Source organism: Apium graveolens, chromosome 5 (assembly GCF_009905375.1).
Source record: "Apium graveolens cultivar Ventura chromosome 5, ASM990537v1, whole genome shotgun sequence".
NCBI classification, from domain to species: domain Eukaryota; kingdom Viridiplantae; phylum Streptophyta; class Magnoliopsida; order Apiales; family Apiaceae; genus Apium; species Apium graveolens.
In genome coordinates, this window is record NC_133651.1 from 182703412 (window position 1) to 182991769 (window position 288358).

Here is a 288358-nt window from a genome sequence, read left to right on the forward strand (position 1 = left end):
TTTTTCTTGAGAGTAACTCAGCCTCTCACTCTGTTCACTCCCTTCTCTCAATCCTAAAAATGATTTTGCAACTACTAGGTCATCTGCACTTGTAACAATAGTTGAAATTTGAGGTGGTGCAGTGATATTCAACGGATGAGAGACATCTGTCGAGTTAGTAGTTGAGAGTTTCAACGGATGACTGCTGTTAAGCACATCCGTTGAGATACAATCACTAGTCGACGGATGAACAATATCTGTCGATATAGTAGAAATGACAGAGTTTGGAGTAGAGACTACTATAGAATCTGTGGTGATTGATTTGATATTCTGCACAGATTTCTCAGCAGAATCGGAAAGAAATGGCAAGTGAGCCAACAAATCATCTAAAAGATGATGCTCATTTGCTGTAGATTTTAGCTTCTCCATAAGGGTTAGAGATGGGGAATCAGGGATTGATGTATTAATCATATCCACATCCAAAGAATTTGTAGGTGAGTTTGGTGTGTGACGTGCTTCTATTATTAAAGATTTTGGATGTGACTCCACATATGCAGGAGTCACATAACCCTGACTTTGAGAAGCTGATGTAACTGAGTCTTTGACTGTAGTTTGCACAGTGTGTGCACCCTGTGTATCCCCAAGTGTTCTGGATTTCTTCTTTCTAGCATAAGTTTGGAGTGAGCTTGTGTCCCTAACCCTATTGGCATGTGCTCTTGGTTGAGAGCTTGTTTCAATAGTAACATCATTTCGGGAGGATGAAACTAGTAATGAGCTTATATCCTTATTAAGCACTACAGTTTATTGGGAAACTACAGTGTGGCTAGGCTGGATTACACACACCTCTCCCTTCTTATTCTTAGGGTTTCTTTTATATTCAACCTATCCTTCACCAGGCTTAATTCCCTTCACACGCCCCTCTTGGTTCTTAGTGGATGTTACAACTAGCTTCTTTTGAGAGAAACTAGAGGGGGCTTTCTTTGACTTGGATTTTGAAATTCTTGGTTTTGTAGCTTGGGTAGGCACCTGTTTGGTCACTATCACAGGTGCCATGGCCACAGTTGATTGCAAAGAAATAGGTGGTTGAGAAGTAGCAGGGACAGAATTATTTACCTCACTTACCTGAGGCTGTTCCATGATTGGCATGTAAATAAGGGGAACATCCTTGTGGTGATTTTCCCTGTTTAAGTCAGCAATAATTCTTTTCTCTTGGACCCAACAATCTAACTTGTTTGTTGGGTTCTCAATTGAGAGATCCTCAGAAACAAATTTAGCTAACATCATAAAGAATCTAGCATAATAGATGTTCTTAGACCTCTTCTTTATATATCCTAACTTACTCCCTAATTCATACATGACAGAAGTACTGAAATTAAAATACTTATCACTTAAAAGCATATAAAGCATGTTAACAAGTGAATAAGTCATAGCATCAAAGTTGCTAACTTTTCCAGAATACACCTTAATAAAAGAATCACACAAAAAGCTCATTCTTTTCTAAGACCCATTTTCCTAACATCACTTAACTTAGTGGCATTAAGAGCATAACCCATAGAAATTAGCATGTTACTCACATCAGTGTCTGTGTGTGGAGCAAGTGTGTTATTCTCAGGCAATTTAAAGCATTTTTCAATTGTATCACACTTAATACAGTGTTCATTACCATTGATGGTGAAGGTAATGGTTTTGTCCTCTCAGTTGAACACTCCTGTAGTCTACATTTCCTCGACAACTTCCCAGAAAATTGTTGGAGGCTAAAGCATGGCATAACTCAGTTTGCAGTTCAGGATGAAGTCCATCATTTTTTGATAGTCTTCAGATGCCGAAATTTGCTTGTTCACTAAAGCCACAAAGTTGTTCTTTTCATAAACGTGCCCAGTTGAGGATATGATTTTGACTACGGGTGCCATTGCTATGATTGAAATTAGTTGCAGAAAGGGAGTATTTGCTTTTGGAGAAGAAGAGAATTAGAAGAATTGCTTGAGAAAGATAAAAGTAAAAATAGAAATGAAATAAGCTTTTATACTTACTCAGAAATAAACTGTCAAAAATTAAAAAGTAAAATAAAGTAACCAATCAAATTAGCCCAAAATAGCCATTTAAAAATAAGAAAAACTGTCAAAATTCTAAAATTATCCGTTGAACTATACATACAGGCTGTAAGTAAATTTGACGGATAATGCTTAAAATTAACGGCTAAGATTGAGTGCAATTTGATGGATAAAGAAAAAGTACCCAGAGTAATGTTTGATACCTCAACAGATAATGAGTTTCAACGGGTGTTCATTTTCAACGGATAATGAACATCCGTCGAGATATAAATTCTGACTTAGCCAAAATTTCATCTTTAACAGTAAGTATCAAATTTTACTCTGGCTGCATTTCAATTTGTTTAGACATCAAAGTAAATTAAGAGTAATTAAGCATACCTAACTCACTTACCAACCTAGTAAAGGTGGATTCATCAATTGGCTTGGTAAAGATGTCTGCAAGTTACTTCTCACTTGGAACAAAATGAAGTTTCACAGTACCATTCATGACCTCTTCTCTAATGAAGTGGTACTTGATGTCACTGTGCTTGGTCTTTGAATGTTGTACTGGATTTTCAGTATTTGCAATGGCACTTGTGTTGTCACAGAAAATAGGAATCTTATTCACCTGTAGACCATAGTCCAACAATTGATTTTTCATCTATAAAATTTGTGCACAGCAACTACCAACAGAAATATATTCAGCCTCAGCTGTAGAAGTAGAGACTAAATTTTGCTTTTTACTGAACCAGGATACTAGCTTATTTCCTAAAAATTGACAAGTTCCTGTTGTACTTTTTCTATCAATTTTACAACCTGCATAATCTGCATCTGAATAACCAGTTAGATCAAAACCAGAATCTCTAGGATACCAAATGCCAAGTTTTGGAGTTCCTTTGAGATATCTGAAAATTCTCTTAATAGCTACTAAATGAGATTCTCTAGGATCAGCTTGAAATCTAGCACAAAGAAAAGTAGCAAACATTATATCTGGCCTACTGGATGTTAAATACAAAAGTGAGTCAACGATGCCTCTATAACTTGAAATATCCATAGACTTTTCAGTAGTGTTTAATTCAAGTTTAGTTGCAGTGGCCATGGGAGTTTTTGCAGATGTGCAATCCATTAATTCAAACTTCTTCAAAAGATCATAAATGTATTTGGCTAATTAATATTCAATCACTAACTTGATTGACTTGTATACCAAAAAAAGTAAGTTAGTTCTCCCATCATACTCATTTCATATTTACTTTGCATCAATTTGGCAAACTTTTTGCAAAGTTTTTCATCTGTAGAGCCAAATATAATACCATCTAGATAAATTTGAACAAGTATACCAGAGCCATTAACTTTTCTATAAAATAAGGTTTTATCAACAGTACCTCTTATGAAATGATTTTCTAAGAGGAACTTTGACAAAGTGACATACCAGGCTCTAGGTGCTTGCTTCAGTCCATAAAGTGCCTTCAAAAGGTAGTAGACATATTCTGGAAAATTTGTATCTCGAAAACCAGGAGGCTGACTGACATAGACTTCCTCCTCCAAATCTCCATTCAGAAAGGCACTCTTGATATCCATTTGATAGACCTTGAAATTGGCATGGGCTGCATAGGCTAAGAAAATTCTGATGGCTTCAAGTCTTGCAATAGGAGAAAAAGTTTCATCAAAATATATTCCTTTTTGTTGACAATAGCCCTTAGCAACCAATCTAGCTTTGTTCCTGACTACTATTCCATTTTCATCCATCTTGTTTCTGAATACCCACTTGGTGTCAATAGGATTCTTTCCTTTAGGCTTGGGTACCAGCTTCCAAATTTATTCCTTTCAAATTGGTTTAGCTCCTTTTGTATAGCTAAAACCCAATCAGGATCCAACAGAGCTTCTTCTACCTTTTTAGGTTCTTCCTGAGATAGAAAGCTGTTATACAGACATTCTTCTTGAGTTGCTTTCCTGATGTACACTTTTGAAGATGCATCACCAATAATTAGTTCAAAAGGGTGATCTCTAGTCTATTTTCCCTATTGTGGTAGATTAGCTCTAGATGAAGAGGCCTCATAGTTGTCTTGATGTGTAACTGATTTTTGATTGGAAGAAACTCCCCCTGAGTTTGTGGATCTTTGACTTGAAGTTAGGGTTATTTCTTCTTATGATCTGTATTGGCTTTCAACTCCTATTGATGGATCAACGGATGTTGATCTTTGCCTTTCGACGGATGATGCAGATTGTCTTTCGACAGATGATGCACTTGGTCTTTCGATGGATGATGAGTTATGTGCTTCATTAGTTGTATATTTTTCTGCATTATCTTTAGACATGATTTCTAGATCACTTTCATCATCACTATCATCAAAAATCATCTCAACATTGTCAAATTTGAGGCTTTCATGGAAATCTCCATCTTGTAGTCCTTCAATCTTTTTATCATCAAACACAATATGTACAGATTCCATAACAATGTTGGTTCTGAGATTGTAGACTCTGTATGCTTTTTCAACTGCATATCCAACAAAAAATCCCTCATTAGCTTTGGCATCAAACTTTCCATGTTGATCAGTTTGATTCCTAAAGATATAACATTTACAGCCAAGGACATGAAGAAATTTTAATGTTGGTTTCCTATACTTGAACAATTGGTGGGGAGTCATGCACTTTGCTTGATTAACCAAATAAATATTCTGAGTGTAGCATGTATTATTTACAGCTTCAGCCCAGAAGTATGTAGGTAACTTTGATTTTTCTAACATTGTTCTTGCAGCTTCAATAAGAGATCTGTTTTTCCTTTCCACCACTCCATTTTGTTGTGGGGTTCTTGCTGCTGAAAACTCATGCATGATCCCATTTTCTTCACAAAATAATCTCATCACAGAATTCTTGAACTCAGTACCATTGTCACTCCTGATTCTTCTAACTTTGAAATCAGGATGATTTTTAACTTGCCTTATGTGATTGATGATGATTTCACTAGCTTCATCTTTGGATTTTAGAAAATATGTTTAAGAGAACTTTGAGAAATCATCCACAATTACTAGGCATTATATTTTCCTTGGGATGGACAATATATTGACTGGTCCAAATAAATCCATGTGCAGTAGTTATAAAGGTTCCTTAGTTATTGAATCAAGCTTCTTTCTGAATGATGTCTTGATCTGTTTTCCTTTTTGACAGGCATAACACAATCCATCATTTGAGAATTCCACTTATGGAATGCCTCTTACCAAATCTTTCCTGACCAGCTCATTCATAGTCTTGAAGTTAAGGTGGGACAGCTTCTTGTGCCATAGCCAACTTTCATCTTGACTTGCCTTGCTAAAGAGACAAGTAACAGATTATGCATTTGATGAGTTGAAGTCAGCTAGATACACATTTCCTTTTCTCACTCCAGTGAGAACCACTTTGTTGTTTTTCTTGTTGGTCACAACACAGGCTTCAGAATTGAAAGTTACTGAGTTGCCTTTATCACAAAGCTGGCTGATACTCAACAAATTATGCTTGAGTCCATCCACTAGGGCAACTTCCTCAATGATGGCATTATCCTTTGAAATCAAGCCATATCCCATAATATAACCCTTGTTGTCATCTCCAAAAGTGATACTTGGACCGGCTCTCTCCTTGAACTCAATGAGCAGGGTAGAATCTCTAGTCATGTGCCTTGAGCACCCACTATCCAAATACCAAAGATTCTTTATGTTTCCCTGTACACAATAAAATCAAATCAAGTTGATTTTGGTACCAAAGTTTCCTTGGGTCCTGTTTTGTTAGCCTTTTTCTTATATTTCTTAGGCTTGTTCTCATTTGACTTAGGCATTTGAAATTCATCCTTAGTCAATTGAGTAGAACCCTTAAAACCATTCATCATTGCAGAATTATCATGCACATGTTGTGTACATGGAAAGGCATATTTTATGCAAACATGTTGTTCCAGTAAGGCATACTAAATGGCATTTGAGGCATAGTAAATGCAGCATAATAAGGATGTTGTGCAAATGGCATATTAGCAAACTGTGCATTCAAATTATGTATAGGCATAACATTCACAGGCATTGTAGGCATAATAAGAAATAAGGGAGGTGCAGACATGGGAGCAGTCAGAGCAAGTTTGCAATTAACAGATAAATGATTAACACTACCACACTTCACACAAATTTTTCTAGGAGCATATTTATCAGGTGTGTAGTTGTTATGTTTGTTCATTCCTACCTTCCCCTTCCTATTGTTTTTCCTTTTTGATTCTGTTTTAACCTTAATTTTCTCCAATCTGTCATTCAATTGCTTGATTGACAAATGCCCTACATTGACTCTCTTGTCCTTTTTCACTTGACTTGTTTCTCCTAGAACAAAGTTTTTAGAAACTTATCCATATTTTTCATTTAATTTGCTAGCTTGGTTTTGCTAACTGGCTTACTTTCACTCAACGGATGTGGTTCCTTTTCTTTCGACGGATAATCCTTTTGATCATTTGACGGATAACGTTCATCATCCATCAAATCCACATCCGTTGAAAGTCCGTCAACCAAATTGGAATCAAGTTTCTCCTTTCTCTTTTTCCAGGCCGCATCACAGAAAGATTATATACTTTAAACTTTAGTAATTTGAGCATGGACATTTCTAGATGATTTTCATGCCTTAATTACCTCTTGTTCTCGTTCAAGTTGCTTTCTTAAAAAAAATTATTTCTCTAAGGATTCAGTTAGTTCATCTCTGGCAATCTTGCACTCTAATTCCAATTTTTGAAACTCAACAAATTGAGTCTCTAACACATTGTTTCTTTCACTCAAAAACAAATTATTCTCTTTAATTTTAGTGTTTTCTTTAGTGAGAGATTTAAGTGTAACACGCAAATGATATAACTCAGTAGACATATCATTTATAGCATCATTACACTCAACTTTAGATAAATGTGCTAGATTAGTGGTGATTACCTAATTACTGGATGAACTGACTTCTGTTTCATCTGATTTAGCCATAAGTGCTAGATTAACATAGCTTGTATCATCATCCTCTTCTAGTCCGTCTGCAGCCCAGTCATTTTCATGTGTGATGAAATCCCTTTCCTTTTGTTTGAGAAACTCAAAATATTTCTGCCTATAATCCACAGGCTCAAACTTCTTTTTTCCACAATCAGACTTTCTGCATTCACTAGAAAAATAACCTACCAAGCCACACTTGAAACACATAAATTTAGACTTGCCAACCATGTTTCTGTTTGACTTGGATGCTCCAAAATTCTTCTTGAATTTGAGCTTGGAAAACCTCCTGGATAGAAAAGCCAGATGTTCATCTATGTCATCCATGTCATCTTGACTAAGATGTTCTTCATGTTCAGCTACTAGCCATTTTCTGTTGCCTTCACAAACTCTAGGGTTTGGTGCGGATTCAATAGCTTCAACCTTTGTCTCCTTCTCTTTCTCTTGCTCAGCAACCAATGCAATGGATCCTCCTTTCTTTTTTCCTTTCTCCAACTTCTCATCTTGCTCTATTTCAAGCTCATAGGTTTTTAGGATCCCATACAATTTGTCCAAGGTAAATTTCTTGTAGTCTTGAGAGTTTCTTAGTGAGACTATCATAGGCTTCCATTCCTTTGGTAGAGATCTAAGGAATTTGAGATTTGAGTCCTTTGTTTGATAGACTCTTTCATGCAATTTTAGAGCATTCAGCAGTTTTTTAAATCTATTGAAAATGTCAGTGAGTGGCTCACTTTCTTCACTATAAAAATGCTCATATTGCTGAATCAAGAGTTACATTTTGTTTTCCCTTACCTGCTTAGTTCCATCACATATGACTTGAATTGTATCCCAAACATCCTTAGCAGTTTTGCAGTTTATGATATTGTCAAACATGTCACCATCAACACCATTAAACAGAATATTCGTGGCCTTCTTATATTTGTGGACTTGCTCAATATATGGATCAGACCATTTTGCTATAGGCTTTGGGATGGATGGCTCATTTCCTGTAGCAGCTCTCATAGGAACATATGGACCTTTCTCAATACAGTCCATATATCCTTTATCTTGAGATTGGAGATGCAGGTGCATCTTCACCTTCCAATGGTGATAGTTGTCTTTGTCCAGAAAGGAATTTTTACTACAACATCTTTTCTGCTCATCTTATTAGTTGTTGTGATCTTTAAACTCTTTGTTCTTCAAGAGCTTGCCCTGATACCAATTGTTATTCCCAAACAATCTAACAAAGAATTACAGAAGGGGGTTGAATGTAATTCTGGCTACTTTTTTAATTTTAAGAACAGTTCTACTATGACTATATAACTGTGTTTGATTTGGCTATGGTGCAGAATTGAAAGGCATATGTCATAGCCTATTTGTATATTCGAGGATTTAACTCAACTCAAATAAGAATGTAATAAGTAAATAGTGGATCTACCGTCAAAGAGATCTCGCAAAGTAATATTTGTCAAAGAATTCAGAAACAAGGTTCATCTACAGACTTGAGGAATTAATTCACTGGAAGAAGTTCAAGAAATTGTTCAAGCCTCGGTGATATAAATCAAGATTGTGGATTTAATCAAGTGACAGAGATCTCGTCAGGGTATCAATTAATTACAGGGATTTAATCTGAAATCAAAGTCAAGACATGAAGAAACGTCACGGAAGTTAGTCACTCATGAACCAGATAGTACATTGAGTGTCAACATTGAAGTGGTGGAATTGATTCATAATTCTCAGTGATTTTCAGAAGATATTCAGAAGAATGGTTGCTGTTTAGGATTAGTATTAATTCTCTATTAATTAATTAAGTTATATAATTTAATTAAGAAAATAAATTATATCTGCAAAGATTAATTTATTTATTAATTGAATTAATTGATTAATTAATTCAGAATTAATATTAAGGATTTTCAGATTTTAAATTGAATTAAAATTCATTTAAATTCAGAAAGACAATCTTTTGTACTAATATGACAATCGGTATGACAATCAATAGTCATACCGAAAGTCATGCTAGTTCATTTGATAGTCTTGCCGAAAGTCTCTCCAGTTCAAAGGATAGTCTTGCTAGCTATTGGGATTGTCTTGCTAGTTCAAAAGGATAGTCTCACCGAATGTCCTACCAGCTAAAAGGATTGTCATGCCAGCTCTATTCAAGTCTGTTGATTTGTTAAAAAGGAAAGCAGCAGAACAGAAGTCAGACAATCCACACAGAACACAAGTAAACAAACAAGAACACAGCAGCCGCAGCAAATATATCATCTCTTCTCTGCTAAATTCAAGATCACATTTCTAGTTTATAAAGTTAAATCCAATCAACTGGAAATCATTCTCTTGTTCTTGTGTAACTATCTAGCGGATCAAAATCCCTAGAACTTAATCTCAAATTGCGTTTAGCATTTGAATCTTTTTATTACAAAAATAGAAAAAGTTCACGTCGAATTTATTCTAGATTTGTGATAATTAATTTGAGATTAATTCCTTGTAATCGATACAGTTGTTGTAACACCTTTCAAGTTTAATAATATTCTTATTTAACTTAAATTTTGTTTCACATTTTTATTCCGCATTTAATTCGATTATTTGGTATTGTTTGTATTCAACCCCCCTTCTACAAACACATTGGGACCTAACAATTGGTATCAAAGCCTTCTGATTAACGAACAAAACAAGATCCTAGACTTTTGTGATTTTTCAACTCCTTGAATTTTTATTTATTCAAAAATTCATAATGACTTCACAAAAAGTTGGAACCGTTAAAATTCCACTATTTGATAAAGAAAATTATATCATCTGGAAGAAGAAGATGCTCTTGTTTTTACAAGTTGCAAATCCCAAATATCTGAACTTGTTAAAGAAGGGTCCAACAACTCCAATGGTTATTGAACCAGAGGTGATAGTAGATGATGTTGTGATTACCAAAGCTAGAACCTATCCAAAAGAGCCTGAGGATTTTTCTCCTGCTGAAAAAGAAGAAGCCTCCTTGGATGCCAGCCTTCAGTTAATTTTAGTTGATTCTCTCGATCCCTTGATGAACAGACATATGATGAACTGTAAAAATTCCAAACACATCTGGGAAACTATTGAGGTGATTAATGAAGGTACAGAGGAAGTTAGGGAGAACAAGTTGGAGATCCTAACCTCTGAGTATGAACATTTTAAATCAAATCCAGGAGAAGGAATTACTGAAGTGTTTGAGAGGTACAATGAGTTGCTCAACAACCTGAACATAAATGGAAAATATTATTCAATCAGGGAGGTCAACAAAAAGTTTCTTTTAACACTGCCAACTCATCTTGAACATAGAATCACTGCCATTAGAGAAGCTAGAGATCTGAGTGAGATTTCTTTGGATAGACTCTATGGTGTGTTGAAAACCTATGAGTTGGAGCAGATTCAGCAAAAGGAAGTCTACGGGAAAGATAGAATGGTCAGCACATCTACTGCTCTTATAGCTGAAGGTCAACAACAATAATAATCTCAACAGTCGGAGAGAATGGTACAGTTTTCCAAGGCTGAGGAAAATGTGATAGTAGCAGAATATGATCCTCCTACTACAAATCAATTCAGTGATGATTTTTATTCCTTGGAAGAGCTGGAGGAATTGGAAGATGAGTCAATGGCCCAAATTGTCAAGAGATTCTCCAATGTCAGATTCAAGAGAAATCCCAAGTTCAAGTACAAGTCCAACTACAACAGATTCCAGACAGGTGGATCTTCATCCTCTAACACCAGTAGTGGTGGATACAAAATAGGGATGGTTGATCGGAGCACCATTAGATGCTATAACTGCAATGAGTTGGGACACTTTGCCACAGAATGCAGGAAGCCAAAGCAAGTAAGGAAGAACTCTTATGATTCAAATCAGAAGAGTAACTATGAAAGGGCTTACCTGGCAAAGGGAAGAAGCTGGGATGATACTGATAGTGAAGATGAAGAAGATGAGAATCTTGCTCTTATGGCTATTGATGGAAAAGCTTCATCATCAAGAAAAGAGGTAAAATTTACTGATGCTGAATTAGTTTATCATCTAGGAGGTTCCTTAGATTGTGCTCGTCGTGATAATGAACTGTTAAGACAGCAAATCAAAGACCTTGAGAAAGAGGTCAATGAATTAAGACTTGTGCACATTAATCAAGACAAGTTAAAAGAACAAGTATCTTTTCTAGAGAATAGAGTTGACTGTTATAGAAAACTCGAAAATATTCTCAAAGACAAGATCACCGGTCTTGAGACTAAGGTTAAAGCCTACTTCAATTCTTGTTCGAAGGCTAAAGAGTTCTACAGTAAGTAAGCTGTTAATCAAACATCTGGAATAGGTTATGATTACAATGTTGCTATTGGAGAATTAGGCATAAAATCCCCTCCTCATGTCTGTGCTAAAGGGAGGGAAGTACCACATATGCTTAAGGGTGTTGATGAACCCCTCTATAAAGCATCAATTGCTGAACCATTTGATGCGACCTCTTCTGTTATTCAAGAAGAAATACGTGCTGAAGATCTTGCTAATGAGAAGGTTGTTTCCAAGTCGAGTGTGTCGAAAGTTCCAGTCAAAGTTGTGAAAGCAACTGAGACTAACTCAGACACACATGAGTTGGATAACAAAAATGCCATGTCTACCATGCATAAATTGCCTGCTATTAATATCTCTCATAAAGCATGTGGTGTTTCTAATTGTATGTCTTGTGCTTTTAATATGATGTCTGCTTATTTTAATGGTAAGCATGTTTCTAATGTTAAGACTACTCCTCGTCAACATGTGAATAACAAGAAGCATGATAGGTCTAAGACTGCTAGTCCTTCTAAGGCTAGAAAGGAGACATTTGTGCCTAAGCCTAAACAGAAATTTGTTAAGGCTATTTATAAGGTCAAATGTTCAGTCAGTGAGAAAGTTGAGACCATTAAAATTAAAAATGTTGTTTTGCCTGACAAAGGACAATTCTACAAGTATGCCGGGCCCAACCAAGTTTGGGTTCCGAAAAAGGTCTAATCCATTTGTAGTGCAGGGCATTAAACAGGTGTAACCGGTAGTGTGGATTCTTGACAGTGGATCATCAAGACATATGACCGGAGATAGAGCCCTGCTATCAAATGTGGTTGAGAAAGCTGGCCCCCTGGTTACCTTTGGAGATAACAGCAAAGGTTTATCTGAGGGATATAGCTGTTTGCAAGCTGGATATGTTATCAGTGAAATTTTGTATATTGTGCTAGGTTACTATCAGCAAGCAGTATCTAACATATAGCACCAGTGACGAGACTTGAGAATATTACGACATATCAGGCACCTGCTGCACATTACACTTGGAATTGGACTCTAGTAAGATGTGTACAGGTGTACTCCTGGTTGGTGAGTCAAAAGAGGAAGTCAGTGCACCACAGTTCATGGACTTTGCAGCTGCAGATCTATTGGACTATGCAATCTCTTCTTCACAATCTCACTTCAGGTTGGTATGAACTAGTGTACTACTCAAGCAATCGTCAAGGACATGGTATGGCACTCTAACTGAAGTTATAATTTAATATGAACTAGTAGAGTCGTCATATTTATAACTCTCTTATCACTAGGCACAAACATATTGTTTTATATGTGCAGTGAGTTTTAGGAGAAAATCAAACTTCTTTCTACATTAGTGATTTCTTATTTCATGTAAAATCCTTTGAAATCACTATTGTACATCATCTCTCTTAAAAGATTAAATGTATAATTTTCATTCATTATAGATCTTAAGTACATTTTATCTCTATATTGCCCTATGTTCTGTGATACAGGTTCAGTCTCCAATGGCTTTCTTTCATTGACAGTCATGAGGTTGAAAACCCACAACATATATCCCAGACTGTAAAGATAAATACAGAAAAAAAACCAACCAACACTCTCTTACCACTAAATGTAGTATGAATGAGCGTGAGGGAGATAGTGCCTTAGTGCACCACATAAGGAAGGTTCTGTAGTCAACCCAGTAGCTCTGTCTCCTACATAGATGAGTAGTATTTAAACTGAGACAACTGCTAGCCCCCATACATCTTCTCAAAAAGATGTAATGGCTGAAAAGGCACAAAAACAGTTACTAGATTCATTCTCTCAATAGGGTGCATCTATTGAAATTTGCCTGTCGGCCAGGGTATCCGATGTAGTGTCACCGCCTCAAATATAAACAATTCTTGATGCACAAGGAAAGGTTACACACACAAAGGATGAGTTGACGGAAACAAGAGTTTTGACCATTTTAAGGTCAGATTCGATTGTTCAAGGTTCGTTAATGGACCAATTGCCTTTACAGGTGTTAGGAGAGGATACTGATCCAAAAGCCATATGTCAGTGGTCAGTGTCTACCTCCCCAGGCTTAAATCCCCTGGATGCATCTGCGGATAGTGGATCTGACATAGGTGCAGATCGGCAACTTGTTGACAATGATTCAGATATTACCTGATGAGTCACAAGGAAATGTCTTCACAGACATTAGAAGGGAACTTTGATCTTTATGCTAAATTCTTTGGATCATTGTTTACCTTCCCAGAATTCAAATCTGGAACCCTAAAAGGGAAACTAGCAACTTGTAGATTATGACTCAGATTCATCTGACGAGTTTAACAAGGATGGGGATTTGCGAACTCCCATTGCACCACCTGTGACTTCCTTAAGGATGGCTAAGGTGATTTTCCTTGCAGGTACAGCTGAATGTTGGAGCTATGAGTGGAGTGATACACTTGTGAGAATGAGTGTAAACACGAGTGGAGTGAAGAGTGAAACACATGTGAGGTACACTAAACAGAATCACACACTCACAGTGAGGAAGAAAGAGAAACTACTTGTTATTTCTTTTCCAACCAAGTGAAATATGAGAACTCCTTCAGACGACGGCATACATTCCTTCTTTAAGGGGGAGATAAAAGCTTAAGTAATAGTTTGGAGGATTCATCAACTAAGGGGGAGAAATAGCAGGGAGGAAGAAAAATGTCCTACACATGTATACTACACCACACCATTGTTGTTTGTAACTACGGTCGCTATTGTACGGGAGAGGTGGTAAACACAAGGTGATTTTCTAGTAAGGGAAGAAGCTGTTCTCAAAAGGGGAGTACCATTGGTTTTTATCTGCGGATCCTATTATACGGGAGAGGTGGTAAACGAAGGTGATCTTCTTTAATCAGTTGATTCTCATAGGGGGAGAAGCAAGACAGATATGCGCTTCTCAACAGGAAATGTGGTTGTACAAAAGAAGATGAAACTACTTGAAGATACGTTCAGTCTAGAGGAACATCTATATGGAATCTGGAAAATGTTAAATGTTATCCAGAAATTTTCTGCTATTTACTTTGCATTTTTGTCTATATCTTTTTCTTATTTGTTAGTTGAGTTATCCTCTAGGTATTTGTTGTTATTGTCTAACAAACAAAAAGGGGGAGATTGAAAGGCATATGTCATAGCCTATTTGTATATTCGAGGATTTAACTCAACTCAAATAAAAATATAATAAGTAAATAGTGGATCTACCGTCAAAGAGATCTCGCAAAGTAATATTTGTCAAAGGATTCAGAAACAAGGTTCATCTACAGACTTGAGGAATTAATTCACTGGAAGAAGTTCAAGAAATTGTTCAAGCCTCTGTGATATAAATCAAGATTGTGGATTTAATCAAGTGACAGAGATCTCGTCAGGGTATCAATTAATTACAGGGATTTAATCTGAAATCAAAGTCAAGACATGAAGAAACGTCACGGAAGTTAGTCACTCATGAACCAGACAGTACATCGAGTATCAACATTGAAGTGGTGAAATTGATTCATAATTCTCAGTGATTTTCAGAAGATATTCAGAAGAATGGTTGCTGTTTAGGATTAGTATTAATTCTCTATTAATTAATTAAGTCATATAATATAATTAAGAAAATAAATTATATCTGCAAAGATTAATTTATTTATTAATTGAATTAATTGATTAATTAATTCAGAATTAATATTAAGGATTTTCAGATTTTAAATTGAATTAAAATTCATTTAAATTCAGAAAGACAATCTTTTGTACTAATATGACAATCGGTATGACAATCAATAGTCATACCGAAAGTCATGCTAGTTTATTTGATAGTCTTGCCGAAAGTCTCTCCAGTTCAAAGGATAGTCTTGCTAGCTATTGGGATTGTCTTGCTAGTTCAAAAGGATAGTCTCACCGAATGTCCTACCAGCTAAAAGGATTGTCATGCCAGCTCTATTCAAGTCTGTTGATTTGTTAAAAAGGAAAGCAGCAGAACAGAAGTCAGACAATCCACACAGAACACAAGTAAACAAACAAGAACACAGCAGCCGCAGCAAATATATCATCTCTTCTCTGCTAAATTCAAGATCACATTTCTAGTTTGTAAAGTTAAATCCAATCAACTGGAAATCATTCTCTTGTTCTTGTGTAACTATCTAGCGGATCAAAATCCCTAGAACTTAATCTCAAATTGCGTTTAGCATTTGAATCTTTTTATTACAAAAATAGAAAAAGTTCATGTCGAATTTATTCTAGGTTTGTGATAATTAATTTGAGATTAATTCCTTGTAATCGATACAGTTGTTGTAAAACCTTTCAAGTTTAATAATATTCTTATTTAACTTGAATTTTGTTTCATATTTTTATTCCGCATTTAATTCGATTATTTGGTATTGTTTGTATTCAACCCCCCTTCTACAAACACATTGGGACCTAACAAGAATGAAAGTATTGATGAAATCAAAACACAAAGTAATCAAATACAAGTATTTAAAAACTTTCTGGTGGATTGAACTTTTCCTTCAGAGATATATATTAAGTAGAGAACTCTGTGTTACAATATTGTACACACAGCTGCTTACAAGTTGAACTACAAGAACAGAGAAATTATTTACAGATTTTGCTTTTTCTATTTCTCTGGTAATTGCTTACTAACTTGGATAATGTTCTACTTGCTACCCTTGATCTACATATCACCAAGTTACATGATAAAGAGACAAAAAAATAAGAAAAAATGTTTCTAGTCTAATCTCATGCTTCTTCATTTCTCAATCCAGCATCTTTGAATATCTTCAGTTTAGCATGAAAATGAAAATGCTTCTTTGTTCTCTAAAACATGTAATTAAGCTGCCACATTCCATTTGCATACAATCAATGCATGTTACTGTCAAGTCACTATCAACTGCTCTTTTTGAATTTGTTCATCCGTTGAAACTCAGATTGATCATCCATTTAGACTCTGGTTGATCATCCGTCGAGACTTAAGTTGATCATCCGTTGAACTTAGTAAAACATTTGTTGAGACTGTCTTCATGGCAGTTAACTCCATTTCATTTATACAAGATTACAAGGCATCTGATATTTACAATTAACCATCATATCTTGTATATCAATCTAGTAGTCAACATGACTTGAGCATTCTACAACATCTAGTGCACTAAGGCATTATGATATGCAGAAATGTGCTACTAAACTTATTATTACACATAATCTACTCTTTCAATGTATGTTGAAGTGATCATCCGTTGAAAGCTACAAATACACTAAATAAAATCTACTAAGTGTTTTGTTCAAGTTATCATCATGTACACAAAATATTCCTAATAACTGATTTTCAATTTTTTTATTAAACTTTAAACATTAAATTTTTATATTGAATAAATAATATATTAAAATAATTTATAGAAATATACTTTGAAGAATTATTAAAATACGTGTCAAGCCTTGTCCCCATGTACACAGCTCAATCTGATAGAGAGAGTAACCAGTTGATTATTAATTATTATAATATTAATATTTTATTTTGTTAAAAAGAATTGTGCATGTTGTTTTTGGAAAGAATGAAGGTTTTTGTTAGAAAAAATTGAAAAAGTAATGTGTTTCAGGTGAATAAGGTGATTACTGGTTATTAATGATTAGAATAATTGGTCGAATTATCTTTGATCATAATTTTTATTTAATTTGGATCAATTTTATAATATATAATATATTTTTTCAGCAGGAATGAAAAATACATATTATTTTGTTTTAACTTGGTTCAATATTATAATATTTTTTAACCGGATCACTATTATTTGTATTTTTGTCTTAGCCTAAGATACATTATACCAATCTAATTTATTTAATTATATTTAATTTGCTTTAAATTTTATTTGAACCTGGGTCAATATAATATTTTTTTAATTATAGAGAACCCGCAGTCGCTACCTTTTAGATGCACACTAGGTAAACCTACAAGTTCACACAATAGTTAAACATGTATGGAAAGTGTAGATTGCTTTGTTTTAACTTGAGATAATTATAGTGAGCGACAAATTATCTTCTGTTAGGACAAATATAGATATCTATAATTGATAAAATAATATCTATTTTAAAGTTTAATTAATTAATAATCAAATTGTTATAGTAAATATTGTTTTAAAATTTATTTTAATAAAAATTTGATTAGTAGAATAACTTGACTATTTTTATCAATATAATAATAATAATATAGATCTCAATATTAATTAAAATTTAAGTTGGTAGAAAAAGTTAATTTTAATATTAATTAGAAAATTACAAAATTCTTCGAGAAAAGGAGAAAAGAATGATATCTAATTCATTATAAATTAGAACTTAAATTGATAGAGATCATTGATTTCAATTTTAATTAAAATTAAAATTAACGGACCGAATAACCGAACTTCAAATATTACGCATATTATAATATTGTATGTATGTGTAGAATAATATTAAAAGCATGTCATGTACGACTAAAAAAATATTGATCTAAAGAAATTGGCACCAATGGAGGGGATATCATTTGACGATGCTATGAAATTGGGGGATAACTTCGATTCATCTGAACGGCCAAGAAGTTGAGGACATGTGGACTAGCGATGATAAAGATTTAAAAGGGTTCTAAAAAGAAAAATTAAAATTAAAAAGTTTAATCTAATAATATAAAATATTAAAGTAAGGGTAATGAAGTAATTTTAACAAGTACTGATCGATCGACTACGAAACTTTTAATGTTTCGTCTATTATAATATAGTATAGATATATTTAGTTTGCTTAAATTTATTTTAGTCTGAAATAACAATTAGAATATTATAGAATTCAGTATAAATTAAAATTTAAATTGGTAGAAAAAATTGATTTTAATATTAATTATAATGATATAAAGTTCGATATAAAATAGAATTTAAATTTGTAAAGCGGCAGAAATAGTTGACTTCAATAATAATTACTAATTATAATTAGAAATGACCAACCGACCAATCAACCGATAAAGTAGAATTAGAATAACTGAGTTAGGGTGATTAAGTAATTTAAGCAAGTACCGACGGACCGACTACCAAAATTTTAATATTTCGTCTTTTGTAATAGAGCAAATTTCTAGTTTAGAATCCGTTCGATGTACGATTTTTTTTTATATTACCTCCTCCGTCCCAAATTATTTGTTCATTTTAATTTTTACGCGTATTTGAAGGTGTATTGACACATAATTTTATTAATTATTTTTAATGTTTTTTAAATAAAAGTTTAAATCAACTAAAGGAGCGTAATTGTGTAAAAACAAGCAGATTGAGATACAGAAAATATCAGGGCAAACACATATTTGATACTAACTGAAAGAAAAGAAGACGATTTACCTTGTATGGACCTTGACTCTTCGAGTAATGAGGATTTGAGACTGACACTTTGACACTTTTAGAGAGGGTTTTCTGTTCAAAAGTCAGATGGATTTTACTATGGTAGGAGGCATGTGATAATTTGATGTAAATTGAAAAAATAAAAATTAATTTTATAAAATTTATTAATAAAAATAATTTAATAATTTCAATAAGTACCGACTGACCAACTACCAAATTTTTTATATTTCGTCTATGATAATACAGTATTGTATCAATGTTCAGTTTACATTTATTTGTATATGTAATTATTCCATAATCTAAAATTTGAAGTTGTGGTGACACGTTTTGATGGACAGGGGACTATAGATGCAAAAAAAGTCTCACCGGGCCGGGCTTTGACCTGATGTTAAAAAACACGGGCTTTGATCGTATCAGGATTTTCGGGTTTTGACTTTGACCGGACCGGACCGGACCGGGCCGGACCGGGATTTCCGAAAATGTCAGAGCCCGTTTGGACCCTCGAGACGGGTCTAACCGGGCTTTTTCGGATTGGATTGGGCCGTGATTTTTTTCTAATTTAAGTCGGATCTAGTTTTATTAGAGATTCCGAAAACTACATGTATTAGCAACTAGATCATCGTAAAGATGTATTAGTTTGCATGGAATATTTTATGAAAACATTATTTCGTTGAAAATATTAAAGTTCGGCAAAATATAAACATGTTTATAAAATAATATGTTTTATCAAATATTATCCAAATATATATAATGTACTTACTATATTTTCTTTCATTAATCCTGCAACAAATTATATAAATAATATTATTAATCACATATATATATATATGTGTGTGTTTAAAGTATTATTTATATCTATAGTAAATGTAAATTCATAAATATATAAGAAGATATATTAGAATAATCAAATTTTAACCGTGTTTTTTCGGGTTTTTAATCGTGTCAGTCAAAGGACTGGGTCGGGTCGGACTTTACCTAAAAATATAGGGTCCGTCGAGGCCGTAAGTCCGGGCCGAATTTTGACCGGCGGGTTTGACCAGGTTTTGACCGGATCGGGACGTAATAGATTTTCGGACCCGAATTTTTTTACATATCCGGGACGCGTATCGTGTTCTCTTTGCTGGAAGTAGTCCATGCCAATTGGCATATGGATGGCCACACTTTCACGGCATACAAATTGACCAAATGCTTGGACGCATGGTTCTCGTTAAAACAATTTTTTAATAATTAAAACTAACTTATTTACCATAATTAAAACAAATTGACCAAATGCTCCAAGTTCTTTAACAAGGACTCGGTTCCTCTCTGTTTCATTGATTAATCCAACTCGAGCTCAATGTCAAATATAAAAATGTGTGTTAAGCTAACGAGATCAAGTCGAGCTATTAATATGCGGCTCGAATTCTATTCAACATCAATTGACTCATTAAATTTGAAAAAAATATTTAAATAGATACTGATTTTTCATGGTGTACTCCTGACGCTTTAAATATAAAATTATAAGCCAAAGATTAGTGAATTATTTGGGATTGAGTAGACTCGAAACCTTTAAACCTCTTTTTCCGTATAAAGTTTTACTTGTAATATATTGGTAATTTTGACCTCAAAACCTGCTTTTATTCGATGAAATCTCGAGTGCGGCATTAAGGAACTCGAATTTAATCACATTTTTGTATGCTAAAGGAGCTCTACTCGTGTTGTTAAGGAAAAAAATTAAGTTCAACAGATAAAATTTGGTTCAACTCGATTCATTTAATACTCTGCTTGCAAATTGCAATTAAACATAAATGGGAGAAGTTTATTAAATAGCTCCAAATGGACTAATTAAAATCAAATGTATGCGAACAGTAAATAAATAGATTATGTTTTATTGAATAAAATAAAATATATAGGCGGAGGAAAAGACAAAAGGGGACGATGATACATAATGATTGATGGGAAGGGCAGGCACAGACGGGGAGAATGTTTAATTGGTACTCCTCAATTCATCCCTCTCATTTTTTTAAATTTTTCTTTGTGAAATATTTCTTTCAATTATTTATATTTTAAAATTTTCTAAAAATAATAAAAAATTTATAATTTTTAAAATAACTAAATCTAATACTTATCTCCACTATACCCACTTTATATATATATATAATATTAATCGATCCCACTAATTTACTCACTTCTATAACTTTCTTACATTAATTTATTATTTTTTTTAAATTTCGCGTCCAACCAAAATATAAATATATGGGAGGGAGAGAGTGAGTATTTTTCTTTTTGGGTTTGTTAGTGTATCTTCGTAGGCGCATGTAAAATATTAAAAGTTATAAAATCGGCTTATTTTAATTGATGGAGATTTTATGTATGTAGGGAGTTCATCATTATTAAAGAGGAGTGGCCAATCAAATTGTGTTAAATTTATAAATTTAGTGTTTAGTGTGTTCATGGGAACACTATAAAAAAGCTGTTTTTTGCTAAATGTGTTTATTTGGTGCTTTATTGATTCATTTTTATACATTTGAAATTTATCACGATAAAGTTTTATAATATATAAAATAATTATATTTTATTTATAGTTATTATTTTCTTCACTATAACCACTTTATATATTAAAATTATGATCGATATCATCTTTTTACTCACTTTTTTATTTTTTCCAAAAAAATATATTTTTTCTTAATTTTTCGTACCTAAACCAACCATATACGATTTAAGGGAGGGAATAAAACCTTACAAGCTACGACCACCCTTTATAAACAAACAAGCAAGCAGTAACATATAATAACTTAAATTAAATAAATATATAAAGGGGGTGGTGGTTCCCACAATTACTCCGGCGTTGGGGGGTATTATTACGCAACACTGCATACAACAAAAGCTAAAGCTAAAGGCTCCAGTATCCAAGATCCCAACACCACCTGCAGGAGTAGTGGTATAAAGGAGATAAAGGTGGAGAAATAAAATAAAGAGGGTGGAGAAGGGATATAAAGGATGAGAAAGTGAGTAAGGATATTTTGTTTGCTATTAGTCCAGTCCTGTGTTTTGAGATTGAGAACACCCCCTCGTCTCCTCTGTCAAACATCATCTGAACAACAACATTAAGTAGACCAGGTTTTTGGTTTTTTTTTTTAGCCAAACCACTTCTTAGTTTCTTTGCTTCATCTCCTCTTTGGTTCAATTCAGAACCCATTCTCAGAGCTAGATTCTTCATCCATAAGGCAAGTTTACTCTTTCTATTTGTACATACATCCCGTATTATCTCATTTTTCTTTATATGTTTCCAGGGTGCAAGAGTACTTCTAGTTTACGAATTCATATGTGTACGTGCGTGTTATGGTAACAAGTAAATGCATTATATTCTGTGTTTTCTATATTATTATGTTAGACTTCCAATAGCTTAGGATCACAATGTTGTACATAGAGCATCTCTCCTGGTTGCCACCCCTTCCAAGGATTTCTGTATAGAGCATTTTTCAAGATCGGCACTCTTCAAGATGTGTCAACTTTGACACCTAATTAAAAATATTATTTTTTATATTCTTTTTTTTTACATTATTTTTAATCCTATTTTTTAAGAAAACGGTTGTCATCTCAAGATTTCAACTTCAATAATTTAAAAAACATGAAAAATATAAGTATAATAGAGAGATACAATATTTTTATGTAATATTGAGATCACAAATAAAATTAGCATCCTATTTTGGAAAATAACTCTTGACACCCAAATTAGCATCTCATGTCAACCACGATTGAGCATTCAGTCGGTTAGGTCGAAAATTGAACCGAACCGAAATAACCGAAAATTGAAATAGTGATTTTCTCGAAACTGAACCAAACCAAAGTTATTTAAGAATCGACCGAATAATCGAAGAATTGACCGAGTAATCGACCGATTTACATCGGATTATTCGGTTTTCAAAAACCGAAATTTTTAAAAACCAATTTTTTTCAATAAAAGATATTATATATTTATTATAAAACTACTGGTATTAATATTATATATTTATTATAAAAATATTTTATATAAAATATAATACTCCCTCCGTCCCTCCTAAATGTTTACATTTGGGTGGGGCGCGGAGTTTAAGAAAAATGATAAAATAGTGAAGAAAAGTTGAAAAAGTGAGTAAAGTAGTGGGACCGATTAATATTATATGTATAAAGTGGGTATAGTGGAGGAAAGTAGTGGATGTAGTTAATTTAAAAATTATAAAAACTTTACTATTTTTGGAAAATTTTGAAATGTAAACAATTGGAAGGGCCGTCCCAAAAAGGAAAGTGTAAACAAATGGGAGGGACAGAGAGAGTATATATATATTGCGGTCAAAACCAAACCGGTATTTAAGAAAACCGAATCAAACCGAATTTAATTCTGTTCAAATCAAAAAACCGAATTTTTGGAAAAAATTCAAACCGAACCGAAATTGAGCGGCTCGGTTTGATTTTTCGGTTTCGATCGGTTTTGCTTAGCCAATGTCACCGTTCATCGGAGATGCTCCAGAGGGAAAAACGAGAAGCATAAACACGTGTGTCTACTATTTGTACCATCTTTTTGTATTTTTGTTTTGTGTGTTTACATTGAAGATGGTTAGATAGATGATGCAAATTCTAGAACGCTCTAAAATATATTTTAAAATATTTTATAAATAGTATTTTAATCTGAAACTAAAATTATCTAAATTTTATAATTAATATGTACTGAGAAGGTGTAATTGGAAAATACTAAAGTTTTAATTAATATTCGAAATACCAAAATTTCTAGAGCTAATAGTCAGTAATATGCCAAGTTATATATATGGTAGTCTTGTATTTGGTGAGTGCTACATATATCACAATCTTTTCTTCTTCTTTTTTTTGAGAAATACATATATCACAATCTTGTATTGCTAGGAACTGAAAAGTAATATATGTTTCCTGAAAAATACCGTTAAAGTTTGCCGTCTTTGATCCTTATAATTAATTTTTCCTTGAAACTCCTATCCTCCACTACTTTACTTAAGTGGGGATGAAGGCTCTAATTCACCTAAAATAGTGGAGTAAATGATAGAGTTGAAGTAAAAAAAATTAAACACAACAAACTTTAATAGTTATTAGAGAAAATTTTAGGAAAATATTTTATTTTTCTGGTTAAATAGGAAAGCAGGAATATTGGATATTCTCAGTTGTTTCTTATAACCACATTGATATAGTAAAATTGACAATGAGGGCTTTATTCTGTTTTTCTTTTTTTTCTTTTATAAAAATGGGGTAATCATTGTCCACGAAAAAGAACACATGAAAAAAGAGCATGTGTGTGTGAGAAACTAGAATTGAGTTTGTTATTATTAGTGCTTGTTTGGTTTGTAATAGAAAGTTATTTATCATAAAAAGTTATATTTCGTGAGGAAATTACAATGGCTAAGAAAATATTGTCTGTTTGATATATGGATACTTACTCAAACTGGAAAGTATAATTTACTAAAGGGGAGGTTGATGAGCAACTTTACTTATTTTTGTTAACATGGAATATATGAAGTTTCTGGTGTTTTATTGTCAACCGAAACGACCTCTTAGTTTTATGATCCGTGAATATTGTTGTGTCTAATTTATTTTATTTATCCCATCTTTGGCCACGGGAATTTGTTTTTCCCGGTACCAAATATGCCTTTAAATAACTCTTATTTTACTCCCTATTTCCTTTTTACGTTTTAAGCTCTGTTATAAAAATCGGCCGATTTTTCAAAAATCGCCGATAAATCGCTCAAAAATTAGTCAAAAATATTTGTCCGATTTGACCGATTCCCGATAAATCGCCGATTAATCATCCGATTTTTTAAAAATCGTCCTATAAATCGTAAATCGGTACCTCAACCGAATAGTTTCGATTTCCGAAATCTGTAACACTTTTAACACTTCCATGCACTTTTTAGCTGTTTTAACGGTAAATGTTATATTCTTTTTCATTCCAAAATTTTCCTTTAATGAATATTTTTTTACTAAAATCATAATTTAGAAATTTAATACTTAAAATATAATTTTATTTATTCCGTCAAAACATTTTATAATATGTGACATAAAATCAAGTTATTATTAAATAAAACAAAGAGAATATTATTCTTATTATTATTAAGCTACCGCTCCATTGTTGATAATTTCAAGTGCTAGTCAACTGTTACCACCAACTATGGGTGGTGAATTCAATATTCAGTGGCAAGGATTATTTTCAAGATTTGAACGCTGTATCTTTATAAAATAGACTACCTAGACCTAGTACCTGTGAAGTAAACTACTCCCTCCGTCTGTCTTTTTAATTTGTTAGCAAAAGAAGTGAACACATAAAATAGGAAATATGTATAGAGCAGTAAAAAAGAGATTGAAAAATGGGTGAAGTGGTGAGACCCATTAATTTTTAATATATAAAAAGAAGAAAGAAGATGGTGGGGTAAAAATAGTGTGAAAAAAGAGAAAAAATGGGAAAATAGGGGACCATTAACTATTTTTGATAAGTTTTGAAATGTAAACAAATGAATGAGACATTTTAAAAAGAAAACCGTAAAAAAATGAAAACGACGGAGAGAGTAATACTCTACGGTCTATAATTGTATACAGTTTTTTTTAAATTCTCGATACACATTTCAAGTTTAATACAAAATATATTTAAATAATTTATTTTTAAACTTTTCTTTTATTAAACTTTAAACAATAAATTTTTATTTTAAAAATAAAAATAAAAATTATTTAGCTCGGACACCGGGCACCCGTCAGCCGTCACCCAATGAATACATAGGGAGTATTCCTTTATTTCTGGTGCGTTTGTAGTACAGATACTATAACCCTTTTCTTGGTGGGAATCTTAACAGATTATATTTTATTTATATATAAATTTCTCAACTTGATTACTTATTACGAGCAGCATTATAAAAATTCATGATTTTTTAAAAAATCTCCTATTAATCCCCGATTAATCTTTGAAAAATATTGGCCAATCTATTTTTTGAAATCCAATTAATATTTATAAATTATTTTTGAATTATATATTTCATAATAAATAAGGTAAATATATTAAATATTAATAAAATATTTAAATATATCCGATTTTTGTTTTGATTAATCCCTCCAATTAAATCTCCAATTTGCCGATTAATCCCTAATCGATAACTAAACCAATTAGTATCGATTACCGATTTTTACAACTATGATTACAGGGGTTATGTCAAATATGTTTTTCATTAATCTTGTACAAATGAATTTTTTTTTCTGATTGGCTGAGTCACATGTAAATGTTTAATGACAACTCTTGATCAGAAACATTGATTGGCCTTAGTTTTATAAGTAGACGATCTATTCAACCCTGGATTTACTGTAGATTTATCATTTTTTTAGGGAGGTTGGTAGTTGACAAATAAGTGACTTTAATGAGTCATATTAATGAATGAGTTAAAGTAATTCTACTAATTATCTGGCTACCCTAGCAGTTTTACTTTGCTGTGTTTACAAACTATTATGGTGTAACTAATTATGCTTTTGTAAAACAATAGTAAAACACTAACTGATTTACTTTTTTGTAGCTATCTTTCTTAAAATTTCTGACAACATTGGATCTAACCTTTCAAAACTTCTCCTTTGCTTTACATGTTTGAAATTGTTTGGTACATTTCACACCAAACATTTGATGAACTAGTTGCATAATACATGCATTCTTGTTTGACTACAAGTTATTGATATCTTTATATGTTTCAGCTAGATGAGAAGGAGCTAGTGGGATAAAACATCATTATTCCACTAGCTCTATGCAGCTTAAAAGTTGTTTTGGCATTTAAGAAGAAGATCTGGATGGAAGGCGATATGAACAATTTAAATGACCGTTATGCCAAGCTCATGGGAGATTCTTGGTGGGCACAGTTTCGCCGTGGTTCTAACCCTTGGATGGCTAGATATGTCTATGGCTTAATATTTCTTCTCGCAAATTTACTTGCTTGGGCGGTACGTGATTATGGAAGAAGTGCTTTGTCAGAAATGAAGAGTAAGATACCGAATTCATGAGGTCAGGAATCAGGATGTTTTATGTTTTTAGTGTTATTAATTTGTTCATAATTTGTGATTATAGGATTAAAAGAATGTGATGGTGGGGAAGATTGTTTAGGTGCTGAAGGCGTTCTAAGAGTGAGCTTGGGATGTTTTGTATCCTTGACATTTTTATTTTTTATTTACTTTTTTGGATCTTATGTTTTTTATTTACTGATTCACATTACTTTAATTTCCTGAGGTTTTCCAAGAATACATTTCATAAATCTGAAACAATGATAGGTTCTAAGTTTTCAGGCATTCCCAATGAGTTTGGCCTTGACAATTCACTAGATTTTCTATTTCATATTGTTTCTTTGTACTGCTGGTACCTCAAAGTTAAATGAACGTCAAGATTTGTGGCATTCTGGGAGGTGGCCTGCTAAGGTTGTCCTAATTATTTTCTTAATGGTGCTTCCGTTCTTCATTCCTTCAGTAGTCATTCAGATATATGGTTAGTTTCGTTTCTTTCACATTTTTGAAAACTTAGGTAGCTATTTCTTTTTCTTTACAAGTTTCTGATAAATCAATTCTTTGACAGGGGATATTGCACATTTTGGTGCTGGGTGAGTACATAACATAATACATATCATCTTCTGTTTCTGACTTCGTATACTGGAATATTGAATGAACTTTTACATTTTTATGCAGGGTGTTTCTAATGATTCAGCTAGTTAGTATTATCAGCTTCATTACATGGCTAAACGATCGTGTTCAGTCGGACAAATTTACTGAGAGATGGTGAGTATCTTCCCTTACAACTGATGCAATTATGTCTTCTTACTTGAACAGATATTAGAAAAAGATTATTACCCAAGTCAACTCGTCATACAGTAGATGAGCTTGTTCAGTTAACAGCTTATGGAGGCTAAATGCAGTTGGAGAATATAATATAAATTCCTTTTCTTCAGCACACACATAAATATGATTCAAATGCAGCACAAAAATAAAAAGTGAAGCTCCATTCGGACCCCGGGCATTGCTTACCGTTTTGAGCTCCATATGCATTTAACTGAACTAGCCTTATATCTTATAAATGTGCTTGTCTCTTCCATTAATCTTAGTAATAAAATGTGCAATTGAGTACTGAGATGGCAAGATTTGAATTGCAGCCACATTCATGTGATGTTACTTGCAACTATTGCCTATGTTATATGCATATGTGGGATAATATTGATGTTCATCTGGTATGCTCCTCAACCATCTTGTCTCCTCAATATTTTCTTCATCACCTGGACTCTAGTACTCCTCCAACTCATGACAAGTGTATCTCTCCATCCCAAAGTAAGCACAATTTTTTTTTGGCCAATTTGCACCAAACTTGTCACAAAATAAATCCCCACTGGCCTAAATATCTTTCTACAACTGTATAATCCAGGTGAATGGTGGTTTCTTAACTCCCGGACTTATGGGCCTTTATGTGGTGTTCCTTTGCTGGTCTGCGGTTAGAAGGCATGTAACACCTCCAAATTGTAACTTCTGTATTCTCGACTTGTTTAACTATTTAATAGAATTACTCACTAAATAACATATAAAAATTTTGCTTGCAGTGAGCCTCCGGAGGGAAAATGTATAAAAGACACAAATGCTGGGCCTCAAGGAGACTGGCTATCCATAATTGTAAGTAGGAATTTTGGAAATATGACAATTTACAAAATATATGACCCTCCTGTGTATAAGAAATTGATATGCTTCTTGTATTTCCAGAGCTTTGTAATTGCAGTGATTGCTATGGTTATAGCAACATTTTCAACTGGGATTGATTCAAAATGCTTTCAGGTAATACCACTAAACCTTTTTTCCATTCATTAAAGGACTTGCAACCTATACATGCACACATCAAAACACCCACGCATAGATAGAAACGTGACAGTTGACAGTGGTGCAGTTCAAGAAAGATGAACCAGAGGAAGAAGATGAAGTTCCATACGGCTACGGATTCTTCCATTTTGTCTTTGCAACTGGAGCTATGTACTTTGCCATGCTGTTAATTAGTTGGAACACTAAACATGTCAGCCAAAAGTAAGTTCCAAAATATACAAAATTTAATTACTCTATATAAGTGAATGTCTCTGTAAATTATTGAAAATAAATTACTCCTAGATAAGGACTAACATTAGCATTTGTCATCTAACAGATGGACAATTGATGTTGGATGGACAAGCACTTGGGTTAGAATTGTAAACGAATGGCTGGCAGCCTGCATTTTTAGTAAGAAAATCTATCCCTATGCTCGTTAATTCGAAGTAACAAAGGTTAATTAAATGACAAAAACAACCCCCAATGTATCTGATTTCGTACCATTTCAATCGAGATTGTTTAAAAAAAAATAATAACGGCGAGTGATTTTTGCAGTTTGGATGGTGGTAGCTCCGGTTATATTGAAGCACACACGAGCAGCTGAACCATCAGGAGCAGTTTAAAAGAACGGCAAGACCAAAAGACACTAACCAGAATCTAGTAGCCTGATTTGTTCATTCTATCAATTGCGAAATGTAGTGAATCAATGATGTACACTTCAAAGTTCGAATTTTTAGAGGCATACCTCGGGTTTTATGATCTGGAAACACAAGGTTGTACCTATTATTGGGGCTGTCAAAAAAATTCGAAAAATCCGATATTCGTCCGAAAAATCTACATCCGTATCCGAGAAAAAGCAGATATTATCAGTATCCGAGAAAAAACGTGATAGGTCCCGAATTATCGTAGAAGAAGGATTGAATATGATAATTACTAAATTAAAAATTCTTTCGAATCTTTAGCGGATATAGATTTAGTGCTCGGTTAGTGGTTTTGTGTTCTTGAGAGAAATAGTGTTTGGAACGATAAAAGTAAGGAACACGGGATATTCGGGGAAATATATATTCGTATATAAATCCTCGAAGGTGTTGCTACACTCCGGTAAATAAATTAACCGATTACAATCTAAGAACAACAAAGTTCCTAACTTCTAAAAAAATTTACAAATCAAATCCTATAAAATGATCTAGCTTTTGTTTGTAATAGGATTTAGTTACCGGGTAACGATTATAATGCCCCTATGAATATACAAGAATTAAATCGGACATTATAACATTACTCCGGTGAGAAGTTAAACGGATATACAAAAAGTTTGAACTTCTCTTAAATCTTTGCTGCCATTTTCACTACTCTCTTGGGAGAGAAGATGAACAGAATGAATGGCTCAATTTCTTCTACTACAAAATGTAGTCTTTTATCCAATAAAATTGTGTGGCTGAGGAGAGAAGTTTTATGTGATGACCAAGGTTACAGGTTTTGTGGCGACCAAGTGGAGTTTTTGTTCTGTGACGACCAGATAGCTCTTGGAGAGATTGCCTTATTATTTCAACTCCCCTGTGGAGACCACAGGGGCACCTTTTGTTTATTTCTCGGTGGCGACAGTGTATCACAAGTACATGAATGTACTTAAACAATCAAACAATCTAACATTCCTGTGGCGACCAGGATTCACTATGCCATAAGTGGGCTATTGTAATGCCTAAATGGTGTTACAATAGGCCCTAAAAGCGTTATAATAGGTCTATTGTAACACTATGGGGCGTTACGTATACGAGCATTACAATAGACACCCTAATGTAACACTTTAGTGACCTATTGTAATAAAGAGGAAAACGTTACAATAGGCACCTACTGTAACACTAACATGTCCAAATGTAACGCAAAATGAGTGATACATTAGGTTCAATCTAGATTACAGAAGTGGCCCCACACGTGGGACCCGCATAGCCTATTGTAACAGTCGATTTTATCTATTGTAACACCATTTTTTGTAATTAAATAACATTAGCATTTGTAATTCAACCCTATATATAAACATAAATTTTACTAGAAAATGAAGATGTAATAGTTAATTTTAAAAAATTTTAAATACATGTTTTGTGGAAAGAACAATCTCATTAGCAACAAAATATCAAAGTTGTCGTACATAACAGTCTTAATTTCTAAGTCATACTATTACATAAGAGTCTCATCTTCGAACCATACTAATCAATAGAGTCTCTACATACACAGAGACACACAAATCTTGGTTCATGTTCAAAAGTCAGTACTAATATCAGCCGCTTTAGAAGAATGACAAAAGGCACACTTATGGTTGCATGCTTCTGAAGAGTCTTCACGGCCTTTCTTTAAAGCATTACATTGTTCAACGAGTTCTGCCATCCGCTTCCTACTGCCTTGTAAATCAGATTTAAGTTTTCGATACACATTCCTTAGCTGATAAACAAGTAAAAATTGAGATTTGTTAAAAGAAGGGATTATTATATTTACAGAAAAATAGGTTGTGGAAATTTTGGTGAGGAACTGAAACATAAAGTTTACCTGATTTCGTGCGCAACTACGGAGGTTAATAACACGTGCTATACAACTACAGAACCGAACAACACGATGCATTTACAAAAGTTAAATAATAAATTTGCATTGATATACCACTGTGGTTAAAGGCGCAACGAGGTGCACTATGAGCATATACAAGTAGTTAATAACACGTGCTATACAAGTACTCATAAAAGAAGCCTCTACTTTTGACAAAGGAAACTAGAAAAGGACTTGCAAGGAGACAGGATGTAAACTTCAGAAAGCAGATAAATTATCATACCGCATATGTTATAGCATATTCATCAGAAGTGCTTGTTCCTCTATCCAACTCATTCAGGAGGACCAAAATTTTGCAAAACAAATGTTGTTTCTGTGCATTCAATGAGGAAGGTACCTGGAGGAGATATGAAAATTAAATAGTACTCAATAATTCTGTTTTGTCAAGATTTACCTGTTAATCAAGTATACGCATGGGTGCCAATAAGACATAAGAATGATAAACTTCCAAACGTTTTTATGATGTCCATTATAACCCACTTATATATAAAAAATTCTTAAAATGATATATACCTTTTTATATCATTCGGTAACCTTTTTATATACCTAGCAATAAATAAATGAAACAATGCCAATGTTGAATTCAAAAAGGATACAGTATTACCATGCAAATACAGTGTACTGAACCTGAAAAGTTATTAATAACTATTGATAAGATACTCATTTCACTCTATAAACTTAGATTGGCTTAGTCTGCCGTTCTTAATATTTTTCGGTAACCAACCTGTCCAAATATTGGGTGGACCTATAGATGAGGAGATTGTGTAGTTAATTTTAGGGATGGAAATGGGTTCGGCCCGGTTCGGATTTGATTAAAAACAAACCCGAATTAACCATAAAAAAATTAAAACCAAACCCTAATCATCAGATTTCAGAATTTGGATTGGCTCGAGTGTAAACAAAACACGAATAAATACACAAAATCTCGTCCAAATAATTAACCTAAACCAAAATCCAATAACCATATATAACATACATGTTATATAAATTTCTAGTATGGATAATAATACATATTAAATTTATCCATTCGTCCAATATATATTGACTGCATTTTTTATTTTATTTGTCCCAAAATGAATCTACACATTCAGTTATTAAGTTTAATTAACACCTTTATTCCTTCAAAATCAATAACAATTTTACCCTGGTAAATAGAAGAACTAGAGTTACATTTAGAATGTGATTTTGCTCAAAATTTGTGGTATAAGTTATTGGCTAATTCTGGCGTTTGTAGTCTGCTCATGTCTTCCTCGTAATTAATATTGTGTCATTCAGATGGGAACCAAAATATATCTAGAAATGGAACTACCTTGATTTTTGCCATCTTCTGGGTTATTTGGTTATATGGCAGAATTTTCAAGGATGTTTCGGGTTCGGCTGATGATTGACACATTTAAGTGTTAGGTGGCTATAGTCTATCGTTCCAAATGTTTCGAAATTTTATCATTTAACTAGAGCTTGGAGCTACTTTTTCTATAGCGATTAGTTTCTAATTGTTCTTGTATTCTCGGCTTACCTTTGCATTAGGTAAACAGTCTCAAGATTGAACAACATAAAGACAACTTTGACAAATAAACTATATTTTAGGCAGTTAGCAATTCGCCTAATATGATTTATGTAAGGTAAATTTTGGCCAATGGACAAGAAAATGGGACACAAAGAGGATAATGTATATAATTCTGGTTTTAGATTGGGTTTGGTTTTCAGTTCATTTTATTTAACAAACAAATGCAGTCCTAAAACCCTAGAGTTTAAGAAAGAAAACAAATCCAAAATTGGATCTGCGTCGGTACAATCAGGTCAAAATGCATCAAATATTGCCATCCCTAACAAAATTACAAGGAGAGCATATATTTTATGTATCACCTCTTGACAGTGAAGCGTATAATTGTTCCAACTTGATCTTGTGTTGCTTCTGCAATCTGTTCACATAATATCTGTTTCCCCTTTTCTGCAACAAAACATATTAAGTTAAAGGAGAAGATAATATTACAAATTTCATATCAAGTACATTAAATATACGCATATTTGTTAATCACAATCAGTCAAGTAACTTACAATCTTGTATCTAAACTCTTTAGGGATATCCTCCTCTATTATGACGGCAGATGAAAAACCAAGAACAGTGACATGAATTGCCTGTTGACGAAGTTTAACCACCTTTCCTTCTGAACATAATAGAATAACAGATAACTATAAGCATAACAAAATACATATACACATGTCATTAAGGTAAATGGAAAGGTTTACATATATTACCTAAAAGCATATTGGGCTTTGGATTAAAAGGCAGCAACTTTGACTTCAGTTTTACACCGAAATATGGATGACTTCCTGGAAGAAGTTTCCCCAAAGTACCAATAATATCTAAATCATAAGTCAATAAAATACCATCCAAACTCTCGCTAAACCTGTAGGATAATATAATACAAACGATGTGTGTATGAGTGGCACATTCTTCAATATATAAATAAAAACCATGTTGTCACGTAGAATGATGATTCCAAACAGCAAGCATAAACAAAAATAAATAGTTCTCACTAACATCAGGGTTACTCCTCTTGCGATAGTATGTACTGCAGATAATTTTTTCACAAATGACTTAATGAAATGCAATAAAGTCTATACACTCACCAGTAAAATCAAAAAATAACTTAAATAACCTAGAACTTTGACCACCTATAAGAATTTAACACATCTCCTCAAGGTTTCAAATTTTGGACGGGAATCAATTTAACCAATGACCCTTAAAATATTCATGTTTACGTTTACAATACACTTGTGTGTGCCGTGTGAAGAAAGATCATAGTGAAAGATCAAAGTTAAAAGTAAAAAAAAAGGCACAAGGTTCCAAAAGTTTCAACCTTTACGGGAATTTACAAATAATCGAATAAAAATGAATGTGCTAGACACTACTAGTGCGAAAAATCAAAAAATGTCATACAATTTTTAAAAATCACAACCTTTAGATAAATCAAGCTAATTGAGTTAAATGTTCATATATGTATATACCTACATATACATACCCATGTATGTGACAAAATAGAAATGAAACAAGAAAGGGGAATTGGGGAATTTTCTTAACTAATAACAGATACATGTATATGTTTGTGAAGAGGGAGAGAGAGGGAGAGAGGGAGGGAGGGAGGCAGGGTACATACCCGTGTATGTGACAAAATAGAAATGAAACAAGAAAGGGGAATTGGGGAATTTTCTTAACTAAGAACAGATACATGTATATGTTTGTGAAGAGGGAGAGAGAGAGAGAGGGAGAGAGGGAGGGAGGGAGGGAGAGCGAGAGAGAGAGAGAGAGAGAGAACCTTCCGGGAACAAGTGAAGCCGAGAGAGGAGGCTGAGAGAGCAGAGGCTGGGAGTGAGGGTTTGAGGATGTGTTTTCATTTGGGGGGGAAATACAGCCCAAATATTTCGCTTAGTAAATTGTGCATATTTTATATTTTTTTCTAAATTTTAGTTTTTCTTTTTATTTATTTAATTGTTATTGATTAAATAGGAAAATAAAAAAGTCTCTGAATTTATGTATAAGAAATTCTAGATTTAAATCATATTATATGTTACATTGATCATTCACTAGTAAATCAGAATATAATATAATACTAATTTATGATAATATTTCAATTTTATTTTTTTTTATAAAAATTAAAAAAGTATCTAATGTAACACCACTTGTTGGTGTTACATGTTGTGCAACACCGGAAATTCTTCGCAACACTAGATTTATGGCTATTGTAACACTGCAAGAGAGGTGTTACAATAGGCCAAAAATCTCTTAACTAATGTAACGCTCCTTGTAACACTTGAATTACAGTAGCCCACTTATGGCGTAGTGAATGTCAGCTGTGAATTCCTTTTATTAGTTTTTCCTTTTTCTATTTTCTTTTTCTTTTCTTTTGTATTTTCTTTTTCTTTTCTTTTTAAGTTTAAATTGTAACTAAATTAATTTATAAAATAAACTTAAATATAACTTATATAAATAAACTAATTTAAATTTATAAAATAAACTTATTTAAAGTTTATAAGATAAATTAATTTAAGTTTATTAAATATATTATATTAAAGTCCTTTAAATAAATTTATTTAATTTACCAATTAAACTTTGAGTTTCACAAGTCCCCTGAGTTGTTTAGCTTTATACCCCGCACACCAATTCTCGTACTTTAACAGACAAACGTTCAATCCAAGTGCGTTCCTCAACTTAATAATTCTTCTATAAATAATACTGTTAGGAATATATGTGCATTAGTTTGATGATATGTTTAACAAAACACTTAAGTAGAAATTTAGTGTCAGTAGCCTCAACGGATAAGACCACTTTGGCTATCCGTTGATGGTGTAGCTTTACTTAGAAATAAGTCTAGTATTGTAGCATATCTCAGTCTCTGTATTTAAAATGTAATTCTTAGAAGTTGAGAGAAACTATAAGTCATGTTGACTACTAGATGATATGCAGATAGGAAGGCCAATTGTAAATATTTCATGCCTTGTAATTTTGTATAAATGAAGTGGTATCAACGGATGACTTAAAGACCTTCAACGGATGAGAAGCTAAGCTTCAACGGATGTCTCTAAAGCTTCAACGGATAACATCCTTCAACGGATGAGAGCATCAACGGATAAATGCATCAATGGATGAAAGCTTCAACGGATAACATCCTTCAACGGATGAAGTCATCAACGGATGAAAGCTTCAACGGATGTTCTGCTAATTACCCGTTGATAAGTGGTAGTTGTACCTACAAACAGAGGCACATGGGTTGACAGAGAAAAGTGAGATGTGGTAGCCGAATTTCAGGATCAACAGAAAAAGCAGCCGTTCTTCTTTAGTACAAAGATGCAATAGTCAACAAAGTACTTGAGTGAACAGGAAAAGAAGCAAGTGAAGAACTTATTTTACTATTGTAATTTTATATTGTTTTTCACTTGTACACTTGGTAATATATAAACCAAGAAGATGCTAGTAATTAGAAAGAGATTTTCCAGAGCTGTTAAGAAATATCTTGAGAGAAAATTCATCTAGTTTGTACTAGGATGCAGCTGTGATCAACATTGTTGAACACAGATTTTCTAATATACCATCTCTGGTGGAACAACAAATCCACCAGAAAAGTTTTTAAAGTTTGTTGTGTTCTTTACATTTTGTGTTTGAATATATATCTGTCTGCATTAGCTCAAAGCAATTCATACACTTATTCATCTAGAACACACTGCTTTAATAAACTTCTCAAAACCTGAAAAAGTTTTGAGATTTACATTCAACCCCCCTTCTGTAAATCTCATTGTTAGTCCTCTAGGAATAACAATTGGTATCAGAGCAGGCTCTTGACATACAAAGAGTTTAAAGATCTTGGAATCTAACAAAGATGAGTAAGAAGGATATTGGAGTAAAGATCCCAGTTCTTGACAAAGACAGTTATCACCACTGGAAGGTGAAAATGCACCTTCATCTACTCTCCCAAGATGAAGGTTATGTAAACTGCATTGAGAATGGTCCTCACATTCCCCACAAAGTAGCCACAGTTGCTACGGCCACAATTGCTGTTGGTCAATCCATTCCAAAACCTAGAGCAGAATGGACAATGGAAGACACAGAAGAAGTCCACAAGGATAAGAAGGCTATGAACATTTTGTTTAATGGTCTTGACAAGGATATGTTTGATAATGTGATAAATTGTTCAACTGCCAAAGAGGTTTGGGACACAGTTCAGTTGCTGTGTGAAGGTACAGAACAAGTAAAAGAGAACAAAATGCAGCTTCTCATTCAACAGTATGAGTACTTTCATTTTGAAGAGAATGAATCTTTAAATGACACATTTAATAGATTCCAAAAGCTGTTGAATGGACTGAAGCTGTATGGTAGAGTGTACCAGGTGAAGGATTCAAATCTTAAATTTTTGAGATCCTTACCAAAGGAATGGAAACCCATGACTGTTTCCTTAAGAAACTCTCAGGATTATAAGGACTTTACTCTTGAAAGATTATATGGAATCTTGAAGACTTATGAACTAGAGTTGGAACAGGATGAGGTATTGGAGAGGGGGAGAAAGAAAGGAGGTTCAGTTGCATTGGTAGCTGAAAATGAGAAAGAATGCAGAAAAGAAACTGTGAGATCTACATCAAGCTCCAAAGATGGTGTAAGAAATCCAGAATCAGACAAGGGTAAAGAGCAAGTTGCTGAAAATGAAGACAACTCCAGTCAAGATGACTCTGATGGTATTGATGAGCATCTTGCATTTCTGTCCAGGAGATTTGCAAAGATGAAGTTCAGGAAAAACACTAGAGCCACTAAACCCTATAAGAACATGGTGGACAAATCCAAGTTCAAGTGTTTTAATTGTGGTATAAGTGGACACTTTGCAAGTGAGTGCAGAAAGCCAACCTCTGAAAAGAAGAAATTTGAACAAGTAGATTACAAAAAGAAATATTTTGATCTACTCAAACAGAAGGAAAGGGCTTTCATTACTCAAGAAAAGGACTGGGCAGCTGATGGAGATGAAGAGGATGAAGATGTGGATTATGTCAACCTTGCTCTCATGGCTGATTCTGAAGAAAACGAAGTTAGTTCATCAAGCAATCAGGTAATCACTACTGATTTAACACAGCTTACTAAAGAAGAGTGCAATGATGCTTTCAATGACATGTCTACTGAATTGTATCATTTGCGTGTGTCTCTTAAATCTCTTGCTAAAGAAAATAGTAGGATCAAAGAGAACAATCTGTTTTTAAGTAATAGAAATACTGTGTTAGAAAATAAGTTGATTGACCTAGAGAAAACCAAATTGCATTGTATATCTGTTGAAAATGAACTAGCTGAATCAGTTAAGAAAGTAGAAATACTTTCCAATCAATTAGAGAAAGAGCAAGAGGTGATTAAAGCCTGGAAAACATCTAGGGATGTAAGTGCTCAAATTGCCAAAGTCCAAGGAATTGAATCATTCTGTGAAACTGCCTGGGATAAAAATAAAAAGAAACTGGAATTAATTGATGGACTGTCAACGGATGTGGAATCAACGGATGATGAAAGTTATCCGTTGAAGGAAGAAAAGGAACATCCGTTGAAGGTTCCTCAATTAAAACAGGCAGATGTTTCTAAAAGAGAAAATCTAAAGAAACTCAACAAAAAGTTTGGTTCAACTTCAAAGAACTTTGTCAAAGAAGAAGCAAGCACATCCAAAGATGTCAGAAAGGTGAATGTAGGGCACATGACCTTAGAACAGTTAAACAATAGGCTCAAGATGGTTGAGGATAAAAAGGAATCCAAAAGGAAATCCAACAGAAATGGGAAGGTAGGAGTTAACAAACATAACAATTACACACCTGACAAGTATGCTCCTAGAAAAAGCTGTGTGCATTGTAGTAGTGTTAATCATCTATCTGCTAATTGTAAATCTATTAAGAAATCTCCCATAACTGTACCCTCTTCCATGCCTAACATGTCTGTATCACCTCTACATGCTATGCCTGTTATGTCTCAACAAAATCCTTATGCACATTTTGCAAACATGCCATATTTTAACAATCCTTATCTTGCTGCATTCAGTATGCCTCAAATGCCATACAATATGCCAATGTGGAATAACATGTATGCACAATCCATGCCTAATAATTCTATAAATGTGCTGGATAATGTTGTGACTAACCCTACACCTCAACCAACCACATCTAAGACCAAGGTTGACTCAAACTCACCTAAGTCTAAAGATGCAGGAGGAATGAAGTCTAGGAGAAAGGCTAACAAGAATGGACCCAAGGAAACTTGGGTACCAAAATCAAATTGATTGATTTTGTGGTGTGCAGGAAAATAGAAGAAATCTATGGTACTTGGACAGTGGCTGTTCAAGACACATGACTGGAGATTTCTCCCTGCTCACAGAGTTTAAAGAGAGAGCTGGCCCCAGCATAACCTTTGGAGATGACAGCAAAGGGTTTACTATGGGATATGGCTTGATTTCAACAAGGAATGTCATCATTGAAGAAGTTGCATTAGTTGATGGTCTCAAGCACAACTTACTGAGTATCAGTCAACTATGTGATAGAGGGAATACAGTTTCCTTCAATTCTGAAGCCTGTGTTGTCACTAGTAAGGAAGACAACAAAGTGGTTCTAACTGGAGTTAGAAAAGGAAATGTGTACTTAGCTGACTTCAACTCTACAGATGCAGAATCTATTACTTGTCTCTTCAGCAAAGCAAGTTCAGTTGAGAGTTGGCTATGGCACAAGAAGCTATCCCATTTGAATTTCAAAACAATGAATGATCTAGTCAAAAAGGACTTAGTAAGAGGAATTCCTCTTGTTGAATTCTCAAGGGATGGTCTGTGTGATGCTTGTCAGAAAGGCAAACAAAGGAAAGCATCATTTCAGAAGAAGCTTGAAACAACAATTGATGAACCATTACAGCTGCTACATATGGATTTGTTTGGACCAGTCAATGTATTGTCAATAGCAAGAAAAAGATATTGCTTAGTGATTGTAGATGATTTCTCAAAGTTCTCATGGGTCTGTTTTCTTGGATCAAAGGATGAAGCAAGTGAAATCATTATCAATCACATCAGGCAAGTCAACAATCATCCTGACTTGAAGGTTAGAAATATCAGGAGTGACAATGGAACTGAGTTCAAGAATTTGACATTAAGGCTGTTCTGTGAAGAAAATGGAATCATGCATGAGTTCTCAGCTCCAAGAACACCTCAGCAAAATGGGGTTGTTGAAAGAAAGAACAGATCTTTAATTGAAGCTGCCAGAACAATGCTTGAAGAATCAAAGTTACCAACATATTTCTGGGCTGAAGCTGTTAATTGTGCCTGCTTCACTCAGAATATTTCATTGATCAATCAAGCTAAAGGCATGACTCCTTATCAGTTGTTCAAGAGAAGAAAACCAACTCTAAACTTTCTTCATGTCTTTGGATGTAAATGCTTTATACTGAGGAATCAATCTGACCATAAAGGGAAGTTTGATGCAAAGGCTGATGAAGGAATATTTGTTGGTTATTCAGCTGGAAAATCTTATAGGGTCTACAATCTAAGAACCAACATTGTTATGGAATCTGTGCATGTTGTGTTTGATGATAAAAAGATTGATGGACTAACAGATGAGGGACATAATGAGAGACTCAAATTTGACAACATTGAGATATATTGTGATGATAGTGAAGAGGAGACTGATGGAGATGACACTTCAAAAGGGATTCAAAACATGCCCCTGGATAATGCACAAAATACTGCATCCATTGATAGAAGCAATGCAGTATCCGTTGAAAGACATAGTGCATCATCCGTTGAAGTACAAAATGAAGCATCCGTTGATCATAGTTCATCAACGGATAATCGATTTACATCATCAGTTGATAGAACTCCAAGTTCCCTGCAAAGGACCAACAACTCAGGGGGAGTTTCAACTAGTCAACACTCTGTCTCACATCATGACAATACTGAGGCCACCTCATCTAGAGCACATCTTCCACCACAAAGGAAATGGACCAAGAATCATCCCTTTGAACTGATCATTGGTGATGCATCATCTAAAGTGCAAACAAGAAGAGCTACTCAAGATGAATGTCTGTATAGTAGTTTTCTATCTCAGGAGGAACCTAAGAAAGTGGAAGAAGCTCTATTGGATCCAGATTGGATATTAGCTATGCAGGAAGAGCTAAACCAATTTGAGAGAAACCAAGTTTGGAAGCTGGTACCCAAACCAAAGAACAAGAGTCCTATTGACACAAAGTGGGTATTCAGAAACAAGATGGATGAAAATGGCATTATCATAAAGAATAAAGCCAGACTGGTTGCTAAAGGCTATTCTCAGCAAGAGGGAATAGATTTTGATGAAACATATGCTCCTGTTGCAAGACTTGAAGCCATCAGAATATTTCTAGCCCATGCAGCCCATGCCAATTTCAAAGTCTATCAAATGGATGTCAAGAGTGCATTTCTAAATGGGAAATTAGAGGAAGAAGTCTATGTAAGTCAACCTCCAGGATTTGAAGATCCAAATTTTCCAGACTATGTGTATTATCTGTTGAAAGCACTCTATGGACTGAAGCAAGCACCTAGAGCCTGGTATGAAACCTTATCAAAATTTCTTTTGGAGAATCACTTCACTAGAGGTACTGTTGATAAAACTCTCTTCTTTAGGAATGTTAATGGCTCTAGTATACTTGTTCAAATTTATGTAGATGACATAATATTTGGCTCTATAGATGATAAACTTTGCAAAAAGTTTGCTAAGCTAATGCAAAGTAAATATGAAATGAGCCTAATGGGAGAACTAACCTATTTTCTTGGTTTACAAGTTAAACAAGTTAGTGATGGAATTTTCATTAGTCAAACTAAATATATTCATGATCTTTTAAAGAAGTTTGACTTAATGGAATGCTCATCTGCAAAAACTCCCATGGCCACTGCCACCAAACTTGAATTAAATAAGACTGAAAGGTCTGTGGACATTACAAGTTATAGAGGCATGGTTGGTTCACTTTTATATTTAACTGCTAGCAGACCAGATATAATGTTTGCTACATGTCTGTGTGCTAGATTTCAAGCTGATCCTAGGGAGTCTCACTTAATTGCTATCAAGAGAATTTTCAGATATCTCAAGGGTACACCAAATTTAGGAATTTGGTATCCTAGAGAATCTGGCTTTGATCTAATTGGTTATTCAGATGCAGACTATGCAGGTTGCAAAATAGACAGGAAAAGTACAACAGGCTCCTGCCAATTCCTGAGAAACAAGCTTGTATCATGGTTTAGCAAAAAGCAAAATTCAGTCTCTACTTCTACAGCTGAGGCTGAATACATTGCTGCTGGAAGTTGCTGTTCTCAAATGTTATGGATGAGGAATCAACTCCTTGATTATGGACTTCATGTTGATAGAATACCTATCTTTTGTGACAACACAAGTGCCATAGCCATAACAGAGAATCATGTGCAGCACTCAAGGACCAAGCACATTGATATTAAGTACCACTTCATCAGGGAGCATGTCATGAAGGGTACAGTGGAACTACATTTTGTTCCAAGTGAACAACAAATTGCTGACATATTTACCAAGCCACTTGATGAATCAACATTTACAAGATTGGTAAGTGAGCTAGGTATGCTTAATTACTCTTAAAATTCATGTCTTCATTGCAATTTGATGAGAAGCCTGAAATATATTAGTTGCTAGAACAAATTTGACTTTTAACAAAGTTTATTCCATCAACGGATGTTCCCTATCCGTTGAAAGTCAAAATTGCTCTATCAACGGATATTCATTATCCGTTGAAAGACAAGTATATCTCTGGAACTTTTATCCGTCAACGGATAAAGCTGAAGTACCTTTCAACGGATGACAATTTACATTATCCGTTGAAATGTCACATCAGACGTTTGAGGTGTTTCACAGCCGTAGATTCTATTTTCTTAACCGTTGATACCATACATACATCTGTATGTATTGGTTTTAAAGGTAGTTATTAGAATACTTACAGTTTATTCTTAAACGGCTGAAATTCACTAACACCTATTTATTGATTAATCCTTTATTTATTTCTTTTTCTTTGAAAGCATATAAGCCCTTCTGATTGTTCATTATTACTTTACGCTTTCTTAGAATTTCAAGCATTTACCATTTTCTCTCTGCAAAACCTTCAAGTTATTCTCTGCAATTTCTACTCACAACAATGGCACCAGTCGTGAAGATTATGTCTCAATCTGGGTTCATCTACGAGAAGAACAATTTCATAGCTCTGGTAGAAAAGAATGAAGCCCACTCAGATTATCACAAAATGATGGACTTCATCAAAAACTGTAAACTTAGCTATGCAATGCTGGAAGCCCCAACGATTTTCTGTGAAGTAGTTGAGGAGATTTGGACAACTGCTGAGTTCAACTCCATGGATATGACTATCTCCTTCACTCTCAAAGGTAAAAATCACTGTATTAACTGTGATGACTTACAAGCATGTTTTAAATTACCTGAGAACAATGCCATGACACCACACACTGATAGTGATGTATCCAGCATGTTAGATTCCATAGGTTACTCTCTTAACTCTGCTAATTTAGGGGGTATTAGACGAAAAGGCCTTAGGAAAGAATGGAGTTTTCTTGGGGATGCCTACATAAAGGTTTTCTCTGGGAAAATTAGTAATTTTGATGCCATAACTTCATCTCTTGTTAATATGTTCTATATGCTTGTTTCTGATAGGTACTTTAACTTTAGCAACTATGTGATGCTAGAATTAGGTACTAGATTAGGTAACAAAGCTAATAGACCTAATAACATCTATTATGCTAGATTCTTTATGTTATTGGCTAACCATGTTGCTGAAGGTTTAGTCATAATCAATGAGAATAATAAACTCAAGTGCTGGGCACAAGAGAAAAGAGTTCTTGCAGACTTGAAGAGAATGGATCTTAACAGCAGTGTGCCATTGGTGTATTTACCAATCATGAATGCACCCCAGGTAGGTGAGGTAATTGCTTCTACAACTCTTACTTCTTCCATCCCCTCTATTTCTTTATCTTCTAGTGTGGCCATGAAATCTGTGTCAATGCCCCAACAGATTTCTACCAAGGTCACCAAATCTAAACTTTCAAAATCCAAGACAAAGAAAATCACCTCTGTTGTTTCTCAAAAGACAACAGTTGTAACAACAACCATTAACCCTGAGGGAAGTGAACAGGGTGTGAGTGGTGAGGGGAGGGGTGAACATCAAAGAAACCCCCAGGATAAGGAAGGAGAGTTGAGTGCTTCCCAAGCTAGCCAAGCCCCAGTTTCTCAAAAAGCTGTGGTGGTTGAAAAGGTTTCTAGCACATCCCTAGTAGCATCCTCCCAAAAGGATGTTACTATTGAAAAGAGTTCCCAACCAGGAACACAGAACAAAAGAGGGAGGGACACTAAAGCCAAACACTCACCTACAAAAGCTTTTATTAGAAGAAAGAAGGCTAGAACCCATTCTTCTACACAGGGTGCACACACTGCACAGATACATCCATCTGTCTCTGTGCCTTCTCAAACTCAGTTTGATGTGACTCCAATAAATGTGGAGTCACAGCCCCATTCTCTCACAATAATCACACATCAATCACCAAACACTTCATCACCATCTCTGGATGTGGATATGTTATTCCCATCAATTCCTGATTCTCCCTCTTTACAACTCAGGGAGGAGCCCCACTCAAATACAGGTGATCATCATCTTTTAGATGATTTGTTGGATCACCCGCAAATTCTTTCAGATATAATTGAAGGATCTGTATCAACACATATCAAATCAATCTATACAGATTCAACAGTTATATCACTTTCAATTTCATCTTCTTTTCCTTCTTCAACGGATATCACTCATCCGTTGACAAGTGGTTGCTCTTCAACGGATAAGCTTAACAGCAGTTATCCGTTGATAACAACAGTTTCAACTTCAACGGATATTCCACATCCGTTGATAGTCTCTACACAAATAACTGAAATGATTCCAAGTGTAGAAGACATGAATACTGTGCAATCACTTTTAGGATTGAGGGCAGGGAGTGAAAATTTGAGTGAGAGGCTGGGTTGCTCCCAGGCAAAAGGAGAGATTGAGAGCACAAAAATGCATGCTATTTCTTCCAGCATGGCAAAAGTCAGTGAGTGGAGTACCACCTTAGAAGGTGAAGGTGAGGGAGTGAGATGTGTGAGCCAGGGGGAGCCCCTGATGCAAGAACATAGAGAAAAAGAGAGAAAAGCAGGTACAGTTGATACAAGGGTGGAACCAGCCATTGCTCATGAGTCAATGATTGTGGATGATGCTGAAAAGGAAAGACAATTTCAGCAACATTACAAAGCTGTAATTGATAACATTTCCTTGGATGCTGACACTTTTACTCATCCTGTGACAGCCTATCAACTGTTGGCTGCTCAGGGCAATGAGGAGGCAGAAAGGACACTACATCTAGTGCACTCAACAGAATCTCTTCAAAGGGATAAAGCTGCTATTAACAGGATGCCTTCTACAGCTGGTGAGCCATCTGAGGAATTTGGAGTAAATTCTGATGATGATGACTCTATTTCTTCTGATGGAAGCATGAACATAGGGGGAGATGAAGACCCTAGTTCCATTCCTAATCTACCTGAATGGGCCCTGACTAAGGAGCATAGAACAGGTGAATTCAATGTCCACTTGGTCAAACAAATCATCACTATTCAACAGGCCATTCAGAACACTTCAAATGCAAATATCAAGGCTATCCTCCAAGCTCACCTGGACTCACTGCATCTCATGAAGTTGCAGAAAGTAAAGCAAAATATGAGTCTGGATGATCTCAGGAAAGATATTGCTGACTTGAAATCCTTCACTTCAGAAAAATTGGATTCAGTCATGCCCTATGGTACTTTGCAGGACTTGGTTTCGAGATTGAAAAAGGAATCAGTTACTGAACAAAGGCTGGCCAAGTTGGAAGACAGAGTTCAAGGAATTGAAGACTCTGTGGCCACCCTTCTTCTCAACCAACAATCTCAAACCAATCTCCTAATGCAGCTGGCAAAAGCACAAGGCTTGACCCCTCTCCTTGATGATAACAAAAAGGGGGAGAGTAAAAGGGAAGGGGAAGGAGAGCCCTCTACAAAGATTCAGATATCTAAAGTGCTAGTTCCTGCCATCACTACCTCTCCAATCATTCAAATCAAGGGAAAACCTGATGGAATTGATTTGATTCAGCTAGCAGCAGCTGAAATACAAATGAAAGAACAATGGAGGAGAATTGATGAAAGGTTGCAATTGGTGTTTGGTTCTACACAAAATAAATCAACATCTGTGAAATTTAGCACAAAGATTGAACCAATCAACATGGAGCTCAAGCCAGTAGGGAGAAATAAGGTTGGAGAGACTTCTTTCAAGAATTTAAAACCTATGGTTCTAAAGCCTAACACTAGATCCAGTATGGACTCCACAAAGAATCCCCTAGACTTTGCTCAGATGCAGGAAGTAGACTTTCCTCTTCCAAAACCTGATGGAGACAAAGTTCTAAGTGCAAGCATCATAAAGAAGAAGGAGACCAAGGACAAGGGTGAGAGAATGGACATGGCCTTTATCTATAGAGAGGGAAAGAGTATCTGTGTGATGCAAGGACATCCCAAATTTCTAAAGGCCAAAAGGGAAGAAACCAGAAGGTTGAAGAAAGAAGCTGTAAAACTCAAGGCTGACAAAAGAGCACAAGCAAAGCTTGAAAAACAGCTAAAGTCAAGCCAAGTTGAAGAAATGAAAGGAATTGAAGTCAGGGGTGAAGAAAAGATTGCTAACTTAGATGAGGTTCTTGGGAGCATATTTGGTGAAAATATGGAAGAAAGAGAGGAATGGCAGAAGGGAAACAGAAGAAAGGCCAAGGCACACAGAAGGAGTGAAGATAACCCTGAAGATACCAAATCTATATCTAAACCACTACCTTCCATACCTAAACCTTTTGTTGCTGATCCCTCTATAAATATCCATGGTGAACCAATCATTCCAAAAGAGGAACCTATTGATTGGGACAACATCACATTGCCTACCTTTTTAACCACTCTACCACTACCAAAGAAACAGAAAAGAAAATCTAAATCTACACCTCCCCTAACCTCTAAGAAATTCACTCAAAAACAAAAACCTAACCCTAAGCCACCCATTTCTAAAGATGATTATGTTCACATCTGTGACATAAAAGAAGCTTCAGACATTAATCTCTATCTGGATGAGCTGGAGGAAGTAAGGGGAATAGCTGCCTACAGACAGCTACCAGAGAGATTGGTTTTCAGATATAAGGGAGCTGGGGAAAGAACATGGCCTCTCTACAGGATTCTAAATGAAGGCTACTCTACCTTGATCAGAGTCTTTTCAGCCATCAAAAAGGATTCTGGCTTTACCAGAACAGCCAAGACTGAAATTCTCAACAAGATTGCCAACATAAGGAAGACTTGGAGGGAACCAAATGCTTTGCCCAGAACCTTACTCATACAAGAAAGGGGAACTAAAATTCACAAATCACCTCATTGGTTGATGGAATTTAGAGATGACAAAGGAGTCAGAAGATTTTTCAGACTTGAAGACCAACTCAAGATTGCCAGCAATGAAACTCTCAAGGAAATGCAATCTAAGTTGGATATCAGTGATGAAGATGAAGCTGAATTCTTCAGACAACTCCAACTCCAATTTGAGGAAAATGACAAAGGGCTAGGAAAGAAAACCAGGGAACAAAGAAGAAAATGATGATTTGCTCAGGCTAAAGGAGCACCCTTGGAAATACTGTAAATCTTCAATTACCTCCTAGTACATACACTTTTGCAGCACTTTTTATATTTCTACTTAGTTTCAATTCAAATATTTGTTAAGTGTTTTGTTATCATCAAGTTAACCCTGAATTTATGCCTACAGTTCTTATAGACATAAATAGGGGGAGATTGTTAGGAATATATGTGCATTAGTTTGATGATATGTTTAACAAAACACTTAAGTAGAAATTTAGTGTCAGTAGCCTCAACGGATAAGACCACTTTGGCTATCCGTTGATGGTGTAGCTTTACTTAGAAATAAGTCTAGTATTGTAGCATATCTCAGTCTCTGTATTTAAAATGTAATTCTTAGAAGTTGAGAGAAACTATAAGTCATGTTGACTACTAGATGATATGCAGATAGGAAGGCCAATTGTAAATATTTCATGCCTTGTAATTTTGTATAAATGAAGTGGTATCAACGGATGACTTAAAGACCTTCAACGGATGAGAAGCTAAGCTTCAACGGATGTCTCTAAAGCTTCAACGGATAACATCCTTCAACGGATGAGAGCATCAACGGATAAATGCATCAACGGATGAAAGCTTCAACGGATAACATCCTTCAACGGATGAAGTCATCAACGGATGAAAGCTTCAACGGATGTTCTGCTAATTACCCGTTGATAAGTGGTAGTTGTACCTACAAACAGAGGCACATGGGTTGACAGAGAAAAGTGAGATGTGGTAGCCGAATTTCAGGATCAACAGAAAAAGCAGCCGTTCTTCTTTAGTACAAAGATGCAATAGTCAACAAAGTACTTGAGTGAACAGGAAAAGAAGCAAGTGAAGAACTTATTTTACTATTGTAATTTTATATTGTTTTTCACTTGTACACTTGGTAATATATAAACCAAGAAGATGCTAGTAATTAGAAAGAGATTTTCCAGAGCTGTTAAGAAATATCTTGAGAGAAAATTCATCTAGTTTGTACTAGGATGCAGCTGTGATCAACATTGTTGAACACAGATTTTCTAATATACCATCTCTGGTGGAACAACAAATCCACCAGAAAAGTTTTTAAAGTTTGTTGTGTTCTTTACATTTTGTGTTTGAATATATATCTGTCTGCATTAGCTCAAAGCAATTCATACACTTATTCATCTAGAACACACTGCTTTAATAAACTTCTCAAAACCTGAAAAAGTTTTGAGATTTACATTCAACCCCCCTTCTGTAAATCTCATTGTTAGTCCTCTAGGAATAACAAATACTCAGATTCCTTTCACGAGCTGTTGACGCCTAGTGCAACTAGTCTGGTTCACAGACGACTAACCCCGATTCAGGTCTTCATATTATGGCCTTGATTAAATTGTTAAGCTTGCAACAACTTTATCGCTCCAGACACTGACAGTCAATAAACAACTGTACTTTCACTGGAATCCTTTATGGTACTTTAGAGAACGTCTTCATTAACCTCTGTCTATACCCTGTCTTCAATTCATCAGATTAATATGCTTCATACACTGTCTATCTTCAATCAATGCCAATACACTGAAATCTTCCGGTAGCAATTGTATACTAAATCTTCAACATTTCTGAAACCCTGAAAGTCTTTAACCTTTATTCTTCACTGAGGCATGATCATATTAATGAACTTCTTTCAATGACCTGTAGACATACTTCATGCCTTCTTCTAATCTACTGATTCTTTGTATTTTCCTTGTCTTTATTCTTCCTGATTTCTTGTGTATACGTAGTATTATTAACCTGTCATATTCTAGTATTGTTATCGTGTTGTGTTATCACGTAACTGTTCATATGGTTACGCTGTCTCACCAACAATTCCCCCCTATTTGATTGTTAAATCTAACAAACAAATTAAATAGGGAGGATAACTCAACTAACAACTAGAAAAAGTAAAGTACCAGGACTTGTAAATAATGCTATTGGTTTTTTAGATCAAATACTGCATTTCTAGATTTCTTGAGTAACTGAAATGAAAGATGCTTGTTCCTCTAGCACTGAACTGATCTTCAAGTAGTTTCATCTTTATTTCCTTGGTTCTTCAAAACTCTGCCAGATAATACTTCTCAGTCTTGAAGTAATCATCAACAGCTTCTTTTGTACAACCACATTTCCTGTTGAGAAGCGCATATTTCTCTTACTTCTCCCCCTATGAGAATCAACTACTTAAAGGAGATCACCTTCGTTTACCACCTCTCCCGTACAATAGGATCCGCAGATAAAAATCAATGGTACTCCCCTTTTGGAAAACAGCTTCTCCCCTTATGAAGAATAGTGATGAACCAAACCACTTCTTCTGATTACTAGGAAATCTCCTTGTGTTTACCACATCTCCCGTACAATAGGATCCGTAGTTACAAACAACAATGGTGTGGTGTGGTGTACATGTGCTTTACCTTTTTCCTCCTCCCTGCTATTTCTCCCCCTCTTAGTTGAGGAATCCTCCAAACTATTACTTAAGCTTTTATCTCCCCTTAGAGAAGGAATGTATGCCGTTGTCTGAAGGAGTTCTCATATTTCACTTGGTTGGAAAAGAAATAACAAGTCAGAGTCTGATCAACCATGTCCCTTTAAATGTCGCCAGAATGACTTCACTGTTAATCATCATATTCACCAATCTTCCCAACTCCTTATACCTCCCAAATGTTAGATCACCAATTGCTACCAATTGTTAGCTCCCAAAGGTTAAATCCCGAAGTATTCTAAACCAATCTGTAAATGTTAGGTCCCTAAGAGTTATGTTCCAATCATAAACAGATTCGAGACCCGAAGTATCAAGAACCATGTTTAGGGATAGGGAATGGGATATGGTTTTTATCTTTCTTCCTCACCGTGAGTGTGTGATTCTGTTTCGTGTACCTCACATGTGTTCACTCTTCTCTCCACTCGTGTTTACACTCATTCTCACAAGTGTATCACTCATCTCATAGCTCCAAAATCCAGTTGTACCTGCAAGGAAAATCACCTTAGCCATCCTTAAGGAGGTCATAGGTTGTGCAATGGGAATTTGCAAATCCCCATCCTTGTTAGACTTGTCAGATAAATCTGAGTCATAATCTACAAGTTACTAGTTTCCCTTTTAGGGTTCCAGATTTGAACTCAAAAAGGTAAACAATGATCCAAAGAATTTAGCATAAAGATCAAAGTTCCCTTCTAATGTCTGTGAAGACATTTCCTTGTGACTCGTCAGGTAATATCTGAATCATTGTCAACAAGTTGCCGATCTGCACCTATGTCAGATCCACTATCCACATATGCATCCGGGGGATTTAAGCCCGGGGAGGTAGACACTGACCACTGACATATGGCTATTGGATCAGTATCCTCTCCTAACACTTGTAAAGGCAATTGATCCATTAGAGAACCTTGAACAATCGAATCTGACCTTAAAATGGTCGAAATATTTTATCTTTTAATATGAATGAGTTTTTGTAAAAGCATTGATCACTTAGGGTAAAGTCTAAGCAATTCTCATTCACGTCAAAAGCTCCATAATCTATCTATAAAAAATTATTACCAACAATATTGTTTATTGATAAATAATCTTAATAAGACTGACTATGCTGCTAATTTCATATTGTAGTGAATCTTTCAGATTCAGCAACTCATATAAATCCACTAGAACTTAAAATCTCACAATTATCTGCAACAAAATATTAACAATATATCATTGACTGATACTTATCAAGTACTTTAGATACCAATAATTATGTTGCATCCTATTTTAAATATTAAAATAAGATATTACTGAATTAAATACCAATTATCTATCAAAAAGATATCAGCATTCAATTTCATATATCATACAATTGTTAACTCCTAACAACTATAGTATCTCAAACAATATTGGTTCGATAAATAAAGCAACATTAACCAACATTGACTGGTTTGCAATCTTAGAAAAATATTCTAAGTTCCATATACTTTGATCCATTGAGTACTACATCTATTATCAAAGTGTTTAGGAATTTGCAAATAAGTATAAAAATTATTCTAACTTGACAACATATGGTTACTTCTAATAAAGCAATCAAATGTTTTAACCATAGTTGTACTTAAGAAAAATTTATACACTTTCTATATTAGTATAAGTGACTAAAGATAAACATTGATTACTTAGAGGAGTTTTAAATTATGCCACGAATACTAATACTTCACAATTAGTTCGTACTTAAAACTTAACTAAATATCATTAACTGATATATGTCAAAAATTAGCATATAACTAATCATGCTACAATCATGATTATGATTTCAGTGAATTCTTGAGATGTAAACATTGCTAAATTCACTAAAAACAAAATCTCATAATTAACTTATAACACATAAGTTATAATCAATATACTGGATATCAATTGTTGACAGATTTAGTTAAAATCAATCATGTTGCTTATTTATTTTAAGTTAGTTTGAATTATGGAGCAAATAAAATCATTGAATTGCTTCAATTTCCATAATCCAAACTACCCAAAATAAATATTAAATAAATAAATACTAAATATCTATGAGGTAGATATTAGCACTTAAATATTTTTATAATTATCCTTGAATAATCACCAATAGGATATATGACTTATATATATGGTAATCACTCTCTGGATAATTAGTAATTTTAGAAATACTTTCTAAGCATATAAAATATTGAGAGTTTTATACACATGACTTAGAAAATACTTCAACTTTCAATATCAGTGATTTTAGAAATAAGCATTGATTACTTAGAATAAAAATTCTAAATAATATCACTAATACTAAAAGTACCACAATTATTCGTACATGATACAAATAACTATGCTGCATATTATTTTAATATAATTTAAATTATGAGACTGATATAGAATGGAATTGTCTACAGTAATAATTTAAATCAATTAAAATAAAATTCAAACTTAATGCTATAATACTTAACTACCACAAATGTATATGACATTGTAATCATGATAATCAAGATAGTAGCACTAAATACGGGGTACTGAATTTCTGATAAATTCACAAGTCCTTTAAATATTGAAGATTTAATACTTGTGAACTTATATTAAGAATTCCTTACAAATGGGATTTCCAACTAATATGCAATGAATGGTATCCCCCACTTACAAACTAGCCTTGAAAGATTAATTTTAACAAGTGATTTAATAAGTGTTTCTGCAAGTGACTCTTTGACTAAAACTGACATGCTCTCTAAAGTGATGATACATGGTGTGAAGGTGCCTTGTCATAGAGTGTTCCACAGAGTTGTTGGTTTTGAAGTTGTTTCTCATCATAACAAGAAATTAATATTCTTCCACGAAGTTGACAGCTTCTCGAGATGCTTCTCCTGTCACTTAAGTTGACAGCTTCAGAGATGCTTCTCCTGTCTTTCTTACAACCTGTGTAATCTATATCTATATAGCCAAACATGTTAAGCATATAATCTTTAGGGTACTTTACTCCAAGAGTTGATAGTCCCTTAAGATATCTAATAATCTTGTTAATAGCTATAAGATTGGATTCTCTAGGATCCACTTGGAACCTAGAACTTTGGCATCTTGAGAACATTACATGTTGTCTGTTAGCATTTGAGTAAAAGAGTGAGCTCGTCATACCTCTATAGCTTGTCATTATACCTGAGTTGCACTGATCAAGCTTTAGTGGTTTCTGTTGGTAAGTAGTCTTGGCATGTTCAGAATCTTCCAAATTTTACATCTTCAAAAGATCCTTAACTTACTTGTATTGCCATCATTCTTTTGGTTTACTTGTGCTCCTAAAAGAATTGTTCTTTTGGCTTGCTTGAGCTCCTAAAATAATTATCCTAATGGCTTGCTTGAAGTAATTCCAAAAAGAATTGTAACTTTTACAACATGCTCCTCCATACCTACTCTGCAATAACTTAGCAAATAATCTTGCACAAGTCTTTGTTAGTAGACCAACATATAACATTATCATTATATCACTGCATATATAAAACAATATGTTTGTGCCTAGTGATAAGAGAGTTGTTAATATGACGACTCTACTAGTTCATATTAAACTGTAACTTCAGTTAGAGTGTCATACCATGTCCTTGACTATTGCTTGAGTAGTATACTAGTTCATACCAACCTGAAGTGAGATTGTGAAGAAGAGATATGCATGGTCCAATAGATCTGCAACTGCAAAGTCCATGAACTGTTGTGCATTGACTACTTCCTTCTACTCACCAACCAGGAGTACACTTGTACACATCTACTAGAGTCCAATTCCAAGTGTAATGTGCATCAGGTGCCTGATATGTCGTAATATCCTCAAGTCTCGTCACTGGTGCTATCTGTTAGATACTGTTTCCTGTTAATAACCTAGCATCCAGTTTGGCCTTATCCCTCATAATAATGCCATTATCATCCAGTATGACTTCTGGTTATCCTAGTGTAATAACCCCAATTTTTGGAAATTTTTGAAACCCTTATGAATAGTGTTTTTGCTGAATGAGAAAACTTTTCATGCCACACTATGTAGGGGTTCTGATATGGATATTCTGAGATTTTATTAGTACTTTATATGGGATATAAGTGTATGTAAAGATCGTCAGAATCCAAATCCGAACACTTTGATTTTTCCCGGAAATCCACTAGATACGGAAAGAATTGAGAAAAAGGTAACAGGATAAAAAGGATTTAAATTAAAGGATTATAAGAGAGGATCATAAAAAGGAATATAATGTAATGAGAAAGGTTAAGGGAACTTAAGTAATAAGATCCCGGGTATGATCCTTCAAACGATAAACGAAAACGAAAGTTAAGCGAACCGTATAACAGATCAGCGGTCATTAGGCAAACAATTAGGAAGTTAAGCAAAGGGATTAGAGGAAGTGATGTCACCCAACCAATGAGAAGAGGACAAGGAAGGGAGGATGACATAGCAATGTGATGTAAGCATGACATAGGGAAGGAGGAGGTGTGGTTGGTTTATAACCACACAAATATAAGGTTATTAAGGTAATTAACCAAAAACAAAACAAAAAACAACCAAGCTAAGCCAAACAAATCAAAAAACACAAAATCATTTCATTCTCATCATCTTGCTCTCGGCTTTTCATCTTTTTCAAGGGCAAGAATTTCAAAAATCAAGTTCCAAGCATTGTTAAATCACAAGGTAATTATCTAAGCTTCCTTGTACATAGATATGGATATGCTATAAGTTTAAGCTCCTAATTCCTTCACAATCTCTTCCAATAAATCAAGGAAGAAGATGGTGAATAGTAACCTTCAAGAAATAACTTTGGTTTTCTTGAATTTTTATGAAAGATTAAGGTTATACAAGCAAGGATCAAGGTTCTTTTAGGCATTCAAAGCTCTTGGGTTGTGTTAGGAAGCTTCAAGGAGGTATAAACAACTTTCACCTTTAACTTATAGTTTGAACTTTGAGTTTTGATGAGTTTATGGATGGATTAATGTATATATAGAAATATCCATGTATGTATAACAAGATCCATGTATGTTAGATAGTTTGGTTGGATTTGTGGTGATTTTGGATATGAATCTTGGTTAATGGTTAATGAATCTTAAGTTATGGTTAGTAGACCATGTTTGTGGTTGAATAAGTTGGAAAACCTTGAGATTATGGACTGACTTTGCCTTGATATAAGTTGTGTTTGATGTATTGATGATGGTTGGGTGGTTTGTAGTGAATTGGTAAAGAAATTGGAGTGGTATAAATATTGGTAATCGCGTAAACATAGCCGTCGTAACGTCCGATTTTCTTTAGACTGTTTTGTGCATAACATTAGGACCCGAGGACCCCCTGCTAGATTATGACCACTGCCATGTTTAGATAGCTCATGTTACGAGCTTCGTTTTGATATGTAGTTCATTCGATTCCGATGCACGGTTTAGGAGAAACGACCGTTTCAAGTAACGGCGTTTCGCGAACGATACTTTTCCCCTCGCCTTACTTTGAAACATAGGTTAAAGACCTTAAAGGACTAATTGAAGTATGAAACATTTATGTAAGGTGTAATAAGCAGTTGGTAAGACATCCGCGAAGGAATCGCTTTAAAACTCGTAAAGGTTAAATTATTAAAAATGGTGGAGCTGAGGGTACCCGAGTGACTTAAGCAAATCAGTGAGCGCAAAATAAGCGTTAGAGTCTAAGTTAGTTAAATTATAGATTTACAAGTGACTTTGGTTTAATTCCAACTTACTTGTTGTTTATAGGTTACCAGACTCGTCCCGAGCCATTCGTAACCCCAGTCGCCCAGGCAAGTTTTCTACCCGTTATACTGTTGTTGTGATGTAAATATATGTATATGCATTATCTTGTGATATTGCATGATTGTTATTAGCAAATTTTGCGATATATTGTAGCATGTTATATGATATATATGCATGCCTGTTTCGTATTCTTGCTATATATATCTGTTGGTTCAAGTTGATAATACCTATGCTAGAGGATAGCGGTAACTTGCTTATACCCTTAGTATAGGGACCCAAAGGTGAAAACATTTTCTAAAACCGGGAGTCGAGGATCCCGAGTAGATTTTGTATATATGGATATGGATATATATATATATATTTATATATATATATGGTTATAGTTTTCCAAACTATTAATCGAATAAGGTTTATTCGATAACTTTAACTTTATTTTATTATTGAATATTATTTCGAATATTATTCGAAGGCGTATGACTCCTTTTATATTATTTATTGAATATTATTTTGAATATTCATTCGAGGGCTTATGACTCTTTTATATTATTTATTGAATATTATTTGAATATTCATTCGAAGGCTTATGACTCAGTTTATATTATTTAATGAATATTATTTGAATATTCATTTGAGGATCTATGACTCCGATTATTTGCTGATATATATTCTTTATTTTATTAAAGAATAAGGTGTCGATAATCAAACTTACTTTTGATTATTCAAATAAAGATATTACTTTCGTATAAGTATATCTTTGATTATTTGCTATTCATTTCAAGTATAAGTTTTAATACTTCTACTTCAATTATTTTATAAAGATTATTCTTTATGGGAATATTATTCAAATAATAATATTCAGACATTTTCTAAATATTCTGGGGACTGATTTACTTCATTAAATCAGCTTCACTCCAAACACTCTTTAAAGTGTTTTCGAGTCTTTAAAATAATTTTCAAAAGTTAGAGCGGATCCCAAAACTATTTTTATATTTAAGATCTTCCTTTTAAAAAGGGAATTTAAATACTCGCTCAAAACCTGAGGGATCCGGCTCTGTGGTGTGTTTTATATTCGCAACAAGGTTGCTGTTTTGATAAATGAATTGATTACTTACCCAACACTCGGGAAGTAAAATTCTTGGAACAAGTTAATCCATTAACAGGCATCGCCTGGGAAATATCGGTGAGTTCTCCTTTCCAAATAGATACGACTTCTTGGTGGAGCCGTATCAACAAGTTTCTACTTGGGGAAAGTGGGGACAAGCTTTACGTTTCAGAGTCATGGATTTCATCTGAACTAGGAGTGGCGTAAGTGGCCGAGTAGCGCCGGCCCAGCCTTATTATATTGGCCCAAATGGCCTGGAAGTTCCGCTAAGGCGGTCCATTCCTTAGGAGTTCAGTGTTCGGTTGACAAGTAAATCCGACAGGTTCTCCTCTACATGTAGAAAATGGTGGGGTTGTACTACTACGACTGATCATCGTAAGTGGTCTTCCTGGCGCGGCAAACTCCCGTAATGAGTTCATCATCCAATTGGATAATTTCTGCAACACTACCCAGAGCACTTCGATAGAAAGGCTACAGTTGGGCGATTGTTGAGTGTTGGCAGAGTCAAGTTTTCAAAATGATGTTTACATCAAATGAAGTATCTCGTAACTTCATTTTATTTTGATAATATTTTAAAGATTTAATCTATTCAAATCTTGCCTTATAGTCTCATCTATGTGATGAACTTTTGAAGCTAATTATAACTTGAACGGTGGTAGTTCAAGTAGTATTTGGGAAAGATATAAGTATATTGGGGTATCTTGTAACTTCATCTTTTAAACTTATATCTAATTAATAATTGTCTTATGAATGACAAAGATTTTCAGAAAAACGTTGAGACAAGGTTAGATATATGAGATCACCTTGCAACGATATTTTTTTTATACAGTTATACACTGGGACTTTGTGTATATTATGCATGGAAGAGGACTTCCAATATTTTGAAAAGTATATATGTATATATATATATACATTGAATATTTTGCGACTTCATCGCATTAAGATATCAACTTGGTTCATTTCTTTTGACCAAGACTTTCATGAGTACTATGAGAAGGCTCATATATTGTTAATCATTATACATATTATTTTGGTGGGCTTGCTGCTCACCCTTGCTTTCTTCTTTCATCACACAACATCAGATAGACAAGATGAACCGGACCAAGCTCCCGATTCGCAAGAGGTTAGGAGACGTTCCGCAGTTTTCTAGAAGCACTGATGCCGCCATAGCTGAGGTAGGAACTACCAATAGGCTAGGCTTTCAACTTTTGATGTATCAGATTATGTATATTTATGAATTGTAATAATGGCAAAGAAATGTAAATTTATTCAGAAACCTGTTTAAGGTGTATTGGCATATAATTGTGGAATAAAATGACTTGTGATTATTTTTTTGGATATTCATCTCTGAGACTATAACGTGTGGTGTGTGTGTTTATAGTGGGGTCACAGTACAGAGTAGTTGAGTAATTATTAAGATTGGGTGTTGTTAAGGGAAATGGAACTCGTGACGACCCGGATCCCCGACCCCGGATCTGGGGGTGTTACAGAAATGGTATCAGAGCTAAGCGTTATAAACCTCAGAGATGATGGGACGTTAAGATAATAAATTCACTAAGATAATAAGAACTCTTTCCAAGTTCATAGTCGGACTATCTAACGTAGTACTGACAGTTAAAACCCTTATGGGAACCCTTATAAATGTAGCGATAGAAGCGTAGTTCGTTATCGTATATGGTATCGGGACTCCGAACCCTGAAGTTGAGGAACAACATCGCGATGATATTTTATTACTAATTGGAGATCGGATTGTGGATCCGATAGAGTGTCCTAATGCAGGACCGGATGATGTTGATATTGAGGATTTAGCGGTTGAGGATGTTGTCCTAGAAGGGATAGTTGTTGAGGAGGATCCCATGGAGGATCCTGACAGGATTGGATAAAGGACCACTGATGAATTGATGATCATGGTTTGGTCAACTACCAGAGGTAGGATTGGCCGGTCACTACCGGAGGTTCGTTCAAGTTGTAAAGATAGTAGCCCCTTTAACGCGGCTTACTCGTAAGACTGAGAAGTTCGAATGGACAGAGAAATGCGAGAACAGCTTTCAAGAACTGAAGCAGAGGTTGGTGATGGCCCCTATGCTGGCATTGCCGGATGGAAAAAGGAGATTTTGTGATTTGTAAGTGACGCTTCGCATAAGGAATTAGGGTGCTTCTTAGCACAGCAAGATAATCGCGTCTGCGTCAAGACAATTAAGGTAATATGAAATTTGATATCACCGCCCATGAGCTTAGGCTCGTGGCAATAGTTTTACCCTAAAGATTGGAGGCACTACTTGTATGGAGAGAAGTGCGAGAATTACCTAAGCCATAAGTGCTCTAGTACATTCTTACGTAGAAAGAGCTCAACATACGCCAGAGGAGGCGGTTAGAGCTAATCAAGAATTATGATTGGGAGATTCTTTATCATTCGGGGAAAGCCAATGTGGTGGCTGATGCCCTTAGTAAAAAGGAGAGACTCAAGATGATAATGTCTTTGGGAGAGTTTATAAGAGATTTTGAGAAAATGGAAATAGTAGTGAAGGTAACCGGAGCCGGTACCGAAAAGCTGTTTGAGATAGCAATACAGCCCGAATTATTGGAAAAGATCATATTGTGCCAGAAAAAGTTATGAATGAAGGCAGAGAGCCAACAAATAGATAAGAGGTTAATACCGAGAAAGATGAGAAGGGAATAATGAGGTATTCCTACAGAATTTGGGTTCCAAATGTTCAAGAGCCTATAGATGAAATCTTAGATGAAAGCTAGTTTGAGGAATAAGATTTAGAGAAAACCCTGAACGTGATAGTCAGGGAGGTCGCCATCAAGATAGAAGGAACCCATAACATAATGAAGTGGAAAATGAGGATTGTAAATTAAAAGATGACCCCAATTATGGGGAGTAGGATGAAACATTTCATACTAAGGAAACAGAAAGTCGAGTAAGGAAAGGAGACCCGAGACGGTACTCCTATACAGCAATTCATGGACCTGTCTAGACAGAACTTAGACTATTATCCCCAACCACCACCTTGAGGAAACAATGCGGTGAGAAATTCTTTCAAGACGTTTAAGTTGCTAAGCTCTCAGAGTTCCAGGGAACAAGCTGACCCAGTCGAGGCAAGAGCCTGGCTAAAGGAAATATAGGAATCATTTGAGATTCTAAATGATTGATGAACCACAAAAGACTGTTTTTGTCACTTACCCTCCTAAGAGAGAGACCACCTGCTGGTGAAAGACCAAGAAAGGTACGGAGCCAGAGGTTATGATAAACTGATTAAAGTTCAGCCAATTGTTTTCGGGAAAGTAATTCCCAAGGTTATGGAGAGAGTGTAAAAGCTTTAGAGCCAGAACAAAGGCAGACGAGTATGATGAATCGTGAATTTAAGTTGGAAAAGTTGTCAAGATTCGTTCTAAGGACACGAATCCAGAATGACGGGATGTTTGAAATCAATGCTTATGTTGTGTTGGTTCATGAAATAACGATAAGAGAAAGGAATATAAAGGAAATAGAGTTTGAGGAATGATAAGGGAGTTGGGTATGAGGAAACCCTAAAGACTCATAGCAATAGAAATAGAAAAGTATGTAATCATCAGGATGATGATCCACCATGAGTTAAAATTGATGGTTGAAGGCATAAGAGATACATATATTGTACCCCCTTTAAGTTGGGAGGATTCGAGGAAACCTTGAGATAGTTCGAAGGATAAATATTGAGACACGGATAGACTGAGGAGACAAGAAAGTAAGAAATCAGGAAAAATTGGATGAAGGAAGTGACCTTCAATAATGTGAAATGTAAGACCGGTGGCTCGATACCCAGAAAGGGAGACGCCAGGTATGGGAGGTATCCCAACATTGAGGTGACTGTTGAGATAAACAACAAAAGTAAATAAGGAATTATTAAGAAGAAGTTCACGTTGAACATGACCAATATCTTCCAGAACATCCATGTTATCATTACCAAATCAGGAAAGAAAAGCGGATGACCATTGTTATCTTTTGGAGGCCATATGGATTGACCTCAATTTGAATAAGGATGCTATTATGAAGTTAGGTATAGACTATCGAGGTGGGAATGATGAATAAGATAATCTATCAAGGATATATGACTTGATTTATCCATGGAAGGACGCAGGTACCTTTTAAAGGTGGAATTAAGGATAGAACATTGGTAACTTAAAATGAATCCTAGGGGACTGCATAAAGGTTGGCATGTCACCCTTAATAGGGACAGTATGAGTTTTGACAGTATGATTGGGAAAGGGTTAAGGTAACAACAACCTTTAAGAATCAGTGGAGAAATTTTTCAGAAGAATATAGACAATGGTTCTAGTATTAGTAAATGGTATTGTGATATGCCCTGTATCTAGGGAATACAGGAGGAACGATTGAAGGATAACCTTAGAGGTTTTACAAGGAAAAAGGTAATATTCAAAATTCTCAAGAATAGAAATGTTGATAAAGGAAATATGACGTAATTATAATGTTGCCAAGTGAGGCACGTGCTAAACCACGAGAAAGTATGGATCGAACCAGTAATGGTCGAAATTGTTCAGGGCAATTAGGACTTAAGATAAAAGATGTTCTAATTATGATTGAGCGTCAGTCATGACAGTGATTAACCTCTAAAGACTGAGGCAATAACTTATGGAAAAATGGTAATTTTTTTTTTACTCATCAGATTTTAAGGAAAACATCTTCACTCAAGCAGTGATCGGAAATAAGGTAGAAAATTTATTGGGAGGTGGTTAAAATGACATTGACTGTAAGGAAATTTTACTATCAGGAAAGGCCAAAGAGGTGGCCGACACTTTAAAGGTAAGTGGATAATTATAGGCGCGTGTGCCAAAAGAATACAGTGATGATGGTTAAAACTGTGAAGGTTGTATTATGGTTTGGAAGATTGACATTCCTTCTGATGACTGTGCAATACCCAACCGTAATAGTAGTTGGTAAAGGTTTAATTCGTGTAATCGCCATGAACGGGCTATCTATCTTAGAAGGTCCTATCTTGAGAATAATCCAGGACCATGTTTCAAAAAAGGACTAAACAAACCTTTGAGTTAAGTCTTCTATTGAAGGCATATGATTACGAATGGTATTAACCTACTATCGTTGCTTTGATGGAAACTCTTCTGCAATTTTATTTGCTTCATGTCATGTATGCATGTCATGATCAGGAGTGTTCTTCATGAATCATGAATGGTGATTATGTTACCTCCTTAGAAGAATTTGATACGATATGTATGGACTCCGTATAGTTAGCTATTAAGACTTCAAGGAAAATGAATGACTACAGTAGGTCAGTGGTGGACCATAGTAAGGCAGCAATGATTCTGCGAGTAATGAGCTGTTTACAACCGTGAGAGTTGTATTGGAATGGTTGTTGAGATTGAGTACCACTAATCGGGTCGTGGTAGTGTATAAGTTATCATTGATAGACTAATTAAGTAGAGTGTCTACCTATTGAATATTTATTCTTTATTATCAATAGAGAGTCGTATTACTATATGAGGAAGGTTGCGGTACAAGCATAGAATTTTAGTAATGGTGATGTCTGGAATGAAAACCCAGATTCGATTTTCGATATCGAAGGAGTTTCAAAGGTGATTGTGTATAAGCTCGAGGAAGAGCATGGGTCCATAGAATGATGGACGGAATAGAAATATTTAGGCATGGGAAATACGATGCTATAATACTTGATGCTGATATAAATACGTATATGTTTTGTTCTCCTATGACAAACCTCTATAGTTCAGAGGTAGGTTCCAAGCCAGATATTTTGTGGCAGTATATTTTTTTTATATATACAATTCTCTTCAGTTCGTTCTTTTCTCTTCTTTTCATTTCATGTAAGTTGAGAAGAACAACCCTTCCAGAAGGGGAGGTATTGCCGAACGACTGTCTATCTGTGTGATAGAAGCCTAGTAGGATACCAACTATTGTTTAATTGCTTGTCAAGTACTAAAGGCTGGCCACCTTCTGTACTAACTATGCGAGATAACAAGTGTTCATGATCATAGTGATCTCTCAATAAATTCTTTTACTTCTATATGAAGGATTAAGCTTTCGAAAATAGAAACAACTGATAAAGGAGTAATAAAATTGTGATAGTATTCGGAATGGAAACACATTCGTGATACTAAGGTTGACGTGGTTATTAAAAGGTCATAGAATGCTAACGAACAAAAGTATAACCCGTATAATATTAGGAACGGAAGGTAGTAGCGATTACGAACTGGAAAAGAATGGGTATTGAGAAGCAAAAGTTATAATGATAAAAGCTATAATGAGAGTCTGTGCAATAGACTTGAAAGAAATTGGAATGATCACTTAACACGGGTTGAGTTTTCTTACGACAATAGATCATATGTCAGTATTGAGATATCACCTTATGAGATCCTTGAGGGAAGACAATGTCGATCTCCCTTATGTTAGGATGAAGTTGTAGAGCGCAAGATGCTCGGACCCGCAGTAGTCCAAAGGACCAAGGATATGATAGATCTAATCAGAGGACGGCTGGTAGTAGCCCAAGATGGACATGATAAGTATGTTGATTTGACACGAAAGGATAAAGAGTATGAAATAGGGGACCTAGTAATGATATAGGTATCCCTTGGAAAGGATTGATGAGGTTCGGAAGGAAAGGAAAGCTAAGTCTACAATTTGTTGGACCCTTGGATATATTAAGACGTTTGGGAAGTTAGCATATGAGCTAGCCTTACCCCCCGAACGTGTAGCAAGTCGTAACGTGTTTCACTTATCAATGTTAAGGAAGTGTAATTCAGATGCCAGATAAATAGGGGCATATGAGCGCATAGACATGCAACCAGACGTAACCTATATGGAGCAACCAGGAAGGGTTATAGAGTGAAAAGGAACAAGTGCTTAGGAGAAGGATTATCAAACTAGGCAGAGTTTGGTGGTAGGACCACAATGTGGGAAAATTTACTTAAGAGTTAGAAAGTGCAATGCTAGGAAGGTATCCCTATTCATTTTCTATCTGATTCCGGGACGGAATCCTTTTAAGGAGGGGAGACTGTAATAACCCCAATTTTTGGAAATTTTTGAAACCCTTATGAATAGTGTTTTTGCTGAATGAGAAAACTTTTCATGCCACACTATGTAGGGGTTCTGATATGGATATTCTGAGATTTTATTAGTACTTTATATGGGATATAAGTGTATGTAAAGATCGTCAGAATCCAAATCCGAACACTTTGATTTTTCCCGGAAATCCACTAGATACGGAAAGAATTGAGAAAAAGGTAACAGGATAAAAAGGATTTAAATTAAAGGATTATAAGAGAGGATCATAAAAAGGAATATAATGTAATGAGAAAGGTTAAGGGAACTTAAGTAATAAGATCCCGGGTATGATCCTTCAAACGATAAACGAAAACGAAAGTTAAGCGAACCGTATAACAGATCAGCGGTCATTAGGCAAACAATTAGGAAGTTAAGCAAAGGGATTAGAGGAAGTGATGTCACCCAACCAATGAGAAGAGGACAAGGAAGGGAGGATGACATAGCAATGTGATGTAAGCATGACATAGGGAAGGAGGAGGTGTGGTTGGTTTATAACCACACAAATATAAGGTTATTAAGGTAATTAACCAAAAACAAAACAAAAAACAACCAAGCTAAGCCAAACAAATCAAAAAACACAAAATCATTTCATTCTCATCATCTTGCTCTCGGCTTTTCATCTTTTTCAAGGGCAAGAATTTCAAAAATCAAGTTCCAAGCATTGTTAAATCACAAGGTAATTATCTAAGCTTCCTTGTACATAGATATGGATATGCTATAAGTTTAAGCTCCTAATTCCTTCACAATCTCTTCCAATAAATCAAGGAAGAAGATGGTGAATAGTAACCTTCAAGAAATAACTTTGGTTTTCTTGAATTTTTATGAAAGATTAAGGTTATACAAGCAAGGATCAAGGTTCTTTTAGGCATTCAAAGCTCTTGGGTTGTGTTAGGAAGCTTCAAGGAGGTATAAACAACTTTCACCTTTAACTTATAGTTTGAACTTTGAGTTTTGATGAGTTTATGGATGGATTAATGTATATATAGAAATATCCATGTATGTATAACAAGATCCATGTATGTTAGATAGTTTGGTTGGATTTGTGGTGATTTTGGATATGAATCTTGGTTAATGGTTAATGAATCTTAAGTTATGGTTAGTAGACCATGTTTGTGGTTGAATAAGTTGGAAAACCTTGAGATTATGGACTGACTTTGCCTTGATATAAGTTGTGTTTGATGTATTGATGATGGTTGGGTGGTTTGTAGTGAATTGGTAAAGAAATTGGAGTGGTATAAATATTGGTAATCGCGTAAACATAGCCGTCGTAACGTCCGATTTTCTTTAGACTGTTTTGTGCATAACATTAGGACCCGAGGACCCCCTGCTAGATTATGACCACTGCCATGTTTAGATAGCTCATGTTACGAGCTTCGTTTTGATATGTAGTTCATTCGATTCCGATGCACGGTTTAGGAGAAACGACCGTTTCAAGTAACGGCGTTTCGCGAACGATACTTTTCCCCTCGCCTTACTTTGAAACATAGGTTAAAGACCTTAAAGGACTAATTGAAGTATGAAACATTTATGTAAGGTGTAATAAGCAGTTGGTAAGACATCCGCGAAGGAATCGCTTTAAAACTCGTAAAGGTTAAATTATTAAAAATGGTGGAGCTGAGGGTACCCGAGTGACTTAAGCAAATCAGTGAGCGCAAAATAAGCGTTAGAGTCTAAGTTAGTTAAATTATAGATTTACAAGTGACTTTGGTTTAATTCCAACTTACTTGTTGTTTATAGGTTACCAGACTCGTCCCGAGCCATTCGTAACCCCAGTCGCCCAGGCAAGTTTTCTACCCGTTATACTGTTGTTGTGATGTAAATATATGTATATGCATTATCTTGTGATATTGCATGATTGTTATTAGCAAATTTTGCGATATATTGTAGCATGTTATATGATATATATGCATGCCTGTTTCGTATTCTTGCTATATATATCTGTTGGTTCAAGTTGATAATACCTATGCTAGAGGATAGCGGTAACTTGCTTATACCCTTAGTATAGGGACCCAAAGGTGAAAACATTTTCTAAAACCGGGAGTCGAGGATCCCGAGTAGATTTTGTATATATGGATATGGATATATATATATATATTTATATATATATATGGTTATAGTTTTCCAAACTATTAATCGAATAAGGTTTATTCGATAACTTTAACTTTATTTTATTATTGAATATTATTTCGAATATTATTCGAAGGCGTATGACTCCTTTTATATTATTTATTGAATATTATTTTGAATATTCATTCGAGGGCTTATGACTCTTTTATATTATTTATTGAATATTATTTGAATATTCATTCGAAGGCTTATGACTCAGTTTATATTATTTAATGAATATTATTTGAATATTCATTTGAGGATCTATGACTCCGATTATTTGCTGATATATATTCTTTATTTTATTAAAGAATAAGGTGTCGATAATCAAACTTACTTTTGATTATTCAAATAAAGATATTACTTTCGTATAAGTATATCTTTGATTATTTGCTATTCATTTCAAGTATAAGTTTTAATACTTCTACTTCAATTATTTTATAAAGATTATTCTTTATGGGAATATTATTCAAATAATAATATTCAGACATTTTCTAAATATTCTGGGGACTGATTTACTTCATTAAATCAGCTTCACTCCAAACACTCTTTAAAGTGTTTTCGAGTCTTTAAAATAATTTTCAAAAGTTAGAGCGGATCCCAAAACTATTTTTATATTTAAGATCTTCCTTTTAAAAAGGGAATTTAAATACTCGCTCAAAACCTGAGGGATCCGGCTCTGTGGTGTGTTTTATATTCGCAACAAGGTTGCTGTTTTGATAAATGAATTGATTACTTACCCAACACTCGGGAAGTAAAATTCTTGGAACAAGTTAATCCATTAACAGGCATCGCCTGGGAAATATCGGTGAGTTCTCCTTTCCAAATAGATACGACTTCTTGGTGGAGCCGTATCAACAAGTTTCTACTTGGGGAAAGTGGGGACAAGCTTTACGTTTCAGAGTCATGGATTTCATCTGAACTAGGAGTGGCGTAAGTGGCCGAGTAGCGCCGGCCCAGCCTTATTATATTGGCCCAAATGGCCTGGAAGTTCCGCTAAGGCGGTCCATTCCTTAGGAGTTCAGTGTTCGGTTGACAAGTAAATCCGACAGGTTCTCCTCTACATGTAGAAAATGGTGGGGTTGTACTACTACGACTGATCATCGTAAGTGGTCTTCCTGGCGCGGCAAACTCCCGTAATGAGTTCATCATCCAATTGGATAATTTCTGCAACACTACCCAGAGCACTTCGATAGAAAGGCTACAGTTGGGCGATTGTTGAGTGTTGGCAGAGTCAAGTTTTCAAAATGATGTTTACATCAAATGAAGTATCTCGTAACTTCATTTTATTTTGATAATATTTTAAAGATTTAATCTATTCAAATCTTGCCTTATAGTCTCATCTATGTGATGAACTTTTGAAGCTAATTATAACTTGAACGGTGGTAGTTCAAGTAGTATTTGGGAAAGATATAAGTATATTGGGGTATCTTGTAACTTCATCTTTTAAACTTATATCTAATTAATAATTGTCTTATGAATGACAAAGATTTTCAGAAAAACGTTGAGACAAGGTTAGATATATGAGATCACCTTGCAACGATATTTTTTTTTATACAGTTATACACTGGGACTTTGTGTATATTATGCATGGAAGAGGACTTCCAATATTTTGAAAAGTATATATGTATATATATACATTGAATATTTTGCGACTTCATCGCATTAAGATATCAACTTGGTTCATTTCTTTTGACCAAGACTTTCATGAGTACTATGAGAAGGCTCATATATTGTTAATCATTATACATATTATTTTGGTGGGCTTGCTGCTCACCCTTGCTTTCTTCTTTCATCACACAACATCAGATAGACAAGATGAACCGGACCAAGCTCCCGATTCGCAAGAGGTTAGGAGACGTTCCGCAGTTTTCTAGAAGCACTGATGCCGCCATAGCTGAGGTAGGAACTACCAATAGGCTAGGCTTTCAACTTTTGATGTATCAGATTATGTATATTTATGAATTGTAATAATGGCAAAGAAATGTAAATTTATTCAGAAACCTGTTTAAGGTGTATTGGCATATAATTGTGGAATAAAATGACTTGTGATTATTTTTTTGGATATTCATCTCTGAGACTATAACGTGTGGTGTGTGTGTTTATAGTGGGGTCACAGTACAGAGTAGTTGAGTAATTATTAAGATTGGGTGTTGTTAAGGGAAATGGAACTCGTGACGACCCGGATCCCCGACCCCGGATCTGGGGGTGTTACACCTAGTACCAATTACAAAGTTGTCATTTTGTTTGGATACCAGCTTCCCTACAATCTGTTTGCTGACTGATTGAGTTCATCTTGCTTTACAATCACCCAATCAATCTGGATCTATCAGAGCTTCTGTAACTTTCTTAGTTTCTTCCTTAGATAGAAAACTAGAGAATTAATTATGTATACTCAGTAGCCCTGCTAATCATTACTCCACCATCTGGATCACTTAAGAACTAGACTCTGGGAATAGACTTGACATCAAACCCTTTATCTCAGCAGATATGTTCTTGTTGTGTCCTCTAAATTTTCAATATGGTGTTGTGTCTGACTAGTTGATCCTTCGATTGCTCCCCCTAGGCTGTTGCTGGGATTTCCTGAAAATTCTTACCCTTGCTGACTGGCTTCATTGGAATAATGAGTTGTGTTATACACTGTCATTCCATTGCTTGGATATGAATCATCAATACCATTAATTTCTTTTGTAACAGCTTGGAGCATTGAGTTGTTGAACCGTGCACTTAGAATTTCAATCATCTTCTGTTGATCAACCACAAATGCCCTGTAGGTTGTAGACTCCACTACGTAGCCATGAAGAATATCCTTACAAGTCTTAGCTGTAAATGCCAAGATCTTCAAACAACTAAAAATAATTCATTGTTTGCTTCTATAGAATATTCTCTCCAAACACTTTCAGGTTATCCAGTGTTTGCTTTTGTTGGCCATTAACTCATTACTGGTCTTCATGTATACATCCTGATCAAGGCTTGATCTAACTTGTTGCAAACTGTTTTGACTACTCCAGCCCTTTTGTATTTAGGAAGTCTTGATTAGCTTGATATTTCCCTTGTAGCTTTAATCAAGTACGAGTTTTTCCTTTGTACCACTCCATTATGACACGGAACTCCCAGTGCTGAATATGTCTTAAAATATTCTTGATACTACAGATATTAATCAGACTGTTTCTTGAATTCAGTCCCATTATCTGACCACAAGATCATTTCTTTTACAGTTGCTTCCAGCTTGATCTTCTGATATGATCAATCACCATTTGTGATGTCTTGTCTTGAGAATGCACGAACAACAATTTTGTGTTAAGAGTAGTCATCAATCATCAATAAGGTATATATTTACTTTGATGTGATGTTGTCTTTGACTTCTCTTCCTGACATGCCTCATATTTACCATCTTCTGTATTCTAGATGAGGCAGTCCCCTCACTAACCCATTTTCACAAAAGAGTTCTTTGAGTTGATGTTCAAGGATGAGAGCTTCTAATGCCATAGCTAAACTTTTTTTAGATGAAGCTTTACATTAGAAACCATTGACTTCACCTTTCCTGAGATTCCAGTCTAGCCATGAGCATTTCCTTTCCTTACTCTAAGAAGAGCAAGCTTCTCAACCTTCCTGCTTCAGATGATACACTAATCCTTCATTGAATTGACATTTTGTCCTTTGATGCAGAACTGTCTGATAAGAGGATTTGTGCCTTGATTCTCCAGCAAGGTTTGCTTCAATTGTTATCAGTGACTCCAATGATTAGTTGTTATTAGTGATAGCAATTGTTGAGTCCATGATGACATCTCTTTTATGTATAGCCTGTCCCGTAATGAAAACCTTTGCTGTCATTTCCAAAGATTATTGACGGAATAGCTTTTGTCAATCACATTTAATTGTGAGGCTCTTTCTTCGATCATATGCATATGAATCAATTAACCTGTTATGTCCTGCACTCACAAATGGATTAACAGTTATGTCCTGCACTCACAAATGGATTAACAGTTCTTGGTACCCAACTTATCAGTTTGGGTCCAGATGGATTAGAGATATTATTATAAACAAAGATAACAACAGCTGCAAACTTATCATGCTAATTCTTATCTATGACTGACCATTTTCTCCATTTTAATACCTTTGATAGATTTGTCTCTAGGCTAGGGGAAAATGGTTCCAACCTTACATAAGGAGGACTAGCAGTCTTTGCCCTATTGTAATCTTAAACATGCTTCTTTTATAATTAATGCAAGTACTAAGATATGCATTCATGGCATAAAAATAAGCAAGCATTGAAATAGGAGTACATGACATTCATTAAGAAACATTACACATAAGAATTAAGCAAGACATGCATGATATGGAACAAATAGAATTAACAAATAAATCACTAATTCTATCTAGTCCAATCCCATTGATGAATCCTATTTATCTATCTCAATCCAATTATAAACTAATACATCTTAACAAATAATTCAGATCAAATGAATAAATCACATTGTAATAGGATACATGAGATAAGCATAAACAAAGGTCTTAAGTGTTGGAAAACATATATTTCACTAAAATAATGACCATGTTCAACAAATATTCAAACATATATTTAAGATCATCTAAAGTACCATGTACAAGTTAAACATCAATCCTAGTTACCAGAAAAATAATCTAGTGAACTAGTTCAGCATTATCTATGTGTGATGTTATCATGCTTGTGCGAGTGTTAAACATTTAAACACTAAAATCTTATCATGCATTGAATATTGAGAGCAAAATATTGCAGTGGTTCAAGAATTTGAAACCTGAGATATGTGAGTTGGATCATCTTCAGAGTTTGCTATGAAAGCAAAATATTCATTATTCTCGTCATCTGATCCATCCCAACTATTTCCCGTGCACTATAAGTTTTGACTGGCTGATTCCCTAAGAAAACATTACACCTTTGTCACAACTGTTCAATTGAATCCCTACTCATCCTTATTTGTCAAGCTTCTTGTTCTGTCGTAGCAAAACTCCTGATAGTTACTTGACACATATTGTGTGCCAAACCTGTAGCTATCAAATCTTGTTTATGTCCCAACCTCAGTATGTAACCACCTCATGAACTGAATCTGTAAGAATCTCTGCTTCAGAATAGATAGGCTTGATCCTTGGATATAGCTTATGTATTCCTTGTGAATTTGATATGACCAAACTTCCCTGACAAGTGAAACACTGCCCTGAAGTCCAGTCCCTCAAGTACTTCTACCTGAGTTTCTTCTGATTCAGCAATCAGTAACTCTTACATTCTATCATGAGGTTCCAATTTTAATGCATGTAACTGAGATATTTGTATGTCCCCACTATTCTCTCTGACCTCCACAATTCCTGCCTGCATGATCTCATTGATTCCTGGATAAATGTAGCATTGGTACAAACCACTGTGTGACTGTATAATATGGAATCATAAAGTTGTCTTAAAATCTCCGAGAAAAACTGTACCCGTAGAATTTCATTCAATTCCTGCGTCTGAAAACCCAGTGGTATCCTATGGAGTAAGCCTTTGAGGAAGTTCCACAATTTTCGTCTGTAGGTCTTGAAATCAGTTTCATCGGAGTAAGAAAACCATTTCCTATAATTTTCGTATTCGGGAATTTTCCGTCTGAATAGCACATGGTCTTCATTTTCTTCAAAAGATTAAAATCCACTTTAAAAGCCCGGAGGAATACTTTACCAATACTTTGATTACCCATAATTTAATATTTAAGAAAAAATTTAAATTTCCAAATCAGTTTCTTAGAAAATAAATTAATCAAAAATAATTATTTAGGTAAAATCTAATTTTCAAGAAATTCGAATTTTTTTAAAAATTAAATAAAATGTAAATTATTATTTTAGAAAAATTTAAATTTAAAAATTTATAAAAAATAAATAAATCAGAAATAATTAAATAGGGCGAAAAAAATTAAGTACTAAATGGCGACTGTCCCTGTATATTGCTTTTAAGCTCCTGTGGCGACTCATAGTACCTCCTTGCGCCGCCTTTGCCTTGGATTATTTTTTAATCTAAAGGCTGAGACGACCGGGGGAAAAACAGAGTGCTTGTGCGGCGAGTTCTCAGAATTTGTTCAAGTCGACTTTAACCTGCTGTTTCCATGCGCGTGACTCACAAGCTATAGGGACTGGCCCGCGCGTGCAATCACGATAAGCCTTGCGCTTGGTTTCACAGATTCCAACCCAGGTGCGTGTTTACTCCGCGCGTCAATACACTGGCTGCCTGTTTCTTTTTTGTTAGCGCGTGAATTCCATCAACACCAAGACAATTTCTGTACAACACAATTTGTTGCCAAACCAACTTGTTCATTTAACTTGTGTCTACTGGACATGGCAGCTAAATTCATGATTGCCGAGACAAAATTGGAAGCAATTTTTTTAAAAAAAAACTGGAGAAAAAAAAATACACCCGAAAGAAATAAAAATAAATTTAAATTAAAAACTTTTATTTACTAAAATTTAAATAGTAAATTAATTTAGTTAAATTTATAAAATAAGTTTATTTAAATTTAGTTCATAATAAATTTATTTAAAATAATTTATAAAATAAATTTTCTAAATTAAATTTACCAAATAAATTTATGTAAATGAAAAATTAATAAAATAAATTATTTTCAGGATCCTGATTTGTGTATCAATCAGTAAGCTCTGATACTAATTGTTAGGTTCCGAATTATTGTAGAAGGGGGGTTGAATACAATAATCACTAAATTTAAAATTCTTTCGAATCTTTAGCGGATATAGATTTAGTGCTCGGTTAGTGGTTTCGTGTTCTTGAGAGGAATAGTGTTTGGAACGATAAAAGTAAGGAACACGAGATATTCGGGTAAATATATATTCGTATATAAATCCTCGAGAGTGTTGCTACACTTCGGTAAATAAATTAACCGGTTACAATCTAAGAACAACAAAGTTCATAGCTTTTACAAAGATTTACAAATCAAATCATATACAATAATCTACTTTTTATTTGTACTAGGATTTAATTACCGGGTAACGATTATAATGCCTATGAATATATAAGAATTAAATCGGGCATTATAACATTACTCCGGTGAGAAGTTAAACGGATATACAAAAAGTTTGAACTTCTCTGTAAATCATTGTTGCCATTTTCACTACTCTCTTGGGAGAGAAGATGAACAGAATGAATGGCTCAATTTCTTCTGCTGCAAAGTGTAGTCTTTTATCCAATAAAATTGTGTGGTTGAGGAGAGAAATTTTCTATGGCGACCAAGGTTACAGGTTATGTGGCGACCAAGTGGAGTTTTTGTTCTCTGGCGACCAGATAGCTCTCAGAGAGATTGTCTTATTATTTTAACTCCCCTGTGGCGACCACAGGGGCACCTTTTGTTTATTTCTCTGTGGCGACAGTGTATCACAAGTACATGAATGTATTTAGATAATCAAACAAACTAACATTACTGCTGCGACCAGGAATGTTAGCTGTGAATTCCTTTTATTAGTTTTTCCTTTCTCTATTTTTTTTTCTTTTCTTTGTATTTTCTTTTTCTTTTCTTTTTAAGTTTAAATTGTAACTAAATTAATTTATAAAATAAACTTAAATATAACTTATATAAATAAACTAATTTAGATTTTTAAAATAAACTTATTTAAAGTTTATAAGATAAATCAATTTAAGTTTATTAAATAAATTATATTAAAGTCCTTTAAATAAATTTATTTAATTTACCAATTAAACTTTGAGTTTCGTCAGTCCCCTGAGCTATTTCGCTGTATACCCCGCGTACCAATTCTCGTACTTTAACAGACAGACGTTCAATCCAAGTATGTTACTCAGCTTAACAATTCTTCTAATTAAATAATACCCAGATTACTTTCACGAGCTGTTGACGCCTAGTGCAGCTGGTCTGGTTCAGAGACGACTAACCCCGATTCAGGTCTTCGTATTATGACCTTGATTAAATTGTTAAACTTACAACAACTTTATCGTTTTAGACACTGACTATCAATGAACAACTGTACTTTCAATGGAATCCTTTATGGTACTTTAGACAACGTCTTCATTAACTTCTGTCTATACCATGTCTTCAATTTTTCAGATTCCTATGCTTCATACACTGTCTATCTTCAATCAATGCCAATACACTGAAATCTTCCGGTAGCACATGTATACTGAACCTTCAACATTTCTGAAACCCTGAAAGTCTTTAACCTTTATTCTTCACTGAGGCATGATCATATTAATGAACTTTTTTCAGTGACTTGTAGACAGATTTCAGGCCTTCTTCTGATTCTTTGTATTTGCCTTGTCTTCATTCTTCTTGATTTCTTGTGTAAACGTAGTATTATTAACCTGTCTTGTTCTAGTGTTGTTATCGTGATGAGTTATCACGTAACTGTTCATACGGCTACGCAGTCTCACCAACAAAACAGATATTATCCGTATCCGAATTCAAAATATTCGAATCCGAAAATAAATACATATATGATATTTAAATTTATATAAATATATAATTGTATATAATTTAAAATTTATTTTTTTAGTTTATAGTGTGTGTAAATGTATTAAATAATAAGTTTATACAAATTTTAGATAATTGTACCATACTTTATATATATATATAAATATATTATTTGTATTTAATTATAGAAAATGTTCTATAATCATTGTCAAAACGGTAGGGGCAACAAAAAAATTCAAAAAATCCGATATTCGTCCAAAAAATCCGCATTCGTATATGAAAAAGCGGATATTATCCGTATCCGAAATAAAGCGGATATTATCCGTATTCGAATCCGATGATTGCGGATGCGGATGCAGATACGGATATAGGTATATCTGTATCCGAATTATCCGTTTGACGGCCCTACCTATCATGTATATATTACATTGAAGGAACATTTACAGAAGTCCATTACACATGTTTAAGCACCCGTTCAATACATCTAACTTGATCAAGAAAGAATCTTCTTTTCCTCCCAACTATTACAATAGATATCGCAAGTAGGGAAAGGCGAGGTGCCTGTCTAAACATTTACAATCTCAAGAAGCACATGTAAATGGTACAAAGTGTGAGCTTAGTCCTGTATTAAGACTCCTTTAAGGTAAAACCCTTTGATACCTATTACATTCATGTCAAGACTAGTATTGGCATAAATTTACATGTATGAGAATATGCAACAGCTTCCTGTGGCTAATGGGTAGCAAGCTCCATATAAAAGGGGATCACAATTATTGAGAATTTTATTACAACAATACATAACATGTAAAAACAGTGCTAGTTGTACATACATGCTTTACAACTTCGTCCAACAATATTACCAACATGCAACCACAATAAAGCAAAGTAAGAGTAAAAATTAGCACAACTGGAGTTAAACTTATCAATCAAAGCTAAAAAATTATACAACTTGAGGGCAGCAGCATCACCACAAATCACCAACCAGGATAATATGTACTTGTATGAACCCCATGGCTGCATGGTCCCTGTGGAGGTTCTATGCGCCCTACCAATCCTAACTGTTGCTTTATATTTTTCCTCAGTACCAGAAACATTTTACAGTTGAAAGAAAAAAGTGACACCAAACCGAAGACAGATGCAACAGCAATGCCACATCAATTACTTTGTAACAAGAAAACAGCCAAAAAATTTCCATCCAGTTGTCCAAATCAACAAGATGGTGCATTGTCCTAAGATTGGAGGAGAGAATGCAGCTTTGTTTAAATCTATCCAAATGGGTTTCCCCCAGAAGACGAGAAAGTATTCTGGGAAAAAGGGCTTGCATATAATCCACCAGGCTGCTGATTTGGAGCAAGAGAGCTAAAAGCAGTCGGCCCAAAGCCAAAACCTGCTGCTCCTTGGGTTCTGCAAAAGCCAACATCGGTCAAGCATAACAAGTTGCAAAAAAAATACACTTTATACTAAATAAAATAGATGCAATGTTGAGCGCGATGATATAGCTCAAGTGGTTAAGGGCTTATCTCTGTCGTGGGTTCGATTCTCGCTAGTTAAAATAAATACTCAATTGTACGGCATATAAGCCAAATTAGTAAAAAAAAAATAGATGCAATGTATTCTTGTCTTGGCTGGTCTAACTATTAAAACTTCAGCAGCAAAGCAAAAAACACAATAAAAAAATCAAATTAAGAAATTATGGTACTTCTGCACAACAGAACTATGTGAACATAAATTCAAATGCAATGTTTAGCCCAATAAAAAGCTACTAAAAAAATTTCCAACAATTAGCAGGCTGCTAAACTGGTAAAGTTGAAGGGAATTAAATATTAGGAAGACAAGCTACCTGGGTGGGACGTTTGAGGTTGCAGGTTGCACTGTGTATGGACCTGTGAATGCGTTTAGAAAATGCAATCAATAGATGTACATAACAATAACAAAAATAAGATATCAAGATTAAATATTACTTGGTGTCATTGCCATTTGATGCGAGAACTGGTCAGGCATCCATGCTGGAGGATTAGTACCTAAGGTAGAAGTAGGTGGTAAAGCTGTTGGAGCTGCGACACTTGGTAAAGCCCCTTGCAAAGGTAACATTGAAGGGAACTACATAGCATCAAACAACATTGTTTAGTACATATAAAAGAATTATACGGTAGAAAAAAAGGATTTCCTATTTAAGTTGGCAAATGGGGCCATGGAATGTTATGCATTTGCAGAGACCAAATATAAGCTCAGGGACAAATAAAATTTAATTCCGAAAAATCATGATACAAATATACAATCAGAATATATTTCAAGATATAAAAACCCATTAAATAATTAAAAGAACAAAAATTAGAATAAATGTTTAATCAGAATAAAATTCAAAACATAACCCGTAAAATAATTAAACAAACAATATGAAAAAATAATAAAATAATTAAGTCAGTCATAAATAAAGACAACGAAGAAGGTATCCATAAAAACTTAGGAGTGGATAAAATGTGCTACTCAACACAGTGTTACTATTACCCCACACATCTTTAATAAAATGTGTTAATTATTTTATGGCGGCCGACCACATAGGCTTCGTACAACTTGGCTCTACCATGATATGGATAGTTTAACTAATATTAATGCTGTGAAACAAATAGTACCGGAGATGCATGAACTGGGGTAGGTTCACTGTTGAAATCAAATGGATTTGATGATTTTGATGGCTGCATATACGTTGGAAGAGGCTGTGTATATGTCGGAATAGGCTGCAAAACATACAAAATTTTAATTAAAAACGCTATTTTGATGATATCAAAAAAATAGTCATGTGTGCCTTTCATATAATTGCATTTGTCACAACCTACCGCTGGAGCATTATACTGCATGTTGGAACCAAAATACTGCAAGTTGGAACCAAAACCTTGAGGGTGAACTGTATGCCAACCAGGTACTGAAGCAGGATAGGCCGAATAGTTTGAAGTAAATAAATCCTGTAAACAATAATAATTAAACAATACGATAAGTACATTATAATGACACAGCCAGATGCTCACATCAAATAAAATACAATAAACGAATAGAGAAAATAACCACCTCAGGCAGTTCTTTTTTCCCAGTGCTTGTCTCCACAATAGAGGGCTGTGTCAGAGTTCCAGAAATGGCCTCCAGAGAAGGTCCTGAATCAGCTCGAGACACCTGTGAGTTAAAACAACTTAGTGCACATAAGCATTTCGAGCAATGAATTTATTTGATACAAAATTAACTCATCGAAAAGAATGAACAGGGTTAGTTATATGATTCATCAACAAAGCACACCTGCATGCTTGAGGGTCCACCTGCTACAAATGGTTGTGCGGGAGGCTGACTAGGATGTGAAAACTGCTGGTGATTCCACTGCCCTCCAGCAGCAACACCGTGAAAGGAATTAGCAATTTGTCCAGACACTGGTGAAGAAATCCCACCAGGAGCGAACGCCATGAAGTTACTTGTTGGTGCAGCAGGTCCAATACTACCAGTGTGAGATGTTGAGATATAGCCCACAGGTTGCAATAGAGTGTTGCTAGGTGACGACGATGTCATGTTCCCCGAAGTCGCATTGACCGGTACGGTAGCACTAATATGTCCAGGAAATGGTGCCGGTACCATCAAGTCTGACAGAACAAAATCCAGCACATTGGCATTTGATGGGGCTGGAGATTTCACCTCAGAAAAGGAATCAAAATTTGCCCAATTGTCATTGGGTGTTACAGTTGGCGCTGCAATACTTGCAGGAGGTTCAGGAACTTCATCAAAATCAATTAACGAACTTTCCACTTTAACTTCAGCTAGATTCCCATTAGAGGATGCCAAGCTACTAGACGAAGCAGTCCTCTGCTATAAAGAGTGATAAGGTGTAAATTCATGTAAGAGACATTTCTTCTCTAAGTTGGCACCACCATTGGGCTACAACAATATTTAAACTTACTAGTACAAAGTGTGCTGTCAAGAGGAAAACCCATACCTGTGTGTGAAAGGAAGCTTCGGCTGACTTGCCACCATTAACTTTTGGAGGAGGTTCAATTACCCTAAGAGGAGAGACATTTTCTCCCAAAATATCTCTAACAGGGCGTACCATGGGAGGACTTGAGATTTCCAGATCTTTTTGGCTATCTGGTGATGTAACCTCAACCTTAAAACTTCCACTGGCTATCCTGCCATCCTCAGACTTCTTTCCATTTCCAAATCTATCATCGCGCCGCCAATCATTGACAATCTCTGTACGGACAGGACTCCTCCCATAATCACCATCAGATCCTGGACTTCTTCTTTCATCATAACTACTTCTGTAATTCCTATCATCACTACGTCCACCAGGGCTTGGCCTGTCACTATAACGTCGTTCATATGTGTCATTATATGGCGGGCTTCTAGACCCACCTTGATATGAATCAATCTTCTTGTTTTCACTGTAGTCCTCTGCCTCCCCCTGTATTACGTTATAGTTCAAGGAACCGGTCAATATTACATAGTAACTTATCAGAACACAAATAAGAACAGGAAGATATAGAAACTTCACATGAATAGTTGATAGATTTTGATCGACATGTATGTAGTACTTTCAATGTCAATTAATGCAACACTGAAGTGACTTCAAGACGAAAATCATTTTTTGTTTTTAAAAAAACTTAAAAGATAAGAAACAAGATTATCATACCGACTTGGCTCTTGAAGGCTTATCCAAGCTTCTCTCACCAGTATATCTTCTATCCACATAAACATGTTTGATAAACGTCCGAAGTCTCTCAACATTACTAAGAGCAAATTATCACACGAGAATCAGAAAATTTAGAAGAAAAAAAAGGCAGTGAAGAGGGAGGGAGGGGAAGGGGAAACATATTATATACACATTATAGTCACCTGCTATCAGGAAGAGAATTACGCTCTGGGTCCCATTCCTTGAGATAAATTTCCTTGGCACTCTGTAAATACAAGACAAAGGATATAAATATACGAACTGCTTATAATTTATAAATTAAAAAAATCAAATAAGAAAAATCCTAATAAAAGGTTCCATGGATACCGCATTTCCGCCTCCTTGAAGAGCACTAACTTCCTGTGAAGTAAATTTAGCCATTGACACTGATTTCACTCGATGTGTAAACTCCCGACTGTTGCATTTCAGTACATAAATTAATGTCCAACAGATCAAATATATTTCTATTAAACCTTAAAAAACTTAAAACACCGGTACAAGTGCATGTATATTTTTCTTAATGTTTTGCAAATAAATCAACACTTACTGTATTCCGCTACATGTTGTACAAATAAATGTCCAAAAATTTGTGCACACATACTGTGGTCCCTGTTTAGAAAAAAGGGAGATGCTTTAAGGCTATTTACTCAACAAGTAATAAAATTCTGGAAGCATGAAAGTTCGCAAGATCAAACAAGATATGAATTACTGTAACTAAAGTCTCATAAAACTATTTATTGCATAAAGAAACATACATCAGAGAACTATGACAGTTTAACACAATTAGATCCAAATAATATAAAGAAAAAACAAACTCAAAATTAATTATTTAATCAGCCAATAGGATTGCTTTATAATATTTTGGTTATATACACTATGAAAAAAGTTAATTATTACAGTTTTACCTTCTGTATTTGGCAATTTGATACAGCAAACAGGCTGAGTCGATTGACGGAACAAGAGTAAGCAAAGTTTTCTATATTACTCAAGAAAACATCACATCAAGTACTAGTACAGATATATGATAGGAAATATATTCTATTGACAGGATGGACAGAATCTTTCTCATTCGGTAAACAAAGGAGAAGTTCAAAAGAAAAAAAAAATTACGTCACTCTACTCCTTTGCGATAAAGACTGATGGTAGTGCCAGGGAAAAAAATGTCTGCCAAATATAATAAGCGTGTAATTGTTAAATGTTTAATGAAAGCAAGGTTTTCCCTAAGAAAAAGGACCTGAATTTAAAATTAAAGTTTCCAAATATGTGTAAAATTGTAGTAATGCAATCCTCTGACAATCTTTAATTCCTTGTGGTGGAGAAGTAATCAAGAAGCTCAATTTGTGGAGAAGTAATCAAGAAGCACAAAAATTGAGCTTCAGCGTACAGAATGAAGTGCAATTACTCTTAAAAGTATAGATACCCTGTATGTACTTGAAAACAACGAAATCTAAGTAAAATTAAAAGCGTCAATAAAAAGCAGTGTTGATCACAAAAGAATTAGAAAGGAATGGTATCATAAAATATCCATTGATGAAGCACATTGTAAGCACAAGTCACTTAAACATGCATAAGAGAAGCAGTAATAACCATCCACCACATTCCAAAAAGTGTAGCAGAAAAAGCATGGAGAAATCAAAGGTGAAAAAAGGCTGGGGGCAAAAAGATAATACATACCAAGCTCTTGCAATTAATACATCTGCGATTATCGGGCAACTTGAGAAGAGTGCGAATAATTTTCTCGTTTTTATCATCCTCCTTCCGATTGGCCATTTAAAAATGAAAAGGCCCCCTCCCCAATCAAAACCCTAACTTTGAGGAGAAGAAGAAAACAATGAACCCCTTAAATCAAACTGAATAATAATAATAATAATAATAATAATAATAAAAGAAAACTTGAATAGAAATGGATCAGATCTACAGCAGAATTGAAGTAGAAAAGAAAAAGGGCAAGAGAACAGAGAATAGAATAGGAGGTACGCTTACCTGATGGCGGAGTTGAAGATGGGGGTGTACGAGGGGATCTTTTTGTGGAAACGTCGGCTATGTACAGCTAGATTCAGGAGAGGAAAGGCGTATGTATTATTATTTTTTATAAATGACTCGGGGAAGACTACTGTAATTTACTGTGTCCGCGCTGCCAATTAACTGGATTATTACTATCCCCACTCATCACACGTAGGGCCTCAGGTCACAGGTTAGGTGAGTGGGTTTTAAGCTTTTAATGATACAACCCATTTAGACGGTTTATAAAAAATTTCAATTCATTAATATCGAAAAAATTAAAAAACCCAATCCTACTAATCATTCGACGGGTTGGGTTGATCAGGTTGTAAAAAAATATTATGTTACAATTAATTATTAGAAATTTCATGCTACATAACTTTTAGCATAAAAGTATTTATAAGAGAAATTTACACACGTATATAAAATAACTAAAATTAGCTCAACTATATAGAAAGAAAAAATTTACAACTAATGGAGTCCATTATTATCTCCCGCAGTCCGGTTCCAAAATCGAAACTCAGTAGCAGTACAAGCATAGCGCAATCTAGTATAAGTTAAATAAGTTGTTTCTACAAAAATACGCAAAAAATCTATACACTAATATCTTATAAGCTTATGTCCAAGTAATATATAAGTAATATATGAGTTTAAATAACTACTTTCGTTTAAAAGAAAAGAAGCGTAGTTGAAATTATTAGTCATGTAGGCAAAAAGGTAATCAAATGATTTACCTTGTAACTTCTACAGTTAATATCATATACTATATATATGTTATACAACGAATACTTAGCTAAGCAAATCTATATTTTAGAAAGGTACCAAGTGATTCAATGCATGAATTATTGGGCTGTCTAGTAATTTAGACTATAATCACGTAAGTTAGTGTGATTCTAAGCATGAATTATTGGGTTGTCTAGTAATTTAGACTATAATCACGTAAATTAGTCTGTATATACATATATATATATATATATATATATAACCAGGTTGGATTGGGTTAAGATTTTAAATATCTAAACTTTGACCCAACCCATTATAAACGGCCCAATAAAAAATCAACCCAATTAACCCACGATTTTGGATGGTTCCATTTGAGCGGCCGAATTTAGGGTTGGGTTAGGTCAGTTATAACAGGTTGGATAACCCATGAGCATCTCTAACCCCTCTTTTCACTTGCCTACCCCCCTCGTACTAATTCCATTTCCCTCTCTTTCTTCCTTTTTTTTTAATTTTTAGAGATAAGATGATTTTGTACTCTAAAGAAATATGGGTGATTATCATTCAGATTAAGTCGCAAAAATCGTAAAACTCAAGTTGATTTTAATTCGAAACGAGATTTGTGATTCCGATTCACCTAATTTAATAAATCTAGTTTCATGATTTGGTTCCCATTTTATCCTAAACTAACCCGATATCAAATCACCCTGAATCATATATGTATGTTTGTATGAAAATTTTCAGGAGCCACACTTGACTCCAAAAATTGAGATACTTGACCTGTAGTAATAAAATTGTGCGACTAATCGCATTGTTTAGTTGTTGTAGAGAGCCGGTAATTTTATGGGATTTTGCATAAATATCCAAGTTACAGAAATATTTGAAAAAATATGGATCAACCTCATATGCAACCCACATATGCAACCGTTTCAACCTCATATATGCAACCCGCATCCGTATTTTTACAAATATTTTCATAAAAAGTGGAATTCTTGGTAAATTCCCTAATTTTAAATGCCTCAACTACTCTTCTTACATATTTTTAATATTTTAACTACCTATTTTCTTGTTTTATAGATACTAACACGGGTTCCTGTAATATTTATTAATTTGTATTTAAATTATATATTTTATCAAAATTTTGATGTAAATAACTAAATAATAAATAATAAAATATTATATATATGAATATTATTTTAATTTGAATGTGTACAATTTCAAGATTATATCAAATAATAAAATTGTTTATGATCGAAACTTGAAATATTAACTTTATTTTTAACACTATAAATAATAAAAATACTTTGTATGGTGTGATTCGAATATGAGAAATATAAATTTTTGTTGTTGGAGAACATTGAAGTTTGGGCAGTGCATTATTTTAACATTGAATAATGTTTGTTGTTGGTGGGATTCGAACCTTAAAACTTATTTGTGTCTCTATAAATAATAATATAAATATTTGTTATTAGAGGGATTCAAACATGTGAGGTTGAGTGTTGTATTATTTTAATATATGGATCCAATGGTGCTGATCATTTGATTAAGAAGATCTGACGATCCCGAGATTGGATAACCAAAATGGAGGCTGAACCAAATTATATCTCCTTCCGGTTATTATAGTTTAGTATAGATTTATATATTTATATTTATTAAACTTTAATATTTGATTAGTTTTAAAATAAAAATTATTTAACGTGTTAATTATTTTTAAAATATTTAATAATCGGTCATGTGCTCTATAATATTAAACGTGTTAATTCAGTGTCCGTTTAAAAATAAAATATTGAATTATTGATATCCTAAAAAATTTGATTTATTATCTCAAGATTTTTTTATAATATTAATTATTCAATTATAAGCGAAATATTGTCGAGAACTTGCACTAATCTATTTGAGCGTGATATGTCGTATTTGGGAACAATTAGTATAAATTAGTATTAGAATATTATATATAGACTATTGTTTTGTCAGCAAGTAAGTTATACGTAGCTGAATTGTATCAGAATACAATAGCTGGAGCTAGGAGTTTATTTCTTTTAACAAAGTTTACCATCTAACCGTCGAACATGCAAAGATGATCGTGGACATTTAGACAATAAAACTTTAATGTCTAAGAAGAAAACACCCATCTTGTACAAACACCCATCATCGTTAAACAACCTTAAAAAAGAAAATAACAAAGAAAAAAAACATAAGTCAAAGAAGTAATCAAAAGATATAGCTATAATATTTGGAAATCTTGTTACAGATTAGAAACACGAGATATCGAATATTACTACATCCGAATCTTGAAACTGAAGATGAATTTGAAAATATTGACCATTTTAAGATAAGAAAAATATACACAAAAACTACCATTTTCTAATTCTGACATTAAAGACGAATTTTAAAAAATACGAAAAAAAATCAATATGACTACATTCATTATATGTAAACATCTGTACAGTTGGATCATCAAGAAAATCTATTTTTAATTTTGCGTCTTAAAGAAATGACGGTTCCGAAAAGGTGGCCCTACTAAGGTTTCCGGTTCCTGACATTTAAGACAAAATTTAAAAATTACAGGAATTTTCCATATGACTAGATTCAATATATCTTAACATCCGCATGGTTGGATTTCAATAAATCGAATTTAATATTGTGTCATGAAGAAATGCATGTTCCGAAAATGGTGCCTATTCCTGAAATTGAAGATGAATTTTAAAAATTACTGGAATGTTATTATATGACTATAATCAGTATATGTTAACATTCGTATGGTTGGATCGCCAAGAAAATCGATTTTAATTTTGTGTCATGAAGAAATGCATGTTTCAAATATGGTGCCTCCACTACGATTTCCGATTCCTGACATTGAAGATGAGTTTTAAAATTTTGGGAATTTTTTCAAATGACTAGAATTGTCCGTATATTTTTACATTGAGGAGCCCAGTTTTAAAATCAGTATATTTTAACATCCGTACAATTGGATAGTCGAGAAATCGATTTTGATTTCTTTCCTGAAGATATGCTTCTTTTGAAAACGATGCTTCTGTTAGATTTTCAAATTCCTAAAATTGAAGATGAATTTTAAAAATTATGGGAATTTTTTCATATGAATAGAATCATTATATGTTAACATCAGTATGGTTGGATTATTGAGAAAATCATATTTAAATTTGTGTCGCGATTCGCAAAAAAATGACGATTCCAGGTAGGGCTACAAATGAACCAAACTGTTCGTTAAGCTCGCTCGAGCTCCAGTTCGGTAGGCTCGGTTCAACAGTCTAACAAGCTCGAGTTCGAACCCTTTTTCGTCCGTTTAGCTTAACGAATAAATCGATGTTTGACTCGTGTTCGACTAGAATTTGCTCGAGTTCGCTCGAGAAAATTGTAAAAAAATCATAATTCATAAATAATATATTATCAATTTAAAATCTAAATACTGAAAGTGCATAATAAGTTAAATTTATCCATTAGCAAGACTGATCTCATTTATCATTTTACAAAATCTAAAATCAAAATTAAAAGTCTTAATTCTTGATCAAATTAGATAAGCAAAGCTAGAAGTTGAAGGCTTGAGCCTTGAAGCCATAGTTCATAATCCCACATCCAAAAGAGAAGCAAAACATGCACATTTAGACATTTTTGAAAGTTTAAAAACCTGCCCAAATTCGGAAGAATTAAGTTATCTAAACGAAATCCATAAGCTTTTATTGTAGCTATATTTAGCGACTTTTGTAACTTGCAAGCTAAAATAAAAAAAAAATTCATAAAATATACTACAATATTATTGATATGGATAGAAAATACATCCTAAAGACACATTAAATGTCGCATTAATTGTACTTGGTCTTCTTGTCCAAAAAGTCCAATACAGACCTGCCTGGTCCAAACTTCATAGCAGGCTTGTCTGGTCCAAAGCTTCGTAACAGGACTATGACGGCCCAAACAACCAAAGTCCACCAGAAGAGGTCGTCCAACTCCACGAACTCGAGCTGTTCACGGACTAGGCTCAATACGGCTGAAAGAGCAGAGACACGTGTCCTAAAAGGACTCAAAGTCCTACATAGAAGGTTCTGGATCTCCTTCCTCAAGAGGACTCCTAATCACCATCTAAGTTGGAGACTTGTCCACCAAGTCTCCCAACAGAAGTCTAACCCTAGACTCACCACTATATAAAGGGCTCTACCCCTCAATCTAGAACTACGTTTTTGACTTGATTCTCTACAACACAGAGATACGTAGGCATCTTGCAAGGATCGATAGTCCCGAGCGCAAGGGCAGCCATTAAAGATCGAAACTCACCAACCCAAGCATTAAATACAAAAGTAATCAGGTTTTTATTCCACAACATTTGGCGCCATCTGTGGGAAGCTTACAATAGCCATGGTGAATACACGGCGAAGAAACAATGGTGGAACAGACACTCCTGTTCCACAACGAACAGTCGCATCAGCGGTGGAGGTACCACCACACTCAACTTATGCCTCCCCCAAGGAGGAACCCTGGTAGGGGCAACTGAGGCTCAGCCACAAGGTTCAAATCCCTCGGCTCCTCAAGGGACGAATCCCTAATTGCAGTAGGTGCATTCACCTGTGAGCTCTCAACCCGTTGGGTATGAGTACTCGACGATCGTGACCACTAACCCCCCTTACGAGATGCCTCAATACCCTGAAGTTGGGGGGAGTAGACACTCTGATAGGGGTGAAGCATAAGGGCGGACGCCCCAATACATACATGGCTTGGCTCCTATTCCCGAGGATCAAGAATTCTCTAGACCTTATACTGAAAGAGACTCTGAATCGTTTGATGATGATGTTGCTCCAAGAAGGAGACGTGCTGGCAAAGAACCGATGGCTGATACAGAGAAACGCCCCAGGAGCACTCAAGGGACGATCCCATAAGACGTTCAAGAGAGGATCAGGGCTCATGAAGCCGAGATCCAAAGGTTGAAGTGTGACCTAGAGGCACAACTTACTCCAAGACCCCAACTTGCTCCAAGACGAAGAGGTCATCCCCCAATCATAGATCTGGATGGTCCAATACTGAGAAGGGCAGTTGCCCCAAGGGCTGATCCAAGTGATCTTATGCCCCTAGGAGATCCCGATGATCAAAACCCACCATTCACTGATGAGATAATGAACACTCACATCTCGAGGAAGTTTAAGATGCCCACCATTAAAGCATACGATGGTACTGGCGACCCTGCTAACCCTATTAGGACGTTCTCTAACGCCCTGCTGCTACAGCCCGTGAACGACGCTATTAAGTGTCGGGCCTTCCTCAAACCCTATTGGGTATGGCTCAAAGGTGGTACAGCCGTCTGCCTCCGAACTCTATTGGATCCTTTAAGGACTTGAGCCAAGCTTTTATCAAGCAATTCATAAGAGGCAGAGTACACGAGAAGAGTTCAGCCTCTCTCATGGGCATAATCCAAGGAGAAAAGGAGTCCTTGAGAGAGTATCTGAATTAATTTACGAAAGAGGCTTTAAAGGTCCCTGATCTTGATGATAAGGTAGCTATGATAGCCCTACAGCAAGGGACTAGAGATAAGTTCTTTAGGATGTCCCTGGCTAAAGCCCTCCCGAGAGTATTCTGCAGCTCCAGGATAGGGCCAGAAAGTATATCAAGGTGGAGGAGAGCATGAAGAAGACAGCTGTGAACAATGAACCTACTGGAAACAAGAAGAGGAAGACGGATCAGGAGTACGACGCTAAGGACAAGTATCCACGAATTAGCAAAAACTCCGACTGCACCTCTTCTAAGAAGAATCAGCAACCAAGGTTTGCTAAGTATGCAAGGTTGAATGCTCCAAAGAGCCACATCCTTATGGAAATTGAGAAGGACAAAGACTTCAAATGGCTGAAGCCACTAAGGGGAGACCCCGAAAAAAGAGACAAGAGTAGGTACTGCAGGTATCACAAAGATGTCGGTCATGATACTAACGATTGTAGGCAACTCAAGGATGAGATTGAGTATCTGATTCGAAGGGGAAAGTTTGGACGTTTTACCAAGGGTGAAGAGGCCGGAGGCTAGAAGAGAGATAATTATCGAAGAGATGATGATCAGAGGGGTAACGACAGAGATCGCAACCCACAACCTCGAGGGCCAGTAATAAATATAATCTCGGGGGGGGGGGTCCTACAGCAACTGACACTACAAGGAACTCCCGAAAAGCATTTGCAAGAGAAGTAATGAGCATAATTGGGGAACCATCAAAGCGTTCCAAGTCAGAGATGACACTTAAATTTGGTGACCCAGACCTTGAAGGTTTGAAATTCCCTCAGGATGATCATCTGGTTATCACTCCGATAATTGGAAATTGTCCTGTTATGAGGGTCCTAGTGGACAATAGAGATTCCATGGACATTCTGTTCCATGATACATTCATAAGGATGGGCTATTATGACTCTCAACTAAATCCATCCGACGCACCCATCTACGGGTTTAACCATGTGGAATGTAATGTCGAGGGAGCAATACAACTTCCTGTAACTATCGGGGAAGAGCCCAGGGAGGCCATGCAAATGTTGAACTTTCCGGTTGTCAAGGCAACCTCTACCTACAATACCATCATGGGTAGGACAGGGATCCACGCTTTTAAGGATGTGCCCTCCACTTACCACATGGTACTGAAGTTCCCAACTAGGAACGGCATTGGAGAAGCAAGAGGAGATCAGAAAATGGCCCACAGTTGCTATATCGCAGCACTTAGGCCCGATGGAACCGGGGGGCAGGTTCTCCCCATAGAAGACAAGGATGTCCAAGAGAATGACGAGCTACGAGGAAAGCCAGCTGAGGACTTGGTCCCAATACCCTTAGACCCCTTAGACCCGGAAAAGGTCACATACATTAGGGCATCTTTGGACAAGCCCTTGAAGGGTCGAATAACAACTTTCCTCCAAGAGAACAATGATGTATTCGCTTGGACAGCAGCTGATATGCCTGGGATTGACCCGAACCTTATAACTCATAGGTTGAACATTGATCCGACTCGAAAGGCTGTAAAGCAAAGAAAGAGAACTTATGCCCCTGATAGGCTGGAAGCCATTAAGCAGGAGGTCGAGAAGCTTTTAGAAGCTGGATTTATTGAGGAAGTGCAATTCCATGAATGGTTGGTCAACCCCGTAATGGTTAAAAAGGCTAATGGGAAGTGGAGGATGTGCATTGACTTCACTGATTTGAATGATGCATGTCCCAAAGACTATTACCCCTACCAAGGATTGATACCCTGATCGATGCTACTGCTGGACATGAGATGCTAAGCTTTATGAATGGCTTCAGGGGTTACAATCAGATTAGAAAGCATAAGGATGACACCCTCAAGGCATCTTTCATAACTGACTTTGGTGTATTTTGTTATCTTGTTATGGCTTTTGGACTTAAGAATGCAGGAGCTACTTACCAAATACTGGTAAATAAGATATTTGCCCATCTATTTGGGAAGACCATGGAGGTATATGTCGATGATATGTTAGTCAAAAGCCTAAGCAAGGCCGATCATATTAGCCACCTCAGAGAGGTATTTGAATTGTTGAGACGCCACAAGATGATGTTAAACCCAACCAAGTGTGCTTTTGGCGTTGGGTCTGGAAATTTTTTTGGTCATATGGTCTCTAAGAGGGGGATAGAGGCCAACCCCGACAAGATCAAAGCCATCCTAGACATGGAGCCACCACGCTCCATCAAGGACGTTCAAAAGCTGACAGGAAGAATTAGAGCTCTAGGGAGGTTCATTTCCAAATCTGGAGACAAATGCCTACCCTTTTTCAAAACCCTTAAGAAGGTGAAGGACTTTTAATGGACAACTGAGAGTCAAGAGGCCTTTGAACAGCTGAAGAAGTACATGACTGAAGCCCCGTTGTTGGCTAAACAAAGTCCGGAGGATACTCTTTATTTGTACCTCGCGGTATCTGAACAAGCTGTGAGTGCGGTCCTCGTGAAAGAAGAGCAGAAGCTCTAAAAACCTGTATACTATGTAAGCAAGGTGCTCCTTGGAGCAGAATTGAATTACTCCACCACGGAGAAGTTTCTCGCTCTCATAACAACCTCGAGGAAGTTGAGACCATACTTCCAGGCTTACAAGATTGAAGTCCTGACGAACCAACCATTGAGAAACATTCTTCATAGCCCAAAGGCCAGTGGAAGGCTCATCAAGTGGGCAATTGAGTTAGGAAAATTCGATATCAAGTATAAGCCTCGAACGACCATCAAGGCTCAGGCCTTAGTTGACTTCGTGGTCGAATGTACTATTAACGAGCAAGAAGTCGGGGGGGGGGGGGCAAGAGATAGTAACCCCGGGAGAAGGATGAAGAAACAACTCTGAAAGAATATTGGGTTCTCTATTTTGACGGAGCGTCCAAAATAAAATCTAGTGGCGCAGGCCTAGTATTGCAAAGCCCTGATGAGTTTATGATTGAGTATGCTCTGAAGTTGGATTTTCCAATTACAAATAACGAAGCAGAATATGAAACATTGATAGCTGGCTTAGGCTTAGCTAGAGCCGTGAGGGCCAAAAATCTGAAGGTCTGTGGAGACTCGAGACTTGTGGTTGCTCAAGTTAATGGGGAGTTTGACACCAAGGATGATACAATGGCCAAGTACCTGAGAGTCGTAAAGGGAATACTGACTCAGTTCGATGAATGGTACGCAGAACATGTTCCGAGAGAGGAGAACACTACGACGAATGCCTTATCTCAGTTTGCCTCGTCTGAAATTGAGAACTATCCAAGAAGTATTTACTTCCAGGTCTTGAAGACCCCTACTATTCATGTCATAAATCTGATAGCACCAGTTGGTGTGGCAAGCTGTTGGATAGACCCGATCAAAACCCACTTAGAAACTGGGTGGCTCCCCAACGATGCCCGGGAGGCACGTAAGTTGTCAGTTAGAGCATTGAGATACTCACTGATTGAAGACCTTCTTTACAAAAGGTCCTTTGTTATTCCGTACTTAAAATGCTTAAGACCTCTTGAAGCAGAGGAAGCACTTAAAAAAGCCCATGAAGGGATTTGTGGACAGCACTTGGGGGGCAGAGCCCTCGCTCACACGATAACTCGGTTGGGGTTCTACTGGCCAACTATGCTAGCCGATGCAAAGGCTTATGTGAAAAAATGTGACAGGTGCCATAGGCACGTTCCAATAGTACGACAGCCCCCAGAGAGGCTTACATCGATTAGCACACCCATCCCTTTTGCAATGTGGGGAATGGATATACTTGGACCATTTCCTGTAGCATCGGGACAGAGGAAGTTCATTGTGGTAGCAATAGACTACTTTACGAAGTGGATTGAGGCTAAGGCACTAGCCAAGATAACCACCAAGAAAATTGCCCAATTCTTCTGGGAAAATGTGATATCCCGGTATGGAATCCCTCGCATCCTTGTCACGAATAATGGGAAACAATTTGATAATGCAGAGTTCAGAGAGTAATGCGACGATAACAATATAGAACTTCGCTTCACCTTGGTTACACATCCTCAGGAAAACGGGCAAGCGGAAGTTGCTAACAGAATCATCCTTGATGGACTTAAGAAGAGGGTGGAACGCTCAAGGAACACTTGGGTGGATGAGTTGCTGCCTATACTATGGGCATATTATACCACCTGCAAAGTGAAAACTGAAGCTACCCCATTCATGCTGGCCTACGGAGCCGAGGATGTAGTGCCCCTTGAGATCACTCATGAATCCCCGAGGATCGAAGCTTACGAGCCAGAGACAAATGAAGAAGGCATGAGGCTCGCCCTCGATCTCATTGACGAGGTCAGGGATGAGGCCAATGCCCGCAATGCAGAGCATCAACGAGAGCCTCCCTCTATTACAATAGAAGGGTTAAAGAAAGGTTCTTTTACCAAGGAGACTTGATCTTAAGAAAGATTGTGGTATCAGGAGTTGAAGAGAAAGAAAAGCTAACCCATAACTGGGAAATGCCGTATAAGGTCAAGAAAATATTAGGACGAGGATCCTACAAGTTGGAAACACTGAGCGGTGACAAAGTGCCTCATACCTGGCACGTTTCGAACCTGAAGGTTTATTATGTAGAGGACATGAAAGACATGTTCCTAGTACTTAGTAGTAAATGGAGGAATAAGGTCTACCAATGCACGAGCATCTAATGAATAAAAGTCCTGAATGACCAAAGTACCGAAAATGAAAAATAAATATGAAATCAAACTACAAATGTAGGAGATCCCGAAGGATCATATATCAAGTCATGATGAACAATTAGGTTACACACCGAAGATGTTCAAGTCCATGAAGGACCCCAAATAGATAAAAGCCACACACGGCAAACAAAGCCATGCAAGGCCTAAACACTGAAGGACAATCTATAGTCCAAAATCCGATGATTGGCCAATAGTGGCAACCTCAGAAACAACCCAATGGCTAGGAAAGCCCCCACAAATTTACCATATCCGGGTAATAGCTATGAATAGAGCCAATGGACATATCAACAGAGCGCACCTCATCATCATGGGTGTCCGTCAACTTGAATAAGTCTTCCGACTGTTGATAAACGCTAATAGAGCTCTAAAATCCCAATCTTGAAACTTTCTCTCAAGTTTCTTCATCAATGCCTCTAAGGCCATGTGATCACTCCTTCATTTTGCATTCTTAGTGAAAGAAGCTGCGGAGTAGGCGGTGGCCTAATAAGGAAATGATATTAGAAAGCTAACCTCATAAAATGTATTTGGTCAACTAAAGTCTACACTGCAGACTCCAGCCTACCAAAGGAGGTTGATCAGCCTCCATAAAGGCCCTTGACCAACTGGATATCCTTCGAAAATGGCTCCAGCAGATCGGCCTCCAAGGGAGACTTTAAGCCAGCCAGGCTCCTCCTTAAACTTGATGTATTAAAAGTTCTAAAATGAAGAGATGTACCTGATACAAGGCATGAGCCCCGCACATCTCCGCTTCAGGAAGCTGTTCGCCTAATTGGAACAAATAATCAATGATAAATTAGGAGGAAGATAGGAACCCTCGACATAAAAGCCTCTAATGCCATCTTTAACAAGCTTTCTTTGAATTATAAGAACCCATCAAGAAGACGAACATGATAGTTCATGTTCGAGGCCCGTCACAAACGTGATTGAGACATGTTGTCCAAGAAAGCAAAAATATTTCCCCCTGACCGACCAGAGGGGTCATGAATGAACCCCTTGGCCGACCAGAGGAGGCCGAGTAGCCATCCATGAAGATCTTTGACCGTCTAAAGGGTCCTCAGATGAGGCCCCCACCCGGCAAGGCACTCCTCGAACAAAAAGAGAGAAGAAAGTCTAAGCCACGACTTGATATTGCAGATTGAAGTTCAAGAACTTCCATGAAATAAGGTCCCGAAGGGCCAAAAAGCTCTAGACATTGAGGTTATGGTCGACTAGGGCCTCAAGTGCATGGTCTCTATGGCCGACCAAGAGTCGTTGAAGCCGACTCCTCCATATGGAGGGGTTAGACCGACTAGGATGTCCTTGAAAGAACGTCTCCAGACATCCGGAACTAGTAGGGATGTCCCCCAAATGAAGGTTCCAAGAAAACCATGAACTAGAGGCAAGGGATGCTCCTGGTGAAGACAAGAACTTCCACAGAAATAAGTTTTATAAAGAACAGAACATTCACGAGAACAAGTTTCATGAAGAGTAAGACGCTCACGGAGGTGAGATTCTGGCCTACCAAGAGTTAGTGATGCTTAGTCCTCCACAAGGAAGGATTAGGCCGACTAGAACCCTCACGGAGAAAAATATGTTTCGTGAAGAGTAGAACACTCACGAGGACCCTATAGGATTAATTCAGACCCTTCTGAAGGTTTTCTGATGGAACTCATCCGAAAATCCTTGAGAATTCTTGAAAAAATAGGCGCCCAACGAGAACAAGTTTCGTGAAGACTAGAACATCCACGAGAACAACTTTCATGAAGGCTAAAGAGTTCATGAGAACAAATTTCGTGAAGACTAGGATATCCACGAAAACAAGTTCATGAAGAACGGGACGTTAACTAGGAAACGATTAGAAAAGCATGGCTGAGGCTAAACACAAGTCGTTAGTCTTAACTGAGGATTGATTACACTAATCACCATGATTAGCAAAACTTATAGAAGTTAGAATAAGATTAGCTTTTTAGCTAAATAAGTTCCGTGAAGGCCCGAGTGCTCACGAGCACTGGGACAAAATGTTCTACTCCTGACGGATCAGGAGGCTCCCAAGGTTCATTAAGACCACTCCCGGCTGACTAACCCACAAGTGGGGGGCATATGGCCGACCAGAAGCCTCTGAATCAGAGCTGTGACGGCCACAACTTATGTGTGGGGAAGCCCCGACCAACCAGGCAATATATGAAGGCCTTTTGGCCTACCAGAAGCCTCTGAATCAGAGCCGTGACGGCCATAACTTACGTGCGGGGAGGCCCCGGCTAACCAGGCAATATATAGAGACCTTTTGGCCTATCAAAAGCCTTTGAATCAGAGCCGTGACGGTCACAACTTATGTGCGGGGAAGCCCCGACCGACCAGGCAACATATGGAGGCCTTTTGGCCTACCAGAAGCCCCTGAATCAGAGTCGTGACGGCCACAACTTAGTGCGGGGAAGCCCCGGCCAACCAGGCAACATATGGAGGCCTTTTGGCCTACCAGAAGCCTTTGAATCAGAGCCGTGATGTAACACCCCCAGATCCGGGGTCGGGGATCCGGGTCGTCACGGTCTTTCTTTCCACAATATCACTTAACTTAATTAATAATAAATAACCTCATGTTGTGACCCCACACTAACACACACCACAACCCATTATAGTCTCAGAGATGAAATTGAAATAAGTACAAGTCCTTGAATCCACAATTTAAAAGTTATTACAACCCAAAATGATTACTTGATAAGTTTATAGTTAATTGCCATTATCTGCCACAAGTTATAATTATACAATATTTGGTTCCCAAAAGTAGAATGCCTGATCTACCAATAGATCTACCTCTGCAGCTATAGCAGCTACAATATCAACGGGAAGACGCGGGACGCTTCCCACGCGCTTGTGCTGGGTCTGCTTGAGTCTGGCCATCTTTCCTAACTGTTATTGTGTGATGAAGAAATGAAGCAAGAGTGAGCATTACAGCTCGCAAGATAATATATAGTGTAAACAATAATGCAAGTATCTAAATGGATAACTTACTGGAAACCTTTATCAAGTGTAAGGTAGATACTTACTGGATATAAGCTTAAAGGAATATGAAGTTACCAATTACTTTACTATACTTATATCATTTATAAAACTACATGAACTACCACTGTTCAAAGTATTATAGGTTTCAAAAGGTCATCCCATAGATGAGACCACAGGTTAAGACTTGAATAGATTCAATCTTTGATATATTATTGAATGAAATGAAGTTTCGAGATACTTTATTTAGTCCTGATATATATATATCCATATATATATATATATATCTCTTATACATTTCCTGGAACCCTCTGTTATGTAAAGTATGAACAGAGTTTGTAATATCCAATGAATTTTGGAAAGGAAAAGAATTTTGGCATAAACCCGATATCTTGCTGATCAGGCAAATATACCAATAAGTAACATTTTCTACTAGTAGATGGACGAATTCCCCATTGGTCATCACCCTGGTCGTAATAAGACCTTATGCTGGACTGCCACTCAGCCACTTACGCATTTGATGGACTCCCACTGAGCCATTTACACTTTTATGGACGCCCACTGAGCCCATGTTGCTTATGCCGACTCAATAGATGGACTTACTTCCCGAACGTTGGGTAAGTAATCAATTCATTTACCAAAACAGCAACCTCGTTGCGAATATAAAATACACCACAGAGTCGGATCCCTCAGGTTTTGAGCGAGTATTTAAATCCCCTTAAAAAGGAAGATCTTAAATATAAAAATGAGTTTTGGGATCCGCTCTAACTTTTAAAAATCATTTTGAAGACTCGAAAACACTTTAAAGAGTGTTTGGAGTAATGCTGATTTAATAAAGTAAATCAGTCCCGATATATTAGAAAATATCTGAATATTATCATTTAAATAATATTCCCATAAGGATAATCCTTATAAAAATAATTGAAGTAAAAGTTTTAAAACTTATACTTGAAATGAATAATAAATAACCAAAGATATACTTATACGAAAGTACTATCTTTATTTGAATAATCGATAAATAAGTTTGATTATCGAAACATTATTCTTTAATAAAATAAAAAATATTATTTAGTAAATAATCGGAGTCATAAGTCCTCAAATGATTATTCAAATAATATTCAATAAGTAGAATAAACATAGTCATAAGTTCTCGAATGAATATTCAAATAATATTCATTATTTAAAATAAAGTTATCGAATAAACCTTATTCGATTGATAGTTTTGAAAACTATATCAATATATATATATATTTAATATATATATATATATATATAATATACTCGGGAACATCGACTCCCGGTTGTAGAAAATGTTCACCTTTGGGTCCCCTATACTAAGGGTATACGCAACTACTGCTTATCTCTAACATAGGTATTATGCAACTATAAGCATTTGAATCAACAATTAGATATCAAGATTAAGAAACTAGCATGCATATATACCATATCAACATGCTCCAATATATCGCAAGATTTGCTAATAACAATCATGCATTTATCACAAGATAATGCATATACATATATACATCACAACAACAGTATAACGGGTAGAAAACTTGCCTGAGCAACTGGGGGTGACAAATGGCTTGGGACGAGTCTGGTAACCTATAAACAACATATAAGTTGGAATTAAACCAAAGTCGCTTATGAATCTATACTTTAACCAATTAGACTCTGACACTCGCTTTGCGCTCAATGATTCCCTTAAGTTGCTCGAGTACCCTCGGCTCCACCATTTTTAATAAATTAACCATTAAGGGTTTTAAGGCGATTCTTTCGCGAGTGCCTTACCAACTGCCTAATACACTTTACATAAATGATTCATACTCCAATTAGTCCTTTAAGGTCTTTAACCTATGTTTCAAAGTAAGGCGAGGGGTAATGGTTCGTTCGCGAAATGCCATTACTTAAAATGGTCATTTCTCCTAAACCGTATATCGGATTCAAACGAACTACATATCAAAACGAAGCTCGTAACATGAACTATCTAATCATGGCAATGGTCAAATCCTAACAGTGAGTTCTCGGGTTCTGATGTTAAGAGCAAAAACAGTTTAAGTAGATCGGACATTACGACGGCTATGTTTACGCGATTACCAATTTTTATTCTACTCCAAACCAACCACCAATCAACCACAATTCATTCATACAACCAAAATCCATCCATATCATACTACAACAGCCCCAACACCTCAAGTTCTCCAATTTATATTATTCTCAAACATGAATTAAAACTATACTTAAGTTCATTAATCAATAATCCAAGAATTACAACTCCAACTCATTACAAAACAAACCACACTCTAAGTCTATAAGAATCATGCTTCTCATGAACCATAACAACAAAACTAAACCTAATACTCAAAGTAAAGTTAGGGTTTGGAGGGGTTATACCTTCCTTGGAGAGTGGAGAATCAAGTAATTAGCTTGGAATCACCCTTAAAAGTCCTTATCCAAGCTTAATCTAAACAAAAACTCAAGAACAAAAATTTAAGTTCTTGAAAAACACTATTCACCCTCTTCTTCCATGATTTTTAGGAAGAGATTGTGAATGAATTTGAAGCTCAAATTTATAGGATAGCTATATCTATGCATAAGGAGTATTAGATAATTACCTCACTAATTAACAAGGCTTAGATCTTAGATTTTGAATTTTCCTTCTTGAAATAAAGAGAAAAGCCGAGAGCTTGCTTATAGAAATGAAGTCAACTTTGTGTTTTTTGGTGAAATGAATTGTTTTGGCTTGGTTGATGTTGTTTTGTTTTGATTTATTACTTTTTAACCATGGTAACTTTTGCATGGCCAAGAATCAACCAACAACACACTTCCTTTTTGTCATGCTTATGTCACCTTGTTATGTCATCCTCCCACACTTGTCCTCTTCTTATTGGTTTGATGACATCATCCTCACTAACCTCTTTGATTAGCTTCTAATTACTTGGCTAATGACCGCTGATCTGTTATACGGTTCGCTTAACTTTCATTTTCGTTTATCGTTTGAGGGATAATACCCGGGATCTTATTACTTGGGTTTCCTTAACCTTTCTCAATACATTATATTCCTTTTATGATCCTCTCTTATAATCCTTGAATTTAAATCCTTTTTATCCTGTTACCTTATACTCAATTCTTTCGGTATCTGGTGGATTTTCGGGAAAAATCAAAGTGTTTGAATTTGGATTCTGACGATCTTTACATACACTTATATATCATATAGAGTTCTAATAAGATCTCAGAATAACAATAAAAGAAACCCTACATAGTGTGGCATGAAAAGTTTTCTTATTCAGCAATATCAGCAAAAACACTATTCATAAGGGTTACAAAAAAGTTCAAAATTTTGGGGTTATTACAGTCTCCCCTCCTTAAAAGGATTCCGTCCCGGAATCAAATAGAAAACAAATGGGGGTACTTTTCTAGCATTGCGCTCTCTAGTTCCCAAGTTGATTCTTCCACATTATGATTCTGCCATAGCACTCTGACTAGCTTGATCACTTTGTTCCGAAGCACCTGCTCCTTCTTATCCATAATCTTTACTGGTTTCTCCACGTAAGTCAGATCTGATTGCATATCCACATGCTCATACTCCACTATGTGTCTGACATCCCGATGATACTTCCTTAGCATTGACACATGGAACACATTATGAACTTGTTGTAGGTTCGGGGGTAAGGCTAGCTCGTAAGCCAACTTCCCAATCCGTCTTAGTATCTCAAAAGGTCCAATGTATCTTGGGCTTAGTTTTCCTTTCTTTCCGAACCTCATTAACCCCTTCCAAGGGGATACTTTTAGTAGTACTAAGTCCCCTACTTCATACTCCTTGTCCTTTCAGGCTAGGTCTGCATATTTCTTCTGTCTGTCTTGGGCTGCTACCAGCCGTCCTCTGATAAGATCCACTATGTCTTTGGTCCTTTGGACCACTTCGGGTCCGAGCATCTTCCGCTCTCCTACTTCATCCCAGTATAAGGGAGATCAACACCTTCTTCCGTAAAGGGCCTCATAAGGCGGCATTCCGATGCTAGCATGAAAGCTATTATTATAAGAAAACTCGATCAACGGCAAGTGATCATCCCAACTTCCTTTAAAGTCTATTGTGCAGACTCTCAACATATCCTCTAGTGTCTGGATGGTCCTTTCACTCTGCCCATCCGTCTGGGGATGGTAAGAGGTACTCATATTTAACTTGGTCCCCGCACATTCTTGAAAGCTCCTCCAAAATATGGAGTTGAACCTGGGGTCTCGGTCTGAGACAATGGACGCTGGGACTACATGTCGCGTCACTATTTCCTTAAGGTAAATGTCCACCAGTCTATCGACTGTGTATCTCTCATTGATAGGAATGAAATGGGCTGACTTTGTCAGTCGGTCTATAATCACCCATATGGCATCATGGTTGGCTTTCGTCCTTGGTAAACCGACAACAAAATCCATGGCTATCTGTTCCCATTTCCATTCGGGAATCTCCAGGGGTCGTAAAAGTCCACTGGGTCTCTGGTGCTCTGCCTTTACTCTTTGGCAAGTCAAACATTTCAAATCCCTATACATCTTGGTGCTTTCCGGGTGAATGGAATACCTTGAACTATGGCTTTCATCCAAAATCTCGTCTTTAAGCTCTTGAACGTTCGGAACCCAAATTCGGTAGGAGTACCTCATTATCCCTTTATCATCTCTCTCAGTATGGATCTCTTCTCTAGTAATTGACTCTCTGCCTTCATTCATTACTTTCTCTTGGCACAATCTGATCTTTTCCAATAACTCTGGCTGCATCGAGATCTCAAACAGCTTTTCAGTTCCGGTTCCGGTTACCTTACTTCTATTTCCATTCTCTCGAAATCCTTTATCAATTCTTCCGAAGTCATTATCATTCCGAGTCTTTCCTTTCTACTAAGGGCATCAGCCACCACATTGGCTTTCCCTGGATGATAGAGAATCTCACAATCATAGTCCTTGATTAGCTCTAACCATCTCCACTGGCGCATGTTGAGCTCTTTCTGCGTAAATATGTACTTGAGGCTCTTATGGTCAGTGAAAATCTCGCACTTCTCTCCATACAAGTAGTGCCTCCAAATCTTTAAGGCAAAAACTATTACCGCGAGCTCAAGGTCATGAGTAGGATATCTAATCTCGTATTCCTTCAGTTGTCTCGACGCATACACAATCACCTTACCATGCTGCATAAGCACACACCCTAATCCTTTGTGCGACGCGTCACTATATATCACAAAATCTCCTTTTCTGTCTGGCAATGCCAACACCGGGGTCGTTACCAATCTTTTCTTTAATTCTTGAAAACTGTTCTCGCATTTTTCCGTCCATTCAAACTTCTCTGTCTTACGAGTAAGTCGTGTCAAAGGGGCTGCGATCTTCGCAAAGTCCTGTACAAATCTACGATAATAGCCGGCCAATCCTATGAAACTCCTTACCTCTGTGGGTGTGGTTGGCCTTTCCCAATTTGAGACCGCCTCTATCTTGGAAGGGTCGACCAATACTCCTTCTTTATTGATCACATGTCCTAAAAACTGTACTTCATTCCGCCAAAATTCACACTTCGAGAATTTGGCATATGACTGTTCCTCTCTAAGTATTCCTAGAGCTATCCTCAAATGCTCTGCATGTTCTGCCTCAGTCCTTGAGTAGATTAAAATATCATCGATAAAAACTATCACACACTTGTCCAAGTACTTCTTAAATAGTCTGTTCATTAAATCCATGAAAGCCGCTGGGGCGTTGGTTAATCCAAAGGACATTACCAAGAACTCATAGTGCCCATACCTGGTACGGAACGCGGTCTTGGGAATATCTTTGGGTTTAATCTTTAGATGGTGATATCCAGTTCTCAGGTAAATCTTGGAAAAATAAACATCATCCTTTAGCTGGTTGAACAGATCGTCTATTCTAGGTAACGGGTACCTGTTCTTTATGGTTAGCTTGTTCAACTCTCGGTAGTCGATGCACAGCCTCATGCTCCCATCCTTCTTCTTAACAAATAACATTGGTGCTCCCCACGGAGACACGCTGGGTCTTATCATACCCTTATCCAAGAGTTCCTGCAATTGAGTAGCTAATTCCTTCATTTCTAACGGGGCTAACCGGTAAAGTGCTTTTGAAACTGGCGCCGTCCCTGGGGCCAACTCAATAGCAAATTCAATCACTCTATCGGGTGGTAATCCCGGAAGGTCTTGTGGGAATACATCTTCAAATTCGTTGACTACTGGAATATCTTGTAAGTTGGGCACCTCCTTCTGCGTGTCCACCACATAGGCTAGGTAAGCCTCATTTCCTTTTCGTAGCATCCTTTTGGCCTGGGCCATGGTTAAAAATTTCTGCGTCTGCCTCTTTCCCCTAAATATGACTTCTTTCTTTCCTGGGATATTCAACTTAACTTTCTTCCCCTTACAGTCTATCTGAGCATCATTGCTAGATAGCTAGTCCATTCCCAAAATTACATCAAACTCCCCTAATTTAAAAGAAATCAGATCAACACTAAAAGATTGTTCCCCTATGCCTAACTCACAGGCGGGGTGAATCTGGTTAACAGGAATAACTTCATGATTGGCTATTTCTACTTGTAAGGGTTCTATTAAGGGTTCAGCCTTAAGTCTTAATTTACGCGCAAAGTCCTTTGATATAAAAGATTTAGTTGCTCCCGAATTAAATAAAATGTTTGCACTGACTGAATTTAGAGAAAGGGTACATGCTATCACATCTGAGTCTTTCATAGCATCCTGGACTGTCATGTTGAAAGTCCTCGCAGTAGGTGGCTTATTGGAGGCAGCCCTGCTGGCTCCTGAAGCTGCTGGTTTGTTCATTGGGCATTCCCTCTTCCAATGACCCGGGCGTCCACACTGATGACAAGTGGTGGTTGGAATGACAGCAAGGGTTGATGAAGGGCACTTAGTTGAATAGTCACCCTCTCGACCACACTTAAAGCAGGTTACTGGCTTTCCTTTACACTCCCCAGTATGCATCCTTCCACAAGTGTTACAGGCTGGCAATGGGGGTCGAGATTGGTTGGAATAGGACATTCTTGACTTCTGGCCGCTCTGGCTCACATTCACACTCATTGGCCGCTTAAACCCAGTGTTCTTTCCCGGTAGGGACACTGCTCCTCGATTAAATCTAGTTGGGAAGCTTCCTCCTGCGGAACCTCCACCCATGCTCATACTTTTCCTCTTTATTCCCTTCTTCTCTCTTTCCTTCCGTATCTGTTCACTTCCAGCTTCTACAATTGTTGCCTTTTGCACCAGAGTGGCATATTCCGTAAGCTCAAGGATTGCCACCCTATTCTAAATCCACGGTTTCAGTCCCTGCTGAAACCTCCTAGCTTTCTTTTCCTCGGTGCTCACAAACTCCGGCACAAACCTTGATAACTCGGTAAATTTTGCTTCGTACTCTGCTATAGATAAGTTATTCTTCTTTAGCTCCAAGAACTTGAGCTCCATCTGGTTCTCCATAAACCTCGGGAAATACTTTCCCAAAAACAACTGACTGAACCTCTCCCAGGTTATAATAGTATATGTCTCCATGTTTTTCTTGGCCTCCCACCAGTAGTCGGCCTCTCCTTTCAGAAGGTAGGTAGCAAATACAGTCTTCTGTGCCTCATCGGTACTCAGAATCTCAAAGGATTTCTTCATTTCCTTCAGCCATGCCCTTGCCTCAACTGGGTCGGCTGATCCGTGGAACTCAGGGGGCTTAAGGGACTTAAAAGCCTTGAAAGAGTTTGCCACAGCATTGTTATTTCCTTGAGGGGGTGGGTTGGGTTGGCGTTCCAAGTTCTACCTTAGTAGTTGCATGAACTGGCCCATGGGATCCATGCCTGGGTTTGGTACTGGTTGCTCAACCTCAGTTTCTCCTTTTTCAGCCTCTATCTCAAATCCCTCAACATCATATGTTTCCTCCTCCTCTTCATGCAGGGAGTCATCCTGTTCAACATAATCCTCGTCTTCCTCTTCAATATGTTCCTGGTTCCTATCGTCCTAGTTATGGCTTCCCTGGTCCTCAGATCCAGGGTTCGCCCTAGTTCCAATCTTTCTTGGCGGCATGATACTGATAATTTTTTTTTGGGAAATTCAACGTTAGGTCACAATCATACACAACATTGTGCCTTGCACAGTTCTATAATGGGGAGAATGTATCTCTCAGTTCTATTATATTATGACAGTTCTAGAAGAAGTGCAGTAATAATAATGATAAAAATAGTGATCTCGTCACCAAGGAACTGAACTGAAAGGAAACAAATATATACATAATGCGAGAAATACATAGTTTGATCTGGTCAAAAGTACAACAGTGCTACAGCCATCTGCCCAAAAGTGATACACAAGAGTCTATCCGTCTAGTCAGAAAAAGGGATGCTATATACAAGTCAACTATCCCGGAAAATTGGCTCTTACTATGACCTCGACTAACTAGACAACTAGACTATCCCATCATCGGTCCTGAATCACACACCGGAGCGGGTCAGCTCCCATACCCTTTCCATCACACGATGGAAGATATAGTCGGCCTGCCGCCTGGAGATCCTACCATGCCTGTCCCCCTGGAGCGATCGGAGTCTCGCTCGGGATGTGAGCTCTATCCCCGTCAGCTCCCTCCTCAAGGATCGGGGTATAGTAGCCCTAGTCTCATAAGCTCGGGCACGCCTACCCGCCCTCTCCGCATCCAACTCCCTCCTGACCTCATCCAGCCGGGCCTCAGCAACAGCCACTCGGGTCCTCAGTACATCCTGAACATAGCCATGAGCTAACAAAGACTGCCTATGGGCAGGGTCGAGAGGTGGTGAATCCGGAGCCGCTAGGGGTGTCTCCTCGGTCTGCCTAGGCTCGGGAGTATGGGTCTCTGAGCTGTCATCATAGGGGCTCCAAGATAGGGGTGGAGGGGTAGGAGCTCTGACCACCGGGAGTGAGGGTAAAGGGGTACCAGTATACTCCACTATAGCACCGACATGCTCCGCAGCTACTGGGACCTCATCTGGGTCCTCCTCATCTGAAATAGTAACAACCTCTGTCTCTGACTCCTCTGAGGGGTCCTCCTCATCCTCCTCCTGATGGATTTTAAACACAGCGGGTGCATGGTAAAACACTTTTACACATACAAAATTCAAATAAAAGCATATAAATCGTGGTAAAAATATAGGGATCGATTACTAACCTTTAATATGCGATCCAAGAGCAACGGTCGGAGATCCTTAACAGCTGCTCCTCAAACGTGAAGCACTCCACCGGTATCCACCAAGAAAACGACGTTAAGGAGGAGGAAGAGGTGGAGAGAATTTGGTTTTCTAAAACTTTTGGGTTTTTGGGTTCAGAATAAAAATAGGGTCTATAATAGTATATTTATAGGCAAAATTTTTAGCTGAAATTTTCCCATAAATATTATTATTATTATCCCATTTATTATTCTCATTAATAATTAAAACACCTTTTAATTATTAATTCTTTTTCTAAACACTTTAGAAATAATTCTCTCTCTTGATTTAATTTCCAAAAATTAAATTCTTAATTAATAATATTAAGAACTTTTCTTAATTAATTTATAATCAATTAAATCTCATTTAATCAATTATTAAATTTGCCAAATAATTATTTATTTCATAAATAAATAATTATTGGCCATTATTAATTATTTCCTCCACCATTAAATCATTCTCCTTTTATGGTGTGACCCTGTAGGTTCAATATTAAGCCGGTAGTAGAAATAAATAATAATAAAACTATTTTATCATTATTTATATAAATTCTCTAATTTGTTAAATATGATTAATTAATTAATCACATTTATTCTACATCGTGAGGGATACTTCTCAGCATATCGCGACTATCCGGATAATATGAATTCACTGCCCAAGAACCTATTCAGTGAATAGTTACCGTACAATAAACTCCTTCTACCCTACAATGTCCCGAATAAATACAAGGCATGGATCTCGTGTCAAGCCTATCTAATTCAATCACTTGCTTACCATTTACTATGCTTAGTTCTATGCAAATTAGAAACTCCTTTCTAATTTCATTCACTCTGGCCAGAGATTCCTGAACTAGCATAAGTGGATCAGCCTTGAACATTCGCTTCCTTCACTGGAAGGGGTAGATCCTTTATTGATCATACACTATCTTCGTGTACAAATTCCTATACCCAGTAGAGCCCTAATAATTGTCCCTGGAGACTAAGAACTAAACCAAAGCATAGTTCAGTGTACACAAGATGACTATGATGACCTCAAGTCTAAGATACTTGTACAACTATCACTATATGAACAACTGTTGACACGTTAGTGAACTCCATCAATTGTTCAGCTGTGCGAGTCATGTTCAGTGAACTTATCCTATAATAAGCACCTACATACTAGCTATAGTGTCACCATACAAATGTCTATGAGAACAGACATCCTTCATAATGAAGCAAGTATAGTATGTACCGATCTTTACGGATTATTAATTACCAGTTAGTAATCCTACGACCAGGAACTATTTAAGTTTAGAGTTATCATCTTTTAGGTCTCACTATTATGATCTCATCATAATCCATAAAAAGCTTTACTCTAAACTATGGTATATCTTATTTAAACACTTAAATAGATAAAGCCCGTAATAAAAACAAAACAAGTCTTTTATTAATATCAATGAAATCAAAACAGATTACATAAAAGTTATTCCTAAATCCTCATACATGATTGGACTTAGGACATATTCCTTTCAATCTCCCACTTGTACTAAAGCCAATCACTCTGGTATCTAATACCCATCTTGTCTTTATGACGATCAAAGTGACTCTCATAAAGTAGCTTTGTGAGTGGGTCTGCTATGTTGTTATATGTGTCAACTCTAATTCAATACAATACAAGAAATGTTACCGCGCTTCCACTAACCCTTTTGTAGACGCATGGTTCATCTTCATTTTTGATAAAATCAAACTCTTTGATTGTCTCATCAAACCGAATGTTCCATCTTTCGAGAAGCCTGCTTTAAACCACATATGGTTCACAGTAGCTTACACACTAAGTTTTCATTTCCCTTGGAAAGAAAACCATCTGGCTATATGCCAGATCTCATAGTCGTAGTAAGCAGCAATCGCAAGCAAAATCCGAACTAATTTTAACAGGGCTACAGGTAAAAGGTTTCATCAAAGTCAATTCATTGCCTTTGTTTGAATCCTTTTGCCAAAAGCCTGGCCTTATAGGTCTCCACCTGGCCATCTGCTATAATCTATCTTTTGTATACCGTACACATAGATTCCATTCTGGATTTCATGGCACTATGCCATTTCTCTTAGTCAACACTACTCATAGCCTCATTATAGGTCATAGGGTCGTCATCATCAATGATCGACAACTCATTGTCATTCTCAATGACAAGGCCATATTACCTCTCAGGTTGGCGAGACACTCTCCCTGATCTATGAATGGGCTGTTCCACAGAAGGTTGTTCAGTCAGAACAGGTGTTTCCACTCGATCCGTAGTAGTTTGTGCTTCTTGAACTTCATCAAGTTCAATTTTGCTCCCACTGTTTCCTTCGAGGATAAACTCCTTTTCCAAGAAGGTAGCATGTCTGGAGACAAACACCCGATGATCGGTGTAAAAGTAATACCCTAAAGTCTCTTTAGGATATCCCACAAAACTACATTTTACGGATTGAGATTCCAGCTTATCTGGGTCAACTTACTTGACATAAGATGGACATCCCCAAATCTTAACGTGTTTAAGACTCGATTTCCTTTCTTTCCATATCTCATACGGAGTTTGAGGAACAGATTTGGAAGGCACCTTATTCAGTAAATATGCTGAGGTTTCCAATGCATAACCCCATAGGAATACTGGAAGATTTGCATAGCTCATCATGGACCAAACTATGTCTAACAAAGTTCGATTTCTCCTTTCAGATACCAATCTGGAGGAGTCCACTGGGAGACTATACCATTTACTTTGAGATAATCTAGAAACACTCCATTAAAGTATTTACCACCTCGATCTAATCGAAAAATTATAATACTATGTTTGGTTTATTTCTCCACTTCATACTTATACTCTTTGAACTCTTCAAAGGCTTCAGACTTGTGTTTCATCATACACATATCCGAATCTAGATCTATCATCTATGAAAGTAATGAAGTATGAAAATCCACCCATGACTTGCTTATACATTGGTCCACATACATCTGTGTGTACCATTCCTAGCAAATTTGCAGTCCTCTCTCCATGTCTACTAAATGGAGACTGCAGTGCCACAATGAAGTGAGATTTTCATCGTCCCTTTTCTTTTATTAGTTTGTTCAATCTGAAGTAAATTATGTCACATATATACAGACCATTATTTAAAGCACCACGTCCATAAAGAATATTATCTCTAAGAATAGAACATTCATTATTCTCAATAATAAATGAAAATCCAGCCAAGTCTAACATGGGAATAATATTCCTCACAATCGAGGGAACAAAATAACAATTATTTAAAACAATAGTCTTGCCCGTAGGCATATGTAAATGAAATGATTCTACATCTTCAGCAGCAACTCTTGCTCCATTTCCCATCAGTAGAATCACCTCCTCTTCCTCAAGAGTCCTACTTCTCCTTGGTCCCTGCAACAAATTGCAGATTTGAGAACCACAGGCGGTATCTAATACCCAAGTAGAAATTTGATTTAATGACATATTCACTTCTATCATGAACATACCTGAATCAGAAGCGGTAGTCTCACTACCCTTCTTCTTCTTCAATTCTGCAAGGTAAACCTTGCAGTTCCTCTTCCAGTGCCCCACCTTGTTACAGTGAAAGCAAACAACTTTGCTCTTGGGGTCTTCAGCTTTTGGTGGAACCGGCGTTTTCTTACCTACTTTCTTCTTCTTGGAAGGGTTCCTCTTCCTTTTCTTAGGATTGGAACCTTCACCAATTAGAAGAACAGAACTCTTCTTAGGGGAAAAATTCGATTCCGCAGTCTTCAACATGTTGTGAAGTTCAGGCAGGCTGACATCCAAATTATTCATGTGAAAGTTCACAACAAACTGCGAGAACGAACTCGGAAGCGATTGCAAGACCAAGTCTTGGCTCAACTCCCCATCCATGGCAAAACCATGTTGTCCAAGACGTTCAATCAAATTGATCATCTTAAGTACATGGTCATTCACAGATGATCCCTCAGACATCCTACAACCGAACAACTCCTTCGATATCTCATATCGAGCTGTCCTCCCCGCCACATCATACAACTCTTGTAGATGCATTAGGATAGTGTGAGCATCCATATGCTCATGTTGCTTCTGTAGCTCAATGTTCATGGAAGCTAGCATGATGCATTGAGCAACATTTGCATCATCTATCCACTTATGATACACAACATGTTCATCATTATGTGCATCACTAGCAGGTTCAGTAGGCTTAGTTGAGTCAATCACGTATTCCAGCTTCTCAATCCTGAGAACAATTCTCAAGTTTCGAAGCCAGTCAGCATAATTAGGACCAGTCAATTTGTGAGCATCTAGTATGCTCCTGAGTGATAGTGCAGAAGACATAACATACAAAGTAAATCTGTAAATGATAAACACATAACAAAACTTAGCAAATATTCGATTTCATTTCAAAACACTATATGAATCGGATCTTTATTCATAAGTGGCTCCCACTAGTTTATCTAATTTATTCAACCCCCTACGTGAAAAATTAAGCATTCATAATGCTAGTGGGAATAGGGATCCTACATTCAATTACATAACCCCGGCTGTGGCACGAAACACCATGTAATGTTCAATAGGTAGATAACTCTTGTCAATTACATCTAATGTTATTCCCTAATCAAACTTTAGCCTCTTGAATAATTGAGTCACGGCTGATGCACGACAAACTCAATATTCTAAGTCAAGTCTAACCCAACATTCCGTACAATTGAATCAGTCCCCAAAGGCCCACGGCTGTGGCACGTAACGACCTTTAGATTCTTATTCAATGTACACATCTTTATGTAACAAGTATTTTTTATTTCGAAATCAAAGCCCTCGGCTGTGGAACGAAACGACAATGATTCAAAAATAAGAACTACTTTTCTATCATGTTGGAAGGCTATGACCGACACAAGCCCGTTGTGTCATTGGCCAATTACTACTTGATATTATTTAATTTTAGAGGGATTATATTACGTTACAATCATAATCATATTATAAAGAGATTCTTCCTTTTAAATTAAATATTTCAAATTAATAATCAATAATCAGATGATTCCCAGATCGGGTGGAGGATTGTCAAGAGGCGTCACTTAATAACCCTTTCTTACAGATAGAAATCTGTTGTTGACAGAATCATCCTTTCTCTCATATCGAAAATTCATATTCAATTACGTGTTTCACAAACACAAGAATCTCATGATTGTATTCATAATATTGTTATTAAGGTTATGAAACAATTTCACTATACTAGGTTGTCTAACAAACGCCTTATGTTCATTTAAGTTCACCTAAATCTATCATCGCATGATAAACTAAGCATATATCACATATATCAACATGAATAAACATCAAGGTAGGCATGTTATATCATCTAGCACATTAGTCTAAGCATTATACATCTCTATATATCACATGAAGCATTTAAAAGCAATTAAAACAGTTAAAAACAGCTTTAAAACACTTCATAGAAATATAAACAGTTCAAAACTTTTATATAAACTAAAATTGATCACTCCATTAGATCCGTCTCGGAAAAACGAATCCAACGGTATATTGCACGCCTAAAACGGAGTTACGAAACTCCCAGAAAATCAATTTTAATGTAAAAAGTCGGGCTGTAACGCATTACAAGAACGTGTTACAAGCCCTGTAACGCATTCCGTGAATGCGCCACAGGGTGTAACGCATTCCCGGAATGCGCGACACCCCTTTTTTTTTTTTTTTTTTTTGCTTTTGCAGCAGCCGCCGCTTTCTTCCTCGGTTGTTGTGTCGCCGTACTGTGCCCTGTCTTCCTCCTTTTCAGTGCAGCAGTACAACACAGACAATACAACAGCAGATATACAAACATATATATATACTATATATACATATATTTAAACTTATTAAATTACGAATTTAATTGTAAGAACTTCAAAAATTCATAATAAAAAATCTATACATCATAAAATTATGAAAAAAATATCTAGATGATCTACAACACTTGTAGAACCCAGATCAACATTCAAAATTATTCTGAGAAACGATTTCTCATTAGACAAAATTAATCCATGATATAACTTGTAAAAATCATAACTAATTCATACAAGCACATAAAATTCTGAAATTTTTACCACAGATCTATATGCATACAACCTACGCTCTGATACCATTGATGGATTTTAAACACAGCGGGGGCATGGTAAAATACTTTTACACATACAAAATCCAAATAAAAGCATATAAATCATGGTAAACACATAGGGATCAATTACTAACCTTTAATATGCGATCTAAGAGCAACGGTCGGAGATCCTTAGCAGCTGCTCCTCAAACGTGAAGCACTCCAGCGGTATCCACCAAGAAAACGACGTTAAGGAGGAGGAGGAGGAGGTGGAGAGAATTTGGTTTTCTAAAACTTTTGGGTTTTTGGGTTCAGAATAAAAATAGGGTCTATAATAGTATATTTATAGGCAAAATTTTCAGCTGAAATTTTCCCATAAATATTATTATTATTATCCCATTTATTATTCTCATTAATAATTAAAACACCTTTTAATTATTAATCCTTTTTCTAAACACTTTAGAAATAATTCTCTCTCTTGATTTAATTTCCAAAAATTAAATTCTTAATTAATAATATTAAGAACTTTTCTTAATTAATTTATAATCAATTAAATCTCATTTAATCAATTATTAAATTTGCCAATTAATTATTTATTTCATAAATAAATAATTATTAGCCATTATTAATTATTTCCTCCACCATTAAATCATTCTCCTTTTATGGTGTGACCCTGTAGGTTCAATATTAAGCCGGTAGTAGAAATAAATAATAATAAAACTATTTTATCATTATTTATATAAATTCTCTAATTTATTAAATATGATTAATTAATTAATCACATTTATTCTACATCGTGAGGGATACTTCTCAGCATATCGCGACTATCCGGATAATATGAATTCACTGCTTAGAATACCAAGAACCTATTCAGTGAATAGTTACCGTACAATAAACTCCTTCTACCCTACAATGTCCCGAATAAATACAAGGCATGGATCTCGTGTCAAGCCTATCTAATTCAATCACTTGCTTACCATTTACTATGCTTAGTTCTATGCAAATTAGAAACTCCTTTCTAATTTCATTCACTCTGGCCAGAGATTCCTGAACTAGCATAAGTGGATCAGCCTTGAACATTAGCTTCCTTCACTGGAAGGGGTAGATCCTTTATTGATCATACACTATCTTCGTGTATAAATTCCTATACCCAGTAGAGCCCTAATAATTGTCCCTGCAGACTAAGAACTAAACCAAAGCATAGTTCAGTGTACACAAGATGACTATGATGACCTCAAGTCTAAGGATACTTGTACAACTATCACTATGTTAACAACTGCTGACACGTGAGTGAACTCCATCAGTTGTTCAGCTGTGCGAGTCATGTTCAGTAAATTTATTCTATAATAAGCACCTACATACTAGCTATAGTGTCACCACACAAATGTCTATGAGAACAGACATCCTTCATAATGAAGCAAGCATAGTATGTACCGATCTTTGCGGATTATTAATTACCAGTTAGTAATCCTACGACCAGGAACTATTTAAGTTTAGAGTTATCATCTTTTAGGTCTCACTATTATGATCTCATCATAATCCATAAAAAGCTTTACTCTAAACTATGGTATAACTTATTGAAACACTTAAATAGATAAAGCCCGTAATAAAAACAAAACAAGTCTTTTATTAATATCAATGAAATCAAAACAGATTACATAAAAGTTATTCCTAAATCCTCATACATGATTGGACTTAGGACATATTCCTTTCACCTCCATCTTAGGCTCCTCCTGATCCTCGGCATCTAGCAGTGCCTCATCATGCTCACGCTTGAACATCTCAGGGTCCTCTATCTCATGTGCCTACACATTAAACGAGCTAAGTTACTATCGTGATACTTATAAGGGTTCCCGTAAGGGTTTTAACTGTCAATGTTACTTTAAGTAGTCCGACTATGAACTTGGCAAGAGTTCTTATTATCTTTGTGAGTTGATTATTATATCGTCGCATCATCTCTGAGGTTTATAACGCTTAGCTCTGATACCATTTCTGTAATACCCCCAGATCCGGGGTCGGGGATCTGGGTCGTCACGGTCTTTCTTTCCACAATATCACTTAACTTAATTAATAATAAATAACCTCATGCTGTGACCCCACACTAACACACACCACAACCCATTATAGTCTCAGAGATGAAATTGAAATAAGTACAAGTCCTTGAATCCATAATTTAAAAGTTATTACAACCCAAAATGATTACTTGATAAGTTTATAGTTAATTGCCATTATCTGCCACAAGTTATAATTATACAATATTTGGTTCCCAAAAGTAGAATGCCTGATTTACCAATAGATCTACCTCTGCAGCTATAGCAGCTACAACATCAACGGGAAGACGCGGGACGCTTCCCACGCGCTTGCGCTAAGTCTGCTTGAGTCTGGCCATCTTTCCTAACTGTTGTTGTGTGATGAAGAAATGAAGCAAGAGTGAGCATTACAGCTCGCAAGATAATATATAGTGTAAACAATAATGCAAGTATCTAAATGGATAACTTACTGGAAACCTTTATCAAGTGTAAGGTAGATACTTACTGGATATAAGCTTAAAGGAAGATGAAGTTACCAATTACTTCACTATACTTATATCATTTATAAAACTACATGAACTACCACTGTTCAAAGTATTATAGGTTTCAAAAGGTCATCCCATAGATGAGACCACAAGTTATGACTTGAATAGATTCAACCTTTGATATATTATTGAATGAAATGAAGTTTCGAGATACTTTATTTAGTCCCGATATATATATCCATATATATATATATCTCTTATACATTTCCTGGAACCCTCTGTTATGTAAAGTATGAACAGAGTTTGTAATATCCAATGAATTTTGGGAAGGAAAAGAATTTTGGCATAAACCCGATATCTTGCTGATTAGGCAAAGATACCAATAAGTAACCTTTTCTACTAGTAGATGGACGAATTCCCCACTGGTCATCACCTTGGTCACAATAGAACCTTATGCTGGACTGCCATTCAGCCACTTACGCATTTGATGGACTCCCACTGAGCCACTTACACTTTCATGGACGCCCACTGAGCCCATGTTGCTTATGCCGACTCAATAGATGGACTTACTTCCCGAACATTGGGTAAGTAATCAATTCATTTACCAAAACAGCAACCTCGTTGCGAATATAAAATACACCACAGAGTCGGATCCCTCAGGTTTTGAGCGAATATTTAAATCCCCTTAAAAAGGAAGATCTTAAATATAAAAATGAGTTTTGGGATCCGCTCTAACTTTTAAAAATCATTTTGAAGACTCAAAAACACTTTAAAGAGTGTTTGAAGTAATGCTGATTTAATAAAGTAAATCAGTCCCGATATATTAGAAAATATCTGAATATTATCATTTAAATAATATTCCCATAAGGATAATCCTTATAAATATAATTGAAGTAAAAGTTTTAAAACTTATACTTGAAATGAATAATAAATAACCAAAGATATACTTATATGAAAGTACTATCTTTATTTGAATAATCGAAAATAAGTTTGATTATCGAAACATTATTCTTTAATAAAATAAAGAATATTATTTAGTAAATAATCAGAGTCATAAGTCCTCAAATGAATATTCAAATAATATTCAATAAGTAGAATAAACAGAGTCATAAGTCCTCGAATGAATATTCAAATAATATTCATTATTTAAAATAAAGTTATCAAATAAACCTTATTCGATTGATAGTTTTGAAAACTATATCAATATATATATATAATATACTCGGGAACATCGACTCCCGGTTGTAGAAAATGTTCACCTTTGGGTCCCCTATACTAAGGGTATACGCAACTACTGCTTATCTCTAGCATAGGTATTATGCAACTATAAGCATTTGAATCAACAATTAGATATCAAGATTAAGAAACAAGCATGCATATATACCATATCAACATGCTCCAATATATCGCAAGATTTGCTAATAACAATCATGCACTTATCACAAGATAATGCATATACATATATACATCACAACAACAGTATAACGGGTAGAAAACTTGCCTGAGCAACTGGGGGTGACAAATGGCTTGGGACGAGTCTGGTAACCTATAAACAACATATAATTTGGAATTAAACCAAAGTCGCTTATGAATCTATACTTTAACCAATTAGACTCTAACACTCGCTTTGCGCTCAACGATTCCCTTAAGTTGCTCGAGTACCCTCGGCTCCACCATTTTTAATAAATTAACCATTAAGGGTTTTAAGGCGATTCTTTCGCGAGTGCCTTACCAACTCCCTAATACACTTTACATAAATGATTCATACTCCAATTAGTCGTTTAAGGTCTTTAACCTATGTTTCAAATTAAGGTGAGGGGTAATGGTTCGTTTGCGAAACACCGTTACTTAAAACGGCCGTTTCTCCTAAACCGTACATCGGATTCAAACGAAACACATATCAAAACGAAGCTCGTAACATGAACTATCTAATCATGGCAATTGTCAAATCCTAACAGTGAGTTCTCGGGTTCTGATGTTAAGAGCAAAAACAGTTTAAGTAGATCGGACATTACGACGGCTATGTTTACGCGATTACCAATTTTTATTCTACTCCAAACCAACCACCAATCAACCACAATTCATTCATACAACCAAAATCCATCCATATCGTACTACAACAGCCCCAACACCTCAAGTTCTCCAATTTATATTATTCTCAAACATGAATTAAAACTATACTTAAGTTCATTAATCAATAATCCAAGAATTACAACTCCAACTCATTACAAAACCAACCACACTCTAAGTCTACAAGAATCATGCTTCTCATGAACCATAACAACAAAACTAAACCTAATACTAAAAGTAAAGTTAGGGTTTGGAGGGGTTATACCTTCCTTGGAGAGTGGAGAATCAAGTAATTAGCTTGGAATCACCCTTAAAAGTCCTTATCCAAGCTTAATCTAAACAAAAACTCAAGAACAAAAATTTAAGTTCTTGAAAAACACTATTCACCCTCTTCTTCCATGATTTTTAGGAAGAGATTGTGAATGAATTTGAAGCTCAAACTTATAGGATAGCTATATTTATGCATAAGGAGTATTAGATAATTACCTCACTAATTAACAAGGCTTAGATCTTAGATTTTGAATTTTCCTTCTTGAAATAAAGAGAAAAGCCGAGAGATTCCTTGAAGAAATGAAGTCAACTTTGTGTTTTTTGGTGAAATGAATTGTTTTGGCTTGGTTGATGTTGTTTTGTTTTGATTTATTACTTTTTAACCATGGTAACTTTTGCATGGCCAAGAATCAACCAACACACTTCCTTTTTGTCATGCTTATGTCACCTTGTTATGTCATCCTCCCACACTTGTCCTCTTCTTATTGGTTTGACGACATCATCCTCACTAACCTCTTTGATTAGCTTCTAATTACTTGGCTAATGACCGCTGATCTGTTATACGGTTCGCTTAACTTTCGTTTTCGTTTATCGTTTGAGGGATCATACCCGAGATCTTATTACTTGGGTTTCCTTAACCCTTCTTAATAAATTATATTCCTTTTATGATCCTCTCTTATAATCCTTGAATTTAAATCCTTTTTACCATGTTACCTTATACTCAATTCTTTCGGTATCTGGTGGATTTTCGGGAAAAATCAAAGTGTTTGAATTTGGATTCTGACAATATTTACATACACTTATATATCATATAGAGTGCTAATAAGATCTCAGAATAACAATAAAAGAACCCCTACATAGTGTGGCATGAAAAGTTTTCTTATTTAGCAATATCAGCAAAAACACTATTCATAAGGGTTACAAAAAAGTTCAAAATTTTGCGGTTATTACACGTGACAGCCACAACTTATGTGTGGGGAAGCCCCGACCGACCAGGCAACATTTTGAGGCCTTTTGGCCTACTAGAAGCCTCTGAATCAGAGCCGTGACGGCCACAACTTATGTGCGGGGAAGCCCCGGCCGAATAGGCAATATTTTAAGGCCTTTTGGCCTACCAGAAGCCTCTGAATCAGAGCCGTGACGGCCACAACTTATGTGCGGGGAAGCCCCGACCGACCAGGAAACATTTTGAGGCCTTTTGGCCTACCAGAAGCCTCTGTGTCAGAGACGTGACGGCCACAACTTATGTGCGGGAAGCCCCAGCCGACCAACCAACATGTTGAGGCCTTTTGGCCTACCAGGAGCCTTTATATTAGAGCCATAATGGCCACAACTTACCTCCGGAGTGGCCTTGGCCTACCAGCCAACAAGTTGAGGTCTTTTTACTCACTAAAAGCTCTTGTAGGAGAGCCTTGAGGGCTTCAAAAGTTGCTCCAGAGGCCTTCTTGAGATGTCCTTTGGAGATTTTTAGAAAAGGATAACTCCCAGCGGAACCAAGTTTTGTGAAGACTAGAACGTCTACGAGAATGAGTTGGTTGGAGTGTGTAACATCCTACAAGAGAAGTTTAGACAAATTTAATGGAATACAAGACTTCCTACAAAGGGAAAGTTCAGTATAAAATGTCAAGGACCAGAATAAAATGTCGAGTACAGAACGTCCACCAGGATGAGTATAGAATGTTCGCTGAAACAGCCATAGCAGAACCCTGAGGAACTCAAAGGCAACTTTGAAATTAATTCCATGGACTATCAAGGACCACAAGAGCATAGTAAGGTGAGTAGAAACCTAGTACTCTTAGTGAGAAGATAAAAAAAAGTGGGGGGCAGGAACCCTTGGGCAACCACCTCCTAGCCTACCAGGAGGTGGTCGACCAGGAGGTTCTCCTCCAAAGTGGCCTAGCAGCCCACAATTGGGGGCTTGAGGCCGAGCAGAGCCTCCTGCCCCAGGAGGTTTTGCTTGACCCCGAGCCCCCCCCCTCGAAAATTTTTGAAAAATTTCGAAAAAATAATAAGAAAAAATCAGAAATTTTTTATGATTTTTTAAAATTTCAGGATTTTGAGATTAAGCCCCGATTAGTGAAATTAAGCCCAGGTTAAGGATGATTAGTGTATATTAAGCGTAATTAACCCAAATTAGGGATAATTAGTGATTTATACATGGAAATTAGCCCAGATTAAGGCCATTTAACCCATTCACTCTTATAATTAATTTGAATTAGCGATAATTAGTGTCTTATGCATACTGATTAGTTTTAATTAGCCCCGATTAGGGTTGATTAGCCCCGATTAGGGCCGATTAGCCTCGATTAAGGCCAATTAGTGCATTATAGCTTAAAATTAGGCTCTTTTAAGCCTGATTAGCGACTTGTACATGGAAATTAGCCCTGATTAGGGACAATTAGCTCCGATTAGGGCCGAATAGCCTCGATTAAGGCCAATTAGTGTATTATAGCTTAAAATTAGGCTCTTTCAAGCCTAATTAGCGACTTGTACAAGGAAAATAGCACCGATTAGGATCGTTTAGCCCCGATTAGGGCCGAATAGCCTCGATTAAGGCCAATTAGTGCATTATAGCTTAAAATTAGGCTCTTTTAAGCCTAATTAGCGACTTGTACATGGAAATTAGCCCCAGTTAGGGTGGATTAGCCCGATTAGGGCCAATTAGCAGTTTTCACCCTATAATTAACCTTGATGAAGGTTAAGGGGTGATAAATGCTCACTTTATAGTCCCGATTAGGACCGTTTAGTGTTGAACACCATCCAAATAGCCTCTACGGGGGCCTTAAGTGTGTATACTCACACTAATAAGCCGTTGTAAATGTGTAAGTCGCTCCACACTTTACGATACCGCAGTGATACCTATGAAGGGACGATACCCATGAAGGGCCGATACCCATGAAGGGCCGATACCCGAGAAGGGAAAAAAGTAGCCCGAGTCACGATTAGACCATTATAACTTCCACGAAAACTTGAGTAGTATTCATGGAAGTTGGGGGGAAATGATATGGACAGAAAATACATCCTAAAGACACATTAAATATCGCATTAATTGCACTTGGACTTCTTGTCCGAAAAGTCCAATACAGACCTGTCTAGCCCAAACTTCATAGCAGGCCTGTCTGGTCCAAAGCTTCGTAACAGGCCTATGACGGCCCAAACAACCAAAGCCAACCAGAAGAGGTCGTCCAAGTCCACAAACTCGAGCTGTTCACGGACTAGGCCCAATACGGCTGGAAGAGCAGAGGCACGTGTCCCAAACGGATTCAAAGTCCTATATAGAAGGTTCTGGATCTCCTTCCCCAAGAGGACTCCTAATCACCATCTAAGTTGGAGACTTGTCCACCAAGTCTCCCAACAGAAGTGTAACCCCAGACTCACCACTATATAAAGGGCTCTACCCCTCAATCTAGAACTACGTTTTTATCTTGATTCTCTACAACACAGAGATACGTAGGCATCTTGCAAGGATCGATAGTCCCAAATGCATTAGCAGCCATTAAAGCAAAAAGCTCACCAACCCAAGCATTAAATACAAAAGTAATCAGGTTTTTATTCCACAACAATTATACATGTCAAATATGCCTAAGTTTAAGGTAAAGGATGATACAAACTTATAATTCTTGCAAGAAAGCGAAAGTGAAGTAGGCAGTTGGGCAAATTCCAATCAAGACATTAGCACCCCACTTGCACAATTTCATTTTAAATCTTAGAAAAGTGAAGTAGTAACCTACAACAATGCTTAAACTATAAATCAACATGCATATACTATGATATTTCAGTTGTGCAAGACTACAGTTCCAGAAGCAATCTAATAAATATGGTTCTTTTTGCCACATAACAGGGAGATAAGTCAAATTAGAACATACATGGCTTAAGTTAAATCTTAAAAATGTAGGAAATGCAATGTAGGAGACTAGGAATTAAAGTTGAAATTAATTATTACACGAATAATTCTGAACGATGGCACCTCAGACGTCAAAGCATCACGATTTTTTGCATAATAGAAGTTGTCCTAGGAAAAGGGACAATCCTAGAATCCGGCTGACGTTCAACCAGTCTGGGTTGTCCTTGGCAACCCAATTTCGACGCGTTTCCCCTTTACCTGACCCGATTTTTATCTTCGAAAACCTAATTACCCAAATCCAAACATATTTATAGATTTTTAAATTATTTGATTTTTCTTTATTCAAATATTAAATATTAAAAATGTTTAATTTATTTAGATTAATTAATTTATTTAAATTAAAAATTTGAAATATTTTTCTAAATATTTTCAAAAATATAATTTTATTTATTATTTATTTGAATTGATTAATTATTTTTAATAATTAATTAATTTAAGTAATTAATAAAAGATTATTTTCATAATTTCCAAAAATTTAGAAATTTTTTTATAAGGTTAAATTTATTAATTAATTATTTTAGAGAATTATTTCGTTTGTAACACCCCTAACCCCGCCCTTCTACGGATTCAGGTTGTCACGTCATACAGTGCTTCTGATACATTTATTACACTTACAATACATAAGTACAAAGTCTTCATCGGTCTTGTCACGTCTCGCCCCACAAATCCAAGGACGTATCTTCTCAATGTTTTCCACGTCGCTACGAACCTTCTTTCACACCATGTTACTTACACATACATATATAATAATAAGTTCCAAAGGATAGCGCTAGCCGGACTCTGAGGCATAAATCTGACAACAGGAAACTACAGCCTACCATGTGGCAATGGACCTTTACTTCACCATTTTCCTTATTCTAGCATGCTGGTAACTTTCTATATTTAACTACTTAAAAATTTATTAAAGAAAGAGTTAGCGCTTGAATGCTCATCAAGTTATCTACTTAACCATAAGGATCACATATCGAAAGAAAATTGAATGAATGGTAAAACAAGATAATTCAGTAATCCAGATATCACAATTCAAAATAAAGTTATCCAACTGGATAATAAATTTACCTTTATCTCAAAGAGACAATCAATCATTATCATTTTTCTGATCAACATGAAAAGAGATTAAGAATATTGGTCACCCACCCCGATACCCCATGGGGTGATCAACTACCATGTCGACAGTATCATTCTACTACAGTCGTTGCTTGGACATGATCAGTGCCCTAGAAACGGCCCGCCTAACATTTAATTTTCTAGCATAAAAAAACGTGTTTTTACATTAACCGGCTACACATGAACCATAAATATGCCTAATAAATTGGGTAAAATAATCATATTACCATGGTCAAAGATCATTGACCATGTAGACCAGTTTAGAATAAGAGTCCCCGAGTATTATTTTTGGAAAGAAGAACCAGAAATACATACACAAGAAATTTTACTCGTCAAACGTGGCACACAGTCAACGCTCGTCAAATAAACTATATTAGCCCGAACAATGGACTAATTAGAAGTTAATAAAAATAAGTTGTTGGACAACAGGAATAATGCACCGCCCTATTTTCCAATAAATTTAATCATCTCAAACAATGAGAATGATTGAGTTCAAATGAAACATATAGTTATTCCGAAGCAATGGAAATAACCGAAAGAAGCAAAACCAAAATCAATCACGAGTAGGTTATAATCAAGATGATAGCAAGATGCAATCACTATGAACTCTCTAACCGAATATTCATCTGTATTTTTTATTTTAATTGATCTGAACAATGGGCCAGTTCTCGAATTCAATAAAGGTGGATAATTTTGAAAGATATAAATTATTAGAATAAAATTAAAATTACTTGACCCGAACAATAGGTCGAATCTTTTACTGAATAAATTTAAAAGTCTTCTCGAACCATGAGACAGACTGAGATACAAAAGTACAGCTTTTTTGAATAATATAGGATATGAAGTATAATAGTCTTTTATCCTCAACATACTCATTTAGAAAAAAATTCAATAAACAATTCGAATAAATAACCGTATTATGAAAATAATCAAAATATTTCAATTAAACAATTTTTCAATAGGAATAAGGAAAAAATATAACTTGCCTTATTTCCAAGATTACAATTTAAACAATTTGTTAGGAATCACATGTATTTTTGATGATGAACAGAACATAAAGCATAATCATTCATTAACTAGGTGTAGCTATCAACTTCTAAATTATCATTGTCTGATAACCGTTGGTAGGGTAGCTTATCTACTAGAATAAGTTTTTGCAGCATTTTTCATGTAGATTTCAATAGATATTCATTGTTGTAATTGTTTATTCCATGGTTATCACTAACTCAATAGATAAATAGAATATGATGGCTGATTGTAAATACTAAATGCCATATAATTCTGTGTAAGTGAAGTGGGTCATCAACGACTAAGAAGAGAAGACCATCAATGGCTAAAGGCATCAATCCATCAACGGTTAAGAAGATTACACTATCAATGGCTAATGTAGCAAGAAGTAATTAACAGTGACTTGACAGAGCACATATATCAAATTTGATAGAGCACAGGGTTGATAAAAGATCTCAGTTTGAAAAAATGGGAGCCAAAACAAAACGTGAATGTGATCTTGGATAATGAAGAAGAAGAAATATTCCATTTCCATGCATGTCAAATTGGAGGGATATTCAAATCAATATATAAAGATACAATCTAGCCTCATTTGTCAAGTAACACAAGAAAGAGAATGAAGAAACAATCTTGCTGGACTTCGAAGACTGTGTTATGTATTATCTAGAAAGCATTGTAACTTGGTGATTATAAACCAATCAACAACAGTGTATTCTCTAAAAAATAAGAATATAGAGTTTTAAATAGAGCTAAGTCAAGCACTATCTCTTAGAAAAATATTGTACTGCAGCTGTGAAATTCGTATAATTTGCACAGATTATTTCTTCAATATATAACTCAGGTGGCAAGTCAAAAATAAACCACCTGAAATTTTTATGCCTTATGTTCATATTTCAGTTCAGTAGTTGTTCAAGTTTAAGAAGTTGAAAATTTTAATTTGTATTCAACCCTACCTTCTACAAATTACACTATTATTGATTATTGGTAAATATCAACTGCTATTAGAGCAAGCCCTCAACATACATAGAGTTTAAAGATATTGAAGCTATACAAACTCATGGGTAAGAAGGATGTTGGTGTAAAGATGTTGTGCAAGACATGCCTACATAATAACAAGACTAAGTCACATTGACAACCTTAAGATTTAGTTGTTTGATAATCAACTTTATGTTTTATATTGTATTACTTGAGTCTATAAAATGGTTAGAAGATTAAACTGAAGTATTTTTATTTAAACAGATTCAAGTTAGGAATAAACTCTGGAAGAATATCAAGCCATGATCATGCCTCAGAGAAAAGTGAAGAATCTTGGAGTTGAATAAAACTGTTGTAGGAAAAATGTTATAAGTCAATATATCGACAAGTCACAGATCAAGTCATATAGAGAAGTCATTCGAGAACTCCAGAATGACTTATTGAGAGGTCCAAAATAGCTTATAGAGAAGTCTCATAGATATCGACAAGTCAAATGAAGATATGAATATTGGAGATATCGACAAGTCATTTCTGCATGTAGAAAACTCAGAGATATCGACAAGTCATAATAAAGATATGAAGATTAGAGATATCGACAAGTCAATTTATCATTAGAGATCTCAGAGATATCGACAAGTCAAAATGTATATAGAGATTTCTGAGATATCGACAAGTCAAGTCTACATGTAGACATCTCAAACATATCGACAAGTCATTCAATATGCAAAGATCAAGAGACCTCGACAAGTCAAATATGCCTATAAAGAACTCAGAGATCTCGATAAGTCATTATACATATCGAGATGTCACTTCTCTATAGAACAAACTGGAGATCTCGATATGCCACTCAAATACAGAATGCAAACAAATGAAGATTCAAGATTATCAGTCTACAAAGTAGCTGGAGAGAGTACAAGATCAAGGGCCAAGATTAACTAGACAGAGGATGGTCACAGACCTACAAGATTTTGTATTGGTAAGCCAGAAATAGAAATAGAAAAAGGTTGCTTTAAAAAAGGGTTTAGTTCATTTTAGTGCAAGTTTTGTAAACCCGTGCTGCTAGTGTATAAAGCATGCACTGGTCCTTAGTTTAGAAGTAACAAACATTTTTACATTTTCTTGTATTCTCTCAAGGAAGAAGCCGAGTCTCATATTTTTAAGAACACACAATTTGTAGCAAGACAAACTTAATTAATACAAATTAAGTGAGTTTTGAAATATTATGTTTGATGTGCTTGTTGTTTTAATTCTGCTAGTATAATATCTCTACAATTAAACAGCTTTGTTCACACACCATTATCCAAACCTTAAAAATATTAAAAATCAAGAAAACACATTTACCCCCAGTGTTGTACTCAATATCTAACAAGTGGTATCAGAGCAAAATCTGAAAGAAAAAAGATAAAGATCTTGGAAGTATGAGTGCACAAAAGATAAGCAGTATCAAGATACCAACCTTTGATATAATCAACTACACACTTTGTAAAAAGAAGATGATGTTGTTTATAAGAATGGCCAACCCATTATATATTCAGATTCTCAAGAATGGCCCCTTTACTTCCATGGAAAGGGTTGATGAATCTATTGATGGAGACATGGTCATCCCAGCTCATTATGCTCCTAAAGACCCCTCAAAATACACTGAAACTGAAAAAGAAAAAATCTCTCTGGATAGTGGCCTGCAATTAATTCTTATATAGTCACTTGACAATGTTATGTACAATAATATTGTCAACAGTGACACAGCTAAACAAATTTGGGAGAAGATTGAGATTCTGTGTGAGGGTACAGAGGAAGTTTGATCAAATCAAAGGAGAATACCGGTGTCTCAGTATGAGGGTTTCATGGCAAAGCCTAAAGAAGGTTTAACCAATTGATAAATGATTTGCAGCTTCATGATAGATATTATGAAGCTGAGGATGTTAACTTAAAGTTCTTGCTAGCTCTTTGTTATTCCCAAGGAACTAACAATGAGATTTACAGAAGGGGGGTTGAATGTAAATCTCAAAACTTTTTCAAGTTTTGAGCAGTTTCAAAAGCTAAGTGTATGATGAACAGATATGTGTGTGAATTGTTTTGAGCAGGTGCAAACAGATGTATATTCAAGACACAAATGTAAAGAACACAAAGGCTTTAAAAACTTTTCTGGTGGATTTGTTGTTCCACCAGAGATATGTATTTCAGAAAATCTGTGATACAAAAGAATTATTCACAGCTGTTTCCTAGTACAAACTAGATGATTTTCTCTCTGAGTTTTTTTAAACAGCTCTGGAAAATTCACATCTAATTACTAGCTGCAACTTGGTTTATATATCACCAAGTTTACAAGTGAAGACAAAGATAAAATACAATTATAAAATAGTTCTTCACATGTTTCTTCTTCATTTCTCCATCTAATGCAATCTAAGATAATCTGTGAATCTTTGAATACTTCCTTGATTGCACCAGAATGCTGCTTTTTCTTGATTCCTCCAAGAGGCTACCACATTCCAATTGTCTCTGTCAACCCATGTGCCTCCTATTTGCATATCCACTAGTAGTCAACATGACTTATAATTACCCACAACTTCTAAGAATTATAACTCAAATACAGAGACTGAAATGTGCTACAATACTAAACTTATTTCTAAGTAAAGCTACTCCATCAACGGATAGCCAAGACCGTCTTATCCGTTGAGGCTACAAACACTAGATTTCTACTTAAGTGTTTTGTTTAACTTATCATCAAACTAATACATATATTCCTAACACTCTTCCTGACCACCTTGAACAGAAAATACCAGCTATTAAAAAAGGAAGAGAATTGAGTATAATAATATTGGAAGTGTTATATGTGATCTTGAAAACTTATGAACTTGAAATGTTACAAAGAAAGTCATTAAAGGCAAACTAAGGGCATGTGGTTGATGGTTCAAATGCCTTAGTTGTAAATGACAGTGAAGCAAGTGAAGATGAACAAGATGCTCAAGTTCCAGTTATTCAAGCTGTAGAGCAAAAGAACAAATGTTAATCCCAAATAATGCAACAAGAATTACAGAAGGGGGTTGAATATAATTCTGGCTAATTTTTCTGATTTTAAGAATGTTCTTACTTAATATATAACTGTGTTTGATTTTTCAAAAGTGCGGAATGAGAATAAAATAGAAATCAAAACACAAAGCAATAAAACACAAAGCTTTAAAACTTTCTGGTGGATTTGAACTTATCCACCAAAGATATATATAAAGTTGAGAAGTATGTGATGCTTGAATAGCACACAGCTGCTTACAAGAGAACTTACAGAATTTCAGAGAAATGCTTAACAGATACAACTTTATCTATCTCTCTAAAAATTATGCTTACTCTCTTTTTGTTCTACTTGCTACACTTTGTTTATATATTACCAAGTTACATGATAGTAAGAAAAGACAATAAGACAAACTAAATCTAGTCTAACTTCATGCTACTACATTACTTTATCCAGCATCTTTGAATATCTTACAATTGCATGGAAATGGTAATGCTTCTTTGTTTTCTAAATCCTGCAAATAGGCTGCCACATTTCATTTGCAAACACCCGACGTATGTGACTGTGTTTTCACTGTCAACTACTCTTTTTGAATTATGAACATCCGTTGGGACTATGTTGGTCATCCGTCGGGAGCCTTGTTGATTATCCGTCGGGAGCCTTTGTAGATCATCCGTCGGGAGTCTTTCTGTCACTTGATGTAACACCCCCATATCCGGGGTCAGGGATCCGGGTCGTCACGGTCTTTCTTTCCACAATATCACTTCACTTAATTATAATAAATAACCTTATGCTATGACCCCACACTAACACACACCACAACCCGTTATAGTCTCAGAGATGAAATTGAAATAAGTACAAGTCCTTGAATCCACAATTTAAAAGTTATTACAACCCAAAATGATTACTTGATAAACTTACAGTTAATTGCCATTATCTGCCACAAGTTATAATTATACAATATTTGGTTCCCAAAAGTAGAATGCCTGATCTACTAATAGGTCTACCTCTGCAGCTATAGCAGCTACAACATCAACGGAAAGACACGAGACGCTTCCCACGCGCTTGCGCTGGGTCTGCTTGAGTCTGGCCATCTTTCCTAACTGTTGTTGTGTGATGAAGAAATGAAGCAAGAGTGAGCATTACAACTCGCAAGATAATATATAGTGTAAACAATAATACAAGTATCTAAATGGATAACTTACTAGAATCCTTTATCAAGTGTAAGGTAATTACTTACTGGATATAAGTTTAAAGGAAGATTTAGTTACCAATTACTTCACTATACTTATACCATTTTTAGAAATCTACTTGAACTACTATTGTTCAAAGTATAATAAGTTTCAAAAGGTCATCCCATAGATGAGACCACAAGTTAAGACTTGAATAGATTCAATCTTTGAAATATTTTTAAAGGAAATGAAGTTACGAGATACTTAATTCAATGGGAACACCATTAAAACTATTTGACCCTGTCAATGCTTCGGCAACCACCCATTCGTAGCCTTTCGATCGAAATGCTACGGGTAGTGTTGCAGAATTATCCAACTGGATGATGAACTCATTACGGGAGTTTGTCGCGCCAGGAAGACCACTTACGATGATCAGTCGCAGTAGTACAACCCTACTATTTTCTACATGTAGAGGAGAACCTGTCGGATTTACTTGTCAACCGAACACTGGACTCCTAAGGAATGGACCGTCTTAGCGGAACTTCCAGGCCATTTGGGCCAATATAATTAGGCTGGGCCGGCGCCACTCGACCACTTACGCCACTCCTAATTCAGATGAAATCCATGATTCTGAAACGTAAAGCTCGTCCCCACTTTCCCCAAGTAGAAACTTATTGATACGGCACCACCAAGAAGTCGTATCTAGTTGGAAAGGAAAACTCACCGATATTTCTCAGACGATGCCTGTTAATGGATTAACTTGTTCCAAGAATTTTACTTCCCGAGTATTGGGTAAGTAATCAAAACTCTTTTATCAAAATAGCAACCTTGTTGCGAATATAAAACATACCACAGAGCCGGATCCCTCAGGTTTTGAGCGAGTATTTAAATCCCCTTCGAAAGGAGGATCTTAAATATAAAATGAGTTTTGGGATCCGCTCTAACTTTTAAAATCATTTTGAAGACTCGCAAAACATTTTTAAGAATGTTTGGAGTAATGCTGATTTAATAAAATAAATCAGTCCCAATATATTAGAAAATATCTGAATATTATTATTTAAATAATATTCCCATAAAGAATAATCTTTATAAAAATAATTGAAGTAGAAGTTGTAAAACTTATACTTGAAATGAATCTTAAATAATCAAAGATGTACTTATAACAAAGTAATATCTTTATTTGAATAATCAAAAGTAAGTTTGATTATCGACACATTATTCTTTAATAAAATAAAGAATATTATTTAGTAAATAATCGGAGTCATAAGTCCTCGAAGGAATATTCAAAATAATATTCATTAATAAAATAAACGGAGTCATAAGCCCTTGAATGAATATTCAAAATAATATTCATTAATAAAATAAACGGAGTCATAAGCCCTCGAATGAATATTCAAAATAATATTCATTAATAAAATAAAGTTATCGAATAAACCTTATTCGAATAATAGTTTTGAAAACTATTCATATATATATATATATATATATATATATATATATATATATATATATTATACTCGGGAGCCTCGACTCCCGGTTTTAGAAAAAGTTCACCTTTGGGTCCCCTATACTAAGGGTATATGCAAATTACCGCTTATCTCCAGCATAGGTATTATCAACTGAATCAACAGATATATGTATCAAGAATACGAAACAGGCATGCGTATATACCATATCACATGCTACAATATATCGCAAGAATATGCTAAATAATCATTATGCATCTATCACAAGATAATGCATGTGCAAATGTATACATCACAATAACAGTATAACGAATAGAAAACTTGCCTGAGCGACTGGGGGTTATAAATGGCTTGGGACGAGTTTGGTAACCTATAAACAACATATAAGTTGGAATTAAACCAAAGTCACTTATAAATCTATACTTTAACCAATTTAGACTCTAACGCTCGCTTTGCGCTTACTGATTCTCTTAAGTCACTCGAGTACCCTCGGCTCCACCATTTTTAATAAATTAACCATTACGAGTTTTAAGGCGATTCTTTCGCGAGTATCTTACCAACTGACTAATACACTTTACATAAATGTTTCATACTCCAATTAGTCCTTTTAGGTCTTTAACCTATGTTTCAAAGTAAGGCGAGGGGTAATGATTCGTTCGCGAAATGTCGTTACTTAAAACGGCCGTTTCTCCTAAACCGTACATCGGAATCAAATGAACTACATATCAAAACGAAGCTTGTAACATGAAATATCTAATCATGGCAATGGTAAAAACCTAGAAGTGAGTTCACGGGTCCTAATGTTAAGAACAAAAACAGCCTAAAGTAAATCGGACATTACGACGGCTATGTTTACGCGATTACCCAAATTTAAACCACTCCAATCAACCCACAATCAATTCACAATCAACATCCCAACCAAAACTCCATCCATACTTAATCATAACAGCCCCAACAACTCCACATTATCAATTTATACTATTCTTAAACATGAATTTAAACTACTCTTAAGTTCATTAATCAACAATCCAAGAACTACCACTCCAAAAACTTCACAAAACCAACTAATCTCTACATTCACAACAAGCAAGCCTCTCATGAATTATAACAACAAAACTAAACCTAATTACTCAAATAAAGTTAGGGTTTGGAGGGGTTATACCTTTCTTGGAGAGTGGAGAATCAATTAGGAAGCTTTAATTAACCACTAGTTATCTTTACTAAGCTTGAATCTTGAAGAAAACATAAGAAAACACAAAGTTAGTTCTTGAAAACACTATTCACCAAGAACTTTGATGAATTGATTAGCTATGTAAATCATGGAATCTTGAGCTTAAACTTATAGCTCATCTAAGTTATGAATTATGGAAGCTAAAGAAACAAACCTCTTGATTTGTGAAGGTGTGTAGCTAGGGTTTTGAAATTTCTTCCTTGGTTTAAGAAGAAAAAGCCGAGAGCTTTTGTTCTTGAAGAAGAGAAGTCAACTTCTAATTTTGATGAAATGAATTTTTTTGGCTTGGTTGATTGCTTTTGATTTGTTTTGTTTTGTTTTATTACCTTTTTACCATGGTAACTTTTGTGTGGTTCTAATTCAACCAACAGCACACTTTGCTTGCTCATGCTTATGTCACCATGTGATGTCACCCTCCCTCCTTTGTCCTCTTCTTATTGGTTTGATGACATCATCCTCACTAATCTCTTTGATTAGCTTTTAATTATTTGGCTAATGACCGCTGATCTGTTATACGGTTCACTTAACTTTCATTTTTGTTTATCGTTTGAGGGATCATACCCGGGATCTTATTACTTAGGTTCCCTTAACCTTTCTCAATACATTATATTCCTTTTATGATCCTCTATTATAATCCTTGAATTTAATTCCTTTTTATCCCGTTACCTTATACTCAATTCTTTCGGTATCTGGTGGATTTTCGGGAAAAATCAAAAGGTTCAAATTTGGATTCTGACGATCTTTACATACACTTATATATCATATAGAGTACCAATAAAATCTCAGAATATCCATAAAAGAACCCCTACATAGTTTGGCAGGAAAAGTTTTCTTATTTAGCAATATCAGCAAAAACACTATTCATAAGGGTTACAAAAAGTTCAAAATTTTGGGGTTATTACACTTGACCTATTTCACTTATACAGAATTACAAGACATCTTATATTTACAATTAGCCAACCTATTCTGCATATCAATCTAGTGGTCAACTTGACTCAAAGAATCCTACAGTATCTACTCAACTAAAACATTGTTGTTTGCAGAAATGTGCTACAATACTTATTGTTACATAAGCTACACTCTCGATGGATGTTCAGTTGTCATCCATCGGGACTATAAAGTTCATCCATCGGGACTATTTTGGAACATCCGTCGAGAGCTACAAAAACACTAAGTTAAATCTACTAAGGTGCTTTGTTCAACTTATTATCAAGTTCACAACATATTCCTAACAATCTCCCCCAATTAATGTCTACTGGAATTGTAGCCATAAATTAAGAGAAACTTGATACTGAAATGAACAGATTAATAATGGTAGATAAAACTAGTAAGTGCTACAGTTTATTTGAAGATTGAACAAAGTAAAGTGTACAAAGAGTTCTCACAATCATTTTCAAGGTGCTCCTCTAGTCTGAGCAGATGTTTTCTATTTCCTTGATTGTCTTGATTTCTTCCCAACCTTCTAATTGTTTTCTTCTATTTGATTTTGGAGTTATCTGTGAAATTCAAATTCTTTAGCATTTGATAGATCCAACTTTGCTTGCATTTCCAATATAGTCTCATTGTTTGAGATGCTCAATTAGTCATCCAAACTGAAGAATCTTCTAACACCTTTGTCATCCATGAATTCCATCAGCCAGTGAAGCCTCAAGTGCACTGTATTTCCTGTGAAGGGAATGGATAGAGTTTTTGGAAGTGCATTTGAGGCTTTTCTGCTCCCGAGTTCTTCTATCTTCTTTAGAACCAATTTCTTGGTTGCCACATTGAATCCAAATTTTTTCTTGAAGGATGAGAAGATCTTTATCAAAACAGAACAACTTTCTTGAAGAATTCTATGAAGGGGCCATGTGATCTCTTTCCCACCCTTGTATTTGAACACCAATCTTTTAGGGAGATTAATGTGAGCATCAATTCCCCTCACTTCTTCTAATTCATCCATGTAGAGATTGATATCTGAAAATTCCTTGATATCACAGATGTATAGAAGATCTCCCTTGTTGACAGTTGGTTGAGCTTTGGTTAAGGTTTTGGTCCTGAGTTTCACAGGCTTGACCTTCTTGATTCAAGACACAAATGTAAAGAACACAAAGGCTTTAAAAACTTTTCTGGTGGATTTGTTGTTCCACCAGAGATGTGTATTTCAGAAAATCTGTGATACAAAAGAATTGTTCACAGCTGCTTCCTAGTACAAACTAGATGATTTTCTCTCCGAGTTTTTCTAAACAGCTCTGGAAAATTCACATCTAGTTACTAGCTGCAACTTGGTTTATATATCACCAAGTTTACAACTGAAGACAAAGATAAAATACAATTATAAAATAGTTTTTGACATGTTTCTTCTTTATTTCTCTATCCAATGCAATCTAAGATAATCTGTGAATCTTTGAATACTTCCTTGATTGCACCAGAATGGAAATGCTGCTTTTTCTTGATTCCTCCAAGAGGCTACCACATTCCAATTGTCTTTGTCAACCCCTGTGCCTCTGTCAGCTTATGAATTGTCACTATCAACTGCTATGGAACTGAGCATCCGTTGAAGCTTTCATCCGTTGATGGCTTTATCCGTTGATGCTTTAGTGACATCCGTTGATGCTTTAATAGTTGAAGCTTTATTCGTTGATGCACTCATTCGTTGATGGATATTATCTGTTGAAGCTTTAGAGACATCCGTTGAAGCTTTGTTTCTCATCCGTTGAAGGCCTTTAATCTATCCGTTGATACTACTTCATTTATACAAAATTACAAGGCATGAAATATTTACAATTAGCCCTCCTATTTGCATATCCACTAGTAGTCAACATGACTTATAATTTCCCACAACTTCTAAGAATTATAACTCAAATACAGAGACTGAAATGTGCTACAATACTAAACTTATTTCTAAGTAAAGCTACTCCATCAACGGATAGCCAAGATGGTCTTATCCGTTGAGGCTACAAATATTAGATTTCTACTTAAGTATTTTGTTTAACTTATCATCAAACTAATACATATATTCCTAACAATCTCCCCCTATTTATGTCTACTAGAATTGTAGGCATAAATTCAGGGTTAACTTGATGATAACAAAACACTTAACAAATATATGAGTTGAAACCAAGTAGAAATTCAAAAGTGCTGCAAAAGTGTATGTACTGAGATAGAGTTGAAGATTTACAGTGTTTCCAAGGGTGCTCCTTTAGTCTGAGCAAATCATTTTCTTTTCCTTTGTTCCCTTGTTTTCTTCCCTAGCCTCCTGTCATTTTCCTCTACTTGGAGTTGGATTTGTCTGTAGAATTCAGCTTCATCTTCTTCACTGATATCCAACTTAGATTGCATGTCCTTGAGAGTTTCATTACTGGAAATTTTAAGCTGGTCTTCAAGTCTGAAAAATCTTCTGACTCCTTTATTGTCTTTGAACTCCATCAACCAATGAGGTGATTTATGAATTGTAATTCCATGCTCAGGGATGAGTAATGTTCTAGGCAAGGAATTTGACTCCCACCAAGTTTTCCTTATGTTGGCAATCTTGTTGAGAATCTCAGTTTTGGTAGTCCTGGTAAAGCCAGTATCCCTTTTGATAGCTGAGTAGACTCTAATCAAGGTAGAATAGCCCTAACTTAGAATTCTTTGAAGAGGCCAAGTCTTTTCCACACTTCCTTTATACTTGAACACTAGCCTTTCTGGTAGCTGTCCTTAGGCATTTATTCCCCTTACTTCCTCCAGCTTATCCAGGTAGAGTTCAATATCTGTATATTCTTTTATGTCTCAAATGTGAACATAATCATCCTTTGAGGCTTGTGGCTTAGGCTTAGGTTTATGTTTCTGAGTGAATTTACTTGAGGTTAGAGGAGGTGTTGATTTGGATTTTCTTTTCAGTTTCGTTGGTGGTGGAGAGGTAGTTAAGAAGGTAGGCAATTTGATGGTGTCCCAATCAATAGGTTCCTCTTTAGGGATGATTGTTTCACCATGGATATTTATACTGGGATCAGCCACAACAGGTTCAGGAATAGAAGGTAGTGGTTTAGATTTTGATTGGGTTTCCTTAGTGTCATCTCCACTCTTCCTTTTGCATTGGCCTTCTTCCTGTTCCCTTTCTGCCATTCCTTTGTTTCCTCACTTCTTTCCTCCACACTCTCACCAACCATATTCCCCATATCCACATTTATGCTTTCAGTCTTGTCTCCTTCACTCTTGTCTTCAATCTTCTTCTTTTCTTCAATTTTACTTGACTTTAGCTATTTTTCAAGCTTTGCTTGTGCTCTTTTGTCAGCCTTCAGCTTTTTAGCTTCTTCCTTTAGCCTCTTGGTCTCTTCCCTCTTGGCTATTGAGAATTTGGGATGTCCTTGCATCACACATATGCTCTTTCCCTCTCTATAGATGATAGCCATATTCATTCTTTCCACTACATCCTTGGTCTCTTTGTGCTTTATGATGTTACCACCCAAAACTTTGTCTTCATCAGGCTTTGGAAGAGAAAAATCCACTTCTTTTAGTTGAGCAAAGCTTAGAGGATTCTTTGTAGAGTCCTTGTTGAATCTAGTGGTTGGCTTGAGTACCATGGGCTTCAGGTTCCTAAAAGAAGTTTCTCCAACCTTATTCCTCCTTACTAGCTTGTGCTCCATAATGATTGGCTCAACTTTTGTGCTATGTTTCACAGATAAGGATTTTGTATTTGTAGAGCCAAACACTTGTTGCATCCTTTCATCAATTCTTCTCCTTTGCTCTTTCACCTTCATCTCAGCTGCTGCTAGCTGGATTAGATCAATTCCATCAAGCTTTCCTTTGATTTGAAGTGTTGGAGAAGTAGTAATGGCTGGAACTAGCACTTTTGATATTTATATATGTGTAGATGGCTCCTCTTCCCTTTCCCCTTTATTCTCCCCCTTGTCGTTATCATCAAGGAGAGGGGTCAAGCCCTGTGCTTTAGCCAGTTGCATTAGAAGACTAGTCTGAGACTATTGATTGTGAAGAATGGTGACCATAGAGTTTTCAATAACTTGAACTCTTTCCTCCAATTTGGCCATCTTCTTTTCAGCATCTGATTCTCTTCTCAGTCTCAGTAACAGTTCCTGCATGGTACCAAATGGCATGATTGAATCCAGCTTCTAAGTATTATAGGACTTCAAGTCAGCTATATCCTTCTTGAGTTCATCCACACTTAGATTCTGTCTTAATTGTTGTAGCTTCATGAGATGTAGAGAATCTAAGTGGGCTTGAAGAATGGCCTTGGTACCAGCATTTGAAGTTGCCTGAATTGCCTTTTGGATAGCCATGACTTGTTTGACTAAGGATACATTAAAATGCCCTGGTATAGACTCCTTTGTCAAGGCCCATTCAGGTAACTCTGGAATAGAACTTGGGCCTTCATATCCCCCTAAGTTCATGCTTGTAACACCCCCAAATCCGGGGTCGGGGATCCGGGTTGTCACGAGTTCTATTTCCCTTAATAACACCCAATCTTAATAAATAATCGATTACTCTGTACTACGACCCCACAATAAACACACACACCACAAGTTATAGTCTCAGAGATGAATATCCAAAAATAATCACAAGTCGTTTTATTCCACAATTATATGCCAATACACCTTAAAAGGGTTTCTGAATAAATTTACATTTCTTTGCCATTATTACAATTCATAAATATACATAAATCTGGTACATCAAAAGTTGGAGCCTAGCCTATTGGTAGTTCCTACCTCAGCTACAGCGACATCAATGCCTATAGGAAATTGCGGAACGTTTCCTATCCGCTCGCGAATTGGGAGCTTGGTCCTGTTCATCTTTTCTATCTGTTGTTGTGTGATGAAAGAAGAAAGCAAGGGTGAGCAGCAAGCCCACCAAAATAATATGTATAATGATTAACAATATATGAGCCTTCTCATAGTACTCATGAAAGTCTTGGTCAAAAGAAATGAACCAAGTTTGATATCTTAATGCGATGAAGTCGCAAAATATTCAGTATATATACATATATACTTTTCAAAATCTTGGAAGTCCTCTTCCATGCATAATATACACAGAGTTCCAGTTTATAACTGTATAAAAATATCGTTGCAATGTGATCTCATATATCTAACCTTGTCTCAACGTTTTTCTGAAAATCTTTGTCATGCATAAGATAATCATTTACTAGATATAAGTTTAAAAGATGAAGTTACAAGATACTCCAATATACTTATATCTTTTCCAAATACTACTTGAACTACCACCGTTCAAGTTATAATTAGTTTCAAAAGTTCATCACGTAGATGAGACTACAAGACCAGATTTGAATAGATTAAATCTTTAAAATATCATCAAAATAAAATGAAGTTACGAGATACTTCATTTGATACAAACATCATTTTGAAAACTTGACCCTGCCAACACTCAACAATCGCCCAATCGTAGCCTTTCTATCGAAGTGCTCTGGGTAGTGTTGTAGAAATATCCAATTGGATGATGAACTCATTACGGGAGTTTGCCGCGCCAGGAAGACCACTTACGATGATCAGTCGTAGTAGTGCAACCCCACCATTTTCTACATGTAGAGGAGAACCTGTCGGATTTACTTGTCAACCGAACACTGAACTCCTAAGGAATGGACCGCCTTAGAGGAACTTCCAGGCCATTTGGGCCAATATAATAAGGCTGGGACGGCGCCACTCGACCACTTACGCCACTCCTAGTTCAGATGAAATCCATGACTCTGAAACGTAAAGCTCGTTCCCCCTTTCCCCAAGTAGAAACTTGTTGATACGGCTCCACCAAGAAGTCGTATCTAGTTGGAAAGGAGAACTCACCGATATTTCCCAGGCGATGCCTGTTAATGGATTAACTTGTTCCAAGAATTTTACTTCCCGAATGTTGGGTAAGTAATCAATTCATTTAACAAAACAGCAACCTTGTTGCGAATATAAAACACACCACAGAGCCGGATCCCTCAGGTTTTGAGCGAGTATTTAAATCCCCTTCGAAAGGAGGATCTTAAATATAAAAATGAGTTTTGGGATCCGCTCTAACTTTTAAAAATTATTTTGAAGACTCGCAAAACATTTTTAAGAATGTTTGGAGTGATGCTGATTTAACAAAATAAATCAGTCCCAATATATTAGAAAATATCTGAATATTATTATTTAAATAATATTTCCATAAAGAATAATCTTTATAAAAATAATTGAAGTAGAAGTTTTGAAACTTATACTTGAAATGAATATTAAATATCCAAAGATATACCTATACGAAAGTACTATCTTTATTTGAATAATCAAAAGTGAGTTTGATTATCGACACCTTATTCTTTAATAAAATAAAGAATATATCTCAGCAAATAATCGAAGTCATAGATCCTCAAATGAATATTCAAATAATATTCAATAAATAAAATAAGCTGAGTCATAAGCCCTCGAATGAATATTCGAAATAATATTCAATAAATAAATAAGCTGAGTCATAAGCCCTCGAATGAATATTCAAAATAATATTCAATAAATAAATAAGCTGAGTCATAAGCCCTCGAATAAATATTCGAAATAATATTCAATAAATAAATAAGTTGAGTCATAAGCCCTCGAATGAATATTCGAAATAATATTCAATAAATAAATATAAAGGAGTCATAAGTCCTCGAATGAATATTATAAATAATATTCATTAAATAAAATAAAGGAGTCATACATCCTCAAATGAATATCCAAGTAATATTCAATAAATAATATAAAGGAGTCATAAGTCCTCGAATGAATATTCAAGATAATATTCATTAATAAAATCAAGTTATCGAATAAACCTTATTCGATTAATAGTTTTGAAAACTATAACCATATATATATATAAATATATATATATATATATATATATATATATATATATAAAATCTACTCGGGATCCTCGACTCCCGGTTTTAGAAAATGTTTTCACCTTTGGGTCCCTATACTAAGGGTATATGCAAATTACCGCTATTCTCTAGCATAGGTATTATCAACTGAACCAACAGATATATATGGCAAGAATACGAAACAGGCATGCATATATATATATATATACCATATCAGCATGCTTCAATATATCGCAAAATTTGCTAATTAACCAACATGCATCTATCACAAGATAACGCATATACATATATACATCACAATAACAGTATAACGGGTAGAAAACTTGCCTGAGCGACTGGGGGTTACGAATGGCTCGGGACGAGTCTGGTAACCTATAAACAACAATTAAGTTGAAATTAAACCAAAGTCACTTGTAAATCTATACTCTAACCAACTCAGACTCTAACGCTCGTTTTGCGCTTACTGATTCTCTTAAGTCACTCGAGTACCCTCGGCTCCACCATTTTTTAATAATTTAACCATTACGAGTTTTAAGGCGATTCCTTCGCGAGTGTCTTACCAACTGCCTATTACACCTTACATAAATGTTTCATACTTCAATTAGTCATTTAAGGTCTTTAACCTATGTTTCAAAGTAAGGCGAGGGGTAAGGGTTCGTTCGCGAAACGTCGTTACTTAAAACGACCGTTTCTCCTAAACCGTTCATCGGAATCAAACGAACCACATATCAAAACGAAGCTCATAACATGAACTATCTAAACATAGCAATGGTAAAAACCTAGAAGGGAGTTCTAGGGTCCTAATATTATGAACAAAAGCAGTCTAAAGTAAATCGGATATTACGACGGCTATGTTTACGCGATTTCCCAAATTTTTACCATTCCAAATCATATCAATCCAACTACCAATCAACAACAACTCAAGATACACATCAATGCTACTGATTTCAGTCATATTAAGCTCAAGGATCTCAATCCAATCATATATTATAACATCTCCAAATTCAACTAAACTACTTAACAATTAAGCTCGAATCATGCTTATCATTCAAATTACTACTCATCCATCCAAACCATCTCCAAACTTCAACATTCAAACTTATTACTAAAGGGTGTGAAGATTTATACCTTCCTTGGGAGGTGTTAAGTTTCTAGGAAGCCTTAGGGAGCCTCCTACAAGCTTGATCTTTCCAAAGAAATCAAGAACACAAAGTTAGGCTTTGAAGTTTATAAAAGTCCGATTTAAAGAACTGTAAAAATGAGGGTCTTACCCTGCTTATTTGTAAGAGACTTGTGAATAAGAGTTGTAGGAAATCTCAATACCTTTCCAACGAGCTATAGAACACAACATTTGAGTGAGTATTGAAGGAGATATGGTAGTTTGAAGTTTCTGGGTTTGTTTTGGCCGAGAGCTTTCTTCTTGAAATGGGAAAGTCAACTTCTAATTTTTGTGTTTTATGATATTTGCTTGGTTGCTTCTCCTTTTTGGCCTTGGAAAATGTTTTAGCTTTTTACCATGGTAAATTTTACATGGCCCAAAATCAACCAACAAAACAAAACCCCTTGTCATGCTTATGTCATCTTGCACATGTCATAATGCTTCCACTTGTCCACACCTTGTTGGTTTGATGACATCATCATCCCTAACCTCCTTGATTAACTCCTAATTGCTTGCCTAATGACCGCTGATCTGTTATACGGTTCGCTTAACTTTCATTTTCGTTTATCGTTTGAGGGATCATACCCGGGATCTTATTACTTAGGTTTCTTTAACCTTTCTCAATACATTATATTCCTTTCATGATCCTCTCTTATAATCCTTGAATTTAAATCCTTTTTATTCTGTTACCTTATACTCAATTCTTTCTGTATCTGGTAGATTTTCGGGAAAAATCAAAGTGTTCGGAATTGGATTCTGACGATCTTTACATACACTTATATACCATATAGAGTACTAATAAAATCTCAGAATATCCATAACAGAACCCCTACATAGTGTGGCATGAAAAGTTTTCGCATTCAGCAAAAAAACTATTCATAAGGGTTTCAAAAATTTCCAAAAATTGGGGTTATTACAGTCTCCCCTCCTTAAAAGGATTCCGTCCCGGAATCAAATAGAAAATGAATAGGGATACTCTCTTAGCATTGCACTTTCTAACTCTCGAGTAAATTTTCCCACATTGTGGTTCTACCATCAAACTCTGACTAGTTTGATAACCCTTTTCCTAAGCAATTGTTCCTTTTTCAATCTATAACCCTTCCTGGTTGCTCCATATAGGTTACGTCGGGTTGCATGTCTATGCGCTCATATGCCCTTATTTATCTGGCATCCGAATTACACTTTCTTAACATTGATACGTGGAACACGTTATGACTTGCTACATGTTCTGGGGTAAGGCTAGCTCATATGCTAACTTCCCAATACTTCTTAATATATCCAAGGGTCCGACAAATTGTGGACTTAGCTTTCCTTTCTTTCCGAATCTCATCAATCCTTTCCAAGGGTTTCCAAGCGGATACCTTTAACAACACTAGGTCCCCTACTTCCTATTCTTTGTTCTTTCGTGTCAAATCAACATACTTCTTATGTCCATCTTGGGCTACTACCAGCCGTCCTCTGATTAAATCTATTAAATCCTTGGTCCTTTGGACCACTGCTGGTCCGAGCATCTTGCGCTCTACAACTTCATCCTAACATAAGGGAGATCGACGTTGTCTTCCCTCAAGGATCTCATAAGACGACATCTCGATACCTGACATACGATCTATTGTCGTAAGAAAACTCAATCCGTGTTAAGTGATCATTCCAATTTCTTTCAAGTCTATTGCACAAACTCTCATTATAGCTTTTAGCATTAGAGCTTTTGCTTCTTAATACCCATTCTTTTCCAGTTCGTAATCGCTACTACCTTCCATTCCTAATATTATACTGGGTATACCTTTGCTCGTTAGCGTTCTATAACCTTTTAGTAACCACGTCAACCTTAGTATCACTAATGTGTTTCCATTCCGAATACCACCATAACTTTACTACTCCTTTTTCAGCTGTTTCTATTTTTGAAAGCTTGATCCATCATATAGAAGTAAAAGAATTCATTGAGAGATCACTATGATCATGAACACTTGTTACATTGCATAGTTAGTACAGAAGGTGGCCAGCCTTTAGTACTTGACAAGTAATTAAATAATAGTTGGTATCCTACTCGGCTTCTATCACACAGATAGATAGTCATTCAGCAATACCTCCCCTTCTGGAAGGGTTGTTCTTCTCAGTTTATATGAAATGAAAAGAAGAGAAAAGAACGAATTGAAGAGAATTGTAAATATATATAAAAATATACTGCCACAAAATATCTGGCTTGGAATCTACCTCTGAACTATAGAGGTTTGTCATAGGAGAACAAAACATATATGTATTTATATCAACATCAAGTATTATAGCATCGTATTTCACATGCCTAAATATTTTCGCTATCCCGTCCATCATTCTATGGACCCATGCTCTTCCTCGAGCTTATACACAATCACCTTTGAAACTCCCTCGACATCGAAAGTCGAATCTGGGATCTCATTCTATATATCACCGTTACTAGGATTCTATGCTCGCACCGCAACCTTCCTCCTATAGTAATACGACTCTCTATTGATAAGAGGGAATAAATATTCAATAGGTAGATACTCTACTTAATTAGTCTATCAATGATAACTTATACACTACCACGACCCGATTAGTGGTACTCAATCTCAACATCCATTCCAATACAACTCTCACGGTTGTAATCAGCTCATTACTCGCAGAATCATTGCTGCATTACTATGGTCCACCACTGACCTACTGTAGTCATTCATTTTCCATGAAGTCTTAATAGCTAACCATACGGAGTCCATACATCTCGTATCTAATTCTTCTAAGGAGGTAACATGATCACCGTTCATGATTCATGAAGAACACTCCTGAACTTGACGTACTTTCATGACATGAAGTAGATAAAATTGCAGAAGAGTTTCAGTCAAAGCAACGATAGCAGGTTAATACCATTCTTACTCGTATGCCTTAAATAGAAGACTTAACTCAAGGGTTCGTCTAGTCCTTTTTGAAACATGGTCCTGGCTTATCTCAAGATAGTATCTCCTGAGATAGATAGCCCGCTCATGGCGATTACAGGAATTAAACCTTTACCAACTACTATTACGGTTGGGTATTGCACAGTCATCAGAAGGAATGTCAATCTTCCAAACCATAATACAACCTTCATAGCTTTAACCATCATCACTGTATTCCTTTGGCACAAGCGCCTATAATTATCCTCTTACCTTTAAAGTGTCGGCCACCTCTTTGGCCTTTCCTGATAGTAAAATTTCCTTACAGTCAATGTCATTTTAACCACCTCCAAATAAATTTTCTACCTCATTTCAATCACAACTTATGTGAAGATGTTTTCCTTAAAATCTGATGAGTAAAAAAAAAATATCACCATTTTTCCATAAGTTATTGCCTCAGTCTTTAGAGGTTAATCACTGTCACGACTGACTCTCAATTATAATTAGAACATCTTTTTATCTCAAGTCCTAATTGCCCTGAACAACTTTGACCATTACTGGTTCGATCCATACCTTCTCGTGGTTTAACACGTGCCCCACTTGGCATTTATAATTACGTCATATTTCCTTTATCAACATTTCTATTCTTGAGAATTTTGAATATTACCTTTCTCCTTGTAAAACCTCTAAGGTTATCCTTGAATCGTTCCTCCTGTATTCCCTAGATACAGGGCATATCAAAATACCATATACTAATACTAGAATCATTGTCTATATACTTTTGAAAAAATTTCTCCACTGATTCTTTAAAGGTTGTTGTTACCTTAATCCTTTCCAATTCATACTGTCAAAACTCATACTATCCCTATTAAGGGTGAAATGCCAACCTTTATGCATTCCCCTAGGATTCATTTTAAGTTACCGATGTTCTATCCTTAATTCCACCTTTAAAAGGTACATGCATCCTTCCATGGATAAATCAAGTCATATATCCCTGATAAGGGTGTCTTATTCAATCATTCCCACCTCGATAGTATATGCCGAATTTCACAATAACATCTGCATTCAAAATGAGGTCAATCAATATGGCCTCCAAAAGATAACAACGGTTATTTGCTTTTATTACCTAGATTGGGTAACGATAACAAGGATGTTCTGGAAGATATTGGTCGTGTTCAACGTGAACCTCTTCTTAATAATTCCTTATTTACTTTTGTTGTTTATCTCAACAGTCACCTCAATGTTGGGATATCTTTCATACATGGCGTCTCCCTTTCTGGGTATCAAGCCACAGGTCTTACACTTCACATTCTTAAAGGTCACTTCCTTCATCCAATTTTTCCTAATTTCTTACTTTCTTGTCTCCTCAGTCTATCCGTGTCTCAATATTTATCCTTCGAACTATCTCAAGGTTTCCTCAAATCCTCCCAACTTACAGGGGATAAAATATATGTATCTCTTATTCCTTCAACCATCAATTTAACTCATGGTGAATCACCCTCATCCTGACGATTACATACTTTTCTATTTCTATTGCTACGAGTCTTTAGGGTTTCCTCATACCCAACTCCTTTATCATTCCTCACACTCTATTGCCTTTATATTCCTTTCCACTTCAGTTTCTTTTTATTTTCCTTTCTCTTATCATTATTTCATGAACTAACACAACATAAGTATTGATTTCAAACATCCCGTCATTCTGGATTCGTGTCCTCAGAACGAATCTTGACAACTTTTACAACTTAGATTCATGATTCATCATACTCGTCTGCCTTTATTCTGGCTCTAAAGCTTTTACACTATCTCCATAACCTTGGGAAGTACTTTCCTGAAAACAATTGACTGAACTTAAATCAGTTTATTCTAACCTCTGGCTCCGTGCCTTCCTTGGCCTTTCACCAGCGGGTGGTCTCTCTCTTAGGAGGATTAGTGATAGAAATAGTCTTTTATGATTCGTCAATCATTTAGAATCTCAATTGATTCCTCTATTTCCTTTAACCAGGCTTTTGCCTCGACTGGGTCAGCTTGTTCCTTGGAACTCTGAGAGCTTAGCGACTTAAAGGTCCTGAAAGAATTTCCCACTACATTGCTTCCTCAAGGTGGTGGTTGGGAATAAAGTATAAGTTCTGTTTAGACAGGTCCATGAATTTCCGTATAGGAGTACCGTCTCGGGTCTCCTTATCTCGCTCGACTTCTGTTTTCTTAGTCTAAACGTCCCCTTCTCCTCCCCATAATCGGGGTCATCCTTCATGTTTTAAATCCTCATTTTCCACTCCATTATGTTATGGGTTCCTTCTATCTTGATGGCGACCTCCCTGACTATCACGTTCAGGGCTTGCTCTAAATCTTATTCCTCAAACTAGCTTTCATCTAAGATTTCATCTTTAAGCTCTTGAACGTTTGGAACTCAAATTCTGTAGGAATACCTCATTATTCCCTTATCATTTTTCTCGATATTAATCTTTTATCTAATTGTTGGCTCTCTGCCTTCATTCATCACTTTTTCTGGCACAATATGTTCTTTTTCCGATAATTCGGACTGTATTGCAATCTCAAACAGCTTTTCGGTACCGGCTCCGGTTACCTTCACTTCTATTTCCATTTTTTTCAAAATCTCTTATAAATTCTCCCAAAGACATTATCATCTTGAGTCTCTCCTTTTTACTAAGGGTATCAGCCACCACATTGGCTTTCCCCGAATGATAAAGAATCTCCCACTCATAATTCTTGATTAGCTCTAACCGCCTCCTCTGGCGTATGTTGAGCTCTTTCTACGGGAAAATGTACTAGAGTACTTATGGCTTAGGTAAATCTCGCACTTCTCTCCATACAAGTAGTGCCTCCAATATTTAGGGCAAAACTATTGCCACGAGCCCAAGCTCATGGGTGGGGATATCGAATTTTATATTCCCTTAATTGTCTTGACGCGTACACGATTACCTTGTTGTGCTGTATAAGAAGCACCCTAATTCCTTATGCGAAGCGTCACTACAAATCACAAAATCTCCTTTCCCATCCGGCAACGCCAACATGGGAGCCGTCACCAACCTTTGCTTCAGTTCTTGAAAGCTGTTCTCGCATTTCTCTGTCCATTCAAACTTCTCAGTCTTACGAGTAAGCCGTGTTAAAGGGCTACTATCTTTACAAACTTGAACGAACCTCCGGTAGTGACCGACCAATCCTACCTCTGGTAGTCGACCTAACCATGGTCATCAATTCATCAGTGGTCCTTTATTCATTCTTGTCAGGATCCTCCACGGGATTCTTCTCAGCAACAATCCCTTCTAGGACAACATCCTCAACCGCTATATGAACATCATCCGGTCCCGCGTTAGGACGCTCTATCGGATCCATAATCTGATCTCCAATAAGTAATAAAACATCATCGCGTTGTTGCTCCTCAACCTCAGGGTTCGGAGTCCCGCTACCATATACGATAACGAACTACGCTTCTATCACGATATTTATAAGGGTTCCCATAAGGGTTTTAACTGTCAGTACTACGTTAGGTAGTCCGACTATGAACTTGGCAAGAGTTCTTATTATCTTAGTGAACTTATTATCTTAACGTCACATCATCTCTGAGGTTTATAACGCTTAGCTCTGATACCACTTCTGTAACACCCCCAAATCCGGGGTCGGGGATCCGGGTTGTCACGAGTTCCATTTCCCTTAATAACACCCAATCTTAATAAATAATCGATTACTCTGTACTGCGACCCCACAATAAACACACACACCACAAGTTATAGTCTCAGAGATGAATATCCAAAAATAATCACAAGTCGTTTTATTCCACAATTATATGCCAATACACCTTAAAAGGGTTTCTGAATAAATTTACATTTCTTTGCCATTATTACAATTCATAAATATACATAAATCTGGTACATCAAAAGTTGGAGCCTAGCCTATTGGTAGTTCCTACCTCAGCTACAATGACATCAATGCCTATAGGAAACTGCGGAACGTTTCCTATCCGCTCGCGAATTGGGAGCTTGGTCCTGTTCATCTTTTCTATCTGTTGTTGTGTGATGAAAGAAGAAAACAAGGGTGAGCAGCAAGCCCACCAAAATAATATGTATAATGATTAACAATATATGAGCCTTCTCATAGTACCCATGAAAGTCTTGGTCAAAAGAAATGAACCAAGTTTGATATCTTAATGCGATGAAGTCGCAAAATATTCAGTATATATACATATATACTTTTCAAAATCTTGGAAGTCCTCTTCCATGCATAATATACACAGAGTTCCAGTTTATAACTGTATAAAAATATCGTTGCAAGGTGATCTCATATGTCTAACCTTGTCTCAACGTTTTTTCTGAAAATCTTTGTCATGCATAAGATAATCATTTACTAGATATAAGTTTAAAAGATGAAGTTACAAGATACTCCAATATACTTATATCTTTTCCAAATACTACTTGAACTACCACCGTTCAAGTTATAATTAGTTTCAAAAGTTCATCACGTAGATGAGACTACAAGACCAGATTTGAATAGATTAAATCTTTAAAATATCATCAAAATAAAATGAAGTTACGAGATACTTCATTTGATGCAAACATCATTTTGAAAACTTGACCCTGCCAACACTCAACAATCGCCCAATCGTAGCCTTTCTATCGAAGTGCTCTGGGTAGTGTTGCAGAAATATCCAATTGGATGATGAACTCATTACGGGAGTTTGCCGCGCCAGGAAGACCACTTACGATGATCAGTCGTAGTAGTGCAACCCCACCATTTTCTACATATAGAGGAGAACCTGTCGGATTTACTTATCAACCGAACACTGAACTCCTAAGGAATGGATCGCCTTAGCGGAACTTCCAGGCCATTTGGGCCAATATAATAAGGCTGGGACGTCGCCACTCGACCACTTACGCCACTCCTAGTTCAGATGAAATCCATGACTCTGAAACGTAAAGCTCGTTCCCCCTTTCCCCAAGTAGAAACTTGTTGATACGGCTCCACCAAGAAGTCGTATCTAGTTGGAAAGGAGAACTCACCGATATTTCCCAGGTGATGCCTGTTAATGGATTAACTTGTTCCAAGAATTTTACTTCCCGAGTGTAATAACCCCCAAAATTTTCAACTTTTTGTAACCCTTGTGAATAGTATTTTAGGTGAATGAGAAAACTTTTCACGCCACATTATGTAGGGGTTCTGTTATGGATATTCTGGGATATTATTAGTACTCTATGTAGTATATAAGTGTATGTAAAGATAGTCAGAATCCAATTCCGAACACTTTGATTTTTCCCGGAAATCAACTAGATACGGAGAGAATTGAGTATAAGGTAACAGGATAAAAAGGATTTAAATTAAAGGATTATGATAGAGGATCATAAAAAGGAATATAATGTATTGAGAAAGGTTAAGGGAACCTCAGTAATAAGATCCCGTGTATGATCCTTCAAACGATAAATGAGAACGAAAGTTAAGCGAACCGTATAACAGATCAGCGGTCATTAGGCAAACAATTAGGAAGTAATCAAAGGGATTAGGGGGGGGATGATGTCACCCAACCAATAAGAAGGGGACAAGGAGGGAAAGATGACTTCACCACATGACATGGGCATGACATGGGAAGGAAGGAGGTGTGGTTGAATGAGAACCACACAAATTCAAGGGCAAGAAGGTAATTGACTAAATCAAACACAAAAACAAATCAACCAAGCCAAGCAAAAATCATTTTCATCAAAATCAAAAAGAACCAAGGCTTTGTTCTTGAAGAAGCTCTCGGCTTTTTACTATTCAAAAGGCAAGAAATTTCAAAAATTCAAGATCCAAGCTTCCTAAATTGGTGAGTTAATTCCCTAATCATCTTCATGCTTAGTTAGGGCTATATCATGAGTTTAAGCCATTAATTCCTTCTCCATCTTCTTCATTTAATCAAAGAAGAAGACTATGAATAGTGTTTTCAAGTTTTTAACTTGAAGTTTTTCTTGTTTTCCTTGAAGATCCAAGCATTCCTAAGATTTCTCAAAGCTTCTTAAGGCTTCCTAGCTCCTCCCACCACTTCAAGGAAGGTATACCATCTCCAAACCCAAGATTCCTATGTATTATAAGATGATTTTGATTAGTAGGATGATATTGTAGCTTGTTGTTGTGATTAGAGTTTGGGAATTCAAATGGTAGTGAAATGGAATGATAAATGTTGTGGTTTTGATTAAAAGAACTTAAGTATGGTTAAAGTTAAGCTTAGGCATAAGTATGAATGTTAAAATTGAATTGGTTGGGGTTGTTATGATGTGATAAGGATGGATGTTGGTTGTATGTTGGATTTGAGGTTGAATTGGGTGGGTTTTGAATGGTTTAAAAATTGGGAAATCGCGTAAACATAGCCGTCGTAACGTCCGATTTTCTTTAGACTGTTTTTATGCATAACATTAGGACCCGAGGACCCCCTGCTAGATTATGACCACTGCCATGTTTAGATAGCTCATGTTACGAGCTTCGTTTTGATATGTAGTTTGTTCGATTCCGATGCACGGTTTAGGAGAAACGACCGTTTTAAGTAACGGCATTTCGCGAACGAAACATTTCCCCTCACCTTACTTTGAAACCTTGGTTAAGGACCTTAAATGACTAATTGGGGTAAGAAGCATTTATGGTAAGTGTGTTAGGTAGTTGGTAAGACACTCGCGAAGGAATCGCCTTAAAACTCGTAAAGGTTAAATTATTAAAAATGGTGGAGCCGAGGGTACCCGAGTGACTTAAGCGAATCAGTGAGCGCAAAACAAGCGTTAGAGTCTAAGTTAGTTAAAGAATAGATTTACAAGTGACTTTGGTTTAATTCCAACTTACTTGTTTTTTATAGGTTACCAGACTCGTCCCGAGCCTTTTATCACCCCAAGTCGCTCAGGCAAGTTTTCTACCCGTTATACTGTTGTTGTGATGTATATATGTATATGCATTATCTTGCAGTAGATGCATGTTGGTTAATTAGCAAATGTTGCGATATATTGTAGCATGTTATATGGTACATATGCATGCCTGTTTCGTATTCTTGCCATATATATATCTGTTGGTTCAGTTGATAATACCTATGCTAGAGGATAGCAGTAATTTGCATATACCCTTAGTATAGGGACCCAAAGGTGAAAACATTTTCTAAAACCGGGAGTCGAGGATCCCGAGTAGATTTTATATATATATATTTATATGGTTATAGTTTTCAAAACTATTAATCGAATAAGGTTTATTCGATAACTTTATTTTATTTATTGAATATTATTTCGAATATTATTCGAGGGCTTATGACTCCTTTATATTATTATTGAATATTACTTGGATATTCATTTGAGGATGTATGACTCCTTTATTTTATGAATATTATTTATAATATTCATTCGAGGTATTATGACTCCGCTTATTACTGAAATATATTCTTTATTTTATTAAAGAATAAGGTGTCAATAATCAAACTTATTTTCGATTATTCAAATAAAGATAGTACTTTTATATAAGTATATCTTTGGTTATTTAATATTCGTTTCAAGTATAAGTTTTAATACTTCTACTTCAATTATTTTATAAAGATTATTCTATATGGGAATATTATTTAAATAATAATATTCAGTCATTTTCTAAATATTCTGGGGACTGATTTACTTCATTAAATCAGCTTTACTCCAAACACTCTATAAAGTGTTTTCGAGTCTTCAAAATGATTTTTAAAAGTTAGAGCGGATCTCAAAACTCATTTTTATATTTAAGATCTTCCTTTTTAAGGGGATTTAAATACTCGCTCAAAACCTGAGGGATCCGGCTCTGTGGTGTATTTTATATTCGCAACAAGGTTGCTGTCTTGATAAAAGAGTTTTTGATTACTTACCCAATATTCGGGAAGTAAAATTCTTGGAACAAGTTAATCCATTAACAGGCATCGCCTGGGAAATATCGGTGAGTTTTCCTTTCCAACTAGATACGACTTCTTGGTGGAGCCGTATCAACAAGTTCTACTTGGGGAAAGGGGGAACGAGCTTTACGTTTCAGAGTCATGGATTTCATCTGAACTAGGAGTGGTGTAAGTGGTCGAGTGGCGCCGGCCCAGCCTTATTATATTGGCCCAAATGGCCTGGAAGTTCCGCTAAGGCGATCCATTCCTTAGGAGTTCAGTGTTCGGTTGACAAGTAAATCCGACAGGTTCTCCTCTACATGTAGAAAATGGCGGGGTTGTACTACTACGACTGATCATCGTAAGTGGTCTTCCTGGCGCGGCAAACTCCCGTAATGAGTTCATCATCCATTTGGATAATTCTGCAACACTACCCGTAGCATTTCGATCGAAAGGCTACTAATGGGTGGTTGCCGAAGCATTGACAGGGTCAAACATTTTTATTGGTGTATCCATTGAATGAAGTATCTCGTAACTTCATTTCTTTTCAAAATATTTCAAAGATCAAATATTTTCAAGTTTTATTTGTGGTCTCATCTATGGGATGACCTCGTGAATCTTATTATACTTCGAACAGTAGTAGTTCAAGTAGATTTCTAACAAAATGGTATAAGTATAGTGAAGTAATTGGTAACTTCATCTTCTTTTAAAACTTATATCCGGTAAGTAATTACCTTACTCATGATAAAGAATTCTAGTAAGTATCCATTTAGATACTTGTATTATTGTTATCACTATATATTATCTTGCGAGCTGTATGGCTCACTCTTGCTTTATTTCTTCATCACACAACAACAGTTAGGAAAGATGGCCAGACTCCAGCAGACCCAGCGCAAGCGCGTGGGAAGCGTCCCGTGTCTTCCCGTTGATGTTGTAGCTGCTATAGCTGCAGAGGTATATCTATTGTAGATCAGACCATCTACTTTTGAGAATCAATTATGTATAATTATAACTTGTGGCAGATAATGGCAATTAACTGTAAATTTATCAAGTAATCATTTTGGGTTGTAATAACTTTTAAATTGTGGATTCAAAGACTTGTTCTTATTTCAATTTCATCTCTGAGACTATAACGGGTTGTGGTGTGTGTTAGTGTGGGGTCACAGCATAAGGTTATTATTATTAATTAAGTGAAGTGATATTGTGGAAAGAAAGACCGTGACGACCCGGATCCCCGACCCCGGATCTGGGGGTGTTACACCGAGTGTTGGGTAAGTAATCAATTTATTTAATAAAACAGCAACCTTGTTGTGAATATAAAACACACCACAGAGCCGGATCCCTCAGGTTTTGAGCGAGTATTTAAATCCCCTTCGAAAGGAGGATCTTAAATATAAAAATGAGTTTTGGGATCCGCTCTAACTTTTAAAAATCATTTTGAAGACTCGCAAAACATTTTTAAGAATGTTTGGAGTGATGCTGATTTAACAAAATAAATCAGTCCCAATATATTAGAAAATATCTGAATATTATTATTTAAATAATATTTCCATAAAGAATAATCTTTATAAAAATAATTGAAGTAGAAGTTTTGAAACTTATACTTGAAATGAATATTAAATATCCAAAGATATACCTATACGAAAGTACTATCTTTATTTGAATAATCAAAAGTGAGTTTGATTATCGACACCTTATTCTTTAATAAAATAAAGAATATATCTCAGCAAATAATCGGAGTCATAGATCCTCAAATGAATATTCAAATAATATTCAATAAATAAAATAAGCTGAGTCATAAGCCCTCGAATGAATATTCGAAATAATATTCAATAAATAAATAAGCTGAGTCATAAGCCCTCGAATGAATATTCGAAATAATATTCAATAAATAAATAAGCTGAGTCATAAGCCCTCGAATGAATATTCGAAATAATATTCAATAAATAAATAAGCTGAGTCATAAGCCCTCGAATGAATATTCGAAATAATATTCAATAAATAAATATAAAGGAGTCATAAGTCCTCGAATGAATATTATAAATAATATTCATTAAATAAAATAAAGGAGTCATACATCCTCAAATGAATATCCAAGTAATATTCAATAAATAATATAAAGGAGTCATAAGTCCTCGAATGAATATTCAAGATAATATTCATTAATAAAATCAAGTTATCGAATAAACCTTATTCGATTAATAGTTTTGAAAACTATAACCATATATATATAAATATATATATATATATATATATATATATAAAATCTACTCGGGATCCTCGACTCCCGGTTTTAGAAAATGTTTTCACCTTTGGGTCCCTATACTAAGGGTATATGCAAATTACCGCTATTCTCCAGCATAGGTATTATCAACTGAACCAACAGATATATATGGCAAGAATACGAAACAGGCATGCATATATATACCATATCAGCATGCTTCAATATATCGCAAAATTTGCTAATTAACCAACATGCATCTATCACAAGATAATGCATATACATATATACATCACAACAACAGTATAATGGGTAGAAAACTTGCCTGAGCGACTGGGGGTTACGAATGGCTCGGGACGAGTCTGGTAACCTATAAACAACAAGTTGGAATTAAACCAAAGTCACTTGTAAATCTATACTCTAACCAACTCAGACTCTAACGCTCGTTTTGTGCTTACTGATTCTCTTAAGTCACTCGAGTACCCTCGGCTCCACCATTTTTTAATAATTTAACCATTACGAGTTTTAAGGCGATTCCTTCGCGAGTGTCTTACCAACTGCCTATTACACCTTACATAAATGTTTCATACTTCAATTAGTCATTTAAGGTCTTTAACCTATGTTTCAAAGTAAGGCGAGGGGTAAGGGTTCGTTCGCGAAATGTCGTTACTTAAAATGGCGTTTCTCCTAAACCGTTCATCGGAATCAAACGAACCACATATCAAAATGAAGCTCGTAACATGAACTATCTAAACATAGCAATGGTCAAAACCTAGCAGGGAGTTCTCGGGTCCTAATGTTATGAACAAAAGCAGTCTAAAGTAAATCGGACATTACGACGGCTATGTTTACGCGATTTCCCAAATTTTTACCATTCCAAATCATATCAATCCAACTACCAATCAACAACAACTCAAGATACAAATCAATGATACTGATTTCAGTCATAATAAGATCAAGGATCTCAATCCAATCATATATTATAACATCTCCAAATTCAACTAAACTACTTAACAATTAAGCTCGAATCATGCTTATCATTCAAATTACTACTCATCCATCCAAACCATCTCCAAACTTCAACATTCAAACTTATTACTAAAGGGTGTGAAGATTTATACCTTCCTTGGGAGGTGTTAAGTTGCTAGGAAGCCTTAGGGAGCCTCCTACAAGCTTGATCTTTCCAAAGAAATCAAGAACACAAAGTTAGGCTTTGAAGTTTCTTAAAGTCCGATTTAAAGAACTGTAAAAATGAGGGTCCTACCATGCTTATTTGGAAAAGACTTGTGAATAATAGTTGTAGGAAATCTCAATACCTTTCCAACGAGCTATAGAACACAACATTTGAGTGAGTATTGAAGGAGATATGGTAGTTTGAAGTTTCTGGGTTTGTTTTGGCCGAGAGCTTTCTTCTTGAAATGGGAAAGTCAACTTCTAATTTTTGTGTTTTATGATATTTGCTTGGTTGCTTCTCCTTTTTGGCCTTGGAAAATGTTTTAGCTTTTTACCATGGTAAATTTTACATGGCCCAAAATCAACCAACAAAACAAAACCCCTTGTCATGCTTATGTCATCTTGCACATGTCATAATGCTTCCACTTGTCCACACCTTGTTGGTTTGATGACATCATCATCCCTAACCTCCTTGATTAACTCCTAATTGCTTGCCTAATGACCGCTGATCTGTTATACGGTTCGCTTAACTTTCATTTTCGTTTATCGTTTGAGGGATCATATCCGGGATCTTATTACTTAGGTTTCTTTAACCTTTCTCAATACATTATATTCCTTTCATGATCCTCTCTTATAATCCTTGAATTTAAATCCTTTTTATTCTGTTACCTTATACTCAATTCTTTCTATATCTGGTAGATTTTCGGGAAAAATCAAAGTGTTCGGAATTGGATTCTGACGATCTTTACATACACTTATATACCATATAGAGTACTAATAAAATCTCAGAATATCCATAACAGAACCCCTACATAGTGTGGCATGAAAAGTTTTCTCATTCAGCAAAAACACTATTCATAAGGGTTTCAAAAATTTCCAAAAATTAGGGTTATTACAATGCTTCCATCAAAAGAAACAGAGTCATCATCATTAGAATTTACTCCAAATTCTTCAGATGGCTCACCAGCTGTAGAAGGCATCATATTGACAGCAGCTTTATCCCTTTGTAGAGATTCTGAAATATGTACTAGGTTTAAAGTCTTTTCTGCCTCCTCATTGCTCTGAGTAGCCAACCGTTGATAGGTTGACACAGGATGAGTAAAAGTGTCAGCATCCAAGGAAATGTTATCAATTATAGCTTTGTAATATTGCTGAAATTGTCTTTCCTTTTTAGCATCATCCACAATCATTGACTCACTAGCAATGGCTGGATCCATCCTTATACCTCCTGTACCTGCTTTTCTCTCAATTTCTCTCTTTTCTTGCATCAGGGGCTCCCCCTGGCTCACACTCCTCACACCCTCACCTTCACCTACTAAGGTGGTACTCCTCTCACTTTCTTTTGCCATGCTGGAAGAAATAACATGCATATTTAGACTCTCAAGCTCTCCTTTTTCCTGGGAGCAACCCAGCCTCTCACTCAAGTTTTCACTCCCTTCCCTCAGCCCTAGAAGTGATTGTACAGTAACCATGTCTTCTACACTTGGAGTTAATTCAGTTGTTTGTGTAGAGACCATCAACGGATAAGGAATATCCGTTGAAGTTGAAACTGATGGTATCAACAGATAATTGCTGTTAAGCTTATCCGTTGAAGATCAACCACTTGTCAATGGATGGGGGATATCCGTTGAAGAAGGAAAAAAAGTAGTAATTGAAAGTGACATAATTGTTGAATTTGTGTGGATTGATTTTAATTTAGGTGACACAGATTCTTCAACTAAGTCTGAAAGAATTGGCTGATGATCCAACAAATCATCTAAAAGATGATGATCACCAGTATTTGAGTGGGGCTCCTCCCTGAGTTGTAAAGAGGGAGAATCAGGAATTGATGTGAAAATCATGTCCACATCCAGAGATGGTAATGGAGAATTTGGTGGTTGTTGTGTGTCAATTTTGAGAGAATGGGGCTGTGACTCCACATTTGTTGGAGTCACATCAAGCTAAATTTGAGAAGGCATAGATACAGGTGGTTGTATTTGTGTAGTGTGTGCACCCTGTGTGGAAATTAGGGTTTTGACCTTCTTTCTTCTTGTAAAGGCTTTTACAGGTGAGTGTGTGGCTTCAGTGTCCCTCTCTCTTTTGTTCCGTGTCCCTGGTTGGGGACTATTTTCAATAGCTGAACCCTTTTGGGAGGATGCAACTAGGGATGAGTTTGAATCCTTTTCAACCACCACAGTCTTTTGAGAAACTGTGGCTTGGCTAGCTTGGGTACCACTCACCTCTCCTACCTTATTCTGGGGGTTTTCTTGATGTTCACCCCTCCCCTCACCACTAACACCCTGTTCACTCCCCTCAAGGTTTATGGTAGGTGTTACAACTGTTGTCTTTTGAGAGACAACAGAGGTGGCTTTCTTTGACTTGGATTTTGAAACTTTAGGTTTGGTGGCCTTGGTAGGAACCTGTTGGGGCATTAACACAGATTCCATGGCCACACTTGAAGGCAAAGAAATAATGGGGTTGGAAGTAGTAGGAGTTGAAGAAGTATTTACCTCACTTACCTGAGGTGCATCCATGATTGGTAAGTATACCAATGGCACCTTACTGTTGAGGTTAATTCTTAAAAGGTCTGCAAGGACCCTCTTCTCTTGTGCCCAGCATTTGAGTTTATTACTCTCATTATTTATGACCAAACCTTCAGCAACATGGTTAGCCAATAACATAATGAATCTAGCATAGTAGATGTTATGAGGTCTATTAGCCTTGTTACCTAACCTAGTACCCAATTCTAGCATAACATAGTTGCTAAAATTGTAGTACCTATCAGAAACCAGCATATAGAGCATATTAACAAGAGATGAAGTTATTGCATCAAAATTACTAATTTTCCCAGAGAAAACCTTGATAAAGGCATCACTGAGAAAACTCCATTCTTTCCTAAGGAATTTTCTCTTAATACTGCCTAAACTAGTAGAATTAAGGGAATAGCCTATGGAATCTAACATGCTAGATACATCATTATCAGTGTGTGGTGTCATGGCATTGTTTTCAGGTAATTTAAAACAGGATTATATATCATCACAGTTAATACAGTAATCCTTACCATTGAGAGAGAAAGAGATGGTCATATCAGTGGGGTTGAACTCATCAGTTGTCCAAATTTCCTCAACTACCTCACATTAAATCATTGGGGCTTCCAACATTGCATAGCTCAGTTTGCAGTTTTTGATGAAGTCCATCATCCTGTGATAATCTGAGTGGGCTTCATTCTTTTCCACCAAAGCTACAAAATTATTTTTCTCATAGACAAACCCAGATTGGGACATTATCTTTACTACTGGTGCCATTGTTGTGGGTAGAAGTTGCACATAAAAGTTGAGAGTTTTGGGAGAGAAAGAGAGTAAAAGCTTTTGAAAATTGCAAGAAAGCGTAAAGTGAAAATAAGAATTCAAAGGAGCTTTTATACTTTCTCAAATTAAAACATAAAAAGAATGATTAAACAATATTTTAAGTGAATTACAGCCGTTTGAGAATAAAAGAAAAACTGTATGTATTCAAAAAATTGTTTAATACAAATACATAAAACTGTATATATATATATGTATCAACAGTTAAGAAAATAGAATCAACGACTGTGACTCACTCAAAATGACTGATGTGACACTTCAACGGATGAGGTAAACAGTTATCCGTTGAAGATTAACACAGTTTTATCCGTTGAAGGATAAAATTACCAGAAATGTATTTGTCTTTCAACGTATAATGGTCATCCGTTGATAGAACAATTTTGACTTTCAACGGAAAGGGAATATCCATTGATAGAAGAAACTTTACTTAAAGCCAACTTTGTTCTTGCAACAAATTCATTTCAGGCTACAAAACAGATTACAATTAGGATATGAATTTAGGAATAATTAAGCATACCTAGCTCACTTACCAATCTTGTGAATGTTGATTCATCAAGTGGCTTGATAAATATGTCTGCAATTTGTTTTTCACTTGGAACAAAATGAAGTTCCACTTTACCATTCATCACATGTTCCCTTATGAAGTGGTACTTGATGTCAATGTGCTTGGTTCTTGAATGCTGTATTGGATTTTTAGTAATGGAAATGGCACTTGTGTTGTCACAGAATATTGAAATTTTGTCAATATTTAGCCCATAGTCAAATAGTTGATTCCTCATCCATAATATATGTGCACATCAACTACCAGCATCAATGTACTCAGCCTCAGCTGTTGATGTAGAAACAGAATTTTGCTTTTTACTGAACCATGAAACAAGCTTATTCCATAGAAATTAACAGGTGCCAGTTGTACTTTTCCTGTCTATTTTGCAACCTGCATAATCTGCATCTGAGTAGCCAATTAGATCAAAACTAGACTCTCTAGGGTACCAAATTCCTAAATTTGGAGTCCCTTTGAGATATCTGAAAATTCTTTTAATAGCAACTAAGTGAGATTCTCTAGGATCAGTTTGAAATCTAGCACAAAGATATGTAGAAAACATTATATCAGGTCTACTGGCAGTTAAATATAGAAGTGAACCAACCATGCCTCTATAGCTTGTAATGTCCACAGACATTTCAGCCTTGTTTAATTCAAGCTTAGTGGTAGTGGCCATGGGAGTTTTTGTAGATGAACATTCCATTAAGTCAAACTTCTTTAAAAGATCATAAATATATTTGGTTTGACTAATGAAAATTCCACCACTAACTTGTTTAACTTGTAAACCAAGAAAATAAGTTAGATCTCCCATCATGCTCATTTCATATTTACTTTGCATTAACTTAGCAAACTTTTTACAAAGTTTATCATTTGTAGAACCAAATATAATATCATCTACATAAATCTGAACAAGTATTGTAGAGCCATTAACATTTCTAAAGAATAGAGTTTTATCAATAGTACCTCTAGTGAAGTGATTATCTAGAAGAAATTTTGACAAAGTCTCATACCAGGCTCTAGGTGTTTGCTTTAGTCCATAGAGTGCTTTCAACAGATAATACACATGGTCTGGAAAGTTTGGATCCTCAAACCCTGGAGGTTGACTCACATAGACTTCTTCCTCCAATTCTCCATTCATAAATGCACTCTTGACATCCATTTGATAGAGTTTGACATTGGCATGGGCTGCATAGGCTAGAAAAATTCTGATGGCTTCAAGTCTTGCAACAGGAGCAAATGTCTCGTCAAAATCTATTCCCTCTTGTTGAGAGTAGCTCTTGGCAACCAATCTAGCTTTATTCCTTATGACAATGCCATTTTTATCCATCTTGTTTCTGTATACCCATTTTGTGTCAATAGAACTCTTGTTCTTTGGCTTGGGTACCAGCTTCCATACTTTGTTCCTCTCAAATTGGTTTAGCTCCTCTTGCATTGCTAAAATCCAATCTGGATCCAATAGAGCTACTTCCACTCTCTTAGGTTCCTCCTGTGATAGGAAACTACTGTATAGACATTCATCTTGTGTAGCCCTTCTAGTTTACACCTTAGATGTTGCGTCACCAATGATTAGTTCAAAGGGATGATTCTTGGTCCATTTCATTTGAGGTGGTAGATTAGCTCTAGATGAGGTGGCCTCAGTATTGTCATGATGTGAGATAGTGTGTTGATTGGTTGAAACTCCCCCTGAGTTATTGGTCCTTTGCAAGGAACTGGGAGTTCTATCAATTGATGATGTAAATTGATTATCCGTTGATGAACTATGATCAACGGATGCTCCATTATGTACTTCAACGTATGATGCACTTTATCTTTCAACGGATGCTGCATTACTTCTGTCAACAGATGCTGAGTTATGACTTTCAACTAATGCAGCATTTTGTGCATTATCCAAAGGCAAATTTTGAATCCTTTTTGAAGTGTCTTATTCATCATTCTCATCTTCACTATCATCACAATATATCTCAATGTTGTCAAATTTGAGTCCTTCATGATGTCCCTCATCTGTTAGTCCATCAATCTTTTTATCATCAAACACAACATGCACAGATTCCATAACAATGTTGGTTCTAAGATTATAGACTCTATATGATTTTCCAGCAGAATAACCAAAAAATATCCCTTCATTAGCCTTTGCATCAAACTTGCCTTTGTGATCAGGTTGGTTCCTCAGAATGTAGCATTTGCAACCAAAGACATGAAGGAAGTTTAAGGTTGGTTTTCTTCTCTTGAAAAATTGATAGGGAGTCATGCCTTTTGCCTGATTAATTAGAGAAATATTCTGAGTGTAACATGCATAGTTAACAGCCTCAGCCCAAAAATATGTTGGGAGTTTTGACTCTTCAAGCATTGTTCTTGCAGCTTTAATTAGTGATCTGTTCTTCCTTTCCACCACACCATTTTGTTGTGGAGTCCTTGGAGCTGCATGATCCCATTTTCTTCACAGAACAACCTCATGGTAGAATTCCTGAACTCAATTCCATTGTCACTCCTGATATTCCTTACTTTGAAATCTGGATGGTTGTTGACTTGCTTGATATGATTGATAATGATTTCACTAGCTTCATCCTTTGATCCAAGAAAATAGGTCCATGAAAACTTTGAGAAATCATCTACAATCACTAGGCAATATCTTTTCCTTGAAATTGACAATACATTGACTGGTCCAAAAAGATCCATGTGTAGCAGTTGTAATGGTTCATCAATTGCTAATTCAAGCTTCTTACTGAATGATGCTTTCTTTTGTTTTCCTTTATGACAAGCATCACACAGTCCATCCCTTGAGAATTCCACTAGAGGCATTCCTCTAACTAAGTCCTTTTTGACTAGATCATTCATTGTCTTGAAATTCAAATGGGATAGCTTCTTGTACCATAGCCAACTTTCATCTTGACTTGCTTTGCTAAAAAGAAAAGTAATTGATTCTGCATCTGTAGAGTTGAAGTCAGCCAAGTACACATTCCCTTTTCTAACTCCAGTTAGAACCACTTTGTTGTCCTTCTTACTGGTAACAACACAGGCTTCAGAATTGAAGGAAACAGTATTCCCTCTGTCACATAGTTGACTGATGCTCAATAGATTGTGTTTGAGACCATCAACTAATGCAACTTCATCAATGATGACATTTTCCTTTGAAATCAAGGCATATCCCATAGTGAACCCTTTGTTGTCATCTCCGAAGGTTATGCTAGGGCCACCTCTCTCCTTGAACTCTGTGAGCAGGGTGAAATCTCCTGTCATGTGCCTTGAACAACCACTGTCCAAGTACCATAGATTCCTTCTTTTCCCTGTACACAACAAAATCAAATCAAGTTGATTTTGGTACCCAAGTTTCCTTGGGTCCAACCTTGTTAGTCTTTTTCCTAGACTTCACACTTCCTGCACCTTTTGACTTAGGTAACTTTGAGTCAACCTTGATCTCAGATGTAGTTGGTTGAACTGTAGGGTTAATCACAGAATCATTTAGCACATTTGGTTGAATTTGATAAGGCATAGATTGTGCAAATATATTATTCCACATAGGCATGTTCTATGGTATTTGAGGCATACTAAATGCTGAAAAATAAGGATTATTAACATATGGTATGTTTGCAAAATGTGCATGTGGATTCTGTTGAGACATAACAGGCATAGCATGCAGTGGTGACATAGACATGTTAGGCATGGAAGGAGTTAAAGGCATGGGAGCATTCTTAACAGATTTGCAGTTAGCAGATAGATGATTAACACTACTACAATGCACACAACTTTTTCTAGGAGCATACTTATCAGGTGTGTAGTTGTTGTGTTTGTTAATCCCTACCTTCCCATTTCTATTAGATTTTCTTTTAGTTTCCTTTTTATCCTCAACCAACTTAAGTCTATTTTTCAACTGATCTAAAGTCATGTGTCCTATATTCACCTTACTGGCATCTTTGGATGTGCTAGCTTCTTCTTTGACAAAGTTCTTGGAAGTTGAACCAAACTTCTTACTGAGATTTTTCCGATTATCCCTTTTGGAGTCATTTGCCTGTTTCAATTGATAAGCCTTCAACGGATGCTCCTTTTCTTCTTTCAACGGATGACTCTCATCATCCGTTGATTCCACATCCGTTGTTAGTCCATCAATTAATTCCATTTCCTTTTTGTTTTTCTTCCAGGCATTCTCACAGAGAGATTCAATTCCTTGAACCTTGACAATTTGAGCACTAACATCCCTAGATGTTTTCCAGGCCTTGATTACCTCTTGCTCACATTCTAGTTGTTTAGAAAGAACTTCTACTTTTTAACAGACTCTTCTAGTTCACTCTCAACTGATAAGCATTTGATTTTAATCTTTTCAAGCTCAATTACCTTACCCTCTAACACAACATTCCTATCACTTAAAAACAAATTATTCTCTTTAATTCTCGTGTTATCTTTATCCAGTGATTTAAGGGAAACACGTAAATGATATAATTCATTGGACATATCATTTATAGCTTCATTGCATTCATTTTTAGAGAGCTGAGAGAGGTCAGTAGTGATTACCTAGTTGCTTGATAAACTAGTTTCATTTTCATCAGAATTAGCCATCAGGGCTAAGTTGACATACTCCATATCATCATCTTCATTGGCTCCATCAGCTGCCTAGTCATTTTCCTGAGTCAGAAAAGCCCTTTCCTTTTGTTTGAGAAATTCGAATTTTTTTTTATAATCCACTTGCTCAAATTTCTTCTTTTCAGAAGTTGGCTTTCTGCACTCACTTGCAAAGTGTCCACTTGTGCCACATTTATAACACTTGAACTTAGACTTGTCCACCATGTTCTTGTTTGGCTTAGTGGCTCTAGTATTTTTCTTGAATTTCATCTTTGCAAACCTTCTGGACAGAAAAGCCAGATATTCATCAACATCATCAGAGTCATCTTGACTGGAATTGTCTTCAACCTCAGCTGCTTGCTCCTTTCCCTTGCTTGATTCTGATTTGCTTGTGCCAATTTTGAGACTTGGCATTGTCTTTTCTTTATTCCTAGCTTCAGTTCTCTCATTTTCAGCTACAAGTGCAACTGATCCACCTTTTCTCTTTCCCTTCTCCAACAGCTCATCTTGCTCCATTTCAAGTTCAAAGGTCTTTAAAATTCCATATAATCTTTCAAGTGTGAAGTCCTTATAATCTTGAGAATTCCTTAGTGAAACAGTCATAGGCTTCCATTCCTTTGGTAGAGACCTCAGAAATTTTAAGTTGGAATCCTTGACTTGGTACACTCTGCCATACAGCTTCAATCCATTCAATAGTTTCTGAAATCTATTGAAGGTATCATTTAATGATTCGCCTTCTTCAGAATGAAAATATTCATATTGTTGAATGAGAAGCTGCATTTTATTTTCTCTAACTTGTTCAGTACCTTCACAGATAAGTTGTAAAGTATCCCAAGTTTCCTTAGCAGTTTGGCTGTTAATGACATTATTAAACATATCTTTGTCTAGGCCATTAAACAGAATGTTCATGGCCTTCTTGTCCTTGTGAACCTCTTCAATATCTTCATTAGTCCATTTTGCTTTTGGCTTGGGAATAGACTGTCCAACAGCAACTGTGGCAGTGGCAGCTGTGGCCACTTTGTGAGGGATGTGAGGACCATTCTCAATACAGTTTATGTAGCTTTCATCTTGAGAGAGAAGATGTAGATGCATCTTCACTTTCCAGTGATGATAATCATCTCTTTCCAGGATTGGAATCTTCACTCCAATATCCTTCTTACTCATGATGTTAGTAGAATAGATCTTTAAACTCTTTGTATGTTAAGAGCTTGCTCTGATACCAATTGTTATTCCCAAGGAACTAACAATGAGATTTACAGAAGGGGGGCTGAATGTAAATCTCAAAACTTTTTCAAGTTTTGAGTAGTTTCAAAAGCTAAGTGTATGATGAACAGATATGTGTGTGAATTGCTTTGAGCAGGTGCAGACAGATGTATATTCAAGACACAAATGTAAATAACACAAAGGATTTAAAAACTTTTCTGGTGGATTTGTTGTTCCACTAGAGATATGTATTTCAGAAAATATGTGATACAAAAGAATTGTTCACAGCTGCTTCCTAGTACAAACTAGATGATTTTCTCTCTGAGTTTTTCTAAACAACTCTGGAAAATTCACATCTAATTACTAGCTGCTACTTGGTTTATATATCACCAAGTTTACAAGTGAAAACAAAGATAAAATACAATTATAAAAGAGTTCTTCACATGTTTCTTCTTCATTTCTCTATCTAATGCAATCTAAGATAATCTGTGAATCTTTGAATACTTCCTTGATTGCACCAGAATGGAAATGCTGCTTTTTCTTGATTCCTCCAAGAGGCTACCATATTCCAATTGTCTCTGTCAACCCATGTGCCTCTGTCAGCTTATGAATTGTCACTATCGACTGCTATGGAACTGAGCATCCGTTGAAGCTTTCATCCATTGATGGCTTTATCCGTTGCCGCTTTAGTGACATCCGTTGATGCTTTAACAGTTGAAGCTTTATCCGTTGATGCACTCATCCGTTGATGGATATTATCCGTTGAAGCTTTAGAGACATTCGTTGAAGCTTTGTTTCTCATCCGTTGAAGGTCTTTAATCTATCAGTTGATACTACTTCATTTATACAAAATTACAAGGCATGAAATATTTACAATTAGCCCTCCTATTTGCATATCCACTAGTAGTCAACATGTCTTATAATTACCCACAACTTCTAAGAATTATAACTCAAATACAGAGACTGAAATGTGCTACAATACTAAACTTATTTCTAAGTAAAGCTACTCCATCAACGGATAGCCAAGATGGTCTTATCCGTTGAGGCTACAAACACTAGATTTCTACTTAAGTGTTTTGTTTAACTTATCATCAAACTAATACATATATTCCTAACACTCTTCCTGACCACCTTGAACAGAAAATACCAGCTATTAAAAAAGGAAGAGACTTGAGTATAATAACATTGGAAGTGTTATATGGGATCTTGAAAACTTATAAACTTGAAATGTTACAAAGAAAGTCATTAAAGGCAAACCAAAGGCATGTGGTTGATGGTTCAAATGCCTTAGTTGTAAATGACAGTGAAGCAAGTGAAGATGAACAAGATGCTCAAGTTCCAGTTATTCAAGCTGTAGAGCAAAAGAACAAATGTTAATCCCAAATAATGCAACAAGAATTACAGAAGGGGGTTGAATGTAATTCTGGCTACTTTTTCTGATTTTAAGAATGTTCTTACTTAATATATAACTGTGTTTGATTTTTCAAAAGTGCGGAATGAGAATAAAATAGAAATAAAAACATAAAGAAATAAAACACAAAGCTTTAAAACTTTATGGTGGATTTGAACTTATCCACCAGAGATATATATAAAGTTGAGAACTCTGTGATGCTTGAATAGCACACAACTGCTTACAAGAGAACTTACAGAATTTCAGAGAAATGTTTAACATATACAACTTTATCTATCTCTCTAAAAATTATGCTTACTCTCTTTTTATTCTACTTGCTACACTTGGTTTATATATTACCAAGTTACATGATAGTAAGAAAAGAGAATAAGACAAACTGAATCTAGTCTAACTTCATGCTACTACATTACTTTATCCAGCATCTTTGAATATCTTCACAATTGCATGGAAATGGTAATACTTCTTTGTTTTCTAAATCGTGCAAATAGGCTGCCACATTCCATTTGCAAACACCCGACGCATGTGACTGTGTTTTCACTGTCAACTGCTCTTTTTGAATTATGAACATCTGTCGGGACTATGTCGGTCATCCGTCGGGAGCCTTGTTGATTATCCGTCGGGAGCCTTTATAGATAATCCGTCGGGAGTCTTTCGGTCACTTGACCTATTTCACTTATACAGAATTACAAGACATCTTATATTTACAATTAGCCAACCTATTCTGCATATCAATCTAGTGGTCAACTTGACTCAAAGAATCCTACAGTATCTACTCAACTAAAACATTGTTGTTTGCAGAAATGTGCTACAATACTTATTGTTACATAAGCTACACTCTCGATGGATGTTCAGTTGTCATCCATCAGGACTATTTTGGAACATCCGTCGAGAGCTACAAAAATACTAAGTTAAATCTACTAAGGTGCTTTGTTCAACTTATCATCAAGTTCACAACATATTCCTAACAATCTCCCCCAATTATGTCTACTGGAATTGTAGCCATAAATTAAGAGAAACTTGATACCGAAATGAACAGACTAATAATGGTAGATAAAACTAGTAAGTACTACAGTTTATTTGAAGATTGAACAAAGTAAAGTGTACAAAGAGTTCTCACAATCATTTTCAAGGTGCTCCTCTAGTCTGAGCAGATGTTTTCTATTTCCTTGATTGTCTTGATTTCTTCCCAACCTTTCAATTTTTTTCTTCTATTTGATTTTGGAGTTGTCTGTGAAATTCAAATTCTTTAGAATTTGATAGATCCAACTTTGCTTGCATTTCCAATATAGTCTCATTGTTTGAGATGCTCAATTGGTCATCAAATCTGAAGAATCTTCTAACACCTTTGTCATCCATGAATTCCATCAGCCAGTGTGGCCTCAAGTGCACTGTATTTCCTGTGAAGGGAATGGGTAGAGTTTTTGGAAGTGCATTTGAGGCTTTTCTGCTCCCGAGTTCTTCTATCTTCTTTAGAACCAATTTCTTGGCTGCCACATTGAATCCAAAATTTTTCTTGAAGGATGAGAAGATCTTTATCAAAACAGAACAACTTTCTTGAAGAATTCTGTGAAGGGGCCATATGATCTCTTTCCCACCCTTGTATTTGAACACCAGTCTTTTAGGGAGATTAATGTGAGCATCAATTCCCCTCACTTCTTCTAATTCATCCATGTAGAGATTGATATCTGAAAATTCCTTGATATCACAGATGTATAGAAGATCTCCCTTGTTGACAGTTGGTTGAGCTTTGGTTAAGGTTTTGGTTCTGAGTTTCGCAAGCTTGACCTTCTTGATTGCTCTTGTCTTTGTCTTCTTTTGCTTGTTGAAGATTGGTAAGTTAAGTTCAGGAAGAGGCAAATTATCCCAGTATATAGGCTCATCCTTGGGAACTATTGGCTCATGTTAGGGCCAAACACGCGCTAATAACACACGCAAGTATACGCGTTCGCAAGTAATATAGAATACTTTCTAGTTCGTTCCCAAAGAGACTCAGACTAATTATTGTTCAATTAAACTCACTCACCAATGTATGATTACTTCTCAATGTTAAGACAATAACACTTAGAATTGTTAACTAAATATTAACTATAATTAACTACGTAATTAACCACTTAATTAACGCTTCGAATTAACAATATTAAAACACTCATGAGATCACAACTTCATTACTACTTCCTTCAATAGTTATTGTTATTACCCTTAGCCTGCAACAGTGATGATATTAATCGAATAACACGAAACTGATAAAAGCCAACTTTCATTGTACTAATACCATTCTACCAAACATCCACAATTAAGATAGAAGTTGAATAGACATCAATTATGTTGAGTACCTATATGTCTACAGAAATTGACAACATAATGATTTAAGCACAAGTTATTCCTTTTAATTACATAGGGTGAATAAAACGGTTAGAGTTACCCACTAATCATGCAACATCATACATGAACCTATACTAGCATGGCAAGTTCTAAATCTCGAGATCTACTTTCGCTTCACAAGAGATTAACACCCTATCTTATATGTTCGCGACGCACATAAGAGGAATACGCACAACCAATACTAGATATCATACAATCATCACACACTAAGATATTAAACAACTAACTAAAGAATTCCATAGTAAATCCGTTACGACCCCATGATCACGATTAGCCCATGACAGCACTTATCGTCATCATGGGTTCATATGAAAACATGATAAACAAACACAAGAGAATAATAACTAAACTATTTATATTAAACCAGAGTACGTCACAAGAGTAAATAGGTTCAAAGCAAAGAAAACTAGCATCCAACGTTACAACAAAATAAAGAATCACAAGAAAATATGCTTCCTCTTCGTTGCGGTGTGCTAAAATGGTCTTTTTCCTTATCTCCTTCGCTCCTTGCTTAATACAACGATCCAACCTTGTGAAAACGTCTCTAAATCTACTTATATAATAGTCCCATAAAACTCAGATTACATAGAAGTTGGAAGCCAAACAGAAGTAGAAGTCTAAAACAAATTATCTTTTTTTCCCGACCCTGCGCGGCCGCTCAGCTATCTGAGCGGGCGCTCAGCTTTTTGCACGGCCGCTCAGCATAGCTGAGCGGCCGCTCAGGACCCTACTTGAAAATTCCTGAGTTTACTCCGTTTCTTCGCTGTAATCTGTCCCTTTCTTTCCTCTCGCAATGCTGAACACATGCCAAGGCTTATTCTTGATGATTACTCCCCCGAAATGCAACTAATACCCTGAAATGCACAAACACTAGAAAAATGCATCAAATACACAGAATACTTGATTTCAAGACACCAATTTAAGCTATTTTAAGACGTTCTAAGTGGTATAAAATGCCACTTATCAGCTCACCATGAAAGTTCTTTATAAGATCTACCTTAAATTCATCCTGCACTTCTGAGGGTTTGGATGTTTGAGTTGAAGTTGTAGACTGTTTGGGAATGTAATCTTCCATCTTGTCATCATCAAAATCTAACATTCTTTTGGGAAGAATCTTTTATCTGAACTTCCTTTTCTGTGGAGATTCCTTGTGCATTTTCTGATCTTGATCTTCTACTACCACAAGTGGTTTCTCAGAAATCTCAGTTGCAATTTTCACAGCTTGAAGTTTGACTACTATGGCAGCTTGCTTGTTCTTTTATTTGAGCTTTTTAGCATCTAAAGCAGCCTGCTTCTTTTCTTGCTTGATTCTCTCTTTTTCTTCCTTCCTAGCTTCTGTAAACTAAGAGTATCCACCACACAGATTTCTTTCCCATTCCTGTAGATCTTAGCAATTCTTCTTTTTAGCACTGAGTCAGTTGGATCTTTGAAGAATGCAATGGACCTTGCCAACAACTTCTTTTTATCTGGCCTTGGAGTCTCAAACATAAGATCCAAGGGATTTTTGTCAGATGACTTTGGATAATTTCTTTTGGGCTTAAAAACCAAGTTGGCTTTTGGAGACTTTATGCATGAAGGTTGGCCCTTTTACAGATTACTTAGACTCATGTCATTCACAGAAATTTGCTTGACTTGAGAGAAGTGATGAAAGGTCTTGTTTGGTTTCTCAATTGGACCAAATTTCTTTGTGATTTCTTCATCAATCTTCCTCCATTTGTCATCAAATTCCTTCTCAACTGCTGCAACATCAAGCTTCTTGAAATTTGTCTTTGAATCCAACTTAGGAGCTGGTATTTGGATTAGATCAATGTTGTCCAAGACTCGTGGCTTAGGATAAGTAATTTCTGGAACAGTTACTTGACTGACTTATGTTTAGAACATTCTCCCCCTCACTGATTAGCTCTTCTTGACTAACTGGGATAAGTGAATCTTTCTTCCCCTTTTTGTTAGCATCAAGTTGAGTGGAGGTAGAAGTTTGTACATCCACTAACTTTTGAAGGAACTGGGTTTGCTGGGCTTGATGTAAATGAATTACAGTGATATAAGCTTCCAATATTTTGAGTCTTGTATCCAAAGAGTCCACCTTGATGTCAAGCAGGGTTGTGTTAGGAAATTTAGCATCCAATCTCTCAGAGACATCCTTCTTGACTTGATCAATCTCTGTTTTAGTTGCAGTGACATCTAGATTATGTTGAAGAGATTGAATTTGGTGCAGCTGAAGAGAATTGAGATGAGCTTGAAGTAGCTTCTTGGTGTTAGCATTGGTTGTAGCTTGAAGAGCTGTCTGAGTTTGTTGGATGATATGAAAGAGAGTAGACCTGAAATGTTGGTCATCACATTCTTTGGAAAATGCCCAAGATAGCATGCTAGATCTTGAGCTAGGGCTGACATCTCGCCTTATGTCCATTAAATCTCCTTCATCATCATCTTCATCACCAAATAAACCCTCAGAACCACCACTTCCATAATCATTGTCATCACCAGCTCTGGGTGGCATGGCTAAGATGACATCCTTGCCCTTTGCATAAAAGCAGTAGTGTGCACCAAGTTAAGCATCCTTTTAACATCCTCATTGCCCTGTCCAGCTAAAGTTTGATAAACTGAAACAGGATGAGTAAATGTCTCAGCATCCAAGGAGATAGAATCTATGACAGCTTGATATTCTAGCTGAAATAGTCTCTCCTTTTCTACATCACTGACATTTATTGACTCACTAGCAATGGTTTCCATCCTTATATCTCCCGTACCTGTATTTCTCTCATTTTCTCTATTTTCTTGCATCAAGGGATCCCCTTGGCTCACCTCCCTCACACCGTCACCTTCACCTACTAAGGTGGAACTCCCCTCACTTACTTTTGCCAGGCTGGAAGAAATAGCCTGCATAATTTCTCTCTTTTCCTCTCCTTTGCCTGAGAGCAACTCATCCTCTCACTATGTTCACTCCCTTCCCTCAATCCTAGGAGTGATTGTACAACTACTATATCATCTACACTTGATACAGTTTTTGAAAATTCAGCCTGTGTAGTGAGTACCGATGGATGAGGAACATCCATCGGGGTAGTAGTTAGGATAGCCGAAGGATGACTGCTGTTAGACACATCCGTCGGGATACAATCACTGGCCGACGGATGAACAATATTCACCGGAATAGAGGAACTGATGGAGTTTGGAGTTGAAACTATTGTGGACTCTATGCAGATTGATGATAATTTAGGCAAATTTAGGCACAGAAGTCTCAACAGTTCCTGAAAGAATTGGTAAGTAAGCCAACATATCATCTAGAAGATGATGCTCACTTGAACTGAATTTTGGCTTCTCCAACAAAGTCAAAGAAGGAGAATCATGGATTGATATGTGAATCATATCCACATCCAGAGAATTGGTGGGAGAGTTTTGTGTGTTTGGTGCTTATATTGTTAAAGATTTTGGTTGTGACTCCATATTTATTGGAGCCACATTAAGCTGAATTTGAGATGGTGCAATGACTGAGTCTTTAGCTATAGTTTGCACTATATGTGATCCCTGTGCATCCCCAAGTTTTCTACCTTTTTTCTTTCTTGTATAAGTTTGTGGTGAATCTGTGTCCCTAACCCTTTTGTCCTGTGCTCCTGGTTGGGAGCTTTTTCAATAGTAGCATCCTTTTGGGAGGATGAAAATAAAGTTGTGCTAATTTCCTTATTAAGCACCACAGTTTGTTGGGAAACTATGGTGTGGCTAGGTTTGCATACACTCACCTCACCATCTTTATTCTCAGGGTTTCTTTTATGTTTACCCTGTCCCACACCAATCTTACCCACCTTCACACTCCCCTCTTTGGTTTTGGTGGTTTTTAAAACTGGCATCTTTTGAGAGACACCAGAGTGTAGTTTCTTTGATTTGGATTTAGATCTCTTTTTAATCTCCCTAAGGGTTAATTAATGCATGAAACATTTATGGTAAGTGTGTTAGGCAGTTGGTAAGACACTCGCGAAGGAATCGCCTTAAAACTTGTAAAGGTTAAATTACTAAAAATGGTGGAGCCGAGGGTACTCGAGTGACTTAAGAAAATCAGTAAGCGCAAAACAAGCGTTAGAGTCTAAGTTAGTTAAAGTATAGATTTACAAGTGACTTTGGTTTAATTCCAACTTACTTGTTGTTTATAGGTTACCAGACTCGTCCCGAGCCTTTTTTACCCCAAGTTGCTCAGGCAAGTTTTCTACCCGTTATAACTGTTGTTGTGATGAATATATGTATTTGCATTATCTTGCGATAGATGCATGTTGGTTAATTAGCAAATGTTGCAATATATTGAAGCATGCTGCTATGGTATATATATATGCATGCCTGTTTCGCATTCTTTCCATATATATCTGTTGATTCAGTTGATAATACCTATGCTAGAGGATAGCGGTAATTTGCATATACCCTTAGTACAGGGACCCAAAGGTGAAAATATTTTCTAAAACCGGGAGTCGAGGATCCCGAGTAGATTTTGTATATATGGATATAAATATATATATATATATATATATACTTATATATATATGTGGTCATAGTTTTCAAAACTATTAATCGAATAAGGTTTATTCGATAACTTTAACTTTATTTTATTATTGAATATTATTTCGAATATTATTCGAAGGCGTATGACTCCTTTATATTAAATGAATATTATTTTGAATATTCATTCGAGGACTTATGACTCCTTTGATTTTATTATCTGAATATTATTTGAATATTCATTCGAGGGCTTATGACTCTTTTATATTATTTATTGAATATTATTTGAATATTCATTCGAGGGCTTATGACTCAGTTTATATTATTTAATGAATATTATTTGAATATTCATTTGAGGATCTATGACTCCGATTATTTGCTGAGATATATTCTTTATTTTATTAAAGAATAAGGTGTCAATAATCAAACTTATTTTCGATTATTCAAATAAAGATAGTACTTTCATATAAGTATATCTTTGGTTATTTAATACTCGTTTCAAGTATAAGTTTTAATACTTCTACTTCAATTATTTTAATAAAGATTATTCTTTATGGGAATATTATTTAAATAATAATATTCAGTCATTTTCTAAATATTCTGGGGACTGATTTACTTCATTAAATCAGCTTTACTCCAAACACTCTTTAAAGTGTTTTCGAGTCTTCAAAATGATTTTTAAAAGTTAGAGCGGATCCCAAAACTCATTTTTATATTTAAGATCTTCCTTTTTAAGGGGATTTAAATACTCGCTCAAAACCTGAGGGATCCGGCTCTGTGGTGTATTTTATATTCGCAACACGGTTGCAGTTTTCGTAAATGAATTGATTACTTGCCCAACGTTCGGGAAGTAAGTCCATCTATTGAGTCGGCATAAGCAACATGGGCTCAGTGGGCGTCCATGATAGTGTAAGTGGCTCAGTGGGAGTCCATCAAATGCATAAGTGGCTGAGTGGCAGTCCAGCATAAGGTCCTATTGAGACCAGGGTGATGACCAGTGGGGAATTCGTCCATCTACTAGTAGAAAAGGTTACTTATGGGTATCTTTACCTGACCAGCAAGATATCTGGTTTATGCCAAATTCTTTTCCTTTCCAAATTTATTGGATATTGCAATTCTGTTCATACTTTACATGACAGAGGTTTTCAGGAAATTGTATAAAGAAGATGTATATGTGGATATATATATATATATATATATATCAGAACTAAATGAAGTATATCATAACTTCATTTCCTTTAATAATATTTCAAAGATTTAATCTATTCAAATCTTGTCTGGTAGTCTCATCTATATGATGAACTGTTGAAAGCTCATTATACTTTGAACAGTGGTAGTTCAAGTAGCTTTATAAATGATATAAGTGTAGTGAAGTATTTGGTAACTTCATCCCTTGTTTCTACTTATATCTAGTAAGTAATTATCTTACACATGATTAAAGATTCTAGTAAGTATCCAATCTTATAACTTCATCTTTTTAAACTTATATCTAGCAAATGATTATCTTGTGCATGACAAAGATTTTCAGAAAAACGTTGAGACAAGGTTAGATATATGAGATCACCTTGCAACGATATTTTTATACAGTTATACACTGGGACTTTGTGTATATTATGCATGGAAGAGGACTTCCAATATTTTGAAAAGTATATATGTATATATACTGAATATTTTGCGACTTCATCGTATTAAGATATCAAACTTGGTTCATTTCTTTTGACCAAGACTTTCATGAGTATTATGAGTAGGCTCATATATTGTTAATCATTATACATATTATTTTGGTGGGCTTGCTGCTCACCCTTGCTTTCTTCTTTCATCACACAACATCAGATAGATAAGATGAACAGGACCAAGCCCCAATTCGCAAGCGGATAGGAAACGTTCCACAGTTTTCTAGAAGCATTGATGCCGCCGTAGCTGAGGTAGGAACTACCAATAGGCTAGGCTTTCAACTTTTGATGTACCAGATTTATGTATATTTATGAATTGTAATAATGGCAAAGAAATGTAAATTTATTCAGAAACCTTTTTAAGGTGTATTGACATATAATTGTGGAATAAAACGACTTGCGATTATTTTGGATATTCATCTATGAGACTATAACGTGTGGTGTGTGTGTTTATTGTGGGGTCACAGTACAGGGTAGTTGAGTAATTATTAAGATTGGGTGTTATTAAGGGAAATGGAACTCGTGACAAACCGGATCCCCGACCCCGGATTTGGGGGTGTTACAGTTACATTTTTGTCAGTTACCTGATAAACAACAGTAGTCCACATCTCCTCCACCACTTCACAGTAGATTGTGGATGATTCCAACATGGCATAACTAAGCTTGCATCCCTTCATAAAATCCATCATTTTATGATAATCCTAAGAGGCTGGAATTTCTTTGTTCATAAGAGCTACAAAATTGTTTTTCTCATAAATGAATCTTGACTGAGACATGATCTTGACTACTGGTGCCATTGTTAAAGCAAAGAAATTTGCAGAGAGAAAGAGGATTTTGCTTTGAGGAAGAAGAGAGCAGTTAATTGCAATAGAGAAAGATAAAAGCTAAAATAAACTTGAAGGAAGGCTTTTATGTATTCTCAGATAAAATGGGATAAAATTTTAAGGTAAAAATTAAAGACCCAATGGGAATTGCCCAAAATATCAATTTAAAAGTAAAATAATCTGTCAAAATTTTGTCAATTATCCGTCGTGATGTACTTACAGACTGTAAGTATATCCGATGGATAATGTTCAGAACTTTAACGGCTAAGATGTAGACAATTCGACGGATGAGAATAAAGAAGTTATCCATCGAGATTAAAAAAATCCAAAAAAGTAATGGATTTTTACCAAGCTATTCTATTTCGACGGATGATCAAATTCGATGGGTGAAGAACATCCGTCGAGATGTAAAATTTGACTTAGCAAAATTTCATCCAAAACTGAAAAATTAATTAAATTTCTGGCTGAATTTCAACTTGCAAAATTATCAAAAATAATTCAAAAATAATTAAGCATACCTAACTCACTTACCAACCTAGTGAAGGTGCATTCATCAAGTGGCTTGGTAAAGATATCTGTAAGTTGCTTATCACTTGGAACAAAATGAAGTTCCACAGTACCACTCATTACATGTTCCCTAATGAAGTGGTAATTTATATCTATGTGCTTTGTACTTGAATGCTGTACTAGATTTTCAGTGATGGCAATTGTACTTGTATTATCACAGAAAATAGGAATTCTGTCCACTTGCATACCATAGTCCAACAATTGGTTTTTCATCCATAGAATCTGTGCATAACAACTTCCAGCAGCAAGATACTCAGCTTCAACTGTAGAAGTAGAAACTGAATTTTGCTTTTTACTGAACCAGGATACTACCTTAATTCCTAGATATTAACAGGTTCCTGTAGTGCTCTTTTTATCAATATTGCACCCTGCATAGTATGCATCTGAATAACCAGTTAGATCAAAACCAGATTCTCTAGGGTACCAAATGCCAAGTTTTGGTGTTCCCTTGAGATATCTGAAAATTCTCTTTATTGCTATTAAATGAGACTCTCAAGGATCAGACTGAAATCTAGCACAAAGACAAGTATCAAACATTATATCTGGCCTACTAACTGTTAAGTACAAAAGTGAGCTAAGCATGCCTCTATAGCTTGAAATATCCACAGACTTTTCAGCAGTGTTTAATTCAAGTTTAGTTGTAGTAGCCATGTGAGTTTTTGCAGATGTGGAATCCATTAGATCAAACTTCTTTAAAAGATCATGAATATATTTGGATTGACTAATGAATATTCCATCACTAACTTGCTTAACTTGTAAATCAAGAAAGTAAGTTAGTTCTCCCATCATGCTCATTTCATACTTACTTTGCATCAATTTGGTAAACTTTTTGCAAAGTTTTTCATCTGTAGAGCCAAATATAATATCATCTACATAAATTTAAACAAGTATACTAGAGCCATTAACATTTCTAAAGAATAAAGTTTTGTCAACAGTACCTCTTGTGAAGTGATTTTCTAAGAGAAATTTTGATAAAGTATCATACCAGGCTCTAGGTGCTTGCTTCAGTCCATAAAGTGCTTTCAAAAGATAGTAGACATATTCTGGGAAATTTGGATCTTTAAAACCAGGAGGCTGACTGACATAGATTCCCTCCTCCAAATCTCCATTCAGAATGGCACTTTTGACATCCATTTGATAGACTTTGAAATTGGCATGGGCTCCATAGGCTAAGAAAATTCTGATGGCTTCAAGTCTTACAACAGGAGCAAAAGTTTCATCAAAATCTATTCCATCTTGTTGACAGTAGCCCTTAGCAACCAATCTAGCTTTATTCTCGAACAACTATGCCATTTTCATCGATCTTGTTTCTGAATACCCACTTGGTGTTAATTGGATTCTTTCCTTTTGGCTTGGGTACTAGCTTCCATACCTTGTTCCTTTCAAATTGGTTTAGCTCCTCCTGCATAGCTAGAACCCAATCAGGATCCAACAAAGCTTCTTCTACCTTCTTTGGTTCTTCCTTTGAAAGAAAGCTTCTATACAGACATTCTTCTTAACTTGCTTTTCTTGTTTGAACTCTAGAAGATGCATCACCAATTATGAGCTCAAAAGGGTGATCTCTAGTCAACTTTCTCTGTTGTGATAGATTAGCTCTAGATGAAGAGGCCTCATCATTGTCTTGATGTGTGACTGAGTTTTGATTATATGAAACTCCCCCTAAGTTGGTGAATTTTTGATTTGAAGAAGGAGTTCTTTCTATAAGTGATCTATTTTGACTCTCAGCTTCTCTCATTGTTCCGACGGATGATGCACTTTTATCTCAACGGATGAAGCTGATTGTCTACCAAAACTGGCATCTTTTGAGAAACACTAGAGTGTGGTTTCTTTGATTTGGATTTTGTGGCTTGGGTAGACATCTGTTGGGTCATTGATACAGATGCCATAGCCTCAATCAATGGCAAAGAAATTTGGGAGGTAAAAGGAGTAGAGACAGAAGTATTTACCTCACTTACCTGAGGACCCTCCATAATAGGCAAATAAACAAGGGGCACTTCCTTATGATGATCAGCCCTGTTTAAATCTGCAATTACTCTTCTTTCTTGAACCGAACAATTCAGTTTGTTGGTTGGGTTCTCAATCACAAGATCCACACAAATATGGTTAGCAATAATCATAAAAAATCTAGCATAATAAACATTCCTAGATCTCTTTTTAATCTCCCCTAACTTGTATCCTAACTCAAACATGATAGCATCACTAAAATTATAGTAAGTATCATTAACTAGCATGTAGAGCATGTTAAGCATAGTAGTATTGACAGAATCAAAGTTGCTTATTTTACCAGAAAACACTTTGGTAATGACATCACACAGAAAACTCCACTCTTTCCTAAGACCTAGCCTCTTAATTTCACTTAACTTAGTGGTGGGAATTGCATAGCCAACAGTATTAAGAAAGTTTACTAAATTAGCATCTATGTGTGGTTTAGTAGTAATGTTATCAGGAATTTTAAAGCATGCTTGAATAATGTCATTATTAATGCAAAATTCCTTACCTTTAATGGTGAGAGTTATAGTTTTGTCAGTTGCCTGATAAACAACAGTAGTCCACATCTCCTCCACCACTTCACAGTAGATTGTGGGTGATTCCAGCATGGCATAACTAAGCTTGTATCCCTTCAAAAAACCATCATTTTGTGATAATTCTCAAAGGCTGGAATTTATTTGTTCACAAGAGCCACACAATTGTTTTTCTCATATATGAATCTTGACTACTGGTGCCATTCTTAAAGCAAGGAAATTTGTAGAGAGAAAGAGGATTTTGCTTTGAGGAAGAAGAGAGCAGTTAATTGCAATAGAGAAAGATAAAAGCTAAAATAAACTTGAAGTAAGGCTTTTATGTATTCTCAGATTAAATGGGATAAAAATTAAAGGTAAAAATTAAAGACCTAATGAGAATTGCCCAAAATAGCCATTTAAAAGTAAAATAAACTGTCAAAATTCTGTCAATTATCCGTCGTGATGTACTTACAGACTGTAAGTATATCCGATAGATAATGTTAAGAACTTTAACGACTATGATGTAGACAATTCGACGGATGAGAATAAAGCAGTTATCCGTCGGGTTTAAAATAATCCAGAAAAGTAATTGATTTTTACCAAGCTATTCTATTTCGACGGATGATCAAATTCGATGGATGAAGAACATTCGTCGAGATGTAAAATTTGACATAGCCAAATTTTCATCCAAAACTTAAAAATTAATTAAATTTCTGGTTGCATTTCAACTTGCAAAATTATCACAAATAATTTAGGAATAATTAAGCATACCTAACTCACTTACCAACCTAGTGAAGGTGGATTCATCAAGTGGCTTGGTAAAGATATCTGCAAGTTGCTTCTCACTTGGACCAAAATAAAGTTCCACAGTACCACTCATTACATGTTCCCTAATGAAGTGGTACCTTTCTTCTATGTGCTTTGTTCTTGAATCATGTACTGGATTTTCAGTGATGGCAATTGTACTTATGTTATCACAGAAAATAGAAATTCTGTCCACTTGCAGACCGTAGTCCAACAATCGGTTTTTCATCCCGTGCACAGTAATTTCCAGCAGCAATATACTCAGCTTCAGCTATAGAAGTAGAAACATAATTTTTCTTTTTACTGAACCAAGATACTAGCTTATTTTCTAGAAATTGACTGGTTCCTGTAGTGCTTTTTTTTATCAATCTTGCACCCTGCATAGTCTGCATCTGAATAACTAGTTAGATCAAAACCATAGTCTCTAGGGTACCAAATGCCAAGTTTTGGTGATCCCTTGAAATATCTGAAAATTCTCTTTATAGCTATCAAATGAGACTCTCTAGGATCAGCCTGAAATCTAGCAAAAAGACAAGTAGCAAACATTATATCTGGCCTAATAGTTGTTAAGTACAAAAGTGAGCCAAGCATGCCTCTATAACATGAAATATCCCCAGACTTTTCAGCAGTGTTTAATTCAAGTTTAGTTGCAGTGGCCAGGGGAGTTTTTGTAGATGTGCAATCCATTAGATCAAACTTCTTTATAAGATCATAAATATATTTGGTTTGACTAATGAATATTCCATCACTAACTTGCTTAACTTGTAAACCAAGAAAGTAAGTTAGTTCTCCCATCATGCTCATTTCATACTTAATTTGCATCAATTTGGCAAACTTTTTGTAAAGTTTTTCATCTGCAGAGCCAAATATAATTTCATCTACATAAATTTAAACAAGTATACTAGAGCCATTAACATTTCTAAAGAATAAAGTTTTGTCAACAGTACCTCTTGTGAAGTGATTTTCTAAGAGAAATTTTGATAAAGTATCATCCCAGGCTCTAGGTGCTTGCTTCAGTCCATAAAGTGCTTTCAAAAGATAGTAGACATATTCTGGGAAATTTGGATCTTCAAAACCAGGAGGCTGACTGACATAGATTTCCTCCTCCAAATCTCCATTCAGAATGGCACTTTTGACATCCATTTGATAGACTTTGAAATTGGCACGGGCTGCATAGGCTAAGAAAATTCTGATGGCTTCAAGTCTTGTAACAGGAGCAAAAGTTTCGTCAAAATCTATTCCTTCTTGTTGACAGTAGCCCTTAACAACCAATCTAGCTTTGTTCCTAACAACTGTGCCATTTTCATCCATCTTGTTTTTGAATACCCACTTGGTGTCAATTAGATTCTTTTTTTTTGGCTTGGGTACTAGCTTCCATACTTGTTCCTTTCAAATTGGTTTAGCTCCTCCTGCATAGCTAGAACCCAATCAGGATCCAACAAAGCTTCTTCTACCTTTTTTGGTTCTTCCTTTGAAAGAAAGCAGCTATACAGACATTCTTCTTGAGTTGCTTTTCTTATTTGAACTCTAGAAGATGCATCACCAATTATGATCTCGAAAAGGTGATCTCTAGTCCACTTTCTCTGTTGTGGTAGATTAGCTCTAGATGAAGAGGCCTCATCATTGTCTTGATGTGTGACCTAGTTTTGATTAGAAGAAACTCCCCTAACTTGTTGAATCTTTGATTTGAAGAAGGAGTACTTTCTATAAGTGATCTGTTTTGACTCTCAGCTTTTCTCATTATTCCGACGGATGATGCACTTTGTATCTCGACGGATGAAGCTGATTTTCTACCAACGGTTGATGCATTATAACTCGACTGATTCTGAATTTTATGCATCATTGGAGATAGTCTTTCCTGTATTATCCTTAGCCACTATTTCTCGATCACTATCATTATCACTGTCTTCACAAATCATCTCCACATTGTCAAATTTGAGGCTCTCATGGAAATCTCCATCGTGCAGTCCTTCAATCTTTTTATCATCAAACACAACATGTATAGATTCAATAACAATGTTGGTTTTTAGATTGCAGGCTCTATATGCTTTTTCAACAGCATATCCAACAAAAATTCTTTCATCTGCTTTGGCATCAAACTTTCCATGTTGATCAGTTTGATTCCTTAAGATATAGCATTTACAGCCAAAGACATGTAGAAAGTTTAATGTTGGCTTCCTATTCTTGAATAATTGGTAGGGTGTCATGCATTTTGCTTGATTGACCAAAGAAATATTTTGAGTGTAGCATGCAGTATTCACAGCTTCAATCCAAAAATAAGTTGGAAACTTTGATTCTTCTAGCATTGTTCTTGCAGCTTCAATAAGAGATCTGTTTTTCCTTTCAACTACTCCATTCTCTTCATAAAATAATCTCATCACAGAATTCTTGAACTCAGTTCCATTGTCACTCCTGATTCTTCTTACTTTTAGGTCAGGATAATTATTGACTATCCTTATGTGATTGATGATGATTTCACTAGCTTCATCTTTGGATTTTAGAAAATATGTCCAAGAGAACTTTGAGAAATCATCTACAATTATTAGGCAATATCTTTTCCTAGAGATGAACAACACATTGACTAGTCCAAACAAATCCATGTGTAACAGTTGCAAAGGTTCTTCAATTGTTGAATCAAGCTTCTTTTTGAATGATACTTTAATCTGATTTCCTTTCTGAAAGGCATCACATTATCCATCCCTTGCAAACTCCACTTGAGGAATACCTCTAACCAATTCTTTCTTGACTAGCTCATTCATGGTCTTGAAGTTTAGATGGGACAACTTCTTGTGCCATAGCCAACTTTCATCTTGACTTACTTTACTGAGAAGGCAAGTTACAGAATCTGCATTTATTGAGTTGAAGTCAGCTAGATACACATTGCCTTTTCTCACTCTAGTGAGAACCACTTTGTTTCTCTTCTTGTTAGTCACAACACAGGCTTCTGAATTGAAAGTGACTAAGTTGTCCTTATCACAAAGCTGGCTGATACTCAACAGATTATGCTTGAGTCCATCCAATAGGGCAACCTCTTCAATGATGACATTATCCTTTGAAATCAAGCCATATCCCACAGTATAACCCTTGCTGTTATCTCTAAAAGTGATACTTGGGCCAGCTCTTTCCTTGAACTCAGTGAGCAGGGTAGAAACTCCAATCATGTGCCTTGAGCACCCACAATCCAAATACCAAAGATTCTTTCTGTTTCCCTGCACACGTCAAAATCAAATCAAGTTAATTTTGGTACCCAAGTTTCCTTGGGTCCTGCCTTGTTAGCCTTTTTCTTTGGTTTCTTAGGTTTGATCTCATTTGACTTGGGTATATCAGATTCATCATTTGTCATTTGAGTTGGACCTTTGAAACCATTCATTGAAATATAATTATCATGCACATTTTGATTAACATGAAAATGCATGCTACGTGCAAACATGTTATTCCAATAGGGCATGCTTAATGGCATTTGAGGCATACTAAATGCAGCATAATAAGGATTAGGTGCAAATGGCATGTTAGTATATTGTGCATTCAAATTTTGTGCATACATGACATTAACAGGCATAGTAGGCATGCTGGGAAATGAAGGAGGTGTAGTCATAGGAGTAGGCATAGTAAGTTTGCAATTAACAGACAGATGATTAACTTTACCACACTTAACACAGATTTTTCTTGTAGCATATTTATCAGGTGTGTAGTTGTTATATTTATTAATTCCTACCTCCCCATTTCCGTTGTTTTTCCTTTTTGATTATGCTTTAACCTCAATTGTTATTTCCTAACAAAATAACAAGAATTACAGAAGGGGGGGTTGAATGTAATTCTGGCTACTTTTTGAGATTTTAAAATTGTTCTAACTTAATATATATAACAGTGTTTGATTTACAATAGTACAAAATGAAGAGTAATAGAAATCAAAACACTAAGTACTAAAACAAAAGCTTTAAAACTTTCTGGTGGATTTGAAAGTATCCACTATATATATATATATCAGATTGAGAACTCTGTGAAGCTTTGAATAGCTCATAGTTGCTTTACAAGTTGAACAAACAAAACTACTAAGAAATTCTTATATAATACAACTTGATAGGTTTCTCTGAAAAATAAACTTGCTTAGTTAATTGTTCTCACTTGCTACACTTGGTTTATATATCACCAAGTTACATGACAGTAAGACAATATAATAAAATAAAACTATATCTAGTCTAATATCATGCTCAAACATTACTCTATTCAGCATCTTTGAATATCTTCACATTTGCATGGAAATGGTAATGCTTCTTTGTTCTCAAAATCCTGCTTAACAGGCTGCCACATTCCTTTTTCAAACACCCGACGCATGTGACTACGTTGTCACTATCAACAACTATTTTGAATATGATCATTCGTCGGGATTATGTTGAACATCCGTCGGGAATATGTTGATCATCCGTTGGGAGCCTTGTAGATCATCCGTCGGAAGTCTATCTGTCACTTGACTCTATTTAACTTATACAGAATTACAAGAAATCTCTTATTTACAATTAGCCAACCTATTCTGCATACCAATCTAGTAGTCAACATGACTTAGAGAATCCTATAGAATCTGCTAGACTAAAACATGTTGTTTGTAGGATTGTGCTACAGTACTTATTTGTTACATAAGCTACATTCTCGATGGATATCAAATTGTCATCCGTCGGGACTATAAAGTTCATCCATCGAGACTATATTAGAATATCTGTCGAGAGCTATAAAATTCATTAAGTTTGATTCCTTAAGATATAACATTTGCAGCCAAAGACATGTAAGAAATTTAGAGTTGGCTTCCTATTCTTTAACAATTGATAGGGAGTCATGCATTTTGCTTGATTAAGTAAAGAAATATTCTGAGTGTAGCATGCAGTATTCATAGCTTCAGCCCAAAATATGTTGGTAACTTTGATTCTTCCAGCATTGTTCTTGCAACTTCAATAAGAGATCTGTTTTTCCTTTCCACCACTCCATTTTGTTGTGGGGTTCTAGCTGCAAAAAACTCATGCATAATCCCATTCTCTTCACAAAATGATCTCATCACAGAATTCTTGAACTCAGTTCCATTGTCACTCCTGATTCTTCTTACTTTGAAGTCAAGATGATTGTTGACTTGCCTTATGTGATTGATGATGATTTCACTAGCTTCATCTTTGGACTTAGAAAATATGTCCAAGAGAACTTTGAGAAATCATCTACAATTACTAGGCAATATCTTTTCTTTGAGATGGACAACACATTGACTGGTCCAAACAAATCCATGTGTAACAGTTGCAAAGGTTCTTCAATTGTTGTATCAAGCTTCTTTCTGAATGATGCTTTGATCTGCTTTCCTTTTTGGCAGGCATCACACAATCCATCTTTAGTAAACTCCACTTGAGGAATATCTCTAACAAATTCTTTCTTGACTAGCTCATTCATGGTCTTGAAGTTTAGATGGGATAACTTCTTGTGTCATAGCCAACTTTCATCTTGACTTGCTTTACTGAGAAAACAAGTTATTGAGTCTCCATTTGATGAGTTGAAATCAGCTAGGTACACTTTTCCTTTTCTCACTCCAGTGAGAACCACTTTGTTGCTCCTTTTATTGGTCACAACACAGGCTTCTGAATTAAAAGTGACTGAGTTGCCCTTATTATAAGGCTGGCTGATACTCAACAAATTATGCTTGAGTCCATCCACTAGGGCAACCTCTTCAATGATGACATTATCCTTTAAAATCAAGCCATATCCCACAGTATAACCCTTGCTGTCATCTCCAAAAGTGATACTTGGGCCAACTCTTTCCTTGAACTCAGTGAGCAGGGTAGAATCTCCAGTCATGTGCCTTGAGCAACCACTATCTAGATACCAAAGATTCTTTCTATTTCCCTGCACACATCAAAACCAAATCAAGTTGATTTTGGTACCCAAGTTTCCTTGGGTCCTGCCTTGTTAGCCTTTTTCTTTGATTTCTTAGCTTTGACCTCATTTATTTTAGGGATCTCAGATTCATCCTTAGTCATTTGAGTTGGCCCTTTGAAACCATTCATTGAAACAAAATTATCATGCACATTTTGGTTTACGTGAAAATATATGCTATTTGCAAACATGTTATTCCAGTAAGGTATGCTAAATGGCATTTGAGGTATACTAAATGCAGCATAATAAGGATTAAGTGCAAATGGCATATTAGCAAATTGTGCATTCATATTCTGGGCAAGCATAGCATTTGTAGGCATTGCATACATGGCAGTCATGTTGGAGAAAGAAGAAGGTGCATACATAGGAGTAGGCATAACAATCTTGCAATTAACAGACAGATGATTAACACTACCACACTTAACACAGATTTTTCTTGGTGCATATTTATCTGGTGTGTAGTTGTTATGTTTGTTAATCCCTACCTTGCCATTTCTATTTTTTTTCCTTTTAGCTTCTATTTTAACCTCAATCTTTTCTAGTCTGTCATTCAATTGCTTGATAGACATATAACCAACATTAACTTTCTTATTTTTTCTAACTTGACTTGATTCTCCTGGAACAAAGTTTTTAGAAACTGATCCATATTTCTCATTCAATTTAACTAACTTAGTTTTTCTAACTGGTTTACTCATAGCCGACATATGTGGCTCCTTGTCTCTCAATGGATAGTCCTTTTGATTATCCGACGGATGATTTTCATCATCCACCGAGTTAACATCTGTAAAGAGTCTTTCAACCAGATTGGAATCAAGCTTCTCTTTGCTCTTTTTTCAGGCTGCATCACAAAAGGATTCTATACCTTGAACTTTAGTAATTTGAGCATGAACATCTCTGGATGATTTCCATGCTTTAATTACTTCCTGTTCTCGTTCAAGTTGCTTTCTTAAAATCTCCTCTTTCTTTAAGGATTCAGTAAGTTCATCCTTAGCAACCTTGCATTCTAATTTCAATTTTTCAAACTCAATAAATTGAGACTCTAGCACATTGTTCCTATCACTTAAAAACAAATTGTTTTCTTTAATTTTAGCATTTTCCTTGGTGAGGAACTTAAGAGTAACACGCAGGTGATATAATTCAGTAGACATGTCATTTATTGCATCATTACACTCATATTTAGGTAAATGAGTTAGATTGGTTGTGATTACCTGATTGCTTGATAAACTTGTTTCCGACATAGTTGATTTCTTCATCTTCATCCAATCCATCTGCAGCCCAGTCATTCTCCTGAGTTATGAAAGCCCTTTCCTTTTATTTGAGCAACTCAAAGTATTTCTGCTTATAGTCATTAGGCTCAAACTTCTTTTTGCTAGAATCAGACTTTCTACGCTCACTAGCAAAATGACCTGCCAAGCCATATTTGAAACACTTAAATTTTGACTTATCAACCATGTTTTTGTTTGGCTTGGCTGCTCCAAAATTCTTCTTGAATTTGAGCTTGGCAAATCTCCTGGATAGGAATGCTAGATGCTCATCAATATCATCCATGTCATCCTGGCTCACTGTTCTTCATTTTCAGCTACCAACCCTTTACCCTTGCTTTCACAGTCCTTTGATGTAGATTCAACAGCTTCCATCTTCATCTCTTTTGCCTTTTCTAACTCTGCAACAAGTGCAATGAATCCTCCCTTCTTCCTTCCTTTCTCCATCCTTTCATCTTGATCCATCTAAGGAACTTGAGGTTAAAGTCTTTTGTCTGATAGACTCTTCCATGCAGTTTTAGAGCATTCAGTAGTTTCTGAAACTTACTAAAAATGTCAGTAAGTGACTCACTTTCTTCACAGTGAAAATGCTCATATTGCTGAATCAAGAGTTGCATCTTATTCTCCCTTACTTGCTCGGTACCATCACAAATAATCTGTATTGTGTCCTAAATCTCTTTGGCTATTTTACAATTAATGATGTTATCAAACATATCACCATTAAACAGTATATTCATGTCCTTCGTATCTTTCCTGACTTGTTCAATGTCTGGATCAGACCATTCATGCCTAGGTTTTGGAACTGATGGTTCAGTCCCTGTAGCAGCTCTCATAGGGACATGAGGACCTCTTTCAATGCAATCCACATAAGCTTCATCTTGATAAAGAAGATGTAGGTGCATATTCACCTTCCAGTGGTGATAGTTGTCTTTATCCAGAAATGGAATTTTAACTCCAACATCCTTTTTGTTCATCTTGTTGATTGTTGTGATCTTTATACTCTTTGTATTTTAAGAGCTTGCTCTGATACCAATTATTATTCCCTAACAATACAACAAGAATCACAGAAGGGGGTTGAATGTAATTCTGGCTACTTTTTGAGATTTTAAAATTGTTTTAACTTAATATATATAACAGTGTTTGATTTACAATAGTGCAGAATGAAGAGTAATAGAAATCAAACCACTAAGTAATAAAACACACGCTTTAAAACTTTCTGGTGGATTTAAAATTATCCACTAGATATATATATATATATATATATATATATTATACTGAGAACTCTGTGAAGCTTTGAATAGCTCACAGCTGCTTTACAAGTTGAACAAACAAAACTACAGATAAATTCTTACAGAGTACAGCTTGATAGGTTTCTTTGAAAAATAAGCTTGCTTAGTTAATTGTTCTCACTTGCTACACTTGGTTTATATATCACCAAGTTACTTGATAGTAAGACAAGATAATAAAACAATACTATATCTAGTCTAATATCATGCTGCAACATTACTCTATTCAACATCTTTGGATATCTTCACATTTGCATGGAAATGGTAATGCTTCTTTGTTCTCAAAATCCTGCTTAATAGGCTGCCACATTCCTTTTGCAAACACCCGCCGCATGTGACTGTGTTGTCACTATCAACAGCTATTTTGAATATGATCATCCGTCGGGATTATGTTGAACATCCGTCGGGAATGTGTTGATCATCCGTCGGGAGCCTTGTAGATCATCCGTCGGGAGTCTATCTATCACTTGACTCTATTTCACTTATACAGAATTATAAGACATCTCATATTTACAATTAGCCAACCTATTCTGCATATCAATTTTGTAGTCAACATGACTTAGAGAATCCTACAGAATCTACTAGACTAAAATATGTTGTTTGCAGGAATGTGCTACAGTACTTATTTGTTATATAAGCTACATTCTCGATGAATATCAAATTGTCATCTGTCGGGACTATAAAGTTCATCCGTCGGGACTATATTAGAATATCCGTCGAGAGCTACAAAATTCATTAAGTTAAATATACTAAGGTATTTTGTTTAACCTATTATCAAGTTCACAACATATTCCTAACATCAATCTTATCTAATCTGTCATTCAATTGCTTGATAGACAGATGACCAACATTAACTCTCTTTTCTTTTTTCACTTGACTTGATTCTCCTGGAACAAAGTTTTTAGAAAATGATCCATATTTATCATTCAACTTAACTAGCTTAGCTTTGCTAACTGGCTTACTTATATTCGACGGATGTGGCTCAATGTCTTTCGACGGATAATCCTTTTGATTATTCGACGGATAATTTTCATCATCCGTTGAAAGTCCTTCAACCAGATTGGAATGAAGCTTCTCCTTGTTCTTTTTCCAGGTTGCATCACAAAAAGACTTTATACCTTGAACTTTAGTAATTTGAGTATGAACATCTCTAGATGAATTTCATGCCTTAATTACTTCCTATTCTCGTTCAAGTTGCTTTCTTAAAATCTCTCCTTTCTTTAAAGATTCAGTTAATTCATCCTTGGAAATTTTACATTCAATTCTCAATTTTTCAAACTCAATGAATTGAGACCTAGCACATTATTCCTCTCACTTAAAAATAAATTGTTTTCTTTAATTTTACCATTTTCCTTAGTGAGAGACTTAAGAGTTACACGCAAATGATACAACTAAGTGGACATGTCATTGATAGCATCATTGCATTCAGACTTAGTTAACTGTGCTAGGTTAGTGGTGATTACCTGATTACTGGATGAACTAACTTCTATTTTATCTGATTTAGCCATTAGGGCTAGGTTGACATAGTTTGTTTCTTCATTTTCATCGAATCCATCTGTAGCCCAGTCATTTTCTTATGTAATGAAAGCTCTTTCCTTTTACTTGAGCAACTCAAAGTATTTTTTCTTGTAATCAACAAGATCGAACTTCTTTTTACCAGAATCAGGCTTCCTGCACTTACTTGCAAAATGACCTGCTAAGACACACTTGAAACACTTGAATTTAGACTTATCAACCATGTTTCTGTTTGACTTATCTGCTCTAAAATTCTTCTTGAATTTGAGCTTTGAAAATCTCCTGGATAGAAATTCAAGATGCTCATCTATGTCATCCATGTCATCTTGGCTCAACTGTTCTTCATTTTCAGCTACCAGCCCTTTACCCTTGCTTTCACAAACCCTTGAGTTTGATACAGATTCCACAACTTCAACCTTCACCTCTTTTTCCTTTTCTTGCTCAGCAACTAGTGCAATGGATTCTCCTTTCTTCCTTCCTTTCTCCATCTTTTCATCTTGCTCTATTTCAAGCTCATAGGTTTTTAGAATTTTATACAGTCTTTCCAAGGTGAATTCCTTGTAATCCTGAGAGTTTCTTAAAGAGATTGTCATGGGCTTCCATTCCTTTGGTAGAAATCTAAGGAATTTAAGGTTTGAGTCTTTTGTTTGATAGACCCTTCCATGCAACTTGAGAGCATTCAGTAGCTTTTGAAATCTACTAAATATATCAGCGAGTGACTCATTTTCTTCATAGTGAAAATGCTCCTATTGCTGAATCAAGAACTGCATTTTGTTCTCTCTTACTTGCTCAGTTCCATCACAAATAATTTTAATTGTGTCCCAAACCTCTTTTGCTGTTTTGCAGTTTATGATGTTGTTGAACATATCACCATCAACACCATTAAACAGTATATTCATGGCCTTTTTATCTTTCCTGACTTGTTCAATGTCTAGATCAGACCATTCATGTCTGGGCTTTGGAATTGATGGCTTATTTCCTGTAGCAGCTCTCATAGGAATATGAGGACCTCTCTCAATACAGTCCACATAGGCTTCATCTTGAGAAGGAAGATGTAGGTGCATCTTAACTTCCAGTGGTGATAATTGTCTTTGTCCAGAAATGGAATTTTCACTCCAGCATCCTTTCTGATCATCTTGCAGATTGTGGTGATCTTTACACTCTTTGTACATCAAGAGCTTGCTCTGATACCAATTGTTAATCCCAAACAATGTAATAAGAATTACAGAAGGGGGGTTGAATGTAATTCTTGCTACTTTTTCTGATTTTAAGAATGTTCTTACTTAATATATAACTGTGTTTGATTTTGCAAGAAGTGCGGAATGAGAATAAAATAGAAATCAAAACACAAAGCAATAAAACACAAAGCTTTAAAACTTTCTGGTGGATTTGAATGTTAGATATATTTGTGATGTCATGGCTATTATGATTTGTGTTTAAGTTTTCAGATCTTACTTAACATGACAAATCAGTACTTAACTGCAAATCAGTACTTATACTGAAGTCAGGACTTGAGATATCAGAACTTAAGTTATCAGAAGATATTTATCAGGAGATAATATCAGGACTTAAGGAGATTTTCAGATAAGGCAGGCGGCTGATGGAAAGGAAAGAAGATCAAGACAAACGCAAGAAGAAATATGCATGAAGAAAGAATTCTATAAAGAATAGAATACTTGGAAGAAAAGATAACTAGTTGATATATTTTAGGAAGCATAATTATATTCCATATAATTTAGAACATTATCTTGTAACTGTGTAGTATATAAACACATGCATAGGGTTTACACTATATGTGTTATCTTAATCGAAGTTATTATTCAATATAACCCTAGCAGCTCTCGTGATAATTTGTTCATCACTGAGAGAGGACAGTTCCATATTGTAACAAAGTTTATTGTGTTGAATAAAATATGTGTTCTGTTACTTGAGTTCTTATATTCGATTTGATTGTAGTAAACACTGTATTCAATCCCCTTCTACAGTGTGTGTGACCTAACAAGTGGTATCAAAGCAGATCTGTTAACACACATACAGTTTAAGATCAAAAAATAATCATGTCTGATGAAGAAAATCCAACCAAGCCCACCAAAACTGAACAAACTCCAAAAACCATAACCCATAGTCGATATGAGACTATAAGAGTTCCCATGTTGAAACCTTCTGAGTATTCCATATGGAAAGTGAAGATGGCTATGTTTCCGGAAGCTACAGATCCAGAATATCTCGACAGGATTAATGAAGGACCACATATGCCAACCAAACTCTCTGTGGAAGTTGCAGGTCAGCCAACAAAGTCTATACAAAAGGAGAAAAATGATTACACTGCTGAAGATATCTCATCTGTGATGACCTCAACCCCAGGGTCAGGAGTTGACGGCACAGACAACAATAATAATAAACATAATATAATCCAAATAATTAATTATACATAACCACGACCCCTTTACCAAGACCTTTTCCAGGTTTAAGTATGATTTAGGTTACAACTATTACAAAACCGACTTACAACAAACCATCCCGAGGTAACTAACTTAATACAACAACTCAATAGACCATCTTTGGTCCAACACAACTACCTCAGAGGAGCCTGAAATGGAAGAAACTGGAACCCTGCCCTGACTATCGCGAAAGAATCTCCTAGGCATCTGCAATACATATATAAAACATTCTGCAAGGGTGAGCAATCAATTGCTCAGCAGTAACACTATATGAATAACAAGCAAAATGATTCATTATAAAACAGTTATAGGAACAGAATTCATAACTTGTTAGAAATATGTAAAACAAGTATAAACTGGATATCAAAACTAGCATGCTCTGTAAAATAAAATCAACAGTCGTGTGCTGTGCATAAATACCAGAGTTCAATTTTAGCATGCTATTTCCTTTCCAAAACCACTGTCCATTGTTGGACCCATAAATCATTTATCCCGTTACGAGGACCATAAAACATTTGTTCCATTACGGGAACCATTAAACCAAAGTCAGATATAAAAGTGGATAAATTCTAGGGACAGCTGATCAGTCTATCCCACCACAATTTGTTCCGGAACTCAGAGACTAGCTAGGTCTCTGTCATGCTGGACTAAGTGGCCTACCAGTACGCGCATCCGACTTAGCCTCTTACGCAACCATGCTGGGCCGTTACCTAATAACAGGCCTCCTACGCCACTGACCATCCAATATCTGATTCGTGTTTATCCAGTTTTCAAAATCAAATTCACCTATCTCTTTTTAAACGATTACAACACACATTCCAAAAATCCTTTTAAATTTTAATCACAATCTAGAGATAGGCATTTTCAGAAGTTACTTTTTCCCCAAAACATCAGTTAATAAAATATATTTAAATACGTGGAATACATAACTTAAAACATTCTGTTCTAGTACATAATTTAAATCAACAACTATTCATATATAATGAACTGTAAAAGATTAGTTCAGGAGTACTTGCCTTGCAGAGCTTTACAACTAATACCGAGTGACCTTGGACTGACTTGGATGCTCGGCTTTATCACTTAGTTAACAGACTATCCTAGATCCGACCTCAACGCTCACGTCCTTCGCTTGGAACCTCGCTGCGCTTGTCGACTGATCACTAGGTTATCTTTAATTCCATATCAATTCTTGAGTCCTTCGACTAGAACCTACAGAGCCGAAATACTCTATGTTAGACGTCCAGGTATGCTTGACATATCCTCGCTATCAGTTCTACAAAAACGATATCAAAACCCGACTCATAATTATATGTACTATTATCATACACATAACAATTAGGTTTCACACAATTGGAACTCAGTCCGATGATCATATTCGGAAAAATAAGAACACTGCTGTTTCAGAAAATAGGGTCGTCGAATAATTATAAAATAATTTATTTATATATACATATATACGTTCGACTAGTAATCCCAGTAATCACAGGATGTATCCCCGTATTTTCGAATTTAATTTTCTCAAAAATCGGGCAGCACCTCCTCTGTTTACCGGCCTACCCGTCGAAACATAATCGACGTCTCAACAATCCAGCAATCACATTCAAAACCAATCATGCAATCCGAATTGTGACGTCCTCAACCCCGGGGTCAGAAGTTGACATCATCAACAATCACCATAACAAACATTATATAATCAATTCCAAGATAGAATATAAATACGACCCCTTTTTCCAAGATCTTTTCCAGGTTTAAGTATGACTTAGATTATAACTATTACAACTCAACAAATTATAAATAATCCTGACATAACAAACCTAACACAGAAACTCAACTAATTATAAACAATCCTGACATAACTAACCTAACACAGAAACTCAACAAACCATCTTTGGTCCAACACAACTACCTCAGAGGAGCCTGACACGAAAGGAGCTGGAACTCTGCCCTGACTACCACGCAAGAATCTCCTAGGCCTCTGCAATACATATAAAATATTCTGTAAGGGTGAGCAATTGCTTGCTCAGCAGCACCACTATATGAATAACAAGTAAAACAGTTTAAAGTAAAGCAGTCATAGGAACAGAATTCATAACTCGTTAGAAACATGTCAAACAGGTGTAAACTAGATACAAAAACTAGCATGCTCTATAAAACAATATCATCAGTAGTGTGCTATGTATAAATACCAGAGTTTAATTCTAGCATACTATCTTCATTTCCAAATCCACTGTATAAATCACTTGTTCCATTACGGAAGCGCAAAACCCAAATTAGATACTTAGTGGATATGTGAAGATAGTTGATCAGGCTATCAACACCGGACAGCTCCCACTGCCATCCTATATACCTGTTCCGGAACTCAGAGACTAGCTAGGTCTCTGACCTGCTGGACTAATCAGTTTTATAGTAGGTGCAACCGAATTAGCCTCTTACGCCACCTCAATAGGCCTACTCTGGCCCCAATGTATCCCATATCTGACCGTTTTATCCAGTTTTTAATACACTTGTACCTATCTCATTTCAAAACCATTTATTTAACCAGCACACATATAAAATCCAGTTCGCAAATCATTTCATTCGAGATAGGTACCTTTCGAAGTTACTTCTCCCCAAAACAATTTAAAAACAGTGATTTATAATTACAAGGGATACGTAACTTAAAACATTTCTGTTCCATTACGAGAATAAAACATTTAGTTATTCATACGTACTGAACCATAAAAGAATGGTCAGGGGTACTTGCCTTGTAGAGCTTTACGACTATCTCTGACTGATTTTGATAGACTTGAACGTTCGGGCCCTCATGGAAAAATGACTGTCTCACTAGAAGACATCCCTGCTTCGCAGCAATCTATCTCAAGATATCATTCAAGACTTTCAGGGTTCTTCACTTGAAAACCTCGAGGCACTTGCCAACTGATCACTAGACTATCTTAGTTCGACATCAATTCTTGAGTCTTTCGATTAGAACCTACAGTGTCGAAATACCCTACGTTAGACGTCTAGGTATGCTTGACATATCCTCAATAACACATCTACCCATTCGATATCAAATCCCGACTCGTAATTATGTATATTATAATAACACACGCAACAACTAGGGTTCAAAATATCCAAAAGAGGTTCGGTGTTCGTTTCCAGAAAATACATATACGCGTAATTTTATGAAATGAGGGTTATCGATGCGGCAAAATCTTTCATCACATTGTACAATCGAGTTTCGTATAAAACACACGCATATATATATTTAGCCACTCAACGTCCTTGATAATCATTAAATATGCTCCCGTATTTCCGTAGTTCAATTTCCCGGAAATCGGGCAGCGTCTCCTTTGTTTATCGGACTACCCGTCGAACCAATTCGACGTTAAATCACAAACACCACCAATCAATTCAGTCCAAACCAATCACGCAATTCACCTTTCACAATTTCCCAACCACCGATTTGAATCAACTAATTATTATTATTTACATCTTATATTTTTATTCATATTTTATATTTATTTATTTATTTATAGGACTCAGAACAACGTCATCACAGTCCACCGTCGACTCGCCAAGACTCATCGTCGACGGCGGCAAAACTCGCGGGTACCACTTATTTTTGGGTTTCCGACGCGGATTTTGCCGATTAATTTATAATCACTACACGCAACAAAAATATTTCATTTTTGAAATATCAATTAAATTTCAACAGGAAATCGAAAATCAAAACAGGCAGCTACAGGACACGCGCACAGGGCACACACGCGACCACCAGGACCAAGCCGGCGGCCGAAAAACATAGAAACCGGAAAAATAATAAGGCGACACAGACTCAACTACACCAAGCCAATATACACATATATATGAACACACATGTATATATATGACCCCGAATTAACCAACAGTTACCACAACCGGAGAACAAGCTCACCGAAAAAGGAAACAACAGCGGCACCGGGAAGAACAGGAAGAAACATGCGGCGTAACAAGAGAGAAAGAGAAACGAAGGGAGGGGAGAGAAAAACAGAGGAAAGAGGCGAGAGATTGTGAGGATGAGAGGTAATAATCGAGAGACACAGCCGAGACAAAATAAAAATTGATATTTTCCCCAAACAAACAATGCTCCACCTCCTACCTCACTAACACACGACACGTGTCCAATTTTGTTGGATACGTGTCATTTTATTGTTTCGTTTCAACCGCTTGCAAGCCTCGCACGCTATTTTAATCCATTTTAATGGTATAATCCTCTAATAAACATTAATCAAAACCATACCAAAATTAATCTTAAAATTCCATAAATATACCGAAACTGTTAAAATATAAATTTCGTAATTTTAAAATAATTTTTGAAACACAATTTATACCCGCTTTTATCAATTAAACGAATCAACGCGCAGGTGAAATTAATCCCTAAAATTACCAAAATAATTTTAAAATTCTCGGAATATTCCAAACTTAAATAAATATGAGTTCCATAATTTTTTGAAGAATTCGGGAATTAAATACAGATTTTCCAAATAAATGAAATCAGAAAATCATACAGAGCTAAATAATTGATGAAATATTGATTTCTAAATTTTATAAAATCCCAAAAATAATTATTGAGATTATAAAGTCATAAAAATAATTTTAGAGATAATCCACATATTTACACAAATAAACTTGTATTAAATCCACCTTTAAAAGGGAAAATAATTCAATACAAATCCACAATTAATTACGAGGACAATTCGAGTACATCAAAATCACACATACACAATAATAAAACTACACATAGCTGACAGAAGCTATACACATATTTTGCTTATCTAATAATTCCATATTTACGTATTTATATAATACAGAAATACACGAGTCGTTATATCCTTCCCCTCTTAAAAGATTCTCTTTATATTTTTCTCTTCAGCTTAGTCACATTGAAATTCATGCTCTAGCGGAAAAAAAAAATCCAAACATACCTCTACTGTCCTTTTTGGGTGCAACTTTCCTTTCCATTTAAACTATCCAATTCTTGATTCATAACTTCTTCTAAGCACTTCTTGATTCCTCCCATTCCTTCTGACTGAAAAGTGATCTCATACAATTACTCCCTATTACCTCCAAGTACTTGAATCTTCAATTTCTAACTTCTTCCATTCTTTCGCTAATTCTTCAATAATCTTAATAATATTCAATTTTCTTTTCTACTCAAGACATCTATCCCTAAATGGACCTTTCTTGGTTGGTAGTCACTTAAACAACCATGGCTCATAATCAATTTTGATCAAATTCTCATACTTTTGACACTTAGTATACAATTGCTACTTTTCAATCCTTCGCAGACCTTTCTTTGGGTATTCAACTTGGCCTTCCTTAGCCCTTAGATGGGCGAGGATGTTATCAGTAAATACAATGGACTTTTCCAAGTACTCCTTATACACCATGTTCTTTAAATCTTTATAGACGACTCATATACTTGTCACTCTACATGATATCACCCACCTTATAAAGCTCATAACTCATCCTAATCGCAATTCTTGACATGCCCTCATGCTGTATCTTAAGTCAATCCTGTAGAAATCACACATTCCTTGAATTAGGTCACATAAGTAACCAATCCTTTACAGAGGTTACCTATTCTTATTTATCATTTCGTTAAATTCCCAATAATCAGTATACAATCTCATAATTTTCATTCCTCTTTCTAGCAACATCACTGGTTATTTCATTCCACTGACTTATAGAGACTCCAGGGCATTTATTTATTACTCTAACTTTCTCTTCTTCGTATCTTTGCACATGGTGGATCTACCATATGTTTTTAGCTTATTACTCCTTTCCCAGCATAATTAGAAGAGTTTCTTATGTTGCTTCTGCATTCAGCAACTTACCTTACTATTAGCTTCTGTACACTTTACACTTCACTTCTTCTAAAAACCACTCCTTACCTTACTACAGGACAACCAACTCGATCCAAAAATCGCATCGAACTCTTCTAGCTTGAAGGCTGTCAGATCAACTGCAACTACGTCCAACTTCTAAACGCTTCATTTCTTGGTTCTTTTGAAAGTTCTATTTTTAGCTGAGCTGGATGTTGGCCTTTGGGATATAATATCTTGAATAACCATTCTACAATTTCTTGCAATATGGCCACTCTTCCCATAATTGTGATGCATAACTCCTGTATTTTCTGGATTACATTTCGATGCATAATGACCCTTATATGCACACTTGAAACATTACACATTCTTTTTGCATGCACCACTGCGTCTCCTGTCACAGGACTTGCAATCCATGACTCACTTGACTGACTGGCTGAAGTGAAAGCAACTGAAGTAACACTAAACCTAGCCTGTAATAAACTCTATCTCCGGAACCTCTTACTCCTGCTCCTGCCAAACCCATTCTCCTATCCTTGAATGGATTCTCCTTGGTCTGCTTTATCCTTAACACCTTTCGACTTCCTTCTCTTATCACTTTTGTCTTTAGCAGTCAACTTCTGATCACTTTCCATTACCAGGGCAACCTGAACCATAGAGGAGTATGTTTTGAGTTGCAATACCACAACTTCTCTGCGAATCTCAGGCTTCAACCCTTGTTGGAACATCCTTACTTTCTGAATCCCCATGCTTACATACTTAGGAACTAATCGGGCCAATTCTGTAAATTTGGCCTCATACTCAAACACATTTCTTTCACCTTGTTTCAGTTCTAGAAACTAAATTTTCATTTGACTCCGCACACAATCGGGGAAATACTTTTTCAATAAAAAAACAACTCAGTAAACCTAGAACAGGGCCTTCTCCTTCTATCATTCTGGTTGATTTCCACCAATAATTCGCTTCATTCCCTAGATAGTAGCTTACATAATCAGTCTTAAAATTATCACTTACTTGGACAAGCCTGAAAGCTTTCTCCATCTCTTTTAACCATGCTCCAGCATTTACTGGATTAGGTTCACTTTTAAACTCAAAGGGGTTAATATTCTGAAAAGATTGGAAACAAACACTTGGGTATACTCCTTGCTGTTGCTGCTGCAATAGTAGTTACCGCTGCTGAACTTGTTAGATTAACCGCAACGGTTGTCGCTACTGCTGGCGCAACAAATCTAGAATTTCATTTATAATCGGACCTTTGCAAAACTACTACTATTTTCTTTAGACTGGGTAGCTTTCTTGGGTGGCATCTTCCTGAGATATATAAATAGGTTTATCCAAAACATAACAAAATATTTAACATATTATCACTGTTTTTAAACAGTGCACTTGAATCAGGAAAATGCTGCCCAACAAATTACCCATATCCTTAATATCGGAGTCCATGTATAAAAGAAATCTAGATTAATAGCACTAGAAATCATAGCAACAATGACAGTAGAAGAATCAATAACGGTTCAGGAACACTAGGATACAAAGGAACTAACACCGTAACATGACTCCTCAATACAACAGCAACTGACCAACTTCCGATCATTGCTCTATTATCACATTAGCACTAATTTGATTCATTATGAAACTTATCTGGCTATATCACCTACCTATTCTCCAGGGATGATTTCTTATTACCCTCAAGGGGTTCATCAATCACTGAATTACCTTTCCTTGCCAAAGCAACTTCTTACCTCCTACCATTATTCTATCTTTCACAGGGTTAACTTTTCTAAAATCGCACCCTCCAATATCAAATCATGAATCCTTTCTACTATTATCATTTTTGAGATAGCTAGCAATCCAATGTACATCTTATATTTCTTTCAGACAGTTAATTCTCATTTACTTTCAATAACCAGAATTGTCTAATTACAAAGGCTACTGACGATTCACTGCCTCGGGACTTCAAATGAAATTTCAAAGTAAAAAAAAATCAATAATACCAGGAGGACAAGAGGAGAAAATATAGGTATAACTGAGAGCAACCATACAAGTACATAAGATGGCCAGTCTTAGTACCGTATATCTCACAACACATACTTCGGTGGCGTCCCACCAGAACCTTTTGCCACACAGACAAATGGTCAACTCATATGCATTATTTGCCCCAATCAACCGATAAAATCTTCGAGAAAAGAAACAATATTTAAATAGAGATTTTCAAATAAGGAGGGAGAAAATCTGATTTTTAATGAGATCAGCAGAATCCTAAGTAGCTTACTTCGGGTTCACAACTTTCTCACAAGAAAATAAGTAACTTATGAAATAGGAAACAATTACTCTGGAAACAAAATACATCTCAAGAAGGAAATAGAAGGGTTCAAAGATACCACCTCCCGTTCTGATCCACATTCACTATAAAACTTGGTCGTCATAGCAGTCCCTGGCTATTACCATGCTATCCGAACTCACCAAGGTCACACAATCGGGCCGATAACATTCCATGACATAGAAAAGGCAATCTTTAGAAATAACATGGCGTCTTCTCAACTGACACAACAAGGGCCCTCTTAATGCTGAATCCTCGCAATCAGACTCGTTTTCTTGAGGGAAAAACTAGAAGTCTCTATCGGACATTACTAATAATACATATACGAAGGAAACGTACTCTAGGTTAGGGCAGTTCCAGTTAATCCTCAATAGACGTCAGGGTTACTGTAATAACTCGAATTTTTGAGACCTTGTAAAATGTTTAATGAATAGTAACCCTGACAGACGGGAAAAACTTGAGCCCACACTATGTAGTGCATGAGAAAATGAGTTTCGGAATTGATATTACGACTATACGTACCAAATGAGTGTATGTAAACGCTATTAGTTTTCGAAGAAAATGAACTTTGAAAAAAGACCGTATTTATGACTTATCGAGGGTTACGAGAATCACAATATAATTACGAGATTAAAATCCTACGGATTTATATTCAAGTAGGATAAATAAAAATATAAGGAATAAATACGAAAGGAATTACGTCGCGAACCATTTACGAGTAAGTATTACGGAGAACGTTTAAGTAACCGAGCAAATGCGTAAACGATTAAATAAACGTAACGCACTAACTAAACCATCGTAAGGAAGTAACCATGGTTACTTCATCAAATAGTGAGCTAACCATAGGATGACCAAGCTAGCTAGCAAAATTGTGTGCTAAGGAAGCTAACCTTGTAGTTAGTTTGTAAGCTAGCAAGCTACAAAGATTTGTCTCCAAGATTTGCTACAAAGAATAAACCTAGAATGCTATACTTGGAAGAATAAAATCAATTTGCAAGATATCAACTCACCTTCCTAGAAGCAACCTATCCAAAGCATCCAAGAGAAGCAACCAAAGTAGTATAAATACCCCCCATCCCCATTTGTTCCATTGGGCCCTATTGAAGAAACGAAGGAATTCAAATTCCAAACTCCAAGTTCAAGCTCTTGTAAAATCACCCAATTAATTCCCAAGCCTCCTAGAAACTAAACTAAGGTAAGAAAATTCTTTCATCTCTTTTTATCAAGGTTTGATGGGTGGAATAAATTCAAGAAACTCACTAGTGAATAGTATGAATAGTAACCTCTCTTTGGTTTCTTGATTTCAATGGTGGTTTTAGGTTTTAAAAATCATACCACGCACTTCCAAGCCTCCACCTTCCTCAAGAACACATCGCAAGCTTTCAAGAAAGGTAAAAATCTTTGGCCCAACTTTATTTAAGGTTCATTTTTAAGATCCATTTAGTCTGTGGTAGTAAACCTAGCTTACTAAGTAGTATTGATGGAATCTTGGTGTTTAAGTTAAGTAGATTAAAGTTGGTTGTTGTTGCCTCAAGAACATGATTTTCTTGAGAGGAGTTTGTGTGTTGATGATGATATGATGATTGTTGGTGGTTGTGTTAATAGTTAGGGCATAAATGAAACCCCGATCGTAAACGTAACTTCGTTAAAACCAATAAATCGTAACTTTAAGTTTCTGTAGAAAGTCCCGAAGTTGTAAACTGTAGATTCTTTAAAAATAACCTTTTTTTAGGATATAAAATGTTATAAGGATCGTTTAGGCACTTGAATCGCTTGATTCCGATTTACGGATCAAAAGTTATGGTCATTTTAGTAAAAGTGATTTACGCGATAAAAACTGTTATGAATTACGAATTTTGAAAATATAAAGGATAGACTTAAAAGTGTTCATAAATCATGAAATTTTTACAGAGAGTAACATATTGAATTTAATAACTTCCATAAAAATTTCAAGTGAAAATAATAATTTCCCAATTTTATAAAAATGTCGGAGCCGAAACCCCGCGAGTAGAAACCGAGAGAATCCATAAGCGGAGCCGACAACGATAATGAGAATGAACCCAAGATACTTAGGAAAATGAAGTGACCACAATGTGAATATGACTTAAAGGAATAAATAAGGGTAATATAAGTTGAGCGAGAGCATGATAAGTAGCGCATGAGTGCGAGTTGCCGTAAATTAGGACGGAACCTAACGAAATGAAATGTGTTATGGTTATAGATTTCCGAGCGGAACCTAGAGCATCCTCCACCTCGAGATACCCAGACAAGTTTACGAACCCAACTACATTTTTACTGTTGTGTTGTGAAAGGATTGTTTTACTATCATCGCATAAATACCATGTTTGCCATGATACATAGTTGTTGAATTTCGCATAATAAAGCAATGTTGTACGATAAAGTATATATCGTGAAATATTTATTCCGCTTTAAGCGTGACATATTATATAAGACCGGGAGTCGGTGGGGATTTAAAATAAACCCGTGAATTATTCCGGAGATATTATAGGACGATTATAAGTCCATAGTAGTACGGTTTAAAAGGGACTCATCGTCCATTTACGAAACATTAAAACACCTCGAACTTTTATTAAAACGATTTCCCAACGATCATATTCCCTCAACTATATTTTATTGTTCGGATAATAAATATTATATACATATTCCTTTATTATGGGAGTAGTATACTCCAACGTGGATTTATTTCAAACCCGATTAATCATTATAGATTATTAATTATGTAGACACAAACTAGTTGAGGAATATTATTTTAAATAAATCTTTTAGAGAGTAAACTCATTCGAGGTATGATTATTATCAATTATCATTTAATTATTTATCGACTATTATTTAATTAATTATCATTTATTAAAGGGTTTATTATTGATGTAAAAATTATAGATCCTGATTTAAAACATACTTTCTGATTTCGGAATATCATTCGAATAATTTCAGATCGTCGGTGAATATTATCCCGACTTTTTAATATTTTGAATATAGTTTCAAGGAGAAACTTTTCCCCCTTATTGATTATCTGTTGACAACGGTCAACTCACATCCTTAGTACTTCCTCCAAAACTTTCGGAAGTATATATATATACATACAGTAAAGCTATGCCTATCAACAAGCAAAACGCTTGGAGGAACTTCGATGTGGTTCGAGTTCTTGAGATATGATAGGATTTCCTAAAGGACAAGGGAGGGGTAGAATCCAAGTACTTCGTGTATTGGATAGGCTACTGGTACCGTAGGAGATGGTATAATATGTACCTATGGACCTGCGAAGTGTGTGTATACCCGAAATGAGGACACATAGACCGTATGCGGAACGGGTGATACCCGAAAGATGACGGTTTCATCCTTCTACTAGTAGAAAAGGTTACTTTTATCGCAGTATGACTGATCATCGTATGCGGTGGCTCCAGTGAATGTCCAAATTCTTCCAATTGGAATTGTGGTGTAATACCGTAACCCAAGCCTAGGTGCTGGGATTACTATTAAGGTATTCGCAGGTTATTAAAAACCCCCCTTAATAAATTGTTTCATAAAAAGGTGTGTATCACCAAGGAAAACTATTTTCGAATAAAACTTAAATATCATATATGATGTTATCATACAGTCATTTTTATACTGTACATTATTATGCTGGACATTATAGCTCACACTTGAATTCTTAAATTGATACAACACAATAGTGAATCAAGATGCCTGCCATGAGAACTACAGCCAGGAAACGGGTAGGAAATGGCCAGCTGTTCCGTAGATTGTTTGGTGCTGTACCACAGGTAGTCAGAATAAGCTGGATTAGTTTTCAGTTGTTTATAGTTCGGCATATTTATAAGTATGATTTATGTAAGGTAAGAAACAAGAAATTTATATTTGGCCGGCGGACTAGCCTTACCTAAAGGTCACTCCCCGGTAAGACTAATTATATTTGGGTTGTAATAAAAATTACTCTGGTGATGATGGTTCGTTTCCAAGACAATAACCTGTAAGTGTGTGTGTGATAATGATGGGGTCGTGAAGCGTGAGTATTTACATATTGTAGTGTGAGTTGTGTGAGTTTAGATGGCGTGGCTTCCGAGACTCCTGACCCCGAGTTTTGGGGTGCCACAGAAATAGTATTAGAGCCTTAGGTTATCAAATCTTGGAAACGATAGGAAATAAAATACATAAACATAAGAATAATAAAATAATCAATTAGAGCTCAAGTCGAGTTCGTCATCGGACTACACGGGTTGTCTTGACCGTTTTACCCTCAAGGGAATTCTAACTCTAAGTTAGTAACACCTTGCCTATTGTGTCAAGTACCAGTGGAGCCTATGAGGGAGGTTGATCCTATTGATGATGTCATGATTCCTGAGCGTGACCCTATTCCCGAGCCAGAGAGCCCACCCATTGATGATTCAGATGATGACCCTATTGAGGATGTCCTAGAGGAGGAGACTGAGCTTCCTGTCCCCGTAGCTAATGACGTAGTCTGGAGGGATGTAGAGATGTACCCTCACCAGGCTATTCGCTCTCCTACACCACCCCCAGGGATCCAGAGCCCTATGTCTTATACTGATGATGATGATGAGGAGACGATACGCGCACAGTTGCACGAGGTCCATAACATATCCTCTAGTGACCCAGATTCACCTCTACCACCACCGGCGACCATGCATGTAGCCGTACATGACTGGATAGTGAGTCAGCTTAACGCTGAGATCACTGCGGCATCTGCTCGCATTGCGGAGTTACGCCAGGCACTGACAGCTGAGAGAGCCACCCGATTAGGATACCCAGGAGATTTCAGAGCTGCTTCCCCAGCTATAGCCCGTAGAGAGATCGATGGGATCGAGCTCCGTACCAGGGTTCAGATGAGGATGACATCAGTGGGAGGATACATCTTGGTAGTTGATGCAGAGCTGATGATTGCAGGAGTGATGAGGAGGGTGCGTGACCTCACTCGCAGATAGCGACTGAGAGAATAGTGACTAGATATAGACCTTGAAGAAGGCTGGGTGACTTGTCACCAATTTTGGTAGGATAGCTAGTAGTAGATAGCGTTCCTAGCCCTTCAGGGTACACGGCTTATATATTTTCATTTCAGTATTCAGAACTAGTAGTGATAGATTATACTCAGGCATGTATGAACTCGGCTAGTTGTTTCATCCCCAAGATATAAATGGGAGATCTTATTAATATATATCTAAGCAGTTATTAAGAAATGATGTCTATATTATTGCACTTTATAAAACCTGCTAGATAATAAATGACATGCTTACATATGAATAAAATAACCCAACTGTTATAATTACAATTATGTTGACCAATTTTCATTATCAGAACAATGCCACCCCGTAGAAGAGGAACCAGGGCACAACCCGCAGAATCTGTTGACCAACAACGAGGTGACCCTGTAGTAAATGAGGAAAGTGAAGAAGACCTAGACTATAATGAATATAATGAGGAAGAATATGTAGAAGAAGAGGCTGAGGATACCCATCAGGGAGGGAACCCCATGAATGAATTATGGAACTGTTAAGAGCAAATCTGAGTCAACAGCCTATTCCACCACAGCCACATGCTGCCCAACAGACTGCAGCTACTGCCTTTAGAGCCTTCAAATCTCTCAAACCCCCAGAATTTCTAGGATCTGCCGACCCCATTAAAGCACGGGCCTGACTCAAAGAAATAGAAAAGTCTTTTGAAATACTAGGTGTTGAGGAATGACATAAGACCATTTTTGCTTCTTACATGCTGAAAGGAGAAGCTAACTACTGGTGGGAGTCCAAACGAAACCCAAAAACTGATGTTGTGATTCCATGGGATAGATTTACCCGACTTTTCTTAGACAAGTACTTCCCTAGGTTTATGGAAACCCAGATGGAGATTAGGTTTCTAGAGTTAAAATAGGATAAGATGACTGTGGCAGAATATGAGGCCAAATTTACTGAGTTATCGAGATTTGCGCCTGAGTTTTTGAATACCGAAGAAAAGAAAGCGTGAAGGTTTCAACTTGGTCTGAAACAGTGGATACAGAACCAAGTAGCAGTGTTAGAGCTGACAGACTATGCCACCTTAGTACAAAAAGCCTCGATTATCGAAGCTGGCAGTGAGCAAATTGTGAAGGAGAAGGAAAATAGGAAGAGGAAGATAGGAAGCCAAGGAATAGGAACCGGGAACAGGAGCCTTCCAAGCAGGTTCGTCAGGGGAGCGGTGTCCCAACCTGCACGAGGCCCCAAATTCAGAAAGGCCCCGAGTGAGAGCGTTGGCCAGGGCGGCGGACAATCTAGGGCAATATTTCATAGCCAACCCCGTGCCCCAATACCAGAGTGCCAGACCTGTAAGAGAAGACACCTTGGGATATGCAACCAGACAAGAGCCCCTCTGAGATGTTACCAGTGTGACCAAATCGGACACCTTGCCAACAGCTGCACCCGGTCTATTATAACGTGTTTCCAATGTGGAAAGGTAGGACACATGAAGAAGGATTGCCCAATGTTGAAGCCCCCAGCCTCAGGGATGAGCAAAGCTGTATCCAACTGACCCCCAGCTGCTAGGACCTTCAACATGACTGTTCAAGATGCTGTCCGAAACACTGACGTGATAACAGGTACCCTTTTGTTAAATTCCGAACATGCAAATGTCCTATTTGATTCTGGAGCAACCAAGTCTTTTATATCCCAAGATTTTACTAAAAAGTTAAAACTTAATGCCATACCCTTACGTGAGATATTACGAGTGGAAATAGCAAACAGATAAATAATCCATGTAAATCAAGTATACCCTAAGTGCAAGTTGAAATTAGAAGGGAAGATCTTCAAGGTCGACCTAATCCATTCGCGTTAGGAGAATTTGATGTAATCTTAGGAATGGATTGATTATCCAGTAACGGAGCGCAAATAGATTGTGAATGGAAGAAAGTAAAGATAAGAGTGCAGAATGAAAAAGGAGTAGTGTTTAAAGGTCAACGACAGAACCACTAATCTTAGGAGTAGTGCGCGCATCCGACTTAGCCTCTTACGCAACCATGCTGGGCCGTTACCTAATAACGGGCCTCTTACGCCACTGACCATCCAATATCTGATTCGTGTTTATCCATTTTTCAAAATCAAATTCACCTATCTCTTTTTAAACGATTACAACACACATTCCAAAAATCCTTTTAAATTTTAATCACAATCTAGAGATAGACATTTTCAGAAGTTACTTTTTCCCCAAAACATCAGTTAATAAAATATATTTAAATACGTGGAATACATAATTTAAATCAACAACTATTTATATATACTGAACTGTAAAAGATTAGTTCAGGGGTACTTGCCTTGCAGAGCTTTACAACTAATACCGAGTGACCTTGGACTGACTTGGACGCTCGACTTTATCTCTTAGTTAGCAGACTATCCTGGATCCGACCTCAACGCTCAGGTCCTTCGCTTGGAACCTCGCTGTGCTTGTCGACTGATCACTAGGTTATCTTTAATTCGATATCAATTCTTGAGTCCTTTGACTAGAACCTACAGAGCCGAAATACTCTATGTTAGACGTCCAGGTATGCTTGACATATCCTCGCTATCAGTTCTACCCAAATGATATCAAAACCCGACTCGTAATTATATGTACTATTATCATACACATAACAATTAGGGTTCACACAATTGGAACTCAGTCCGATGATCATATTCAGAAAAATAAGAACACTGGTGTTTCAGAAAATAGGGTCGTCGGATATTTATAAAATAATTTATTTATATATACGTATATATATTTGACTAGTAATCCCAGTAATCACAGGATGTATCCCCGTATTTTCGAATTTAATTTTCTCAAAATCGGGCAGCACCTCCTCTGTTTACCGGCCTACCCGTCGAAACATAATCGACGTCTCAACAATCCAGCAATCACATTCCAAACCAATCATGCAATCCAAATAATCCCGAGAATAAATATTTAACTACTACTCTATCTCGAAAATTATAAAATAGAATTTATAAATTTGATATATATATTTTTTTCAAGAAGATACTCAAAATCAGAATTTTTAAATCGTAACGTGAGGGAAGTTAAATTTTCCCGAAGCAAAACACACCCAACCAACAGGCAACAACACGCATAAACACGTGCCGCCACCCTCACCGGAAAACGGTGAGGGGCGGCGACATGCACAACACAAGCAACACAGACTGAAATATACACATACATATACACATAAATGTACACACGATTGAACAACAAGAATCGAGCAAAAACAGCCGTACCAGAAACACAGCGACGACTCACATGAAAAAGAGCAACGGAAATGGTAGAGGAACAGAAGAACAGAGGATGGAGGAGAGAAAAGAGGAATCGAATAGAGAAAATAGAGAGATGGTGAGAGATACCCGAACTTTGAATTGATTTTACTATAGATCTTCCATCCACTTCAATCTACAGTGATATGGTTGATTAAACTTGATTCTACTTATCGCGAGCTTCGATTCGACTACTTGCATGCCAAAATCGGAGTTCGATAAAACCTTCGAATCACAGTTTAATTATGAAGAACACTTACTACTTTCTCTGGATAATTATGAAATTTTATTGGTGAAATGATTATGCGCGAAATAAATTTACAGAAATGGCTATTTATAGAGGAAATTTTGAGAATATTCTTTGGATAAGCTTTGGAATATTCCTTGAATATACCTTTGGATAGAGTATTCCCTGAATATGCTTTGGAATATTCCTTGAATATACTTTTGGATAGAATATTCCATGAATATGTTTTGTACGAAGATAATGTTATCGAAAAGGGTTATCGTATTGAAAATTTTGTGTCGGACCGCGCACGGGTCAAACCGTAATCCGGATCGAAAAAGTCAAAACACGAAAAATGTCCGGAATTACCAGATTAGGTTAGGAAGGAGGTTTTGGAAGAGTTTCGGGTTGTAAAAACACAAAAATGGTTGAGGATGGACGATTCTCGGCTTTAGAAAATGATTTTGTAATTATTCAGAAAATAATTAATAAATTCATAAATCAATATAAAATCATATAACACTCCAAAAATTACCAGAAAAATACCTTAATTATCTATATTTTATTCTGTGCATAATAAAATTAACATACTTATACTTTACCACATATAACAACACCAATCATAAGATAATTCACCAAAAATCACAATATAATCACATAATAATTATTTATAAATAATAATAATAATAATAATTACACAAATAATCGTCGAACACCAATAATTACATATGATTAATAACAAAATAATATCCAGCTGACTGAACCCATACACATATTTTATTTATTTAATAATTCCACAATTACACATTTAAATAATACAAAAATACACGAGTCGTTATATCATCGATTGCAAAGGATGCAAAGGTAAGACACTTGCTGCATAGTGCCATTGATAATGTTATGTCAAACAGGGTAATTCAATGCATGACTGTAAAAGAGATATGTGATGCTTTGGAAACAAGGTGTCAGGGAACTGATTCAATCAAGAAGAACAGGAAGACTATACTCACTCAAGAGTATGAGCACTTTGACTCAAAGCCTGATGAGTCATTAACTGATTTATATGACAGATTTGTCAAACTCTTGAATGATTTGTCACCAGTTGACAAAGAGTATGATATTGAAGATTCAAATCTTAAATTCCTATTAGCTCTTCCTGAAAGATGGGATTTGAAGGACACAATAAGAAGAGACAACTATAATCTTGATGACACAACTCTTGATGAAATTTATGGGATGCTCAAGACTCATGAACTTGAGATGGAACAAAGAAACAAGAGGAATAGAAGAAAGTCAAGGACAGTTGCCTTTGTGGCTGAGGAGGAAAGTCTCAAAGTTGCTGCCTCAAAGAAAGGCAAGGGAAAAGCTCTCATCACAAAGTCTAATACTGAGTCATCAAGTTCTGATACTGATGATGACTCAGAAACTGAAAGTATATCTGAGATGGACCATGATGAAGAGATGATGAAGTTGTGTGCTCTTATGGTGAAAGAAATCACAAATATTGCATACAGGAAATTCAGGAGAGGAAAGAAGTTTTTCAAGAAAGGTGCAAGTTCTGATAAGAAAGGTTTCAGAAAATCTGAAGGCAAAGGAGGAAAGTCTGGCAGAGGAGATTACTCAAATGTTAAATGCTACAACTGTGGTGAGAAAGGCCACATATCTCCTGATTGCAGAAAAGGGAAGAGTGACAAAGACAAGGCTCTTATCACAAAGAAGAAAAGCTGGTCAGATGCTTCAGATTCTGAGGATGAGGAAAACTATGCCTTGATGGCAAATGTTGATAGCAGTTCTGATACTGCTGACTTAAAGGTACCTCAAACTACTTATGCCTTTCATACTGAAGATAATACTGAGTTAAGAAGATATCTTAAAACCATGTTCATTAGTTATAAAGATCAAATTTTAACATGTGAAAGATTAACTTCTGAAAATCTTGCTTATAAAAAGAGGAATGATTATTTAGAAAAAGAGTTTGTCATGTTCCATCAAACTCATAAAGATAGAGATGATGCCTTTTATGTTAGGGATGAAGTGCTAAAAATGAATGAATCTCTAAAAACTGAGTTAGAAAAGGAAAGGGAGATTATCAGGACTTGGACTAACTCTGGTAGAGCAACTCAGGATATTCTTAGTAGTGGAAACTGGAAAGAGGGCTTAGGTTATTGAGATGATAAGAACAGTAAGGGAATTGTAAAAATTGAGCCTATAGTTGTTAAACAAAAACCAAAGGTAAATCCTGTTAAGTTTGTAACTGTAAAGACTGATATTGAGAAATCAGAAGTTAAGGAGAAATTAACTTCTGACAAATCTAAACAGGATAAGCCAACTAAAGTTAACATAGGCTTAATGGCTAAGAAGCAGCTTAAGCATAAGCTGAAACAGGGTAAAAATGTAAACAAGGTAAAGGCACCTAGGAAAAATAGGATTGGAAAGGAAGGTGTGAACAAAAGTAACAATTACAAGCCTGTTCCTAATGCTCCTGGAAAAACATGTCATAACTGTGGAAATTCTAACCATCTGACTTCTTTTTGCAGGAAAAATAAGAACATAAACTCCTTACCTTCAAAATCAGGAGGTAAGAGTCAGTCTGTTAGATATAAGCCATGAAATCTTTGTTTTCATTGTGGTAGTTTATGGCATTCCATTTATACTTGTAAGGAATATCATAGTTTGTACTATGATTATTATCAAATAAAACCTTCTGTAAAGAAAGTTAGCATTATTCCTTCTAGTGTAAGTTCTGATGCAAAGTCTGATATTGCAAATTTTGATAAGAAAACTGTTAACATAAACTCTGATGCTAAATCCGCTGCAAATGTTAACAAACTTAATAAGGCCAAAGGATCCAAGCAAGTCTGGGTCCTTAAAACTAATCATTAGTGGTCTTTGTGATTGCAGGGCAATAGGAAGAACATCCTAGTTCTGGACAGTGGATGTTCAGGACATATGACTGGAAATAAAGCCCTGTTATCAGACTTTGTGGAGAAAGCTGGCCCAGGTGTTTCTTATGGAGATGACAATATGGGAAAAACTCTGGGATATGGCAATATCAATCTTGGGAATGTCATCATTGAAAAAGTAGCTCTGGTCTCAGGACTTAAACACAATCTGCTGAGTGTTAGTCAAATCTGTGACATAAGTTATCATGTGGATTTCTTTGAAGAACACTGTGAAGTTGTAAGCAAATCTACAGGCAAAGTTGTTCTGAAGGGATACAGGCATGGTAACATTTATGAAGCTAAGCTTTCAACAAGTACTGATGATTCTGCAATATGTCTGTTGAGTAGAGCATCAATTGAAGAAAGATGGGATTGGCACAAGAAACTCTCTCATTTAAATTTTAACAATATAAATGAACTAGTCAAGAAAGATCTTGTGAGAGGATTTCCAAAATCAGTATTTGCTCCTGATGGCCTTTGTGATTCATGTCAGAAGGCGAAACAAATAAAATCTTCATTCAAGAGCAAGACTGAATCATCAATTCTTGAGCCTTATCACCTACTACATGTTGATCTATTTGGTCCAGTGAATGTCATGTCTATTGCAAAGAAGAAATATGCTATGGTCATAGTGGATGAGTTCACCAGATACTCATGGGTGTATTTCTTGCACACAAAAAGTGAAACTGCATCTATCTTGATTGATCATGTCAAGCAACTGGATAAATTGGTCAAATATTCTGTGAAGATCATAAGAAGTGATAATGACACTGAGTTCAAGAATTTGATCATGGAAGAGTTCTGCAAAGACCATGGAATAAAGCAGGAATTTTCTGCTCCTGGAACTCCACAACAAAATAGAGTTATTGAAAGAAAGAATAGAACTCTTATTGAAGCTGCACGAACTATGCTTGATGAAGCAAAGTTGCCAACCTACTTTTGGGATGAAGCTGTGCAGACTGCTTCTTTTACTCAGAATACTACACTCATTAACAAGCATAGAAAGACACTATATGAGATGGTGAAGAAAAAGAAGCCAAATCTGAAGTATTTTCATGTATTTTGATGCAAATGTTTTTTTCTTAAGACTCATCCCGAACAGCTATCCAAATTTGATCTAAAAGCTGATGAAGGAATTTTTATTGGATATCCACTTTCCACAAAAGCCTTCAGAGTCTATAATTTAAGAACAAGGGTTGTCATGGAATCTATCAATATCTCTTTTGATGATAAGAAGATTACTGGACTTGAAGATTTCAATGATCATGATCATCTGAGATTTGAAAATGAAGTGTTAAATTCTGATTCTGAAAATCCTGATAGTCTAAATCCTAATACTACAAACTCTGATGGATTAAACTCTGATGTTATTGAAATTGTGGTGACTACGCCAAAGCAAGATGCACCTGTACAGGGGGAGCATACTGAAGATACAACCACATCTGAAGAAGCATCAGAACCTACAACAGGCTCTTCAAGTTCTGATGGACCAAGTTCTGATAATTCTGGAAACTCATGTTCAGATATTTCTGGAAACTCAAATTCTGAAGGATCCAACTCAGAGAGCATAATTTCAGGGGAAGCATCAGAAAATGTTGATGGAGACAACATGGATTATGGGGGAGCATCCAGTTCTAGATATAACCTTCCATCTGCAAGGAAATGGACTAAAGCACATACACCTGACTTAATAATTGGAAATCGTGATGCAGGTATCAGAACTAGAACAACTACATCTAATGAATGTCTCTATCATTCTTTTCTATCTCAGACTGAACCAAAGAAAGTGGAAGAAGCTCTTCAAGATGCTGATTGGGTGCAAGCAATGCAAGAAGAGTTAAATGAATTTGAAAGAAATAAAGTCTAGACCCTAGTGCCAAGACCAAAGAACAGATCTGTTGTTGGTACAAAGTGGGTGTTCAGAAACAAAACCGACAGTGATGGCATAATTACAAGGAATAAAGCAAGGATGGTTGCAAAAGGATACTCTCAACATGAGGGAATTGATTATGATGAAACATTTGCACCAGTTGCTAGATTGGAAGCCATAAGGATATTTTTGGCATATGCTGCTCACAAGAAGTTTAAAGTCTTTCAAATGGATGTGAAAAGTGCTTTTCTTAATGGAGAATTGGAAGAGGAAGTATATGTTGAACAACCTCCAGGCTTTGTAGATCCCCAATTTTCTAATCATGTCTACATGCTTGATAAAGCACTTTATGGCCTTAAGCAAGCTCCAAGAGCATGGTAAGAGACTTTAGCTCAGTTTTTTCTGGAAAGTGGATTTAACAGAGGGACTATTGACAAAACACTGTTCTACCTCAACCATTGAAATGACTTACTTTTGGTGCAAATATATGTTGATGATATCATTTTTGGTTCTACAAATGACAGACTTTGTAAGAAGTTTGCCAAGCTGATGCAGTCAAGATATCAAATGAGTATGATGGGAGAAATTAACTATTTTCTAGGCCTTCAAGTCAAGCAGAATGAAGAAGGAACTTTTATTTGTCAATCTAAGTACACTAGAAATTTGTTGAAAAAGTTTGGAATGCAAAATTGTTCAAATATATCCACTCCTATGGCCACTACAACAAAGTTGGATAAGGATACTGGTAAATCAGTAGATATTACTGATTACAGAGGTATGATTGGTTTACTACTCTATCTAACTGCAAGTAGACCTGATATCATGTATGCTACCTGTCTTTATGCAAGATTTCAAGCAGATCCAAGAGAACCTCACTTAACAGCTGTGAAAAGAATTTTCAAGTACCTTAAGGGTAAAGCTGATCTGGGATTGTGGTATCCTAGAGAATCAGACTTTAAGCTAATAGGTTACTCAGATGCAGATTTTGCAGGATGTAAAATTGACAATAAAAGCACAAGTGGAAGCTGCCAATATCTTGGAGGCAGATTGGTTTCTTGGTTTAGTAAGAAATAAAAGTCAATTTCCACATCAACTGCAGCAGCAGAATACATTGCTGCAGGAAGCTGTTGTGCACAGATTCTTTGGATGAAGAATCAGTTACTGGATTATGGGTTAGAATTTTCTAAAATCCCTATTTACTGTGATAATCAAAGTGCTATTGCTATGACAGGTAATCCAGTTCAACACTCAATGACAAAGCACATCAGCATTAGGTACCACTTCATAAGGGAACATGTGGATGAAGGTACAGTGGAATTGCATTTTGTTCTATCAGATCAACAACTAGCAGATATCTTCACAAAACCACTGTGTGAAGCTACTTTTACAAGATTGGTAAATGAACTTGGAATGGTATCAGGTTCTTTCTCTAAATCTTCTTAGTTTATGTTCTGATACATCAGACTTTATGATCAGTATTTACAGAAATTACTATCTTTGTGTATTGTGTGCTTGAATTGAAATTTGCGTAAGTGCTGATTGCTGTCTGATGTGAATTCTAAACTCTGATAGTGATATGAATGTTTCTGTGACTATTCAATCCAATGAGGATAACTGTGCTAGATGCTGACCTAGTAGTCTTTAATATACTAAAGATCCCATGTTTGAAGTAATTGTTTATGTGGAAATCTTTTAACACAAGCAAATTCTGATATTGAGCTCAGTTGAAGTTTACTTTATGTATCTTATTACTAAGTCAAAAACTAGAATAGTGGTTCTTATCTGTTAAGTTCTGATGTTAGTAAATCTGATGGATGTACTAAGTGCTGATAAGCCTTACTTATCAAAAGAAAAAGAAAAGAAATAAATATCAGGTACTCCTTTAAGATCTAGAGTAAAAATGTGGAAGGGAAGACCCAAGTGCATTGTTGGTATTAAGTAATATACATTAAAAAGCAAAAAAAAACAAAATTTTCTTGGTGACTTTTCACACTCTATGATTACTGGAGAAATACTCTGATAACAACATAAGTTCTGATAAGCAGTCATGACTCACTTACACTGAGAAGCCACTGTAAAATGGAATTTCAAAAGATGCATAAAATGAGCACAAAACAGTTGAGGTGGACTCATGCATGAACTCATTCAATAGTAGGCTTCAGAATAATGACAGATTTTGAGTAAAGTTCTTAATTATGCCTTATTTCTAAGATGTACTGAAGTGAATCAGACTTTACTCTTTGTCTGATATTTAGCTTAATGCACACACTTACACTCCATATGAATGATGAAAATTACTGTGGTGATAAATGTTATTTTAGATGAACAGTTTAAGTGTTAGTTGCATAAATTCTGAGGACAAGTTCTGATGGAAGTTCTGATGGAAGTTCTAATGATTAAATTCTGATGTAACCATATGAGTATTTGTGTGAAGAATTACATGAATAAAAATTCACTTTTCGAGTTAAGGAGCCATATTCTGATGAATTTTAAATCCTGATAATAATCAAGTTCTGATGCTGATGTGGCAATATTTATTTATTTGGTTTATTTTTGGTCATTACTTGAATGATAATATTTTTACAGAATATTGGTTTATGTGAGATAAAACAGTCATAATCATGATGGGTTAGTGGTTAGCGTGTATGTCTTGAAAAACTGTATACGCACAGTAATTTTTATTATATCCCGTGCCCATTAACTCTGGCTTTAGATCTTTTACTGACTGTTATTATTACACATCAGTCTAGGGAGTCGAGGGGTCATTATTTTTACTTGTAATTTTTAAGCAGTCCTCGCGTCCCTTGGTATTCTATTGGTTATTTAAACCGACTATTCATTCCAGCCAATACATCTTTCATTTTCTCACAAACTCATTTTTTTATTCTCATCAACAAAAATGGTTCGTTTCAACTTGTTTCTGAACTATGAAACCTTTAACATCGAGTTGAGTTGTGATGAATGGCAACAGGAGTGGCATGTCACCACCATTCCTGAAAAGCTTTGGAACTCAGTTCCACAAGAGGTTCACACAGAACTCTTGTTCTTATCAATGTTGTACCATCTCCATCTTGATAGGTTGGAAGAGGAAAGGAGAGAAGCTCTCCGTCAGCAAGAACGGATCATCCGTCTTGCAGTGCTCTTCGTTAGCAGCAGAAGAAGTAGTCGTTAGGTCTTCTTAGACTAGGACTAAGGCTGTTGATGTTAAGAATAGTAGAATAGGACTAGCTTGTAATTTTTGAATGTAATTGATAAATTTCATGAAATATAATTATCTGATATATCAATGAAATTTTCTTTAATTGCAAGATTTGTTCTTTGTTTCTCAAATTATGTGACTGTGCATGTTTAATTGAAATTTATTAATCTTTACTTCATCGATTTTTACTTTTATTTTGTGATGAATATTTTGATTAAATTCTGTTGATTTGAGGATATAACTAAGGAACAGGTTCAAACATCAGAACCTGTTGTTGTAGAAGCTGAGAAGGTTTCTTCTCAGAAAGATACTGTAACTGGGAGTTCTAGGCCCCTCAAAAGGCTTAGAAAGTTAAAATCTGATGATAAAGCTCCTACAGTGTCTCCACCTTTGAAGAAATTGAAGATACAGAGAGCTCACAGGGACATAGTTGAGTCAGATTCAGAAGATGTTGAAGCAGCTACGGAAGGCGGTCAGGAATCTCTGATCCCAACAGAACCAATTGTTATTGATTCACTTCCTTCTGCACAACCATAAACTGCTCAAGACAAAGTACCTACACCTCCTATGTCACCTATAATTGAACAAGTACATATTACATACCCAGGTACAAGTGCTGAAATTGATATTCATAACTTGATTGTGCTTGAGGTTTTGTACTTGGAAGCTCCTCCAATTCAACTCACTCCACCAACAACACCAATTTTGGATGTTGATCAGAACCTGGCTGCAGATCAGAATTTAGAGGATGATGTTGATGCCTCTATAGCCTCCCATACTGCTATTTTATCAGAGGATGCTGATACTGCAGGATCTACAATTTCTGATGCTGCCAATGAGGAAACTACTGGTGAAGCTGCTGCCAATCTAGATGCTGATGTAGCTGGTCCATCTGGACATGCACCTCAACACACAGTTAATAAAGCTGATCTAATCAAGAAGTTTGTTAGAGGGGAAGCACCAATACCTTGGAGTGAAACTCCTAGAAGAAAGGAGTGGACTAAGGAATGGAACTCAGTTAATTTTGTTCCTTCTGAAAAGATTCTTGCTGAGCATCTGGAAAAAGCTGATGAAATGCTGTTAAATGATGATTTCAAGGCACATCTGAGAGTTACTGCATTGAGTACTAGTGTGGCGCCCTCCAAACTCGGGTCAGAAGTTTGGGGTCCACAACACAAACATAACATATAAACCTGTATATAAAATACTATTTACAATGACCCTGCTTTACATAACCACGGATCGTAACAGGTTAAAGTATGAAAATAAGCCACAACCTTAACTTTTATTACATCGTACCAAATCCCAACTAATTTAACTTACAACTGATAATAAAATTATTCTTAGAATCTTACTATCTCACTACCGCAATAAGCTCCTGCTAGCTCGATCCAACTCAATCTGGAACCCTAGCTCGTACATTGAACTGGGAAACCTCGCTATCAACCGTATCCTTCTTAACTGTAGAATACATTAAAAAATTTGCAAGAGTGAGCTAACTAGCTCAGCAAGTCACAATGACAATAATTGAGGTTAATCAATGATCAAACGAGATGATTCAGAGGAATCAAGTTTATTGCTAAATAATCATTAGAATTGATTATTCATTTTAAGTTCTTAAAACCAAGGTTAGTCTGCTGATCAGTTACGCACTAACCCCGAGCAAAGCACACAACACTGCTCTAACTACTGGATCCAAGGCACATATTGGCCTAACTTGACCATTGATATGGTCTGACCACAAATCTGGTCCATACATATAAAAAAACTATCCAATTCTAAAGCAGTTCAATATGATAAACAATATAATTCGATACAACAAGATCATAATCAATGATGATTAACACTTGAATATAACGTAAGGAAACTCATGGATATCACAAGGGTATATCAGGGTATGTATAAGAAACGGTTTTCAGTCCGTAAAGGATCAGGTATTAGACGAATAATGATTTTTCAAGGTATAGTTCTTTGATGTTATAAAGAATGGTTGGAGTATAAAAGTTTCTCTATTTTCAAACAATTTTATTCCAGTGTTTGGTGTTTGGTAGTTATACATTTGGGGAGTAGTATCATATTTGTATGGTTTGGTGTCTGAGGATCAATAAAGGATGGTTTAGAAAGAATAAGGCTTACGGCTCAAGATCAAGAAAGATCAGGGTTCAAGGGTAAATAGTTTAAAGCACTTGCAATATAAAATAGGGGTTATTTTGAATAATAACGACATGTTATGAAACAGTTCGAAAATATTTGCGATATATCTTGAAGAAAAGTTCAAAAGTACTTGCCTTACAGGGCTTTATAACTACTGATCAATACTGAGCATGTCCAACCACTAGATTCCATTGGATTCATCTTCGACACTCAGGTTTTTCTGTTGAAACTCTATTGAGCTCGTCGAATGATCACTAGGTTATCCTTAGTCCATTGTCCATTTTTGGTTTTCTGACTAGAACCTACAGGGTCGAAATACTCTATGTTAGATACCCAGTTATGCTTGACATATCCACGCTAAACACCTACCCATTCGATAGCATATTCCGACTCGTAATCATTCATATTATAATAACACAAACAACAATTAGTGTTCACATTCTCGAAATCGGTTCAGTGTTCGTTTTCAGAAAATACGTATACTCGTCATTTTACGAAATTAGGGTTACTGAGTTTTGGACAGAACATTCACCACAACATACAATCAAGTTCGTATAAAGTATGAGTATATATATATATATTGACTCGACGTCCCGATAATTATCGGATACGCTCCCGCATTTCCATAGTTGGTTTCCCGGAAATCGGGCAGCGTCTCCTTTGTTTATCGGACTACCCGTCGAAACATCAGTCGACACCAAACCCCAATCACAACAATCGCAACAATTATCCAATCACATTCCAATTCCATAAATCCCAATCACTGATTTAAACCTACTAATTATTATTATTTGTGCTTTTAAATTTTTTTTTTTTAAATATAGGACTCAGAATAAACATCATAGTCCACCGTCAGCTCACGGATGTTCATCACTGACGGCGGCGAAATTCGCGTTGCCTGATTAATTCGGATGGCCATTAAAAATTTCACCGATAAGAAATACTAATATTCCAAAATCAATTCATCCGAATAGTCAGAAAATTCATTCGAATTTTCCAGAAAATACTTTGAATAACCAAGGCAACAATCGAATGATAAGTAGGATACTAGCATAATAGGAGATAACCCAGAACAAGGATGCACAGCCATCACATATACATATACATAAACAATATATATGTATATATCGGACAACCAGGAGCAACGACGGCGATTCGCCGGAAAAGAAAATAAGTAACTGAGCTTGCACAATTACAATACCATCCACGGAGATACACATACACACAGACACATAAACAGAGTCACGCACGACGCACAACATCGCCTCGCCGGGCCACCTCGCCAGAAAAGAAGCCGGCGGTGACCTGCAAAGCGGAAAGAAATCACAGGCGGCACATCAGACAAGAAAATACAGGCAACAATTACCCGAAATAGGATGAAATCGGACAAAGAAATGAGGGAGAGATTGACTGAAAGAGAGAGGGCCGAGAGATTGAGAGGTTGAAGAAATGAAATACAGGGACGTGCTGCGTACCCACCCTTCTTTTTATTTTTCTCTCGAATAATGCTGCTACAGCCACGTTTCAATAATTTAACGAAATCGTAACACGTGTCTTATTTTCTACTGTAGCCCCAAATTTGGTTCGCGTTTTGCAAAAATAACGAACAAACTTATAAATAAAAATTAACCCGAAATCTAAAAAAATTAGTCGTAAAATATTACAAATATCCTAAAATTAATAAAAATATAAATTTCGCGATCTTTAAACAATTTCTAAAGTACACTTTATACCCGCTTGTATCAATTAAATGAATCGACGCGCGGGTAAAATTAATCTCAAAAATTCCCAAAATACTTTTAAAATTCTCGGAATATTCTTAACTTAGATAAATATGAGTTTCATAATTTTTAAAGAATTCTGGAATTAAATACAGATTTTACGAATAAATACAATCAGAAAATCACTCAGGGCTAAATAATTAATAAAATATTGATTTCTAAATTTTATAAAATCCCATAAATAATTATTGTAATTATAAAACCATAAAAACAATTTTAGAGATATTCAAATATTTATGCAAATAAATTTGCACTAAATCCATTTTTGAAATTGAAAACAATTCAATACGACTCCATAATTAATCACGTGGACAACCCGGTACACTATAAATCAGACATCAATAATCAAACAACACAAAGCGGTCAAGACCAATACACTTATTTTATTCATTTAATGATTTCCTTAATTACATAATTAAATAATTCAAAAATACACAAGTCGTTATATCCTTCCCCCTTAAAAGATTTTGTCCTCAGAATCTGGTCTAACTAAATAAGTGAGGATATTTATCAAGCATATCTGACTTTAGTTTCCAAGTAGACTCTTCTACTAAAGGATTTCAAACGTACTTATTATAGATATACACTCATTTTCAATGACTTTCCTTTAACGATCAAGAATTTAGATCGATCACTATATGCAAAACAAACTTGGACTAGAGCCCATTGGCTCCTGATTAATCACTTGATTCGAATCAGATACTTATCGCCCTAACCTTGACAGGCAAAATACATTATATATACATACTGTTGTGACGGTAACATCAACTCATGAATAACTTTATCTATATTTATCGATACCTCAAATGGTTTACTAAATTTAGGACTCAACTTGTCCTCTCCATTCAGATCTATCCAACCTTTTTTAAGGTAAAACTTTTACTAACACTACTAGTCCTATTTCTATACCCATACAATCTCTCGATACAAATCCGCCTTCGTGCTTTGTCTATCCCAAACTGCTTCAATCAATATCACTACGCCCTTGGTGTGCTGAATTAACGTAGAATTTGACAACTTCCTTTCTCCCATTTTATCTCAATAAAGTAGGGACCTACACTTGCGTCCATATAAGGCTTGGTAAAGTAGCATTCTAAAGCTAACATTGATGATAAATGATCATCCCAGTTTTCCTTAAAACTCAACCTCTCCACATATCTTGTTTTTCCTGAATCGCTTCCTCACTTTGACTCTTCACTTAAGGATGGTAAGCGGTGCACATTTTCAACTTGGTTTCCAAACATTTAAACATCTCCTATTCGTTTCCATCAGTTAAGGCTGAAAGGTAATCTCATATATAAACTTCAGATTCCACTCTTTCCAATTCATTTATTAATTCCTCGATGGTCTTAATTACATCCAATCCTTTCTTTCTGCATAAGGCATCTGTTACCATACGGCTTTGTTTAGGTATTTGTTAATGGATTATTCAGAATCTTTTGTTAATCTTCTGTCAAAATTTTTATATTTGAAAACTCAACGCATAGTTGCTTTCCTTCTAATCTTTGGAGGAATTTTTTTTTTTGGCATACCACACAAACTTTCTTATCCTTTGAATAGCTGAGGATGTTATCAATAAATACAATTTTCTTATCCAAGTACTCCTTATACACCACATTCCTTAATTCCTTATAGCCACCTGATACACCTGTTATTTCACATAATATCACCAGAGCTTGCAATGCTCTTAACTTACTTTAATCGTAATCTCTGATATATTCTCAGGTTGGATCTTAAGTTAATCCTTGAGACATAACACACTTCTTAGATTATGTCTCATAGGTAATCAATTCTTTGTAGGGGTCACTTCTTCTTATTCGTTGTTTAATTAAATTCCCGATAATCAGTACATAATCTCATAATTTCATTCCTTTTTTCCACCAACATCACTGATACATTTTACGATTCACTTCTTGTAAAACCACTCCTTGGTCTGCCTTGTTCACTAGGCTTCCGATACTTCGCCTTAATTCTTTGACATGTCCAACACTTCCCAATCTATTTTGAAATTCTCTTCTTATACCTGATTATCACTATTTTTCTTTAAATTTCCATATATCTTGGCATCTCTTCAATATTAAATACTTTATATTGTGAATTCCCGGTGGGATCTCATTTCTTAATTCTTCTACTTGTAGCATCCAAATGCTGGAAGAAAACCTAGGGATATCGTGATCGTTCTCCTGGGCGTATAAATTTCCTCTTACTAACTGCTAACATCGTGATCCATTATCTTCTCTTGAAATCTCCTTATCTTTCCCTTAACAACTTCGACTGAAAGGTCATACTATCCATCCTTGCTCTTTTTGGATTATGAAATCTAACTTCCAATTCCAACTTCTAAAATTCCATAGGTAATTCTTTTCGGTGCAGTCTCTAGGTTTATTTTCTCCTTTTTGCTTATCGCTTGCCACTACATTTGCTTTTCCTTGCGAATACATACTTTAAACTCTTATGGTCCGTATAGATCTTACATCTTCCTTCATACATGTAATGTTTCCCAATCTTTCAAAACAATATTATTACTGTTAGTCCCAATTATGAGTAGGACACTTCTACTCATAGGGTTTCGGTTGTCTGGGTGCATATACAATAACACTATTGTGCTGCATCAACACACATCCTGCTCCCTTATGAGAAGCATCACTATAAACTACCAAATATCCTTGACACTTTCAAAATGATAAAGCAGGTGTTGTAACCATTGTTTCATTTAACTCCGTAAAACTTTCTTCACCCTTCTCTACTTTATATAAACTTCTTGCTTTTCCTGATTAGCTTCGTCCAAGATATTTCAACTTTCAAGAAATTTTGCACAAATTTTCGATAGTAACCGGCCCATGATAAAACTTCTTACTTTTGTTAGTGTTTCTGATCTCATTTCATTCATAATAACTTTAATTTTTGCTGAATCTCTTTTGATCTTCTCCATATTGGCTACTTATGCTAAGAACTATACTTCATACAACTTCTTTCTTCTCCAACTTCCTAGTTACCATTAAATGTTTTGCATGGTCCTCCGTTGACTTTAAGTATCACAACTACAACTTATCCAAATATTCCTTAATGATTATGTCCATCGAGTTCAAATATTACTGGTATATTGGTTAATTTAAATGACAATACAAGAACAGTACTTAGTTCTGAAAATTATCTTTGATATATCCATAGGTTTAATCTTTTATCCGTGAAATACCAAGTCTTAAATCAATCTTATAAAAGTACTTTGCTTCTTTCGTTTAATCAAACAAATCATTGGTTCGAGGTAACAGATACTTACTCTTGATAGTAACTTGTTGAGCTTTTGCTGGTTGACACATAACCTCATACTTCCATCTTTCTTATTAACAAAATAATACCGGTGCACCTTAAGAGTACACTGGGTCTAATCGCTCCTTCTTCTAATATCTCTTGCATCTGCTTTGTTAACTTCCTCATTTTAATTGGTGTTATTCTATGCAGGGCTTTGGACACTGGCTTCCTTTCAGGTGCTATGTTGATCGCGAACTTCATTTCTCTATCTGGAGGAAATGTTGATAACTTATCTGGAAACATATCTTGAAACTCCTTAATTGCTATTAAATCTTCAAATTTTGTTTGCTTCTGACTTTTATTTATCCCATAATCACCATAATGCTCACATCTTGATCACCGTAATCATCGTTAACAAATTCTTTACCCTTCTTCTTCCTTTATACCTCATCATATTCTCATTTGACGTCTTCAGGACTATGTCTTCATCACAACGGTTTGTCTGGGCATCATGCTTAAATAGTTAATCCATTCCGTAGAATAATGTCAAATCCTCTTATTTCCAATGATATCAATTCTTCACAACTTATTTCCATAAATCTCAATTCCACCATTGGTACTTACTTATTCAACAATTACACGTTCTTGACTTGCTAATCCTTTGATCATAATCTTATCAATTCAACAGGGTAATTCATCTTATCAACAAAACCTTGAGAGATAAATAATTAAGTTTCTCTCACATCTTTTAATACTTTAACACGTAAGGTATCCACATTAATCGTTCACATCACCGCATCCGTATTCTGAATAACATATTTCATAGACAAATCATAAACTCTCGTTCTTGGAGACGTATTCCTTATTGGAGTAGATTCCCTTGACTCTTAGTGCATTCCTGACAGGGTTAGTGATTTACAATTCTTGCCATATGCCCTTATTTCCTTTCCATGCATGAGAGGTAGATGGAACTTTGCCCGCTTGGTTTAGAATACGTTGATTTTTACTTGAAAAACTTTTTGCAAAGAACAACAGTACGACAAGACAACTAGAAGGATTCACGGTTTTAATAAACTTAGAGTTGGAAAGAAAAAAGAAGTGATGATTTGAATATAAATGAGATAACCACAATGGTACTTAAGATGGCCAGTCTTTCGTACCATATGGCATACAACACATGATTAGGTGGCGTCCCACCCGACTCTTCGTCATCCTGATAAAGCGTCTCATCATAACACTGTTTGTCCCAATCAGAGAGCAAAACTTGAGGGGAACAATTAAATTTGAAAGGAATGCAATATCCTCCTTTTTGATATCATCATAAGGAGTTTATTAAGAAAAGAATTTCATACATTTTTAGAAATTAAAAAGGAATATATGCTGTAATATTGAAGACAAGAACGATACCATTAGTCACCATCCACATTTTACTTGTATTCATCTTTCGAGCTTGTTCGATCATATCTCAATTGTGTCATATATCAACTTTAGAAAGTACGCTGAAATGCCTTCACAAATTAAGCATTATGGTAGATTCTTACTTGTTAGGTCTTGCATCTTTAACATCGTACCTACACGTATAATACTTTAACAATTCGATCATAATGGCGTTCCTACCAGATAACCTCGAGTTTCCTCTTTCAATTTAGAATAACCCCGAATCATTCAACATAGCGATCCTTTTGTTAATAATATTCTTCTTTTAAGAAAATATAGAAATCTTCTCAATCTCCTTCAGTCATACTCAGGCTTCTGTTAGATCAATGAATTCTTTAAACTTGGATAGTCCTGTAATTGGATGAGTAATTGCTCCGTACGCTGATTCTGTTGTTAATCTTATCAAACAATATTTGTACATTTCTGTTAGGAATAACCAACTTCTTCATAATCGCGAATCACTTTGTCCTCTGAATTAACAATACTAAATCTAAAATAAATATCCTTCCAACTAATCCGAGTCTTTTGACAAACAAGAAACTCAGGTAGTAACTTGACAACCAATGTTTAAAACTTATTTTTATTCAAAAAGGCTTTTAGAAATTTTGTAAGGAAAAATCTTTTTCAAAAACTTGTTAAAATTTTGAAAATCATAAATTTGGTTGTCCTTACTATATGAGTTGGTTGTTGTCCTTCCGACCTATAACAAGGTACCAAATTAAAGGAACGATCACATAAAGGTCCATTTACTTCAATCTACCTTATCTCCTTTATTGGGTTCATTTGCCTTCCTTAATCGACGATCACTTCAATTATCGTTGCATGTTATTGTATTCGTAGCTTCACATCAACACTTTCATACTGGTAATGCTCCCGTCATCAACTTTGCAGTCGTAAAGTAGAATAGGTTGTCCAATAGTCAACAAGTCCACTGACGACACATCACATTATTACTACAAATATATCACATCGTCATAACACCATTACCTAACTCCTAGGAAAGCTCCAGATCCATAATCTCCTCTAACTCTCTTCTCAATACCTATCTAATCCATTCCACAAGCTAGTCCTGGGTGGCCTAATCACTAATGGCTTCTTTTAATCTGGTAACAGCTATCCTCGTGAACACTTGAATCTTCTTTCTACACTTCTTCTCACCTTTATTTATATCCCAAGTACTCACCATTTACTTTAACTCCCGAATCCATCCTCATAGGTACTATTGCTTCATAGGACAGGTTTTAAACTAGGGTATAGAACAGGGTATAGGGTAAACTGAAAAGAAACACCCACAACCAAATCTCCAGTGAAAAAAGAATAACCTGATGGAGGTTTTAAAGAAAATAGGCTCATATCAAGAGGTAGTAGAATAGAGTAGAATAGATTGAAAAGGTGCAACTGTCAAAACAGAAGGTAGTACCATTAATACTGACGAAAGAACAAGGTGAAATTCAAATCTGGGAGGAAATGACGATCCTCAAACGGAAGGCTCCAAACGATCAGATGATACAAGGAAGTCAGGATCTGCCATTGCCGTTGTCTGGAAATCACGTCGCAAGCTAAGAATCCCGAATCGCAATACGAACCGTGTCGGATACCTACTATACAATCGCACTCAACCTTACAACATCTTATCTTTCTATTTCCTATTCCTAATCCTAACCCTCTACCCAATCCCGACAATCTAGGCTTGTTTCAGTGACTTATAACCTGTAGCTCTGATAACAACCTATGGCGCCCTTCAAACCCGGGTCAAAAGTTTGGGGTCCACAACACAAACACAACATATAAACCTGTATATAAGATACTATTTTCAATGACCCTGCTTTACATAAACACGGATCGCAACAGGTTAAAGTATGAAAACAAGCCACAACCTTAACTTTTATTACATCGTACCAAATCCCAGCTAATTTAACTTACAACTGATAATAAAATTATTCTTACAATCTTACTATCTTACTACCGCAATAAGCTCCTGCTAGCTCGATCCAACTCAATCTGGAATCCTAGCTCGTACATTGAACTGGGAAACCTCGTTATCAACCGTATCCTTCTTAACTATAGAATACATAAAAAAATTCACAAGAGTGAGCTAACTAGCTCAACAAGTCACAATGACAATAATTGAGGTTAATCAATGATCAAATGAGATGATTTAGAGGAATCAAGTTTATTGCTAAATAATCATTAAAATTGGATATTCATTTTAAGCTTTTAAAACCAAGGTTAGGCTGCTGATCAGTCACACACTAACCCCGAACAAAGCACACAGCACTGCTCTAACTACTGGATCCAAGGCACACATTGGCCTAACTTGACCATTGATATGGTTTGACCACGAATCTGGTCCATACATATAAAAAACTATCCAATTCTAAAGCAGTTCAATATGATAAACAATATAATTCGATACAACAAGATCATAATCAATGATGATTAAACACTTGAATAAAATGTAAGGAAACTCATGGATATCACAAGGGTATATCAGGGTATGTATAAGAAACGGTTTTCAGTCCGTAAAGGATCAGGTATTAGACAAATAATGATTTTTAAGGTATAGTTCTTTAATGTTATAAAGAATGGTTGGAGTATAAAAGTTTCTGTGTTTTCAAACAATTTTGTTCCAGTGTTTGGTGTTTGGTAGTTATACATTTGGGGAGTAGTATCATATTTGTATGGTTTGGTGTTTGAGGATCAACAAAGGATGGTTTATAAAGAATAAGGCTTACGGCTCAAGATCAAGAAAGATCAGGGTTCAAGGGTAAATAGTTTAAAGCACTTGCAATATAAAATAGGGGTTATTTTGAATAATAGCGATATGTTATGAAACAGTTCGAAAATATTTGTGATATATCTTGAAGAAAAGTTCAGAAGTACTTACCTTACAGGGCTTTATAACTATTATTGATCAATACTGAGCCGACTCTGTCGCTCAGGCTTTAATGTCCAACCACTAGATTCCATTGGATTCGTCTTCGATACTCATGTTTTTCTGTTGAAACTCTACTGAGCTCGTCGACTGATCACTAGGTTATCCTTAGTCTATTGTCCATTTTCGGTTTTCCGACTAGAACCTACATGGTCGAAATACTCTATGTTAGATACCCAGTTATGCTTGACATATCCTCGCTAACCACCTACCCATACGATAGCATATTCCAAATCGTAATCATTCATATTATAATAACACAAATAACAATTAGGGTTCATGTTCTCAAAATTGGTTCAGTGTTCATTTTCAGAATATACGTATACTCGTCATTTTACGAAATTAGGGTTACTGTGTTTTGGAATGCACATTTACCACAACATACAATCAAGTTCGTATAAAGTATAAGTATAAATATATTTACTCGACGTCCCGATAATTACCGGATACGCTCCCGCATTTCCATAGTTGGTTTCCCGGAAATCGGGCAGCGTCTCCTTTGTTTATCAGACTACCCGTCGAAACATCAATCGACGCCAAACCCCAATCACAACAATCGTAACAATTATCCAATCACATTCCAATTTCACAAATCCCAATCACTGATTTAAACCTACTAATTATTATTATTCGTGTTTTTACATTTATTTCTTTTAAAATATTAGGACTCAGAGTAAACATCATAGTCCACTGTCAGCTCACGGATGTTCATTACAAATTTCACCGATAAGAAATACTAATATTCCAAAATCAAGTCATCCGAATAGTCATAAAATTCATTCGAATTTTCCAGAAAATACTTCAAATAACCAAGGCAACAATCAAATAATAAGTGGGATACTAGCATAACAGGAGATAACCCAGAACAAGGATGCACATCCATCACATATACATACACATAAGCAATATATATGTATATATCAGACAACCAGGAGCAACGGCGGCGATTCGCCGAAGAAGAAAATAAGGTACTGAGCTTGCACAATTACAATACCATCCACGGAGATACACATACACATACAGACACATAAATAGAGTGACGCACGACGCACAACACCGCCTCGCTTGGCCACCTCGCCGGAAAAGAAGCCGGTGGCGACCGGCAAAGCGGAAAGAAATCACAGGCGGCACATCAGAGAAGAAAATACAGGCAACAATTACCCGAAATAGGAAGAAATCGGAGAAAGAGACGAGGGGGAGATTGACTGAAAATAGAGGGCCGAGAGATGCAGAGAGAGATTGAGAGGTTGAAGAAATGAAATACAGGGACGTGCTGCGTATCCCCCCCTTTCTTTTTATTTTTCTCTCGAATAATGCAGCTACTGCCACGTTTCAATAATTTAACGAAATCATAACACGTGTCTTGTTTTCTACGGTAGCCCCAAATTTGGTTCGCGTTTTGCAAAAATAACGAACAAACTTATAAATAAAAATTAACCCAAAATCTAAAAATTTAGTCGTAAAATATTACAAATATCCTGAAATTAAAAAAAATATAAATTTCGCGATCTTTAAACAATTTCTAAAGTACACTTTATACCCGCTTGTATCAATTAAATGAATTGACGCGCGGGTAAATTTAATCTCAAAAATTCCCAAAATAGTTTTAAAATTCTCGGAATATTCTTAACTTAAATAAATATGAGTTTCAAAATTTTTAAAGAATTCTGGAATTAAATACAGATTTTATGAATAAATACAATCAGAAAATCATTCAGGGCTAAATAATTAATAAAATTTTGATTTCTAAATTTTATAAAATCCCACAAATAATTATTGTAATTATAAAACCATAAAAACAATTTTAGAGATATTCCAAATATTTATGCAAATAAATTTGCACTAAATCCATTTTTGGAATTGAAAACAATTCAATACGACTCCATAATTAATCACGCGGACAACCCGGTACACTATAAATCACACATCAATAATCAAACAACACATAACGGTCAAGACCAATACACATATTTTATTCATTTAATGATTTCCTTAATTACATAATTAAATAATTCAAACATACACGAGTCGTTATAACTAGGCACCTTCAGGGTCAACACTCAACAACTCATGCCAAGGTGAATAAAATTCAAGAAACCTTGATCCAGCAAGATATGAATGTGAAACTTGAAAAGAACAGATTTTTCAAGCCAGCCTTTGACAGAATTGCCTACATTGAGAAAACTCAGGAGAAGCAACAAACTCAGATTGATAAAATTTTAAAGAATCAAGCTTTTCAGCAAACTCAACTCAATGAGATCCAATACTCAGTGGAATTGCTTGTCTCTCTTCTTTTACCTGCTGATGTCAAAAAGGGGGAGAAAGTGATTAAATACAAATGCAAATCTATTCAGATACTGAAGGGAAAGGATGATGGAAATGATGACCAGGGAAACTCTGACAAGGGTAGAGGTCAAGGTCAAGGCAAAGGATTTTCATCAAGTAAATCTAAAATTACAAGTCAAGGAACAAGTTCTGATACTGGGAGAACAATAAGTTCTGATGCTGGTAAAAGGATAAGTTCTGGTGAACATCTGGAACTTGATGAAGAAATTTCAAAGCAATTATTTCTTAAAGAAAATCTAGGAATGGACTTTGAGAGTCTAAAGGAAGAAGAAGCTAGACTCAAAACAGAAGGTGTCAAGACAAAATCTAAAGCTTCTGTTATTAAAAAGAAATTTCCAAAGCCTAAGGGTATTGTGATAAAGGAAAAAACATATTCTGAGGCAACCAAAGCCAAATCACAAGTGGAAATTGATCCAAGGTCCAAGGGAAAAGAAAAAGTTGATGAACCTGTAAAGGTTTATATGCCAGTCATGGATGAAGAAATAATTGATGATGAAGAAGATGCTAGTCTTACTCTGATTTCAAAGAAGATTTTTCAAACAACCTCTAACATGGCTCATGTTGTTCAGAGTCAAGATGTAGTAAGTTCTGATATGATAATGAAGCAAGCAACCTCTGACATAGCTCAAGTTGGCTTGATATCAGAAGATAAGGAAAAGGAAACCTCTGACATTGCTCATGTTAAACCTTCAAAGATACTCCTACCAGGATTCACCAAAGCTAAACAGACTCAATCTTTGAAGACTACAATAAGTAGTTTTGAAGCAAGAGTTGTTACAGGAAAGGAAGCAAGAGATAAATCTGGATTGGGTAGTTCTGATGAAAGAAGAGTACATAACACTACCAATGATCCAACTTCCTTAAGTGAACCAGGTGTTGGAGCAACTCCTGAAAGATTGAATCGACTTGAATCTGTACAAATGGTTTACCATACCTTTTTGAAAGAACATATCTTGTTATATTTTATGACAGATGGAAGGGTATACCATATCAGGCAGAATGCTATATCACTGAAGTATTTTGAGGAACTGGAACATGTTCTGTTCCTACTTCAAGTGAAAAATAGATTAATAGATAGTGCTACAGGTTATTTAAAGTCACAAATTCAAAGACAAAAGAAGCTTTATTCTATAAAGTCTGACAGCACATACTGTCCCAAGTACAGAGATCACAAAGGTGATATTGTCGAAATGAAGCCTAACTCTGCTAAGATCATAACTACTTTTCTGGGTTATAAGGCTGTGCAATTCAATTTTGAGTCTGACAAGGCATATCTGATCATACTAGATCAGGAGATAAGAAAAGCTAAGATAAATGATCTTTAAGCAGCTATTTTTCAAACTGGTGAAGATACAGCTAAATTGATAAATGCTAAAAGGAGGATGGTCAATGAACTTGAATATGCTGAGAGATGTCTTTTGAAGAACTATCTCAGAACAACTCCTGACATCAAAGAGATCAGAGATTGAAGCCAAGTCAAAAATATGCAACTGCTTAAATTCTGAAGTGTATACAGACTGAAGCTGTTATCAAAAGTTAAAGATGGTAAAGCTGAAAGGACTGTAAGTTGTAGTAATCTAGTCAAATTCTCATACATTGGTACTTGATGTTTTTGACATCATCAAAATATCGGTTGAACTTGTATATTATGCTAATTTACAAGTTGGGGGAGATTGTTAGATATATTTGTGATGTCATGGCTAATATGATTTGTGTTTAAGTTTTCAGATCTTACTTAACAGGTCAAATCGGTACTTAACTGGAAATCAGTACTTATACTGAAGTCAGGACTTAAGATATCAGAACTTAAGTTATCGGAACTTAAGTTATCAGAAGATATTTATCAGGAGATAATATCAGGACTTAAGGAGACTTTCAGATAAGGCAGGCGGCTGATTGAAAAGAAAGAAGATCAAGACAAATGCAAGAAGAAATATGCATGAAGAAAGAATTCTATGAAGAATAGAATACTTGGAAGAAAAGATAACTAGTTGATATATTTTAGGAAGCAGAATTATATTCCATACCAATTAGAACATTATCTTGTAACTGTGTAGTATATAAACACATGCATAGGGTTTACACTATATGTGTTATCTTAATCGAAGTTATTATTCAATATAACCCTAGCAGCTCTCGTGATAATTTGTTCATCACTGAGAGAGGACAGTTCCATATTGTAACAGGGTTTATTGTGTTGAATTAAATCTGTGTTCTGTTACTTGAATTCTTATATTCGATTTGATTGTAGCAAACACTGTATTCAATCCCCTTCTACAGTGTGTGTGACCTAACATTGAATTTATCCACCAGAGATATATATAAAGTTGAGAACTCTGTGATGCTTGAATATCACACAACTGCTTACAAGAGAACTTACAAAATTTTAGAGAAATGCTTAACAGATACAACTTTATCTATCTCTCTAAAAATTATGCTTACTCACTTTTTATTCTACTTGCTACACTTGGTTTATATATTACCAAGTTACATGATAGTAAGACAAGACAATAAGACAAACTGAATCTAGTCTAACTTCATGCTGCTACATTACTCTATCCAGCATATTTGAGTATCTTCATAATTGCATGGAAATGGTAATTCTTCTTTGTTCTCTAAATCTTGCAAATAGGCTGCCACATTCCATTTGCAAACACCCGATGCATGTGACTGTGTTGTCACTGTCAACTTCTCTTTTTGAATTATGAACATCCGTCGGGACTATGTTGGTCATCTGTCGGGATCCTTGTTGATTATCCCTCGGGAGCCATTGTAGATCATCCGTCGGGAGTCTTTCTGTCACTTGACTCTATTTCACTTATATAGAATTACAAGACATCTTATATTTACAATTAGCCAACCTATTCTGTATATCAATCTAGTGGTCAACATGAATCAAAGAATCCTACAATATCTACTCAATTAAAACATTGTTGTTTGCAGAAATGTGCTACAACTTATTATTACATAAGCTACACTCTCGATGGATGTTCAGTTGTCATCCGTCGGGACTATAAAGTTCATCCATCGTGACTGTTTTGGAACATCCATTGAGAGCCACAAAAAAACTAAGTTAAATCTACTAAGGTGCTTTGTTCAACTTATCATCAAGTTCACAACATATTCCTAACAACAAAGGACCTCAGAAGCAAGTTATTTTGGAGCTAGAGCAAGATGAGTTTTATACCTTAGAAGAGCTAGATGAGATGGACCAATCCATGGATTACTTGGCTAGGAAATTCTCTAACATTAGAGTTAAAAAGCCTAGGCTTTTCAAGAACAATGGACAGTCTTCCAACAACAACAACTGGAAACCAAAAACTCAGTATAACTCAGCTAGCAAAGGTGGCTACAAGACTAGATCTGTTGATAGATCAAAAATAAGGTGCTTCAACTATGATGAGTTGGGTCACTTTAATAATGAGTGTAGGAAGCCTAAGAAGGTGAAGAAGGACAAAGCCTATTTGGAATTGGAGGCAAAGTATGAAGCTCCCTTGAAGAAACAACAAGGAAAGGCTTACATTGCTGAAGGAAAAAGTTGGGATGATACTGATGATGAAGATGAAAATGAAGAGTTTGGAAAGTATGTACTAATGGCTCTTGAGCAAGGAGAATCATCCTCATCAAAATCTGAGGTACCAACTCTAACCACCATTGATTTAAATACAAGCCAATATAAAGAAACTGTTGAAAAGATGAGTATAGAGATGTTTCATATCCACACAAGCATGGTGGCAGCTACTGAGGAAGTGAGTAGACTGTCAAAGTTAAATGAGAACCTTGAAATTCAAAAGCAATATTTGGAACCGCAGCTTGTTGAGCTTAAAACTGTCAAGCAAGAAAATGAATATTTGAAGAACAAGCTGAAGTGTGCAAGTGAAATAGAAGCTGTGTTGAGGGAAAAGCTAGAAAAGAATAAGGTGAAACTGAAGTCCTTCAGGAAATGCATCTCATTTGGTTGGACAGTAATCTAAAGCTCTTATTAAATGATATTAAATATAATCAAAGAAGCTTTAAATAATGAGTGTTACAAGTATATAAGGCTTTAAATGGTGTGAATAATTTTTGACATGACCTCTCCTTATCAAATCAACCTTTTAATGGTGCTGAATCAATTTTGCAAGAGCTTCGCACTTTTTAGAATTGGAGAGATATATTTTTAATCTGCATCTATTATTTATATAGACTGATAGGCTAGAGAGAGAAGGAAAAGCTATGTGGTTTGATTGTGTCCATGTATTTTGAATTGACAGCTTGTTCAATTCAATTTATTTATGTCCCTTGTACATTATCTATTATAACTTGCGACCAGGAGATGTAAGATCCACTTGTATAGCTTCTAAGAAGTAATTGGCGACCACATTCCTCCCTATAGGCTAGGTTGTGACTCCACCTTGCCTTGTAGACACTTAATTTCAACCTAGAGTGTCCTTGATGCTCTACTTGCGACCTACAAGCCTTGCACAAGCTTACTGGCGACGAAATCCCCTTGTATGTATCTTACTTACAACTTGTAGTGCTCATAGGTGGTGTTACTTGTGACCTAGTACTCCAAGGACCTCCAACTTGTGACTTGTCTTACTTAGAAATCTAGGGAATTGATTATGTGGGGCCATGCAGCATATGAGAGACTATTTCTCTAACCTCTTCATTTCTAACATGCGACCAATGTTTGCTAGTAGAGCTAGGGAAACATTTTTTCCTTAGAAAGATTTCAATGCAAGCTAAGTGGCGACCAAGGTATATATACATGCACTTGTAATTTTGTTTTAGCACCTATTTATTCCCTGAGGCTCGTACCAATTCAAGTTCAGTTTCTGTAATTAAATATTGAACTGTATTACCAGGCTATTTCTTCCGATATTCAACATACTGATCAGGGTGACACCTACTACAAGGTAGTGATCACTTTGACTTAGTTTTAACATAGCACTACATTCCCAAAGTTGTCCTGTCTTCAAGTCTTCTCTCTTGAGTCTTCGTATAAACCATAAAACCATAGTGTATATGCCCAATAAACAATCTGTACTGATTCTAGTGGTATATAGATTATTTCAAAGTCCTTTGTTCTATGTTGAGTTATCCAAACCAGTACTGTTGAGTTATACGTACAACTTCATCTTGCTCAACAATCTCCCCTATTTGATGGTTACACATGATGGTCAAATAATAATGAAGAAGCAACGGTTTGGAGGATAGCTCAACTAACCATAACCAAAAATGTAACGACCGAGAAATTACGCTTGTCTTATATCTTAATAAAGATGATTTATGTATATTATTATGTTGTTAAGTGTGTTCAGTCATAAAACCCTAGCTTCTATGTGCTATGTGTTATCTGTTTCAATCAGAATGTGTTTCGGGTATTTATCGAGTGTTTTATTATCAGTTAAATATTTTATAGCAAATGTTGTACAACCCAAACCATGTTTTAAAAGCCAATATTTCATATAAAATAATTGGCCCTATTTTTCCAAGTATGGCCTATACCATATTGATATTTTGAACATCTCGACGTTTTACAAATTTTGTACACCAAATTTTTGATGTAAGTAGTCGATTTGAAGCTTTTTGAATGTTCTTTTCAGTTCTATTATCGATTATAGTTGTGGATTGATTGATTTTAATTTCATAAATTCGGGTTTTAATTTCGAATTCGGGTTTTGTTATTTGTTGATTGATTGATGGTTATGTGGTTACTGTAATATCCGGGATATCGAATATAATTATTTTTATCAATAAATGATTATTATATGATTATTATGTGAATTTTGGTGAATTATCTGATTATTGATATTTATATTTACATTTTAATATGTGATAAGATATGAGTATGCTAATTTTAATAAGTCCAGAATAAAATATAGATAATTGTGGTATTTTTCTGGTAATTTTTGGATTGTTATATGATTTTATAATGATTTACAGATTTAATAATTATTTTTCGAATAATTACAAAATTATTTTATAAAGCCGGGAATCATCCAACTTCAACCGTTTATACCTTTTTACAACCTAAAACTCTTCCGAAAACTCCTTCCTAACCTAATCTAATAATTCCGGACATTTTCTGTGTTTTAACTTTTTCAATTCGGATTACGGTTTGACCCGTAGCCGTCCCGGCGCAAATTTTTCGATACAATAATCATTTCGATAAAGCAACAAAACCCGTATTCTCGAAATGCGGGATAATATTACATTATTTTCGTATAAAGTGTTTTATAAGAAGCCCAGTTTGGATAACTATCCAATACGGGTATCAAAACGGATCGTCTTTGTAGTTACTTAGCGGCTAAGTAACTAATTTATCGATCCAATAGGATCCAACACCATCCAATATTCCATAAATATATATACCCCTTTTATTATTTCATTTTATTCGTATAATCATAATCAATCATTAAATTCCCGTGAAATACAGATAAAACCCTAATAAAATGTTGCGTTCTTCATAATCAAACCCACGAATGAGGGCGTTATCGAACTCCGATTCGGGCGTGCCATATATCAAATCGAAGCTCTTGAAAAGTACTTTCATAATCAATCATCCATTTTTATGTATAAATTAAGGTATTTATATTATTTATTTATTTTAATTCAAATTATTTAAGGTTAAATTATGAAAATTTGTTCTTGATGTTGTTGATATGATTTGATGACATAGTCATGTAGATCTTTTCTTCCTAGTCATTTTGGTATATTATATGACTAATATGGAGTTTAATAACATATATAGAAATTTATGTTTAATTCTCGGATTTTAAAATTAGGGTTTATAACTTTGAATGTTCTTAATTCGAAATTAGGGGTTTTAATTTCGTTGATTCTAGGTAAAATCTGTTACCACCACTGCACTCAAGACATTCCCAGGAATCGAGTCATAATTTTTATTTGATTTAAGGAGTCTTATTTCGATCAGATCATAAAATTGCACCAGGCGGCGACGGAAAATTCCGATGAATTTTCCGGCCGATTTAGCGACTGTTTGAGTGATTTGTTACTGCAGAAAGGTTCCTGGAAATGTCACGATCATTTCCTGTTAACCTTGAGTGTTTCTGGACTATTATTGAGTTGGCCAGAAAACCTGCAGTCGCCGTTAATGGCGATTGGCCGACGGTGACGGCGGAACGGCGGGGAAGACGGTCGAATTACTGTTTGCACCCTCCTTGTTTCCAAAGTCTACAAAACTGGTACAGTTGTTTTGAAAACCTATAAAAAGTGGATTTCTGTTTATAAAAATTATAAAAATGGTATTCTATTTATATTTATTTCTAGAAAATTGTTTTTAATTATTTAAAAATTTCAAAAGTAAATAATTTTAATTCTGAAAAATATTTTTAATTTCAAAATAAATCTTAATTAATTAATTAATTAATTTTAGTTGATAACTAATTATTTAATTAGTCAACTAATATCAATATTAATTGATTAATTAATTTAGTTAGTTATTAATTAATTTTAATTGATTATTTAATTCGATTTAATTATTTATTTTGACTTAAAAATTCCGTAAAATAGTTTCGAGTTTTAAAACAATATTTTGAGGGCTCGATAATTATTATTAAATTATTTTAAAGTCAGATTCGGGTCTTCAGATCCTTTAATTTAATTATAAAATGAATTAGAGACCCGTTTTAATTCTGAAAAATGTTCAAAAAATCGTATTAAATATCTGGAAAATCATTTTGACCCGAATCTTCTTTGAAAAATTATTTTTATTGAATATCTTGAGTGCTATGTGCTATGTGCTACCTGCTATCTGATTAATGTGTTATATGCCTATGTGGTTATTGTCTGACGGTTTTTGCTATAACTTTCAATCCATAACTCGGATTTGGATAAAACGAAGGGTAGATAAAAGCTTATGACGTCTATGTGACGATTAAAATGATATGGGGTTGAGTATTGACAGATACTTGTGATGCCTATCAGAATAAGTGAAGCATAGAAAAGAAAGCCAGTGATCAGTAAATAGAACTGAAGCATAGAAAGAGAAGGCAAGTGATTGATGAATAGAAGTAAGGCATAGAAAAAGAAGGAAAGTGATGGATGAGTAGAACTGTTAGATGAGTACAAGTAAGGTTGGAAATCATCTGTGATTTATATTGCAAGCGCTTTAAATTATTCAACCTTGAACCCTGATTCTTATTGATCTTGAGCCATAAGCCTTATTCTCCATAACCCATTGATTTTTGAATTCTCAGATACGAGCCAGATATATACGACACTACTCCACAAGTACATATCTACCATATACTGATTTCTGATATTGAATTGCTTGACATACCAACCCTTATGCCTTGTTTAACAGAAGACCAATCCTTGTAACCCTTGAACCCGCGGTCTTCTACTTTCTGATTCTTTCCTTGATTGAAAGCCAATCATTTTAAATTCCTTGTTATACCTTCATGGTATTGTGAATCACCCTATACTTTAAGATAAATGTTATTTATGATTCAGCTTATTGAATTACATTGTTTATCATATTATTATTAAGGAATTGGATTATTTTTAAATATGGACCAGACGTGATCATAATAGGCCAATGTGTGCATTAGATCCAGTATATAGAGCAAAGCTGGGAGCGTTGCTCAGGGTTAGTGCGTGACTGATCAGCAGCCTAACCTTGGTTTTTAAAATGAAAAGTGAATATTTAATTCTAATCATTGCTTATTCAGAAACTTGATTCTTCTGATTCATTTCAATTGGTCATTGTTTAACCTCAGTTATTGCTATTATGACTTGCTGAGCTAGTTAGCTCACTCTTGCAAACATTTTTATGTTTTCAACAGTTGAAAAGGAAATGGTTGGTAAAGAGGATTTCCAGACCAGTGTGCGAGCTAGGATTCCAGGATAAGTTGGAACGAGATAGCAGGAGCTTTACATTTAGTTTTGAGTTATTTAAGCTTATAAGAATGATTTCAGTATCAGCTGTAAGTTAAGCTAGTTGGGATTTGGTACGATGTAATAAAAGTTAAGGTTGTGGCTTGTTTTCATACTTTAACCTGTTGCGATCCGTGGTTGTGTAAAGAAGGGTCAATGCATATAATATTTTATATACATGTTTATATATTGTGTGTGTGTTGTGAACCCCAAATTTCTGACCCGAGTTTGGAGGGCGTCACAGTTACGAATGATTAGATCGTAGTTTTTGGAGTTGTTTATGTAAGTTTCGTGATTGTTGGGTTAATTTTTGAGCTCGCCGGAGGGGGACGGTGTTCGTCGACGTTCATCGGAGCCGCCGCGTTCATCGCGGTTCTGACCACGTTTTTGACAGAGGATGGAGGAGGAAGGTCCTGGGAATGATGAGGAGTGAAGCCACAGGGTTAATCGACCTGGAAATCACGTGTTCGCCGGATTTTCTCGCCGGAACGATCACTGGAGGCGGAGCCGCGGTGACGTTCTTCGCGACCCGGGGTCGACTCGGTTCCAACCCGGAAATCGACCCGGGTTTGATCCACAAAAACCCTAATTCATTTACTGATTTCTGTTTTTTATTTTTGTGTAATTTACTTTTATTTTTATAAAAATATATATTAGTTTTGTTAATTAGAAAATCAAATAAATTAATTTGATTAAAATCTGAATTATCTTGAAAATGTAGTTTCTAAAATTTTATTAATTTAGAAATTTGAAAATATAATTATTTAATTATTTATTTTATTTATTTATATATCTATTTATTTACTTATTTATTAATTATTATTTAACTAATTATTTTAGGAAGCCAGAGTGTGAGTAATTATTTATTTATTTACTTATTTCCAGATTGCGTAATATTGACTCGAAGCGATTAATTATTTATAATTAATCAATTTAACAAAATAATTTGTAATAAATTGTAATTAATTCTAAAAATTAGGGAATAATTATTTTAAAATATGATAATTCTTGGATAATTATTTAAAATATAATTAGGGTTTAATTAATTGTGAATAATGATAATTATTTAAAATATAATTAGGGTTTAATTAATTGTGAATAATTGTTTATAATTCATTAATTCTTGTTTATTGCGTAATAATTAAACCGTCTATCTGATTTAAGCGAAACGAAGACCCTTAGACTCAGAAAAATGACCTAATTCCATTAAAAATAGTTATAAATCATAATTTATTTCAAGGGCGAGTCCGCTTTTGTTAATTATTTGTTTAGATACCCTATTGTTGATAAAAACGAGTCCAATAAATCCCGAAAAATTACGAATCGAGTCAGATAATGTTTGTTAATACGAATATAGGTCTAGTAACAATTTTAAAAATAATTATAAGTCTAATTTAACTATGTGCCTTATGTGCTGTGTGATTTACGTGATTATGTGAAAACTATTTGCTAGATAATTATATACGAGTTAGATAGAATCGTATGGGTAGACGATAAGGGATACGTGGTATTTATCTAAGATACGCGTACGATGTAAGTCAACTAAACAAGTATCTTTCCTTGATAGATTCTTGTTCACAAACACTGATACACAATTATTATTCCTTTATTCCTATTTCATTTCAATTCCTGATTTCTTCTAATCCATTGAATCCCTTATTCATATTTCATTTATTACATATACACATATACATATACTCTAATATATTCCGATGTTGGGATACATCAAAAGCAGACCGATTGTTCAGGATGTTAAGCTATGGACTGGATGGTTACGATACGGGTTGGGCATGAACCAGACCCTTGATTATTAGGCCATAATGCCTGGGTACCCTATATGTTGGTGGTCTATGCAGTTGGGTATAGATCCGTGCTATATCCTGACTGATCAGCAGGTTATAGTGCATATGTTGGTTCTTGTGTCTAGTCTAGTTCTTTTGGTACTCGCCAGTAATAGCATTCATTGTTTATTATAGAAACAGATGGTTGTTCAACCCAGCAGATTACTGGTTCATTTATCTTTCTCTCTCTACACTATATACATATTGTTACAGGCTTGTTGAGCAATTTTGGCTCACCCCTATTATTGTTGTTCACCTTGTTTTTCAGTTAAGGTTGAGAATGAAACCCATCCGAACCCGAGTAGTCAAGAAGCAGGTCAAGCTGCGGGACCCTCTAGTACCAAGAGTGTTTATCCCAATTCCAGAAGAGAGTTTTGAGATGCCCGAGCAGGTGGAAATTTGAATAGAAAAATGGTTTGTAATAAAGAGAGCTTGTAGGATAGTTTATTCGAGTCATTGTAATATATGTTGGTTTGACATTTTTTTTAATACCTTAACCTAGAAAAGATCCTGAGTAGTAATAAGAAGGGGTAATTATATATGTTATTATTATTGTACAGGTTCAGTAAGGTAGTTAGTGATAGGAATACCCCAGATCTATACCCCGGATTTGGAGAGTGTTATAATTGGTATCAGAGCTTAGGTTTTGGCCCTTGAAAACAAGAACATTAGAGTTAAGATAAGATATGGAGATCACATAAGATAAGAATAATGGTATTAGGGCTTTGTTAGTTTCTTATATTAGGAAATTGTAAGTCTTAGGAATGGGAATTGACCTTTTCTTGTGTTATGATTATTCTGTTAGATGGCATCATCATGATTTTCAGAGAGGACAGTATCTGGGCCAGCATTGCCACTAGTGTCAGCACATGTATTTCCACCACTGCCACCACCACCACTACCACAAGAGCTACCACCACCAGCCCCAGAGCAGATAACAGATCCACCAGTGTTAGAGGTATCTGATCCCATTGATTTTTTCCCGTATCTTGAGCCAAAGATATCTCAGTTACCCCCGCTCAAGTTTCCCATGTTCGAGGTTCCTGACATGATTGACTTTCTGTAGTGGGATGAGCTTGAGCCCCAAGTGCCAGTACAGCAGCCAGAGGTTCCACTTCCGCAGCCTGAGATACCTCCAGCCCCTCAGATGTTTGAGCTACCAGATCCACCAGTGTTGTTTCCAGCACCTATAGCCAATTATGGTCCTATGCTCAGAGTTTATCAGTTTCCACAGGTCGAGTTTATGGATGAGATCATTGATCAGCCAATGCCACTACCTACTAGAGGTTCACAGATAGACCTTCATGAGCCACAGACTGTGCCATATCAGTAGCATTCCAGGCTGAGGGAGGAGATGTAGATGTGGAGAGATCAATGTAGTGAGATACTTTGATTATTTGAGAGCAGAGAGTTTGGACCAGTGAGAGCATTGCAGCCAGACTATATTATGAGAGAGCGGCTTTGACAGATTTACCGAGCAGCTTCACAGGAGATTATAGAGTTGAGATAAGAGGATGTCCATACTGATGCAGTATATCGCAGAGCTATGAGATTGACAGATGCAGTGTTAGAGTCACTTCAGCAGGAGATAGACCTTGTGCCACCTGGATTTTGAGACCATCCAAACAGCCAGATATGTTGTACTAGATGTAAAATATGTAGACAGAGGCGACATAGTATATTGTGATTAGGCTTGTATGTGTGTAGTATCTAGTTTTGACAAGTAGTAGCAGTAGTTATGACTGATATGATGTAGACCCTTTTGTATCAAGCACTAAAACCTGTAGCTGGTGTCATATATATAAAATGAACTTTTCCAACTTTTTCTTTAAATTTAAATTTCAGTCATTAAAGCATTTACATTTATTTTACTGTTTTATATATCTCAAATGTTGTTTTTATTTAAAACCATATTGTACCATTTATTATCTCAAATTTTTCAATTATTTCCAAGTGATTTATTTAAAATTCCGAACTGTTTTAAATTCTCATTTTAGATGCCTGATAAATTATTTTATTTCCAATATCAAGTGTTTAAATTTTCTATTTTAATACCATACAAATTGTTTCTTTATTCATATCACCTGTTTAGATAATTTGTTATTAAAAGAACCATTTGTTTTATTATCAGAACCATGATACCAAAAAAAACCAGAACTGAGTCACCCAATGACAATACCGAAGGCCAAAACCACAATAACCACCACATGGACCAACTGTTTCACCTTATGAAATAATAAATGGTGATGATGCAACAACAAATGCATCAACAACAACAGCAGTTCCAGCAACAGATGTTACAACAACCACTTCATCCAGAGCCACATGCACCACCAATTATACCTGTTATTACTTTCAAACAGTTCCAGTCGGTAAAACTTCCAGAATTTGAAGGTTCAGCAGATCCTACTAAGGCAAGAGCTTGGTTAAAGGAGATGGAGAAAGCATTTGCGTTGGTTAAAGTGGAAGTAGATCAGAAGACGGATTTCGCAAGCTACTTTTTGAAGGGAGAAGCTAATTACTGGTGGGAGTCCAAGAAAGTGCTAGAAGGCAAGGGTGTAGTACCTTGGGATAGATTCACCGAACTTTTTCTGGAGAAGTATTTTCCCCGTTATATGAAAATTCAGATGAAAATTAAGTTCTTGGAGTTGAAGCAGGGAAATTTGCCAGTCACTGATTATAAAGCGAAGTTTACTGAATTAGCTATGTTTGTTCCAGAACAGGTAGATACTGCCGAGAAGCGAGCTAAGAGATTCCAACAGGGATTGAAGCCATGGATTTGTAGCAGAGTAGCTATATTCGAACTAACGACCTATACAACCGTAGTTCAGAAGGCCATGATAATTGAGGGAGAAAGTGAAGCGTCCCAAAAGGAAAAGGGACCAGGAAGTTTTTAGAATCGTTCCAATAGGAGGCCGGGATTTCAAGCCCGGGCAAATGCAAATTTCAGAAGGACATAACAGGGCAATCAGAAGACGGGTAACCGACTCCCAGCCCCAAATCAACAAAGAATCATCCGACCACCAATACCTGACTGCAAAACATATAGAAAGAAGCATATTGGGATTTGTAATAAGCCAAACGTCACGTGTTTCAAGTGCAAGAAGAAGGGACACTACTCTGGGGAATGCCCGACATGGAAGGCAGAGTTCACTTATTTCCAATGCGGAAGAAAGGGACACATCGCTAAAGACTGTAGAGGAACAACAATCGCAGCTAGTGTTCCAAGGGTTTTGGCATTACCTCCGCCACCACAACATAATCAGCATAGGGCAAGGACTTTTAACATGTCGATGAAAGAAGCTGTGCAGAGTCCTAATATGGTTGCAGATACACTTCCTGTGAATTCTGTAGATGCACAAGTATTGATTGATTCTGGAGCCACAAGATCATTTATTTATGAAGAATTTATTCCTAAGTTATATTGTGAAATTCAACGGTTGGACGAAACCTTAATTATAAAGTTAACAAACGACATAGCAAATGCTCAGATCGATTGCGCAAATAAGAAAGTGAATCTGTGAACTGAAGAAAATGTAATGGTAACATTTAAAGGCGAGAAGCAGAAGCAAAGATTGCTAACGATGATGCTGACGAAACGATTGCTACGCCAAGGATGTAAAGCTTGTTTGGCTTGTGTGTTGGATACAGAAAATGAAAGTCTGAAGATAGAAGATATTCATGTGATACGTAAATTTTCCGATGTCTTTCCAGATGAACTTCCAGGACTACCTCCGGATCGAGAAATTGAGTTTACCATTGATTTGGCACCAGGTACTGAACCAGTTTCAAAAATTCTGTATCGAATGACGCCTGTTGAGATGAAAGAACTGGCAACACAATTACAAGATCTTCTCGATAATTATAAGGCCCGGTGTATCCCCATGGGGTGCACCGGTATTGTTGTTAGTCGCTAAACACGCGCTAATAATACACGCAAGTATACGAGTTCGCAAGTAGTATAGAATCTTTTCTGGTTCGTTCCCACAGAGACTGTATTGGTTAACTTATTATTTCACACACTTAAGCAATAATGTATGGTTATTATTCAATGCTAAGACGATAACTAATTGAGGTTGTTTATAACTAAGAATTAAACTAATAATTATAACTATAAGAATAAGATTGATTGAATAAGTATGACAAACATGGAATTCTAACTTCATTAAATACTTCATTCAATAGCCTTATTGATCTTAACCTTAACATGTAATGGTGATGACACTAATCAGATAACACGAAACTGATAAACGCCAACTTTCATTGCGCGAGTACCATACTACCAGACATCCACAAAAGAGATAGAAGCTGAATATACATAAATTATGCTTAGTCCTTCTATGTCTATAAGAATTGAAAACATAACGGTTTAATGCACAAGTTATCTATCATGATTACATGGGGCATGTAAGATGGTTAAAATTACCTATGAATCATGCATGACAATGCAAGAACCTATGCTAGCATGGTAAGTTTTAAATCCTTAAATTCACTTTCGCTTCATTAAGAATTAACAAACTATCTTATAAGTTCGCGACGCTCATAAGACAAATACGCACAACCATTACTAGGATATCATACAATCACCACATACTAATGCATCAAACAAATTAACTAAAGAAATCCGCTAGAACCCCATGATAATGACTAGCCCATAATCAGATTCATCATCAACGTGGGTTCCGATGAAATCATGGTATATAAAACGTAGTCTTTATAACGAATATATAAAACCAAATACAAACAAGAGTATAGGTTCAACAAAACAAGAAATGAGCATCCCAGATTACAATTCAAACAAAGATTCACAAGAATAAACTAGATCGTCTTCGCCTTTATTAAATTGTGCTATAGGTCTCTTGTCGTCTTCTCCTTGTGCTCTGGTAAGTCTTCTTATTAAAAAACGATCTTGAGTTATCAATATATAGCAGTCCAATCAACCCAGGAGTCCAGAAAACAGAATTGCAATAGAATCAGGATTTTATTATCCCGATATGGCGCGGCCGCGCGCTTCATCAGCGCGGGCGCGCTGGCTTCCTGTACTTCGGCGGCCTTCTGCCAAAATTGACTTCTTCCATTTTTCTTGCAGATTCGAGCCGGTCTTCGCGAGCTTTTATTCCAACACCACGTAGACACTATATTAGCACCAAAACAATGCTAATTCACCTGTTTACCTAGATAATGCCTGAAATGCAAAAACACTAGAAAACACTTAAAAACTTGAATACAAACGCATCAATCTAAAGCTTATTAGAGCATTATAAAGTGTCATAAATGCCACTCAACGTACCCCCAAACTTGAATCGATGCTTGTCGTTAATCATAAACAGACTCAAAGAACAAGAAACAAAAAAAATGCATGAATGCAACTAATATGAATGCAATGATCCCCATAGAGTAACTAAACCAACCAATAAGCAACACCTCATCAAATACATTTATTCACATAAAGATAAATGAAATCTCCCAAATCAACCTACAAACCAGAGACATGCGTTTGTGCAAATGCTTACAGATATACTATCACAACTAGACCGACAATCATGACTCACTACTTATCAAAGCAATCACAAGTTTATAAATGGAATAAAAGCTAGAGTCAAAATAACTTATAACACTTCAATTCTTATATAAGAATTTTTATGGATTCATGCTTTTATTCACAATAACACAACACAAGTATGCTTATTTGATCGTGCAATGAGTGAGGTCCACAAAAGACTTATACAATAGTACCCATGTAGTGAGCGTTAGGTTAGCAAATCCCAGACTATAAAAGCCTTAGGCCGCTAGGCACAAAGTCTCCTAAGAACTTAATAACTCGAGTACTAAAGACCCACTCATGATCAATTATACATAACACTTATTCTTCTTTTTTTTTACTTTTTTTTATATTTTCACAAATTTCTGAACGAGTGCGTTTCGCTCCATCTCATTCAACCCTAGACTACTCATATAAATATGAGCCGGCTACTAGCCAATTGACACCTATCCACATAACTAGCAATGAAATCCAATTTCTCCAATTTTTTTAAATATCCATGTCTTTTATTATTAAGAGAATACCCTAAATTCCAAATATAAACAAGCGATTAAACCTCGACAATCAAACAAATCATGACTATGATCTAGCACTCTAGCAACCTATAAGACTTAGTGAAATACAAGTGTCTCTAGTATGCAAATTAATCCAAAAAGACTCAATATCACCAAACACGACATCACTACACTAGCATCAATATCATAAGTTAATTGGAAAATTATCTAAGGGATCATGTTATAATGCAAATGCATGAAACTACATGAACAAAATATCATAACACTACTAAAAATAAAAAAATTAAATAACAAAATATGCAACTATATGAATTAAAACTATCATGAACATGCAAACTATATGAGACTCACATAAACTATATTCCTTCAACTACTATCACCAAACTTAAAATATTCACTGTCCTCAGTGAAGGTAATAGTAAGGAATCAGGCATCCCTACTGTGAATCAGAATACTCACCCTCAACGGGTGGAGTGTCAGGCGTGTCTGGAGGCGGATACACTGAATCCTCACCAAAAACTTGCCACTGGATGCCAACACTGGTGGCTCTAAAAGCTGTCCCAAGTGCCTGGGTGAGACCGTGTGCAAACGGACTATGGATGTCGTGCATCGCATCCATCCTCCTCGCGAGACGCCTATACTGCGTCAAAGTCAAACCAGCTCCCATCTCTGCTCCTGCTGCCTCCTACTGCTGCGACGAACCAGCCTCCTCTCCATATTGAGCTCCCCAAGCTGTTCTATGGGCATGCTGAGAACCTTCTACCGTAGCTGCTTCCATAGGTACACCACCTGGCAAATGATCATATGAATAACCAATCCCCTTAGGATCGGGCTTCCCTCCATACCACTCTTGCATGCTCTGCAGCATAGAACTATCAATAGGAGCATTGGGAAGCTGAAGCTGCTCATGTGCTGGCCAATGAACTCCAACCGCCATGCTCAACTTCATCACAACTGACGCGTACGAAATAGCACCTGTAGTACCTCCCCTCAAAAATCTCAAAATCCCATGATATATCACCATCCCCAAGTCAATGTAATCACCCCACAGAATACCCCACAACAGACGAGCATGCTCCACAGTAATCTCATGCACATGCAAAGATGGCATGATGTTAGCACAAATAAATGAGTTCCAAGCCCGTGCAAACCTGTTCATGCACGACACCGGGAACGTAGATTAATCAGTAGTGCCCCTCTTGAACTTCCAATGAGTCTCAGGCACACAGAGAGTAGCAACGATGAGATCCAAATCAAAGTTCTATGGAGTCTTATAGTTCCACGTATCCTGACTTACCTTCCTTGAAGGCTGCTCAATTACTGCCCTGATAGCATCAGCACTGTACTCTGCAGTCCTCCCTCTCACCACCCTGAACCTATTCTTCTCTACCTTGGCGTTTGCATAGAACTCCCGCACAACACTCATGGGCACAGAAGCAGGTGCCTCACAAAAAGAAACCCAGCCCATCTCGAGAATCATCTCTAACCGATTACCATCCTTCCCTGATGGAAGAAAACCTCGCTCCTTAGTAATAGGCTTCGAGAGAAGCCTCGTGTACTCCTCCTCAGCCTCAAGAGTAGAAAACCTGGGCCTCACACCACCCGCAGATGAAGAATGGGTGGTGCAACTGTCAACTTGTGTTCTTTGTCTCTTGGGTGCCATCGGGATTGAAGAAGAAAGAATAAAAGCTCAATTGTTTAGAATTTGTGTTTGAGAGTTTGTGAATTGGTGGAGAAGTTGTGTGTAAGTGTATGTATTTATAGGTGGAGAGGTATGAATTCTATAAGGAATAGAAGTGGGAATTAATTATGGTAATCATGGGAGTAATGGAATTGATTAGGAGAGGGAATTATGGGATGTGGAAGAGTAAAAATCGGGTTGGAATTGATTTTCTGTTAAAAATCCCGATTTTCTCTTAAAACTGCCATTTTTATTTTTTTTTCAATCAGGGACCTGGAGCGGCTGCGCGCTAGGACAGCGCGGGCGCGCTCACTCTCTGGAAAACTGGCGCGGGCGCGCGCTAGGACAGCACGGGCGTGCTTGGTAACTGGAAAAACGGCACGGCCACGCGCTTGATCAGCGCAGGCGCGCCCAGCTTCTGTAGTTGGCCCTGATTTTTTTTCTTTTTTTCCTTTTTTTGTGTTTTTCTCTTTTCTTCTTGCTTCTTCTACCTACTAATGTACAACATACTTGGGTTGCCTCCCAAGAAGTGCTTCTTTTACGTCGCTAGCTCGACGTAGAATCTCGAGATCTAATAGACAATAAAACGGCACTAACCACCTCGCGGTTTGCCGTGTCACCATAATAATGCTTCAACCTCTGACCATTTACCTTAAATGCTTGGCTCGGATCATTTTCAAAAATTTCCATCGCTCCATATGGAACCACAGTTTTGACAATATACGGCCCTGACCATCTTGACTTCAACTTTCCAGGAAAAAGACGGAGACGAGGGTTGAATAAAAGAACTTGTTGCCCCTGTATAAATGACTTGAGCACTAGACCCCTATCGTACCACCTCTTGACTTTCTCCTTATACATTTTTTTATTCTCATAAGCTTGAAGTCGAAACTCGTCAAGTTCATTCAATTGAAGCATCCTCTTCTTTCCAGCCGCATCCAAATCCGGATTTAACTTCTTCAAAGCCCAATATGCCTTATGCTCGAGCTCCACAAGCAAATGACACCCCTTACCATAGACCAACTGAAATGGCGAAATTCCCAACGGAATCTTATATGCTATTCTATATGCCCAAATAGCTTCATCAAGCTTCAAAGACCAATCCTTCCTTGATGAACACACCACTTTCTCCAAAATACGCTTGATCTCTCTGTTAGATACCTCAGCTTGACCATTCGTCTGAGGATGATAAGCCATAACAATGCGATGATTCACATTATACCTTTTCATCATAACAGTGAACTTGCGATTGCAAAAATGTGACCCCTCATAACTGGTTATGACTCTTGGAGTCCCAAACCTTCTGAATATCTGCTTATGAAGAAAATTAAGCACCATATTCACATCGTTCGTTGGCAATGCCTTAACTTCAACCCATTTTGACACGTAATCAACCACCAACAAGATATACTGATTGTTACAAGATGCGACAAATTGACCTATGAAGTCAATTCCCCAAACATCGAAGACCTCAACCTCGAGAAGCACATTAAGAGGCATCTCATCCCTCTTAGATATATTACCCACACGTTGACATCGATCACATTTTAAAACAAACTGATGAGCATCTTTAAACAATGCTGGCCAAAAGAAACCTACTTGAAGAACACGAGCTGCTGTCTTTTATCCACCATAATGTCCTCCATAAGCCGTTGAGTGGCAATCTCGCAAGATCCCCCCGCTGTAAGAAATACATCTCCTGATGATTTGAGCAGCTCCTTGGTGAAAGAGAAATGGCTCATCCCACATATACCACTTCACCTCATGTAGAAACTTCTTCCTTTAAGCATAAGATAAGTCGGGAGGAATGATATTACTCACAAGGTAGCTCAAAATGTCTGCAAACCACGGTTCTTCTTCTTGTACTCCAAATAATTGCTCGTCGGGAAAAGACTCATTTATCAGTGTCTTATCCACTGAAATAACATTAGGATTTTCTAAACGTGAGAGATGATCAACGACTTGATTTTCAGTTCCTTTTCTGTCCTTGATCTCTAGTTCAAATTCTTGGAGCAGAAAAACCCACCTAATCAATATAGGCTTCGAGTCCTTTTTTGAGACGATATATCGGATTGCGGCGTGATCAGTGAAAACTATCACCTTAGTCCCAAGTAGATAAAATCAAAATTTCTCAAAACCATAGACAATAGCCAAAAGCTCTTTCTCCGTAGTAGTATAATTCAGTTGGGCATATTTAGGGTCTTACTAGCATAGTAGACCACATGAAATATGTTGTTCTTCCTCTGCCCAAGAACTGCTCCAACTGCATAGTCACTTGCATCACACATCATCTCAAAAGGCTCATTCCAATCAGGTGCAGTTATGAACGGTGCCGTGATTAAACTCTTCTTCAATGTCTCAAAAGCTGCAAGGCACTCATTATCAAACTTGAAAGGAACATCTTTCTCTAAAAGACTGCACAAAGGCTTTGAAATTTTTTAGAAGTTTTTGATGAAACGCCTGTAGAAACCCCCATGACCAAGAAAACTACAAATTCGCTTAACAGAAATGTGTGGAGGAAGATTCTCAATGACCCCCACCTTGGCCTTATCCACCTCAAGACTCTTACTAGAAACCTTGTGCCCGAGAATGATGCCATGTCGCACCATAAAGTGATATTTTTCCCAATTGAGAACTAGATTGGTCTCAACACACCTCTTGAGAACATGTCCAAGATTTTGCAAGCATTCATCAAAAGAATCGCCAAAGACTGAGAAGTCATCCATGAACACCTCAACATTCTGACCAATCATGTCAGAAAAGATGGCCATCATATATCTCTGAAATGTGGCTGGCGCCCCACACAGACCAAAAGAAACTCATCTGAAGGCAAAAATACCAAATAAACAAGTGAAGGTAGTCTTCTCCTGATCTTCTGGAGCGATACAAATCTGATTGTAACCCGAATATCCATCCAGAAGACAATAGTACTCATGACCGGCCAACCTGTCGAGCATCTGATCAATGAAGGGCAAATGAAAGTGATCCTTCCTAGTGGCTTTGTTTAGCTTCCTATAGTCCATGCAAACTCTCCACCCCGTGACTGTCCTTGTAGGAATAAGCTCATTCTTCTCATTTGCTACCACAGTAATTCCACCTTTCTTTGGCACACATTGAACCGGGCTTACCCATGAACTGTCGGAGATAGGGTAGATGATCCCTGCATCTAACCACTTAAGAATTTCTTTCTTCACTACTTCCTTCATGATAAGATTAAGTCTTCTTTGCTGCTCGACCGTAGGTTTGCTACCTTCCTCTAGTAGAATTTTATGCATACAGTAAGAAGGGCTAATTCCCTTGATATCTGCTATAGTCAATCCGATTGCAGACTTGAACTCTCTCAGAATCCTCAAAAGCTTTTCCTCATCACTACCTGAAAGGTCAGATGCAATAATAATAGGCAGAGTAGATGCATCACCTAAAAATGCATACCTCAAATGTTCAGGTAAAGGCTTAAGCTCAAGAGTAGGAGCTTCCTCAATAGAAGGCTTGAGGCGTTTAAGAGCTTTTTTCAATTCCTCCATTCCAAGAGATTCAAAAGGCATATCAGTTTTCCTTTTCTATGGAGAAGCATTCAAATATTGCAATTATTCTTCCCCTTCGTCATCTTCACTATCTGAATTCCCCAATAAGGCTTTTTCTAAGGCATCAAACCTTAGCAATTGATCAAGTTCTGAGGTGACCACCGAATCGACCAACTCCACTTTTAAGCACTCCTCATTATCAGTAGGAAATTTCATAGCATTGAACACATTAAAAGGAACATCCTGATCCAGCACTCGCATGGTGAGCTCACCCTTCTACACATTTATCAAGGTTCGGCCAGTCGCTAGGAAAGGTCTTCCCAAGATTATGAGAATCTTGTTATCCTCCTCGAAATCAAGAATTACGAAATCAAAAGGAAAGATGAGTTTATCAACCTTGACCAAGACATCCTCCATAATACCTCGCGGATATGTAATAGAACGGTCGACCAATTGCAAGGTCATATAAGTCAGTTTGGGATCAGGTAAATCCAATTGCTTGAAAATTGACAAAGGCATCAGATTAATGCTAGCTCCCAAGTCACATAAGCATCCTAAATCTTTAAGTTTCCATGTACTATTCTAATAGTACATGGAATAGTGAAGCTTCCTAGATCTTTAAGTTTCGGAGGCAACTTCTGTTGCAGCACAACACTGCATTCCTCCGTGAGAGCGACTGTCTCTAAATCATCTAGCTTCACCTTCCGAGAGAGAATACCTTTCATAAACTTTGCATAACTAGGCATCTGCTCGAGAGCCTCGGTGAAAGGTATGTTGATATGAAGTTTCTTGAACACCTCCAGAAACTTCTCAAATTGCTTGTCCAGCTTTTTTTTCTGCAGCCGCTTGGGAAAAGGCGGTGGAGGACAAATCTATTTTTCCCCTGTATTACCCTCAGGCGGAGTGTTCTCAACAATAGTCTTCCTTGGTTCCACTTCTTTGTCCTGCTGCACTACTTCTGTCTCAGCACCAACTTCTTTAGTAAACTCTTGAGTTTGTTCGGGATTCACAATCTTTCCAGACCTTAAAGTGATTGCCTTTACCTGCTCCTTGGCTTCCCTCTTTCCCGGCACTTCAGTGTCACTAGGTAATGTACCAGGCTGACGATTTAGCAAGGCATTGGCAATTTGATGAATTTGATTTTCCAAGGTCTTGATAGAAATAACTTGACTCTTGCACATAAGCTTCAACTCCTCTAATTTAGATTTTTCATTGGTTTGTTGCAGCTGGAGTTGTTGTCTAGGTACATATTGTGGTTGCTGAAAACCAGGGGGGTTGTACTGTTTAGCTGGATATTGCTGATAAGGTTGTTGAACCGCATTCTGAGCATTGCTCCAACTGAAATTAGGATGATTGTGGTTGTTAGGATGATAGGTGGCTGGCGCTGGTTGCTGCGATCACTGAAAGTTGCTCACAAATTGAGTTGATTCACTAGAAATTGCACACTGATCAGTCTCATGGGCACCAGCACAAAGCTCACAGACACTTGTGATTTGATTTACTCCATAATTAGCCAAAGTATCCACCTTCATCATCAAAGCTTTAAGTTGGACAGCAATAGCAGTAGCTGCGTCTAACTCCAGAATTCCTGTGACTTTTTCCTGAGTCGGTCTCTGGGAAGGATTCTGGTACTCATTAGCAGCCATCAGTTCAATAAGTTCATAAGCATCAACATAGCTCTTAGCCCACAAGGCTCCTCCTGATGCTGCATCAAGCATGGGTCTAGAAGTAGCACCCAATCCATTATAGAAGCAATTAATAATCATCCAATCAGGCATGCTATGGTGTGAGCACTTCCTTAGCATTTCCTTATATCGATCCCAAGCCTCAAATAGAGATTCCCTTGTTTGCTGAGCAAACTGGGTAAGAGCATTCCTGATTGTAGCAGTCTTCGCCATGGGGAAGAATTTAGTGAGAAACTTTTGCGCAGTATCCTCCCAAGTGGTGATAGATCTTGCTGGCAGAAAGTGTAACCATCACTTAGCCTTGTCCCTTAGAGAGAATGGGAACATGCGTAGCTTGATAGCGTCTTCAGTCACATCATTGAATTTGAAAGTGACGCAGATCTCGATGAAATCCCTGATGTGCATGTTGGGGTCTTAAGTAGGAGAACCCCCAAACTGAACTGAGTTCTGTATCATCTGAATCGTACTTGACTTGATCTCAAAAGTGTTAGCCCTGATGGCTGGTCTGATGATGCTTGACTGAATATCATTAATCTTAGGCTGAGAATAGTCCATCAAAGCCTTCATATTTTCTTCTTGATCTCCCATGGCTACTACAACTGGTTCTTAGACTTTCTCTTCTTCTTCTTCTACCTTCTTTTCTTCCTCAAAAACTTCCTTCTGAACTACCATAACTTCTTTCTCGGCTTTATCCAGTATTCTCTTACGAGTACGCGAACGCGTATGCATGCACCCTCGCTAGAGTACCTCAAATAAGATAAGGAAACAGATAAGTAATAATGTCCGAGTCAATGAACTTTAACAACCATTGATGGAAAGCACATAAACTATCAATTAACACTGCAGTCCCCGGTAGCGGTGCCAAAAATTTGTTAGTCGCTAAACACGCGCTAATATTACACGCAAGTATACGAGTTCGCAAGTAGTATATAAACTTTTCTAGTTCGTTCCCACAGAGACTATATTGGTTAACTAATTAATTCACAAACTTAAGCAACAATGTATGGTTATTATTCAATGCTAAGACGATAACTAATTGAGGTTGCTTATAACTAAGAATTAAACTAATAATTATAACTATGAGAATAATATTGATTGAATAAGTATGACAAACATGGAATGCTGACTTCATTAAATACTTCATTCAATAGCCTTATTGATCTTAACCTTAGCATGCAATGGTGATGACACTAATCAGATAACACAAAACTGATAAACGCCAACTTTCATTGCGCGAGTACCATACTACCAGACATCCACAAAAGAGATAAAAGCTGAATAGACACCAATTATGCTTAGTCCTAATATATCTATAAGAATTGAAAACATAACGATTTAATGCGCAAGTTATCTATCGTGATTACATAGGGCAAGTAAAATGGTTAAAATTACCTACGAATCATGCATGACAATACATGAACCTATGCTAGCATGGCAAGTTCTAAATCCTTAAATTCACTTTCGCTTCATAAAGAATTAACAAACTATCTTATAAGTTCGCGACGCTCATAAGACGAATACGCACAACCATTACTAGGATACCATACAATCACCACATACTAAGGCATCAAACAAATTAACTAAAGAAATCCATAAATAAATCCACTAGAATCACACGATAATGACTAGCCCATAATCGGACTTATCATCAACGTGGGTTTCGATGAAAGCATGGTATATAAAATGTAGTCTTTATAACGAATAAATAAAACCAAGTACAAACAAGAGTATAGGTTCAATAAAATAAGAAAGGAGCATCCAAGATTACAACTCAAAACAAAGATTCACAAGAATAAACTAGATCATCTTCGCCTTTATTGAATTGTGTTATAGGTCTCTTGTCGTCTTCTCCTTGTGCTCTGGTATGTCTCCTTATTAAAAAAAGATTTGAGTTATCAATATATAGCAGTCCAATCAGCCCAGGAGTCCAGAAAACAGAATTGCAATAGGATCAGGATTTTATTATCCCGACACGCGCGACCACACGCTTCATCAGCGCTGGCGCGCTGGCTTCTTTGTACTTCGGCGCGGCCGCCTGCTAGTTCAGCGCGGGCGCGCCGGACTTCTGCCAAAATTGACTTCTTCCATTTTTCTTGCATATTCGAGCCGGTCTTCACGAGCTTTTATTCCAACACCACCTAGACATTATATTAGCACCAAAACAATGTTAATTCACCTGATTACTTGGATAATGCCTGAAATGCAAAAACACTAGAAAATACGTTAAAACACTTAACAACTTGAGTACAAACGCATCAATCCAAAGCTTATTAGAGCATTATAAAGTGTCATAAATGCCACTCATCAATTGTTCGTAAAGAAGAAAGATGGCAGTATGCGATGATGTATCGATTATCGTGAGCTAAAATAGTTAACTATCAAGAATAAATACCCTTTACAACAGATCAATGACTTATTTGATCAACCGAAGAGAGCGGCATGGTTCTCGAAAATTGATTTAAGATCGGGTTATCATCAGTTAAATATCAAGGCAGAAGATATTACAAAAAATACTTTCCGAACGAGATACGGACACTACGAATTTCTCGTGATGGCGTTTGGACTGATCAATGCACTAGCAGCATTCATGGATTTGATGAACAGAGTGTTCAAAAAAAAGTACTTGGATTAATTTATCATTATATTTATTGATGACATCTTGATATACTCGAAGACTTAAGAAGAACATGCAGAGCACCTGAAAATCACTTAGGAAACACTGAGGAAGGAGCAGCTTTATGCGAAATTTTCGAAATGCGAATTCAGGTTAAATGAAGTGTAATTTCTAGGTCATATAATTAGTCTTGAAGGAATTCACGTCGACCCGGCAAAGATTGAAGCTATTTTAAATTGAGAAAGACCAAAGACTCCGACAGAAGTTAAAAGTTTCTTGGGATTAGCTAGTTATTAAAGAAGATTTGTTAAAGACTTTGCGAAGATAGCTACGTCATTGACCAATTTGACTCGGAAAAATGAAAAGTTTGTATAGAATGAAAAATGCGAAGAAAGTTTTCAAGAATTGAAGAATCGACTAGTAACCGCACCTGTACTTGTATTACCAGATGATCAAGGAAACTTTGTCATTTACAGCGATGCTTCCTATCGAGGACTTGGATGTGTTTTTAATGCAGCACGACAATGTAATTGCATATACTTCTAGACAACTAAAGCCTCATGAAAAAAAATACTTGACGTATGATCTAGAACTAGCAGCTATCGTGTTCGCGCTGAAACTCTGAAGACATTATCTTTATGGTGAGAAATGTGAAATCTACACAGATCATAAAAGTTTGAAATATATATTCACACGAAAGGAACTCAACATGAGACAACGACGCTGGCTAGAACTAATCAAAGACTACGACGTGTCAATCAACTATCATCCAGGTAAAGCGAATGTTGTAGCAAATGCATTGAGTCGAAAAAAAAGATTGAATATGTTGACATCCTCAGAAGAATTGATCAGAGAGTTCGATAAATTGAAAATTGAAGTTCGTATTCCAAAAAGTTCGATTGAAATGAACTACAGCATGACATTTCGGCCAAAATTATTAGAAACGATAAGAAAGTGTCAGGACGAAGTAATGAATCATGAAATTAACAATTTGACGGGAGAAGAAATTACAAGCCAAAAAGATAACAAGCAAATTTTTAGAGTTGCTTCAAGAATCTGCATACCCAATGTACCAGAACTAAAGGCAAAAATTTTGCGAGACGCTCATAGTTCAAGATATTCAATTCATCCCGGAAGCACAAAGATGTACAGAGATTTGAAAGAAAACTTTTGGTGGCCAGACATGAAGAAAGAAATAGCGGAATGGGTCAGTAAATGTTACACACGCCAACCAGTCAAAGCTGAACATCAACGTCTGAGTGGATTACTACAACCAATGGATATTCCAGAATGGAAATGGGAGCACTTAGCTATGGATTTCATAGTAGAACTTCCACGAACCAGAGCAAACCATGATGCAATTTGGGTTATCATTGATAGACTAACAAAGTCAGCACATTTTTTCACAATTAATGAGAGATTTTCACTTGACAAGTTAGTAAATCTATATCTTAAGGAAATAGTTATGCGCCATGGAGTGCCTGTATCAATTGTATCTGATCGAGATCCACGTTTTAATTCGAGATTCCGGAGACAATTTCAGGAATGCCTTGGTACCAAACTAAACATGAGCACCACTTATCATCCACAGACGAACGGGCAAAGCGAAAGGACGATTCAAACAATTGAAGATATGCTACGTGTATGTGCAATAAATTTTGAAGGTAATTGGGACGAATATTTACCGCTAGTGGATTTCTCTTACAACAACAGCTATCATGCTAGCATTGGAATGCCACCTTACGAAGCCTTATATGGAAGAAAGTGTAGGTCACCTTCATGTTGAGATGAAGTTGCAGAACGCAAAATTCTAGGTCCAGAACTAATTTAACAGACCAAAGAAAAAGTAGAGCTTATCCAAAAGTGACTTGAAGCAGCAGAAAATTGACAACGTAAATATGCAGATGAAACCGGGAAAGATATGGATTACCAAGAAAGAGAACATGTATTGCTGAAGATATCACCATGGAAAGGATTGACTAGTTTTGGCAACAAAGGCAAGCTAAAGCCTCGATACGTTGGTCCATTTGAAATTTTTAAGAGAGTTAGAAAAGTTGTATACGAGTTAGCTTTACAACCCCATATGCAACATATCTATAATGTGTTTCATGTATCAATGCTTAAGAAATATAACCCTGATACAAGACATGTAATAGAATATGAGCCGATAGAGCTTCAAGCTGATTTGTCATATATAGGACAACCAGTAAGAATTTTAGATTGGCAAGAGAGAGTATTGAGAAATAAGTCTGTACCATTAGTAAGAGTCTTGTGGAGAAACCCTGTGGTTGAATAGTCAACCTGGGAGCTTGAAAGTGAAATGTTAGAAAAGTATCTCGAGTTATTTTCATAGCGAGATTTTGCGGACAGAATCCTAATAAGGGGGATAATGTAATGACCGAGAAATTGCGCTTGTATTATATCTTAATAAAGATGATTTATGTATATTATTAAGTTGTTAAGTGTGTTGAGTCATAAAACCCTAGCTGTTATGTGCCATGTGTTATCTGTTTCAATCAGAATGTGTTTCGGGTATTTATCAGGTGTTTTATTATCAATTAAATATTTTATAACAAAAGATGTACATCCCAAACCGTGTTTTAAAAGACAATATTTCATATAAAATCATTGGCCCTATTTTTCCAAGTATGGCCTATACCATATCGATATTGTGAACATCTAGACGTTTTACAAATTTTCTTGTTTCGCGAAAAATGACTTTTCCGGGCCTCTTCGGGTGTCAAAACCCCCACAAAAATCATATTTTTATTTTTGTAGGATCATGAAATTATTAAATATCATTTTTCTTTGCATGTTTGTATTATTCACAATTTTTTGGGAATTTTTGGCATATAATTTGTATTTATTGGATAATTAAAAATTCAAAATTAATACCCAAAAATTATAAAAATTGGGGCCAATTAATTTTATTAGATGTATAATTAGGGCCTTAATTTTATTTAGGGGTATTAGATGTAAGTAGTCGATTTGAAGTTTTTGGAATGTTCTTTTCAGTTTTGTTATCGATTACAGCTGTGGATTGATTGATTTTAATTTCATAAATTCGAGTTTTAATTTCGAATTCGGGTTTTGTTATTTGTTGATTGATTGATGTTTATCTGGTTATGAACGATTAGATCGTCATTTTTGGAGTTGTTTTATGTAAGTTTTGTTATTGTTGGGTTAATTTTTGAGCTCGCCGGGGGGGGGCGGTGTTCGTCGGCGTTTATCGGAGCCGCCGCGTTCATCGCTGTTCCAGCCACGTTTTTTGACAAATGATGGAGGAGGAAGGTCCTGGGAACGATGAGGATTGAAACAATGGGGTTAATCGACCTGGAAATCACGTGTTCGCCGGATTTTCTAGCCGGAACAATCACCGGAGGTGGAGCCGCAGTGATGTTCTTCGCGACCCGGGGACGACCCAGTTCCAACCCGGAAATCGACCCGGGTTTGATCCACAAAAACCTTAATTCACTTACTGATTTATGTTTTTGATTTTTATATAATTTAGTTTTATTTTTTTAAAAACAGAAATTAGTTTTTTTAATTAGAAAATCAAATAAAATAATTTGATTAAAATCTGAATTATCTTAAAAATAATTTTTAAATTATTTTATTAATTTAGAAATTTGAAAATGTAATTAATTAATTAATTAATTATATAATTATATAATTATTTATTTAATTAATTATTAATTAATATTTACCTAATTATTCAGTAATTGAGGATTAATTAATTAGATCGATTAGTTTTTCGATAATAAATCAGTTTAGTCGAATAACTTGTAATAATTCGAGTTGCGTTTTAAATTTTAAGAAGCTGGAGTGTGAATAATTATCTATTTATTTACTTATTTTCAGATTGCGTAATATTGATTCGAATTGATTATTTATTTATAATTAATCAATTTAACTAAATAATTTGTAATAATTTGTAATTAATTCCAAAAATTAGGGAATAATTATTTTAAAATATGATAATTCTTGGATAATTATTTAAAATATAATTAGGGTTTAAATAATTATGAATAATTGTTTATAATTGATTAATAATTAATTAACTCTTGTTTATTGCATATTAATTAAACCGTTTACCCGATTTAAGCGAAGCGAAGACCCTTAGACTTAGAAAAATGACCAGATTCCATTGAAAATAGTTATAAATCATAATTTATTTCGAGGGCGAGTCCGCTTATGTTAATTATCTCTTTATATACCCTATTGTTGATAAAAATGAGTCTAATAAATCCCGAAAAATTAGGAATCGAGTCAAATATTGTTTGTTAATACGAATATAGGTCTAATATCGATTCTAAAAATAATTATAAGTCTAATTTTACTATGTGCCTTATGTGCTGTGTGATTTACGTGATTATGTGAACACTATTTGCTAGATAATTATATACGAGTTAGATGAATCGTATGGGTAGACGATAAGGGCTACGTGGTATCAATCTGAGATACGTGATAGGGATAAATAAATTATGATTGTATAATTAAATACTGCATTAATTGTACAAGCTGTGGGCTGCTAGGCCCAATAAAAAGATATATGATATTCAGACCAGAAAGGTTAAGCCTGATGGACCAGATCAGGCCTGGTGGAATAAAAAAGGCCCAAAAGCCCTGATTATTAATTAATTTCGTAATTAATTAATAAGGGAGAAATCAGATGTTGAAAAGAGTCCCGATAAGGATATAAATCCTTAGAGATTAGCCTCAAGGGGACCTAAAAGGATAAGGAATCAGCTTCCTACTTCCTAGGACTCCTAAGTCTATCCTAATTCAGAGGCTTGTCCACCAAGTCTCCTATACCAAGTCCAATTCAAGGACCACCAACATCTATATAAGGGGTCTCACCCCACAGACCAAGAACTACGTTTTTTGACTTGATCCTTGGCAATCAGCAAGGTACGTAGGCATCTTGTTAAGGCAGATTGAGTCACGAAACACAAGAGCAGTCAAATCGAGCCTTGGAGCTCACGTTCCTTAGTATTAAATACAGCAATTATATATAGTAGTTTTAATCCATAATATTTGGCGCCGTCTGTGGGAAAAACGGAACAACAACCATGGCGAGAACACGGAGAACAACCAGCACTCTGGAGGAGGGAACACCATCAGGGACAACCCAGGTGATTTCATCAACCGTGGAGGTTCCTCCCCATTCAACTTATGCATCTACTCAGGGGGAAGCCCAGACAGGGGCAACTCAACCTCAGCCACAAGGGACAACTCCCCCGACTATTCAAGGTACGAATCCTCAAGTTCAACAAGTACATATACCTGTGAATTCTCGACTCGTCGGGTATGAATATTCAACTGTTGTTACTACTAACCCCCCTTATGGGATGCCCCTTCACCCTGAGGTTGGAGGAAGCGGATATACTGGGCGAAGTGAAGCACGAGGGCGGTCGCCCCCCTATATACGAGGTTTGGATCCTATCCCTGAGGATCGGGAATTTTCTGGTCCATACACTGAGAGAGACTCCGAATCTTCGGATGATGAAGTGGCCCCGAGAAGGAGGCGTCCTGGAAAAGAGCCAATGGCCGATGGAAGGCAACGCCCCCAAAGCACCCCAGGGGCGAATCCCCAAGAAGTGCAGGAAAAGATCAGGGCTCATGAGGCTGAAATCCAAAGGCCGAGGCGTGACTTGGAGGCTCACCAAGCCACCAGAACCCACATACCACCTAGGGGGAGAAATCCTCCTCCTATCATAGACCTGGATGGTCCGGTAAGAAGAAGGGCTGCTGTCCCAAGAACTGATCCAAGCAATCTCCTTCCCCTTGGAGATCCTGATGATCCAACTCCACCCTTCACAGAAGAGATAATGAATGCCCATATCTCAAGGAAATTCAAGATGCCCACTATCAAAGCCTATGATGGCACGGGAGACCCCGCTAATCATGTTAGGACATTCTCTAATGCACTGCTGCTGCAACCCGTGAATGATGCTATAAAATGTCAGGCCTTTCCTCAAACCCTGTCGGGTATGGCTCAAAGATGGTACAGTCGCCTACCCCCAAATTCTATTGGATCATTCAGAGAATTAAGTCAGGCTTTTATTAAGCAATTCATCAGTGGAAGAGTCCATGAGAAAAGTTCAGCATCTCTTATGAGTCTTGTGCAGGGAGCTAAGGAATCCTTAAGAGATTACCTGAATCGTTTTACAAAGGAGGCTTTAAAAGTCCCAGACCTTGATGATAAGGTAGCCATGATAGCACTGCAACAAGGAACTAGGGATGAGTTTTTTAAGATGTCTTTGGCCAAACGACCCCCTGAGAGCATGTTGCAGCTCCAAGAGAGGGCAGGGAAGTATATCAAGGTTGAAGAAAGTATGAGGAAGACCGTAGTAAGTAATGAGCCCACTGGAGGCAAGAAACGAAAAACTGATTTGGAGTATATCGCTAAGGACAAATATCCTAGAACCGAACAAAACCCTGATTCAACCCCCAAGAAGGGAGGACCTGGGCAAAAGTTCACTGAATACGCTAAGCTAAATGCTCCCAGAAGTCAGATTTTGATGGAGATTGAGAAAGATAGAGATATTCGCTGGCCTAAGCCCTTGAAGGCTGATCCCGCCAAGCTAGATAAGGGCAAGTATTGCAGGTTTCACAAAGATGTTGGCCATGACACCGATGAGTGTAGGCAGTTGAAAGATGAAATTGAGTTTTTGATTCGAAAAGGAAGATTGAACAAGTATACTGGAGATGGAGGAGACAGAAATAATAATGGAAGGAAGAACTTTGAAGATCGTAGGAGGGACCAAGATGATCAGGGGCGGAATCCCCAACCTAGAGGACCAGTTATAAACACCATTTATGGAGGGCCGAGACCTCGAGGGCCTGTGATAAACACGATCTTTGGAGGTCCAACTGCTGCGGGATTGTCCAAAAATTCCAGAAAGGCATATACTAGAGAGGTTATGCATATTGTTGGAGAAGCCCCGAAGAGGGCCAGGACAGAAGTAACATTGGCTTTTGATGATTCCGACCTAGAGGGTGTGAAGTTTCCCCATGACGACCCGCTGGTCATAACGCCGATAATAGGAAATAGCCCGGTTAAGAGGGTCCTTGTGGATAATGGTGCTTCTGTGGATATCTTGCTCCACGACACCTTTCTAAGGATGGGGTATAACGACTCCTAGTTGACACCAACCGACATGCCGATATATGGATTTGCTGGAGTAGAATGTCCTGTGGAAGGGATAATTAAATTGCCAACCACCATAGGTACGGAGCCAAGGCAAGCGACTCAGATGCTGGATTTCGTGGTGGTAAAGGCTAGTTCAACTTATAATGCTATCATGGGGAGAATAGGGATACATGCCTTCAAGGCAGTCCCCTCTTTCTACCATTCAGTCATGAAGTTTCCCACCCAAAACGGGATTGGAGAAGAGAGAGGAGATCAAAAAATGGCTAGAAGCTGTTATGTGGCCTCTTTGAGGGCAGATGGAGTCGGGGGGCAGGTTCTTCCTATTGAAGATATGGATGTTCGAGAAAATGATGAGAATAGAGGAAGGCCAGCAGAAGAATTGGTTTTGGTTCCTTTAGATCCCAAGAATCCTGAGAGGATGACTTTCATTGGAGCTACATTAGAGGAGCCCCTTAGAGGGAAGTTAGTGAAATTTTTGCAAGAAAATAGTGATGTGTTTGCATGGTCAGCAGCTGATATGCCAGGCATAGACCCGAAGTTAATTACCCACAAGTTAAACGTGGATCCAAACCGGAAGACAGTGAAACAAAAGAAAAGAAATTTTGCCCCGGAAAGACAAGAGGCTATAAAGCAGGAAGTGGAAAAGCTCTTAGAGGCTGGTTTCATTGAGGAGATTCAATTTCCGGAGTGGTTAGCAAACCCTGTAATGGTGAAGAAGGCTAATGGAAAGTGGAGGATGTGTATAGACTTCACCGATCTGAATGATGCATGCCCCAAAGACTGTTTTCCGCTGCCTAGAATTGATACTTTGATTGATGCCACCGCTGGACATGAGATGCTGAGTTTCATGGATGGGTTTAGCGGATACAACCAGATCAAAATGCATAAAGATGACGTTCCAAAGGTATCATTTATCACTGACTTTGGCGTTTATTGTTATCTTGTTATGGCGTTTGGTCTCAAGAATGCAGGAGCCACCTATCAAAGGTTGGTGAATAAAATTTTTAAGGATCTTATTGGGAAGACTATGGAAGTCTATGTTGATGACATGCTAGTCAAGAGTCTAGTAAAGACTGATCATATAACCCATTTGAGGGAAGCTTTTGAGGTCCTGAGGTACCACAAGATGATGTTGAATCGCACGAAGTGTGCTTTCGGAGTAGGATCTGGAAAATTCTTGGGATTGATGGTCTCAAAGAGGGGAATTGAGGCTAACCCCGATAAAATAAAGGCAATCCTGGACATGGAACCCCCAAAAACTGTCAAGGATGTTCAGAAACTCACAGGAAGGGTTGCTGCGCTAGGACGATTCATCTCCAAGTCAGGAGACAAGTGCTTGTCATTCTTCAAGTCATTAAAGAACATTAAAGACTTTGTATGGAGTGAGGAAAATCAGAAGGCATTTGAAGAGTTAAAGAAGTATATGGGCCAGGCCCCGTTGTTGGCCAAGCCAGTTCTGGGTGAAGTTTTATTCTTGTACTTGGCTGTTTCAGAAAGCGCCTTGAGCGCGGTGTTGGTTAAGGAGGAACTAAAAGTCCAGAAACCCGTATACTATGTCAGCAAAATTTTTCATGGTGCTGAGTTGAATTATTCAGCCATTGAGAAATTCGCTTTAGCCTTGATAATGGCTTCAAGAAAGCTGCGTCCTTATTTTCAAGCTCACCAAATTGAAGTGCTAACAAATCAGCCACTGAGAAATATCATTCACAGTCCCAAGGCAAGTGGGAGACTGATTAAGTGGGCAATAGAATTGGGAGAGTTCGATCTCAAGTATAAGCCACGTATGGCCATAAAAGCCCAGGCACTAGCTGACTTCGTGGTGGAATGTACCATACCCAACCAAGAAGTCGGGGGGCAGGAAGATACCACACCTCAAGACAAGGGAGTCGACAATGGGGACAAGGAGAAAGAATATTGGGTTCTCTATTTTGATAGAGCATCAAAAACAAATTCCAGTGGAGCAGGGTTGGTTTTGCAAAGCCCTGATGGATTCTTAATTGAGTATGCCATGAAGCTAGACTTCCCAACCACAAACAATGAGGCAGAGTATGAAGCCCTGATTGCTGGCCTTGGTCTAGCTGGGACACTTAGAGTCAAAAACTTAAAGATCCGTGGAGACTCGAAGTTGATCATATCCCAGGTAAAGGGAGAATTTGAAGCAAGGGATGATACGATGGCAAAGTATGTTCGCCTAGTAAGGGCTGTGATGACCCAATTTAATGAATGCCATGTTGAACACATTCCAAGGGAAGAAAATGCTAAAGCAGATGCGCTATCAAAGTTTGCTTCATCCGAGATTGAAGAAAGTTCAGGAAGTGTGTACTTCCGTGTTTTGAAGACACGAAGCATAGATGTTAAGCTTGTGGCTCCCGTAGGCTTGGGGACGTCATGGATTGATCCCATCAAGGCTCACATTCAGACCGGTTGGTTGCCAAGCGATACAATTGAGGCACGGAAGTTAACTATTCGAGCACTAAGGTACTCTTTGATAGATGGGATTCTATATAAAAGATCTTTCGTGGTTCCTTACTTGAGGTGTCTCAGGCCCGATGAGGCACGCTTAGCTCTTGAGGAAGTGCATGGAGGTATTTGTGGGCAACACTTGGGGGGCAGGGCCTTGGCTCATAAGATAACTCGTTTAGGCTTCTATTGGCCAGAAATGATGGCTGATGCCAAAGAATATGTAAAGAAGTGTGATCGTTGTCAGAAGCATGCACCAGTCGCCAGACAACCCCCCGAGATGCTGACCTCTATCAACTCACCCATTCCCTTTGCCATGTGGGGGATGGATATTCTAGGGCCTTTTCCTATGGCCACGACACAAAGGAAATTTCTGATTGTAGCCATTGATTATTTCACCAAGTGGATCGAAGCCAAACCTTTGGCCAAAATCACAACTAAGCAGGTTGCACAATTCCTGTGGGAAAACATTATGTGCCGATATGGAATTCCCCGTATCCTCGTCACTGACAATGGAACACAATTCAACAATGAGGAATTCAAGAAGTATTGTGAAGAAAATGAAATTGAGTTACGATTCACCTCTGTGGCTCACCCGCAAGCCAATGGGCAAGCGGAGGTAGCAAATCGGATAATCCTGGATGGATTAAAGAAGAGGATCGAGAAGTCAAGAAATAATTGGGTGGACGAGATACTTCCCATATTATGGGCCTATAGGACTACCTGTAGAGTCACGACGGGAGCAACTCCCTTCTTGTTGGCATATGGGGCAGAAGCAGTAGTTCCCGTGGAGATATCACATTCCTCTCCAAGGATTCAGGCTTTCAACGCAGAGGAAAATGGGGAAGGTCAGAGGTTAGCCCTGGATTTGATCGATGAAGTGCGAGATAAGGCACATGCAAAGATAGTAGAATATCAGAAAAAAGCTTCATTCTACTACAACCTAAGGGTTAAAGAAAGGTTTTTTAAACAAGGCGATCTAGTCTTGAGGAAGATAGAAGCATCTGGTGTTGGACAAAAAGGGAAGCTTGCCCCAAATTGGGAAGGGCCGTACAGAGTCAAGAGCGTTCAAGGTAGAGGAACCTACAAGCTCGAGACTATGGATGGTTTTGAAGTCTCGAGGACCTGGCACGCACAAAACCTGAAGGTTTACTACGTGTAAGATAGGCGAAGTACGATTCTCACTTGTCATTATGACAAGTAGGTTTAAAAGCACCTGGAAGCTTTGCTTGCGTAGGATTTTATATTCCAGTAGAATTTACATTGTCTAGTTATTATTGATTAGGGTCGAACCCATGCTATGTAAGGTTTTGAAAAACCAGACTTCATATTAAAGAGTTTGAAATTACTTCAATCCAAGGATGTTTAAGGCTCAAATGCATATTAAACAGAAAGAGGCAAGAAAAGCAACATATAAAATATAAGCCCCAAAGGGTAATAAGTTTTGAATACAATTAAGTCAATACAATAAGACAAGCCATGCAAGGCTGAAAAAGCTCTAAGGAGCTGAGGTGCCCTCGGCGTCCATATCATCGTCTTCTCCGCTCTCGCTAGATGTCTCCGTCGTCTCGGAGGAGGAAGAGCTGTCATCCTCAGCAGGTCTGGAAAAAGACTCGGGAGGAGGAAGAAGTGGATCCTGAGGAACATGGTCCGAGACAACTACTCGGGTACGAAACCTCTGTAGCAAAGCCTCGTCATCAGGGCAGATGTAGTCCGCCGGGTTAATATCAGGACAAGCCTCGTTCACGGTCCCAAGGGCCGTGTCCCAACCAGTCCTAAAAAACTCGGGGAAGACTGAATCATCCCTAATCCTCATAGATTGGGCAAACTCCTCCGAGTCCAGATAGTTGTCTATAGCCTTATCCTTATCCGCCCGAAGTACCACCAGCTCGGCGTTAGACTCTCCGAGTTCTTCCTCCTTGCGCTTGAGCTTCTTCTCCAGGGTAGCATACTTCTTCTGCTGCCTCCTGAGGGCATTATCGGCCTTATCAGAAGCCCGCTTCCATGATTCGGCTTGCCTCACAGCGCCTTGAAAGTAGGCGTTAGACTGAAACAAAACAATTAACAAAGTATAAGGCAAGAAAGTGCTACAAGAACGAGAAATAAGTTTGAAAAAGAGAAGGCATACCGAAGCCAGAGATTGGGCTCCCATGAGCTTAATCCTCTCAAGGTCAGGGGTGGCCACCACATCAGTAAAGTCCTTTGGAGTCACGCTATGGTAGGACCAATCCCAAGCATGCTTCGTGGAACCAACCACGGTATCCCCTCGGCGGAATCCCCAGAGAGGCTGAAAGGCGCCTGTAGCAGCAACAGCAGGGGCAGCAGCAGTGATAGGAGCATTATGGCCCTCAGCTCCTTCAGTTGAAGCCTCCCCCATAGGCTCCTTGTGCTTTCTCAAGAAGATAGGCTCTGTCGCCTTTCCTCGGGTGTCTAGGCCTGCTAACCGAGCTTTCTTCATCCTAGCTGTTTCCTCGACCAAGGGGACATTGTCCTCGTTAATCTCCTTAGCAGCTGAAACAAAGCAAAAGACAAAATAAGTGATGTTAATAATGCGTGAAATAAAGAAAAATTGAGAAGGGAAGAGAAATACCCTGTTGAGAAACAGAGGATAGTCCCACATGAATCAGGGAAAACTCTTCTAAAAGAGTCCAGCTGGTGGTGGTGCCATCATCCTGAGTGAGCCCATTGTAAATGATAGTTTCTTCAGGAGTTAAGTGAATGGATTTGAGGCTACCATCACTGACCTTCCCGAAGGAAGATCGAAAGAGCGTGCCCCAGTCGCCATTCTCCCAACGTAACCCAACGAAACTATTCCTCCAATTTGGATTATTATCAGGAATAGAGGCGCTATTAAAGATATGTTTGCTTTTGGGCCTTTGTTTGACGTAAACCCAGCCACAAATATTGGAAGAACTATTGTAACATTGAAAGACTTTCCTAAAAACGGCTACAGAAAGAGGAAAGCCCTCCCTAAGACAACAAACCATAAAACATAGAATATTCCTCCAGGCGTTTGGAGGAAGCTGACACGGGTTGATTTGTAAGTCAGCCAAAAGATGAGGGATAAAAGGATGGAAAGGGAACCTAAGCCCAGCATTAAGGGCGTCGGTGTAGATGAAGAGAGTATCGGGCCTCCAGTGGCAAGTACGGTCACCACCAGAGACTGGAACTAGTCTAAAGGGGGGAGGGACGTTATAACGAGCATTTAGTTTATTGAAATCTATGTTATGCCAAGTATTACAGTGATTAAAGGAGTCGAGATGTGCAGTGGAAGGATATTCATCCCCCCTAGTATTAATCATATCAATTAAAGACATATATGAAGAGCGGATCTCGATATCCTTACCTCGTTTTGAAGCCGAGGCTATCTTGGCCGCCCTCTCGGAACTCTTGTCAGCCATCTAGTAAAGACTGGAAAAGACTTGGGAGGAAGAAGGAGTGGATTTGAGAGAGGAGAAGATTAGAAAGTTTGAGATGAAGAGAAATGAAATGAGAGGTGTGAAGAATCACACTCTCATCCCACCTATATATAGGAGAAATAAATGGATAATGGGCCTTAAAAAGCCCATTTGGGCCCAAAAGTTGGAAGGTTCTGGAAGTTCCTGGAAAATTCAAGAGAATTCTAGTAAAAAATCAAAAGAAAAACTTGAGTTTTTTCAAGATTTTGGAAGAATCCAGAAAGATATTAGAAGAGTTTGGAATTTGGGCTTAGAAATGAGCCCCAATTAAAAAAAAAAAAAAACCTTGAAAAAATAAAGCCCAGCTAAGGGCCCAAGTGTTTAAAAAGCCCAGAAAAGGGCCCAGATATTTAAGGTTAACAGCCCATAACCCAAAATCCAGTCATAATGGGCCAAAAGAATGAAGGCCCAGCTAAGTGAAGGTGGCCCAAAAATAAAGTCCAGGGAGAAATGGATAAAAAGATCAGGAATATGACCCAATTCGACCAGGAATCATGGGGAAATCCTGGTCGAAATACAGGAGGTCGAAATTGCTTCGATCAAGGCACAAAATGGTACTTAAATCGGTCAAAATATTAGTTCCTGACCGAAATGGTCAGAATTCTGATCGAGAATGAATAAAACAGAAGAACCTTCGACCAGAAAGCAAGGCAAGATCCTGGTCGAATGGATCCTGCCCGAAAATCCTTCGACCAAGGCATCAAATGATGGCTAATTCGGTCAAAAAGCAGGACTCCTGACCGAAAGGGACAAAAATCCTGGTCGAAAAATTTCTGATCGAAAATTGTATAAAAAAAAAAAGAAAAAAAAAGGAAGGGGTGAAAATCCTGGCCGAAAATCGACCAGGATTCCTGATCGAAACATTCCTGCTCGAAATTAAGTCGACCAGGGCAATATAGGGGTTAATTCGACCAGGATCCTGGCCGAATGGATTCCTGGTCGAAATCTGTATAAAAAAAAAAAAAAAAAAAAAAAAAAACGGGGGAAGGGGTGAAAATCCTGGCCGAAAATCGACCAGGATTCCTGATCGAAACATTCCTGCTCGAAATTCAGTCGACCAGGGCAATATGGGGGTTAATTCGACCAGGATCCTGGCCGAATGGATTCCTGGTCGAAATCTGCATAAAAAAAAAAAACAAAAAAACAAAAGAGAAAAGAAAAATTAGGGAAAAAATCCAGAAATTAAGGGAAAAATCCAGAAAAATTAGGATAAATCCCAGAAATTAAGGGAAAAATCCAGAAAATTAGGATAAATCCCAGAAATTAGGGAAAAAATCCAGAAATTAAGGATAAATCCCAGAAAATTAGGGAAAAATCCAAGAAATTAGGGAAAAAATCCAGAAATTAAGGATAAATCCCAGAAAATTAGGATAAATCCCAGAAATTAGGGAAAAATCCCAGAAATTAGGGAAAAAATCCAGAAATTAAGGATAAATCCCAGAAAATTAGGGAAAAATCCCAGAAATTAGGGAAAAAATCCAGAAATTAAGGATAAATCCCAGGAAATTAAGGATAAATCCCAGAAATTAAGGGAAAAATCCAGAAATTAAGGGAAAAATCCAGAAATTAAGGATAAATCCCAGAAATTAAGGGAAAAATCCAGAAATTAAGGATAAATCCCAGAAAAATAAGGAAAAATCCCAGAAAAATTAGGGAAAATTCCAGAAATTAGGGAAAAATCCCGGAAATAAGGGAAAAATTCCTGGAAATCAAAATAATTCCTAAATAAAAGGAAAAATTCGTTGTAAACGTGTAGGTCGCTCCACACTTTACGGAAAAACGAAACCCTGTAAGGGAACAAATGGACTTAACTTCTGCGAAACCTATTCAATGTTTCCCAAAAGTTGGGGGGCAAATGATAGGGATAAATAAATTATGATTGTATAATTAAATACTGCATTAATTGTACAAGCTGTGGGCTGCTAGGCCCAATAAAAAGATATATGATATTCAGACCAGAAAGGTTAAGCCTGATGGACCAGATCAGGCCTGGTGGAATAAAAAAGGCCCAAAAGCCCTGATTATTAATTAATTTCGTAATTAATTAATAAGGGAGAAATCAGATGTTGAAAAGAGTCCCGATAAGGATATAAATCCTTAGAGATTAGCCTCAAGGGGACCTAAAAGGATAAGGAATCAGCTTCCTACTTCCTAGGACTCCTAAGTCTATCCTAATTCAGAGGCTTGTCCACCAAGTCTCCTATACCAAGTCCAATTCAAGGACCACCAACATCTATATAAGGGGTCTCACCCCACAGACCAAGAACTACGTTTTTTGACTTGATCCTTGGCAATCAGCAAGGTACGTAGGCATCTTGTTAAGGCAGATTGAGTCACGAAACACAAGAGCAGTCAAATCGAGCCTTGGAGCTCACGTTCCTTAGTATTAAATACAGCAATTATATATAGTAGTTTTAATCCATAACAATACGCGTACGATGTAAGTCAACTAAACAAGTATCTTTCCTTGATAGATTCAGCACCAGCAAGGCGAATCAAGCCGGAGAAAGAAAGCTATAAATTACTCAAAGCGAAGCGCATACCAGACAAGTTTTTCCCTATTCTAAGTTCGGAATAGTGAATCGCTTCCAACTTTCCATGACAGCTACACCTTGATAATTCTTGTTCACAAACACTGATACACAATTGTTGTTCCTTTATTCCTATTTCATTTCAATTCCTGATTTCTATTAATCCATTGAATCCCTTATTTATATTTCATTTGTTACATATACATATACTCTGATATATTTCGATGTTGGGATACATCGAAAGCATACCGATTGTTCCGAATGCTAAGCTATGGACTGGATGGTAACGGTACGGGCCGAGTATGAACCGGGCCCTTGATTATTAGGCCTTAGTGCCTGGGTACCCTATATGTTGGTGGGTCTATGCAGTTGGTTATAGATCCGCGTTATATCCTGACTGATCAGCAGGTTATAGTGCATATATTGGTTCTTGTGTCCAGTCTAGTTCATTTGGTACTCGCCACTAATGGCATTCATTGTTCATTATAGAAACAGATGGTTGTTCCACCCAGCAGATTACTGGTTCATTTATCTTTCTCTCTTTACACTATATACATATTATTGCAGGCTTGTTAAGCAATTTTGGCTCACCCCTATTATTGTTGTTCACCTTATTTTTCAGTTAAGGTTGAGAATGAAACCCATCCGAACCCGAGTAGTCAAGAAGCGGGTCAAGCTGCGAGACCCTCTGGTACCAAGATTGTTTATCCTAATTCCAGAAGAGAGTTTTGAGATGCCCGAGCAGGTGTAACAGGATAAGTTGTAGTTGTAATTTGAATGAAAGATGTTGAGTTTAAAATTTGAATAGAAAACTGGTTTGTAATAAAGAGAGCTTGTAGGACAGTTTATTCGAGTCGTTGTAATATATGTTGGTGTGTCAAGCTTGTTTTCATACCTTAACCTAGAATAGATCCTGAGTAGTAATAATAAGGGGTAATTATATATGTTATTATTATTATTGTACAGGTTTAGTAAGGTAGTTAGTGATAGTAATACCCCAGATCTATACCCCGGATTTGGAGGGTGTTACAAAAAAATTTCAATCAGCTTTCAACTTTCATTTCTGGACTTGGTAATAATGCGATCTTATATATACCACATCTTCTATACACATTCAGCGTCATCATCTAACATATTCTTCTCTCCTTTATATAAAGTTACAGATAGATACGTCTTCCAAAAACCGTCTTCAATAATCTTCAGATTTTCTCATAAAGCACATAGAAAACATTTTAGAACTCAGAAAATCGAAACCCAATAATATTTCCCTTGAAGATGAAGAATTCCTTCCTTAGTACAATAAAGTTGGAAACTCCCCTTCTTAGTTTCAGAAAAACTATTGAATCTTGATAATCTCTATAATTTCTATTTAATCTCTCCCCCTTAGTTGAGTAATCCTTCAAAATGTATCAAAGTGGAATCTTAGGATCAAACAATAAAGTGAAGAGATTACATGTTGTAACCATTTCCTCACAGTGCAAGTGTGTGATTTCTGTTTAGTGATCTGACATTATGTTTCACTCCACTCTACACTCAATTATTTGTCACTCAGTCTCACAGTGTGTCACTCACTCAAAGCTCCAAACATCTAAGTGTACCTGCAAGAAAATCTTTTTCATAGAAAAGTTGCCTTCCACCTTCAAGGATGAAAACTCTCAGTCAAGAGATTAAAAAAAGTTCCTTCTGAGATGAGAAATCAGGATTCTTTTAAATGGCAGAATTCCTGATATCCCTCAACTTCCATGAATAAGTATACCTCATAAACTCGTCAGATGATATCTGAGTCCTCATTTACAAGTTGCTAGTTTGACAAGTCAAAATCATTTCCAGATTTGAATTCTGGGAAGGTAATCGATGATCAATGATATGCCATTAGGGATCAAAGATTTCTTCTGAAGTTTGTGAAGACTTATCAGATTCAATGAACCATTAAGGTCCGGAATCATAACTCAATCCAGTAACATAAATCCATACTTAGCAGAGCATAGATAAATGTGCCCCAGATCTTAGGATCTTAACCTTAATCCAAAAATCAGAGTCCAGGATCATTTAAATATCAGAGACCTGAATATGAGGATTTAGATCAAGCAACTTCCGGGATCATAGGTTCTCATTCAAGATCAGAGATAAAAAGCAGAAACATGATCCAGGATTCAACTATTGTTATTGATCTTGATATGGTATAACAATAATTGTTGCATCAATACCTTCCTTGTGTGTGTAAATCTCACATGTGCACTGGAAATATTTCACTCTAGAGGTAGTGACTCTCATTCAGATGCCCTGGCTGACAGGTGAATTTTCAATAGATAACATTTGGTTGGGAGAATGCACTTAGTAACTGTTTATATGCCTTTACAGCTCCATATCCTTTTGAGAGAATACAGATGGGCTTATAGATGTCTTAGGTTATAAATACCCCACTTCTTTGTGAGAGACAGAGTTTTAGGGTTGACCTTTCTTTCCTTGTGTGGTGCTTCTTGGCACTATCTCCCTCATTCTCATCATAACTCCAATACCAAGTAACTATTACTTCTGTCTGACACCAATGGTTACTTTTAATGTAGCATAGCAAAAAGATGGTATCAAATGGTGAATATATCAGAGCCAGGTAAGGATGCTATTTGAGAAGTGTTTGGTTCTAATGACTTGGGTTAGAACCTATGATGTTTGATAGGCTCATAGTCAGTTCCTAAAACCACTGAGGGTGTTGAAGATCACAAACATCCGAAGTACAATATCAGGGAATTTAATGATCAGTAACAAAGTGATTTCAGGTCCAGAAATCTTTTACCTTTACTAACCACAATATGGATTCATGAAGGATGTCTCAGGATGATCATGCTTTCTGATTCTTTTGACAATGCTACTCAATCAAATCTCATTAGCTCAAAACATGTTAAGTTTGTTCAATATAGATAAATACTATAGAAGAAAGGGGTGAACACTATTTTAAGCCTATAAGAATTACTTTAGGTAATCAGAGTATAAGAACTATATTAGGATCTAATATCTAGAATATAGTATAAGCATAGCAAGATCATCAGAGTTACACACATGATCAACATATAAGTCATAAAATCAATCAATTATGCCAAAAGTACATTCAACAAGTATGTACCAATTGATTAGTCATAAAAAACTTAACCAATTAAAAACTACTCCTGACATAATCATATCATAGCTATCATTAGTCATGCTGCATATTTATTCTAGCACAAGATAGACATAGTTAGTCTAACATAAATAGAGAATCAGAGTGACCAAGGAATCTGTTGTTAGAGTTACATAGGATCTGAATCTCAAAAATCATACAGAATCTACATAGAAAACATGATTTAATCACAAAGAATCTAATCAGAGTACTCAAGCTAGTTATACAAAGATCTTATGTAACACCCCCAGATCCGGGGTCAGGGATCCGGGTCGTCACAGTCTTTCTTTCCACAATATCACTTCGCTTAATTAATAATAAATAACCTTATGCTGTGACCCCACACTAACACACAACACAACCCGTTATAGTCTCAGAGATGAAAGTGAAATAAGTACAAGTCCTTGAATCCACAATTTAAAAGTTATTACAACCCAAATGATTACTTGATAAATTTACAGTTAATTGCCATTATCTGCCACAAGTTATAATTATACAATATTTTTTTCCCAAAAGTAGAATGCCTGATCTACCAATAGATCTACCTCTGCAGCTATAGCAGCTACAACATCAACGGGAAGACGCGGGACACTTCCCACGCGCTTGCGCTGGGTCTGCTTGAGTCTGGCCATCTTTCCTAACTGTTGTTGTGTGATGAAAAAATGAAGCAAGAGTGAGCATTACAGCTCGCAAGATAATATATAGTGTAAACAATAATGCAAGTATCTAAATGGATAACTTACTAGAATCCTTTATCAAGTGTAAGGTAATTACTTACTGGATATAAGTTTTAAGGAAGATGAAGTTACCAATTACTTCATTATACTTATACCATTTTTAGAAATCTACTTGAACTATTACTGTTCAAAGTATAATAAGTTTCAAAAGGTCATCCCATAGATGAGACCACAAGTTAAGACTTGAATAGATTCAATATTTGAAATATTTTTAAAGGAAATGAAGTTACGAGATACTTCATTCAATGGGAACACCATTAAAACTATTTGACCCTGTCAATGCTTCGGCAACCACCCATTCGTAGCCTTTCGATCAAAATGCCACGGGCAGTGTTGCAGAATTTATCCAACTAGATGATGAACTCATTACGGGAGTTTGTCGCGCCAGGAAGACCACTTACGATGATCAGTCGCAGTAGTACAACCCCACCATTTTCTACATGTAAAGGAGAACCTATCGGATTTACTTGTCAACCGAACACTGGAATCCTAAGGAATGTACCGTCTTGCGGAACTTCCAGGCCATTTGGGCCAATATAATAAGGCTGGGCCGGCGCCACTCGACCATTTACGCCACTCCTAGTTCAGATGAAATCCATGACTCTGAAACGTAAAGCTCGTCCTCACCTTCCCCAAGTAGAAACTTGTTGATACGGCTCCACCAAGAAGTCGTATCTAGTTGGAAAGGAAAACTCACTGATATTTCTCAGGCGATGCCTGTTAATGGATTAACTTGTTCCAAGAATTCTACTTCCCGAGTATTGGGTAAGTAATCAAAACTCTTTTATCAAAATAGCAACCTTGTTGCGAATATAAAACATACCACAGAGCCGGATCCCTCAGGTTTTGAGCGAGTATTTAAATCCCCTTCGAAAGGAGGATATTAAATATAAAATGAGTTTTGGGATCCGCTCTAACTTTTAAAATCATTTTGAAGACTCGCAAAACATTTTTTTAGAATGTTTGGAGTAATGCTGATTTAATAAAATAAATCAGTCCCAATATATTAGAAAATATATGAATATTATTATTTAAATAATATTCTCATAAAGAATAATCTTTATAAAAATAATTGAAGTAGAAGTTGTAAAATTTATACTTGAAATGAATCTTAAATAACCAAAGATGTACTTATACGAAAGTAATATCTTTATTTGAATAATCAAAAGTAAGTTTGATTATCGACACATTATTCCTTAATAAAATAAAGAATAATAATTAGTAATTAATCGGAGTCATAAGTCCTCGAATGAATATTCAAAATAATATTCATTAATAAAATATACGGAGTCATAAGCCCTCGAATAAATATTCAAAATAATATTCATTAATAAAATAAACGGAGTCATAAGCCCTAGAATGAATATTCAAAATAATATTCATTAATAAAATATAGTTATCGAATAAACCTTTTTCGAATAATAGTTTTGAAAACTATTCATATATATATATAAATATATATATATATATATTATACTCGGGAGCCTCGACTCCCGGTTTTAGAAAAAGTTCACCTTTGGGTCCCCTATACTAAGGGTATATGCAAATTACCGCTTATCTCTAGCATAATATTATCAACTGAATCAACAGATATATGTATCAAGAATACGAAACAAGCATGCATATATACCATATCACATGCTACAATATATCGCAAGAATTTGCTAAATAATCATTATGCATCTATCACAAGATAATGCATGTACAAATGTATACATCACAACAACAGTATAACAGATAGAAAACTTGCCTGAGCGACTGGGGGTTATAAATGGCTTGGGACGAGTCTGGTAACCTATAAACAACATATAAGTTGGAATTAAACCAAAGTCACTTATAAATCTATACTTTAACCAATTTATACTCTAACGCTCGCTTTGCGCTTAATGATCCTCTTAAGTCGCTCGAGTACCCTCGGCTCCACCATTTTTAATAAATTAACCATTATGAGTTTTAAGGCGATTCTTTCGCGAGTGTCTTATGAACTGCCTAATACACTTTACATAAATGTTTCATACTCCAATTAGTCCTTTTTGGTCTTTAACCTATGTTTCAAAGTAAGGTGAGGGGTAATGATTCGTTCGCGAAATGTCGTTACTTAAAACGGCCGTTTCTCCTAAACCGTACATCGGAATCAAACGAACTACATATCAAAACGAAGCTCGTAACATGAACTATCTAATCATGGCAATGGTCAAAACCTAGAAGTGAGTTCACGGGTCCTAATGTTAAGAACAAAAACAGCCTAAAGTAAATCAGACATTACGACGGCTATGTTTACGCGATTACCCAAATTTAAACCACTCCAATCAACCCACAATCAATTCACAATCAACATCCCAACCAAAACTCCATCCATAATTCATCATAACAGCCCCAAAAACTCCACATTATCAATTTATACTATTCTTAAACATGAATTTAAACTACTCTTAAGTTCATTAATCAACAATCCAAGAACTACCACTCCAAAAACTTCACAAAACCAACTAATCTCTACATTCACAACAAGCAAGCCTCTCATGAATTATAACAACAAAACTAAACCTAATTACTCAAATAAAGTTAGGGTTTGGAGGGGTTATACCTTCCTTGGAGAGTGGAGAATCAATTAGGAAGCTTTAATTAACCACTAGTTATCTTTACTAAGCTTGAATCTTGAAGAAAACATAAGAAAACACAAAGTTAGTTTTTGAAAACACTATTCACCAAGAACTTTGATGAATTGATTAGCTATGTAAATCATGGAATCTTGATCTTAAACTTATGGCTCATCTAAGTTATGAATTATGGAAGCTAAAGAAATAAACCTCTTGATTTTTGAAGGTGTGTAGCTATGGTTTTGAAATTTCTTCCTTGGTTTAAGAAGAAAAAGCCGAGAGCTTTTGTTCTTGAAGAAGAGAAGTCAACATCTAATTTTGATGAAATGAATTGTTTTGGCTTGGTTGATTGCTTTTGATTTGTTTTGTTTTGTTTTATTACCTTTTTACCATGGTTAACTTTTGTGTGGTTCTAATTCAACCAACAACACACTTTGCTTGGTCATGCTTATGTCACCATGTGATGTCACCCTCCCTCCTTTGTCCTCTTCTTATTGGTTTGATGACATCATCCTCACTAATCTCTTTGATTAGCTTTTAATTATTTGGCTAATGACCGCTGATCTGTTATACGGTTCGCTTAACTTTCGTTTTCGTTTATCGTTTGAGGGATCATACCCGGGATCTTATTACTTAGGTTCCCTTAATCTTTCTCAGTACATTATATTCCTTTTATGATCCTTTATTACAATCCTTGAATTTAATTCCTTTTTATCCTGTTACCTTATACTCAATTCTTTCGGTATCTGGTGGATTTTCGGGAAAAAATCAAAAGGTTCAAATTTGGATTCTGACGATCTTTACATACACTTATATATCATATAGAGTACCCATAAAATCTCAGAATATCCATAAAAGAACCCCTACATAGTGTGGCAGGAAAAGTTTTCTTATTCAGCAATATCAGCAAAAACACTAATCATAAGGGTTACAAAAAGTTCAAAATTTTGGGGTTAGTACAGTCTCCCCTCCTTAAAAGGATTCTGTCCCGGAATCAAATAGAAAACAAATGGGGGTACTTTTCTAGCATTGTGCTCTCTAGTTTCCAAGTTGATTCTTCCACATTATGATTCTGTCATAGCACTCTGACTAGCTTGATCACTTTGTTTCGAAGCATCTGTTCCTTCTTATCCATAATTTTTACTTGTTTCTCTACGTAAGTCAGATCTGGTTGCATATCCACATGCTCGCACTCCACTATGTGTCTGGCATCCCGATGATATTTCCTTAGCATTGACACATGGAACACGTTATAAACTTGTTGTAGGTTCGGGGGTAAGGCTAGCTGGTAAGCCAACTTCCCAATCCGTCTTAGTATCTCAAAAGGTCCAATGTATCTTGGGCTTAGTTTTCCTTTCTTTCCAAATCTCATTAACCCCTTCCAAGGGGATACTTTTAGTAGTACCAAGTCCCCTACTCCATACTCCTTGTCCTTTCGGGCTAGGTCTGCATATTTCTTCTGTCTGTCTTGGGCTGCTACTAGCCGTCCTCTGATGAGATCCACTATGTCTTTGGTCCTTTGGACCACTTCGGGTCCGAGCATCTTCCGCTCTCCTACTTCATCCCAGTATAAGGGAGATCGACACCTTCTTCCATACAGGGCCTCATAAGGCGGCATTTCGATGCTAGCATGAAAGCTATTGTTATAAGAAAATTCGATCAACGGCAAGTGATCATCCCAACTTCCTTTAAAGTCTATTGCACAGACTTTCAACATATCCTCTAGTGTCTGGATGGTCCTTTCACTCTGCCCATCCGTCTGGGGATGGTAAGCGGTGCTCATATTTAAATTGGTCCCCGCACATTCTTGAAAGCTTCTCCAAAATGTGGAGTTGAACCTGGGGTCTCGGTCTGAGATAATGGACGCTGGGACTCCATGTCGCGTCACTATTTCCTTAAGGTAAATGTCCACCAGTCTATCGACTGTGTATCTCTCATTGATAGGAATGAAATGAGCTGACTTTGTTAGTCGGTCTATAATCACCCATATGGCATCATGGTTGGCTTTCGTCCTTGGTAAACCGACAACAAAATCCATGGCTATCTGTTCCCATTTCCATTCGGGAATCTCCAGGGGTCGTAAAAGTCCACTGGGTCTCTGGTGCTCTGCCTTTACTCTTTGGCAAGTCAAACATTTGCTTACCCATTCTGCTACGTCCCTCTTCATGTTGGGCCACCAGTAATATTCCTTCAAATCCCTATACATCTTGGTGCTTCCCGGGTGAATGGAATATCTTGAACTATGGCTTTCATCCAAAATCTCATCTTTAAGCTCTTGAACGTTCGGAACCCAAATCCGGTAGGAGTACCTCATTATCCCTTTATCATCTTTCTCACTGTGGATCTCTTCTCTAGTCATTGACTCTCTGCCTTCATTCATTATTTTCTCTTGGCACAATCTGATCTTTTCCAATAATTCTGGCTGCATCGAGATCTCAAACAGTTTTTCAGTTCCGGTTCCGGTTACCTTTACTTCTATTTCCATCCTCTCGAAATCCTTTATCAATTCTTCCGAAGTCATTATCATTCTGACTCTTTCCTTTCTACTAAGGGCATCAGCCACCACATTGGCTTTCCCCGGATGATAGAGAATCTCACAATCATAGTCCTTGATTAGCTCTAACCATCTCCTCTGGCGCATGTTGAGCTCTTTCTGCGTAAATATGTACTTGAGGCTCTTATGGTCTGTGAAAATCTCGCACTTCTCTCCATACAAGTAGTGCCTCCAAATTTTTAGGGCAAAAATTATTGCTGCGAGCTCAAGGTCATGAGTAGGATATCTAATCTCGTATTCCTTCAGTTGTCTCGACGCATACGCAATCACTTTACCATGCTGCATAAGCACACACCCTAATCCTTTATGCGACGTGTCACTATATATCACAAAATCTCCCTTTCCGTCTGGCAATGCCAACACCGGGGCCGTTACCAACCTTTTCTTTAATTCCTGAAAACTGTTCTCGCATTTCTCCGTCCATTCAAACTTTTCTGTCTTACGAGTAAGTCGTGTCAAAGGGGCTGCGATCTTCGCAAAGTCCTGTACAAATCTACGATAGTAGCCGGCCAATCCTATGAAACTCCTTACCTCTGTGGGTGTGGCTGGCCTTTCCCAATTTGAGACCACCTCTATCTTGGAGGGGTTGACCAATACTCCTTCTTTATTGATCACATGTCCTAAAAATTGTACTTCATTCTGCCAGAATTCATACTTCGAGAATTTGGCATATAACTGTTCCTCTCTGAGTATTCCTAGAGCTATCCTCAAATGCTCTGCATGCTCTGCATGCTCTGCCTCAGTCCTTGAGTAGATTAAAATATCATCAATAAAAACTATCACACACTTGTCCAAGTACTTCTTGAATACTCTGTTCATTAAGTCCATGAAAGTCGCTGGGGCATTGGTTAATCTAAAGGACATTACCAAGAACTCATAGTGCCCATACCTGGTACGGAACGCTGTCTTGGGAATATCTTCGGGTTTAATCTTTAGTTGGTGATATCCAGTTCTCAGGTCAATCTTGGAAAAATAAATAACATCTTTTAGCTGGTCGAACAGATCGTCTATTCTAGGTAACGGGTACCTGTTCTTTATGGTTAGCTTGTTCAACTCTCTATAGTCGATGCACAGCCTCATGCTCCCATCCTTCTTCTTAACAAATAACACTGGTGCTCCCCACGGAGACACACTGGGTCTTATCATACCCTTATCCAAAAGTTCCTGCAATTGGGTAGCTAATTCCTTCATTTCTAATGGGGCTAACCGGTAAGGTGCTTTTGAAACTGGCGCCGTCCCGGGGGCCAACTCAATAGCAAATTCAATCACTCTATCGGGTGGTAATCCCGGAAGGTCTTGTGGGAATACGTCTTCAAATTCATTGACTACCAGAATATCTTGTAAGTTGGGCACCTCCTTCTGCGTGTCCACCACATAGGCTAGGTAAACCTCATTTCCTTTTCGTAGCATCCTTCTGGCCTGGGCCATACTCAAAAATTTATGCGTCTGCCTCTTTCCTCTAAATATGACTTCTTTCTTTCCTGGGATATTTAACTTAACTTTCTTCCCCTTACAGTCTATCTGAGCATCATTGCTAGATAGCCAGTCCTTCCCAAAATTACATCAAACTCCCCTAATTTAAAAGGAATCAGATCAACACTAAAAGATTGCTCCCCTATGCCTAACTCACAGGCGGGGTGAATCTGGTTAACAGGAATAATTTCATGATTGGCTATTTCTACTTGTAAGGGTTCTATCAAGGGTTCAGCCTTAAGTCTTAATTTACACGCAAGGTCCTTTGATATAAAAGATTTAGTTGCTCCCGAATCAAATAAAACGTTTGCACTGACTGAATTTAGAGAAAGGGTACCTGCGATCACATCCGAGTCTTTCATAGCATCCTAGACTGTCATGTTGAAAGCCCTCGCAGTAGGTGGCTTATTGGAGGCAGCCCTGCTGGCTCCTGAAGCTGCTGGTTTGTTCATTGGGCATTCCTTCTTCCAATGTCCCGGGCGTCCACACTGATGACAAGTGGTGGTTGGAATGACGGCAGGGGCTGACGAAGGGCATTTGTGGGAATAGTGGCCCACTTGCCCACACTTAAAGCAGGTTACTGGCTTTCCCCTACATTCCCAGAATGCATCCTTCCATAAGTGTTACAGGCTGGCAATGAGGGTCGAGACTGGTTGGAATAGGACATTCTTGACTTCTGGCCGCTCTGGCTCATATTCACACTCATTGGCCGCTTAAACCCAGTGTTCTTTCCCGGTAGGGACACTGCTCCTCGATTAAATCTAGTTGAGAAGCTCCTTCCTGCGGAACCTCCACCCATGCTCATGCTTTTCCTCTTTATTCCCTTTTCTCTCTTTCCTTCTGCATCTGTTCACTTCCGGCTTCTACAATTGTTGTCTTTTGCACCAGAGTGGCATAATCAGTAAGCTCAAGGATTGCCACCCTATTGTGAATCCACGGTTTCAGTCCCTGCTGAAACCTCCTAGCTTTCTTTTCCTCGGTGCTCACAAATTCCGGCATAAACCTTCATAACTCAGTAAATTTCGCTTCATACTCTGCTACAGATAAGTTATTCTGCTTTAGCTCCAAGAACTTGAGCTCCATCTGGTTTTCCATAAACCTCAGGAAATATTTTCCCAGAAACAACTGACTGAATCTCTCCCAGGTTATAATAGCATCTGTCTCCATGTTTTTCTTGGCCTCCCACCAGTAGTTAGCCTCTCCTTTCAGAAGGTAGGTAGCAAATACAGTCTTCTATGCCTCATCGATACTCAGAATCTCTAAAGGATTTGTCCATTTCCTTTAACCATGCCCTTGCCTCAACCGGGTCGGCTGATCAGTGGAACTTAGGGGGCTTAAGGGACTTAAAAGCCCTGAAAGAGTTTGCCACATCATTGTTATTTCCTTGAGGGGGTGGGTTGGGTTGACGTTCCAAGTTCTGCCTTAGTAGTTGCATGAACTGGCCCATGGGATCCATGCCTGGGTTTGGTACTGGTTGCTCAACCTCAGTTTCTCCTTCTCCAGCCTCTATCTCAAATCCCTCAACATCATATGTTTCCTCCTCCTCTTCATACAGGGAGTCATCCTGTTCAACATAATCCTCGTCTTCCTCTTCACTGTGTTCCTGGTTCCTATCGTCCTGGTTATGGCTTCCCTGGTCCTCAGACCCAGGGTTCGCCCTAGTTCCAATCTTTCTTGGCGGCATGATACTGATAATATTTTTTTTTTCGGGAAATTCAACGTTAGGTCACAATGTATCTCGCAATTCTATTATTTTATGACAGTTCTAATAAGAAGTGCAATAATGATAATGATAAAAACAGTGACCTCGTCACTAAGGAACTGAACTGAAAGGAAATAAATATATACATAATGCGAGAAATACATAGTTTGATCTGGTCAAAAGTACAACAGTGCTACAGCCATCTGCCTCAAAAGTGATACACAAGAGTCTATCTGTCTAGTCAGAAAAAGGGATGCTGTATACAAGTCAACTATCCTGGAAAATTGGCTCTTACTAAGGCCTCGTCTAACTAGACAACTAGATTATCCCATCGTCAGTCCGGAATCACACACCAGAGCAGGTCAGCTCCCATACCCTTTCCATCGCACGACGGAAGATATAGTCGGCCTGCCGCCTGGAGATCCTACCATGCCTGTCCCCTTGGAGCGATCTGAGTCTCGCTCGGGACGTGAGCTCTATCCCCGTCAGCTCCCTCCTCAAGGATCGGGGTATAGTAGCCCTAGTCTCATAAGCTCGGGTATGCCTACCCGCCCTCTCCGCATCCAACTCCCTCCTGATCTCATCCAGCCGGGCCTCAGCAACAGCCACTCGGGTCCTCAGTACATCCTGAACATAGCTGTGTGCTAACAAAGACTGCCTATGGGCAGGGTCGAGAGGTGGTGAATCCGGAGCCGCTGGGGGTGCCTCCTCGGTCTGCCTAGGCTCGGGAGTATGGGTCTCTGAGCTGTCATCATATGGGCTCCAGGATAGTGGTGGAGGGGTAGGAGCTCTGACCACCGGGAGTGAGGGTAAAGGGGTACTAGTGTACACTACCATAGCTCCGACACGCTCCTCAGCCACTGGGACCTCATCTGGGTCCTCCTCATCTGAAATAGCGACTACCTCTGTCTCTGACTCCTCTGAGGGGTCCTCCTCATCATCCTCCATCTCAGGCTCCTCCTGATCCTCAGCATCTAGCAGTGCCTCATCATGCTCACGCTCGAACATCTCAGGGTCCTCTATCTCATGCGCCTATACATTAAACGAGCTAAGTTACTATCATGATACTTATAAGGGTTCCCGTAAGGGTTTTAACTGTCAGCGCTACTTTAAGTAGTCCGACCATGAACTTGGCAAGAGTTCTTATTATCTTTGTGAGTTTATTATTGTATCGTCGCATCATCTCTGAGGTTTATAACACTTAGCTCTGATACCATTTCTGTAACACCCCCAGATCCGGGGTCAGGGATCCGGGTCGTCACGGTCTTTCTTTCCATAATATCACTTCGCTTAATTAATAATAAATAACCTTATGATGTGACCCCACACTAACACACACCACAACCCGTTATAGTCTCAGAGATGAACGTGAAATAAGTACAAGTCCTTGAATCCACAATTTAAAAGTTATTACAACCCAAATGATTACTTGATAAAGTTACAGTTAATTGCCATTATCTGCCACAAGTTATAATTATACAATATTTGGTTCCCAAAAGTAGAATGCCTGATCTACCAATAGATCTACCTCTGCAGCTATAACAGCTATAACATCAACGGGAAGACGCGGGACGCTTCCCACGCGCTTGCGCTGGGTCTGTTTGAGTCTGGCCATCTTTCCTAACTGTTGTTGTGTGATGAAGAAATGAAGCAAGAGTGAGCATTACAACTCGCAAGATAATATATAGTGTAAACAATAATGCAAGTATCTAAATGGATAACTTACTTGAATCCTTTATCAAGTGTAAGGTAATTACTTACTGGATATAAGTTTTAAGGAAGATGAAGTTACCAATTACTTCATTATACTTATACCATTTTTAGAAATCTACTTGAACTATTACTGCTCAAAGTATAATAAGTTTCAAAAGGTCATCCCATAGATGAGACCACAAGTTAAGACTTGAATAGATTCAATCTTTGAAATATTTTTAAAGGAAATGAAGTTACGAGATACTTCATTCAATGGGAACACCATTAAAACTATTTGACCCTGTCAATGCTTCGGCAACCACCCATTCATAGCCTTTCGATCGAAATGTTACGGGCAGTGTTGCAGAATTTATCCAACTGGATGATGAACTCATTACGGGTGTTTGTCGCGCCAGGAAGACCACTTACGATGATCAGTCGCAGTAGTACAACCCCACCACTTTCTACATGTAGAGGAGAACCTGTCGGATTTACTTGTCAATCGAACACTGGACTCCTAAGGAATGTACCGTCTTGCGGAACTTCCAGGCCATTTGGGCCAATATAATAAGGCTGGGCCGGCGCCACTCGACCACTTACGCCACTCCTAGTTCAGATGAAATCCATGACTCTGAAACATAAAGCTCGTCCTCACCTTCCCCAAGTAGAAACTTGTTGATACGGCTCCACCAAGAAGTCGTATCTAGTTGGAAAGGATAACTCACCGATATTTCCCAGGCGATGCCTGTTAATGGATTAACTCGTTCCAAGAATTCTACTTCCCGAGTATTAGGTAAGTAATCAAAACTCTTTTATCAAAATAGCAACCTTGTTACGAATATAAAACATACCACAGAGCCGGATCCCTCAGGTTTTGAGCGAGTATTTTAATCCCCTTCGAAAGGAGGATCTTAAATATAAAATGAGTTTTGGGATCCGCTCTAACTTTTAAAATCATTTTAAAGACTCGCAAAACATTTTTTTAGAATGTTTGGAGTAACGTTGATTTAATAAAATAAATCAGTCCCAATATATTAGAAAATATCTGAATATTATTATTTAAATAATATTCCCATAAAGAATAATCTTTATAAAAATAATTGAAGTAGAAGTTGTAAAATTTATACTTGAAATGAATCTTAAATAACGAAAGATGTACTATACGAAAGTAATATCTTTATTTGAATAATCAAAAGTAAGTTTGATTATCGACACATTATTCCTTAATAAAATAAAGAATAATAATTAGTAATTAATCGGAGTCATAAGTCCTCGAATGAATAATCAAAATAATATTCATTAATAAAATATACGGAGTCATAAGCCCTCGAATGAATATTCAAAATAATATTCATTAATAAAATAAATGGAGTTATAAGCCCTCGAATGAATATTCAAAATAATATTCATTAATAAAATAAAGTTATCGAATAAACCTTATTCGAATAATAGTTTTGAAAACTATTCATATATATATATAAATATATATATATATTATACTTGGGAGCCTCGACTCCCGGTTTTAGAAAAAGTTCACCTTTGGGTCCCCTATACTAAGGGTATATGCAAATTACCGCTTATCTCTAGCATAGGTATTATCAACTGAATCAACAGATATGTATCAAGAATATATACCATATCACATGCTATAATATATCGCAAGAATTTGCTAAATAATCATTATGCATCTATTACAAGATAATGCATGTACAAATGTATACATCACAACAACAGTATAACAGATAGAAAACTTGTCTGAGCGACGGGGGGTTATAAATGGCTTGGGACGAGTCTGGTAACTTATAAACAACATATAAGTTGGAATTAAACCAAAGTCACTTATAAATCTATACTTTAACCAATTTAGACTCTAACGCTCGCTTTGCGCTTAATGATCCTCTTAAGTCGCTCGAGTACCCTCGGCTCCACCATTTTTAATAAATTAACCATTACGAGTTTTAAGGCGATTCTTTCGCGAGTGTCTTTCCAACTGCCTAATACACTTTACATAAATGTTTCATACTCCAATTAGTCATTTTTGGTCTTTAACCTATGTTTCAAAGTAAGGCGAGGGGTAATGATTCGTTCGCGAAACGTCGTTACTTAAAACGGCCATTTCTCCTAAACCGTACATCGGAATCAAACGAACTACATATCAAAACGAAGCTCGTAACATGAACTATCTAATCATGGCAATGGTCAAAACCTAGCAGTGAGTTCACGGGTCCTAATGTTAAGAACAAAAACAGCCTAAAGTAAATCGGACATTACGACGGCTATATTTACGCGATTACCCAAATTTAAACCACTCCAATCAACCCACAATCAATTCACAATCAACATCCCAACCAAAACTCCATCCATAATTCATCATGACAGCCCCAACAACTCCACATTATCAATTTATACTATTCTTAAACATGAATTTCAACAATCCAAGAAGTACCACTCCAAAAACTTCACAAAACCAACTAATCTCTACATTCACAACAAGCAAGCCTCTCATGAATTATAACAACAAAACTAAACCTAATTACTCATATAAAGTTAGGGTTTGGAGGGGTTATACCTTCCTTGGAGAGTGGAGAATCAATTAGGAAGCTTTAATTAACCACTAGTTATCTTTACTAAGCTTGAATCTTGAAGAAAACATAAGAAAACACAAAGTTAGTTCTTGAGAACACTATTCACCAAGAACTTTGATGAATTGATTAGCTATGTAAATCATGGAATCTTGAGCTTAAACTTATGGCTCATCTAAGTTATGAATTATGGAAGCTAAAGAAACAAACCTCTTGATTTTTGAAGGTGTGTAGCTAGGGTTTTGAAATTTCTTCCTTTGTTTAAGAAGAAAAAGCCGAGAGCTTTTGTTCTTGAAGAAGAGAAGTCAACTTCTAATTTTGATGAAATGAATTGTTTTGGCTTGGTTGATTGCTTTTGATTTGTTTTGTTTTGTTTTATTACCTTTTTACCATGGTAACTTTTGTGTGGTTCTAATTCAACCAACAACACACTTTGCTTGGTCATGCTTATGTCACCATGTGATGTCACCCTCCCTCCTTTGTCCTCTTCTTATTGGTTTGATGACATCATCCTCACTAATCTCTTTGATTAGCTTTTAATTATTTGGCTAATGACCGCTGATCTGTTATATGGGTCGCTTAACTTTCGTTTTCGTTTATCGTTTGAGGGATCATACCCGGGATCTTATTACTTAGGTTCCCTTAACCTTTCTCAATACATTATATTCCTTTTATGATCCTTTATTACAATCTTTGAATTTAATTCCTTTTTATCCTGTTACCTTATACTCAATTCTTTCGGTATCTGGTGGATTTTCGGGAAAAAATCAAAAGGTTCAAATTTGGATTCTGACGATCTTTACATACACTTATATATCATATAGAGTACCCATAAAATCTCAGAATATCCATAAAAGAACCCCTACATAGTGTGGCAGGAAAAGTTTTCTTATTCAGCAATATCAGCAAAAACACTATTCATAAGGGTTACAAAAAGTTCAAAATTTTGGGGTTATTACATCTTAACCTATTAATCGAAGTTATAACAGAATCACAAATTAGATTACAGGATGTTAGATCTGAGTGTAAATAATATTGAGATGTGTGTGCGCTAAAAAATATCAATATCATGAGTCTTTACATCAGAGAAAAGCATATATCATGTAAGCATTCAAACAACTCATATATTGCATCAAAAATTCTAACTTACTTACCACTAGCATATAATATTTAACATATGGTAATGAATTAGATTCAAAATAGGTTTACAAATATATATATATATATATATATAATGAAATAGATATGTAAACTTACTTTCCCCTCAAAGCGTTATCACAGGGGTTGTTAATATTACCCACACCAAATTACATTTGTTGATTTCCAAATAATTAGACAAATTCAACATGCCAAGTTCACTAACCAACTTATTGAAGGTAACTTCATCAAGTGGCTTCGTGAAAATATCTGTAATTTGATTCATTGCGGAAACATAATGAAGTTCTACAATACCATTCATTATATGCTCTCTAATGAAATGATACCTAATATCAATATGTTTGGTCTTCGAGTGCTGAACATGATTATTTGAGATTGCTATGGCACTTGTGTTATCACATTAGATAAGAATATTCTTCAAATCAAGTCCATAGTCTCGGAGTTGGTTTCTCATCCAAAGAATTTGAGAACAGCAGCTTCTGGTAGCAATGTATTCAGCTTCAACAGTAGATGTAGAAACTGAATGTTGCTTCTTACTAAACCAAGAAACCAATCTTCTTTCAAGAAACTAACAGCTTTCTGAAGTACTCTTTCGATTAATCTTACAACCGGCATAATCAAAATCTGTGTAGCTGACGAGATCAAAGCCCGTATCTTTAGGATACCAGAAACCTAGATTAGGTGTACCCTTCAGATATCTGAAAATTCTTTTGACAGCTATCATATGAGATTCCTTCGGATCAGCTTGGAACCGTGCACACAAGCATGTCACAAACATAATATCTAGAGGGCTTACAGTCAGGTAGAGCAATGATCCAATCATGCCTCGATAATTAGTGATGTCCACCTTCTTACCAGACTTATCCTGATCAAGCTTTGTGAAAGTTGCCATTGGAGTCTTAGCGGGTGTTGAATCTTTCAACTTATAATTCTTCAGTAGATCTATGATGTACTTCGTTTGAAAAATGAAGATACCATCTGGCTTCTGATTCAGTTGAAGTCCAATAAAGAAGTTCAACTCACCCATCATACTCATCTCATACCTACTCTGCATAAGCTTAGCAAACCTTACACAAAGTGTATCATTCGTAAACCCAAATATAATGTCGTCAACATAGACTTGCACAAGTATGATATCATTTTTATGATTCTTATAAAACAGAGTCTTATCTATGACACCTCTAGTGAAATGATTTTTAAGAAGAAATTTCGAGAGAATGTCATACCATGTTCTTGGCGCTTGCTTTAGACCATCAGGAGCCTTGAAGAGAAAATATATAAAATCTTCAAACTCAGGATCTATGAAGCCAGGGGTTATTCCACATAGACCTCTTCTTCAAGCTCACCATTCAGGAAAGCGCTTTTCACATCCATCTGATATACCTTGAAATTTGAATATGCTAAAATGCTCAAAACATCTTGATGGCTTCAAGTCTAGCAACTGGTGCAAAGGTTTCATTATAGTCAATTCCTTCTTCTTGAGAATATCCCTTAGTAAACAGTCTCGCTTATTCCTTGTTACAATTCCATCTTCATCAAGCTTATTTCTGAAAACCCATTTTGTGCTAGTCATTATTTTGTCTTTATAAGCTTCCACACTTTCTGTCTTTCGAACTGATTGAGTGCCTCTTGCATAGCATTCACCCAATCAGGATCCCCAAGAGCTTCATCCACTCTCTTTGGCTCCATTTGCGATAGAAACCCATAATAGAAACATTCATTTTCTGTAGGTCTTCTAGTCTTAACTCCACTATCTGGATCACTAAGTACCAAATTCCTACGATGATCTTTACTCC

At 36.3% G+C, this 288358-nt stretch overlaps 5 protein-coding genes and 1 non-coding gene across 9 annotated transcripts; 5 read left to right on the top strand and 1 right to left on the bottom strand.

Annotated features, from left to right (window-relative positions):
* The first annotated feature begins 26098 nt into the window (after positions 1–26098).
* Positions 26099–29321, top strand: LOC141661519 (uncharacterized). Its single transcript, XM_074468543.1, has 12 exons — positions 26099–26555; positions 26640–26713; positions 26891–27050; positions 27138–27162; positions 27248–27337; positions 27709–27880; positions 27975–28048; positions 28147–28216; positions 28304–28375; positions 28485–28618; positions 28734–28807; positions 28952–29321. Exons 1-12 carry the CDS (start codon positions 26366–26368, stop codon positions 29017–29019), a joined length of 1203 nt encoding a protein of 400 aa, XP_074324644.1. The 5' UTR covers positions 26099–26365; the 3' UTR covers positions 29020–29321.
* Positions 29322–74878: 45557 nt separating this feature from the next.
* Positions 74879–80961, bottom strand: LOC141724656 (uncharacterized). 4 transcript variants are annotated; one of them, XM_074526870.1, is made up of 14 exons: positions 80813–80961; positions 80504–80634; positions 79377–79438; positions 79157–79244; positions 78994–79055; positions 78791–78887; positions 78098–78562; positions 77413–77970; positions 77191–77292; positions 76962–77087; positions 76758–76862; positions 76086–76224; positions 75965–76007; positions 74879–75528 (listed from the first exon to the last, which is right to left on the bottom strand). In XM_074526870.1, exons 2-14 carry the CDS (start codon positions 80597–80599, stop codon positions 75390–75392), a joined length of 2082 nt encoding a protein of 693 aa, XP_074382971.1. In that variant the 5' UTR covers positions 80600–80634; positions 80813–80961; the 3' UTR covers positions 74879–75389. The 4 variants fall into 4 exon arrangements, with proteins under 4 accessions (XP_074382971.1, XP_074382972.1, XP_074382973.1 ...); XM_074526871.1 differs by having other exon boundaries at positions 77413–77967; positions 80504–80638; XM_074526872.1 differs by having other exon boundaries at positions 76146–76224; positions 80504–80638.
* Positions 80962–87729: 6768 nt separating this feature from the next.
* Positions 87730–88770, top strand: LOC141660510 (uncharacterized). The gene has a single exon (XM_074467498.1). It carries the CDS (start codon positions 87730–87732, stop codon positions 88768–88770), a length of 1041 nt encoding a protein of 346 aa, XP_074323599.1.
* A 1177-nt stretch (positions 88771–89947) lies between these two features.
* On the top strand, positions 89948–239077 carry LOC141660511 (uncharacterized). Its single transcript, XM_074467499.1, has 4 exons — positions 89948–90886; positions 91019–91376; positions 238572–238702; positions 238811–239077. The coding sequence occupies exons 1-4, from the start codon at positions 89948–89950 to the stop codon at positions 239075–239077; spliced, it is 1695 nt and encodes a 564-aa protein (XP_074323600.1).
* A 961-nt stretch (positions 239078–240038) lies between these two features.
* On the top strand, positions 240039–240641 carry LOC141660512 (uncharacterized). The gene has a single exon (XM_074467501.1). It carries the CDS (start codon positions 240039–240041, stop codon positions 240639–240641), a length of 603 nt encoding a protein of 200 aa, XP_074323602.1.
* Positions 240642–250782: 10141 nt separating this feature from the next.
* On the top strand, positions 250783–250889 carry LOC141662710 (small nucleolar RNA R71). Its single transcript, XR_012550810.1, has one exon. It is a non-coding gene; the product is annotated as a small nucleolar RNA R71 (small nucleolar RNA).
* Positions 250890–288358: the final 37469 nt, after the last annotated feature.

Coding starts and splice junctions, on each gene's coding strand:
- LOC141661519 (XM_074468543.1), top strand. CDS start 26,366: ATGGAAGGCGATATGAACAATTTAAATGACCGTTATGCCAAGCTCATG. Junction 26,556..26,639: donor TGCTTTGTCAGAAATGAAGA/GTAAGATACCGA, acceptor TTGTGATTATAG/GATTAAAAGAATGTGATGGT. Junction 28,049..28,146: donor TGCTGGTCTGCGGTTAGAAG/GCATGTAACACC, acceptor TTTTGCTTGCAG/TGAGCCTCCGGAGGGAAAAT.
- LOC141724656 (XM_074526870.1), bottom strand. CDS start 80,599: ATGGCCAATCGGAAGGAGGATGATAAAAACGAGAAAATTATTCGCACT. Junction 76,863..76,961: donor TGCAGTATAATGCTCCAGCG/GTAGGTTGTGAC, acceptor TATGTTTTGCAG/CCTATTCCGACATATACACA. Junction 76,008..76,085: donor TCAAATGGCAATGACACCAA/GTAATATTTAAT, acceptor ACGCATTCACAG/GTCCATACACAGTGCAACCT.
- LOC141660510 (XM_074467498.1), top strand. CDS start 87,730: ATGAGCATAATTGGGGAACCATCAAAGCGTTCCAAGTCAGAGATGACA.
- LOC141660511 (XM_074467499.1), top strand. CDS start 89,948: ATGATTGAGTATGCTCTGAAGTTGGATTTTCCAATTACAAATAACGAA. Junction 90,887..91,018: donor CCCAATTCTTCTGGGAAAAT/GTGATATCCCGG, acceptor ACACATCCTCAG/GAAAACGGGCAAGCGGAAGT. Junction 238,703..238,810: donor CAGATCCACCAGTGTTAGAG/GTATCTGATCCC, acceptor GACTTTCTGTAG/TGGGATGAGCTTGAGCCCCA.
- LOC141660512 (XM_074467501.1), top strand. CDS start 240,039: ATGTTACAACAACCACTTCATCCAGAGCCACATGCACCACCAATTATA.